Source organism: Schistocerca gregaria, chromosome 10, assembly GCF_023897955.1.
Source record: "Schistocerca gregaria isolate iqSchGreg1 chromosome 10, iqSchGreg1.2, whole genome shotgun sequence".
Taxonomy (NCBI): Eukaryota; Metazoa; Arthropoda; class Insecta; order Orthoptera; family Acrididae; genus Schistocerca; species Schistocerca gregaria.
The window spans coordinates 79,507,680-79,796,037 of record NC_064929.1 but is presented as its reverse complement, the minus strand read 5'-3'; the positions used below and the strand labels follow the sequence as shown (position 1 = coordinate 79,796,037).

General features: G+C 44.2%; 1 protein-coding gene, 1 non-coding gene and 1 pseudogene across 2 annotated transcripts; 2 read left to right on the top strand and 1 right to left on the bottom strand.

Moving 5' to 3' along the window:
• The first annotated feature begins 78,719 nt into the window (after nt 1-78,719).
• On the top strand, nt 78,720-268,026 carry LOC126293543 (transcription factor SPT20 homolog). The gene is made up of 10 exons (XM_049986809.1): nt 78,720-78,821; nt 178,400-178,699; nt 187,524-187,750; nt 213,381-213,518; nt 222,940-223,132; nt 235,218-235,406; nt 243,470-243,813; nt 246,575-246,785; nt 248,990-249,151; nt 264,416-268,026. Exons 1-10 carry the CDS (start codon nt 78,804-78,806, stop codon nt 264,722-264,724), a joined length of 2,091 nt encoding a protein of 696 aa, XP_049842766.1. The 5' UTR covers nt 78,720-78,803; the 3' UTR covers nt 264,725-268,026.
• Nucleotides 91,772-91,846, top strand: Trnat-ugu (transfer RNA threonine (anticodon UGU)). Its single transcript has one exon. It is a non-coding gene; the product is annotated as a tRNA-Thr (tRNA).
• Nucleotides 254,771-254,887, bottom strand: LOC126293871 (5S ribosomal RNA; annotated as a pseudogene).
• Nucleotides 268,027-288,358: the final 20,332 nt, after the last annotated feature.

The following is a 288,358-nucleotide window of genomic DNA, read 5'->3' as shown; positions in this document are numbered from 1 at the left end:
GTAAAACATTTTTGTTACTAACTAGTTTCGTAATGGAAAAAATAAAAGGCATTCACATAATGTAGGCTACAAATTGAAAGTTCTAGCCTATGAATAAGAACTTGGAAACAGAAAAAAAATTCGTGATTGCGGGGCTAGTAAAGATGAACTGAAAAAAATGAGGAAGACTAAATGAGAAAATAGAGAACTGAATGCAAAATGGAGAAACTAGAGAACTGAATGCAAAATGGAGAAACTAGATGACGGAATGAATTCAAGGACATCGTCTACATGGCACTGCAATTTATACAAAAATGATTCAAATATTCGCTCGTACGTTTGCACTTTAATGGTGGACTTGGTGTGTGCTATAGGTTTATGAAGCGTTATGGACTTAAGCATGCGAGGCAAAACTAAAATATCTCAGGAAATAACGACAAGAGTATGAAGGGAAGATATTAGCTTTCCATCGCTTTATTATTCAACATCGAAAGAAAGCCAGTATTGAACTAAGCCAAGTAGCGAATATGGACGGAATTCCTCTGACATTTGATGTGCCGAGTAACAGACTTGTTACTGAAAGGCGCTAAAACAGTAACTACAAAAGCAAATGGATATGAAAAAATGCGCTACACTGTTGTTCTTTCATCTTGAGCTGTGATCATTTTCAAACGCAAAACAATGCCAAGACTTTCTGAAATACAACCAGGTGTTGTTGTTTACGTACATAACAAGGACTGGATAGAAGAGGCCGGTAGAGAATTATGGATTAAGAGAGATTGCGAGAGAAGGAAAGCTGCTGTATTGGAGAAGAGTTCTCTTCTTGTGATCGATCAGTTTAGTACTCATTTGAAAAATTATGTGAAAGAGAAACTGAGACAAGGAAATATAGTGTTTGGGATATTCCCGGAGGACTTACATTACAACTGCAACCTCTTGAGGTCCCGATAAATAAACCATTTAAAGTGTATATGAGAGAGGAATGGAACAAATGGATGATGGATGAAACCGAACATGAATTCACGCCGAAGGGAGCTTTAAAACGACCTACAGCGAAAGACGTGTGTCAGTGGATAAAACAGTTGTGGTCTGGACTGAGAGAAAACGTTATAGTTAAATCTTTCAAGAAGAGGAGCATAAGCAACGCTCTTGGTAGTAGTGAAGATCATTTTGTATATGGAGAGGAGAACGACGACGACGACGAGAAAGGGTTAGAAGAAAAAGTAGAAAGTTCAGATGACGGTTTCCAGGGATTTTAAAGATCAGTTCGGTTTTATAAAATAAGAATTTTTTTAGTCTGGTTTCGCAGTGTAACAACAAAAATAGTAAAAATTCTGTGTTTTTAAATTGTTTAAAATTATGTTTTATAGTCCGTCACATACGGTACGTCTCCTCCTTAATTCTCTATATTGTTCCATTTTACTTCTGCTTTTTCTTTGTAACAGCCTCCATCATCGGGGACGCTGTCTTAACGTGTTCGTATACTCAATAGTAATACGTCGTGCTGTGGAAAACACAGTTTTACACAGGTATGTTTTTTAATTACAGGTTTTTGCTTGTTTGATTGTTCTGTGCTCTCCTCATTCGACTGCACCTTCTAACAATACCACCACTTGCAAAGTAGATCAGAACTCAGATTGTTAAAATACTGTTGCTCACGCAACATACGTTCGCTTTATCTGGCAACAACAAAGTTATTGACTGTGGATGGTATCGTCAGAATGGAAATATCGAGGTCACTGTAAAAAAGTCATTAATGTGGCACTTATCTTGAATGGATTCCCACGTAAATTTTGTCGAAGTTGTTATGGCTCATCTGGTTGATTCTAGGGTGATTCCACTTGGACTGCTAGAAGGTCCAGATCTGTATTTTAGCAATATTTCAAGACCTAAAAAATGTGTTTTTCAGGAAACAATCCCAGATCAGAACAATGTCATGGTAGAAATAATTTTGACCATGTGTTCACGATCCACATTTTAATAAATTTCTTGTAAATTCACATATACTTCTTCTTAATTGTCACATCATCAAGAAAACAGTTGTTTTATGAATCTTCATATACTTAATTTCCACTTTAACCAACTTCTTGTAAATTCACATATACTTCTTCTTAATTGTCACGTCATCAAGAAAACAGTTTTTTTATCAGTCTTCATATACTTAATTTCCACTTTAACCAACTTCTTGTAAATACATATATACTTCTTCTTAATTGTCACATCATCAAGAAAACAGTTTTTTTATCAGTCTTCATATGCTTAATTTCCACTTTAACCAAACAAAAGACTTGAAGGTTCTTTTACAAAGCGAAATAACAACTTAACTTCTGCCAAAGTGAAACAAAAAACTGCTCTGTGCGCATTCCCGCCAAAACGGTTACATGTAAGTCAAAGATTGTGACAGTCTCATAGAAAAGAATACACGCAAGAACCAAATCACTGTAATATATCGATACATCGGAGTACCTATACATTAATAAAACCAAATGTGAATGTTGTCACAAAAATATGTCTGTTACTTCGCAGAAAAGTAGTTACGATATTTATGGTATCGAGAACTGGGGTTGGAATGCCGTAATGGTCACGTAAATAAAGAACCATTACAACCTACAATGGTGAAACGCGGTGTATACGTGTGAACACAGAGAATGTGACGTACAGCGGCGGTCTCCGCTACACGCCATTAACGATGCTCTTTACGTCTGTTAGCCGTGTAAGCACCGCGTTCATGTAGGAGTGCCGTGGAGCGAAGTACGCTAGAAACTGCAAGTCACTTTCGCGCGGCCGACATCCAGAGAAACTTGAGTGTACGCACATTTTCAACAGTTCGTTGCATTCTCCTTCAGGCAAGAGCCACCTTGCGTCCTATGAATAAAACGGAGAATGTACTTTATTCTCGTTCTCAGATTGGCGTGAATAAAGCGAATGTTAGAATACAAGTTACACGTTAGTAAAACCGATAAAGATCAGGGACGGATTTCTAACTGAAAATTGAGAATAAATTGTCTGATGAACATGAACTTGGAAGAGCAGTTGAACGGAATGGACAGTGTCTTGAAAGGAGGGTAAAAGATGAACATCAACAAAAGCAAAACGAGGATAATGGAATGTAGTTGAATTAAGTCGGGTGATGCTGAGAGAATTAGATTAGGAAATGAGACACTTAAAGTAGTAAAGGAGTTTTGCTATTTGGGGAGTAAAATAAGTGATGATGGTTGAAGCAGAGAGGATATAAAATGTAGACTGACAATGGCAAGGAAAGCGTTTCTGAAGAAGGGAAATTTGTTAACATCGAGTATAGATTTAAGTGCCAGGAAGTCATTTCTGAAAGTATTTGTATGGAGTGTAGCCATGCATGGAAGTGAAACATGGACGATAAATAGTTTTGACAAGAAGTGAAAAGAAGATTTCGAAAGTGGTGCTACAGAAGAATGCTGAAGATTAGATGGGTAGATCACATAACTACTGAGGAGGTATTGAATAAAATTGGAGAGAAGAGAAATTTGTGGCACAACTTGACTAGAAGAAGGGATCGGTTGGTATGACATGTTTTGAGGCATCAAGGGATCATCAATTAAGTACTGGAGTGCAGCGTGGGGGGGACGGGGGGGGGGGGGGTAAAATCGTAGAGGGAGACCACGATATGAACACACCAAGCAGATTCAGAAGGATGTGCGCTGCAGTGGGTACTGGGAGATGACGAAGCTTGCACAGGATAGAGCAGCATGGAGAGCTGCATCAAACCAGTCTCAGGACTGAAGACCACAACAACAACAACAATAACAACAACATGTGTCCGGTAACGGCCGTGCCGCAGTGGCTACACCGATTCCCGTGAGATCACCGAAGTTAAGTGCTGTCGGGCGTGGTCGGCACTTGAATGGGTGACCATCCAGGCCGCCATGCCCTGTTGCCATTTTTCGGGGTGAACTCAGCCTCGTGATGCCAATTGAGAAGCTACTCGACAGATTAGTAACGGCTTCGGTCAAGAATACCATCATAACGACCGGGAGAGCGGTGTGCTGACCCCACGCCCCTCCTATCCGCATCCTCAGCTGAGGATGACACGGCGGTCGGATGGTACCGGTAGGCCACTCGTGGCCTGAAGACAGAGTGCTTTTTTTCTTGGGCATGGGCATGACGTTGACAAATGACAGTTCCTCAGACGACGTGATGTGTGTTCTTTGAGTGTTCCGCCTGTGTGATTGACGTAGAGTACTGTAAGCAGCAGAATAGTCCGGTATTCATGTCGGGACGGTGTTTGTGTACGGCGAAGCAGATGGTCTAGAGGCAGCACGGCTGTACCAAGACACGTACCTTCACAGACACCAACCACACCACACAGCATTGCAAGCCGTTTTTGGGCGCTTATCTGATTGTGGCCCCTTTCAGACAGACGAACGCGCAGGGAAGCGGCGGAGTACAGAAGGTTTGGAGTACCGGATTCTACACGATACTGAGACGAGATCAGATTACATTAGATTCAGTTTTCGTTCCGTAGACCCAAAAAATGAGGCGATTCTCGTGGGTGTGGAACATGTCAGAAAGTATAACATAAAAACATAAAACTGTTTCGAATCAGAAACAGCCCACAGTTGCACTAATTATGTTTATACTAAATTTTGCCCATGGTTTCAACTACACTACTGGCCATTAAAATAGCTACACCACGAAGATGACGTGCTACAGACGCGAAATTTAACCGACAGGAAGAAGATGCTGAAATTTGGTAGAAAATCCGAAGAAATTCTGGTCGTGTGTAAAGTATACAAGCGGCAAGACGCAGTCAATACCTTCGCCGCGCAGTGCCGATGGTACTGTTATCGACGACTGTGCCGCTAAAGCGGAGTTATTGAACGCAGTTTTCCGAAATTCCTTCACCGGGGAAGACGAATGGAATATTCCAGAATTTGAAACACGAACATCTGCTAGCATGAGTTTCTTAGAAGTAGATACCTTAGGGGTTGCGAAGCAACTCAAATCGCTTGATACGGGCAAGTCTTCAGGTCCAGATTGTATACCGATTAGGTTCCTTTCAGATTACGCTGATACTATAGCTCCCTACTTAGCACTCATATACAACCGCTCGCTCACCGATAGATCTGTACATACAGATTGGAAAATTGCGCAGGTCGCACCAGTGTTCAAGAAGGGTAGTAGGAGTAATCCATTTATCTACAGATCTATATCATTGACGTCGGTTTGCAGTAGGGTTTTGGAGCATATACTGTATTCAAACATTATGAATCACCTCGAAGGGAACGATCTATTGACACGTAATCAGCATGGCTTCAGAAAACATCGCTCTTGTGCAACGCAGCTAGCTCTTTATTCGCACGAAGTAATGGCCGCTATCGACAGGGGATCTCAAGTTGATTCCGTATTTCTAGATTTCCGGAAAGCTTTTGACACCGTTCCTCACAAGCGACTTCTAATCAAGCTGCGGAGCTATGGGGTATCGTCTCAGTTGTGCGACTGGATTCCTGATTTCCTGTCAGGAAGGTCGCAGTTCGTAGTAATAGATGGCAAATCATCGAGTAAAACTGAAGTGATATCAGGTGTTCCCCAGGGAAGCGTCCTGGGACCTCTACTGTTCCTGATCTATATAAATTACCTGGGTGACAATCTGAGCAGTTCTCTTAGACTGTTCGCAGATGATGCTGTAATTTACCGTTTAGTAAGGTCATCCGAAGACCAGTATCAGTTGCAAAGCGATTTAGAAAAGATTGCTGTATGGTGTGTCAGGTGGCAGTTGACGCTAAATAACGAAAAGTGTGAGATGATCCACATGAGTTCCAAAAGAAATCCGTTGGAATTCGATTACTCGATAAATAGTACAATTCTCAAGGCTGTCAATTCAACTAAGTACCTGGGTGTTAAAATTACGAATAACTTCAGTTGGACTGACCACATAGATAATATTGTCGGGAAGGCGAGCCAAAGGTTGCGTTTCATTGGCAGGACACTTAGAAGATGCAACAAGTCCACTAAAGAGACAGCTTACACTACACTCGTTCGTCCTCTGTTAGAATATTGCTGCGCGGTGTGGGATCCTTACCAGGTGGGATTGACGGAGGACATCGAAAGGGTGCAAAAAAGGGCAGCTCGTTTTGTATTATCGCGTTATAGGGGAGAGAGTGTGGCAGATATGATACACGAGTTGGGATGGATTACAGCATAGACGTTTTTCGTCGCGGCGAGACCTTTTTACGAAATTTCAGTCACCAACTTTCTCTTCCGAAGGCGAACATATTTTGTTGAGCCCAACCTACATAGGTAGGAATGATCATCAAAATAAAATAAGAGAAATCAGAGCTCGAACAGAAAGGTTTAGGTGTTCGTTTTTCCCGCTCACTGTTCGGGAGTGGAATAGTAGAGAGATAGTATGATTGTGGTTCGATGAACCCTCTGCCAAGCACTTAAATGTGAATTGCAGAGTAGTCATGTAGATGTAGATGTAGATATGCAAATGATTAGCTTTTGAGAGCATTCACACAAGGTTGGCGCCAGCGGCGACACCTACAACGTGCTGACACTGTAAGTGATACGAGGCCGTTGGGATCCAGCACGGCGTTCCGTATTACCCTCCTGAACCCACCGATTCCATATTTTGCTGACAGTCTTTGGATCTCGACCAACGCGAGGAGCAATGTAACGATACTATAAACCGCAATCGCGATAGGCTACAATCCGACCTTTACCAAAGTCGGAAACGTGAGGTTAAGCATTTCTCCTCCTTACGAAAATGAGTGCAGCCCTGTACTGTGTTCCACGATGATTGATTGTCGTTGCATCCACACCGTCCATTACCGAAAACAAGTTCATAGGACATCTTTTCTTTCATCTCCAGTCAGGGATCCGTCCCTGCAGTTTGTCCGTTTAGTTAATCTCCCCCTCAGTCTGAGTGAAAGGGTCGGGAAAGCTGACCAACGCAAAGAACGTTTTCCGATTTTGAATGAATAACGCCAGAGAAGTTTCTCACAAGCAGAGAACATTCTTAGTTGTTTGAAGAGAGCTCTGAGTTCGCTTGAGATTAAGTTTTACCGTGCGTTTTTAGTAAAAACGGCAGAATTTATGTTGCTCGGAAGATAAAAAAAAGATGTGCGTAACCCGAATAAACTCTGAAGACAGCAACTGCAGAAGTATTCACGGGTTTAATAATGAAAATATTATTTAACTGACCCATTTCATTCCGGAAAATCATGAAACAAGAGAGAGCAACATTTCGAACGAAGCGGAAATGAAAACATTTTCGTGTTATTTAGCAGACCCAGGTTTTGAGACTGGAGTAGGAGAAGAATTACCAGTTACAGTGTAGATCATGTGTCACTGACATTTTGAGGTGCTCTTCATCATGCTTTCTCACAGTACAAGTTTTATATTTTATTTGTTAGAAATAAATATGCGGATCAGAAAAATTAGCCGGCCGCGGTGGTCTCGCGGTTCTAGGCGCGCAGTCCGGAACCGTGCGACTGCTACGGTCGCAGGTTCGAATCCTGCCTCGGGCATGGATGTGTGTGATGCCCTTAGGTTAGTTAGGTTTAAGTAGTTCTAAGTTCTAGGGGACTAATGACCACAACAGTTGAGTCCCATAGTGCTCAGAGCCATTTGAACCAGAAAAATTAATAACGGATTTATTGCAAACCTATCGATCGGAATAGTTGACACATTACGTATTTGACGCGCGAATATACCATATGTGGCACACTTAACTAAAATATTTCGTGCGAGAACATTCTGACAGAGTTCCGGTTTGGAGTAAACGAAAATGTGATGTATTCTGAAGTTTTAGTTCCCGTAATATGGCATGGCTGTAACGGATCGTGCAGCCACGTCTCGATCCCTGAGTCAACAGTTGGGTCTGCAAGACAACAACCATCTGCACGAACAGTTCGACGACGTTCGTAGCAGCGTGCCAGCGGTTATCCTTGACGCTGCATCACAGATAGGAGCGCCTGCTATGGTGTACCCGACGACAAACCTGGGTGTACGAATGGCAAAACGTCATTTTTTCGGATGAATCCAGGTTCTGTTTACAGCGTCATGATGATCGCATCCGTGTTTGGCGACATCGCGGTGAACGCACATTGGAAGCGTGTATTCGTCATCGCTATACTGGCGTATCACCCGGCGTGATGAAAGTAATAATATTAACGGAAACCGAATGAAAGCGTTAGATAATCAGCTCTTATTAATAGCACAGCACACGTGAATTCATGTTAAACCGGAAACTACAACAGTTACTATGTGGTTTCTCTTAAATACACTGTTATTATTATGTTCTTTCACTAAATAATACAGAAAACTAACTCGTTTCAAAGTTAGGAAACGACTGAAACAACTCACCAACGTTTGCCAAGGATTTATGGACAGCCCTGTAGGATTCATGGTATCAATTCCAGACATTAGTCGTGTCCATGCCACATCGTGTTGCGTCTTCGCGGGGCCCCTACACGATATTAGACAGGTGTAATAGCTTTTTGGCTCTTCAGTGCAAGTACAACGCTTATATTCGTTCAGCACGAGCACCTAAAACAAAAAGGTGATGGCACAAGTAGAAGATAAAAGAACAGCGCCCTTCTCCTTTTTCACAGTAGCCTTGCGTTGTCCACTTCTACAACTTCTAGAAATTCCGAATGTTAAATGCAATCTTTAAACATACGTCAAAATCATACCTCCTTTCATAACTACAGTATAGTATTCCATTTTCACACATCATTACATTATGAATTAATAGAATAAATATTACGGCAGAGAATAATGTCATGTTGTGTCGTTTCTTAACGAAAATAGTTACCTCTATTTATTATAACAGAAAAATGGTTCAAATGGCTCTGAGTACTATGAGACTTGGAACACCTGAGATCATCAGTCCCCTAGAACTTAGAACTACTTAAATCTAACTAACCTAAGGACATCACACACATCCATGCCCGAGGCAGGATTCGAACCTGCGACCGTAGCGGTCTCGCGGTTCCAGCCTGTAGCGCCTAGAACCGCTCGGCCACTCCTGCCGGCTATATTATAACAGGACATTGTATCAATGTCACGCAGGTAACATGGAATTTCTACCTGTCAATCTAAATAATCAGATAATTTCTACGGCTGGCTAATGTGCTATGTTTTTAATTTTCCTTCGACTTCTTAGGCATTCGCAGTTTCTCACTTAACGTTATATGGTAGAATGTTGCATACGTTCGCATCAAGTTTCGTAACTCATTTTTGAAACCCAGATAACGAGGCAAAGCTCACATGAAAATTAGTCTTACGTTTGTACTATAACTGTCCACATTACACTTTAGCTGAAACTCATTTTTATGAGACGCATTAGAAAATTCAGTGGAGTAGTTTACCGTGAGGTGAACGTAAGAACAGCAAGATAGCTGTAGATATCATTCCAAGCTGTTTGGATTATTTCTTTTAGTTGTTGCTCGTCTGTGAGTAAGTACCATTACGGTGTATTGCTAATTTTTACTTTTTGAACCGTCTGACTACAACTGAATGATCCACAACTTTCGTGCCATACGCGTTTCGACTTTATTCTCTGCAAGGCATCTTCAGTGGCCTGGAATATGTACATATTTTTACTATGTAATTTACATTTGGGGCAATGTAACTATAGTTTATAAACAGTTCTTGTTTTTGCTATGATGTAGTAATATTTTAAATCTATGTACAGGTTGCGTGGACGATTTACCACATATAATGTTTCTGTTCCATTTGTTGCGCCATTCCGTCATAGGGGCCAAAAAAGAAAAATTATTAATATACCATGATATTACAAGCAAGGAAGACAGGACTACAAAAGATGAAGATGTTGAATAAATACTTTTTTCACCTGATGTACACTCTCTCTGAAAACTGGAAGTGAAAACACACTAAATACCACAAAGTTGCTGTCTTTCGGTTAACAGCCATTAAAGGAACCTCAAGAGTAAAAACACTGAACGCAGCAAGTACTGCGCTTTCGGAGGCAATTCTGAACGGCATAAATTTTCTTTCAAAATCTCTCTCGTAAGTTAACAGACTTCGAAAGTTCGTGACACGTTGGAAATGAGATACAACGAAGCTCTTTGTAGGTAGTCGGCATTCTGCTTAAGTCCACACACACACACACACACACACACACACACACATACACACACACATGTATCCGTCATTCTTTTTCACGGACGATCTGTCTCGCGCTTTCTATTCCACGGACTCGTCTTTCATGAAGCGAAGAGGAAACCTACGCGCACGCAACTTTCACTAGGGGACGCACAGCTACGCATAATACACCCTGGGAAATAAATCGAGACTCGAACCGTTGCGCTTTGAACATCACCGCCTGTTTGTGACCCCGTAGCGCAACTAACGACCGAATCATATTTAGTACTCGTGACACTGTCCCGAGCTGCCGAGTGTCATCCACAGTTGACCTCTGCCTTCCTATACACCTCCTGCAACTGAACCGATATGGTCGGTGGCGGAGGGTACTTATGTGCACTCTACCACTGTTACTGCCCCTCACCCATATTTCTTTACCATCCGTCTTCTGAGTGACATCTGCGCTGGTGTCCAAAATTAAAGCAACACAAGGAAATGTTGCAAGGTAGTGCCAATTTTGCCACGAAACAGTACAAACAGGTCATAGTGAAGTAGAAACAACGTAAAGAATATAGAACTTAAACAACTGCAACATGCATAACGTTAGACAAAAATGTTCTTCGTTTTTTCAATTTGATGGATTTGCACACACATTCTGACAACAACTTAATGTGCTCAGTATGGCGTCTGGGGCAACGGCCTTGCCGCAGTGGATACACCGGTTCCCGTGAGATCTCCGAAGTTAAGCGCTGTCGGGCTTGGTCGGCACTCAGATAGGTGACCATCCAGGCTGCCGTGCACTGTTGCCATTTTTCGGGGTGCACTCAGCCTTGTGATGCCAATTGAGGAGCTACTCGACCGAATAGTAGCGGCTTCGGTCAAGAATACCATCATAACGACCGGGAGAGCGGTGTGCTGTCCCCATGACCCTCCTACCCGCATCCTCCACTGAGGATGACATGGCGGTCGGATGGTCCCTGTAAGCCACTCGTGGCCTGAAGACGCAGTGCCTTTTCAGTATGGCGCCCGACCACCTGTGACAGAAATGCATGCCTTGCAAAGACGGAGCGTGCCCCGAATGATGCCATCAATCTCATGTTGATGCAGTACTTTACTTTACTTTTCCGTGTCAAGTTTAAATTTTATTTTTCCAATAGTTAGCCACCGCTACGGCTTTGTCGTTGGCTTGTAGCAGGTCACTAAAACTGCAGGGCTCCGGAAGTAGTCGGCACATGAGCAGATGTGCCTCGTCTTGTACCTCTCCGCATCCGCAAAGGACGTCGTCATCGTTAGTCAGCAGTCCCCACTTGCACAGATTAGTTTTGCATCTGGGTACACCAGCCCTCAGCCTATTTAGTGTCCTCCACACTGTATAAGGACGTTTGTTTCCAGGTGCCATTTGCTCTTTCGATATTATCTGCAGTGCGGTTTGTTCAGTCTCCCGTTTACGGACTCTATTATCTTCCTGTGAACCGTCAAGGATCTTGGTTCTTGCAATAAAGCTATTTCTAGACTTAAGCGTCCGAGCCTGAGTGACGTGCCCATTCAGTGGGTGTCGAGAATCTGTTTCTTTCTTTGTTCTCTCAGCGTCTGCTGCCACCTGCCTTCTGATCTTGGATGGGGCAATTCCAGCAAGTAGGTACAAATTACCCGTTGGTGTGGGTCTGAGACAGCCTGTAACAATTCGCATTGTCTCATTTACACTCACATAAACCCGTTTACCATGTGCAGGTGCTGCCCATACTGGCGTTGCATAGTCTGCCGCAGAAACACACAGAGCAAGTGCTGATGTTCTCAGTGCTGATGGTTGAGCTCCCCATTCATAGTTTGTCAGCCTGTGGATGATGTTATTCCTGGAGCAGACTTTAGCCTTGGTGTTTGTTTTGGCAATGCTGCTTGAAGGAAAGCTTTCTGTCAAGTACAACCCCAAGGTATTTAGGTGTTGGACAGTGCTTTAGCTTCTTACCTTGCCATATAACGCCGAGCTCAGCTCCAGCATCTCTATTGCGCAGATAGAAAGCACATACTTGGGTTTTGTCAGGATTTGGCTTGAGGTGATTGCCGTCGTAGTATTGAGTCAGTTCTTCAAGCGCTCTAGAGAGATTTCCAGATGTTGCATCAAAATTGGACCCCTGCACAGCCACAGCTGTGTCATCAGCATATAAGAACAGTCTTGCATCTTGAGGTATAGGTTGGTCATTAGTGTACACATTATAAAGGCTGGGAGAAAGTACACTTCCTGGTGGTAAGCCATTCCTCTGCAGTCGCCATCTACTGCTCTTACCATTTAGGGAGACATTAAGTCTTCGATTCTGCAGAAGACTACCAATAACCATTGTCAACCTACAGTCCCCTGTGAGGTGATATAATTTGCGCAACAGCTTTCTGTGGTTTACCGTGTCGTATGCAGCAGTAAGATCTATGAAAGCTGCTCCAGATATTAATTTTTTTTTTCAAACCCATCTTCTATATATTGTGTCAGATTAAGTATTTGCCCACAACAAGATCTTCCTCGTCTGAAACAGGGTCTTTCCTTTATGAGCTTTCCTGAGAATCATCCGCTCCAGTATCTTGTATAGATCGCATAGAAGTGACACTGGTCTATAACTTTTGGGGTCCTTTATATCCTTGCCACAACTCTCGCCTGCCGCCATAGTTTTGGAATATTCAGCTCTTTAATACAGGTGTTCACCATTTGCAGTAACCAGTTTCGAGCTTTGGGCCCAAACTGTTTTTTCTGCTCCGTTCTAAGGTCATCAGTTCCAGCGGCCTTATTCAGTTTCATACTCTGAATGGCGTCTTCCAGTTCGGTTACTATGAATGAAGCATTGAGGAGTCCGTAATCTTTTTGTTCTTGGGGTATAACTCTTTCCCTTTCTCTTGATGCAGTAACGCCCATTGTTCATGCAGAACTGCACTCAAGTTTTCGAGAGTGGCTGGTGTATGCTGACGCGAAGCATCCCGTCTCCCTACTGCGTCCTGGGCATGCTCTCTACTGTATGATTCAAATGAGGAGAGCGAGCAGGCAATGCCATGCGTGCATTTTCTTCCGTTTCCAAGAAAACATCGACCAACCGTGCACTGTGTGGTTGGGCATTAATGAGAAGTCTGGGCCCCACAGCACCTCGCAACAACCGCACATGGTGTCCCAAGATCTCGTCATTATACCACCCGAACAATTTCATGAAGAGGTATTCTAGTGGTCAACATAATCCCTGCCCACGCCATCAGGAATCCTCCTCGATATCGGTCTCATTCCGCAATGTTTGGGTCCCGAAATCGTGTTGTACATTCTTTCAAGATGCAAATCTGTGCAGAATCACTCTCCAGACCAAATCGAGACTCATCTATCAAAATACCTTTGGCCCATCGTTCGATCGTCCTGGTGGCACTTTGATGACTCCACTCTAGACAGTCTGGACATTTGTGGTAATGTCTAATGGGGCCAAACTCCTGGGGTCATCGGTCCTTGAGCCTACACACTATTTATCTAACTTACGATCAGGACAATACACACACACACGTGCCCGAGGGAGGACTCGAATCTCCGTCGGGGCGAGCCGCACGGACCGTGACAAGACCTTCTAGACCGCACGGCTATCCCGCGCGGCTCCACCTAGACTTTCGCTTCTGTGAAGACACGTCAGAGGTACATATACAGCAAGTTTCGGGCAGTATAAGACACTCTGCCGAAGCCTTCTGTGCACCGTTTGCCTCGATACAACACGTCCAGTGGATGCTGCGAGATCAGATGCTAGTTGCTGTGCAGTACTAAGGCGGTACCGCCGTGCCCTTACAGCCAATAACGGTCCCCTCTTTCTGATGTCACACGTGCTCGGTCCTGCCCTGGTTTTCGGGATATACTTTCGGTCTCTATAAACTGGCGCTACATCCGAGAAACAACAGAACCATTCACATTAAGACATTGGGTCACATCAGTTTCCGGTTGTTCTGCTTCCTTTCTGCCTACAACCCTCCAACAGCAGAGAGTCTGGTAGGTGTTTCCTGTGCCAAACTGCACCGTCTGTGGCTGTGTACACAGCGACACTGCATCTGAGACAACCCAGCAAACACTGCCCGGTTTGACAGCTGCCCTGACGTCATCGTTGGAGTTTGTCCGGTGACCGGAATGCCATCTTACGTGCAGAACATCTTCGTACTGACATCTATTGACTGTTCCTGTGATTATATTGTGAATTAGATACAGGACGGGGAAACAGCGATTCGTTGGTTTAATTTTGCACAAGTCTACATGAATACTCTGCAGTTCACAAGTAAGTGCCCAGTGGAGGGTTCATCGAACCACCTTCACACTAAATCTATTCTTTTCCAGCCTCGAACAGTGAGTAGGTAAAATGAGTACTCAAATCTATCTGCACGAGTTGCCATTGCTCTAATTTTATTGTGATGGTCATTCCTCTATGTAATATGTATTCACATTGAGAGATGGAAAGACCTCGCCCTAACGAAAACGCCTCTGCTTTAATGATTGCCGCCCCAACTCGCTTATCATTCGTGACACAGTATCCCCTATTTCGCCATAATGCAAAACGGGCTGCCCTTCTGAGAAATTTTTTGATGTCCTCCGTAGATCCGAATTGGTAAGAATCCCATACTGTGCAGCTGTATTCTAGCAGAGGACGGGCAAGCGTACTGTATGCAGTCTCTTTAGTATTCTAAGTGTTCCGCCAATAAAACGCAGACTTTGATTTGCCTTCGCCACAACGTTGTCTATGAGATCATTCTGCTTAAGTGGTCCATAACTGTTGGTTGGTTGGGATTAAAGGGACCAGACTGCTACAGTCATCGGTCCCTTTTTCCAAATATTATGAACACCCACAGAGAATAAAGACGATCAACAGAATAGACGACAGACGGCAGAGGACAAGAGAAACTTAGACAAAGACCAGACAAAACGAATTAAAATCACACAGATTGTGACGGTGGTTGGCCGACCATAGAAACAAAAAAAAAGGAGAAGCCAACCACTGAGAGACACATTAAAAAATCAGTTTAAAATCGTAGGCCAAAGGCCAGAATCAATACAAAAAAAAACATAACAAAGACTCAAATAAAATGATAAAAACCCCATGCCTGAATAAAACGCAAAACTAATCCGGCCACGGAAGAATCATCAGTTAAATGGGCAGGGAGCGTATCAGGCAGCGCAAACGTCTGCCTGAGGACAGTTAAATGGGGACATTCCAACAGAACGTGGACCACCGTCAAGGCCGCCCCACAACGACAAAGAGGTGGGTCCTACGACACAGTAAATAACTGTGTGTCACCCAGGTGTGGCCAATGCGGAGCCGGCGACAAAGACCAGACAAAACGAATTAAATCACACAGATTGTGACGGTGGTTGGCCGACCTGCGGTTGGCTCGCATGGATGACCGCCACAGAGTCGTCGTCTCCTTTATAACATGGAGTTTATTGCGTATGGTCAGAGCGCACAATTCAGCGTCCCAAAGCGCAAGTACCTTGTGGCGGATGACTGCTCGCAAATCAGGCTCCGGGAGGCCAATCTCCAGAGATGGTTTACTTGTGGCCTCTTTTGCCAGGCGGTCAACATTTTCATTGCCAAGTATCCCAACATGGTCAGGGGTCCACACAAAGACCACAGAGCGGCCGAACGGGCAAGAGTGTGCAGGCACTCCTGGTAGCCATCACCAGACGAGAGCGAGGGAAACACTGGTCGAGAGCTCGTAAACCGCTCAGGGAATCGCTACAGATCACGAAGGACTCACCTGAGCAGGAGCGGATACACTCTAGGGTACAAAAGATGGCGACCAGCTCAGCAGTGAAAACGCTGCAGCAAGCCGGCAATGAATGTTGTTTGGAATGGTCCGCTAGTGCATAACCGAGACGACCAGCAACCATCGAAACGTCAGTGTAAAACACGCCAGAGCACTGGTATGTGGCTAGGATGGAATAAAAGCGGCGCCGGAAGGCCTCCAGAGGGACTGAGTCCTTTGGGCCCTGTGCCAACTCGAGTCGGAGGCAAGGGCGAGGCACACACCACTGGGGAGTGTGCAGAGGGGCCCGGAAAGGAGGTGGGACAGGGATAACCCCAAGCCTGGAGAGAAGCTCTCTGACGCGGACCGCGATCGTACATCCAGCCCTAGGCCGACGTTCTGGAAGATGGACGTGCGACTGTGGGAATATTAGACGATAGGATGCCCGTTGAAAACATGACAGCATAAGAAGCCAGCAAACGTTGGCGCTGTAACCGCAGTGCAGGGACACCCGCCTCCACAAGTGTGCTGTCCATAGGGCTGGTCCGGAAAGCACCAGTGGCAAGGCGTATCCCGCTGTGGAGGACTGGATCCAGTACCCACAACGCAGATGGGGATGCTGAGCCATAAGCCAGGCTCCCATAATCCAGACGGGACGATTAACGCCTGGTAGACCCATAACTGGGTAGATCGGTCGGCGCCCCAGGGGGTGTGGCTCAAGCTTCGCAGAGCATTTAGATGCCGCCAACACATTTGTTTAAGCTGCCGAATATGAGGCAGCCAAGTCAACCAGGCATCAAAAACCACCCCCAAAAACCTATGTGACTCCACCACAGCAAGAAGTTCGCCATCAAGATAAAGCCACGGCTCCGGGTGAACAGTGCGTTGCTGGCAGAATGGCATAACGCAGGTCTTGGCAGCCGAGAACTGAAACCCATGAGCTACAGCCAAAGACTGCACCTTACGGACAACACCCTGTAGCTGACGTTCAGCAGCAGCAGTGCCAGTAGAACTGTAGTAAAGGCAGAAGTCGTCAGCATACAGGGAAGCGGAGACAGAATTTCGCACCGCTGCAGCGAGCCCGTTTATTGCAATTAAAAACAGGCAGACACTGAGGACAGACCCAGTAGGACCCCGTTCTCCTGGACTCGGGAGGAACTATGGGATGCCGCGACTTGTACGCGGAAGGTACGATACGATAGAAAATTTCGGATAGAGATCGGCAGAGGGCTCCGAAGAACCCAACCATGAAGTGTAGAAAGGATGTGATGCCGCCATGTCGTATCGTTCGCCTTCCGCATGTCGAAAAAGACAGCGACCAGGTGCTGACGGCGGGCCGGATGGCCGACTCTAGACTCACCAGACTGTCGGCGGCGGAGCGGCCTTTACGGAACCCACCCTGAGATGGAGCCAGAAGGCCCCAAGACTCCAGTACCCAATTCAAGCGTCGGCTCACCATCCGTTCAGTTCAGTGGATGCGGAGCTTGGTATGTAGGTTAAGTTCCTTACTGCAGAAGAGTGCGTACAAAGCCCTGGTTATCTTTTGCCCCTTGTTGGCGACATACTCTGCATGACAGTGGAAGAGCAACTTGTGGTCCATCTGGACCCCGAGATAGGTGGTTGTCGGGGACAAGGGCACCTGCACGCCTGCAATCGAAATATTGTGGCAGAGGACAGGGCGCCATTTCGTGAAGTAGACTGCCGTAGTTTTGGCGGCATTGAGAGCTATTTTGTTTGCCCGGCAGCAGGTGATGTGGTGTCCAACTGTCGCTGGACGCGGGCGGCGACGGCGTGAGTAAAGCGGTCAGTGGTATATAGTGCTGTGTCATCAGCATGTTGTGCTAGATGCCCCTCGGGGATGACCGGCATATTATTTACATAGATATTAAAAAGGATGGGAGATAACACCTATCGTTGCAGAGTGCCTGCCGACAATTGGCGAATGCCAGAATGCATTCCACGTTGAGCCACTAGGAAAGTCCTACTGCGGAGGAAGTCATCCACGATCTTGACAAAAATATACGGTACAGGGGTCTGTGTCAGCATCTTGTGTACGAGGTTGTCTTGCCAGATCTTGTCACAGGAGTTTTGCAAGTCCAGAAACACGGCAGCTGTCGACTTGGCGATGTTGAAGTCCTTGCTGATGTGTTCAGTGATCCGTAGGACCTGACGTTCGGCATAGAGGTGCGAAGTGAATTCGAGCTGTTTCGGGCGTAACGTCACAGCCACCGCAAGAGGTTGGGAAAGTCGGTGACGGATCATAGATTCAAGCACCTTCGCCATAGTATTAGGGAGGCTGATTGGCAAGTTGTTGGTGGGATCTGTGGTGTTCATGAACCTCTTGGGGATCGCAATCAGCTTGGCTTGTTTCCACTGAGGAGGGAAAAGACGAGACATGAGACAACAGTTTAAAATCTTGGTGAACAGGATGAGTGGTGCTCGGGGAAGGAGGCAAAGAAGTTCATTTAAAATTCCGTCCAATAAAAGGGCCGACTGGCCACGTTTCCGTCGAAGGATGCGCTCAATTTCTGCCGTGGATTGGGGTGGGCGGTTGAGGAGAGCAGCAACAACTGTCAGGACTTCATTTTCTTCTTGTAGTTCGATCAGAGAGAGGTTCTGGACAAGAGGGCAGTTTTGGGCCTCGAACGCATCCACCAGCGTTTCCACAATTTGGAGGGTATCATACGACAAGCCTGCTGCTGTGTAAATAGGATGGGCAGTCGCTGGCATAGAACGCTGCAGAATGCGAATGACAGCTCAGTCAGATTTTTGGTGGGGGAGGAAAGTGGACATCCTGTCCGCCCATTGTTCAGACCTCCATCCGTGAGTCAGTGGCAGGATTCGAACTAGAGTCGTCTCATTTAGCGTTTGTCCTGAGGGCCCACCACCGGCGGTAGAAGTTCTTTTGCACCTTCAGCTCTCATAACAGAGGGGGCAAATCGTCCAGGGGGGTTAAATTCCGAGGTGCAGTGGAGGTGGAGAGTTTCACTGCTTTCCGAATTTTGGCGGTGAGGTAATCCACAGCACGGACTATATTGGCCGGTGTTGTCAAATCGAGGTCGTGTCAAGTGGTGTTATTAAATACCCTGGCAAATTTGTCCCAGTTGGTGAGGGTCACAGTGGAACGAACATCAAATGAAAGGGCAGCATTAGTGAGGTATTGGCTCATGGTCAGAGGCCAGTTCGTGGAGAACTTCCAGTGAAAACCGAGCGGTGATGTTTTTGAAGATTGCCACATCCAGAACGTCTGGCTGGCAGTTAGTACGGACTGGGATATGGGTAGGTTGTGACGGCCATATACCGATAATGCTAAAGTATCCTCCAGGTCAAAGAGGAGCCGGCCTTTGGGGTTAGAGACCCAAGAATGCCAAGCTGGGTGCTTGGCATTGAGATTCGTCCCAATGATTAACCTGTCAAAGGATGCCAATGTGCAGAGATCTGCTTCCAGTAGTATCTTGTTTGGGCTCAATTACGCTGCTGCAAAGGTAATGCCACCAATGCGTGTGGAGATGGTAACCGCTGTGGCCTCTATGTGATTCATTGGCTGGAGAGTCTCTCGGGTATGGACAAGAGCTTTGTTGAGGAACACAGCTGTGCCTCCACCACGGCGGTCAATGCAGTCAGAGCGGTAACACACCATGTTGCGAAGGAGGAAATCGCCTGCCGGTTTGAGGTTTGTTTCTGTGCCCAGTAAAACATCCACATGATGGTCACGGAGGAAGGTGTTCAATTCTGTCTTCATCCGTTTATGCCATTGGCATTATAAATGCAGGTGACAAGATCCCGAGGGGGCTGGTGATGGTGTGGAGGTCGATACGCCAACACAACAATATTTGACTGAGCCCTTCCAGAGCCTGTCCTGCGACTGATGGATCTTCTGTGCATTGTGACGAATAACAGCCCGGATGTGGGGTTTCGTGAAACAGGAGATGACCTGGAGGATTTCACGCACGTCCGCCCGAAAGGACGCATCAGTCTCCACCACTGGGGGAGGGTCCCAGGTGGTCTTCTTGCACCTGCGGCGAGCAGGTGCGGATGTAGTAGTAGGCAGAGTGGGGGTAGGGGCAGAGGATAGAGTCACAGATGGACTGGAGGGAGCTGCAGCTGGCTCCTGTAGTCAGTGAGCAGTGGAAGCCGTCACAGAAGACAGACAGTCAGTGAGGAGGAGACTGAGCTGCAGCAGCAAAGGATGTCGTGGGAATCTGGGCAGGAAGGGGCACAGGAGCCACCGAACCATCTGGTGCCTGAGTGGCTACTGATGGCCGTGCACCAGGCTGACCCCACAAAACAGGATAGTTGGTCATGTCCCGATGCGGTGGGGGAGGTCGATTTGTCCTTGGTTTCTTTTTGGGAGGACATGAAGACTTCAGCACCTTCTGGTAAACAGGGCACCCTCTCCAGGATGCCATGTGGTGAGGATCGTGAGTCGTGCCCAAACACGTGGTGCAGGTAGTGTGCAGTTCTCCACAAAATGTGGGCCAGCACACTTAACACACTGCAAATGGCAGGAAGTAGTAATTCCCAGTATGTTGTCATTTGGGACAGATGGCTGGCCCTTTGTGGCCCTCATATGATTGAATCCAGACTTGTGTACAGAAGGTACCGGGTTTGGTAAATCCTCTCTATGTACTCCCTCCGGGTCTCAGGATCCGTCTTGCTGTACTGGTGGACCAAAGGATCTTCGAAACAGAGCCAAAGCAGTTCCTCCTTGAGCTCTTCTGCCGTAACCTCTGGTGGCAAGTCCTTGATGACGAGTTTGGTTCGGCGTTTACCCAACGTCTGGCGGACAAAGTAAAACATCGCCTTTGATTATACGAAGTCGAGAACGGTAAGATAGTCGTCCCTACTGTCAAGCAGGTATTTCACATAAACAGCTCTCAATAGGCCGAAAATGAGCTGCTGGAGCTCAGTGTTAAAAATAGCACTCTGTCTTCAGGCCACTAGTGGCCTACCGCGACTATCCGACCGCCGTGTCATCCTCAGAGGAGGATGCGGATGGGAGCAGCGTGGGGTCAGCACACTGCTCTCCCAGCCGTGATGATGGTATTCTTGACCGAAGCCGCTACTATTTGGTCGAGTACCTTCTCAATTGGCATCACGAGGCTGAGTGCACCCCGAAAAATGGCAGCAGCGCATGGCGGCTGGATGGTCACCCATCCAAGTCACGTCCAGTAGTTTCATACTTTCTGCGATATGATTAGCGCTCTCGCACCTCATTTGTGTTTATATGGACATACTTATACAGTAGACATTCAAGATGATAAAATGTGTAGGTTTGTTAGATTACAAAACACAAACTGTTTCACTGTTTCGAAACAGCGTATCAAAACATTTCATTGTACTGTTTCATTTGTTTCGAAACAGTTACGTGTTTCAGTTTGCCCATCTCTACTCCATAGTGGACATGGGTCCGCCTCACATAGCCAAGGTCCGGCACGAGACGACTACGCACACCAAAAACTTCCCAGCTATCTTGGGGCAATAACCATTGAGATACCAACGCTAATAAGCGGTGGAAAAACTATAACAATACGACACGGAAACGGGCACGTATTAGAAAATAACTTCAGAGGTCACACCTCAAACGTATTGAAGGATCGAATTTTTTTTCCCTTTATTGTTATTTTAATACCTATACAAACAGGTAGGCTGTCAGCGGCATGCTACGCCGCTCTTCAGCCATAATGTTGACAATGACAGAACACAGGTTGGAGAAACAGAATGAACATAGTGACGGGCTAAAAAATAGTGGTCACAGATACACAAAAAAAACACGGAGCCGTTGACACTCGACGATAACGACACCGAAAACACGTTGACACGGCACACAGAACACTGACGAATCCGATGGCACAAGTGAACGTAGAAGCGTGACGGCGGACACTAAAAACACAAAACGACGTCACACACACATGAGACACAGATGGCGATGATCTCCGGCGCGCGAAAGTCCACGTAGCATGTGCGAGTCCAGGGACCTGCCAAGAGGGGAAGAAAGGTGAGGGGGGGGAGAGGTTGGGGAAGGGAGAACAAAGATGCCAATGGCGTAGGAGATGGGAGGAGGGGGAGAGGGACAGGGGAGGGGAAGCCTGGGGGAAGGGTGGGGAGAAAGGGAGGAGGGAGGGAGGGTGCCCAAAGGAACAGACAGAGGAAGAGGGAGGATCAAAGTAGATAGGAGGGGTAGATGGAGGCGAGGAGGACATCATCAGGGAGGGGGAGTTGCCGGAAGCCACCTTGGGAGAGGGTAAGGAGGGTGGAGAGATGGAGACCGGGTGGAACGTGGGAATACAGGCGCGGCAGCGGGCGGGGTTGGGAGAGGATGGGCGAGACAAGCAGGTGAGGAGGGTCGAGTTTGCGGGAGGTGTACAGGATCCGTATCCTTTCAAGGAAAAGGAGGAGGTGGGGGAAAGGAATGAGATCGTAGAGGATCTGCGTGGGGGAGGGCAGACGGATGCGATAGGTGAGGCGGAGAGCATGGCATTCAAGGATTTTAAGGGATTTATAAAAGGAAGGGGGGGGGGCAGAGATTCAGGCTGGATGGGCGTAGCAGAGGATAGGGCGGATGAGGGATTTATAGGTGTGGAGGAGGGTGGAGGGGTCCAGACCCCACGTACGGCCCGAAAGGAGCTTGAGGAGGTGGAGGCGGGAGTGTGCCTTGGCTTGGATTGTCCGGCGATGGGGGGTCCAGGAGAGGCGACGGTCGAGGGTGACGCCAAGGTACTTGAGGGTGGGAGTGAGGGCGATAGGACGGCCATAGATGGTGAGATAGAAATCAAGGAGGCGGAAGGAAGGGGTGGTTTTGCCTACAATGATCGCCTGGGTTTTGGAGGGATGGACCTTAAGCAACCACTGGTTGCACCAAGCGGTGAACCGGTCAAGATGGGATTGGAGAAGGTGTTGGGAGCGCTGCAGGGTGGGGGCAAGGGCAAGGAAGGCGGTGTCATCGGCAAACTGGAGAAGGTGGACGGGGGGTGACGGCGGCGGCATGTCCGCCGTATACAAAAGGTACAGAAGGGGGGAGAGGACGGAGCCTTGGGGCACTCCGCCGGAGGGAAAGAAGGTGTAGGAATCAGTGTTATGGATGGTGACGTAGGAAGGACGGTGGGAGAGAAAGGAGCCGATCAGACGGACGTAGTTAATGGGAAGGGCGAAGGTTTGTAGCTTGAAGAGGAGACCGGAATGCAATTTTCGGTCATAAGCCCGTTCGAGGTCAAGGGAGAGGAAGATAGTGGAGCGACGGGAATTAAGCTCATCGGAAAGGAGATGAGTGAGGTGAAGGAGAAGGTCGTCGGAAGAGAAAGACGGCGAAAATGGGTAACGGGAAGGCGGTGCTGGCGGAGATGCTGGTGGATGCGGCGGCTGGTGAGGATAGATTCCAGGACCTTGCTGAAGACCGAGGTAAGGCTGATGGGACGGTAGGAGGAGACGGCGGATGGCGGTTTACGAGGTTTAAAAAACAGAAGGATCGAACCTGTGCGTAAAGAAATGGCGTATGTTGTACAAATTGTATTGAGTGTGGAATGTTCTCTTTCGGAAAGGGTTAAAACACACATTCATTTATACCACCTCTTATAGTAAACTAAAAACTGCTTTCTTTTGTAGCATTGACTGTGAATATTTCTTTCATATTTCTCCGGTAAACTACATAACTAGAAACATAATTAACTTTCGTAACGTGGTACTCTCTAGCGCCCAGAAGAACTTAAACAGTGCTTGGCACTAACAACAGATGGCAGGACATGTGATTAGCTTAAAGAGAGCCTATATTCGTATGCGGAGAGAAAGAGCGAGGTTTTTTTATGTTTTTAATTTTTTTTATGCATGTGTCGTGGTGCTACAGAAGTCTGATCAACTTCGCTGATTTTTACTTCTGTAGGGAATGGAAAGGGTAAAAATTTTCGCTTTATTTATTTATTCTTCATTCAGCTTTAGTTTGGGTACACAGAAGGGTCCTTTAATCGCTGCTTTTGGTGTGTGTTTGAAAACATATGTGTAGAAGTGCTGAAGGACTTTATGTCCTTAAATTATGGAGAATTACGTAGGGATAACATTTACGGAGGCTCAGATACTTGAGCCCCCGTAAATGTTATCCGTAAGTAATTATACATAATTTAAGGACATAAAGTCCTTTAGCACTTCTTCACACTGTTTTCAAACACACACCAAAAGCAGCGAGTTACAGGACCCCTCTGTGTGCCCAAACTAGAGCTGAAAAAAATGGTTAAAATGGCTCTGAGTACTATGGGACTTAACTTCTGAGGTCATCAGTCCCCTAGAACTTAGAACTACTTAAACCTAACTAACCTAAGGACCTTACACACATCCATGCCCGAGGCAGGGTTCTAACCTGCGACCGTAGCGGTCGCGCGGTTCCAGACTGCAGCGGCTAGAACCGCTCGGCCACCCTGGCCGGTGTAGTACCATCGATTTACAGTTTGTCCCTGGCACGAATTCACGATGAACTAATCCTTCAAAGTCAAAGAGAACTAACATCATGGCTTTGACATTTGACCTGACCTGGCGAGCTTTCGTTGGAGAACCTTTCCCGATCCGTTGTGAATACTGATATCCCTCTCAACATCATAACCGTAGACACATGTCACATCAGCAGTCATGATTCTCTTAAGAAAGATCTAATTCTCATTAGCTGAATGCAAAAGCTCTTCACCGATTGTGAGGTGAAGGTCTTTCTGTCTTCATTAATGAGCCGTGGGCAGCAACACGATGCACTTCAAGATGCTGTGTCGGGAATTGATGACATGATAAAACCGAAACAATGCAGTCTTCTGCAGTCTTCGATTGACCCGCACAATTGACGGTCGTGGCATGAACGTCGTCGGTAGACGTCGAAGGGGTCATGAATGAGTCTCAACTTTAACTTCTGTCAACCGAATACGACTTAAGGGGGGTAGGACGTCAAACGAGACTTGGAGCAGGAGAGGCACCACAGGACATTTTAATTTCCACTGTCTATACTTTTACAAATGAGTTCATAAAGCTTTGTCAGCATCACCAGGAAGAATTCAGGATTCACACTCATTTCAGTGGAAGTTCGAAAACATTACAAAATAATTTATTTTACATGTGAAATTTCAGTATTTTTTCACTTACTTATGGCTGCCTTTGTTGCTATACGTTCACTTTTCTTCATAGGTAAGAGAGATTCTTCGATGAATTTTGCACAGCATACATACCGTACTTACAGGTGTATGAAACTCTAGAATTAATTTAATATATGAAAAAACGAATGATCTGTTATATTTTAAACTTCATCTTTAGATAAAACACTAATTTTACAGTTAATTACCTCAATTTTTATCACAGTTTTTAATAGATGTGGAAAACTTAAGTATGGTTTGTATGCTCTGCAAAATTCCTTGTAGAATCTCTCTTACTTATGAAGAAAAGCGTACCTAAATCAATAAATGCTGCCATTAGTAAGAGAAAAAAATGATGAAATTTCACGTGTAAAGAAAATTATTTCGTTACGTTTTCGAACTTCCACTGCTATTACTGTAAATTCTGAATCCTTCCTGGCCACGCTGACAAAGTTTTATGTATTTATTTTTAGAAGTATAGACAGTGGAAATTAAAATGTCCTGTGGCGCCTCTCCTGCTCCAAGTCGCCCCGTTTAACTTCCAAACCCCCCCCCCCCCCCCTCTTAAGCACTCGCCGTAGGCTTCCTGCATCATTTCTATATCTACATCCACATCTAAGTGAGTCCTCTGTTCTTCACAATAACGTGCATGGCAGGGGGTTCAATGAACCACCTTCAAGCTGTCTCTATACCGTTCCACTCTCGAACGGCTCTCGGGAAATACGAAAACTTAAATTTTTCTGTGCGAGCCCTGATTTCTCTTATTTTATCGTGATGATCGTTTCTCCCTATGTAGGTTGGTGCCAACACAATGTTTTCGCAATCGGAGGAGAAAACTGGTGTTTGAAATTTCATAAGAAGACCCCATCGCACCGAAAAACGCCTTTGTTTTCATGATTGCCACTCCATTTCACATATCATGTCTGCGGCACTATCTCCCACATTTCGGGATAATACAAAACGAGCTACCCTTCTTTGAACATCCGTCAGTCCCACCTGATGCGGATCCCACACTGCACAGCAATACTCCAGGTTAGGGCGGACAATTGTGGTGTAAGCAGTCTCTTTGGTAGACCTGTTGCACCTTCTAAGTTTTCTGCCACTGAATTACTGTCTTTAGTTTGCTCTACTCACAATATTATCTATGTGATCGTTCCAATTTAGGTTATTTGTAATTGGAATCCCCATGTATTTAGTTGAGTTTACAGCCTTCAGCCTTCAGTTTCGTATCAGCGTACATACCGCTGCAGAGTGAAAATCTCATTCTGGAAACATCCCCCAGGCTGTGGCTAAGCCATGTCTCCGCAATATCCTTTCTTTCAGGAGTGCTAGTTCTGCAAGGTTCGCAGGAGAGCTTCTGTAAAGTTTGGAAGGTAGGAGACGAGGTACTGGCAGAAGTAAAGCTGTGAGGACGGGGCGTGAGTCGTGCTTGGGTAGCTCAGTTGGCAGAGCACTTGCCCGCGAAAGGCAAAGGTCCCGAGTTCAAGTCTCGGTCCGGCACACAGTTTTAATCTGCCAGGAAGTTTCAAAGTTTCATATCAGCACACACTCCGCTGCAGAGTGAAAATCTCGTTCTTACAGCCTTCAGATTTGTGTTACTTATCGTGTAATCGAAATTTAGTACTCATGTGAAAAACTTCACACTTTTCTTTATTCAGGGTCATAAAATGACTCTGAGCACTATGGGACTTTACGCCTGAGGTCATCACTCCCCTAGAACGTATAACTACTTAAACCTAAGGACATCAAAAACATCCATGGCCGAGACAGGATTCGAACCTACGACCGTACGTAGGGGTTCAAGACTGTAGGGCCTAGAATCGCTGGGCCACTCCGTCCGGCTATTCAGGGTCAATTGCCACTTTTCGCACCATTCAGATATCATACCTAAATCATTTTGCTGCTAGTTTTGGTCATCTTATGATTTTCCATGACGGTAAATGACAGCATGATCTGCAATCAGTCCAAGGGGGCTACACAGAGTGTCTCCTATGTCAGTAATATAGATCAGGAACAGCAGAGGGCCTATAACACTTCCTTGGGGAACGCCGGATATTACTTCTGTTTTACTCGATGACTTTCCTATTACTACGAACTGTGACGTTTCTGACGGGAAATCACGATCCAGTCGCACGACTGAGGCGATATTCCATAGGCACGCCATTCAGTTAGAAGAGGCTTGGTGTGTCTCTGTAAAGGTGTTCTTGAGTTTCACGCAAAACTTACTGCAGACTTGCTCGTCTAACTCTGCCGTCTCTAAATTCGCAAAGTGTGTGACACAACGTTCTGCTAAATACAGCACTGAACAATAACCAACAGACGCGCAGCAATGGAACTTCCGGCAGTTACACCTTAGACACAGGCGTGTGCACGGATGCAAACACACCATTAGCGCGAAAGTACGAATGTTCCAGATTTTTTTGAACAGACCTCGTAATCGCCACACAGGATAAGAGCACTACCCTATGTGTGTACGGGTGTACGTAACTCTCTGTATTGCCTCGCTGTAGGCCGTACACACACCCAGACGCCGCTTTCCTTTGCTGAGTCTCAGAGGACTCTGGAATACGATGCTGCGATCGCGAGATAAACAGCCGGCACGCACCGGGACACGAGGGGGGGGGGGGGGCTCGTACACGTGTTGCGCAGTTTCCCACACGTCGCTGGGCAATTCCGACCCGTGAGAAACATAGGAACGCCGTAACAAGCGCTACTTGTAACTTACTGTGCGCCAACGCATCGGGCTGGCAACAGAAAACGTAATTGTGTGCCGGGGAAACGGAAGAGTCGGAAAACGCAGGCATTGCATCCTCGGTACGCAACGATTGTCGTAATCAGTGTAACCACCACAGGTCACGTGTTATGTGATTTACCGTACTGGCCCGAATGTAAACCGTACACTTCCCAAGTCGCCAACGAAAAATTAACAGCTACTGAAGTACACAGTCTGCCAGAAAAATGTATACAGGGTGGTCCATTGATCGTGACCAGGCCAAATATCTCACGAAACAAGCGTCAAACGAGTAGACGATGAACGAAACTGATGTAGCTTGAAGGGGGAAACCAGATGGCGCTATGGTTGGCCCGCTAGATGGCGCTGCCATAGGTCAAACGGATATCAACTGCGTTTTTTAAAATAGGAACCACCCATTTTTTATTACATATTCGTGTATTAGGTAAAGAAATATGAATGTTTTAGTTGGACCACTTTTTCCGCTTTCTTATAGATGGCATTGTACTAGTCACAAACATATGGCTCACAATTTTAGGCGAACACTTGGTGACGGGTAGGTTTCTTAAATTAAAAACAGAACGTAGGTATGGTTGAACATTTTATTTCGTTTGTTCCAATATGACACATGTACCTTTGTGCACTTATCATTTCTGAGAACGCATGCTGTTACAGCGTGATTACCTGTAAATACCACATTAATGCAATAAATACTCAAAATGTTGTCCGTAAACCTCAATGCATGTGGCAATACGTGTAACGACGTTCCTCTCAGCAGCGAGTAGTTCGCCTTCCGTAATGTTCACACATGCATTGACAATGCGCTGACGTATGTTGTCAGGCGTTGACTGTGGATCACGACAGCAAATATCCTTCAACTTTCCCCACAGAAAGAAATCCGGGGAAGTCAGATCCGGTGAACGTGCGGACCACGCTATGGTGCTTCGACGACCAATCCATCTCTCACGAAATATGCTATTTAATACCGCTTCAACCGCACGCTGGAAGTACATCGCCATTCTGTCATGCAGTGAAACATCTTGTAGTAACATCGGTAGGACACTACTTAGGAAATCAGCATATATTGCACCATTTAGATTACTATCAATAAAACGGGGTCCAATTATCCTTCCTCCCATAGTGCCGTACCATACATTAACCCGCCAAGGTCGCTGATGTTCCTCTTGTCGCAGCCATCGTGGATTTTCCGTTGCCCAATAGTGCATATTATGCCGGTTTACGTTACCGCTGTTGGTGAATAGCGCTTTGTCGCTGAATAGAACGCGTGCAAGAAATCTGTCATCGTCCTGTAATTTCTCTTGTGCCCAGTAGCAGAACTGTACACGACGTTCAAAGTCGTCGCCATGCAATTCATGGTGCACAGAAATATGGAATGGGTGCAATCGATGTTGATGTAGCATTCTCAACACCGACTTTTGTGAGCTTCCAGATTCTCGCGCAGTTTGTCTGCTAATGATGTGCGCATTAGCCGCGACAGCAGCTAAAACACCTGCTTGGGCATCATCATTTGTTACAGGTCGGGGTTGACGTTTCACATGTGACTGAACACTTCCTGTTTCCTTAAAATAACGTAACTATCCGGCGAACGTTCCGGACACTCGGATGATGTCGTCCAGGATACCGAGCAGCATACATAGCACACGCCCGTTGGGCATTTTGATCACAATAGCCGTACATCAACACGATATCGACCTTTTCCGCAACTGGTAAACGGTCCATTTTAACGCGGGTAATGTATCACGAAGCAAATATCGACTGCACTGGCGGAATTTTACGTGATACCACGTACTTATACGTTTGTTACTATTACAGCGCCATCTATCAGAAAGCGACAAAAGTGGTCCAACTAAAACATTCATATTTCATTACGTACTACACGAGTATGTAATAAAAAATGAGGGTTCCTATTCAAAAGAAACGCAGTTGATATCCATTTGACCTATGGCAGCGCCATTTAGCGGGCCAACCAAAGCGCCATCTGGTTTCCCCCTTCAAGCTAAACGAGTTTCGTTCTTTGTAGTTTATCGTTTGACGCTTATTTCGTGAGATTTTGGCCCGGTCACTTTCAATGGACTACCCTGTACACACGTTACGAAACGAAAAGTATTACTTATGTGTTTATTTTGCATTTAATAATTCATCAATCATGTTATGTAGCCTTCAGTGTAGCACATGATTCCTTTAAATGCTCAAAATGTTCACCGTAGGCGGCTATACACGTAACAGAACGACGAGCGGTAGCCGTAACTACGTCAGTCAGTGTTACAGTGGAGGTCGCGGCACACGTCGCTGTAATCTCCTGGCGACGTTCCTGAAGCGTGCGCGGCTTACGTCGATAGACGTTACTGTTATGGGCTGCAAATCGGGAAGTCCATTGATATTAGATCTGGCGACCGTGGAGGAAACTCAATGGGCCATCTTTGTCCAATCCAATGCCCTGGAACATTATCCGGGAGAGCTCGTACGGCTAGGTGGTAGTGGAGTGACGCCCCGTCGTGATGGCAGGAGACATTTTCATCAACCCCGTAAAGCACACGTATACCTGGCAAAATTGATGTGCGTAACATTTGCAGGTACATTTCTCCTGCGACAGTAGTATCAAAGAAAAAGGGTCCTACTAAGGTCCTGCATGACAGTGCATGCCACACATGAACGCCTGGTAGATCGGCCGCTTTACCCACATAAACATGGGGATTTTCCGGCACACACTGTTATGCCGGTTCACGGTTCCATTAAGTTCAAATTGTCTCTCGTCAATCTACCCTACCTTCATCACTTACCATATGCTTACACCATTCGCAAAATTGCATTCGGCTATCAGGATCGTCATCTTTACTCGCGTGCAGTAATGGTGGAATGTAAAGTTTCCGCATTGCAGCTTTCAGAATTGTTCGTACACATGTGCTGTTAACAACCACTTCATGTGCACATTGCGTAGAAGACTTGTGTGGAGAATTACACTACTGGCCATTACAATTGCTACACCACGAAGATGACGTGCTACAGACGCGAAATTGAAACGACAGGAAGACGATGCTGTGACGTCCAAATTATTAGCTTTTCAGAGCATTCACACAAGTCTGGCGCCGGTGGCGACACATACAACGTGTTGACGTGAGGAAAGTTTCCAACCTGTTACTCATACACAAACAGCAGTTGACCGGCGTTGCCTGGTGAAACGTTGTTGTGATGCCTCGTGTAAGGAGGAGATATGCGTACCATCACGTGTCCGACTTTGATAAAGGTCGAATTGTAGCCTATCGCGATTGCGGTTTATCGTATCGCGACATTGCTGTTCGCATTCCTCGAGATCCAGTGACTGTTAGCAGAATATGGAATCGGTGGGTTCAGGAGGGTAATATGGAACGCCGTGCTGGATCTCAACTGCCTCGTATCACTAGCAGTTGAGATGACAGGCATCTTATCCGCACGGTTGTAAAGGATCGTGCAGCCACACCTCGATCTCTGAGTCAACAGATGGGGACGTTTGCAAGACAACATCCATCTGCACGAACAGTTCGACGACGTTTGCAGCATCACGGACTATCAGCTGGGAGACTGTGGCTGCGGTTACCCTTGACGCTGCATCACACACAGGAGTGCCTGCGATGGTGTACTCGACGACGAACCTGGGTGCACGAATGGCAAAACGTCATTTTTTCGGATGAATCCAGGTTCTGTTTACAGCATCACGATGGTCGCATCCGTGTTTGGCGACATCGCGGTGAACGCATATTGGAAGCGTGTATTCGTCATCGCCATACTGGCGTATCACCCGGCGTGATGGTATGGCGTACCATTGCTTACACGTCTCGGTCACCTCTTGTTTGCATTGATGGCACTTTGAACAGTGGACGTTACATTTCACATGTGTTACGACTCGTAGCTGTACCCTTCATTCGATCCCTGCGAAAGTCTACATTTCAGCAGAATAATGCACGACCGCATATTGCAGGTCCTGTACGGGCCTTTCTTGACACAGAAAATGTTCGATTGCTGCCCTGGCCGGCACATTCTCCAGATCTCTCACCAAGTGAAAACGTCTGGTCAATGGTGGCCAAGCAACTGGCTCGTCACAATACGCCAGTCACTACTCTTGATGAACTGTGGTATCGCGTTGAAGCTGCATGGGCAGCTGTACCTGTACACGCCATCCAAGCTCTGATTCAATGCCCAGGCTTGTGAAGGCTGTTATTACGGCCAGAGGTGGTTGTTCTGGGTACTGATTTCTCAGTATCTATGCTCCAAAATTGCGTGAAAATGTAATCACATGCCAGTTCTAGTATAATATATTTGTTCAATGAATACCCGTTTATCAGCTGCATTTCTGCTTGGTGTAGCAATTTTAACGGCCAGTAGTGTATTTTACACGTAATGTTAATTGAAAACGTCTTAAATAATGTGTCTTTACTGGAGTTGTTTGTTAAAGTTATTTATTAACTTGCTGATGACTTACGTAATGAATGTCTTAAATAATCTTGCCCGAGGGACGCTTGTCAAATGTTAACTGAAATTGTTTTGGTTGATCAATAAACGCATTGGAAGTGAAGTCTTCAATTTATTGGGTGAGCCTTTCCACCCCCTTTGTATTTAAATGTTAAACAAAACAGATGTTAAGTAAAAACGTACCAACTACAAACTTTTTCGAAACTTTTTTCTCGAACAAGTTAATCTCAAATATTTAACTCATTAACTCATTCGTACAGTAATCAGGAGTGTCTTTATACATGGCAGTTCGATTCTTTAGAGTATCAAGTGTGTCAGATTCTTAGTTTTACAGGGTTAGATAGTAACTGAAAATGTTTGACATGAGGTTTGTCTGGTGGTGTCACAAACCGTCTTTATTTACTGATGTTTCATTTGTGAAGTAACCATTCTCGTGTTCACTTTTTGGCTGGTTTCTGTAAGTAAATAGTTACATTTAGTCTTTACCAATGAGTGTTATCGTCGAAAGTAGATAACGAACGAACTATGACAACTGGGTTAGTTACGTTGCAAATGTCAGAGTCGTATAAGAGTTGAACGAAGAGGATAGTAGAAAGCTAAGGTGTCAAAACTACCTCTTTAATTATTTTTCATCAAACACTGACCAAGAGAATTTGCCCTGACAAAGACGACTCAAGCTTAACCTATTCATTTATTACCCAAAGTATACAAGCCCAACGCAATCTGACTGCTAAACATTGACAACATGACTTCCAATAATTAAAACTAAAGAATGTCCATGAATTGCGAGAAATCCTAACAATAATACAAATCCAAAAAATATTAAATTAAGGAAATATATCTCCAACTCAGTTAATTGCCTAAACTCATTTCAGTCACGACTCTCGATAGTGGAAACTCCATTCTTTTTCATAAGTCACTTACATCACACAAAATCTTCATATCACGAACCATAGCAAGTAGCAGCAACACGCAGCTAAGTAAGAAGATTCCAACTGCCATAGACTCAAACTACTAGGAGGCATATGGTTAGCAAAAGAAAGATATTGTTGAAGAGCAAACAACGTATGTAGAAAATTTTACCTCATTCATGTGACACCCAGATCCAAAAATTATGTAACTTAGTTGTCAATAATTCCTCTACCCAAACGTTATCAACCATACATGCATTATCATACGTTTCCTTGCATCTTTTCTTATAAGAAATTTCATCTCAGTTTACATTGCGTGTCCTGCCAACACAGTCTCCACTAAGAAAATCATGTCCATACACTTCCCTATCCACTCGCTAACTGCTAGTCTGTCCAGCCACAGAATCTCTTGCCTTGGGCACAGAGCGCTGTTCGCGGTATTTACGTAGTCTATAGCACTGCCAACATACAAACAGGTACTTACAATGAGGACGGATCTAATGGACTGAAGAAAAAGTTTTATTTCATCAAAGGAATCCTTCAGGAGCCACAACTAAACCAAAACCAGGCACAGTTCATGTGCTGGCGGAGAAAGACCGTCGACCTTTGCAGAGGGTACTTGTAAATAAAATCGCACTAAATCACACGAAACACTCACTCGTGAGTTCCAAAGTGCTGCCAACAGTCCGACTAGCACAACGTGCGCAGGGAGTGAAAAAGAACAGGGCACGGCGGTCTAGCAGCTGCCCATAAGTCACACATCACTATAGTCGGTGCTAAGCGACTCTTGAGCTGGTGTAAAGAGCTACGCTACTGACCAATGGATGACTTGAAACTAGTCATTTGGAGTCATGAATCACTCTATAACGTGTGGCAGTCCGATGGAAGGCTTTGGGTTTGGCGAATGCCTGGAGAACCTTACCTGCCGTCAAGTATAGCGTCAGCAGTGATGTATATGCTGTGGTGTGCGTACTGCAAGACCTTCGGTACACACACCATCAGATTATTTGACTTGTCGCTCTAACGAAGTAGGCGAGTGTCAGCAATATGTCTCGTGGTCCCATTGTGGCGTGTTTATCTTCTGCCGTTAGGTCCGACGATAGAAATGCCACATGCACGCTTACAGTAGCAGATTGATGGTTACCCAAATTGACAATCTGAAATTCCTTTGGTCTTGGTACGTTAATCTTATTCTCACATATATCTCTGACACTTGACTAAGTGTCTATACATTTCTCTTCATGACTATGTACAGGAATATGGTGATCTTATTAGGCGCAGACTGAAACTTGACTACAGACTAATGCAGACGAATGCAGACTGGTACAGACTGGTGCAGACAAATGCAGACTAACTAATCGGAGGTCTGTCTACGCATTATAATGCCTCGTGCATTCAGGTATCACTACGCGAGTGTGATCCGCGAAGAGAAAAGGTTTTACGTTAGTAGTAATCTCATTGGCTGCGTTACATATTAATACGCGGATCGGCGGAAGCAGAATTTGGTCTGTCTCTAAGGCAGCGCCATCTCGTAGTGCAGAGACGGACGAGCGCTGCGCCTGCGCTGTTGTGCTTAGCGGGGCGCGCTCTAGTGGGAAAGTTGTGTACGCGCTGAGTACGCGGAACTACGTACACAACATATTCAGTTCTGCACCTCTAGGGGGTACTGCACCAGTGATAAGTGTAACACATGGTGGTGAAATACGAGGGTGAGTCAAATGAGAACCTTAAGCATTTTTTTTTAAATATTATTGATTGTGCAGAAGTGGTACAAAGCAGTATCACTTATCAACATAATCTCCCCCAGGCTCAATGAAAGTCCTCCAACGCTTACAAAGTGCATAAATTCCTTTAGAAAAAAATTCTTTTGGTAGTCCGGGTAACCACTCATGCAGCGCGTGGCGTACCTCTTCATCAGAACGGAAGTTCTTTCCTCCCATTGCGTCTTTGAGTGGTCAAAACATACGGAAATCACTCGGGGCAAGTTCTGGTGAGTATGCTGGATGAGGAAGACACTCAAAACGCAGGTCTGCGATTGTTGCAACTGTTGTACGGGCAGCGTGGGGCCTTGCATTGTCATGTTGGAAAAGGACACCTGCTGACAGCAATCCACGTTGCTTTGATTTGATTGCAGGCCGCAGATGATTTTGTAGAAGATCTGTGTATCATGCCCTGGTGACAGTGGTCTCTCTAGGAATGTAATTCCCCAAAACGACGCCTTTTTCGTCCCAAAAGAGAGTCAGCATAACCTTCCCTGCTGATGATTCTGTTCGGAACTTCTTTGTGTTTTGGTTATGAGGAATGGCGCCATTCCTTGCTCGCTCTCTTCGTTTCCGGTTGGTGGAAGTGAACCCAGGTTTCGTCCCCAGTAACGATTCTTGCAAGGAAGCCATCACCTTTTCGTTCAAAGCGCTGAAGAAGTCCTTCACAAGCATCAACAGGTCGTTCTCTCATTTGAGGAGTCAGCTGCCGTGGCACTAATCTTGCAGACACTTTGTGAGACTGGAGCACATCATGCACAATGTGGTGTGCTGACCCATGACTAATCTGTAAACATGCTGCAATGTCATTCAGTGTCATTCGGCGGTTTTCCTTCACTATGGCTTCAACTGTTTGGGTCCCGAAATCGTGTTCCAATTTCTCTAAAGATGCGAATCCATGGTGAGTTGCGCTCCAGATCAAATCGGGACGCATCTGTGTAAAGAACATTTTCCCACCGTTCGATCGTCCAGGTGGTATGTTGACGACTCCACTCTAGACGTTCCCTCTTGTGAAGACACACAGCAAGTCTCCGACAATAAAAGCCACTCTGCCGAAGCCTTCTGTACACTGTTTGCCTCGATGCAACACGTCCAGTGAATGCTGCGAAGTCAAATACCAGGTTTCGTGCAGTATTTAGGGGGTATGGCCGTGCCCTTACAGCCAAATAACGGTCCTCTCCCTCTTATGTCTCACTTGGTCGGCCCCGTTCTGGTATCCGGAATACAATTTCGGTATCTATAAACTGGCGCCACATCCGTGAAACAACAGAATGACTCACGTTAAGCGATCGGGCCAGATGAGTTTGCGACTGTCCTGCTTCCATTCTTCCTGAGGCCTCCCACTGCAGAGACTCTGGTGCCGTACTCCACCGTCTGTGATTGTGTACACAGCGATTGTGGATGTGGGACTACCCAGCAGCCGGCCGCGGTGAGCGAGCGGTTCTAGGCGCGACCGCTACGGTCGCAGGTTCGAATCCTGCCTCGGGCATGGATGTGTGTGATGTCATTAGGTTAGTTAGGTTTAAGTAGTTCCAAGTTCTGAGGGTCTGATGACCTCAGAAGTTAAGGCCCACAGTGCTCAGAGCCATTTGAACCACTTTGAACTGCCTAGCAAACACTACCTCGTTTCGTAGGTGCTCTAACGTCATCGTTGGCGTGGATATCCCTTGACCGGAACGGCATCTTCCGTGCAGAACACGATCGCACTGACATCTGGTTGACAGTTGGTATGCTTATACAGGGTGGTCCATTGATAGTGACCGGGACAAATATCTCACGAAATAAGCGTCAACGAAAAAACTACTAAGAACGAAACTCGTCTAACTTGAAGGGGGAAATCAGATGGCGCTATGTTGGCCCGCTAGATGGCGCTGCCATTGGTCAAACGGATATCAACTAAAATTTTTAAAAATAGGAACCCACATTTTTTATTACATATGCGTGTAATGCGTAAAGAAATATAAATGTTTTAGTTGGACCGCTTTTTTCGCTTTGTGATAGATGGCGCTGTAATAGTCACAAACGTAGAAGTACGTGGTATCACGTAACATTCCACCAGTGCGGACGGTATTTGCTTCGTGATACATTACTCGTGTTAAAATGGACCATTTACCACTCGCGGGAAAGGTCGATATCGTGTTGATGTATGGCTATTGTGATCAAAATGCACAACGGGCGTGTGCTATGTATGCTGCTCGGTATCCTGGACGACGTCATCCAAGTGTCCGGACCGTTCGCCGGATAGTTACGTTATTTAAGGAAACAGGAAGTGTTCAGCCACGTGTGAAACGTCAACCACGACCTGCAACAAATGATGATGCCCAAGCAGGTGTTTTAGCTGCAGTCGCGTGTAATCCGCACACAGTAGCAGAGAAATTGCGCGGGAATCGGGAATCTCAAAAACGTCGGTGTTGAGAATGCTACATCAACATCGATTTCACCCGTTCCATATATCTGTGCACCAGGAATTCCATTGCCGACGACTTTGACCGTCGTGTACAGTTCTGCCACTGGGCCCAAGAGAAATTACGGGACAATGACAGATTCTTTGCACGCGTTCTATTTACCGACGAACCATTATTCCCCTACAGTGGTAACGTAAACCCGGTATAATATGCACTATTGGGCAACGGAAAATTCACGATGGCTGCGACAAGTGGAACATCAGCGACCTTGCCGGGTTAATGTATGGTGCGGCATTACGGGAGGAAGAATAATTGGCCTCCATTTTGTCGAAGGCAATCTAAATGGTGCAATGTACGCTGATTTCCTACGTAATGTTCTACCGATGTTACTACAAGATGTTTCACTGCATGACAGAATGAGGATGTACTTCGAACATGATGGATGTCCGGCACATAGCTCGCGTGCGGTTGAAGCGGTATTGAATAGCATATTTCACGACAGGTGGGTTGGTCGTCGAAGCACCATACCATGGCCCGCACGTTCACCGGATCTGACGTTCCCGGATTTCTTTCTGTGGGAAAAGTTGAAGGATATTTGCTATCGTGATCCACCGACAACGCCTGACGACATGCGTCAGCGCATTGTCAATGCATGTGAGAACATTACGGAAGGCGAACAACTCGCTGTTGAGAGGAATGTCGTTACACGTATTGCCAAATGCGTTGAGGTTGACGGACATCATTTTGAGCATTTATTGCATTAATGTGGTATTTACAGGTAATCACGCTGTAACAGCATGCGTTCTCAGAAATGATAAATTTACAAAGGTACATGTATCATAATGCAACAACCGAAATAAAATGTTCAAACGTACCTACGTTCTGTATTTTAATTTAAAAAACTAACCTGTTACCGACTGTTCGTTAAAATTGTGAACGATATGTTTGTGACTATTACAGTGCCATCTATCGCAAAACGAAAAAAGTGGTCCAACTAAAACATTCATATTTCTTTATGTACTACACGAATATGTAATAAAAAATGGGAGTTCCTATTTAAAGAAACGCAGTTGATATCTGTTTGACCTATGGCAGCACCATCTAGCGGGCCAACCGTAGCGCCATCTGGTCTCTCCCTTCAAGCTAGACGAGTTTCGTTCTTTGCAGTTTCTTCGTTTGATGCTTATTTCGTGATATAGTCGGCCCGGTCACGATCAATGGACCACCATGTATAGCGAATCAGACACACGACGGGGAAATAGAGTACTGCTGTTTCAATTCTGGACTTCAGTGTATTTACAGCATTGTCTACGGCGCACGGCAGAGGAACAGTTCTAAGACGGTGTTTGTATCAACATTACAGTGTACCTTGGCATAAAGCAACATCTATAAGCGACAATTCTGTGGACAATAAAAATCCTGAAATGGACTGGGCTGCTGAAAGTCGCAACCTGAACCCAGAGGAACACCTTTGGGATGAGCTGGAGAGTCGAGTTCGCTGCAGACCGCAGCGTCCAACAACGCAAACTTCTCTCGTACCAGACAGCTCACTGAAAGCGCCCCAGGACAGCTCATAACCGCTCCACTAATACTGTAATTTAGTATGCTCTTACCTAAATAATAGAAGCCGCGTCTCTGTGTTGCCACGTATAACCCTCTTACTAAAATTTAATGGGAGGATAGTCCTGTTTATAGGAAAATCAGAATTACCCTTTTCACAGGATTTGAGAGTGTGTTATGTCTAATGGATAAGTAAATCAGACTATTCACTTCTTTTCCTAAGTTCTTACCCAGCGGTTAGACAGAAACGCAGTATGAATAACATTATATTGAATCTAGGACAACTCAGTTCCAAGTTCATTTAGTGGTTGAAAACATGAGCTCATGGTCGGCAGCCTATCCAAGCAACGAAACAGTGAAGTGTTGGAAAAGTAGAAGCATGAACTTTGCCTACTTCCTTACTACTGTTTAATTTGGTTATTAAAACAAATATTACTCCACTTAAACAATTTTGGAGTACACCCTTATACATTATGTGTTTATAAAGAGAAAAAGCCCAGGAGATAACTTGAAGGAAGGTAAAAAAATTTGGCAAGGGGGGACCTTAAGTAAAGCACTTTCCATAATCAACAAACTTAAATAGTAAAATACTTAGATACTAAAGCAAACACTTTCTATGCTGAACATTTCACTTCGAGAAAACTTGTTTCTTACTGGAATTTACTTTCGAAAACTATTACCCTTGGAACTAACTCTGTGTGTTCATTTAATAGATTTTATTAACTTTGCTTCACTCTGACTGAATTTTACGTAAGCAAACTTTTACCATACCACTTTGCAGTAGTTACGAAAACGTTCTCATTACGTACACAAAAACAATTTAAATTGTGCCTCTTTACATTAACTTAGCACCTCATTAGTCTGCAACATAGGTTACTCGTATTAAACAAGCACCAGGAAGGAACCCTATACGGTTGTAGCCCCCAGGGGCTCAGCACTCATCTGCTGGGTACGGGCTTCGCGACCCCGGGGTTCCTGAGCTGGGGACTGGTAAGCGCCGCCAGCCCCCTGTCACCGTAAGCTCTGGGCATGCTTCAACGACCTCCGTGCGGCGCGGCGGTGGAATGTTGTGTGTCTCAGGGAGTGGGGATCTTGGCTTGGCCGCCCGGGTCGCGAGGATGGAATAAACCTCTATAAACAACCCCTCAATCTCAAGATGTGCTGCGCGCCGATGAGATGCGTGGCTGTTGAGGTGGAACAGTCGTTAGCGGGCAATCTATGGGTAACCTGCCGCACCTCAGTTGTATAAGGCTTACCTAGGCACATGGGGCTCTGTCTAGTTCCCTGGCTGCTCGTGGGACCGAGATGGATCCTTCGAAATCCACTTTTCCTCCTCCCAGCGGAAAGGGTGGCCCGCTGGAGGGTTCTGACACCCAGTCTCTGAAGAGGGCTCGTGCAGTCAGTCTCCCTGACTGCAGCACATCTTTGACAAGTGAAGTCTTTAGTAACAGGATGCATTCTGGTGCTCAGAATGTGTTTCTCATTGTGAAACGGAAGGACGGTAGTTTTGAGAAGGTTTCGCTCTTCTATATACAGAAGGGTCTGGAGGGCATCTGTGGCTCCTTAAAATCGGTGAAGCGCTTACGTAATGGGACCTTGCTAGTGGAAACTTCCACTTCCCAGCAAGCAACTAACCTGGAAGCTGCTAAATGGCTTGGGGAGTATGCCATAGACATGGAACTGCACAGCACCGTGAATTATAGCAAAGGTGTTGTGACATGCCGCGATCTAGTTGACATTCCCAAGGACGAACTGCAACGTGAGTGGGCTCCGGAAGGTATCATGGATGTCCAACACATCATGAAGAGGGTTGATGGCAATCTTGTCAAATCCGACTCCTTTATTCTGACCTTCAGTAGCACAAAACTTCCTGAACATGTTAAAGCTGGCTTCCTTCGCCTTAGTGTGCGCCCTTATTTCCCGTCACCAACGCGCTGTTTTAAATGCCAGCGTTTTGGGCATACCACCTTAGGGTGTAAAGGTGAAGCGACTTGTGGCAACTGTGGTAAGGCTTCTCATGAAGGTTGCTCGTCTCCAGCCAGATGTATTAATTGCTCTGGGAACCACCCTGTTTGGAGTAGGGACTGCCGAATAGTTTTAGAGGAACGCAAAGTCCAAGAAATAAAAACAACCAAGCGTATCCCCTACGGCGAGGCCAAAAAGATCTATAAGTCGATGCAACCTCCCACATTTGCTACATCTTTCGCATCCCTGGTTCAGACGCCTACTCCAAAAGTCGATGCCTCAACGCAGACCGAGGTGTTGAGTGTTGGCACTAACACCTGCAGCTGTAAGTGCAGTTGCAACGCAGCCAGTGTTTCAGAGCCGGTAGCCCCTACTCGAACGGCAGACAAGGGGACAGTGGCGAACTTGGGCCAGCCCCTGTCGCCTCCAACAGCTGAGGCTGTTCCCAAGCCCAGAGCGCCACTTACCACTCCCACATCAGCTCCCCCAGAGCCCACCAAACCACAGAAAGCTCATGTACAGCAGCAACACCGGGTCAAATCCCGTGGTAAACCGTCTGACCATGCGGTTGTTGTTTTACGTGAGGCTTCATCTGACTCTTCTCCTGAGTTGATGGAATTCGATGTATGTGTGGGGCAATCATCTCGTCCCACACCTGCCCCTCCACCTGCTGCGGTCTCCCCGCCCCGTCGGACAGACAGGATGAAGGTGCTACCCCCAACATAGATGGCTCCCATACTTCAGTGGAACTTGCAAGGGTTCAGGACGCATGTGGAGGAACTTCGTCTACTCTCTCAGGGTAGACCACTGTGTCTATGTCTCCAGGAGACTTACTTCCATCCATCATACTCCCCTGAGCTGCGAGGCTATAGACTCCACAAAAAGGACGACCTGCGAGGAGAGTGAGCTAGAGGAGGTGTAGGTATTTTCGTCACGACGGACTACCACTCCTCGCCTCTCTCACTTACGACGACTTTACAGGCCGTCGCTGTGTCCGTGCACGTGCGTCATCCATTGACTGTATGTTCGCTTTACTTGCCCCCACATGATGCACTTGATGAAGCGGCCCTTACCGACCTTCTGACACAGCTCCCCCAGCCATTCATTATTTGTGGTGATTTTAATGCCCACAATGTGCTTTGGGACTGTGCAATTACCTGCCCCAGGGGTAGAGCAATTGAGAGGCTTCTCCTGTCATCCTGTGCCTACTTGCTCAATGGAGGACAGAGTACTCATTTCTGCACAGCGACTGGGTCGTTCTCTGCCATTGATCTCTCGCTTTGCTCTCCAGCTCTTGCCGCCAGTGCTCACTGGGAAGTGGTCGCTGACTTGCACGGCAGTAATCATTTCCCCATCTGGATTCACCGGCCAGATGGCGTGGGCCCCGAAAGGAGACCACCACGATGGGTGCTCAGTGGAGCTGACTGGACACTTTATAGCCAGTTGGCCCAATTCGAACACTGTGCGACTGTTGAGGTGTGGGTGGATCATATTACCAAAACGGTTAACCACGCTGTTGCAGCATCCATTCCACAGTCCACAGGCCACCGGAGGAGGCCACCTGTGCCTTGGTGGAGTGCCGACTGCCGCTCTGCCATCAGGACCAGGCGTGCGGCTCTGCGTCGGTTCAAGTCTCGGCCGACTGCTGAGAATCTTGCAGTATTTCGGGTGGCGAGGGCAAGGTGTCGCCGCATTATTCGTGAGAGCAAGAAGAGGTCATGGCAACGGTTCCTGACCACCATTAATCGTTCCACCAAAAGTTCCATTGTGTGGGAGACCACCAGGAGAATTTCTGGTAGAGGAGGGAGGTGCCCCATAGCTGCTGTAATAAATAACGGCACTCTCCACGCGGATCCGCGAGACATTGTCCAGACTATGGCAGCGTATTTTGCCACAGTTACTGCAACGACCAGTCAGGATATAGGTTTCCAGCGCCATAGGGCCGTTGCTGAGAGATGTAGTCTGGACTTCCAGTCTACCTCTCATGAAGTTTACAACTGCCCATTTTCTATGTGGGAGCTGGATTCTGCATTGTCTGGAGCTCGTGACACATCCCTTGGTCACGACAGGATCAATAACAGTATGCTATGGCACCTCACAATGCGCAACAAAGAAATCCTCCTCACACTTTCTAATGCCATTTGTGTTCGGGTCACTTTCCTGACGCGTGGCGTGAGGCAGTTTTAATCCCTTTTTTAAAACCGCACGAGCCCGAGTAGCTACTGTAGTGTTGCCCTCACTGGTTGCATAGGGAAGACTTTGGAGCGGATGGTCAACCACAGCCTTGTCTGGATGTTAGAATCCCGGCAACTCCTTAGTCGCCTTCAGTGTGGGTTCAGGAGGTTTCGTTCCACCTCCGATAATCTTTCCCTCCTGGAGGCGGCTATACAACAAGCTTTCCTACGCCGTCATCACCTTCTGGGTGTATTTTTCGACATTGAGAAGGCCTACGATACCACTTGGAGGCGTCTCATCCTGGGGCAACTCCACGAATGGGGTTTTCGTGGTTGTCTTCCTCTTTTTATGCAGTCTTTCCTCTCCCCCCGATATTTTAGATACCGAATTGGTGACGTCCTGTCTGATCGCTTTGAGCAGGAGAACGGTGTCCCTCAGGGTAGCGTTTTAAGTGTGACTCTCTTTGCCATCGCTATTAATAGCATTACGTCCATAGTGAAAAGTCTTGTCCAGTGTTCTTTGTTTGTGGATGAATTCTCTTTGTTTTGCTCTTCTTCAAGCCTTGCAACGACAACTCGTCAGTTGCAAGTTACGATTAGACGTTTGGATGACTGGGCGCGGAAGAGTGGTTTTAAGTTTTCCGCCGAGAAGTCTGTATGTGTTCTTTTTAACCGTTCTCGTTCGATTTTAACCTTTCCTGAGTTGCGGATGAGGGACGCTATTCTCACTTTTAAAGACACGGTGAGGTTTCAGGGGATCATTTTTGACTCGAACCTCACGTGGTTACCTCATCTTAAGGACCTGAAACGGCGGTCACTTAAGGCTTTAAGTATTTTAAAATGTCTTAGCCACAGTACACGGGGAGCTGACAGGACTTATCTGCTCCAGTTTTACAGGGCGTTTGTGCGATCTCGGCTCGATTATGGGTGCACGGTGTATGGGTCTGCGAGGCCTTCTTACTTGAAGATGTTGGACGTTGTGCACCATGAAGGGCTTCGGTTGGCCACTGGGGCATTCCGAACTGGCCCCATACCAAGCCTCTTTGTAGAGGCTGGTGAACCGCCACTTCCTATGCGGCGACGGCTACTTACAGTGCGCCAGGCGTATAAAACTTTGTCCACACCATACACCCCTGCATACCATACCGTTGCTCAGCTCCCTCTGGCACAGTTATTTCATAACCGGCAACGTGCGACGCAGCCCTTTGGGATTCGCGCACAGGATTGCCTCACAGCGATGTCAATGGCTGGTCTTCGTGTTTTGCGTCGCGGTTGGAGCAGATCTCCACCTTGGCTCCTCCGGAGACCCAAACTTATTTTAGATTTGACTAATTTTAAGAAACATCGCACACCAGATTTTACATTCCAATCTCTGTTTTTTAACATTTTAGATGTGGTCTAGGGGTAGCGTCTTTGATTCGTAATCAAAAACGTCTTCGGTCCCGGGTTCGATCCCCGCACTGAAGAAATTTTGATAAATAGTCAGCATTGGCGGCCGAAGACTTCCGGCATAAGAAGTCAGCCTCATTGTGCCAACGGCCTTGTCAAAGAGGGCGGAGGAGCGGATAGAGGTTCAGGGCACTCTCTTGTCCTAGGGGTGGGAAATTGCCCCTAAAGGTGGAAGAATCAGCAATGATCAACGACATGAGGATGCAGAAGGCAATGGAAACCACTGCAATAAAGACACGTAACGTGTATCCACAGGACATGTGGCCTGTAATTGAAGAAGCGTCATGATGGTCTCTCCATTGGCAAAAGATTCCGGAATAGTCCCCCATTCGGAACTCCGGGAAGGGACTGCCAAGGGGGAGGTTACCATGAGAAAAAGATTGAATAATCAACGAAAGGATAACGTTCTACGAGTCGGGGCGTGGAATGTCAGAAGCTTGAACGTGGTAGGGAAACTAGAAAATCTGAAAAGGGAAATGCAAAGGCTCAATCTAGGTATAGTAGGGGTCAGTGAAGTGAAGTGGAAGGAAGACAAGGATTTCTGGTCAGATGAGTATCGGGTAATATCAACAGCAGCAGAAAATGGTATAACAGGTGTAGGATTCGTTATGAATAGGAAGGTAGGGCAGAGGGTGTGTTACTGTGAACAGTTCAGTGACCGGGTTGTTCTAATCAGAATCGACAGCAGACCAACACCGACAACGATAGTTCAGGTATACATGCCGACGTCGCATGCTGAAGATGAACAGATATAGAAAGTGTATGAGGATATTGAAAGGATATTGCAGTATGTAATGGGGGACGAAAATCTAATAGTCATCGGCGACTGGAATGCAGTTGTAGGGGAAGGAGTAGAAGAAAAGGTTACAGGAGAATATGGGCTTGGGACAAGGAATAAAAGAGAAGAAAGACTAACTGAGTTCTGTAACAAGTTTCAGCTAGTAATAGCGAATACCCTGTTCAAGAATCACAAGAGAAGGAGGTATGCTTAGATAAGGCCGGGAGATACGGGAAGATTTCAATTAGATTACATCATGGTCAGACATAGATTCCGAAATCAGATACTGCGTTTCAAGGCGTACGCAGGAGCAGATATAGACTCAGATCACAATATAGTAGTGATGAAGAGTAGGTTGAAGTTCAAGACATTAGTCAGGAAGAATCAATACGCTAAGAAGGGGGATAGAGAAGTTCTAAGGAATGACGAGATACGTTTGAATTTCTCTAACGCTACAGATACAGCAATAAGGAATAGCGCAGTAGGCAGTACAGTTGAAGAGGAATGGACGTCTCTAAAAACGGCCATCACAGAAGTTGGGAAGGAAAACATAGGTACAAAGAAGGTAGTTGCGAAGAAACCATGGGTAACAGAAGAAATACTTCAGTTTATTGATGAAAGGAGGAAGTACAAACATGTTCCGGGAAAAGCAGGAATACAGAAATACAAGTCGCTGAGGAATGAAATAAATAGGAAGTGCAGGGAAGCTAAGACGAAATGGCTGCAGGAAAAATGTGAAGACATCGAAAAAGATATGACTGTCGGAAGGACAGACTCAGCATACACGAAAGTCAAAACAAGCTTTGGTGACATTAAAAGCAACGGTGGTAACATTAAGAGTGCAACGGGAATTCCACTGTTAAATGCAGAAGAGAGAGCAGATTTGTGGAGAGAATACATTGAAAGCCTCTATGAGGGTGACGATTTGTCTGATGTGATAGAAGAAGAAACAGAAGTCGATTTAGAAGAGATTGGGGATCCAGTATTAGAATCGGAATTTAAAAGAGCTTTGGAGGACTTAGGTCAAATAAGGCAGAAGGGATAGATAAAATTCCATCAGAATTTCTAAAATCATTAGGGGAAGTGGCAACAAAACCACTATTCACGTTGGTGTATAGAATATATGAGTCTGGCGACATACCATCTGACTTTCGGAAAAGCAATATTCCACACAACATTAATATACAGAAGATTGGAAAAGAAAATTGAGAATGCGCTAGGTGACGAATAGTTTGGCTTTAGGAAAAGTAAAGACACGAGAGAGGCAATTCTGACGTTACGGCTAATAATGGAAGCAAGGCTAAAGAAAAATCAAGACACGTTGATAGGATTTGTCGACCTGGAAAAAGCGTTCCACAATATAAAATGGTGCAAGCTGTTAGAGATTCTGAAAAAAGTTTGGGGAAGCTATAGAGAGAGACGAGTCATATACAATATGTACAACAACCAAGAGGGAATAATAAGAGTGGACGATCAAGAGCGACGTGCTCGTATTAAGAAGGGTGTAAGACAAGGGTGTAGACTTTCGCCCCTACTCTTCAATCTGTACATCGAGGAAGTAATGATGGAAATAAAAGAAAGGTTCAGGAGTGGAATTAAAATACAAGGTGAAAGGATATGAATGATACGATTCGCTGATGACATTGCTATCCTGAGTGAAAGTGAAGAAGAATTAAATGATCTGCTGAACGGAATGAACAGTCTAATGAGTGCACAGTATGGTTTGAGACTAAATCGGAGAAAGACGAAGGTAATGAGTAGTAGAAATGAGAACAGCGAGAAACTTAACATTAGGGTTGATGATCACGAAGTTAATGAAGTTAAGGAATTCTGCTACCTAGAAAGTAAAATAACCAATGACGGACGGACCAAGGACATCAAAAGCAGACTCGCTACGGCAAAAAAGGCATTTCTGGCCAAGAGAAGCCTACTAATATCAAATACCGGCCTTAATTTGAGGAAGAAATTTCTGAGGATGTACGTCTGGAGTACAGCATTGTATGGTAGTGAAACATGGACTGTGGGAAAACCGGAACAGAAGAGAATCGAAGCATTTGAGATGTGGAGCTATAGACGAAAGTTGAGAATTAGGTGGACTGATAAGGTAAGGAATGAGGAGGTTCTACGCAGAATCGGAGAGGAAAGAAATATGTGGAAAACACTGATAAGGAGAAGGGACAGGATGATAGGACATCTGCTAAGACATGAGGGAATGACTTCCATGGAACTAGAGGGAGCTGTAGAGGGCAAAAACTGTAGGGGAAGACAGAGATTGGAATACGTCAAGCAAATAATTGAGGACGTAGGTTGCAGGTGCTACTGTGAGATGAAGAGGTTAGCACAGGAAAGGAATTCGTGGCGGGCCGCATCAAACCAGTCAGTAGACCGATGACCAAAAAAAAATGTGCAGCACGGTTTCACTGTCGTGTACACTGATGGCTCCAAACAGGAGAATTTCCTTGGCTGTCCTGTAGTGTTCCCTGATCAAGTTACCCGGATTCGCCTCCCTGCTGAAATACCGTTTTCGCAGCGGAGCTCCACGCGATCCTGAAGGCACTGGAGCAGATCAATCGTGTTCGCGGCGATCGATTTCTTCTCTGCTCCGATTCTCTTAGTGCCTTACAATCACTGCAGAACCTGTACCCGACTGAGGCGATGGTCCAGCTGATACATGACCAACTGTACTTGCTCCAACGGCGGGGTACAGAAGTATCCTTCTGCTGGGTGCCTCGTCCTGTCGGCATCTGGGGCAATGAACAGGCCGATCGGGCTGCCAAGGAGGCCTGCAGAGAGCAGGATGTGGTCCAGTGTCCCATCCCCTTGCAGTCAGTCACCTCTGCACTCCACAGGGAGTGCATGGAGCTGTGGAAGGACGAATGGCTGGCGGTGACGGCCAATAAACTGCGGTCGATAAAGTCAACCACTCGGCCGTGGCGTTCCTCCTGCCGGTTGCTCAGGCGGGAGGAGGTGGCCCTCACACGTCTTCGGATCGGATCGGGCACTGTCCTCTCACACATAGCTTTTTATTACGGCGGGAGGATCCACCGTTTTGTGATGCTTGTGGTGTGCACATCTCTGTCCGGCACATTTTAACAGACTGCATTCTATACCGTGATGCACGGGCAGAAGAACAAGTTGATGGGGATCTGCCTTCTGTTTTAGCTAATGATGAGACGTGTGTGTCTAGTGTTTTTAAGTTTTGTGATGTGTCTGGACTCTGGCCTAAAATTTTAGGCTGGAGGTTTTAGTGTATTGCCGAGTGGCTGACTCCTCCCCTTTCTTCCTTGCGGTCAGCCAGCCACTTCCATCTGCTACATTGTTTTAGCTCCCTCTTTCATTTTCTTCCTGTGTTGTCCATGTTTTACTGCTGACGCTCTGCTTCATCCCACGCTTTGGTGTGGGTGAGCACATGTTTTTCAACGATTGTTACCCATGTTTTCTGTTCCGTTTTATATTCCTGTTCTGGGATTTTTCTTGACACCCGTCTCACTAAGTTACTGAACGGGCGCTGAAGAACTTGCTGCCGTGCGCCCAGAACCCCTCTACTACCACTACTACTGTATGGTTGTACGATTAGGATGAAATAACAGAGTGAAGCAGTTTCTTTAAAGTTCAAGAATGATTATTAAAACACAGTTTAAATTAATGGCTCGCGCTGTACAAAAGTAAAATACAAATAAAATCTGGTGGCTGTAGCCTTGAATGTAGCGAACAATAATTGTCCCTGATCTACACTCCTGGAAATTGAAATAAGAACACCGTGAATTCATTGTCCCAGGAAGGGGAAACTTTATTGACACATTCCTGGGGTCAGATACATCACATGATCACACTGACAGAACCACAGGCACATAGACACAGGCAACAGAGCATGCACAATGTCGGCATTAGTACAGTGTATATCCACCTTTAGCAGCAATGCAGGCTGCTATTCTCACATGGAGACGATCGTAGAGATGCTGGATGTAGTCCTGTGGAACGGCTTGCCATGCCATTTCCACCTGGCGCCTCAGTTGGACCAGCGTTCGTGCTGGACGTGCAGACCGCGTGAGACGACGCTTCATCCAGTCCCAAACATGCTCAATGGGGGACAGATCCGGAGACCTTGCTGGCCAGGGTAGTTGACTTACACCTTCTAGAGCACGTTGGGTGGCACGGGATACATGCGGATGTGCATTGTCCTGCTGGAACAGCAAGTTCCCTTGCCGGTCTAGGAATGGTAGAACGATGGGTTCGATGACGGTTTGGATGTACCGTGCACTATTCAGTGTCCCCTCGACGATCACCAGAGGTGTACGGCCAGTGTAGGAGATCGCTCCCCACACCATGATGCCGGGTCTTGGCCCTGTGTGCCTCGGTCGTATGCAGTCCTGATTGTGGCGCTCACCTGCACGGCGCCAAACATGCATACGACCATCATTGGCACCAAGGTAGAAGCGACTCTCATCGCTGAAGACGACACGTCTCCATTCGTCCCTCCATTCACGCCTGTCGCGACACCACTGGAGGCGGGCTGCACGATGTTGGGGCGTGAGCGGAAGACGGCCTAACGGTGTGCGGGACCGTAGCCCAGCTTCATGGAGACGGTTGCGAATGGTCCTCGCCGATACCCCAGGAGCAACAGTGTCCCTAATTTGCTGGGAAGTGGCGGTGCGGTCCCCTACGGCACTGCGTAGGATCCTACGGTCTTGGCGTGCATCCGTGCGTCGCTGCGGTCCGGTCCCAGGTCGACGGGCACGTGCACCTTCCGCCGACCACTGGCGACAACATCGATGTACTGTGGAGACCTCACGCCCCACGTGTTGAGCAATTCGGCGGTACGTCCACCCGGCCTCCCGCATGCCCACTATACGCCCTCGCTCAAAGTCCGTCAACTGCACATACGGTTCACGTCCACGCTGTCGCGGCATGCTACCAGTGTTAAAGACTGCGATGGAGCTCCGTATGCCACGGCAAACTGGCTGACACTGACGGCGGCGGTGCACAAATGCTGCGCAGCTAGCGCCATTCGACGGCCAACACCGCGGTTCCTGGTGTGTCCGCTGTGCCGTGCGTGTGATCATTGCTTGTACAGCCCTCTCGCAGTGTCCGGAGCAAGTATGGTGGGTCTGACACACCGGTGTCAATGTGTTCTTTTTTCCATTTCCAGGAGTGTATATAAACGACATAGGTGTAGCCGTCTTAGATTGTTTGCAGATGATACTGTCATTTACCGTCTTGTAAAGTCATCAGATGATCAAAACGATATGCAAAATGATTTAAATAAGATATTTCTATAGTGCGAAAAGTGGCAATTGACCCTAAATAAAGAAAAGTACGAAGTTATTCACATGAGTACTCAAAAGAAAACAGCTAAATTTCGATTACGCGATAAGTCACACAAATCTCAGGGCTGTAAATACTTGAGGATTACCATTACAAACAACCTAAATCGGAACGATCATATAGATAATGATATGGGTAGAGCAAACCAAAGACTACGATTAATCGGCATAACACTTAGAAGGTGCAACAGGTCTACTAAAGAGACTGCTTACACTACGCTTGTCCGCCCTATTCTGGAGTACTGCTGTGGGGTGTGGGATCCGCATCAGGTGGGACTGATGAATGACATCGAAAAAGTACAAAGAAGGGCAGCTCGTTTTGTATTATCGTGAAATAGAGGAGAGAGTGTCACAGACATGATACGTGAACTGGAGCGGCAATCATTAAAACAAAGCCGATTTTAGTTGCGAAGCTTCTCATGAAATTTCAATCACCAGTTTTCTGCTCCGATTGCGAAAACATTGTGTTGGCACCCACCTACATAGGGAGAAATGATCATCACGATAAAATAAGAGAAATCAGGGAACGCACGGAAAAATTTAAGTGCTCGTTTTTCCCGCGTGCCGTTCGAGAGTGGAACGGTAGAGAGACAGCATGAAGGTGGTTCATTGAACCCTCTGCCAGGCACTTTATTGTGAATAGCAGACTAATGACGTAGACGTAAATGTAGATGTGCACCACCCACAGTAAGTCTCTTGCTGTATGGGCTCAGTTCCTCTTCGCCGGCCGGTGTGGCCGTGCGGTTCTAGGCGCTTTAGTCTGGAACCGCGCGGCCGCTACGGTCGCAGGTTCGAATCCTGCCTCGGGCATGAATGTGTGTGATGTCCTTAGGTTGGTTAGGTTTAAGTGGTTCTAAGTTCTATGGGACTGCTGACCTCATAAGTTCAGGCCCATAGCGCTCAGTTCCTCTTCTTGGCGTCGTTCAGTTTCACACACAGTAGCCCAACAACACGCAGCTATGTCGTGAGCCGTTTGCAGTCTTCATTGCAGGAAAAGCTTCACCTGCTCCACAAGGGTGTTGCCTCACACACTGTTGCCTACAGACTGTGTAACTTACTTCCCGAGCTTCCTCTTGGTAGAACGCCAATTCTCCTTTGCCACCTTTTCCAGTCGCCAGAGCCACTTTCGTTTCAAACAAAATCACTCTGGCTTTTACGTAACACCTATTTCTTATACAGTTCCTAAGCCTGACCATTTTTCACAATTATTAAACTTAGATCAACATGAACAGTTTATACATACAAATACAGGGTTTTCAAAAAGAATGTACGTACTACAAAGCATCATTTTTTCCAAACTATCGATCGATACGCCTCGGCTCGGCTATTGGAGAAACCAATACATTGTCTGGTTTATAATAACACCCGCTAGATGTCATTTCTCTTACGTTTTGCTTGGTAACCGTCATATGTTTAAAATGGCTACTCCGCAGCAGAGATCATTTTGTGTCCTCGAATTTGCGAAGTACAATTCCGAAATTACAGTACAAAGACGTTTCAGGTTGAGGTACCAAATCGATCCCCCGAATGGGTGGAACATTCGGGGATGGTATCGACAGTTTCTAGATACTGGATGTGTATGTAAAGGAAGGAGCCCCGGGCCCCCTCGTGTTCCTGAAGAAAATGTTGCATGATTCAAAGTGCTTTCGAACGTGGTACTTCAAAATCAACTCGTCGTGCTACTCGGGCCTTACAACTACCTACAACAACAATCTGGCGTGTTTTCAGACGTCGATTGGCTGTGAAGCCGTACACGTTACAGCTGTTACAAGCTCTGCGTCCTGATGACAAACGCAATCGTGTGGTATTTGGTAACGAGATTCTTGTTGCTATTGACAATGATAACACTTTCGCACAACGTATCGTGTTCAGTGATGAAGCGACTTTCCACGTTACTGGTCAGGTAAGCAAACACAATGTTCGAATATGGGGCCTACAGAACCCACATACAGCCACTGAATAATTTCGAGATTCGCCCAAAGTCTACATCTACATCTACATGATTACTCTGCAATTCACATTTAAGTGCTTGGCAGAGGGTTCATCGAACCACAATCATACTATCTCTCTACCAAAAATGGTTCAAATGGCTCTGAGCACTATGGGACTTAACATCTTAGGTCATCAGTCCCCTAGAACTTAGAACTACTTAAACCTAACCAACCTAAGGACATCACACACATCCATGCCAGAGGCAGGACTCGAACCTGCGACCGCAGCAGTCTCGCGGTTCCGGACTGCAGCGCCTAGAACCGCGGCCGGCTATCTCTCTACTATTCCACTCCCGAACAACGTTCGGGAAAAAACGAACACCTAAACCTTTCTGTTCGAGCTCTCATTTCTCTTATTTTATTTTGATGATCATTCCTACCTATGTAGGTTGGACTCGACAAAATATTTTCGCAGTCGGAAGACAAAGTTGGTGACTGAGATTTCATAAATAGATCTGGCCACGACGAAAAACGTCTTTGCTTTAATGACTTCCATCCCAACTCGCGTATCGTATCTGCCACACTCTCTCCCCTATTACGTGATAATACAAAACGAGCTGCCCTTTTTTTGCACCCTTTCGATGTCCTCCGTCAATCCCACCTGGTAAGGATCCCACAACGCGCAGCAATATTCTAACAGAGCTGTTTCTGTAGTGGACTTGTTGCATCTTCTAAGTGTCCTGCCAATGAAACACAACCTTTGGCTCGCCTTCCCCACAATATTATCTATGTGGTCTTTCCAACTGAACTTGTTCGTAATTTTTACACCCAGGTACTTAGTTGATTTGACAGCCTTGAGAGGATATCACGAATCTAGTCGCACAACTGAGAGGATACCCCATAGTCCCGCAGCTTGATTAGAAGTCGCTTGTGAGGAACGGAAATCTAGAAATACGGAATCAACTTGAGATCCCCTGTCGATAGCTGCCATTAATTCGTGCGAATAAAGAGCTAGCTGCGTTGCACAAGAACGATGTTTTCTTAAACGATGCTGATTACGTATCAATAGATCGTTCCCTTCGAGGTGATTCACAATGTTTGAATATGCTCCAAAACCCTACTGGAAACCGACGTCAATGATATAGGTCTGTAGTTCGATGTATTACTCCTACTACCCTTCTTAAACACTGGTGCGACCTCCGCAATTTTCCAATCTGTAGGTACAGATCTATCGGTGAGCGAGCGGTTGTATATGATTGCTAACTAGGGAGCTATTGTATCAGCGTAATCTGAAAGGAACCTAATCGGTATACAATCTGGACCTGAAGACTTGCCCGTATCAAGCGATTTGAGTTGCTTCGCAACACCTGTGGTATCTACTTCTAAGAAACTCATGCTAGCAGCTGTTCGTGTTTCAATGTCTTTTGTTCGATATCTCGATCATCTGTTTACAGCCCATTCTTCTTTGACGGAAACACAGGTCGGGATCATCAGTATCTCGCTATGTTACAAAACTGGTTGTTTCCGAGGTTGGACGAAGACAACTTCATTCTCCATGACGGGGCACCCCCTCACTGGAGTCGGCAAGTGCATGAATATCTGAACGATACTCTACCGGACTGCTAGATTGGTCGTCAAGGAGCTGGCGACTTAGCATGTCTCAGCTGGGCTCCACGGTCACCGGATTTGACACCCTCTGACTTCCTGTGGCGTTTATGTACCACCACTCCCACAGAACCTGGAAGAGTTGAAGAACCGGATTCGTACTGCCACAACATCAGTGACGAAGGGCGTTCTTGTGCGAGTATGGGAGGAGTTTGAGTATCGGTGTGATATTGTTCGTGTCGCTGATGGAGGACATATTGAACATTTGTGTTCTGAGGTTCTTTAATATAAGTGTGTCGCGTTTCATATTCGTATGTCTTAAAGTGTAATAAATACATGCATTCGACATACGTATATTCTTTTTGAATCACCCTGTATTTCAAATGCAAAATGTCATCAGAAAATTATTTAACGTAATAAACAATTTATATAGTATTTTACTTACATCACTCACATACAACGCAAATGACTGCAAACTCCAGTATAGCACACTTTACATATACAGAAAATATAGTATAGATATGCGCAAATTTTAGGGCAAAATGTTACAAAAATTTAGATGAACCATAAACAAATAGCGCTATAAATTCAACTCGTCATAAAGGCGAAGAGCGACCACAGCTTCTGTTAATGTCCACTAATCAATGTCCGGATACTTCTCATAAAAAGTCAGGTAGACTGAAGACTTCCAAAGTGACAACTGACAGTCCACTACCATGAGGTGGAAAGGAACCAGTTTCTAAAGGAGTGTAAGAATATGCAGCCTACAGTTGCAGGTTACCTTTATCGTTTACCTCGGTTTCAACGTTAGTAAGAACGTCTTCTTCAGAATATAAAATATTATTTAAATGTTTGCCTAAAACAAGCCATGTCCTAAGTCAACTTTATAGAACTTGATGCATAACCATAAGGTTTTGTCAGTTCTATTAAACACGCCTGTAAGCTCGTTGTATGGCCTGAAAGTGAATTCGCTACAGCGTGTTTAATAGAAGTGACAAAACCTTATGGTTATGCATCAAGTTTATTAATGTTGACTTACGACATGGCTTGTTTTAGGCAAACATTTAAATAATATTTTATGTTCTGAAGAAGACGTTATTATTAACGTTGAAACCGAGGTAAACGATAAAGTTAACCTGTAACTGTAGGCTGTATATTCTTACATAAAGAATATCAGTTGCTGTCGCTGCATAAAAATGTTAAAAATTTCTAAAGGAAGTTGAAATACAGCTGCAAGCAGCAACCCTGAGGTTTTGTGCCACAGGAGATGCTGGACTTGTACGGTTTGTTCCCTACGATTGATTCGGCTTCTCCATATGACGTCCGCGATGATGTGTCACTGTTTTTGGCTGTGGTCTCAGTTACGATCCTGGACGTGCTCCACTAGCGACAACCTGGATAGTCAAAGTCTGAGACGTGTCTCTGTTGCAAGGCATCGCCTGCAGCAGATACAGTGGTAGCTGCTCTGCTTCGCTCGACCTGAGGATATAAGCAGGGGTGTCCAACGCGTTGCATCACGGCTGCCAATAAGGAAGACCACTCACCGCTGACCTGCATCGTGCAATGCCCCAGACAGCCCGGCGATTGCGTGCCGTTCTCGCCTTAGGCCGCACACCGGATCACGAACAACGCCCACTGCACGCTGCTCTGCTCCTGTTCAGCTTTCTCCGCCTTTGCGGTCCGCTGAAGATCACGCGAAGGTCGTGCGAGGTTCCTGCAGTCAGATCTACTGAAGCTAGCTCATCGCTAACCGAAACAGATTCGTGCACGCAAGTACAATACTGGCCATTAAAACTGCTACACCAAGAAGAAATGCAGATGATAAACGGGTATTCACTGAACAAATATATTATAATATACATGTGATTACATTTACACGCAATTTGGGTGCATAGATCCTGAGAAATCAGTATCCGGAACAACCACCTCTGGCCGTGATAACGGCCTTGATACCCCTGGGCATCGAGTCAGAGCTTGCATGGCGTGTATAGGTACAGCTGCCCATGCTGCTTCAACAAGATACCACAGTTCATCAAGGGTAGTGACTGGCATACTGTGACGAGCCAGTTGCTCGGCGACCATTGACCACACGTTTTCAATTGGTGAGAGATCTGGAGAATGTCCTGGCCAGGGCAGCAGTCGAACATTTTCTGTATCCAGAAAGGCCCGTACAGGAACAGCAACATGCGGTCGTTCATTATCCTGCTTAAATGTAAGGTTTCGCAGGAATCCAATGAAGGGTAGAGCCGCGGGTCGTAACGCATCTGAAATGTAACGTCCACTGTTCAAAGTGCCGTCAATGCGAACAAGAGGTGACCGAGACGTGTAACCAATGGCACCCCATACCGTCACGCCGGATGATACGCCAGTATGGCGATGACGAATACACGCTTCCAATATGCGTTCACCGCGATGTCGCCAAACACGGATGCGACCATCGTGATGCTGTAAACAGAACCTGGATTCATCCGAAAAAATGACGTTTTGTCATTCGTGCACCCACGTTCCTCGTTGACTACGCCATCGCAGGCGCTCCTGTCTGTTATGCAGCGTCAAGGATAACCGCAGCCACGGTCTCCGAGCTTATAGTCCGTGCTGCTACAAACGTCGTCGAACTGTTCGTGCAGATGGTTGTTGTCTTGCAAACGTCCCCATCTGTTGACTCAGGGATCGAGACGTGGCAGCACGATCCGTTACAGCCGTGCGGGTAAGATGCCTGTCATCTCGACTGCTAGTGATACGAGGCCGTTGGGATCCAGCACGGCGTTCCGTATTACCCTCTTGAACCCACCGATTCCATATTCTGCTAACAGTCATTGGATCTCGACCAACGCGAGCAGCATTGTCGCTATACGATAATTCGTAATCGCGATAGGCTACAATTCGACCTTTATCCAAGTCGGAAACGTGATGGTATGCATTTCTCCTCCTTACACGACGCATCACAACAGCGTTTCAACAGGCAACGCCGGCCAACTGCTGTTTGTGTATGAGAAATCGGTTGGAAGCTTTCCTGATGTCAGCACGTTGTAGGTGTCGCCACCAGCGCCAACCTTGTGTGACTGCTCTGAAAAGCTAATCATTTGCATATCACAGCATCTTCTTCCTGTCGGTTAAATTTCGCTTCTGTAGCACGTCATCTTCGTGGTGTAGCAATTTTAATGGCCAGTAGTGTAACTGAATCACGCTAAGATTACCAATAATTCGAGGGCCATAAAACAAAGCGGTGTACCGTCGTAGTAACTTACATCGTCTGCATCAGAATCTTCTTCTTCATCGGAAGGTACATCTTCGTCGGAATCTTCCTGTATATCATAAGCGTAATCTTCATTAAAATTGATATGCATGCGGCGCAAATGCGCTACCTGATATGTTCCAAAAAGCTACACGTAACAGTGGTAGTTTCCCGGCGCTCATATTTCGCATGTCGTTCGTGACAGATTGGAAGGGTCACGTGTTTTGGTTATCTCTTGAGGTAGGGACCATTTCTGTACCCAACAGAACCTTCATTTATTTATTTATTTCCACGTCAACTTAAGTAGGCTCAAATTGAGGAGCAAATCTTCATGGTCATGGAACGTATCAATACATGAAATTACATCAGAAAAGTGATAACAGATAAAATAAAATGTTTATGAACCCGAAAAAAGTCAATCTATGTTGTTGTTGTGGTCTTCAGTCCTGAAACTGGTTTGATGCAGCTCTCCATGCTACTCTATCCTGTGCAAGCTTCTTCATCTCCCAGTACCTACTGCAATTTATATCCTTCTGAATCTGCTTAGTGTAGTCATCTCTTGGTCTCCCTCTACGATTTTTACCCTCCACGCTGCCCTCCAATACTAAATTGGTGATCCCTTGATGCCTCAGAACATGTCCTACCAACGGATCCATTCTTTTTGTCAAGTTGTGCCACAAACTTCTCTTCTCCCCAATCCGATGCAGTACTTCCTCATTATTTATGTGATCTACCCATCTAATCTTCAGTATTCTTCTGTAGTACCACATTTCGAAAGCTTCTATTCTCTTCTTGTCCAAACTACTGTATTTATCGTCCATGTTTCACTTCCATACATGGCTACACTCCATACAAATACTTTCATAAACGACTTACTGACACTTAAATCTCTACTCGTTGTTAAAAAATTTCTGTTCTTTAGAACCGCTCACACAGTAAAGCTGCATGCCGACGGGAAAAAATTACGGCCGTAGTTTCCCCTTGCTTTCAGCCGTTCGCAGTACCAGCACAGCAAGGCCGTTTTGGTTATTGTTACAAGGCCAAATCAGTCAATCATCCAGACAGTTGCCCCTGCAACTACTGAAAATGCTGCTATCCCTCTTCAGGAACCACAAGTTTGTCTGGCCTCTCAACAGATACCCCTCCGTTGTGGTTGCACCTACGGTACGGCTATCTGTATCGCTGAGGAACGCAAGCCTCCCCACCAACGGCAAGGTCCATCGTTCATGTTTAAGTAAATACAATCAACAATACAACAAGAATCAGCTTAATTTTTCAAGGAATACCTCGAAAGAATAGAAGGAATGTCCCATAAGGAAACTCTTCCGTCTCGGTTTGATAGACCGTGGCTTACTGCTAAGGTTTGTGAATTCTAGTGGTAGCTTATTGAAAATGGAGGCAGCAGTATACTGCACACCTTTCTGCAGAAGAGTTGAGGAAGTCCGATCCAAATGCAGGTTTGATTTCCGCCGAGTATTATCTGAATGAAAGTTGCTTATTCTTGGGAGTAGGGTAATACTGCTAACAAGAAATGACAGTAGGGAATATATATGTTGAGACGCCAGTTTAAAAAATACCCAAACTCGTGAACAGGGGTCGACAAGAGGTTCGTGAACTCACACCAATTACTGCCCGAACCGCCCGTTCTGAGCCAAAAATATCCATTTAGAAACGGAAGAGTTACCCCAAAAATAGTACGATTCGACATAAGTGAATGAAAGTAAGCAAAGTAGACTAATTTTCGTGTCGAACGATCAGTCACTTCAGATACCGTTCGAATAGTAAAAAAGGCAGCATTAAGTCTTTCAAAAAGATCCTTAACGTGAGCTTTCCACGACAGTTACCTATCGATCTGAACACCTAGAAATTTGAACTGTTCAATTTCACTAATATTAGATTAAGGAAGGGCAAATTACGTTTCTAGCATTTTTAGACTTAGAGAAAGTTTTTGACAGTGTTGACTGGAAAACTCTCTTTCAAAATCTGAAGGTGGCAGGGGTAAAATACAGGGAGCGAAAGGCTATCTACAATTTGTACAGAAACCAGATGGCAGTTATAGGAGTCAAGGGGGATGAAAGGGAAGCAGTGGTTGGGAAGGGAGTGAGACAGGGTTGTAGCCTATCACCGATGTTATTCAATCTGTATATTGAGCAAGCAGTAAAGGAAACAAAAGAAAAATTCGGAGTAGGAATTAAAATCCATGGAGAAGAAATACAAACTTAGGTTCGCCGATGACATTGTAATTCTGTCAGAGACAGCAAAGGACCTGGATGAGCAGTTGAACATAATGTGCAGTGTACTGAAAGGAGGATATAAGATGAACATAAATAAAAAAAAACGAGGATAATGGAATGTAGTCGAATTAAGTCGGGTGATGCTGAGGGAATTAGATTAGGAAATGAGACACTTAAAGTAGTAAAGGAGTTTGCTATTTGGGGAGCAAAATAACTGATGATGGTCGAAGTAGGGAAGATATAAAATGTAGACTGGCAATGGCAAGGAAAGCGTTTCTGAAGAAGAGAAATTTGTTAACATCGAGTATAGATTTAAGTGTCAGGAAGTCTTTTCTGAAAGTATTTGTATGGAGTGTAGCCATGTGTATAAGCGAAACGTGGTCGATAAATAGTTTAGACAAGAAGAGAATAGAAGCTTTCGAAATGTGGTGCTACAGAAGAATTCTGAAAATTGGATGGGTAGATCACATAACTAAAGAGGAGGTACCGAATAGAATTGGGGAGAAGAGAAATTTGTGGCACAACTTAACTAGAAGAAGGTATCGGTTGGTAGGACATGTTCTGAGGCATCAAGGGATCACCAATTTAGTATTGGAGGGCAGCGTGGAGGGTAAAAATCGTAGAGGGAGAGCCAGAGATGAATACACTAAGCAGACTTACAGTGTGATTTAGCGTTAATTTATTTTTTACAAGCCATGAACTTAGGTAATGAAATACACTATTTGAAACCGAGCCAACGTTGCACGCAACGTCCTTTACTACCAAGCTAGCGTCATCAGTAAACAGAAATATTTTAGAGTTACCCGTAATACTAGAGGGCATATCATTTATATAAATAAGGAACAGGAGTGGCTCCAACACTGATCCCTGGGGCACCTCTCCCCTCCTCCCCCCCTCCCCCCCCCCCTCCCTTCACTTGACAGTACCCCACTCAGACCCCACATCACAGCCACTCTCAACATTATGAATAATGACCTTTTGTTGTCTAAGGCTAAAGTAAGAGGTTAACAATTGTAAGCTACTCCCCTTATTCGGCAATGGTCCAAGTCCTGGAGCAATGTTTTGTGATCAACACAATTAAACGTCTTAGTTAAATCACAAAATATGCCTAGCGTTCGAAACCTTTTGTTTAACCCATCCAATACCTTACAGAGAAAAGAGAATATAGCATTTTCAGTTATGAACCGACTTGCAAAGCCGAACTGTACATTTGACAGCAAATTATGTGATATAAAATGATGAGTTATCCTTATATACATAGCCTTTCCAATAACATTTGCAAATACTGATGGCATAGAAACAGGTCTAAAATTGTTTACATTATCCCTTTCCCCCTTCTCAAAAAACGGCTTTACTACTGAGTAATCTTTCAGGGAACTGACCATTCCTAAAGGAAAAATTAGAAATATGGCCAAGTACAGGGCTAACGTGTGGAGCGCAGTACTTAAATATTCTGCTAGGCACTCCATCATATCCATGAGAGTTTTTAGTCTTCGGTGATTCAATTATTGACTCAATCTCTCCCTTGTTTGTATCACTGAGAAGTACTGCAGACATCAATCTCGGAAAGGCTTTTCCCAGGAGAGTTATATGGTTTCCTGTAGAAACTAAATTTTGATTTAATTCAGCAGCAATGCTCAGATAATGGTTGTTAAGTACTGTACATACAGGCTGTTACAAAAAGATACAGCCAAACTTTCAGGAAATATTCTTCACACACAAAGAAAGAAAATATGTTATGTGGACATGTGTCCGGAAACGCTTACTTTCCATGTTATAGCTCATTTTATTACTTCAAATCATATTAATCATGGAATGAAAACACACAGCAACAGAACGTACCAGCGTGACTTCAGTTTGTTACAGGAAATGTTCAAAATGTCCTGCGTTAGCGAGGATACGTGCGTCCACCCTCCGTCACATGGAATCCCTGATGCGCTGATGCAGCCCTGGAGAATGGCGTATTGTTATCACAGCCGTCCACAATACGAGCACAAATAGTCTCTACATTTGGTACCGGGGTTGCGTAGACAGGAGCTTTCCAATTCTCCCATAAATGAAAGTCAACAGGGTTGTGGTCAGGAGAGTCTGGAGGCCATGGAATTGTCCCGCCTCTACACCAATCCATTGGTCACCGAATCTGTTGTTGAGAAGCGTACGGACACTTCGACTGAAATGTGCAGGAGCTCCATCGTGCATGAACCACATGTTGTGTCGTACTTGTAAAGGCACATGTTCTAGCAACGCAGGTAGAGTATCCCGTATGAAATCATGATAACGTGCTCCATTGAGCTTAGGTGGAGACATCACCAACAATGACTGCCCAAACGTTCACAGAAAATCTGTGTCGATGACGTGATTGCACAATTGCGTGCGGATTCTCGTCAGCCCACACATGTTGATTGTGAAAATTTACAATTTGATCACGTTGGAGTACATACTGACGAAACTAAAATGAGCTCTAACATGGAAATTAAGCGTTTCCGGACACATGTCCACATAACATCTTTTCTTTATTTGTGTGTGAGGAATGTTTCCTGAAAGTTTGGCCCTACCTTTTTGTAACACCCTGTATATCTGATTTATCAGCAACATGAATATTTTTAGTACTAACTGACTTTATATCGTCGACCATGTTCTGATGACCAGACGCTTCTTTCAGAACTGACCTTATGGTTTTAATTTTATCCTGTGACTACTTGCGTACCACAAACTCTTTTCCTACCTAATAACAATTTTAAGAAACTTCCTGGCAGATTAAATCTGTGTGCCGGACCGAGACTCGAACTCGGGACCTTTCCCTTTCGCGGGCAAGTGCTCTACCATCTGAGCTACCCAAGCATGACTCACGCCCCATCCTCACAGCTTTACTTCTGCCAGTACCTTGTCTCCTACGTTCCAAACTTTACAGAAGGTCTCCTGCAAGCTCTCCGCAATAGCGTTTCTTTAGGGAGTGCTAGTTCTGCAAGGTTTGCAGGAGAGCTTCTGTGAAGTTTGGAAGGTAGTCTCGGTCCGGGACACAGTTTTAATCTGCCACGAAGTTTCATATCAGCGCACACTCCGCTGCAGAGTGAAAATCTCATTCTGGAAACAGTTTTAATCACCTTACGGTACTGGGCTACTGTAGGTTGATTGTGACTATTTCTAACATTTTGTTGTAATACCCACTTTGTTCTACATGATATACTTATCCCAGTTCTCATCCACCCAGGCTGCCTTTTACTTCTTGTGCCCCGTTCTAATGGAAAGCAACTCTCACAGAGAATAATAAATGTATTAAGGAAAGCATTATATTTGTATGTGAAGATGGTATCTGTTATTTCCGACATGTCGAAAAGAACAGATACCATCGGTGACCATGCAGCTCGTTTGATGAAATTACAATGAAATGAACACCCTTAACTGCATACAGGCGTTGACATAACTCAACGGGTACAGATGAAAATGTGTGCCCCGACCGGGACTCGAACCCGGGATCTCCTGCTTGCATGGCAGACGCTGTATCCTTTTATTTTAATTTGATTTTGTTCTATAGTGTTCATTGAATTTATTCAGGTACTAGATTCGACTGCGCTCGAAATTCGAGCAGTTGTTTTTATAATGTATAGAAATTAAATCAAATGGTTCAAATGGCTCTGAGCACTATGGGACTTAACATCTGTGGTCCCTAGAACTTAGAACTACTTAAACCTAACTAACCTAAGGACATCACACACATCCATGTCCGAGGCATGTTTCGAATCTGCGACCGTAGCGTATTGAAATTAAAATTTTGTAATATAATTGATTGGAATTAATTTGTATGCATATTATTTGGTCTTATCTTAACATTACGCACATTTTTAGTTCTTACCTCAACCCTATGAAGAAAAGGGCAAATGACTTGTTCGCTAAATTCAGACATATAAAATTTCACGCCATCGTAAGATCGAATTCTACCAAAGGTTACACCATCGGATCATGTTCTGTCTGACACGGGCTAAAACCCCATGAGTATCGTGAATTGTTCCTGCTGCTGCTACTAACTGGGCAACCATATCCTCTTCTGATGCAGCAGGAGTTACGTAAACAAGGTTGCGCATCTCTCCTCACACAAAAAAAGTCCAGAGGGGACATATCTGGGGATCGAGCAGGCCATGGTACAGGACCACCTCTGCCAATCCACGTTTCTGGGAACCGTCGGTCCAGGAATCGACGCACACGACGACTGACATGTGCCGGCGCCCCGTCATGCTGGAACCACGTGCATTGTCTTGTACGGAGCGGGACGTCTTCCAGCAATTCTGGCAACGCTCTGGAGAGAAAATTGTAATAGCGCCTTCCATTTAATGGTATAGGTAGCAGATACGGCCCAATTAAACAGCCCCCAACAACACCGATCCACACATTAACGAAGAACCGCACTTGATGAGCGCTAGTAACTGTGGCATGTGGGTTATCCTCACTCCAAACTTGCAAACTGTGCATGTTGAAGATTACATCACGCCCGAACGTTGCTTCATCGGCAAACAACACAGAGGATGGAGATGTAGGATGCATTTCACACTGTTCCAGGAACCACTGTGAAAACTGTGCTCTGGGTGGATAATCAACTGGTTCCAGGTCGTCGACACGGTGCAAGTTAAATGCACGTAACAAATTTCTGTCGAAGGACGTGCAATTGCACGAGTGCTGATTGAAGGATCCCGCTCCATACGCTGCAAGACAGCTTCCTCAAATTGCAGCGGTCTTACCGTGCGACGGCGTCCCTGTCCAGGTAATCTGCTAAATGACCCGGTCTCACGCAGACTTTGGCACATAGCAACAAAGGTCGCATGATGCGGGATACGGCGATTAGGACATTATTGTTGATGAACCCGCTGTGCAGCTCGTCCGTTGTGGTGCGCTACGTAGTACACACCAACCATACCAGTGTACTCACTCCAGGCGTATCGCTACATTAGTAAACAGAGACAATGCACTACTACACTGGTGGACAGCAGTTGCCTACAACTGAAGAGCGTAATACGCCCTCTAACAACTGAAGATCGTAATACGGCCTCCAGCAGTTTAAATAATTCTCATAGGAAAAAATGACATTAGGGACAAATATTTGTTTTGGTGTCCCCTACAACCTCCAAGAGTTTGTTGGTTTAAATACTTTTCACCCTTTAGATACAGATCACAATGTAGTAGTGATGAAGAAAAGGCTGAAGTGTAAGACATTAGTCAGGAAGAATCTATAGCAAGGAAGTTGGATATGGAAGTACAATGAATGACGAGGTACGCTCGAAGTTCTCCAAGGCTGTAGATACAGCAATACGGACTAGCTCAGTAGGCAGTACAGTTGAAGAGGAGTGATAATCTCTAAAAGGGGCTATCACAGAAGTCGGAAAGAAAAACGTAGGCACAAAGAAGGTAACGTAACAGCGAAGAAATATTCTTGCTGATAGTTAAAAAATGGAAGTAAAAAATGTACGGGGAAATTCAGGAATACAGAAATACAATAATGAGGAATGAAATAAATGGGAAGTGCAGGAAAAAAAGGCGAAATGGCTGTATGGAAAATGTGAAGAAATCGCAAATGAAATGGTTGTCGGAAGGACTGACTAAGTATATAGGAAAGTCAAAACAACCTCTACATGAAATTAGAGGCAAGATTGCAACGGGACTTCCTCTGTTAAATACAGAGGAGAGAGCGGATACGTGGAAGGAGTATATTGAAGGTCCTTATTGAGGGGGGGGGGGGGGGAGGGGAAGATTTGTCTGATGTGATAGAAGAAGAAACAGAAGTCGATTTAGAACAGATAAGGGATGCAGTATCAGAATTTAAGAGGGGTATACAGGGTGTTACAAAAAGGTACGGCTAAACTTTCAGGAAACATTCCTCATACAAAAAGAAAGAAAATATGTTATGTGGACATGTGTCCGGAAACGCTTACTTTCCATGTTAGAGCTCATTTTATTACTTTTCTTCAAATCACATTGATCATGGAATGGAAACACACAGCAACAGAACGTACCAGGGAGACTTCAAACAAAAAACATGATTCAAATGGCTCTGAGCATTATGGGACTTAACATATGTGGTCATCAGTCCCCCAGAACTTAGAACTACTTAAACCTAACTAACCTAAGGACATCACACACATCCATGCCCGCGGCAGGATTCGAACCTGCGACCGTAGCGGTCGCGCGGTTCCAGACTGTAGCTCCTAGAACCGCACGGCCACACTGGCCGGCTAGACGTCAAACAGTTTGTTACAGGAAATTCAAAATGTCCTCCGTTAGCGAGGATACATGCATCCAACCTCCGTCGCATGGAATCCATGATGCGCTGATGCAGCCCTGGAGAATGGCGTATTGTATCACAGCCGTCCACAATATGAGTACGAAGAGTCTCTGCATTTGGTACCGGGGTTGCGTAGACAAGAGCTTTCAAAAGCCCCCATAAATGAAAGTCAAAGAGGGTTGAGGTCAGGAGAGCGTGGAGGCCACGGAATTGGTCCGCCTCTACCAATCCATCGGTCACCGAGTCTGTTGTTGAGAAGCGTACGAACACTTCGTCTGAAATGTGCAGGATCCCCATCATGCATGAGCCACATGTTGTATTGTACTTGTAAAGGCACATGTTCTAGTAGCACAGGTGGAGTATCTCGTATGAAATCACGTTAACGTGCTCCATTGAGCGTAGGTGGAAGGAACTAAAATGAGCTCTAACATGGAAATTAAGCGTTTCCTGACTCATGTCCACATAACATCTTTTCTTTATTTGTGTGTAAGGAATGTTTCCTGTAAGTTTGGCTGTACCTTTTTGTAACACCCTGTATAACATTCCATCAGAATTTGTTGGGGGATGTGGCAACATCACGTTGATGTGTAGACTGTATGACTCCCACGACATACTCTCTGACTTCCGGAACAATATCATCCACATAATTCCGAAGGTTGCAAGAGCTGATATGTGCGAGAATTATTATACACCATGTGATGAAAAGTATCCGGACACCCACAAAAACGTACGTTTTTCATATTAGGTGCAATGTTCTGCCAAATACTTCCATGTACTCCATATCAGCGACATCAGTAGTCATTAGGCATCGTGAGAGAGCGGAATGGGGCGTTCCACGGAACTCACCAACTTCGAACGTGGTCAGGTGATTGGGTGTCACTTGCGTCATACGTCTGTACCCCGATATTTCCACGTTCCTAAACATCCCTAGCTCCACTGTTTCCATTGTGATAGTGAAGTGCAAACGTGAAGGGACACGTACAGCACAAACGCGTTCAGGCCGGCTTGGTCTGTTGACTGACAGAGACCGCCAACAGTTGAAGTGCTTTGTAATATGTAATAGGCAGACATCTGTCCAGACCGTCACACAGTAATTCCAAACTACATCAGCATCCACTGCAAGTACTATGACAGTTAGGCGGGAGGAGAGAAGGATTTCATAGCCGAACGGCTGCTAATAAGCCACACATTACGCCTGTAAACGCCAAACGACGCCACGATTGAACACACAATGTGGCAATCCGATGGCAGGGTGTGGGTATGGCGAACGCCCGATGAACGTCATCTACCAGCGTGTGTAGTGCCAACAGTAAAATTCGGAGGCGGTATTGTTATGGTGTGGTCGTGTTTTTTATGCGTGGGGCTTGCACCCCTTGTTGTTTTGCGTGGTTCTATTACAATACAGGCCTTCATTGATGTTTTAAGCAACTTCTTGCCTCCCGCTGTTGAAGAGCAATTTGGAGATAGCGATTGCATCTTTCAATATGATCGAGCACCTGTTCATAATGCACGGCCTGTGGCGGAGTGGTTACTCAACAATAACATCACCGTAATTGACTGGCCTGCACAGAGTCCTGACCTGAATCCTACAGAACACGTCTGGGATATTTTGGAACGCCGACTTCGTGCCAGGCCTCACCGACCGACATCGATACCTCTCCTCAGTGCAGAACTCCGTGAAGAATGGGCTGCCATTCCCCAAGAAACCTTCCAGCACCTATTGAACATTATGCCTGCGAGAGTGGAAGCTGTCATCAAAGCTAAGGGTGGGCCAACACCGTACTGAATTCCAGCATTACCGACGGAGGGCGCCACGAACTGGTAAGTCATTTTCAACCAGTGTCCGGATACTTTTGATCAGATAGCTTACAATCAGCGCAACAGCTCATGAAACCAAGTTACTGACAAGAACAATAGATTGACGAATGGAAAAGAAAATTGAGGATGTGTTGGATGACGAGCAGTTTGTCTTTAGAAAAGGTAAAGGCACCAGAGACATTGCAGTTCATAATGGAAGGGAGACTAAAGAAAAATCAATGCCATGTTCGTAGGATTTGTCGACCTGGAATAAGCGCTTGACAATGTAAAATGGTGCATGATGTTCGGAATTCTAAGAAAAATAGGGGCAAGCTACAGGGAGAAATGGGAAATGTACAGTATTTACAAGATTAAAAGTATGTAAGACAGAGATATAGTCTTTCGCCCCGGTTCTTCAATCTGTACATTGAAGAAGCAGTGATGGGAATAAAAAAAAGGTTCAGAAGTGGAATTAAAATTCAAGCTGAAAGGATGTCGATGACACGATTCGCTGAGGACATTGCTATCCTGACTGAAAGTGAAGAATTACATGATCTGCTGAATGGAATGAACAGCCCAATGAGTACAGAACATGTATGGAGAGTAAATCGAAGAAAGACGAAAGTAATAAGTGGTAGTAGAAATGAGAACAGCAAAAAACTTTTCAGGATATATGGTCACGAAGTAGATGAAATTAAGGAATTCTGTTACCTAGGCAGGAAAATAACGGATGATGGACGGAGCAAGTAGGACATCAAAAGCAGACTGGCACTGGCAAAAAGTCGATTCCTGGCCAAGAGAAGTCAACTAGTGTCTAACATAGTCTTCAGTTTGGAGAAGAAGTTTCTGAGAGTGTACGAGGGTTGAATGAGAAGTAATGCCTTCTTCGTTAATTGGGTTTGGATGGGAATATTTTAGTAAAACAAACGCAGAAATAATCCTTAGAATGTGATCTTTAATCACCAATATTAACTTTTTTACATAATCACTAGAAAATTGGATACATTTCTGCCAACGATGAACAAGTTTTCTGAAACCGTCACGGAAGAAGTCGACACTCTGTTTCCGCAACCACAGTCTCACAGATCTCACAACGTCTTCATCAGGAGTATAATGATGTCCCCGCAGATCGTCTTTCATTATCGGGAACAGATGGAAGTCAGACGGTGCTAAATCTGGACTGCATGGAACATGGCGTACAGTGGTGAGATTCAGTCTCTGAAGTTCTGCTGTGGTGGCACGCGAAGTGTGTGGTTTGGCATTGTCATGTTGCAGGAAAACATTTCTCTTTTCCTTTCGGACCCTTGTTAGCCGCAGTTTGAGATTTCACAGCGTTGTGGTGTAACGCTCTGAATTTGTTGTTGTTCCACGACCAAGGAAATCAACATGGCTAACACCATCTGCGTCCCAGAACACTGTGTCCATGATTTTTCCAGCTCAGGGCTGCGTTTGAATTTCGTTTTCTGGGACGAGTCTTTGTGTCGATATTCCATTGACCACTTATTATTTTCGTGTTTCTTCGATTTACTCTCCATCCATATTCTGTACTCGTAATGGTGTACCCACATTTTGTCTCCTATCGTATTTGAATGGAGTAAGGCGTCACCTTCATTGTCGTAACGCGAGAGGAGTTCCTGGCAAATTTCAAGTCTGTGCGCTTTCATTTCAGAGTCAGCATTTGGGGTACCCATCGTGAACAGATCTTCCGATAGCCAAGCAAAGCAATAACGTGACCCACACGTTCTTGTGAAATGCCTGCAGTTTCTCTCTGAGTGATACCACGATAGTACTGAATCAGTCTGTCAACATTTTGCTTGTGAAATTCGGTGGTTGCTGTCGCACTCTTCGTCACACAGGTCAGATGTTCCAGCCTCAACATCTTAAAACTTACTCGCCCAACAACGCACAGTTCTCACGTCAACACAATCACCACAAACTGGTTTCATTCTCTGATGAATCTCCTTTGGGGTGACACCTTCTGCTCACATGAATTCAATGATTGCACGTTGCTTAAATCGCATTCACCGCCCGCTTCCGCAGGGTTCCATACTTTACAATGTAACAACACAACCGTTCAATGCTAAGGCTTCCCGCCAACTGAAGCTGTAGAGAAGAGGCTACAGAACAAGCCAGTACCTGCCGCATCCCAGTGCTGCCAACTGTTGAAGAGATACGAAGGTGGAGACATTAATTTTCAGTCAACCCTCATACGTTTCGAACACAGTAAAACATCGGCCGTGGGGGAACCGGAACAGAAGAGAGTCGAAGCATATGAGATGTGGTGCTATAGACGAATGTTGAAAATTAGGTGGACTGATAAGGTAAGGAATGAGGAGGTTCAACGCAGAATCGGAGAGGAAAGGAATATGTGGAAAACACTGATAAGGAGAAGGGACAGGATGATAGGACATCTGCTAAGACATGAGGGAATGACTTCCATGGTACTAGAGGGAGCTGTAGAGGGCAAAAACTGTAGAGGAGGACAGAGATTGGAATACGTCAAGCAAATAATTGAGGACGTAGGTTGCAAGTGCTACTCTGAGATGAAGAGGTTAGCACAGAAGAGGAATTCGTGACGGGCCAAGAAAAAAACTTTTGTGCAGTCTTTTTGACAATAATCAGATTTCTCAAGAACGATTTTCTTTAGATCAAAATCCACCTCAATGAATCATAGTGAAGTTTTAGATTTTTGTTGTACGTGCATTGCGCCTAACGCCACGCGACTTCGCCTTACGCCACACGAAGTCGCAGATCGTTTCTGACAAGCAAAAAGAAAGAGTGGTGAGTAGACTATTTACCTTTAGCTGATGTATCTGGTGATTTGTATTTCGCCTTCGATAGTGTCAGTACTCCAGACACAAAAGTTGTATCCTGAGCAAGAGTTACGTCACATTTATTCCAGGGCAGATTTCACCCTGCGTTCTTGTGCAACCAGTGTGTAGCCAGGATTGTCAGGTATAGTGATAGCGAGTACGTTAATGTTCAGTGAACAGTGCTGGTAGATTCCAACAGTTATTTTCTTCCGAGCGCAGCAGTAACATATTTTTATGGATATTCTTTGATAAACACAACACGTCCACGAGACTCAAAGGGCCATAGACACGGGTTCCCAGGTAGATGCCGTGTTTCTTGACTTCCGCAAGGCGTTTGATACAGTTCCCCACAGTCGTTTAATGAACAAAGTAAGAGCATATGGACTATCAAACCAATTGTGTGATTGGATTGAAGAGTTCCCTAGATAACAGAACGTAGCATGTCATTCTCAATGGAGAGAAGTCTTCCGAAGTAAGAGTGATTTCAGGTGTGCCCTGGCGGAGTGTCGTAGGACCGTTGCTATTCACCATATACATAAACGACCTTGTGGATAACATCGGAAGTTCACTGAGGCTTTTTGCGGATGATCCTGTAGTATATTGAGAGGTTGTAACAATGGAAAATTGTACCGAAATGTAGAAGGTTGTGCAACGAATTGACGCATGCTGTAGGGAATGGCAATTGAATCTCAATGTAGACAAGTGTAATGTGCTGCGAATACATAGAAAGGAAGGTCCCTTATCATTTAGCTACAATATAGAAGGTCAGCAACTGGAAGCAGTTAATTCCATAAATTATCTGGGAGTACGCATTAAGAGTGATTTAAAATGGAATGACTATATACAACTAATCGTCGGTAAAGTAGATGCCAGACTGAGATTCATTGGAAGAATCCTAAGGAAATGCAATCCGAAAACAAAGGAAGGAGGTCACACTACAATTGTTCGCCCAATGCCTGAATACTGCTCACCAGAGTGTGATCCGTACCAGATAGGGTTGATAGAAGAGATAGAGAAGATCCAACGGAGAGCAGCGCGCTTCGTTACAGGATCATTTAGTAATCGCGAAAGCGTTACGGAGATGATAGATAAACTCCAGTGGAAGACTCTGCAGGAGAGACGCTCAGTAGCTCGGTACGGGCTTTTGTTGAAGTTTAGAGAACATACCTTCACCGAGGAATCAAGCAGTGTATTGCTCCCTCCTACGTATATCTCGCAAAGAGACCATGAGGATAAAATCAGAGACATTAGAGCCCTCACAGAGGCATACCGACAATCTTCCTTTTCCACGAACAATACGAGATTGGAACAGAAGGGAGAACTGATAGAGATACTCAAAGTACCCTCCGCCACACACCGTCAGGTGGCTGGCGGTGTATGGGTGTAGATGTAGATGAACACTGCACTTCATATCAAGCAACGTTCATGATGTGCTTCGGTGGTGAGTTTTAGTTATATGGTTTTCTCTGAGCACACACTTATTTTCCTTTGGCGTTCAATTAGATTCCTTTTTGCTTCAAAAGTTTGCAGTTCAGGAAGTTTCACGATACTGTTGACATGCGCAAAACAGGGCCAATTGCTCAGCAATTGAATACGTTGTCTGAAGTACAAGTCATAGGAGGAGAAAGTTTTCGAAATCATTCTATTCAGATTTCTACATCGACTTCTAGATACATACTTCGCAATCCACCATACGGTGCGTGGCGGAGGGTACCTCGTACCACAACTGCCTACATGCCTCTGTACGAGCCCTACTCTCTCATCTTATCTTTGTGGTCTTTCCGCGAAATGTAAATTGGAGCAGTCAGCCTCAAATGCTGGTTCTCTAAATTTCCTCAGTAGCGATTCACGAAAAGAACGCCTCCTTTCCTCCAGAGCCTCCCACCCGAGTTCCTGAAGCATTTCCGTAACACTCGCGTCATGATCAAACCTACCAGTAACAAATCTAGCAGCCCGTCTCTGAATTGCTTCTGTGTCGTCCCTCAATCCGACCCGATAGGGATCCCAGACGCTCGAGCAGTACTCAAGAATAGGTCGTATTAGTGTTTTGTAAGCGGTCTCCTTTACATATGAGCCACATCTTCCCAAAATTCTACCAATGAACCGGAGACGATCATCCGCCTTCCCCACAGCTGCCATTACATGCTTGTCCCACTTCATATCGCTGTGCAATGTTACGTCCAAATATTTAATCGACGTGACTGTGTCAAGCGCTACACTACTAATGGAGTATTCAGACATTATGGGATTGTGTTTCCTATTCATTTGCATTAATGTAAATTTATCTATATTTAGAATTAGCTGCCATTCTTTACACCAATCACAAGTCCTGTCCATGTCATCTTGTATCCTCCTACAGTCACTCAACGACGACACCTTCCCGAACACCACAGCATCACCAGCAAACATCCGCACATTGCTAGCCATCCTATCCAAAAGATCATTTATGTAGATAGAAAACAACAGCGGACCTACCACACTTCCCTGAGGAACTCCAGACGATACACTCACCATCGAGGACAACGTACTGGGTTCTATTACTTAAGAAGTCTTCGAGCCGCTCACATATTTGGGAATCAATCCCATATGCTCGTACCTTAGCTACGAGTCTGCAGTGGAGCACCGAGTCAAACACTTTCCGGAAGTAAAGGAATATGGCATCCGTCTGATACCCTTCAGCCATGGTTCACAAGATATCATGTGAAAAAAGAGCGAGTTGTGTTTTGCAGGAGCGATGCTTTCTAAAGCCGTGCTGATACATGGACAGCAACTTCTCTGTCTCAAGAAAATTTATTATATTCGAACTGAGAGTATGTTCGAGAATCCTGCAACAAAGCGATGTTAAGGATATTGGTCTGTAATTTTGAAGATCCGTCCTTCTGCCCTTCTTATATACAGGCGTCACCTGCGCTTTTTTCCAGTCATTCGGGACTTTCTCTTAGACACACGACATTTTGTGGACAGCTTACAGAGTGATCTGATAGTGGTTACGTTTTTACAGATTCGGCACGGAACCCTTAAAAAAATGTGAACTGGTTCCTAATAATACCGAAATAAATCGGCAACTTTTCGAACACGTTTACCAGTACGAGAAGGAAGAGATGCCAATAGAACTGCCTAGTACAATGAGAGAAGTTACGAGACTCCCCTTTCTTTTCGAACACACCTCGCACAGCTGGCGATCTTGATTCTCGAGTTTGTTGAGGCATTACCATTGCTGGCACTTCGGTTTATGAACTGTGTTTCTGGCCGCCCACCACCTTTTACATCTACATCTACATGATTACTCTGCAATTGACAATTAAGTGCTTAGCAGAGGGTTCATCGAACTACAATCATACTATCTCTCTACCGTTCCACTCCCGAACAGCGCGCGGGAAAAACGAACACCTTAACATTTCGGTTCGAGCTCTGATTTCTCTTATTTTATTTTGATGATCGTTCCTACCTATGTAGGCTGGGCTCTACAAAATATTTTCGTATTCGGAAGAGAAAGTTGGTGACTAAAATTTCGTAAATAGATCTCGCCGTGACGAAAAAGGACTTTGCTTTAATGATGTCCATCCCAACTCGCGTATCGTATCTGACACACTCTCTCCCCTATTACGTGATAGTACAAAACGAGCTGCCCTTTTTTGCACCCTTTCTATGTTCTCCGTCAATCCCACCTGGTAAGGATCCCACACCGCGCACCAATATTCTAACAGAGGACGAACGAGTGTAGTGTAAGCTGTCTCTTTACTGGACTTGTTGCATCTTCTAAGTGTTCTGCCAATGAAACGTAACCTTTGGCTCGCCTTCCCCACAATATTATCTATGTGGTCTTTCCAACTGAAGTTGTTCGTAATTTTAACACCCAGGTACTTAGTTTAACTGACAGCCTTGAAAAATGGACTATTTATCGAGTAATCGAATTCCAACGGATTTCTTATGGAACTCGTGTGGGTCACCTCACACTTTTCGTTATTTAGCGTCAACTGCCACCTGCCACACCATACAGCAATCTTTTCTAAATCGCTTTGCCACTGATACTGGTCTTAGGATGACCTTACTAGACGGTAAATTACAGCATCATCTGCGAACAACCTAAGAGAACTGCTCAGATTGTCACCCAGGTCATTTATATAGATCAGGAACAGCAGAGGTCCCAAGACGCTTTCCTGGGGAACACCTGATATCACTTCAGTTTTATTCGATGATTTGCCGTCTATTATTACGAACTGCGACCTTCCTGACAGGAAAACAAGGATCCAGTCGCACAACTGAGACGATAAACCATAGGCCCGCAGCTTGATTAGAATTCGATTGTGAGAAACGGTGTCAAAAGCTTTTCGGAAATCTACAAATACTGCATCAACTTGAGATCCCCTGTCGATAGCGGCCATTACTTCGCGCGAATAAAGAGCTAGCTGCGTTGTACAAGAACGATGTTTCCTGAAACCATGCTGATTACGTATCAATACAGTTCCTTCGAGATGATTCATAATGTTTGAATACAGTATATGCTCCAAAACCCTACTGCAAGAGGACGTCAATGATATAGGTCTGTAGTTAAATGGATTACTCCTACTACCCTTCTTGAACACTGGTGCGACCTTCGCAATTTTCCAATCTGTAGGTACAGATCTATCGGTGAGCGAGCGGTTGTATATGAGTGCTAAGTAGGGTGCTACTGTATCAGCGTAATCTGAAAGGAACCTAATCGGTATACAATCTGGACCTAAAGACTTGCGCGTATCAAGCGATTTGAGTTGCTTCGCAACCCCTAAGGTATCTACTTCTAATAAACTCATGCTAGCAGCTGTTCGTGTTTCAAATTTTGAAATATTCCGTTCGTCTTCCCTGGTGAAGGAATTTCGGAAAACTGCGTTCAATAACTCCGCTTTAGCGGCAGAGTCGTCGGTAACAGTACCATCGGCACTGCGCAGCGAAGGCATTGACTTAGACACACGATATTTTGTGGAAAGCTTAGAAACAGAGTGATCTGATAATGGTTCCGTTTTTACAGATTCGACACGCAACATGTAAAAAATATGTGAACTGGTTCCTAATTGTTGTTGTTGTTGTGGTCTTCAGTCCTGAGACTGGTTTGATGCAGCTCTCCATGCTACTCTATCCTGTGCAAGCTTCTTCATCTCCCAGTAGCTACTGCAACCTACATCCTTCTGAATCTGCTTAGTGTATTCACCTCTTGGTCTCCCTCTACGATTTTTACTCTCCACGCTGCCCTCCAGTACTAAATTTGTGATCCCTTGATGCCTCAGAGCATGCCCTACCAACCGATCCCTTCTTCTAGTCAAGTTGTGCCACAAACTCCTCTTCTCCCCAATTCTATTCAATGGTTCAAATGGTTCAAATGGCTCTGAGCACTATGGGACTTAACATCTATGGTCATCAGTCACCTAGAACTTAGAACTACTTAAACCTAACTAACCTAAGGGCAGCACACAACACCCAGTCATCACGCCTATTCGATACCTCCTCATGTGATGTGATCTACCCATCTAATCTTCAGCATTCTTCTGTAGCACCACATTTCGAAAGCTTCTAGTCTGTTCTTGACTAAACTATTTATCGTCCATGTTTGACTTCCATACATGTTTACACCCCATACAAATACTTTCAGAAACAACTTCCTGATACTTAATTCTATACTTGATGTTAACCAATTTTTCTTCTTCAGAAACGCTTTCCTTGTCATTGCCAGTCTACACTTTATATCCTCTCTACTTCGACCATCATCAGTTATTTTTCTCCTCAAATAGCAAATCTCCTTTACTACTTTAAGTGTCTCATTTCCTAATCTAATTCCCTCAGCATCACCCGATTTAATTCGACTACATTCCATTATCCTCGTTTTGCTTTTGTTGATGTTCATCTTATACCTTCCCTTCGAAGACACTGTCCATTCCGTTCAACTGCTCTTCCAGGTCCTTTGCTGTCTCTTACAGAATTACAATGTCATCGGTGAACCTCAAATTTCTTCTCCATGGATATTAATACCTACTCCGGTCTTTTCTTTTGTTTCCTTTACTGCTTGCTCAATATACAGATTGAATAACATCGGGGATAGGCTACAACCCTGTCTCACTCCCTTCCCAACCACTGCTTCCCTTTCATGCCCCTTGATTCCTATAACTGCCATCTGGTTTCTGTACAAATTGTAGATAGCCTTTCGCTCCCTGTATTTTACCCCTGCCACCTTCAGAATTTGAAAGAGAGTATTCTAGTCAACATTGTCAAACGTTTTCTGTATACAAATGCTAGAAACGTAGGTTTGCCTTTCCTTAATCTTTCTTCTAAGATAAATCGTAAGGTCAGTATTGCCTCACGTGTTCCATTATATGTACGGAATCCAAACTGATCTTCCCCGAGGACAGCTTCTACCAGTTTTTCCATTCGTCTGTAAAGAATTCGTGTTAGTATTTTGCAGCTGAGGCTTATTAAACTGATAGTTCGGTTATTTTCGCATCTGTCAACACCTGCTTTCTTTGGGATCGTAATTATTATAATCTTCTTGAAGTCTGAGGGTATTTTGCCTATTTCATACCTCTTGCTCACCAGATGGTACAGTTTTGTCAGGACTGGCTCTCCCAAGGCCGTCTGGATTTCTACTAGCCCTCGTCTTTTTACCTACTTGATTCTCTGCTGCCTTCACTATTTCATTCCTCAAAGCTACACATTCTTCTTGTACTGTATTTCCTTCCCCCATTCTTGTCAATTGTTCCCTTATGCTTTCCTTGAAACTCTGTGAAACATCTGGTTCTTTCAGTTTATCCAGGTCCCATCTCCTTAAATTCGCACCTTTATGCAGTTTCTTCAGTTTTAATCTACAGTTCATAACCAATAGATTGTGGTCGGAGTCCACATCTGCCACTGGAAATGTCTTACAATTTAAAATCTATTTCCTAAATCTCTGTCTTGCCATTTTAGTATCTCCAAGGTTCTTCCATGTATACAACCTTCTTTCATGATTCTTGAACGAAGTGTTAGCTATGATTAAGTTGTGCTCTGTGCAAAATTCTACCAGGCGGCTTCCTCTTTCATTTCTTAGCCCCAATCCATATTCACCTACTACGTTTCCTTCTGTTCCTTTTCCTAGTACCGAATTCCAGTCACCCATGACTATTAAATTTCCGTCTCCCTTCACTATCAGAATAATTTCTTAATTTTATCATACATTTCTTCAATTTCTTCGTCATCTGCAGAGCTAGTTGGCATATAAACTTGTACTACTGTAGTAGGTGTGGGCTTCGTATCTATCTTGGCCACAATAATGCGTTGACTATGCTGTTTGTAGTAGCTTACGCGCACTCCAATTTTTTTTATTTATTATTAAACGTACTCCTGCATTACGCCTATTTGATTTTATATTTATAACCCTGTTTTCGCCTGACCAAAAGTCTTGTTCCTCCTGCCACCGAACTTCACTAATTCCCACTATATCTAACTTTAACCTATCCATTTCCCTTTTTAAATTTTCTAACCTACCCGCCCGATTAAGGGATCTGACATTCCACGCTCCGATCCGTAGAACGCCAGTTTTCTTTCTCCTGATAACGACGTCCTCTTGAGCAGTCCCCGCCCGGAGATCCGAATGGGGGACTATTTTACCTCCGGAATATTTTACCCAAGAGGACGCCATCATCATTTAACCATACAGTAAAGCTGCATGCCCTCGGGAAAAATTACGGCTGTAGTTCCCCTTGCTTTCAGCCGTTCGCAGTACCAGCACAGCAAGGCCGTTTTGGTTAGTGTTACAGGGCCAGATCAGTCAATCATCCAGACTGTTGCCCCTGCAACTACTGAAAAGGCTGCTGCCCCTCTTCAGGAACCACGCGTTTGTCTGGCCTCTCAACAGATACCCTTCCGTTGTGGTTGCACCTACGGTACGACTATTTGTATCGCCGAGGCACGCAAGCCTCCCCACCAACGGCAAGGTCCATGGTTCTTGGGGTTGGAAATCATTGTATTAGGATTTCTCTTAGACAGACAATATTTTACAGGTAGCTTCCAAACAGAGTGATAAACGGTTCTGTTTTTACAGATTGAGGCATGGAACCATCAAAAAAAAAAAAATTGCAAAACTCCCGTTTCTTTTTGAACACACCTCGTAGAAGTGGCGACCTTGATTCTGGAGTTTGTTGGGACATTGCCATTGCGGGCAGTTCGGTTTATGAGGTGTTTTTCCGGCCGCCCACCACCTTCGCGCCGCCACACACACACACACACACACACACACGCATCCGCCGCTAGAGGAATGCAGACGCCACACGCTAAGCCACGCCACGGCGCTGCCGGAGAGTGAAACCCGGCCGCTACCTCTCCATACATGTGACCCCTCCCTCCGTCACTCCCTCCAGGAACGCCGCTGGAGCCTCCGCTCTGGCTCCCAGCCCCCGGCGTGCCCGCGTGCCGCACTCGGTGCTCAGTTGGGCCCCGCAGCCGTTTTCTCCTTCAGTTGCTGCCAGCAGCCGCCAGCGACCACAAGATGCGAGCTCTCCTGCAGGTAGGCGCATCCTGTCTCTCTCTCTCTCTCTGTCTGTCTGTACACAGGCTCGCGTCTGTGCCTCAACGTCTCTGTCACCGTTCCACCCTGATGCTCTAATAACATCCGTGCATACACATTGAATTACTGCGATTCACACCACCTACTATCCAGACTTCTCTTTAATCCCAAACATGTATACAGGGTGGTCCACTGATCGTGACTGGGCTAAATGTCTCACGAAATAAGCATCAAACGAAAAAGCTACAAAGAACGAAACTCGTCTAGCTAGAAGGGGGAAACCAGATGGCGCTTTGGTTGGCCCGCTAGATAGCGCTACCATAGGTCAAACGAATATCAACTGCGCTCTTTTAAATAGGAACACCCATTTTTTATTATTCGTGTAGTACGTAAAGAAATGTCAATGTCTTAGTTGCACCACCTTTTTCGCGTTGTGATATATGATGCTGTAATAGTCACAAACATATGGCTCACAATTTTAGACGAACAGTTGCTAACATGTAGGTTTCTTAAATTAAAAATATACAACGTAGGCACGTTTGAACATTGTATTTCGGTTGTTCCAATGTGATACGTCTACCATTGTGAACTTATCATTTCTGAGAACGCATGCTGTTACAAAATGATTACCTGTAAATACCTGTAAATACCCTTCAATAAATGCTCAAAATAATGTCCGTCAACCTCAATACATTTGGAAATACGTGTGAGGACATTCCTCTCAACAGCGAGTAGTTCGCCTTCCGTAATGTTCGCACATGCATTGACAATGTGCTGACGCATGTTGTCAGATGTTTTCGGTGCATCACGATAGCAAATATCATTCAACTTTCCCCACAGAAAGAAATCCGGAGACGTCATATCCGCTGAACGTGCGGGCCACGGTATGGTGCTTCGACGACCAATCCACCTGTCATGAAATATGCTGTTCAATACCGCTTCAACCGCACGCGAGCTATGTGCCGGACATCCATCTTGTTGGAAACACATCGCCATTCTGTCATGCAGTAAAACATCTTGTAGTAACATCGGTAGAGCATTACGTAGGAAATCAGCATACATTGCACCATTTAGGTAGCCATCGATAAAATGGGGGCCAATTGTCCTTCCTCCCGTAGTGCCGCACCATACATTAACCCGCCAAGATCGCCGATGTTCCACTTGTCGCAGCCATCGTGGATTTTCCGTTGCCCAATAGTGCATATTATGCCCGTTTACGTTACCGCTGCTGGCTAATAGTGCTTCGTCGGTAAATAGAACGCGTGCAAAAAATCTGTCATCGTTCCGTAATTTCTCTTGTGCCCAGTGGCAGAACTGTACACGACGTTCAAAGTCGTCGGCAATGGAATTCATGGTGCACAGAAATATGGAATGGGTGCAATCGATATTGATGTAGTATTCTCAACACCGACGTTTTTGACATTCGCGATTCTCGCGCAATTTGTCTGCTAGTTATGTCCGGATTAGCCACGACAACAGCTAAAAACCTACTTGCGCATCATCATTTGTTGCAGGTCGTGGTTGACGTTTCACATGTGGCTGAACCCTTCCTGTTTCCTTAAATAACGTAACTATCCGGCGAACGGCCCGGACACTTGGATGATGTCGTCCAGGATACCGAGCAGCATACATAGCACACGCCCGTTGGGCATTTTGATCACAACAGCCATACATCAACACGATAACGACCTTTAACACGGGTAATGTATCACGAAGCAAATACCGTCTGCACTGGCGGAATGTTACGTGATACAACGTACTTATACGTTTGTGACTATCCCAGCGCCATCTTTCACAAAGCGAAAAAAGTGCTCCAACTAAAACATTCATATTTGTTTACGTACTACACGAATATGTAATAAAAATGCGGGTTCTTATTCAATAAAACCCAGTTGATATCCGTTTGACCTATGGCAGCGCCATCTAGCGGGCCAACCATAGCGCCATCTGATTTCCCACTTCAAGCTAGACGAGTTTCGTTCTTTGTAGTTTTTTCGTTTAACGCTTATTTCGTGAGATATTTGGCCTGGTCACGATCAATGGACCACCCTATATATTCGAGTGATGTGCGGCGGAACAGATACCACTCAAATATACAGAGCGAACACTAATAAAATCGACAAAGTACTGGGACAGATTCCTGACTGGGACGTGGGGAAAAAAGGTTCCGTAAACGTGTATCCGGAAATGGACGGTATGCGAGGAACGAGAACAAATCGTCCCGGAATACAGTGCATCGCATCCACGTCACAACAGATACTCAAAGTAGCCTCCATGCGATTACAGGTGGTAGCGATTGTAGGGGTTGTCATGCTGGATTCAGAGAATCGTACTTTGGCTTACATCATGCCTGGACGTTGTACTAGGGTTCGTCTCAGTTTACTGTGGAACCCGGCCCTCCAAATCTGCTGTACGCACAGCCCGCCGCCTCACTACACATTCGTCTGTCTGGAAAGACGCACGATCTCACAAACGCCCAAAACTGGCTTGAAATGTTCTGTGACGTTGTTAGTGTCTTTGATGGTGCTCCTTTTGATACAGTCGTGCTCCATCTCGACCGTTTCCATCTGCTTGGCCCTACGCAAACACCATCTCGGCTTGTTCCCGACACACGAGTACCGGAGCATTCGACTGCTTATAGTACACAGTACTCTGCGTCAGTCACACAGCCTGTAACACGCAAGGAACACACGGCACGTGGTCAGAGGAACTGTCGTTAACCTACATGCACATCTACATCGATACTCTGCAAATCACATTTAAATGCCTGGCAGAGGATTCATCGAGTCACCTTCACAATAATTATCTATTACTCCAGTCTCGTACAGCGCGCGGAAAAGGCGAACACCTACATACCAGGTGATCAAAAAGTCAGTATAAATTTGAAAACTAAATAAATCACGGAATAATGTAGATAGAGAGTTACAAATTGACACACATGCTTGGAATGACATGGGGTTTTATTAGAACAAAAGAAAAGTTCAAAAATTTCCCGACAGATGGCGCTTCATCTGATGAGAATAGCAATAATTAGCATAACAAAGTAAGACAAAGCAAAGATGATGATCTTTACAGGGAATGCTCAATGTCCACCATCACTTCTCAAAAATAGCTGTTGTCGAGGAATAATGTTGTGAACAGCCCTGTAAAGCATGTCCGGAGTTATGGTGAGGCATTGGCGTCGGATGTTGTCTTTCAGCATCCCTAGAGATGTCGGTCGATCACGATACACTTTCGACTTCAGGTAATCCCATAGCCAATAATCGCACGGACTGAGGTCTGGGGACCTGGGAGGCCAAGCGTGACGAAAGTGGAGGCTGAGCACACGATCATCACCAAACGACGCGCTAGAGATCTTTCACGCGTCTAGTAATACTTTGTCTTTTTTTTTGGTTCTAATAAAACCCCATGTCATTCCAAGCATGTGTGTCAATTTGTACCTCTCTATCTACATTTTTCCGTGGTTTATTAAGTTCTCAAATTTATACTAACTTTTTGATCAGCCTGTATTTCGGTGCGAGCTGTGATTTCTGTTATTTTATTTGATCGTTTCTCCCTATGTAGGCTATTTTCGCATTTGGAGGAGAAAGTTGGTGATGGAAATTTTGTGAGAAGGTTCCGCCGCAACGAAAACGCCTTTGTTTTAATTATGTACACCCCACAACCTGTATCATTTTAGTGACACTCTCTCCCCCATTTCGCGATAGTATAAAACGCGCTGCCCTTCTTTGAACTTTTTCGATGTACTCCGTCAATCCTACCTGGTAAGGATGCCACAACACGCAGCATTATTCTAAAAGAGGACGGACAAGCATAGTGTAGGCAGTCTCTTTAGTATATGAGCGTCATCCACCGTGCATTTCCGGACACACGTTCATAGAAGATCTTTTTTCTCCATTTCCTGTCACGAATCCGTTCCGGCAGTTTGTCGCTTTTATTAAGGTTCACCCTGTGTACATTTGTGTAGCATTACGACTACTCTGACTTTTGTTTCAGTATGAATGCACCATTATCTTTCGAACTTCTACCGGAATCAATAATTTGCCAAGTTGCGACATAATCGCCAATTAAAACAGTGGTCCACGAAGTGTAGCACGAATTTCTTTTATATCTTCCAAGGATCGCAAAAATTTTGGTCCTTGCACTACAGGTTTAGGTCATCAATGATCACCTTCAGATCTGCAGCAAAATATGGGAAATGAAATGCAACTAGTGAAGAGGTTACGTCTGAGTACAATAAAATGTGCCGTAACGAAAAGTGAATAATTTGATAGATGTGAAAACGTGCGCCTGAAGTATGACGAGCATATCTAACGGTTTCTAATATAAAAACAGGCGTAGTGGCATCGTCACAAAACACACACAACATCAGCTTCGTCGTACATACTTAAAATATGGTGTAAACTAGGCCACAGTTGTGTCAGAGTCACTGTTAATAGTGCTACTGTTCATAACGAACTACAGTGTAGTGGGTACAATATGTGTAGGCTACACATGTTGTGGCTAGTGTAAACTATATTGTAAACATGTGCGACGATGATAAGCTGATTTTGTGATGATGGAATTATGGCTTTATTATATTAAGATATGTTATGAAGCAGGTACCTCTCGTCAAATGTTAAGCGTATGTTTTCTCATCCATGAAAGTAATATTTTATTGTTCCAAGACGTAATCTGTTCACTAGTGACATTCATTTCCAGTGTTTTGTTGCAGATCTGAAGTTGGTCATTGCGTACCGAAACAGGTGGTCTAAGGACCGAAAGTTTTGTGATCATTGACGGAAATAAAATGAAAAATCTGTGAATAGGGCTTAATGGACGAGGAGCTGCGTTGTAGCGTGCAAGAAATAGAAAATTTGAATCGGTCAGCGACTGTGTCCGGATGGCCGAAGCGATTAAGACAATCGCTTATGACAAGCGGCAACTCGGGGTTCGAGTCCCCGCCCGGCACAAATTTTCAGCTTTCGCCATTGCATTATCACAATGCCCTGTGTAGCTGGAAGTAACGAATTTCCACCTATCCCCTCTCCTTCTTTCCTCACTCACTATGTCATATAAATTCGAACCAATGTTTCGCTACATATGTGCCATCAACAGGAAGTAATTTCATTCGAGTTTTCTTCTCTAGAATGTTAGATTCCGTAGGATTTGGTTCTTATTTTGCCAGGCGCTTTGTCCCATCTAGTACGGGATTTCGTCTTTTCTTTCTCCCCAACCTTTGACACCGGGCGAGGAGAACCAGTGTTTTTAGCACACTGGAGCCGTGTTCGGGAGGACAGTGATTCAAATGCCCTTCCGGACAACCACATTTAGGTTTACAGTAATTTCTCTAAATCGCTCCAGGCAAATACAGGGATGGTTCTTTTGGAAAGAGTACAGCCGACATCCTTCGCCATCCTATCGTAATTGCAGCTTGAACTTCCTCTCTAATGATCGTGCTGTAGGTGGCACGTTAAACCGTAATCTTTCTACCTTCATTCAAAATTTTCTAAATTTTACTTTAAATTTTAACTCTCTCACCTGATGCCGTTGCTAACCCTTCGTCCACACATTGCTACCAACGCTGCCGCCAACATTGGTCAATGCACACAAAGCAGCCAACATTCAGTCGAGCTCGTAAACAGTGTTCAGAAATTCTCGTTAACACTTTTAGGACTTGTAGAGAATTTTCTTCCAAAGATTCTCATTTAATTTCCCCCACTGCCTCTTTTACACTTTCATGTAGCCTGCACAGACGTATCAGCTTCTTGTCAGCCACGAAGATCATAGGCAGAAAAAAACCAGTAATGAAAATCTAAAAGGTTTGAAGTCACAGAGTATGTGACGCCAAACGAAAACAGCATCATCCTTTTTCTGTAAGAATGTCCCAATAATAGTTGTACTATCAACAAACTGACTGTTCTTTAATATAAACTACTGGCCATTAAAATTGCTACACCACGAAGATGACGTGCTACAGACGCGAAATTTAACCGACAGCAAAAAGATACTGTGATATGCAAATGATTAGCTTTTCAGAGCATTCACGCAAGGTTGGCGCCGGTGGCGACACCTACAATGTGCTGACATGAGAAAAGTCTCCAACCGATTTCTCATACACAAACAGCAGTTTCCTGGTGAAACGTTGTTGTGATGCCTCGTGTAGGGAGGAGAAATGCGTACCATCACGTTTCCAACTATGATAAAGGTCGGATTGCAGCCTATCGCTATTGTGGTTTATCGTATCGCTACATTGCTGCTCGCGTTGGTCGAGGTCCAAAGACTGTTAGCAGAATATGGAATCGGTTGGTTCAGGAGGGTAATACGGAACACCATTCTGGATCCCAACGGCCTCGTATCACTAGCAGTCGAGATGGCAGGCATCTTACCCGCATGGCTGTAACGGATCGTGCAGCCACGTCTCGATCCCTGAGTCAACAGATGAGGACGTTTACAAGACAGCAACCATTTGCACGAACAGTTCGACTGCGTTTGCAGCGGCACTGACTACCAGCTCGGAGACCGTGGCTGCGGTTACCCTTGACGCTGCATCAGAGACAGGAGCGCCTGCGATGGTGTACTCAACGACGAACCTGGATGCACAAATGGCAAAACGTCATTTTTTCGGATGAATCCAGGTTCTGTTTACAGCATCACGATGGTCGCATCGATGTTTGGCGACATCGCGGTGAACGCACATTGGAAGCGTGTATTCGTCATCGCCATACTGGCGTATCACCCGGCGTGATGGTATGGGGTGCCATTGGTTACACGTCTCGGTCACCTCTTGTTCGCATTGACGGCACTTTGAACAGTGGACGTTACGTTTCAGATGTGTTACGACCCGTAGCTCTACCCTTCATTCGATCCCTGCGATACCATACATTCCAGCAGGATAATGCACGACCGCATGTTGCAAGGGCCTTTCTGGATACAGATAATGTTCGTGTGCCGCCCTGGCCAGCACATTCTCCAGATCTCTCACGAACTGAAAACGTCTGGTCAATGGCGGCCAGTCACTACTCTTGATGAACTGTGGTATCGTGTTGAAGCTGTATGGGCAGTTGTACTTGTACACGCCATCCAAGCTCTGTTTGACTCAATGCCCAGGCATATCGAGGCCGTTATTACGGCCAGAGGTGGTTGTTATGGGTACTGATTTATCAGGAGCTATCCATCCAAATTGCTTGAAAAAGTGATAACATGTCAGTTCTAGTATAATATATTTGTCCAATGAATACCCGTTTATGATCTGCATTTCTTCTTGGTGTAGCATTTTTAATGGCCAGTAGTGTATGGACTCACGCTTCGATGTTATGTGTCACTCTCATAAAGGTGATATTCAGTATTATACGCGACGCAGTTCACTGTCGGTAGCCAACAGAACTGTTTCAAGTGAAGGAAATGTGCCTTAGGGTATTGTACGCAGAGCCAACGTAAAGGTGCCTTATGGCTTCACAGAAAGATGTGTGTCTCGTAACAGATGCTGTCTGAGGTCTACATCTCCTAAACACACACACATATTGATCGCTTGTACGAAGAGCTCGCATTCCTTAAGAGATCGACGACGTGCAGTGGTACAATTGAAAGCTTGGCGAGGATTTGCATACACGGATAATGAAGCATATCTGGAGACAGAAAGTTCATACTGAAATTCCTTGTCACTATGGATAAGTGTTTAAAGTGGAAGAGTAACATTTGCTCACTTGAATGTAAACAAGAAATGTCAGATTCCGACATGTTGCAACTACATCCCCATATTACTATGCAATTCACACTTAAAGTCCTGGTAGAAGGCTCATCGAACAACCTTCAGGCTCGCTTTTCATACTCGTGCACTCTCTCCACGTATCTGCGAGAATACAGAACGAGCTGTGCTTCTTTGAAAATTTATAGTGTCCTTTGTCCATCCTATGTCATGGGTGTCCCACCTCGCACAATAGTACTCCAGAAGAGGGCCGACAAGCGTATTGTAAACAGTCTCTTCAGTAGACCTGTAGCATGTTGTAAGTACGAATATTGTGGCATGGAGATATAATGAGCTACCGCTACAGACTTGAGGTGGACGTTGCTTACAAGGGAACCTCCCCATCGCACCCCCCTCAGATTTAGTTATAAGTTGGCACAGTGGATAGGCCTTGAAAAACTGAACACAGATCAATCGAGAAAACAGGAGGAAGTTGTGTGGAACTACGAAAAAATAAGCAAAATATACAAACTGAGTAGTCCATGTGCAAGATATGCAACATCAAGGCTGATCTGAGCTCAGGAGAGCTGTGGTCCCGTGGTTAGCGTAAGCAGGTGCGGAACGAGAGGTCCTTGGTTCAAGTCTTCCCTTGAGTGAAAAGTTTAATTTATTTTGTTTTCAGTTTATGTGACAAACTTTTATGTTTTCATCACTTTTTTGGAAGTGATTATCACATCCACAAGAAAACCGAAATCGGGTAAGGTAGAAGAATCTTTTTACCCATTCGCCAAGTGTACAAGTTAGGTGGATCGTCAACATATTGCTGTCATGTGACGCACATGCCATCACCCGTGTCGTATAGAATATATCAGACGCGTTTTCCTATGGAGGAATCGGCTGACCTATGACATGCGGTCAAATGTTTTCGGTTCCCATTGGAGAGGCACGTCCTTTCGTCTACTAATCGCATGGTTTTGCGGTGCGGTCGCAAAGCACAGACACTAAACTTATGACAGTGAACAGAGACGTCAATGAACGAACGGACAGATCGTATGTTTTGCGAAAATAAAGAAAGTAAACTTTTCACTCGAGGGAAGACTTGAACCAAGGACCTCTCGTTCAGCAGCTACTAACGCTAACCACGGGACCACGGTGATCCTGAGCTTAATTAACTTTGATGTTGCTAATGTTGGACATGGACTACTCAGTTGTATATTTTGCTCATTTTTTCATAGTTCCACACAACTTCTTCCTGTTTCCTCGACTGATCTGTGGTTTTTCAAGGCCTATCCAGTGTGCCAACTTATATCTAAATCTGAGGGGGGAGCGATGGGGAGCTTCCCGTGTTAGAAGCCTACGCTGTCATACTGAATGCTACAGAAACATTAGCAGATTACTGTTTATGATTGGTTCCTGTTATTAATTTCTGCCGTGTGCTTTAAAAAAATAAATCTTACAGTGCTTCCTTGAATAAAGTATCAGGAGGACATTTTCAGACTTTTCCTGATTTACATACATATTTGATGCAGAATGTCATGCATTTAGCCTCGTTAATGTAACATACATGAACTGCAGCTTACATCATCAGTGTCATTTTTTTGACGCACGAAACGTTCGTCTAAGCTTTTCAGCATCTTTCACCAATCCATTTTGCTCCCGCAAGTGTTTTGACGTCATCTGCGTTCCTTTCATTTGGTCGGCGCCTTAGTATTTTCAGTTATCTTGCATTACAGAAAATAACTCCCTTTATTCACGTACAATCTCTTCGTCTGTTGCATTTTCCGCTCACCTTCATTTAATTCTCACTGCAGTTGTAATTACGTCTTGCAGTCCACTATATTTACCCCACGTACTCGCCTGATTTAATTAGTCTTCTAATAATTTCGTAGATAGATGTACAGGGCGACAATAACTGAGCTATAGGAAATAAAATCCTCATAATTTCTGAAAGGTCCGCGTTAGGACGTTGAAACGGTTGACCGCCGTCATGATGGGAATTAGTATGCCCTTGGTGGTTTGATATAGCGACGATGCTCACTTTCATTTGGATGGGTTCGTCAATAAGCAAAATTGGCGCTTTTGGGGGACTGAGAATCAGCACTTCGCGATCGAGAAGTCTCTTCACCTTCATCTGGTGACCTGTCTGGTGTGCAATGTCCAGTCACGAAATAATTTGTGCGATATTCCTTGATGGCACGGTGACAACCGAACGATACTGAATGTTTTGGAAGACGATTTCATCCCTATTATCCAAAGTGATCCTGATTTGGACAAGACGTGATTCATACAAGACGGAGCTCGACCCCATCGAAGCAGGAGAGCGTTTGATGTCCTGGAGGACAACTTTGGGGGCCGCATTCTGGCTCTGTGGTACCAGAGGCCACGGACATATTCTCCGGCTCTGAGACTCATATATTAAATACATGGTGTACAGCAACAACCCCAAAACCGTTGCAGAGCTGAAAACAGCCATTCAGGAGGTCATCGACCGCATCGATGTTCACTTCAGCGGGTCATGCAGGATTTCACTATTCGTCTTCTAACAACCCTGCCACACAAAGGTCAGAATTTAATAATGATTGCGGTGTTGCTCACGCTGCTAAATACTGCATTTTCGGGCAACACCAGTCATATTATGTGGCAGGTGTCATTAGAGCACAGTTAATAAAGTCATTTCATGTAATAATAAATAAACTAGGCACTCATCTCTTAGTATTTCCCACGCTGGTCTCGTTGTAAAATCGTGGCTCAATCGTCGAATATCTAGGTGGTGATGATTCCAAGCTCGGATGCAAAGAGGCCTAGGTGTTATTCTGCTATATTCAAAAGTTTTGTAGATGCGCTTCACTAACCATTCTTGAAGATTAAACCTTTGAAAGTTAGCACAATGGTGATCTAAAAAATAATCAGCACTCCGAATTCATGTTACCCTTCCTTTTTATTGCTTTTGCTGCACTATCGCGTAACACACAAAACATCACTTCACAATACAAAATATACTTGAAAACATCTACTACATCTACATCTACATTTATACTCCGCAAGCCACCCAACGGTGTGTGGCGGAGGGCACCTTACGTGCCCCTGTCATTACCTCCCTTTCCTGTTCCAGTAGCGTATGGTTCGCGGGAAGAAAGACAGCCGGAAAGCCTCCGTGCGCGCTAGAATCTCTCTAATTTTATATTCGTGATCTCCTCGGGAGGTATAAGTAGGGGGAAGCAATATATTCGATACCTCATCCAGAAACGCACCCTCTCGAAACCTGGCGAGCAAGCTACACCGCGATGCAGAGCGACTCTCTTGCAGAGTCTGCCACTTGAGTTTGCTAAACATCTCCGTAACGCTATCACGGTTACCAAATAACCCTGTGACGAAACGCGGCGCTCTTCTTTGCATCTTCTCTATCTCCTCCGTCAACCCGATCTGGTACGGATCCCACATTGATGAGCAGTACTCAAGTATAGGTCGAACGAGTGTTTTGTAAGCCACCTCCTTTGTTGATGGACTACATTTTCTAAGGACTCTCCCAATGAATCTCAACCTGGTACTCGCCTTACCAACAATTAATTTTATATGATCATTCCACTTCAAATCGTTCCGTAGGCACACTCCCAGATATTTTACAGAAGTAGCTGCTACCAGTGTTTGTTCCGCTATCATATAATCATACAATAAAGGATCCTTCTTTCTATGTATTCGCAATACATTACATTTGTCTATGTTAAGGGTCAGTTGCCACTCCCTGCACCAAGTGCCTATCCGTTGCAGATATTCCTGCATTTCGCTACAATTTTCTAATGCTGCAACTTCTCTGTATACCACAGCATCATCTGCGAAAAGCCGCATGGAACTTCCGACACTATGTACTAGGTCATTTATATATATTGTGAAAAGCAATGGTCCATAACACTCCCCTGTGGCACGCCAGAGGTTACTTTAACGTCTGTAGACGTCTCTCCATTGATAACAACATGCTGTCTTCTGTTTGCTAAAAACTCGTCAATCCAGCCACACAGCTGGTGTGATATTGCGTACGCTGTTACTTTGTTTATCAGGCGACAGTGCGGAACTGTATCGAACGCCTTCCGGAAGTCAAGAAAAATAGCATCTACCTGGGAGCCTGTATCTAATATTTTCTGGGTCTCATGAACAAATAAAGCGAGTTGGGTCTCACACGACCGCTGTTTCCGGAATCCATGTTGATTCCTACAGAGTAGATTCTGGGTTTCCAAAAACGACATGACACGCAAACAAAAAACATGTTCTAAAATTCTACGACAGATCGACGTCAGAGACATGGGTCTATAGTTTTGCGCGTCTGCTCGACGACTCACTGTTAATGTTCACATTTTATAAGCTGACTACGTTATGCGTCTTTCCAACATGACGTCCAAGACTTGACTTTCTCAAGGTCTGACTCTAACTAAGTAATAATCGCTTTCGCGCCCAAAAATCAGAGTTACAAGTACGTCAAAGATCATAGTGACAAAGGAAAGAATACACATAAGAATAATATTATTGCAATATGAACATATCGATGTAGCAATGTACCTCTACATTAATGAAATCAAATCTGGATGTTGTCTCAGAAATATGTTAACTACTTTACAGAAACACGGTAAAATATTGCTGGTATCGAGAGGTTCAGGTGAGCTGCCGTAATGGTTACTTAATTCAAGTACCATTACAGTCTGCATCACATCATCGCCAATGATGGCAGGCGTATCGAATATGTCATAACCTAAATACGAATACCTGTAGTGGCGTTTGCATGTTGAATAAAGTATGTGCACGCCGTAGTTTGTAACTAATTTACATTTTTTTATATGGTTCAGTAATGACCCAGTTACTGAATTGTTTGAATGACTGTCAACTTTCCGTCTGAATTGCGTCATTAGTATTAGCGTCATCAATGCTTGCATTGCCGCTACTTTGAACTGCTGTTCAAAAATGGCTCCCAGCACTGTGGCACTTAACATCTGAGGTCATCAGTCCCCTAAACTTAAAAAACATTCTTTATTACAAAATTATAATAATTATACAACCTTAAACCTCTTCCTTAAATGATCAATGGGTCCCAATTTTATCCAACAGTAATTGCAGCTAGATACAAATTTAGTTAATTAGTGAGCTACAGCTATAACTAGATAACAATGGGCAATTAATTAATTTATTATTATTAATGTTAACTTTATATGACCTACTAACTGTATAAGGAACAGTTACCGTTAATGACCATGCAGCTTCACTTGAATGAAATGATAATTAAATGGACGCCCTATGTGCTCTCCGTGGCTCAGATGGGTAGAGCGTCTGCCATGTAAGCAGGAGGTCCCGGGTTCGAGTCCCGGTCGGGGCACACTTTTTCAACATGTCCCCAATGAAGTATATCAACGCCTCTTTGCAGCTAGTGCGTCCATTTAATTATCATTTCGTTCTACTAACTAGTTTAATCTAAATCAAGTCCGGTGCTTCGTCCTGTGTCTGTGGTGTTGTACCCCACCCCCCCTAGTCCTGTACGCGGCGGCTTCCAGAGTGAGGAAAGTCGGCATGTCCAGGGACAGCCGGTATGGGAATAGGGTGCAGGATTCAGTGTTTGGTGTGTATCAAACTGTTAATTTAATTTATGTTCCTCAGGTGTTCGTTTAACACTTTTCGTGATACCTCATCCGCCAATTGGTTAAGAGTCTGAAAAGTGTCTTCTTGCCTTAGTAAGTGGTATGTGTCATGGTCAGGTAATTTGTCACGTAATGTGGATGCTACATCATTGAAAAGGTGGCACTCGTAGACCACATAATCGGGAGTACCCTCTGATACACCACATTCACACGCGGGTGTGGCCCTTTTCCTAGACTTCTCCCTAGACTTAGAACTACTTAAACCTAACTAACCTAGGGACATCACACACAAACACGCTCGAGGCAGGATTCGAACCTGCGACCGCAGCAGCAGCGCGGTTCCGGACTGAAGAGCCTAGAAGCGCTTGGTCACAGCGGCCGGCTGAACTGCTGTAATACAGTGTATATCTACGTATTTGTTGCTTTTTGGAGAGATATTCTGCGACAGCTAATCTCATGTTAACGCTTCAGAAAATAACTATGGCCAGCACAGGTCGGTGTGGATTACAGTATCCACTGCGACTGATTAAAATCATTTACTGTAGATAGTAATCGTACCCATCAGACAATCTGCCATTCCTTACTTCCTTACTAGGTTCTGTTTTTAAAACGAGCACTATGAGATGTTATGTCAGTACCATTTCGTGGTTTGACAACATGCGTCCACGTACACTTTCTGTGTGAAATCTTATGGGACTTAACTGCTGAGTCCTTAACCTTACACACTACTTAACCTAAATTATCCTCAGGAAAAACACACACAACCATGCCTGAGGGAGGACTCGAAACTCCGCCGGGACCAGCCGCACAGGAACAAAGTATTTTGACTACCTGTTTGATAGCATCATGATCTACACATGTCATTGTAGCCATCACCATTTGTGAAGTGGTGATCCCCTACAAACGGCGGTTCGCCTTTCCTGTCGGAATAGCCTTTCTTTAACCATTTGCTTTGTAATTTACAGTGAGTTCCACAAGGAGGTGTACGCCACGATGTTAAATGTAACGTTCGCAGCAACATCTCTGGTAGTGGTCTCGAATATGTAATCAGTATGCCGGCCGGAGTGGCCGAGCGGTTCTAGGCGCTACAGTCTGGGGCCGCGCGACCGCTGCGGTCGCAGGTTCGAATCCTGCCTCGGGCATGGATGTGTGTGATGTCCTTAGGTTAGTTAGGTTTAAGTAGTTCTAAGTTCTAGGGGACTGATGACCTCAGAAGTTAAGTCCCATAGTGCTCAGAGCCAATTGAACCAATTGAATTGTAATCAGTTCGCTTACTGTATAGATAAACAGTGTGTGGGTTGAATGCTTTGTTTTGTCAGTTGCAGTTTAAAATGAGTGCAAAATATTTGAAGCGTCACGAGGCAGTGTCCCTTTTAAATTATCCAAAGGGACCCAAGCTTTCATATGGAGCTGCTGCTAAAATCTTAGAAAGTCTAAAACGTTCTTTCCGAAGCGGGCCAATCGGTGCTTAGAGGTCGGAAGAGTCGATGGTTTACCGGAGAGTTCAAATGGTTAAAATGGCTCTGAGCACTATGGGACTTAACGTCTGAGGTCATCAGTCCCCTAGAACAGAACTACATAAACCTAAGTAACCTAAGGACGTTAGACACGTCCATGCCCGATGCAGGATTGGAACCTGCGACCGTAGTGGTCGCTCGGTTCCAGACTGTAGCGTCCCGAACCGCTCGGCCACAACTGCCGGCTTACCGGAGAGAGAGCTATTGTACCAAGCTATAATCGATAATGTCGGTGATTGAATCAACTATTACGTAATTGTGCAATTACCAATGACCATAGTAGTCTGGTCCCTTTAGTCCCACAATTGTGCAATTAGTAATAATATGTATTTTCATGTAACCGTCTACACTGGAGTGCCAAAGAAACTGATATAAGCATTCATTTTCAAATGAAGAGATACGTAAACACGCAGAACACGGCGCAGCGGTCGGCAACGCCTATATAAGACAACAACTGTCTGGCGCCATTGTAAGATCGGTTACTGCTGGTACAGTGGCAGGTTATCAAGATTTAAGTGAGTTTGAACTTTGTTTTATGGTAGGTGAACGAACGATGGGACACAGCACCTGCGAGGTAACTATGAAGCAGGAATTTTTGCCGTACGATCATTTCACGAGTGTACCGGGAATATCAGGTATAAGGTAAAACATTAAATCTCCGATATCGCTGCGGCCTGAAAAAGATCCTGTAAGAACGGGACCAACGACGGCTGGAGAGAATCGTTAAGCGTGACGGAAGTGCAATCTTTCCGAAAATTGCTTTAGACTTCTACGCTGCGCCATCAACAAGTGTCAGCGTGCGAACCATTGAAAGAAAGATTTTCAATATGGGCTTTCGGTGCTGAAGCCCACTCGTGTACCATTGATGACTGTACGACACAAAGCTTTACGCCTCGTCTAGGCTCGTCAACACTGATGGTGGACTGTTGATGGGAATATGTTACTTGGTCGGACGAGTCTCGTTTCAAATTGTATCTAGCGGATGGATGTCTACGGCTATGGAGACAAACTCACAAATCCATGGACCCTGCATGTCACCAGGGGACTGTTCAAGCTGGTGGAGGCTCTGTAATGGTGTGGGCCGTGGGCAGTTGGAGTGATATGGGATACCTGATACGTCTAGATACGACTCTGACAGGTGAGACGTCCGTAAGCATTTTGTCTGATCAGCTGCATCCATTCATGTCCATTGTGCATTCCGACGGAATTTAGCAGGACAATGCAACACCCCTCCAGTCAAGAATTGCTCTAGGACCACTCGTCTGAGTTTAAACACTTTTGCTGGCCACCAAACTCCCCAGACATGCACATTATTGAGCATATCTGGAATGCCCTGCAACGTGTTATTCAGAAGAGATATTCATCCCCTTGTACTCTTACGGATTTACGGACAGCCCTGCAGGATTAATGGTGTCGATTGGCTCCAGCACTACCTCAGACATTAGTCGAGTCGATACCACGTCTTTTTGTGACACTTCTGCGTGCTCGCGGGGGCCCTACATAATATTAGGCAGTTTTACCAGTTTCTTTGGACCTTCACTGTATTTATAATACTGTCTTTTATTTCATACAGATAACGTCGTACATTTTCTTGTGGAACTGACTGTATGTTTGCTGCCTGAGTTATGGGCCGTTCTAGCGAACGACGTACGGGCTGTCGACCGCGTTTTACGTTTTGTTCGTCTTTGGAATATGGCGGACATTTAATCTTTAGTTCAGAACCTCAGTTGTCTTTATGGTGTATTTTACAGTCCTTTCTCCAAGAGAAAGTCTCTAGTGTAACTGTCTCCTCTTCCGTTGTGTTGTCACTTTTAACTCCTTTTTCATCTTCGTGTTCCACGGTTCTGACATGGGAGCGTATGGCCTTAGTTGACGACATAGATCCCACAAGCCTTTCGTAGGTTTCCACAGGTGTCTACGCACTGGTGGCGCAATTCTCCGGAAGGACCATCTCACCACTGGGAAGGCCACTATTGGAACCTTTTGAAACTCTCTCAGTTGGCTGTAGTTGGATTGTGGGTCCCACATACGTTCCGTCGGTTTCAGACCAGGTCAAGATGTCAACGTGTGTGCACTTCAATGATCCTCAAACCGATTTACCTAGATTATCTCCTAGTGATATGGAGAGCTATCCTGCTGGAAGATGACGTCTCTGTCAGGGATGACGTCAAGCATGAAGGCATTCAGATCATCGACAGCTGTCATGGTACCTTAGATTACTACCACAGGTCCACATGAAGCGCAAGTCAGTGTGTTCCATAGCATAATACTACTCCACCTGCCTGTGATATGACACAGGGTATGTTGAAATCAGCCATTCACGTGAATCACGGCTTACCTGGGCATGAGCATCCACCTGGTCTTATGATAGATGTGGTTGATCAGGCAAACAAACCCGTTTGCATTGACTCATGGTCAAATCTCGATGATCCGATGCCCGCTGTGATCGTAATTCGGGGGTTTTCTGGGTTAACATGGGATCAGGTTTCGCCTTCTGCGGAGCCCCACGTTGAACAGTGCACTCTGAAACACTTGCCGCTACATCTCGTCAGAATTTCCACATATCGCCACCTATCCTGCTTTACAGACTGGGCAAGCCGCCAACTTGCACCTTCTCTGATGATGCACGGACGTCCGTCACCTTGTCGGCAATTCCTCATTTCACCGTCGTTAAATCAATGTCTACAGGAGCTGAGAACAGCAGCCAACCAGCTTCACTGTTTCAGAGATGCTCCTCCCTGGACTGTCGGTATTCCTCCGTTTGGGCTCTGATCTCTCTGATTTTATCCTCATGGTCTCTTCGCGAGATATACGTAGGAGGGAGCAATATACTGCTTGACTCTTCGGTGAAGGTATGTTCTCGAAACTTCGACAAAAGCCCGTACCGAACTACTGAGCGTCTCTCTTGCAGGGTCTTCCACTGGAGTTTATCTATCAACTCCGTAACGCTTTCACAATTACTAAATGATCCTGTAACGAAGCGCGCTGCACTCCATTGGATCTTCTCTACATCTTCTATCAACCCTATCTGGTACGGATCCCACACTGCTGAGCAGTATTCAAGCAGTGGGCGAACAAGTGTACTGTAACCTACTTCCTTTGTTTTCGGATTGCATTTCCTTAGGATTCTTCCAATGAATCTCAGTCTGGGATCTGCTTTACCGACGATTAATTTTATATAGTCATTCCATTTTAAATCACTCCTAATGCGTACTCCCAGATAATTTATGGAATTAAGTGCATCCAGTTGCTGACCTGCTATTTTGTAGCTAAATGATAAGGGATCATTCTTTCTATGTATTTGCAGTACATTACGCTTGTATACATTGAGATTCAATTGCCATTCCCTGCACTATGCTTCAATTCTCTGCAGATCCTCCTGCATTTCAGTACAATTTTCCATTGTTACAACCTCTCGACATTAGATAGCATTATCCGCAAAAAGTCTCAGTGAACTTCCGATGTCATTCACAAGGTGATTTATGTATATTGTGAATAGCAGCGGTCCTAAAACACTCCCCTGCGGCACACCTGAAATCACTCTTACTTCGGAAGGCTTTATCTCCATTGAGAATGACATGCTGCGTTCTGTAATCTAGGAACGCTTTTCGCGACGACAGTCTTGTTTCACGGAATTCCCGCCGCAATAGGCGTGTAAGTCTCGAACTTTCAATGAGATTTTAGTAGCCCGTCACGTAGCCTAGTTGGCTGAATTATATCGTGTAGATGTCACCGTGTCGTGGGGTTTCCTTTTGCTGCCAGAGGTAATGTTGATCTCTATAGCTGAAAGACATTGGTAGCAATGCTTATTTCGTTGGTTGCTGGATGAGTCAGCTGTTTTCTACGTTGTTTTTACAGCATGAAGCGCCCTTTGCCACGCACCACTAAAGGAGCAGCCACTGTCTCCACAATTCGGCCAACTAAAGTCGTCGGAGGTTCGAAACTGATGAATCTTACGCAGCAAAGACTTCGTGACGCATTTATTCATATAAATCGACTGCAAGAGTTAAAACAGTTCCTCAGTCATTTAGTAACTACATTCTGTTTACATTCACATTACCTCTTTATATTCAAATCGATTAACTAAATGATACATACGCAATTATCGGCAAGTCAAAAATTTCACAACGAAACGGAGTAGAAAATGTTAAAAAAAAAAAAGATTTCGTTTTGATGTTATAGCTTTCTCATGATCATGTAGCACTCTTTATTCACTAAGAATGTGGTCGAATATTTTTGACTTTGTGTGGTAGTCAGCTTAAATATTGGGTACTAGAGATTATTTACAATGCTACCTAAGTTTTCAGTGGTTTTAAAATTCCAAACGGCTATTAAGTGCAAAATTCACAAGGCAGCAGTCTTATTGTGAGGATATTTCTTGTTCATCTAATTTCTTAAGCAGCTGTTTGCACAAAATATGCAGTGTGTAAATTTTACTGCACATTTTTGTATGTGGAATACTTGCTTTAAGAATAAAATTTCGCGTAGAAAACTACACTAGTGGCCATTAAATATGGTACACCAAGAACAAATGCACATGATAAACAGGTATTCATTGGGCAAATATATTATACTAGAACTGACATGTGGTTACATTTTCACGCAATTTACGTGCATAGATCCTGAGAAATCAGTACCCAGAACAACCACCTCTGGCCATAATAACGACCTTTACACGCCACGGCACTGAGTCAAACAGAGCTTGGATGGCGTGTACAGGTACAGCTGCCCATGCAGCTTCAACACGATACCACAGTTCATCAAGAGTAGTGACTCGCGTATTGAGACGAACCAGTTGCTCGGCCACCATTGACCAGACGTTTTCAATTGGTGAGAGATCTGGAGAATGTGATGGCCAGTGCAGTAGTCGAACATTTTCTGTATCCTGCTACATGCGGTCTTGCTTTATCCTGCTGGCGCTCCTGTCTGTGATGCAGCGTTACGGGTAACCGCAGCCACGGTCTCCGAGCTGATAGTCCATGCTGCTGCAAACGTCGTCGAACTGTTAGAACAGATGCTTGTTGTCTTGCAAACATCCCCATCTGTTGACTCAGGGATCGAGACGTGGTTGCACGGTCCGTTACAGCCATGCGGATAAGATGCCTGTCATATCGACTGCTAGTGATACGAGGCCGTTGGGATCCAGCACGGCGTTCCGTATTACCCTCCTGAACCCACTGATTCTATATTCTGCTAACAGTCATTGGATCTCGACCAACGCAAGCATTAATGTCGCGATACGATAAACCGCAATCGCGATAGGCTACAATCCGACGTTTATCAAAGTCGGAAACGTGATGTTACGCATTTCTCCTCCTTACACGAGGTATCACAACAACGTTTCACCAGGCAACGCCGGTCAACTGCTGTTTGTGGATGAGAAATCGGTTGGAAACTTTCCTCCTGTCAGCACGTTGTAGGTGTCGCCACCAGCCTTTCTGGATAGAGAAAATGTATGTCACAGCATCTTCTTCCTGTCGGTTAAATGTCGCAACTGTAGCACGTCATCCATACTCGCTGTTAACACTTTTTTTTCTTTAGAAACTCTTTCCTTGCCATTGCCAGTCTACATTTTATATCCTGTCTGCTTCGACCATCGTCAGTTATTTTGATCCCCAAATAGCAAAACACCTTTACTACTTTAAGTGTTTCATTTGCTAATCTAATTCCCTCAGCATATCCCGATTTAATTCGACTACATTCCAATAAGGAATAGCGCAGTAGGCAACACAGTTGAAGAGGAATGGACGTCTCTAAAAAGTGCCATCACAGAAGTTGGGAAGGAAAACATAGGTACAAAGAAGGTAGCTGTGAAGAAACCATGGGTAACAGAAGAAATACTTCAATTGATTGATGAAAGGAGGAAGTACAAACATGTCCGGGAAAATCAGGAATACAGAAATACAAGTCGCTGAGGAATGAAATAAATAGGAAGTGCAGGGAAGCTAAGACGAAATGGCTGCAGGAAAAACGTGAAGACATCGGAAAAGATATGATTGTCGGAAGGACAGACTCAGCATACAGGAAAGTCAAAACAACCTTTGGTGACATTAAAAGCAACGGTGGTAACATTAAGAGTGCAACGGGAATTCCACTGTCAAACGCAGAGGAGAGAGCAGATAGGTGGAAAGAATACATTGAAAGTCTCTATGAGGGTGAAGATTTGTCTGATGTGATAGAAGAAGAAACAGGAGTCGATTTAGAAGAGATAGGGAATCCAGTATTAGAATCGGAATTTAAAAGAGCTTTGGAGGACTTACTGTCAAATAAGGCAGAAGGGATGGATAACATTCCATCAGAATTTCTAAAATCATTAGGAGAGGTGGCAACAAAACGACTATTCACGTTGGTGTATGGAATATATAAGTCTGGCGACATACCATCTGACTTTCGGAAAAGCATCATCCACACAATTCCGAAGACGGCAAGAGCTGACAAGTGCGAGAATTATCGCAAAATCAGCTTAACAGCTCATGCATCGAAGCTGCTTACAAGAATAATATACAGAAGAATGGAAAAGAAAATTGAGAGTGCGCTAGGTGACGATCAGTTTGGCTTTAGGAAAAGTAAAGGCACAAGAGAGGCAATTCTGACGTTACGGCTAATAATGGAAGCAAGGCTTAAGAAAAATCAAGACACGTTCATGGGATTTGTCGACCTGGAAAAAGCGTTCGACAATATAAAATGGTGCAAGCTGTTCGAGATTCTGCAAAACGTAGGGGTAAGCTATAGGGAGAGACGGATCATATACAATATGTACAACAACCAAGAGGGAATAATAAGAGTGGACGATCAAGAACGAAGTGCTCGTATTATGAAGGGAGTAAGACAAGGCTGTAGCCTTTCGCCCCTACTGTTCAATCTGTACATCGAGGAAGCAATGATGGAAATAAAAGAAAGGTTCAGGAGTGGAATTAAAATACAAGGTGAAAGGATATCATTGATACGATTCGCTGATGACATTGCTATCCTGAGTGAAATTGAAGAAGAATTAAATGATCTGCTGAACGGAATGAACAGTCTAATGAGTACACAGTATGGTTTGAGAGTAAATCGGAGAAAGACGAAGGTAATGAGAAGTAGTAGAAATGAGAACAGCGAGAAACTCAACATCAGGATTGATGGTCACGAAGTCAATGAAGTTAAGGAATTCTGCTACCTAGGCAGTAAAATAACCAATGACGGCCGGAGCAAGGAGGACATCAAAAGCAGACTCGCTATGGCAAAAAAGGCATTTCTGCCCAAGAGAAGTCTACTAATATCAAATACCGGCCTTAATTTGAGGAAGAAATTTCTGAGGATGTACGTCTGGAGTACAGCATTGTATGGTAGTGAAACATGGACTGTGGGAAAACCGGAAAAGAAGAGAATCGAAGCATTTGAGATGTGGTGCTATAGACGAATGTTGAAAATTAGGTGGACTGATAAGGTAAGGAATGAGGAGGTTCTACGCAGAATCGGAGAGGAAAGGAATATGTGGAAAACACTGATAAGGAGAAGGGACAGGATGATAGGACATCTGCTAAGACATGAGGGAATAACTTCCATGGTACTAAAGGGAGCTGTAGAGGGCAAAAACTGTAGAGGAAGACAGAGATTGGAATACGTCAAGCAATTAATTGAGGACGTAGGTTGCAAGTGCTACTCTAAGATGAAGAGGTTATCACAGGAAAGGAATTCGTGGCGGGCCGCATCAAACCTGTCAGTAGACTGATGACCAAAAGAAAACATTCCATTATCGTCGTTTTGCTTTTGCTGATGTTCATCTTATATCCTCCTTTCAAGACACTGTCCATTGCATTCAGCTGCTCTTCCAGGTCCTTTGTTGCCTCTGGTGTTTCAATTTTATCACATTTTATGATCTTGTTATTTGACTTCAAGAATTCCACTCAGGGATAACTCCTACATTATGGTAATGAAGCATAGAGGGCAATCGATGTGCACATGGATAATAAAACTTTATCCATTGTACATACACTATTAGATCATTTTATAGAATTTATTTTTTATATGCTTCCAGCAGAAACGAAAAATTCGAGACATAAACATCAGCTGTTCAGATCGGCATTGAATGGATCCCCCGTGCTGTACAGCTTTTATTATGTGAATAAGATCTTCGAAATTGTATGGTGCCTTGCACTCTAACGTATGATATATTTATAATCGTATAACAAATCTCTTTTGTCTATTTTAATTTTATGAGCTTTTATGGTGTTCTTATTTGACTTCAAGAATTCCTTATCAGATTCCTGTGAATTACTCAGAGACACCTTCTATGAACAAGCAACTCTTACTAGTCTGGTCTCACGGATCCTTATTGTATTGCATTAAACTGAACTGCAATTTAATTTGATGAAGTTAGAGAACTGTCAAGAAAGTGAACACAGAAAAATATCCGAGTCAATACGAATCCAAAGTAGGTCGTTTGAATAATGGTCGTAAATACTTAATACATGACTTTCAGCTAGAAATTTTGAACATTCTGTTTTAAATATTACCTTTACTCCATACCATACAACTATTTAAGAGATGATATCGTGCCTATGGTTCAAATGGCTCTGAGCACTATGGGACTTAACATCTGAGGTCATCAGTGCCCTCTAACTTAGATCTCCTTAAACCTAACTAACCCAAGGACATCATACACATCAATGCCCGAGGCAGGATTCGAACCTGCGACCGTAGCAGTCGCGCGGTTCCGGGCAGAAGCGCCTATAACCGCTCGACCACCCCGGCCGGAAGATCGTGCCTATGCAGAACTATATAAACTTCCTTTGCTTAATTTATTCCATGCTCTAATATGGGGTACACATCAAAATTACTACAATGGTTACATTTATAATTCCTTCTGTTGGCGGACGTCTCGTGGCCTACAGTTGGGCGTGCAACAGAATTCCTTATAGTGCTAGGCGCAGTAGACAATCTGACGCAATAACAAGCCTGAAGACATACGAATAAAAACACCTTACCGGAAAATGCTTTCACCTTGTGTGTGCTTCCTCCAGGTACATGTCGACATAGAGGAACGTATTAAAAACACGACTGTCTTTGGGTCGCAAATTGTCTTCGTCCTGTGCTTTCAAAGGGCTTCATACGTCAGCGGACTGTGGCATGTGTAATTCGCTCCACTTAACTAATGCTGCCTACCGGGATGTTGCGACAAGACGGATACAAAAAAAAAGTAAACTGTTGCTGCATCTGTGACTTTCCTCATCTTTTGCACAGTAATGACCGTAATATAGGCTGATTCTCTTGGTACTCTCATAATGTACGGGAGATCGGAGTTAGACGGTGATTAACTGGAGTGTGTATGCCGTTGAATCGGCGCAGCGTGGTTATTGATGAAGCGCGCTACGTCATTATTACGAGTAGCTGACGTGAAAGCGGCCTGTAGGGACGAAAGTTCAAACATGTCGGAACGGCGTTAAATTACACCTCCTGTGTCAGTGATGGCACGCATCCCAGCCCTGAAGCAAAGGCGTCTCTTCAGCATAACCGGTCCGCTGGTGCCGAAACCACGCGCTTGCTTCCAGTCTAAATTATCTCTCCGTGCCCACCTCTCTGGCACAGGTCTCGATTACGAAGGTATCCGGTTCGAATACCGACAGCTGATGAGCACTCGACCGACCGAATTTTTCCGGCGAGGGGTAATAATGTACATTTAAACGGTGCATCAGTGAACGGGTAAAACAGTGCACGTCGACCTATCTCATTTGTAGGTAGCCTATCTAACGGAGTCCACAGGCAACAAAAATACGATTTCCAGTGTTTCATATAATTACTGACCGAATTTCTTAATTTAAAATGATGCCATAATCTGCTCATTAAGAGGTATACCCTTATATTAAGAGGATAAAACAGAAAAGTTGATGTTATTGTTATTGTGGTCTTAAGTCCTGAGACTGGTTTAATGCAGCTCTCCATGCTACTCTATCCTGTGCAAGCTTCTTCATCTCCCAGTACGTACTGCAACCTACATCCTTATGAATCTGATTAGTGTATTCATCTCTTTGTCTCCCTCTGCTCATTAAGACGTATACTCTTATATTAAGAGGTTAAAAAAGAAAAGTTGATGTTATTGTTATTGTGGTCTTAAGTCCTGAGACTGGTTTAATGCAGCTCTCCATGCTACTCTATCCTGTGCAAGCTTCTTCATCTCCCAGTACCTACTGCAACCTACATCCTTATGAATCTGTTTAGTGTATTCATCTCTTGGTCTCCCTCTACGATTTTTACCCTCCACGCTGCCCTCCAGTACTCAATTGGTGATCCCTCGACGCCTCAGAAAATGTCCTACCAACCGATCCCTTCTTCTAGTCAAGTTGTGCTACAAACTCCTCTTCTCCCCAATTCTATTCAATACCTCCTCATTAGTTATGTGGTCTACCTATCTAATCTTCAGCATTCTTCTGTAGCACCACATTTCGAAAGCTTCTATTCTCTTCTTGTCCAAACTATGTATCGTCCACGTTCACGTCCATACATGGCTACACTCCATACAAATACTTTCAGAGACGGCTTCCTGACACTTAAATCTATACTCAATGTTAACAAATTTCTCTTCTTCAGAAACGGTTTCCTTGCCATTGCCAGTCTACATTGTATATGCTCTCTACCTCGACCATCATCAGTTATTTTGCTCCCATAATCTAATTCCCTCAGCGTCACCCGATTTAATTCGACTAAATTCCATTATCCTCGTTTTGCTTTTGTTGATGTTCATCTTATAGTCTCCTTTCAAGACACTGTCCATTCCATTCAACTGTTGTTCGAGGTCCTTTGGTGTCTCTGACGGAATTACAAAGTCATCGGCGAACCTCAAAGTTTTTATTTCTTCTCCATGGATTTTAATGGCTGGCTCTGAGCACTATGGGACTTAACATCTGAGGTCATCAGTCCCCTAGAACTTAGAACTACTTAAACCTAACTAACCTAAGGACACCGCACACATCCATTCCCGAGGCAGGATTCGAACCTGCGACCGTAGAGGTCGCGCGGTGGATTTTAATACCTACTCCGAATTTTAGTTTGGTTTCCTTTACTGCTTGCTCAATATACAGACTGATTAACATAGGGGATAAGCTACAACCCTGTCTCACTCACTTCCCAACCACTGCTTCCCTTTCATGTCTCTCGACTCTTATAACTGCCATCTGGTTTCTGTACAAATTGTAAATAGCCTTTTACCCCTGCCACCTTCAGAATTTGAAAGTGAGTATTCCAGTCAACATTGTCAAAAGTTTTCTCTAAGTCTACAAATGCTAGAAACGTTGGTTTGCCTTTTCTTAATCTATTTTCTAAGACAAGTTGTAGTGTCAGTACTGCCTCACGTGTTCCAACATTTCTACGGAATCCAAATTGATCTTCCCCGAGGTCGGCTTCTACCAGTTTTTCCATTCGCCTGTAAAGAATTCGAATTAATATTTTGCAGCTGTGATTTATTAAACTGATAATTCGGTTATTTTCGCATCTGTCAACTCCTGCTTTCTTTGGGATTGGAAGTACTATGTTCTTCTTGAAGTCTGAGGGTATTTCGCCTGTCTCATACATCTTGCTCACCAGATGGTAGAATTAAAGTTAAAAACTGTATGCTTGTCCTGACGCACCGTAATTCAAGGTCCTCATGTTACTCAGAATTTACTCATCCAGTGTTTGGGAAAGAGAGCACGTAACAACTTCCAACAATTTTCAAACAGTTACGAAACTTTTTCTCGCTGACGCCCTCCGCAGAATGATCAAATGGAAAACTTTCTTGCTTACAACATGCAGTAAAACTTTAGTGTGAGGCATAATTTTAATTTGCGTCTTTCTTACTAACGACTCTATTTGCAACACATTTGCCAACATATCCGTATATATAACATAGCGTGCGTGGAAATTATATCGATGTATGACGCGTTGTTCAACACATATGACATTACAAACATTTGAGATACGTGAAAAAGTGCCTTTTGGATAAAACGTTGGCAGCCACGGGGAAACTAAACCTCGAATATACACAGTCAGAAAATAAAATTCCCGCACCAAAAGGAGTTGTACAACATAAACGAAAATTGGTAGGCTTGTTTCTGCATCTGAAACACGAAGTCTATTCATAATTCGCGCCAGTCACATATGTCCGTCGCTAGTGGCGCCACTACGAGAATGAAAATCAGGTTTGCTTCAAATGCACAGTGTAACTGTCGTGAGCATTAGTCGGTTACCTTTGAGACTGAACGTGGCGAGTTGTGTGAGTCAGGAACGTCTTTAAGGTCACGAAGAAGCGCCACTGACTTTGAACGAGGTCACGTTGTAGGGCTACGAGAAGACAAAAGTATTCCCGAAATTTCGTTAGTCTAGATTAATTATTTTTTGATGTCGCTGATTTTTTCCTCTTCATTGTATAATTCTGCTTTTTTTCCATTTCATTTTTATTACTAACTATGAAATCAGAGTATGTTAGGTGAAACCGGTACGTTGTCTGACCTGGAATAAAGACAACAAATATTTAATACGGAAGATAGCAGATGGTTATGCAGACAAACATTTGTTGAACAAATTCTGAAAATTCTAAGCGCCAAAGAACCATTGGAAATTAATGCAGAATACTGGAAATCTAAACCTCCTTACTTTCACTGCTGCTACTGTTTACGTATTATTTACATCTTCACAAAAGTTTGCAATTCCTTCTCTTCTGTAATGTTGGTCAACAGTTTGTGACACTTTTCCATCTGCTAGGGCCGGCAGGAGTGGCCGACCGGTTCTAGGCGCTACAGTTTGGAACCGCGCCACCGCTACGGTTGCAGGTTCGAATCCTACCTCGGGAATGGATGTGTGTGATGTCCTTAAGTTAGTTACGTTTAAGTAGTTCTGAGCTGTAGGGGACTGATGACCCCCCAGTTAAGTACCACAGTGCTCAGAGCCATTTGAACCATTTTTTGCTAGGAACATATTATCAAAGATTTTGTTGCCGTCCTCCGGAACAGCGGTAGGAATGGCAGGCGACTGTGCTCATTTCCTCAACAAATTTAGATTTTAGCTATTTAAATGTTCTAGAACGAGAAACCGTCGACGTCAAAGATGTGAGCTGTTATAAGCAACAACTAATTTGCGATCATTTTTCGTGTGTTTACCTCTCAAAGCATTACCGTCAGCTTCCGATAATTTCGACAAACCGATAGCGACGTAAAAGTATTTTACTCTAGCGACCAGGTGCACATCGACTACAAAAGCAGTGGCCCACGCACTTCTTTCGTAACTGCGTCTGAAGGTCCGTCTTGCGTAAAAGCAGACGTCCGGAGTTCCACTCACAGCGCGGTGGGAAAATGAACCGTCCGAAATACTGGTGACGTATGAGGCTTCCTTTCTCTCTTCCAGTTACGAACCACCTCATTTCCCACCGTAGTTACCGGAGCGGAGCTTGGTTCCTCTCTGCGGTAATAAGGAACGAGTTGGCAGCAACAAAGCATATTGTCCCAGGAGAAGTTAATAGGCTGTTACGAAGTCTGTGATGTGGCAATTTTGATCCTATCACGGTCGCCAGTTCTGAAGTCTGAAGATGTAAAAGAGTTGCTTTCATCACAACCGAAGTTGGAGCTAGAGTCTGTGAAATGTGTTCTGCCAAAGAGTGAGTCGTAGTGTTTACGTAATTAATATTTAGAAATCAAGACAGATTTGTGAAAAATTGACAACTGATTGATTTGTAGAACTGAAGTAGTTTTCTCTCGTGTAATGTGTGCAATTGCAAGATATAAAAGTTGTATTTAACGAGCAGTAACTCCGCGTCTTTTCATCCCATTAACCTTTAAAGAAGAGTCTGAAACATTGACAACAGATCCTTTCATACAACGGAAGAAGTTTTCTCTCGTAAAATGTGTGTACTAAAAGCAAGAAATTGCAAGATATAAGAGTTGTATTTAACGAGCAGTAACTACGCGTCTTTTCATTCCAGTAACCTTTATTTTCTTTTATTTTTCTGGAGAGAACGTATATTAACGATTCTCTTCTTAAATGTTGCTTGCATGCAACTGAACGCAAGGAATATTGTCGCATTGAGGGGTGGAAACTGGTATTTACTTTCCACAACAACGGGGGTTTCTCAATCATGGGAATGTACTTACCTTTTCCCGAAACTGAAGTTATCGATAAGATATTCCTTAGTTGTAGGGTTACTGCTATTATCGCCAACATCAAATTTCGTTAAAGTAAAGACATTTTTAAATGTTTAATATAGCTGCTGATTATTTATTAGTTTCCAACAACAAAAGTCATTTCCACAAACCACGTATTTTGTAATTGCGGTAAGTTCAGTTGGGCAGTACCATTTATGTCATCACACTTAATGTAGCTCAGATCCCTGTTTAAAGGACGTCACAGTTGCAGTTACGCTTTACTTTAGTATGTTACCATATGAGCATAATATATACATGGTATTCGAAAACCCCATTACAAAATTCTAGGACTTATACACGGGAGTGGATACATATTTTGAATAGAAACCAAAGTTCTTAAAGGTCATCTAAAGACGCTACAGTGTGTCAAAGATATAGGCGTTGCATGTATATACTGGATGATTCCGTGATAACGTTGCCACCCTTCAAGGACGCGGATCAATACACCAGTTTGAGGTAAGGGCCACCGTTTCGGAAACGAACGAGTCGAAAGTTACAAGCGAAAATCATGCTGACACCACTGACAGAGAAATGTATGTGCCAGTACTGTTGTTGTCAAGACTGAAGGGTAGGCAACTTTCAGAGGTGGTAGTGTGGACCAAAAGGAAAAAATCTCCAGTAAGGATGGGCTCTAAAATCCATACCTGAGGAGCTACACCGAAGCGCCAAAGAAACTGGTAAAGGCATTCGTATTCAAATACAGAGATATGTAAACAGGCAGAATACGGGGCTGCGGTCGGCAACGCCTGTATAAGATACCAAGTGTCTGGCGCAGTTGATAGATCGGTTACTGCTGCTACAATGACAGGTTATCAAGATTTAAGTGAGTTTGAACGTAGTGTTATAGTCGGAGCACGAGCGATGGGACACAGCATCTCCGAGGCAGCGATGAAGTGGGGATTTTCCCGTACGACCATTTCACGAGTGTAACGTGAGTGTCAGGAATCCGGTAAAACATTAAATCTCCAACATCGCTCCGGCCGGAAAGAGATCCTGCAATAACGGGACCATCCGCGAGTGAAGAGAATCGTTCAAAGTGACAGAATTGCAACCCTTCCGAGAAATGTTGCAGATTTCAATACTGGGTCGTGAATAAGTGCGATCCATTCAACGAAACATCATCTATATGGACTTTCGGAGTCGAAAGTCCACTCGTGTACCCTTGATGACTGCACGACACAGAGCTTTACGCCTCGCCTGGTCCTGTCAAATCGACATTGGCTTATTGATGGAAACATGTTGCTTGGTCGGATGAGTCTCGTTTCAAATTATATCGACCGGATGTATATGTACGGGTGTGGGGATAAAAGCTCATGAATCCACGGACCCTGCCTGTCACTAGGGGACTGTTCAAGGTGGTGGAGGCTCTGTAATGGTGTGGGGCGTGTGCAGTTGGAGTGATATGGGACCCCAGTACCTCTATGTATGACACGGACAGGTGACACGTACGTAAGCATCCTGTCTGATCGCCTGCATCCAATCATGTCCATTGTGCATTCCGACGGACTTGAGCAATTCCAGCAGGACAATGCGACACTCCACATTTCCAGAATTGCTACAGAGTTTAAACACTTCCGCTGGCCACTAAACTCCACAGACGTGAACTTTATTGAACATATCTGGGATGCCTTGCAATGTGCTGTTCAGAAGAGATCTCCACCCCCCCCCCCCCCCCCCCTCGTACTGTTACGGATTTGAGGACAGCCCCGCAGGGCTCATGGAGTCAACTCCCTCCAGCACTGCTTCAGACATTAGTCGAGTCCATGCCACGTCGTGTTGCGACACTTCTGCGAGCTCACAGGGGCCCTACACGATATTTGGTAGGTGTATCAGTTTCTTTGACTCTTCAGTGTATGAGCACTTGTTCATCTTCGCTAATGTGAAACACATTTCCCCTGTTGAACACGTGTTCATAGCTTTTAAGGTATGATTTAAGAGCCCATGTTTACTAGACGTTTTGTTTCTTGTTTTGGAAGTTGCCTACCTTACAATCTTGGCTATAACAGTACCGGTACATGGATTCCACTGTCAGGGATACCACAAAGGATTTCGTTTATAACTCTCGACTCGTCCGTTTCCGGTACGTGGATTCTTATTTCAAACTGAACACATTTATCCGTCTCCATCATCTTTTAAAGTTTGTAACATCATCACAGAATCACGCTTTATGTACATACAAGGGATAGGCAAAATAACGTGAACACCTGTGCTTGCTTGGGAATGGTTTACTATTAAGGAGTCGGGCCCCGATTTGCCCGTAATAGAGCTGCGAATCTTATTGTAATACTGGCATATAATGATTGTATTGTCTCCAGTGGAATGTTATGCCACTTTTCGATCAAAATCGAACTCCTGTAGTGACGAAGGCGGGGGAAATGTGATCCGGAGTCTGCACTGCAAGGGGCTGTGTTGGCCAGGGAAGACACTGCAGTTCAGTTGCGCGCTCCCCATACCACGACTGCACTGTCCCGGCTGTGCGAATGGGTGCGTTATCGTCCTGAAATATGGCATCGTTGTTGGGGAGCAACATTTGAATCATGGGATGCACCTGATCACATTAAATGTTCGCATAATCGTTGGCTGTAACACGGCCTTGGTGGCAGAATACCATGATATCGCTGTCCACACCATCCCACTTTATGATTAACCGTTGGAATGAAACAATCAGAACTGTAGGCTTCTGTAGGCGTTATCCAGAAGTAACCACGATCCGATGTTGGAAATAACGAACACGTTGACTCGTCGGACCGTATGATGTGTTTTCACGATCAGCCGTCCGGGATTTATACTCCTGACACCACGTTTTACGCTTTTTTTGCGTTGGTTGTCATTACTAATGGTTTCGGTATAGCAGTTCGTTCACGAATATTCGCTTTATGGAGTTCTCGGTGGACAATGTCGATAGATGCGGGGTCTCGAAGATGCCTATTGATCTCTGCAGTCACTTTAGCTATCGTAGTTTCGTGTTGTTTCGACACAATTCGTGTTAGCGTAAAACGATCTGTCATTTAGATTTGATTTCCGCCCACCATTAACTTTACATGATGACGTCTTTCCACGTTGTGTGTAGGCTGCCATGACCACTAAAAGAGTTGCTCTTGAAGCAATCAGTGAGTTGGCTGTCTTGGTTCCTGATGCTCCAGCTAATCGGGCCCCCACCACTTGCTCTCGTTCTCTGTTAGGTCTTTCATTGCACGTCGACCTCGGCTTCTGAGGTGTGCACTCTTTGTAAACAACCTGCACTGATGTCTAGTCCGTTCTGAACACGCAGAGCCCAGTGCAACACATAAAAACTTTGTCAGCATGACCACGAAGGATTCACGACTCACGCTAATAGCAGTGGTAGTTCAAAAACGTAACAAAATAATTTTTTTACATGTGAAATTTCCTCATATTATCACTAACTATTGCTGCATACACTTTTCTTCATAAGTAAGAGAGGCTCTTCCATGAATTTTGCACAGCATACAAGCCATACTTACAGGTGTATGAAATACTAAAATCTTCCAAATATATTAAAAATTGAGATGAATAACTACAAAATTCGAGGTTTTTTTTGCATAAAGTTTAAAATGTAACGGCTCATTCATTTCTTCATAAATTAAATAAATTCGAGAGTTTCTTGCGGAAAAGCAATATACATAGTGGTTCGGACTGTAGCGCCTAGAACCGCACGGCCACTCCGGTCGGCAGAATAACAACACAAAATGGTTCAAATAGCTCTGAGCACTATGGGACTTAACTTCTAAGGTCATCAGTCACGTAGGAATTAAAACTACTTAAACCTAACTAACCTAAGTACGTAGCGGTCGCGCGGTTCCAGACTGTAGCGCCTAGAACCGCTCGGCTACCCAAGCCGGCCAATGTACTTAGTGTGTCGTTTCCGTTGGTTAGGTCGAAACCGGTTATCATTTATCTGTTCGGTTAGTATCATCAAAATTTGTAATAAGTAATACAGATCAGTTTGTGTCGAACACTTAACCGATGTCACGTCTTAATAACCAGATTTCATTCACATGCGACATGTAACACATACTGATATCTTTCCTTCGTGTTTTTTTTAATGAGTGCAAATTTGTTACTTCAGCCTTATTCGTAATCGTGTCTCCATAATTAGAGAATGTTTTCATTCCTGTCACCTCACTCTGCTTTACTATTTTAATGCAAAGTTTGTTACTCTGTTTACTGGTGTTCTACATTACGTATTGTGCAGCGAAGTTTGCCCATGCGCACCTGAGGTAGTAGTTGCAGACTTGCTGTAGTGGTTGGCTATCTTTACTGAGGAGTGGCTTAGCCACGCACGGCCGGCTCTCATTGTTTGACGGGGGCAGCGACCGCGGCCCACTGGCCTCCAAGGAGAAACCTCTTTGCCGCGGGCCGCACTTTCTCTCGGCCCGAGAGATATGCCGACGGCGGACCCATCCTCCCATGTGTCGGACAGAGAGACCTTGGCTGCCGCTGACCCGGAGAGTAAAAGCTGCCATCGCCGCCACAAGTGTTTAAAGTAGCGGCGGGTGTCCCACAGGGCTCCGTAAGCGGACCATTTTTAGCTGGCCAAAAGTATTGTGCAATATTACTGAGCAGGATATGCTGATGGGGTAAACATCCTCCCAGACAATGGAATGTCCAGATACGATACCTTTCCAGCCACTAATTCACCAAATAAAAGCTGTGATTGCTCTGGAAGCAAGAGCATTTAAAGTAGCAGCAGTACCCCATACATGGACTAGTTTTAGGTGCTTAAAATAACTGTGCAATATTATTGAATAGCATATGCTGATGGGATAAACATGTTCCCATACAGTGGACAGTCCAGATTCAGTACCTTCATCATCACTAATTCAGGAAGTAAACGCTGCCATAGCCATCAGAAGTGTTTTTAGTAGCTGCTAATGTTCCACAGGGCTCCATAATCGGAACTCTTTTAGCAGTGAAAAAGTATTGTGCAATATTATTGAACATTGTATGCTGATGGGATAAACATCCTGACAGACAGTGGAATGTCCACATCCAATACCTTTTCTGCCACTAATTCACCAAATATAAGCTGTGATTACTCTGGAACCACAAGCATTTAAAGTAGCAGCAGGTGTTCCACAGGACCCCATAAGCGCACTACTTTTGGTTGCGTAAAAGAACTGTGCAATATTATTGAATAACATATGCTGATTTGAACGGAATGGACAGTGTCTTGAAAGGAGACTATAAGATGAACATCAACAAAAGCAAAACGAGGATAATGGAATGTAGTCGAGTTAAATCGGGTGATGCTGAGGGAATTAGATTAGGAAATGAGAAACTTAAAGCAGTAAAGGAGCTTTGCTATTTGGGGAGGAAAATAACTGATGATGGTCGAAGTAGAGGGGATTTAAATGTAGACTGGCAATGGCAAGGAAAGCGTTTCTGAAGAAGAGAAATTTGTTAACATCGAGTATTGATTTAAGTGTTAGGAAGTCGTTTCTGAAAGTATGTGTATGGAGTGTAGCCATGTATGGAAGTGAAACATGGATGATAAATAGTTTAGACAAGAAGAGAATAGAAGCTTTCGAAATGTGGTGCTACAGAAGAATGCTACAGTTTAGGTGGGTAGATCACATATCTAATGCGGAGGTATTGAATAGAATTGGGGAGAAGAGGACTTTGTGGCACAACTTGACTAGAAGAAGGGATCGGTTGGTAGGACATGGTCTGAGGCATCAAGGGACCACCAATTTAGTACTGGAGGGCAGCATGCAGGGTAAAAATCGTAGAGGGAGAACAAGAGATGAATACACCAAGCAGATTCAGAAGGATTTAGGCTGCAGTAGGTTCTGGGAGATGAAGAAGCTTGTACAGGATAGAGTAGCATGGAGAGCTGCATCAAACCAGTCTCAGAACTGAAGACCACAACAACAACAACAACAACAATTGCTGATGGGATAAACATTTTGCCATACAGTGGACAGTCCAGATTCAGGACCTTCATCATCACTAATTCAGGAAATAAACGCTGCCATAGCCGTCAGAGGTGTTTAAAGTAGTGGCGGATGTTCCACAGGGCTCCATAAGCGGACCACTTTTAGCAGGGCAAAAGCATTGTGCAATATTATTGAACAGGGTATGCTGATGGGGTAAACATCCTCCCGGACAATGGAATGTCCAGATCGAATACCTTTTCTGCCACTAATTCACCAACTAAAAGCTGTGATTGCTCTGGAACTATGAGCATTTAAAGTAGCAGCAGGTGTTCCACAGGACCCCATAAACGGACTACTTTTGGTTGCGTAAAAGAACTGTGCAATATTACTGAATAGCATATGCTGATAGCTTAAACATTTTCCCATACAGTGCGAAGTCCAGATCCAGGACCTTGGTTATTACTCATTCAGGAAGTAAAAGCTGACATTACAGGTGCTCAAAATGGGCTCTGAAGTAACGGCAGTAAAACTCTCGTCATACATATCTGAACACGTCAGGACCGATGTCAGACAATACTCATAACCCTTCTTTGGAACTGTTGCAAAGCTGAGCGGTCTAAGGCGCTGCAGTCATGGACTGTGCGGCCGGTTCCGGCGGAGGTTCGAGTCCTCCCTCGGGCATGGGTGTGTGTGTTTGTCCTTAGGATAACTTAGGTTAAGTAGTGTGTAAGCTCACGGACTGATGACCTTCGTAGTTAAGTCCCAAAAGATTTCACACACATTTGAACATTTTTTTTAACTCTTCCAAATTAAGTGTCAGTCGAGGGAGGCACACAAGATCTTTGGCGTAAATCCATAAGATGAAATCGAAAGAAGTTAATTCAGGTGACTGTGGATGCCAGTCAGGAAGAGCAGAGTCATGGTGAGACGCCAGTTCAGTGCTGAGGCAGTTCGTCATCGAGGCAATCACGAACGTCTGTAGGGAGTGTGGTGGAGCACCGTCTTGTAGCAAAATGAACTGAACCCTCCACTGTCTTACTGCAGTTGTCGCGTGTGTCATTGCTACTGTACGTCCGGTACAGGAAGCCAGTCACAGTTATGTCTGCTAAGAGAAATGGACCATAAACTTTTGTAGATGAAATGATCCAAAGCTGTTAACTTCAGATGAATCAGGAATGTGTGGACGTTCTGTGTCCCAGACACGCATATTGTGACAGTTTACTTTTCCAGACATGAATACGTGGCTTCGCCACTGAAAACTAACTTCTGTGAAAAACCGTCTTCCTCCAGCAGTTGCTGGGGATAGTTGCAAAAATCTGAAAAAAATCTTCTTGTCTCGAGCAGTCAGCATACGCAATAGCGTGCATCAGAAATTTGACCGCGGTACTGCAGTTCTCTGATCTCATTTACAGCTACACCTAAGTCTACGTGGATACTCCCCAAGTCACATTTAATTTCCTGGCAGAGGGTTCATCGAACCACCTTCACAATAATTCTCCATTATTGCAATCTCGAACAGCGCGCGGAGAAAACGAACACCTATATCTTTCCGTGTGAGCTCTTCAAATGGTTCAAATGGCTCTGAGCACTGTGGGACTTTACATCTGAGGTCATCAGTCCCCTAGACTTAGAACTACTGATACCTAACCTAAGGACATCACACACGTCCGTGCCCGAGGCAGGATTCGAACCTGCGACCGCAGCAGAAGCGCGGTTCCAGACTGAAGCGCCTAGAACCGCTCGGCCACAGCAGCCGGCGTGCGAACTCTGATTTCCCTGATTGTATTATGAGAATCGTATCTCCCTCGCCATCGTAAATAAAATATTTTCGCTTTCAGAGCAGAAAGCTAGTGATTGAAATTTCGTGAGAAGATCCCGCCTCAGGAAGAAACGCATATGCTTTAATGATGTGCAACCCTAATCTTCTGTCATGTCAGTGACGGATTCTCCTCTATTTCTTGATAATACAAAACGTGCTGCTCTTCCTTGGATTTTCTCGATGTGCTTCGTTAACCCTCCCTGATACGAATTCCACACAGCGCAGCAGTACTCCAAAAGAGGACACACAAACGTAGTTCAGACAGTCTCTTTAGTAGATCTGTTGCATCTTCAAAGTGTTCTGCCAGTAAAACACAGTCTTTGGTTTGCCTTCCCCACATGGTGTTCTTTCCTATTTAAATAGCTCGTAATTGTAATTCCTACATATTTAGTTGAATTTACGGCCTTTAGATTTGACTGAGTTATCGTGTAACCGAAGTTTAACGTATTTCTCACACTTTTCATTATTTGAAGTCAATTGCCAATTTTCGCGCCATACAGATGTCTTCCCTAAACCGTTTTGTAAAGTGGCTTTGAGCACTATGGAACTTAACATCTGAGGTCATCCGTCCCCTAGAACTTAGAACTACTTAAACCTAACTAACCTTAGGACATAACACACGTCCAGGATTCGAACCTGCGACCGTGGCGGTCACGCGGTTCCAGACTGAAGCGCCTAGAACCGCTCGGCCACACCGGCCGGCAAATCGTTTTGCAATTTGTTTTGATCTTCTGATGACTTTACTACATGATAATCGACAGCATCATCTGCAAACATCCTGACAGTCTGCTCAGTTTGTCTCGTAAATGTTTTTTATACGTAAGTAACAGCAGTGGACCTGTAACAGTACCTTCGGGAAAACCAGAATTATTCGATGACTTTCCGTCAGTTATTACGAACTCTGACCTCTCTGACAGGAAATCACGCGTAAGTCGCATAATGCGAACGATATTGTGTAAGCATGTGGATGTAGAGCACGCAAGTTCAGTACAAGCCGCTTGTGTGTCACCGTGTAGTCGGCCTTCTAGAAATACGAAATCAGTTTGAAATCCGTTGTCAATAGCACTCAACACTTCGTGTATGTTAAGAGCTACTTATGTTTCACATTTCTGCCGGTTCTGACGAACTACTTCTTACACGCTCCATCTTATCTGTTGACAGTGCCGGCCGATGTGTTTTTCCTCGCACCACATAAACGGATAGCTTGATCCCATCCTCAACGTAGGAACATGCAAGAAGCCGATATGATATGAAATAGAATGAGTCGCTGAAGGCAGCCGAGCTACAGCAGACGACGTCTCCTGACTACTAATACTGCACGATTGTTTCATTTCATTTCAGTAGCCATTGTCACTTAATCTGTTGTACCACACACGGAATGTTTTGTATGTTGGAGCGTCTTTCTGATATCTGGTACGAAATCCGTCACAACTGACTCGCATTTAGTGAATTGAAGGTCGTGAAACACACGCGTCGTTCCACCATGTCTCATGTTCTGTCCGATAGTGACACGTTCTCCGACTGCAAATGGCTCTGAGCACTATGGCGACATAACTTCTTAAACCTAACTAAGGACATCACACACACCGATGGCCGAGGCAGGATTCGAACCTGCGACAGTAGCGGAAGCGCGGCTGCAGACTGCAGCGCCTACAACCTCTCTTTCCAATCCGGCCGGCCTTTCATGAGATATTTGGCCCGGTCACTATCAATGGACCACCCTGTATAATGTTCGATTCGTGATCTTACAAGCCATATTACACGGCAACTTCTCAGTCACTTACCACCACAATGTACAGTCGAAGGGTCAAAATACCCCCGCGCTTTCACCGCCTTTGGCGAGTCTGGTTATAAGGTCTCTGCCCTTGCCCCTCACCCTGGCACAGTGGACTCTACCTGCTGGCCCTCTACCTGTGGGAGTGGCGCAGACTGAGGTTGGCACGTCTGCCCACGGCCGACACACTTGCAAGGGCCGTCCAAGTGGGACGGCGACCCGTAGAGGTCGAGCGGTCGCGACCCCCCATCTCACTTCTGTGCGGTGGTCCCCACCAACATCAAACAGCGACGCCGCGCCGGTTTCATCAGCCGTGTGCCATCTCCTTGTAGTACGATGGAAGCCTAGCCAAGCACGCGTTGTTACGTTCACAAGTGTGATTACCTCTGAGTGCACCCGTTGGGTTGGGTAGTTTTGGCGGAAGAGACCAAACGGCGAACTCGTCGGTCTCACTAGGGAAGGACGCGGAAGGAAGTCGGCCGTGCCCTTTCAAAGGAATCATCCCGGCATTCGGATGGAGCGATTTGGGGAAATCACGGAAAACCTAAATCAGGATGGCCAGACGCGGGCTTGAACCGTCCTCATCTCGAATGCGAGGGGTTTTATCTGCTGTGTGGCATCTCCTTGTAATAAAACGGAAGCGTAGCCAAGCACGCGGTGTTAAATGCATCTGTGCAACAAGTGAATCTCCGAGTGCATCTATTGAATTGGGTTGGGTTGTTTTGGCGGAAGAGACCAAACGGCGAACTCATCGGTCTCACTGGGGGAGGACGCGGAAAGAAGTCAGCCGTGCCCTTTCAAAGGAATCATCCCGGCATTCGCGTGGACCGATTTAGGGAAATCACAGAAAACCTGAATCAGGATGGCCAGACGCGGGCTTGGACCGTCGTCATCTCGAATGCGAGACGAGTGTGCTAACCACCGCCCCACCTCGCTATGTCGGTGAATCCGTGAGTTACATTCTGCTATAGAATAGATACAAGACCACTAACCTCCCCATCCGACTCTCATCTACGAAAGAGGTCCAAACCTCTGCGCAATTTTCACTCACTTTTCAGAAAAGTTACACGGGCGCAACCTCTCCCCTATCTCACTTTTCCATCTATTGTCCACATTAAGCAATGTCCAGTACATGTTATTGATAATAATAATGATGTCGTGTGACTAGGGCCTCCCGTCGGGTAGACCGTTCGCCGGGGGCAAGTCTTTCGAGTTGACGCCACTTCGGCGACTTGCGCGTCGATGGGGATGAAATGATGATGATTAGGACAACACAACACCCAGTCTGTGAGCGGAGAAAATCTCTGACCCAGCCGGGAATCAAACCCGGGCCCTTAGGAATGACAGTCAGTCGCCCTGACCACTCAGCTACCGGGGCCGGACATGTAGTTAATAAGTAATGTCTTTTATGAAGATCTGAGAGGAGCGAAAATCACAATAAACATTCAAGTTTACTTACCTTGTCATGTTGAGATGGCTCCAGTTCTTCTTGCCTATGGATCTGATTCTTGAAGCAGAAAATCTAACATCAGGTCCTCACGGTTGGTTTGAAGTAAATAAATTGGAAGATTTTTGTTGCAGAATTTTTACCCTGACAAAGCCGAAATGACACTGTTCGCACTTATTATACAAAAATACTTAAGATCGCATCAGAGGCACACTTACGACTCCGACACTCTGCGGAAAAAACAGTATTCCAGACAGTTTACAATTATCTTAACAAATAATTTCCAATAGTTTTCATAACATTATTAACATCGATCATTATTTCGTAAATGAATCCAGAAATAAACATTGTAAACAGCACAGGAGTCCTAGTGTGCCAATAGTTAATAATTTCAAATGTTTCTAAAAAAATAACATTAACTGTATAGTCAGAACTACTAAAATGGTTCAAATGGCTCTGAGCACTATGGGACTTAACATCTGAGATCATCAGTCCCCTAGAACTCAGAGCTACTTAAACCTAACTAACCTAAGGACATCTCACACATCCATGCCCGAGGCAGGATTCGAGCCTGCGACCGTAGCGGTCGCGCGGTTCCAGACTGAAGCGCCTAGAACCACTCAGCCACACCGGCTGGCATGAACTAGTACTTACCGATTATAACATCGAAACTAAAAATTTTTATAAAGTATTTCTTTTTCATAAATTTTAGCTTGAAATATAACATACTGCGTACAAAATTATACGAAAGTTTCCAGAAAAACAACTGACATAATACTGACGCGTATTAAACTCGGAAAATAATTCTGTATTGACAACCTGAGGAAAACTAATGCTGCAAGAGGACGTCCTTTACAAGAGGGATCAAAAAATTTCTGTTTTAGCCCATTGTTGCAGTGTGTATACTAAGGCGAGAAAAGTCGCAGGACAGGGATATGAACATAAACAGGTGGTTGTACTGTCGCGTATAGGAGATATAAAAGGGCTGTGAACCGGCGGAACTACCATTTACTCTCGTGAAGAGGTTACCGACGTGACTGTGGTTCAAATGGTTCAAATGGCTCTGAGCACTATGGGACGTAACTGCTGAGGTCATCAGTCCCCTATAACTTAGAACTACTTAAACCTAACTAACCTAAGGGCATCACATACAACCATGCCCGAGGCAGGATTCGAACCTGCGCGTGGTTCTAGACTGTGGCGCCTAGAACTTCTCGGCCAGTACGGCCGGCCCGTGACTGTGGCCGCAGAACGCGAATTAATAGAGTCTGAACGTGGAATAGTATTTGAGCCAGACGCATATTTCGGAAATTCCTAGCCGGCCGGTGTGGCCGAGCGGTTGTAGGTGCTTCAGTCTGGAACCGAGCGACCGCTACGGTCGGAGGTTCGAATCCTGCCTCGGGCATTGATGTGTGTGATATCCTAAGGTTACTTCGGTTTAAGTAGTTCTAAGTTCCAGGGGACGGATGACCTAAGACGTTAAGTCCCATAGTGCTCAGAGCCATTTCGGAAAATCCTAGGAAATTCAATATACCGAAATCCACAAGGTCAAGTGTGTGCCGAGCATACCAGATATCAGACATTACCTCTCAGCACCAAGAACGCAATGGCCGACTGTCGCTAGTTAATTAGGCAGAGCAGACATCTTTCCATAGAATTGTCAGTGCTAAACGCAGAACTCAATGTGGGGCGTAGAACGAAGGTATCATTTAGGAAAGTTCGGCGAAATTTGGTGTTAATGCGCTGTGGCAGCAGACAACCGACGCGGCCTTTGTTAACTGGACGACACCGCCTGCAGCGCCTTTCCTAGGCTCGTGACCATATCGGCTGGACAGTAGACATTTTTCTTAGATGTTTTTTTTAATGTTATATCTGACACACACACACACACACACACACACACACACACACACACGTACACACACACACACACACACTCAAGTATCCTGCACATGACTCCTTGTTACTCCATTTTACTAGTATTGTGTCTAAATACGTTAACTCAGACTCATTAAGATCCTCTTGGGTGCACAGCTGCATCATGTTATAAAATGCTTGAAATACTAAAACCAAGCTTTCAGCCAAGCAGTAGCGGTCTTCCTCAGGAGAAAGAGTAATCAGTATATTGGTACCACTGTTCTAACGGTGTCACTAAGCAACTGAAGCTAAATTTATTAAATTTAATTAATCCTAAAGTAATAATGATGGGTAGAAGGAGTAGGAATGTGGCAAGCTGCACGTATTTGTGATCTGGGCGGTTTGCTAGGAGCTGGTAGTCCGGTAACAAATCAGCGACAGCCTTCTGTGGGTTATGTTTTCCTGCTGTAAGTAGCATAGAAACGACACCAGGTGTACGAAGCTACAGTGGCCATGTCTTCTGAGTCATCTGCTTTCTTTCTTGAGGCAGTATGTTATGAAACCAGAATGGCCCCACACACTTCCTTGTGGTATTCCAGACGTTAATTTTACATACTATGCCTCCTTCAGAAGGACATGTGGCGCTCTACACTGAAGAGCCAAATAAACTGGTAGACCTGCCTAATATCGTGTAGGGCCCCCGTGAGCAAGCAGAAGTGCCGCAACACGACGTGGCATGGACTCGACCAATGTCTGAAGTAGTGCTGGAGGGAATGGACACAGCGAATCTTGCAGGGCTGTAACAGTACGAAGGGGTGTAGTTTGGCGGCCAGTGTAAGTTTTTAAACTCATAAGAATGTTCCTGCTGTCACTCTGTAGCAATTCCGGAAGTGTGGGGTGTCGCATTGTCGTGCTGGAATTGTCCAAGTCCGCCGGAAAGCAAAATGGACATGAACTGATGCAGGTGATCAGAAAGGATGCTTACATACGTATCACCTGTCAGAGTCGTATCAAGATGTATCAGGTTTCCCAAATCACTCGAACTGCACACGCCCCACACCATTGCAGACCAGTTTGAACAGTCCCCTGCTGACATGCGGGGTCCATTGGTTCATGAAATGGTTCAAATGGCTCTGAGCACTATGGGACGCAACTGCTGTAGACATTAGTCCCCTAGAACGTAGAACTACTTAAACCTAACTAACCTAAAGACATCACACACATCCATGCCCGAGGCAGGATTCGAACCTGCGACCGTAGCAGTCGCACGGTTCCGGACTGCGCGCCTAGAACCGCGAGGCCACCGCGGCTGGCTTGATTCATGAAGTTGTCTCCATTTTCGTGCAAGACTATCCGCTGAACACAATTTGAAACGACAATTGTCCCACCAGGCAATATGTTTCCAGTCATCAACAGTCCAATGTCGGTGTTGACGGGCCCAGGCGAGGTGTAAAGCTTTGTGCCGTGAACCGTCAGTGGTACACGAGTGGGCCTTCGGTTTCGAAAGCCCATATCGATGATTTGTCACTGAATGGTTGGTACGCTGACACTTGTTGATATCCCAGCATTGAAATCTCCAACAATTTGCGGAAGGGTTACGTTTCCATGATGCTGAACGATTTATTTCAGTCCTCGTTGGTCCCGTTCCTGCAGGATCTTTTTCCGGCCGCAACGATGACGGACATTTGATGATTTACCGGGTTCCTGGTATTCACGGTACACTCTTGGAATTGTCATACAGGAATTTCCCCACTACATCGCTATCTCGAAGATGCTTTGTCCTATCGCTCGCGCGCCGACTATTACACCAAAGTCACTTAAATCTCGATAACCTGCCGTTGTAGCAGCAGTAATCGATCTAACCATTGCTTCAGATTCTTGTTGTCTTATATAGGCGTTGCGGACCGCAGCGCCGTATTCTGCCTGTTTACATCTCGCACTCCTACAGCAGTTTATTCGGCGCTTGAGTGTACTTAATAGAATTTCTGAAATCAGTCACAGTTTCTGAGGTACCAGTGCTTTAATGATAACAAGGAACACGTGGAGTGTGTGATCAAAGAATTATTCTCGGCATGCGAGGTTTCGAGGTGTTCGTTATTTACACTACTGGCCATTAAAATTGCTACACGACGAAGATGACGTGCTATAGACGCGAAATTTAAGCAATAGGAAGGAGATGCTGTGATATGCAGATGATTAGCTATTCAGAGCATTCACACAAGATTGGCACCGGTGGCGAAGCCTACAACGTGCTGACATGAGGAAAGTTTCCAAACGATTTCTCATACACATAGTGCAGTTGACTGGCGTTGCCTGGTGAAACGCTGTTGTGATGCCTCGTGTAAGGAGGAGAAATGCGTACCATCACGTTTCCGACTTTGATAAAGGTCGAATTGTAGCCTATCGCAATTGCGGTTTATCGTATCGCGACATTGCTGCTCACGTTGGTCGACATCCAATGACTGTTAGCAGAATATGGAATCGGTGGGTTCAGGAGGGAAATTCGGAACGCCGTGCTGGATTCCAACGGCCTCGTATCACTAGCAGTCGAGATGACAGGCATCTTATCCGCACGGCTGTAACGGATCGTGCAGCCACGTCTCGATCCCTGAGTCAACAGATGGGGACGTTTGAAAGACAACAACTATCTGCACGAACAATTCGACGACGTTTGCAGCAGCACGGACTGTAAGCTCGGAGACCGTGACTACGGTTACCCTTGACGCTACATCACAGACAGGAGCGCCTGCAATGGTGTACTCAACGACGAACCTGGGTGCACGAATGGTAAAACGTCATTTTTTCGGATGAATCCAGGTTCTGTTTCCAGCATCATAATGGCCGCATACGTGTCTGACAACATCGCTATGAACGCACATTGGAAGCGTGTATTCGTCATCGCCATACTGGCGTATCACCCGGCGTGACAGTATGGCGTACCATTGGTTACACGTCTCGGTCACCTCTTGTTTGCATTGATGGCACTTTGAACAGTGGACGTTACATTTCACATGTGTTACGACTCGTAGCTGTACCCTTCATTCGATCCCTGCGAAACTCTACACTTCAGCAGGATAATGCACGACCGCATATTGCAGGTCCTGTACGGGCCTTTCTGGATACAGAAAATGTTCGACTGCTCTTCTGGCCAGCACATTCTCCAGATCTCTCACCAATTGAAAACGCCTCGTCAATAGTGGCCAAGCAACTGGCTCGTCGCAGTACGCCAGTCACTACTCTTGATGAACTGTGGTATTGTGTTGAAGCTTCATGGGCAGCTGTACCTGTACATGCCATCCAAGCTCTGTTTGACTCAATGCCCAGGCGTATCAAGGCCGTTATTACGGCCAGAGGTGGTTGTTGTCGGTACTGATTTCTCAAGATCTATGCACCCAAATTGTTTGAAAATGTAATCACATGTCAGTTCTAGTATAATATATTTGTCCAATGAACTCCCGTTTATCATCTGCATTTCTTCTTGGTGTAGCAATTTTAATGGCCATTAGTGTATGATCTTCACGGCAGGTCACTTCCATGCAGTACTAAGAGGCATGTCGGCGAAACGCTGCTGCGTAACGAACAAGTTGCTCGGCTGACTTTCCGAGAAGAGTTAGTACTGTCAGCAGAGGAAATGCGCATCCGCCAAGTTCTACCTCAGTCGCGCGCCACCTGTACAAGAAAGGAAGCGGAACGGATAAGCATCGCAGACTGGAGTGACGTCACCGGGAGTGTTATTAGATCCGTTGTGGGCGTGGCCGTGACGTCACCCACTGTAGTGAGGGCTCTGTCCGCTGTCGCCTCACAGATCCCTCCCCCACGTCCTGCCCAACCGCAGGGCAGCAGCGAGTTACCTCTGACGTCGGCTGAGTCGTACTGTACGTTCTGGTAGGAGACGGGAAAGTGCGAGGCGCGCCCGCAACTCAGCCACAGTGCGGTCAGCGAGAGTATACCTGGCGCGGTGTGAGCTAGCTGATGGCCGCATTCCCAGAGTGCACCGCGGCGCTTCCCACTGCTGGTTCGCCACAGCAGCGGCGGCAGCAGGCGGGGACGTTGACGCTAGGTCGCTCTTGTAAGTTATGTTCTGGAACAGGTTCCTCCTCCAGCCTCCGTCGATACCGCGTGAACCGTGGATTTACTTTATTTACTAGCGATTCATCAAGAACATTAACACATTTAATCACGCCGGCCGTGGTGGCCAAGCGGTTCTAGGCGCTTCAGTCCGGAACCGCGCGACTGCTACGGTCGCAGGTTCGTATCCTGCCTCGGGCATGGATGTGTATGATGTCCTTAGGTTAGTTAGGTATAAGTAGTTCTAACTTCAAGGAACTGATGACCTGCGCTGTTAAGTCCCACAGTGCTCAGAGCCATTTGAACCATTTAATCACACTAAGTGAGCGTGGAAGTAGTTGCCAGTGGATAACTGATGAAAGCAAATTTACTTCAAGAAATGGAAATTTTATTCCTAAAAACCCTTTTCTTTAAAAAAACATTTAGGAATTATAATTAGAAAGCACCCTCTAAATAACAAGTTACAATTTATTCAGGGGCAGAAATCTTCTTTTTTTTTTTTAACTGTATGAGCTTTGGGGTTGAGAAGCTTCCGGCTCCCTTTTAACAGGGCCGTAGTCACGACCGCTCACAACAACCTCTGAAAGACTACACTGGTGCAAATCTGCAACACACCAGATTACTTTAAACTAAGAGTTTCAACAATTTACACAAGCACACAAACTAAGCATCCCCCCCCCCCCCCGTAGGAGAGATGGAAATTATACAAAACACCAACAATTAAAATATTAACCTTGCCACCGACGGTGCAACTTGATTTTAGCTTCTAAGAAAAGTCTTGCGGTGAAAGGGTGACAACTTCATATACTAAAATGATCATTTAAATAAAAGCTCATGAAATGCAGTCTTATATAAAATTCTATAAGGTTGACCAAACAATACTTAAAATGCTCTACAGTGCACAGATACCGCCTCTCAAGGTCGTAGGCAATAATATCAAAGTTTCCAAAGGGCAAAACATATTTCAGGTATTAGGCCGTTACACTCCAAGCATTAAATTCCTTAACACACCAAATCCGAGAAACATGACAGAGGCAGCTAGTTACGTACGGTAGATAGATAAGGAGATTACCGAACAACCCAAACCGCAGGTTGCTCTAACCCACCCCTATTCCACAAGGGAAAAACGGTCCACCCAATTTATAAAGCGTTTGGGATCCCTATCAGATCGGATTGAGGGAGGACATAGAAGCAATTCAGAGGTGGGCTGCTAGATTTGTTACTGGTAGGTTTGATCATCACGCGAGTGTTACGGAAATGCTTCAGGAACTCGGGTGGGTGTCTCTAGAGGAAAGGAGGCGTTCTTTTCGTGAATCGCTACTGAGGAAATTTAGAGAACCAGCATTTGACGCTGACTGCACTACAATTTTACTGCCGCCATCATATGTAGCGGAAAGACCACAAAGATAAGATAAGAGAGATTAGGGCTCGTACAGAGGCATATAGGCAATCATTTTTGCCTTGGTCTGTTTGGGAGTGGAACATGAAGAGAAGATGCTAGTTGTGGTACGAGGTATCCTCCGCCACGCACCGTATGGTGGATTGCGGAGAATGTTTGTAGATGTAGATGTAGATATCTTGTCGTATTACTGTCTTTCCCTGAACTTTTCTGCACTTCCTTCCCGCTGGTGGGGAAACGGAGAAGAATGATGGGACGACCCCAAAACACAGCAGCTGGTGACCTCACCAAGAAAACAAGTAGAATTTAACAATAAATGAAACAACATATCACCAATCATTTAACTTCTAATAAACTGCGATGTCTGACGAGGACCTGGTGCAGCTCCTCCAAAACGCTCTCCCGAACCGTCCGCTGCCAGCCGCTTCAACGGCCGCAGGAAGGCGCGCCGACCTCCCGTCTCTCGGCGTCGCAGCTCGCACCGGCCAGACCGATGTCGTGGGTTGACTCCTGTTGCTCTCGTGTCGTCCGCGAAGCCACTACCCCTCGCTATACGGCGCGGCCCTCTGGACTCACGTGGCGACCTCACACGCGCCGACGCTCCAGGCAGACGTCACCTCGTGTCTCAGCGCGCGACCGACCAACCGATCGATGCGAGCGCCAATGACCATTGCCTGAGCAAACTCGACCAGACTGGCGGCCTAACACATACTGGCACTCCGGACGACAGACAGACTCTGACTGTCTCACACTGACCAACTGACCAGAATCACCCGCTAGCGAGCTCATAGCGCCCCTTAAATGCACGTGAACAGGCAGCCTTTCCGCTTCCCCACCAGAGGGAGACACCAAAGCTGCGATTGCCACAGCAGCGCCACCGCCAGAAACGGAGGGCGACTGCTTCACACTACGCGGTGCGGCGCGCTCTTCAAAACAGCAATTTTTACCACGGCTCACCGCGGTTTTAAAAGGCGGTCGTGACCGCTTAACTGCGTAGCCCACACCTACGTGGGCTGTAATTGCCTGTATATGGGATTTAAAGCTGAAGATGGGCAGAAGAATTCTGCGCTGAATTTTGGAGGAAGGCATCGATATCAGGCATTTCCTTGAAATCCCGAGGAAAATTTATTTGAAACTTTCCTGGCAGATTAAAACTGTGTGTCGGACCTAGACTCGAACTCGGGACCTTTTGCCATTCGCGGGCAAGTGCTCTACCAAGCTACCCAAGCACAACTCACGCCCCGTCCTCACAGCGTATGTCGTGCCTTGAAGGGAGAAAAGGAACCATTAAAATCGAATGAAAATTGTTGCAACAACCATGCTGAAATGAAATGTTTAAGAGAACGACGCGTTTAAGGTTTGACAAGTACTTATAATGTACAAAAGAGGCGACAAGGATTGAAACTTGCGGGATATCTTCGGTGCCTGGTCCATATTAACCGGGCTACTAAATGGCCGCTTTTTCTACTTCCTCGTGATAACTCCTCATTTCCGCCCTAAAAACCCTTTTCGTCGCTGAGCGCATCGCAGTTCATCGCAGATTTTGATCTGAAGGCCGTTTGCCACACCATTAATGTGGAATGATCTACACTGAATAGACATATGGCCAAATGTGACGGAATGTTGATAGTTTGCCGGCCGTTGTGGCCGAGCGGTTCTAGGCGCTTCAGTCCGGAACTGCGCTGGTGCTACGCTTGCAGGGTTGAATCCTGCCTCGGGCATGGATGTGTGTGATGACCTTAGGTTACTTGGGTTTAAGAAGTTCTAAGTTCTAGGTGACTGATGACCTCAGCTGTTAAGTCCCATAGTGGTCAGAGCTATTTTTTGATAACGGCAAATATTACGTTCAAGCATCACAACAGGATGTGTATGAAAGGACAGGAAAGACAAGACGGTTCCAGCTCGCTTACACCACAGTGAGGAAGAGATTCTGAAATTAGATATTGGAATGCATAGTGTACCTGGAAGCAGACAAAAACTCTGATAGTAATTTAGTAATGATGAAGAGAAGGCTGACGGTTATGAGGTTTGTCCAGAAAATCATTGTGGAAGGAAGTGAGATACTGATGAATGAGGAAAGCTGAAGTTTGCTAAAAATGTGAATACTGTGATATGGAATACCAGAGAAGGGAGACAAGTTAAAGAAGAGCGGACATTACCAAAAAGGGCAATCACAGATGTTGGGCAGTGAAACATACGTCCAAGGAAAGTAACTCCTAAGTACTTTTACTGACTGACAATACAAGGAAGGGCAAAAATTGTTCAGGGAAGAACAGTAATACGGCAAGATATCTACATCTACATCTACATACATACTCCGCAATCCATCATACGGTGCGTGGCGGAGGGTACCTCGTACCACAACTAGCATCTTCTCGCCCTGTTCCACTCCCAAACAGAACGAGGGAAAAATGACTCCCTATATGCCTCTGTACGAGCCTTAATCTCTCTTATCTTATCTTTGTGGTCTTTCCGCAAACTATAATTTGCCGCCAGTAAAACAGTACTGCAGTCAGCCTCTCTAAACTTCCTCAGTAGCGATTCACGAAAACAACGCCTTCTTTCCTCCAGATACTCCCACCCGAGTTCCTTAAGCATTTCCGTAACACTCGCGTGATGATCAAACCTACCAATAACAAATCTAGGAGCCCACCTCTGAATTGCTTCTATGTCCTCCCTCAATCAGACCTGATAGGGATACCAAACGCTCAAGCAGTACTCAAGAATAGGTCGTATTAGTGTTTTATAAGCGGTCTCCTTTACAGATGAACCACATCTTCCCAAAATTCTACCAATGAACCGAAGACGACCATCCGCCTTCCCCACAGCTGCCATTACATGCTTGTCCCACTTCATATCGCTCTGCAGTGTTACGCCCAAATATGACTGTGTCAAGCGCTACACTACTAATGGAGAATTCAAACATTACGGGATTCTTTTTCCTATTCATCTGCATTAATTCACATTTGTCTATATTTAGAGTTAGCTGCCATTCTTTACTCCAATCACAAATCCTGTCCAAGTCATCTTGTATCCTCCTACAGTCACTCAACGACGACACCTTCCCGTACACCACAGCATCATCGGCAAACAGACGCACATTCCTATCCACCCTATCCAAAAGACCATTTATGTAGATAGAAAACAGCAGCGGACCTACCACACTTCCCTGGGGCACTCCAGATCATACCCTCACCTCCGATGAACACTCACCATCGAGGACAACGTACTGGGTTCTATTACTTAAGAAGTCTTCGAGCCACAAATAATCACTTAGGACTGAAATAAATATGAAATGCAGGGCCGCTGAAGTGAAATGGCAGCAGTAGGAAGAATGTGAAGAAATCGAGAAAAAAATGAATGCTGGAAGGACAAACTCAGGAAGACGAACGTGCAGGGAGGTGGTGGACTGAGCGTACACCAGTTTTGGAGGTACGGGTTCTGCGGGATAATGAAGCGAGCCCCAGAACCAGCTCCAGGCTAGTGGCCCAGCAACATGGTGTAGTGAAAACTACGACTATGTGTATACCGCATGACTACCGATACTGCTCCTATCTCCTGCGACGACGAGTGGAAGGATTATCAGCAGCGGATTTGGATCTACCGAAAGGATTTTGTCGAGTATTTCTGCACCAGACAATTATAATTATGGGATCAGTTCAAATGGCTCTGAGCACTATGGGACTTAACATCTGAGGTCATCAGTCCCCTAGACTTGGAACTACTTAAACCTAACTAACCTAAGGACATCACACACATCCATGCCCGAGTCAGGATTCGAACCTGCGACCGTAGCTGTTGCGCGGTTACAGACTGTAGCGCCTAGAACTGGTCGGCCATTCCGGCCGGCACGGGATCAGTGGTCTTTACCTGATGATGATGATGATGTGATGATGATAATGATAATGATGAGGTCCCATTACCTGATGATGATGAGGTCCCATACTGCAAGGAGCGTAAGGGACGATGCGGGAGACCCGCACCACGTACTAGGCAAGGTCCTAGCAGAGGTGGTTTGCCGTTGCCTTCCTCCGACCGTAATGGGGATGACTGATGATGATGATGCAGACGACACAACAACACGCAGTCATCACGAGGCAGGAAAAATTCCTGACCCTGCCGGTAATCGAACCCGGGACCCCGTGCGCTGGAAGCGAGAACACTACCGTAAGACCACTAGCTGGAGACTCCTCTTTATCTAAGAAGTAAATTTTACCAGACATGGCATCATTAACCTACCTAAACGTCATCTATGGGCTTCATTCGTCAGTGCCATCATTCGTGGCAACGATGCATTTAAGGCCCTGTTCATATCAAATTTTTCCTTCATATTAGAACAAATAAGCCCTCGGTCACAAATATTAAGTCAAAATTGACCAGGTTTTCGACGCTACTACTAGCGTCGTCTTCAGAATTAAACTAACTGTTCTAAAACATATCAGGTATATAATACATTAATAAAATTAAAGTCTGTACTGACTGGAAAGAGATGCAGTGCTTACAAGTCACTTTAAAAAAAGAAATCTAAGCCGGAAAGGCGACGCCGTGAATAGTTGTAAATAAGATAGCGAGCCGCTAAGGGCTGCTCGTACTTGAGTGAACAAGGGTTGCAACAATGTACCTAACATGCAACAATATACCTAATAAGTTGTAGAACAGTTAATTTAACTCTGAAGACGACGCTCACAGTAGCGTCGAAACCTGGTTAATTTTGTCTTAATATTAGTGATCGAGGGCTTATTTGTTCTAATATAATTCTGACACGGTCACTGAACCTTTGCAGCTATGTTCAAAGTTTTACTTTTTCCTTCATTTCCAATCAGGAATCCATTCCTACAGTTTGTTACTGTTATTAATATTCACTCTTTATAGAGGCTGTAAGTCGCCAACCAGGATCCCTAGAAAATCGACGATTAGCGCATGGAGCTTCCTCCATGAGGGTCAGCTTGCATCGTGGACACTTCCTCAGTCTCGTTTCCAGGGCTCTCGGACGTCCAGCCGGATGCGATCGTTGAATTCCCACGATATTTCGGCGAATAACTTTATGCTATCATCAGGTGCAATGAGCAGACAGTCCATTCGACCTGATGATGGCGGGAAGGTTATTCGCCGAAATATCGTGAGACTTCAACGATCTCATCCGACTGGACACACGAGAGCCCGAGAGCCCGATTACATATTTCGTCAGTCCCCTTCAGAAGGTACTCGTCGCATGCTCCACCATCGCTTTACCACTGCGTAATTCTCCGGAGAAAAACTGCATATTTCCCTTGTTGACAGCTTGGAAGCGCTGTATGACTGCGAGTTGGCTGTCAGAGAAAGCACAATAGCCCGAAGCCACTTCGCTCTGTGTGTAGTCTTCAACGCAACAGACTGAGTTTACCCCCTCTGGAATACCCCTGTATGCATTATGCCGGTTGTTTTGACGGCCTTTAGCGGCCGACTTGCCATTACACTGCTTTACACCGCCTCATCTCACAAGGCGAGCGCTATTAGCTACACAGAGAGAGAGTGGGCCGCTACAGAACCACAGTTACTTTCTCCGGCGTTGTTCGCAAAGTGCCGCCTTGGAGATGCGGTGGCGCGCGTAACGAAAAAGAGACGCGACGTTTTGTGAACGACGTCACTGCTTTCTCAGTATGAAATGTAAGGCCGTGTCCAGGGAGCGCAATTTGTCCTCACCCGTCCCCTATAGAAAAGTGTTCGCTAACCGAACTCGCATCTTACCACCGGAGACATACGGAGGTGTCGATTCGGTAGGAGAAGGCCAGAGCACGTAATGGATATTGATCCGCACGTGTGATACATTATAGCCGGTCAGAGTGGCCCCGCGGTTTGAGGCACCGTGTCACGGATTGCGCGGCCCTCCAGCCGGAGGTTCGAGTCCTCCATCGGGCATGGGTGAGTGTGTCGATCTTAGCATAAGTTAGTTTAAGTAGTGTGCAGGCTTAGGAACCGATGACCTATGTAGTTTGATCCCATCAGACGTTACCTCAAATTTCCAAATTTTTTCTTCCTACATTTTTTTAAGTGCTCATGTAGCATCCTCGTTGCCACTGTAGTGTCCTCGTCGTCATTGTCGAGTCTTGTACCAAAGGGATCAAGGGAGAGGATGTTGCTTGGTGGACAGTGTCCTCTTTTTAAAACACAACTGCAAACAGGGCTATTTACTTACATGAACAGGAAGCTAGGGTCCATGTGTTGTGGTTCAAGCTCTTCTGTAATAGTCTTCCTGCCAACAATATCGGTATCCTAGCTATTACAAACTTTAGTGTCGCTGTGGGTAAAGTACAAGTGCCGCCATGTACACTAATCTTGTTCCACTGTACTGACAGACGCGAACTTGGAGTGAGAGTCAGTGCATCAGTGACTGACCTGGTGACCGAATGACTGAGTTAGTAAGTGAGACACTGCGCTGAAACTGCGGCGGCGGCGGTCCGAATACTTACGGTCGAGAGTGTGTTGGCGGCGTGTTGCCTGCGAGTCTGTCTTTGGCCTCTCTCGTGACAGTCGCACGACATTTTAGCTATCGGGTGTGCTGGCGACAGTTTACACCAGCGCAGCCAACACCGCAAATGCTCTCCGTGGCTGACAGTTCACGATGACGCTGCATTTTGTACTGATGGCAATGGAGGGTACGTCTAAGTGCTATCCCACAGAAGTCGGTGGAATTTCGGAAAACTGTATTTAGTAACTCCGCTTTAGTGGGGCTTTCACCGGTAATATTACCCACGCTGTCGCTCATTGGATGTATTCATTGTGTCTTGCGACTGGTGTACTTAACATACCACCAGAATATCTTTCGATTTACTGCCACATTTTGACAATGACGTTTGTTGTTTTCATTGAACTAAACTACTGGGCTTTAAAATTGTTACACCACGAAGATGACGTGCTACAGACGCTAAATGTAACCCACAGGAAGAAGATGCTGTGATATGCAAATGATTAGCTTCTCAGAGCATTCACACAAGGTTGGCGCCGGTGGCGACACCTACAACGTGCTGACATGAGGAAAGTTTCTAACCGATTTCTCATACACAAACAGCAGTTGACCGGCGTTGCCTGGTGAAACGTTGCTGTGATGCCTCGTGTAAGGAGGAGAAATGAGTACCACCACGTTTCGACTTTGATAACAATCGGATTGTAGCGTATCGTGATTGCGGTTTATCGTATCGCGACATTGCTGCACGCTTTGGTCAAGATCCAACGACTGTTAGCAGAATATGGAATCGGTGGGATCAGGAGGGTAATACGGAACGCCGTGCTGGATCCCAACGGCCTCGTATCACTATCATTCGAGATGACAGGCGTCTTATCCGCGCGGCTGTTACGGATCGTGCAGTCACGTCTCGATCCCTGAGCCAACAGATGGGGACGTTTGTAAGACAACAAATAGTTCAAATGGATCTGAACACTATGGGACTTAACATTTATGGTCGTCAGTCCCCTAGAACTTAGGACTACTTACACCTAACCTAACCTAAGGACACCACACAACGCCCAGTCATCTCGAGGCAGAGAAAATCCCTGACCCCGCCGGGAATCGAACCCTGGCGTGGGAAACGAGAACGCTACCGCACGACCACGAGCTGTGGATCTGCACGAACAGTTCGACGAAGTTTACAGCAGCACGGACTATCATGGCTGCGGTTACTATTGACGCTGCATCACAGACAGGAGTGCCTGCGATGGTGTACTCTTCGACGAACCTCGGTGCACGAATGGCAAAACGTCATTTTTTCGGTCGAATCCAAGTTCTGTTTACAGCATCATGATGGGCACATCCGTGTTTGGCGACATCGCGGTGGACGCACATAGGACGCGTGTATTCGTCATCGCCATACTGGCGTATCACCCGGCGTGATGGTATGCCGTGCTATTGGTTACACGTCTCGGTCACCTCTTGTCCACATTGACGGCACTTTGAACAGTGGACGTTACATCTCACATTTTTTTACGACGCGTGGCTCTACCCTTCGTACGATCCCTGCAAAACACTCCAGTTCAGCAGGATAATGCACGACCGCATGTTGCAGGTCCTGTACGGGCCTTTCTGGATACAGAAAATGTTCTACTGCTGCCCTGGCCAGCACATTCTCCAGATCTCTCACCAATTGAAAACGTATGGTCAATGGTGGCCGAGCAACTGGCTCGTCACAATACGCCAGTCACTACTCTTGCTGCACTGTGGTATCGTGTTGAAGCTGCATGGACACCTGTACCTGTACACGCCATCCAAGCTCTGTTTGACTCAATGCCCAGGCGTATCGAGGCCGTTATTACGGCCAGAGGTGGTTGTTCTTGGTACTGATTTCTCACGATCTATGCACCCAATTTTGGTGAAAATGAAATCACGTCAGTTCTAGTATAACATTTTTGTCCAATGAATACCCGTTTATCATCTGCATTTCTTCTTGGTGTACCAATTTTAATGGCCAGTAGTGTATTTGTGGTGTAATTTTACTTATTCTGCTCTGAAGTAGATAACTGAATCATACTTCAACCGTGTCCACCCACTGACGTACTTAACTCTCGTTTGTCAACATTTGCTTGCACGTTACGTCACCTTCTCTGCCGGTACTATCGCACCTTTCTCCTTCGTATTGCGAGTGAAATTATTGGCGTTAACACCAACCTGTACGAGCTTCCTGTGGACGTAGTTACGATGTCCCACATTTTGCTTTCGACTGTGAGATGATAAATAGCGCTACTTAGAACTGGAACACGTCTGTACCACACCATGTGACTAGCTAATTTGTCCAGTAGGAGCAGGTACTGGGCAACGTGAAGTTGATTCGTGTATCGCCTACGTGGGGCTTGTTTCCACTACACTCCTACTGTCCCTGCAGCAGATCATAAACCAGGCACCGATCGCGTTATTAGGCTCCCTGCATTAAAAAAAATGCATAACACTATGCTGTCTGTAATAATGTTATTTTATTTTGCTACTGGTTTCTGTTCTGAACCACCAGCAAAGGCAGCTGTACAACATACAAATGTGGACAATGTGACAACGCCAAACGAAAATAAGAAAAGTAGGCGAAGTGTAAAATCGAAGACAATACTCACTAAAATTATCATAGACGTATCACATGCTTTAAAAATAAGTTATTACAGGAAACCATAATTGCTGAGACAAAATCGAAAACTATAATAAGATTAAAATCTGATGGCACATTGACACATGGACAGCAAGTGGTGTACAGTAATACAAGCCAAAGAACTTCAAACTCAAAGCTGACAGTCTTGGTCGAATCCAAAGAAGTTGCCATTAAATAATTACGTGACAATCAAATTACAGAATTGAAGTATTAACAGTTCTACACTCCTTAGAGATTCCAGGATACCACAAAAGCAAGATTCATGAATGTAAGAACATAATAAAAAAAACATAAACATGTGAAATATACAAGCTCCGGATCAACCCATGAAAGTAAAACCAGTGAAGCCATATCAGACGAAAATACACATTAAACTAAAATAATATGAAGAAAGCCGGCCATTGGTCGCCGAGCGGTTCTAGGCACTTCAATCTGGAACCGCGCGATCGCTACGGTCGCTGGTTCGAATCTTGCCTCGGGCATGGATGTGTGTGATGTCCTTAGGTTAATTAGGTTTAAGTAGTTCTAAGTTCTAGGGGACTGATCCGACCTGAGATGTTAAGTTCCATAGTGCTCAGAGCCATTTGAACCAATATGAAGAAAATACAATGTTTTGAAGTGAAGGAAAATACTAAATGGTTGTATAATATATAGATGAAAAACATCTAAAATTTTATGCGTACCACAAAAATGTAACCAAAACTTTTTATGAAGAAACATAGTATGCATCTAAACTTTAACACATTGGTCGGAGAAGTATTTCATCCGAATGACTATGCAATCATAAAATCAAATTAATATTGCATTGAACATGCAGATAAAAATTAATAAAAGGTCACGGTATTAACGTACGCTTTAACTCATTGGTTAAAAAATATTTCATCAAACGTACTACCGATTCATAAGAGAAAATCAAAAAAGACCATTTAGTATACAGATTAAGATTAAAGAAAGAAAACAATACAGAGAAATTATAAGATCGTATGCCATTTTTTAATATAGTGATAAAAGGAGGTTAAAATGAGAAAAATACGAGGGAGTTTTTAAGCCTGAACTTAAACATACAATAAAAGTAATATAGCTGTCAAAATAATGAAATGTTGTTGGGGTGGGAGGGTGTTTATAGGAAGTTGGTAAGGGAAAGGAATTAAATATAAGATAAAACTTACGAAGTCATGATTTTAAAAATTACGAGAGTACCGAACTAAGACACATTGCTACAGAACTTAGAAAACAGAGACCGTAATAGTCAGAGCCAGCCTAATATACATGGTATTTCTTATCGAAAATAAATAAAAATGGAACACAGATGCTAATGTATAGAATTTGATCAGGGTTACCGACCAGAAAGCCAAAACCATTGATGTCTGTATTGGCACTCAGCCATGATAATAACTGAGAATGGGGAATATGGTCAAGAAAAGCCAATTATAAAGATGGCAACATTAATATTACGTCTGTCTGGAAAGTGGGTGAAGAAAAATGAGGCGCAAAAAAAGGGGGGACGGGAAAGAAGCGGCGAGGAACGGTTTTACGAATTTTTTAAATATTTTACATGCTGTTGACCATCGCCTAAGTAAGATGCTCCCAGAATTCCCAGGGAAAGGGTCAAACTGTACTATGCGTATACTAAACCTCCGCGCTTATTGTTATCTCATTGGAGTCACCTGCCCACAGAACGCATAGAACGCTGTGTCGATACAGCTGTGTATGTATAATTACTAGGGTTGGTTTTTGATACACTATTGCAGCTCACACATTACCATACCACTATAAATTCAAATTGCGTTCACTACAATTTGCAAGAATAGTGAAATAATGTTTAGTTTCTGGGGCGCTCAACTGCGGGGTTATCAGCATAGTGAAATACCGTACGATAAAATTCGATAATGCGTTTCACAAGGGGTTATAAAAACAATATAGTACGTTTAGAGTGAAAGAATTAATACTACATATTTTCCTCATAGCTGGAATGACGAACATAAACAGTGAGCCCAGAACAACCTACCTACATGATGTAGAACTAGTAAACGCATTGACTGGGCGTCGATTGTATCATGTTTCATCAGGACTGCACTTAGTGTATGGTTGCAGGAGTAGATTACGAAAATATTGTTGGGTAACTCTTGGTCATTTAATATGACACATGGAGATGCACATTAGTGAGAATAAATTTCTATTTCTTCACGTAAGGTCATTCTTTTTCCTCTGCTTTCTAGCTGGAGTATTTGTAACCTCTGACCTATATCTGTCACTTGATGTTCATCGTCATCTAAGTAAGGAAAATATGGATTTGCCTAAGTTTCTTAGACGAAAAGCATTCATGTGTTCCCATGAACGTATATTGCGTCTAAGGACGTTAGAGCGGTAATAAATACAATCCCTAAAGTTACCTCGTGAATCAGTCTGTCTACTAACAAAATGCATACCAAAATCGGTACGTCCATTCCCGGGGTTACACGTCAGGTACCGACAGAAAAACGTTGCGAGGGACTTAAATTATGTGCGTAGACTGACGAAATTATGAGTTTTGGATCGAAGGCAAGAGGATGGCCCTTGCATCATTTTTATTCTACGCTCACATTAAAGTGACTACCTGTGAAAATTCACCTACTGCCAGGTACTCCATATCAGTAGTCATTAGACATCGTGAGAGAGCAGAATGTGGCGCTCCACGGAATTCACGGATTTCGAACGTGGTCAGATGATTGGCTGTCACTTGTGTCATGTCTGTACGCGAGATTTCCACACTCCTAAGCATCCCTAGGTCGACTGTTTCCGATGTGATAGTGAAGTGGCAAAGGGACACGTAAAGCGGAAAAGCGTACAGGCCAACATCGTCTGTTGACTGACAGAGACCGCCGATAGTTGAAGAGGTTCGTAATGTGTAATAGGCAGACATCTATCCAGACTATCACACAGGAATTCCAAACTGCGTCAGGATCCACTGCAAGTACTATGACAGTTACGCTGGAGGTGAGAAACCTTGGATTTCGTGGTCGAGCGGCTGTTCATAAGCCACACGTCACTCCGGTAAGTGCGAAACGACGCCTCGCTTGGTGTGAGGAGCGTAAACATTGGACGATTGAACAGTGGAAGAACGTTGTGTGCAGTGACGAATCACTGTACATAATGTGGCGATCCGATGGCAGGGTGTGGGTATGGCAAATGCCCGGTGAACGTCATCTGCCAGCGTGTGTAGTGCAAGCAGCGAAATTCGGAGGCGGTAGTGTTATGGTGTGGTCGTGTTTTTCATGGAGGGGGCTTGCACCTCTTGTTGTTTTGCGTGGCACTATCACATCACAGGCCTACATTGATGTTTTAAGCACCTTCTTGCTATTCACTGTTGAAGAGCAATTCGAGTATGGCGATTGCGTCTTTCAACACGATCGAGCACCTGTACGGCCTGCAGGGGGGGGGGGGGGGGGGCTACACGACAATAACATCCCTGTAATGGACTGGCCTGCACAGAGTCCTGACCTGAAACCTATAGAACACCTCTGGATCCAGAACGAGATTTTCACTCTGCAGCGGAGTGTGCGCTGATATGAAACTTCCTGGCAGATTAAAACTGTGTGCTGGACCGAGACTCGAACTCGGGACCTTTTCCTTTCGCGAGCAAGTGCTCTACCAACTGAGCTACCAGACTCACTTCTCGTCCTCACAGCTTTACTTCTGCCAGTACCTCGTCTCCTACCTTCAAGACTTTACAGAAGCTCTCCTGCGAACCTTGCAGAACTAGCACTCCCGAAAGAACGGATATTGCGGAGATATGGGTTACCCACAGCCTGGGGTATGTTTCCAGAATGAGATTCTCCGTGGAGAATCAGTTTCCATTCCCCAAGAAACCTTCCAGCACCTGACTGAACGTATGCCTGTGAGAGTGGAAGCTTTCATCAAGGCTAATGGTTTGTCAACACCATATTGAATTCCAGCATTACCGCTGGGGGGCGACGCGAACTCGCAAGTCATTTTCAGCCAGGAGTCCAGATACTTTTGGTCACATAATGTACCGGGTGGTCAAAAAGACAGTATAAATTTGAAAACTGAGTAAATCACGGAATAATGTAGATAGAGAGGTACAAATTGACACACATGCCTGGAATGACATGGGGTTTTATTAGAACAAAAAAAAGTTCAAAAAATGTCCGACAGATGGCGCTTCATCTGATCAGAATAGCAATAGTTAGCATAACAAAGCAAGACAAAGAAAAGATGATGTTCTTTACAGGGAATGCTGAATATGCCCACAACAATAGCTGTAGCCGAGGAGTAATGTTGTGAACAGCACTGTAAAGCATGTACGGAGTTGTGGTGAGGCATTGGCGTCGGATGTTGTCTTTCAGCATCCCTAGAGATGTCGGTGGATCACGATACACTTGCGACTTCAGGTAACCGCAAAGTCAATAATCGCACGGACTGAGGTCTGGGGACCTGGGAGGCCGAGCATGACGAAAGTGGCGGCTGAGCACACGATCATCACAAAACGACGCACGCAAGAGATCTTTCACGCGTCTAGCAATGTGGAGTGGTTCTAATAAAATTCCATGTCATTCCTAGCATGTGTGTCAATTTTTACCTCTGTATATACATTATTCCGTGGTTTATTAAGTTTTCAAATTTATACTGACTTTATGATCACCCAGTATATAGGGATCGTGTAAACCCCTTTCGTATCAACTACAGCCTGAAGTTGGCGCACTGAAGCGCCAAATTGGTTGCAACAAAATAAATAAAATCATAGAGACGTCTGGTGGTGTTTTATTTTGTCACAATAACTCAACGTGGTCGGACGTGGATTTGAACCGCAGTCCTCCCGATTACGAGTCCAGTGTGTAAGTACTGCGCCCACTGCGTCACACTGGACTCGCATTCGGGGGTACTCCTGTTCAGATCCACGTCCGGCCGTCATCATTTACGTTTTCCGTGATTTCCCTAAATCGCTCCAGGGAAATGCCGGGATGGTTCCTTTGATAGGGCACGGCCGACTTCCTTCCCTGTCCTTCTCTAATCCACTGAGACCGATGGCCTCGCTGTTTGGTCTTATTCCCCAAACAACCCAACCCCAAACCACACCCTCGGTATGCCGTCTTACGCCAGGTACTTTGTTTTCACTCAGCTGAGAAGTGATAATGTGGGAGTAAAGCTACGGCTCGTACAGCCAGAAATGTTACACACTTGTTACGCGTTAGGTTCCATCACGAAACGGTTTCATCAGCACGTCCTAACCTTTTCATCCACCATGTGCTGCGAGAGCGCCTAGAAGCGACTGCAGGTCAGTGAAAGGCAAACTGCAACAGGTCTAGCGCTGCGGCTGTTGCAGCTAGGGTAATAAGCCGGCCATCGGTGAGGCAACGCCGACGAGGCAATACGTTCGCCGCATCGCTGTATCGCCTGCACTGGTTTCGCAATGGATGCTCCGGGCGAGGGAGAAAGCTCCGAGGTCGATGCCTCCGTCGGCGACGAAAGGTCGCCTATGGGAGATCAGCGTACACCCTGCCCCACTAGGCAGTTATGTTTCCCAACTTGCAGCTCCAGCACGTCTCAGAGATACTGGCCATTAAAATTGCTATACCAAGAAGAAATGCAGATGATAAGCGGGTATTCGACAAATATACTACAACTGACATGTGATTACGTTTTCACGCAATTTGGGTGCATAGATCCTGAGAAATCAACCACCTCCTGCCGTAATAACTATTTTGATATGTCTGAGCATTGAGTCAAACAGAGCTTGGATGGCGTGTACAGGTGCAGCTGCCCATGCAGCTTCAACACGATACCACAGTTCATCAACAGTAGTGACTGGCGTATTGTGACGAGCCAGTTGCTCGGCCACCATTGACCAGACGTTTTCAGTTGGTGGGAGATCTGGAGAATGTGCTGGCCAGGGCAGCAGTCGAACATTTTCTGTATCCAGAAACGCCCGTACAGGACCTGCAACATGCGGTCGTGCATTATCCTGCTGAAATGTTGGGTTTCGCAGAGTTCGAAAGAAGGGTAGAGCCACGGGTCGTAACGCATGTGAAATGTAACGTCCACGTCAGTGCGAACAAGAAGTGGCTGAGACGTCTAACCGATGGCACCCCATACCATCACGCCGGGTGATACGCCAGTATGGCTGTGACGAATACACGCTTCCAATGTGTGTTCACCGCAATGTCGCCAAACACGGATGCGACCATCGTGACGCTGTAAATAGAACCTGGATTCATCCGAAAAAATGACGTTTTGTCATTTGTGCACCAAGTTGAGTACGCCATCGCAGGCGCTCCTGTCTGTGATGCAGCGTCAACGGTAACCGCAGCCACGGTCTCCGAGCTGATAGTCCCTGCTGCTGCAAACGTCGTCGAACTGTTCGTACAGATGGTTGTTGTCTTGCAAACGTCCCCATCTGTTGATTCAGGGATCGAGACGTGGCTGCACGATCCGTTACAGCCATGCGGATAAGGTGCCTGTCATCTCGGCTGCTAGTGATACGAGGCTGTTGGGATGCAGCACGGCGTTCCGTATTACCCTCCTGAACTCACGGATTACATATTCTGCTAACAGTCATAGGATCTCGACCAACCAGCAATGTCACGATAGAATAAACCGCAATCGCAATAGGCTACAATCCGACCTTTATCAAAGTGGGAAACGTGATGGTTCGCATTTCTCCTCCTTACACGAGACATCGCAACAACGCTTTACCAGGCAACGCCGGTCAGCTGCTGTTTGTGTATGAGAAATCAGTTGGAGACTTTCCTCATGTCAGCACGTTGTAGGTGTCGTCACCGGCGCCAACTTTGTCTGAATGCTCTGAAAAGCTTATCATTTGCATGTCACAGCATCTTTTCCCTGTCAGTTAAATTTCGCGTTTGTAGCACGTCATCTTCGTGGTGTAACAATTTTATTGGCCAGTAGTGTAACTATTAAATTATTTTAAGGCTACAAGGCTAGATGCATTGTGAATATAAAGAAATGTGTGTTATGGGATGAATGTTTCTATGCAAGTATCTCTACAAGAATGCAAGAAATATGATAAAAAAAACTCTGGACTTTTTTAATCAGAAGTAAGGACGTAAAATATTGTGCTTGTTCGGCCTTAATTTGCGTGAAAAGCTTAGGAAGTGTTCGGTTTGCGATCAGGTTAAAGACCCGTTTAAAGAATTACGAGAAAGAAGGAGGTCTGAGCACGCTACACAATCTACGAGAGCGAAGCGGCGGCCTCTAGGGCCGTTACTAACACGCAGGGTAACATGTAGCACCACCAGTTGCGCAGTGCGACCGTAACTTCTACTGGAGTACCGCACAGGCTGTGTGTCCGGCCGACTACTCGCGTCGCTGACACCCTCGGCTCTTCTCTGCTAGGAGACTTTCACCGTTTCGCCGCGCCGGGCAGCCTCTGCCGCTCGCAGCTACTGCGTCCGTAATGCGTCAGCCATTAGCACCGCGCCTTTCGCTTTGCGATAGCGATACCGCCGCAGGCTGACACCGCATCCACACCGCCGGCACTCAGATAAACTGACTGACAGCCTGCCGTACTTCTCCAGCGCATCCAGCCGCTGGAACGGCGGCTACGCCACTTTCATTGCGTTTACTTGCGTTTCACTGGCTCCACTACACACAGTGTGCCATCAAAGTGCCTGAAATCGCTTATGAAATCGATTTAAGACATAATAGGATTTGCGAGATATTTGCAATAAACTTTCACAGCGATCCAGGAAATATTTATCATAAAACCAGTGACTGACCGCAAGACCAGGTAACTGATTTCGGTCAACGGTGACCATCTTCAGACCCAAAAATAACATACAGAGGCAGCTCAGTATGCAACGTTCCCCATTAAATAAAATACAGAATAAGAAATCATTATTCGTATATCCAGTATACTACACGATTCCTGTCAGTGCGTGTATTCAATACGCGTATAGATACTACAGTCGGATTAATCAGCCACATAAGCTACGTCGCAAAATTATACATTCTGAGCACCACCGATTTCATTACGCTCTACGTGAGGCGCCCTGCTAAACCACAGGGCAGGACTGGCAGTTTAAGTTGTCGAAAGAGGCCAAAATAAGCGACTGTCATTTACTCTCGAACATTACAAGAGCCAAGAAAAATATATAAAAAAAACATAGCTTCAGTTCAAATGGTTCAAATGGCTGTTACCACTATGGTAACAGGTTCTAGGGGACTGATGACCTTAGAAGTTAAGTCCCTTAGTGCTCAGAGCCATTTGAACCTTTTTTCGCGCATTTCCAGACTGTAGCGCCTAAAACTGCTCAGGCACTCTGGCCGGCACATCTTTAGTTCCCGAACTTAATTAGCGGCTCAATGCGCCGTAGAATCTCATGTCTTAAGGGCAAGATCACCTTAATTTAAAAACAGCTGAAAGGCAATAACTTATAACACAACCATTATCAGAAATTTAAAAGGCAAAGCCTTATTTTAAAACAGTTCCTTAATTAGGCTGAGGCCCAAAGAATCTGACACTTTAAGAGCAAACAACTTAAATTCAAAATCGACTGAAGGCCCAACACTTGAAGACTCAAAGGCTTTACGTAAAACAGTTCTTAAATTAGGCTGAAGGCCCAAATCATCTGACGGCTTAAGGCCAAAACACCTTTAATCTAAAAATTGGCTAGAAGCAATACAGGTACAAACAACAATAACAAGCAAGAAAAGGCAGTACACCCAAGGGCCTTCAGAACATCCGATGGTCGGCCTGTAATTCAAACACTAACGCTCACTTAGGTGAGACAGGCAGTCGTCCCAACAATTATCGATCCAACAACAACCCAACCGACAGACAGTCAACGGACCCACCGGCAAGATAACCTCTGCTTCACCCAACCAGCACATCCAACGACAACCCAACCGACAGACAGTCAACGGACCCACCGGCAAGATAACCTCTGCTTCACCCAACCAGCACATCCAACGACAACCCAACCGACAGACAGTCAACGCACCCACCGGCAAGATAACCTCTGCTTCACCCAACCAGCACATCCAACGACAACCCAACCGACAGACAGTCAACGGACCCACCGGCAAGATAACCTCTGCTTCACCCAACCAGCACATCCAACGACAACCCAACCGACAGACAGTCAACGGATCCACCGGCAAGATAACCTCTGCTTCACCCAACCAGCACATCCAACGACAACCCAACCGACAGACAGTCAACGGACCCACCGGCAAGATAACCTCTGCTTCACCCAACCAGCACATCCAACGACAACCCAACCGACAGACAGTCAACGGACCCACCGGCAAGATAACCTCTGCTTCACCCAACCAGCACATCCAACGACAACCCAACCGACAGACAGTCAACGGACCCACCGGCAAGATAACCTCTGCTTCACCCAACCAGCACATCCAACGACAACCCAACCGACAGACAGTCAACGGACCCACCGGCAAGATAACCTCTGCTTCACCCAACCAGCACATCCAACGACAACCCAACCGACAGACAGTCAACGCACCCACCGGCAAGATAACCTCTGCTTCACCCAACCAGCACATCCAACGACAACCCAACCGACAGACAGTCAACGGACCCACCGGCAAGATAACCTCTGCTTCACCCAACCAGCACATCCAACGACAACCCAACCGACAGACAGTCAACGGATCCACCGGCAAGATAACCTCTGCTTCACCCAACCAGCACATCCAACGACAACCCAACCGACAGACAGTCAACGGACCCACCGGCAAGATAACCTCTGCTTCACCCAACCAGCACATCCAACGACAACCCAACCGACAGACAGTCAACGGACCCACCGGCAAGATAACCTCTGCTTCACCCAACCAGCACATCCAACGACAACCCAACCGACAGACAGTCAACGGACCCACCGGCAAGATAACCTCTGCTTCACCCAACCAGCACATCCAACGACAACCCAACCGACAGACAGTCAACGGACCCACCGGCAAGATAACCTCTGCTTCACCCAACCAGCACATCCAACGACAACCCAACCGACAGACAGTCAACGGACCCACCGGCAAGATAACCTCTGCTTCACCCAACCAGCACATCCAACGACAACCCAACCGACAGACAGTCAACGCACCCACCGGCAAGATAACCTCTGCTTCACCCAACCAGCACATCCAACGACAACCCAACCGACAGACAGTCAACGGACCCACCGGCAAGATAACCTCTGCTTCACCCAACCAGCACATCCAACGACAACCCAACCGACAGACAGTCAACGGACCCACCGGCAAGATAACCTCTGCTTCACCCAACCAGCACATCCAACGACAACCCAACCGACAGACAGTCAACGGACCCACCGGCAAGATAACCTCTGCTTCACCCAACCAGCACATCCAACGACAACCCAACCGACAGACAGTCAACGGACCCACCGGCAAGATAACCTCTGCTTCACCCAACCAGCACATCCAACGACAACCCAACCGACAGACAGTCAACGGACCCACCGGCAAGATAACCTCTCCTTCACCTAACCAGCACATCCAACGACAACCCAACCGACAGACAGTCAACGGACCCACAGGCAAGATAACCTCTGCTTCACCCAACCAGCACATCCAACGACAACCCAACCGACAGACAGTCAACGGACCCACCGGCAAGATAACCTCTGCTTCACCCAACCAGCACATCCAACGACAACCCAACCGACAGACAGTCAACGGACCCACCGGCAAGATAACCTCTGCTTCACCCAACCAGCACATCCAACGACAACCCAACCGACAGACAGTCAACGGACCCACCGGCAAGATAACCTCTGCTTCACCCAACCAGCACATCCAACGACAACCCAACCGACAGACAGTCAACGGACCCACCGGCAAGATAACCTCTGCTTCACCCAACCAGCACACAACAGGGAGTTCAGTGGAACAACGTAGAAGGTATTGCCGCCCACAACCAATCATACACGGAGCTGTCAAACTACACACTGTGCTGGACAGCCACAACACAATGAGCAAAATTCACTGGCTGAATTTACGTCAACGGCCAGGGCAGGTAACCGGAACGTTAACGGCCACAAGGCAGAATATTCCGCTGGCGCACTTCAATTCAAATAACCAAATACAGTTAAACTCCAGCGGAAGGTGGCTAAAATTTGCCAACTTGAAAACAAAAGTTGTTGCTTGCGGGAATATCCCAACAGTCGACAACGATCTCCAAAGGACACAAAGTGAACAGTCGTTATTCGCTGGCAGATCAAGTCAAAACTCAACTTTCATGTCCAGGATCGGTGAGCCACGAACCTCGTAGCAATGGGAACAGCACTCGATACTCCGACACCGCATAGAGGGCGCCAGCGGGCCCGGCCAAATTATACGCCGCAGAGATTTCCTCGCTGCTCCACGCCATCCGACCAACAGCCCGCACACAGCCCAGCCAGAAACGATAAGCGCCAGGCCAAAGATAGTTCAAGGTGCGAATACCGATACACACCGCTGCTGCCACCCAAGGAAAGAGAAGATAACAGCATGATCGCGATAACCGCGGGAGACCAAGGTTTAATCCAAAGCGTAGTATGATCCAGCCATGGCTCGCTACATATTGACAAACACTACTGTCCAAAATTAAAGCAACACACGGAAATTTCGCAATGTTGCGTTTATTTTTCCACAAAACAATATAAATGGATGACAGTACACTAGAAACAATGTAGAGAGAACAGAACGTAAGCAAATACAACATGCATAACGGTAGACAAAAATGTTACTCGTTTTTTCCAACTTAACTGATTTGCATACACTTTCTGACAACTGGTTAATGGGCTCAGTATGGGGTGTGACCATCTCTAGAAGCAGTAGAGGCCTGGCAAAAGACGGAGCATGCACTGAATGATGTCATCAATCTCATGTTGACTCTGCGGCCCCCATTCTTCCTGCAGAGCTGCTCGCAAGTGTTGGAGAACGCCTGGTGAATGCTGACGTGATGCAATCCGTCTCCCTAGTGTATCGCAGACCTGCTCTGTGGACTTCAAATCGGGAGAGCGAGCAGTCCACGCAATGCGTGCAGTACTTCTGTTTCCAAGAAAACGTCAACCACCCGTGCTCTGCGAGATCCAGCATTACCGTCCATCGGTATGACGCCTTGGCCCACAGCACTCCGTGACCACCGCACGTGAGGTCCGAACATCTCGTCACGATACTTGACAGCAGCCAAACTTTACCGACTCACCCGTACAATTTCATGAAAGGGTGTTCGAATGGTCAACATAATCCATACCCACACCATTACGAATCCTCCTCGACATCGGTCTCTTTCCACAATGTTTGGGTTCCGAAATCGTGTTCTGCATTCCATCCAGATGCGAATCCGTCGAGAATCAGTGTCCACACAGAGTGAAAGGAACATTGGCCCACCGTTCGATCATCCAGGTGGAATGTTGATGGCTCTATAGTAGACGTTCCCTTCTGTCAAGACGCGCCAGAGGTGAACAGACAGCAGGTCTCCAACGATGAAGCCTTCTGTATACGGTTTGCCTCCATACAACACGTCCAGTGGATACTGCGAAGTCGGATGCCAGTTTCAGTGCAACACTAAGGCGTCACCGCCATGCCCTTACAGCCAAATAACGCTCCACTCTTGATCGGCCTTATCCCAGTCTATGAGATACAGTTTCGGACTGTCGCCACATCGGAGGAACAACAGAACGATTCACATCAAGCCATCAGGCAACTCTCCTGCTTCCATTTTTCCCATGGTCCTCTACCGCAGAGATACTGTGGCGTACTGCACCGTCTATGATTGTCTACACAGAGATCGAGGATGTGGGGCTCCCGGCAAACTCTACCCCGTTTGAGCCGGCTGGAGTGGCAGAGCGGTTCTAGGCGCTTCAGTCTGGAACCACGCAACCGCTACGGTCGTAGGTTCGAATACTGCCTCGGGCATGGATGCGTGTGATGTCCTTAGGTTAGTTACGTTTAAGTAGTTCTAAGTTCTAGGGGACTGATGACCTCAGCAGTTAAGCCCCATATTGCCATTTGAATCTACCCCGTTTGATAGGTGCCCTGACGTCACCGTTCGCAAGGTTGTCTGTAGACCAGAATGCCATCTTCCTTGCAAAACACGATCATACGGGCATCCGATAACAGTTTGCGGTATTACGAGGGTAATAGCAAAATTAAGGTCTCCTTTATTTTTATTTTTTAAATTTTTGTTTTGTTTTGTAAGTACAGAACTCTGTTTGTGTGGCAGTTGGTCACACTGTTATGAAGAGTGCTACACGCTCTGTGTGTAAACATGCGCACGCAGCGCTGAGGCGCTCAGTCTTGGCTTGGCAGCCGTTGAGAATGGAGCTCCCGTTGGATGTTACCGCCAAGTGCGAATTGCGCGCAGTTATTCGGTTTTCGAACGCAAAGGGCACTGCGCCGGTTGAAAACCATCGCCAATTGACGGAAGTGTATGGTGAGTCGTGCATGGATGTCGGAAATGTTCGTAAATGGTGTAGAGAGTTTGCAGCTGGTCGGACCGAAATTCATGACGAACAAAGGAGCGGGAGACCGGCAGTTTCTGAGCAGACAGTGTTGAAGGTTGAGCAAAGCATGCGTGAAGACCGGCGGATGAGCCTGGATGATCTCTGCACCTTGGTTCCTGGAGGTTTCCCGAAGCACCGCTCACAGAATTTTAACGGAAACATTGAACTACCCGAAGGGGTGCGCAAGTTGAGTGCCACACATGCTGACGGAGGACCACATGCGGCAACGAGTTGGTGCTTCCCGCGAATTTCCTCACCGCCTTGCAGGACAACTTTCTGGACTCAGTTGTCACGGGTAACGAAATCTGAACATAACCACTTTACACCTGAGACAAAGCAACAATCACGCCAGTGGCGGCATCCTTCTTCGCCAAAGCCGCGGAAATTTCAAACAAACACAGTCTGCCGGTAAAGTCATGACAACCGTTTTTTGGGGTCGGAAAGGGGTAGTGTTGGTCGACTTTATGCCCACTGGGACCACAATTAACGCTGACAGGTACTGTGAGACACTGAAAAAACTCAAACGGCCAATTTAGAACCGGAAAAGAGGAATGTTGAGCAAGGGTGTACACATTCTCCATGACAACGCTCGCCCACACATCGCTCGGCAAACCATTTCTCTCCTGCAACACAGTGGAACATAATCACCGACCCACCCTATAGTCCTGGCTTGGCGCCCAGTGACTATCACTAAGTTAAAAGAACATTTGGCAGGGAAGCAATTTATCTACGAGAACGAGGTGAAAGGAGAGGTTAATAACTTTCTGAACAGCATGGCGGCGAGCTGGTATGACATGGTCAAGCAAGAACTGCCTGAGTGTCTACAAAAATTCATGGACAGAAATGGTGATTATGTCAAAAAATAGCTAAATGTTCAAGCTGTCAACTGATGTAAACCATTGTAGAAATAAACAGGTCTATTTACTTATAAAAAAATAGGAGACCTTACTTTTGCTATTACCATCGTATTGTGAATTAGACACAGGACGGGGAAATAGCAGTCTGTTACTTTAATTTTGGACAACAGTGCACGTCAGATGTACTGCCGCGCCAGATGTCACTCTTGCACGTCAGTTCACGTAAGTTCAAGCAAATATTGCAATTTTCTTTTCCCCACCTGTTGACGTTGAGCCTTGTTTATTGTTGTAGCCAATGAAACCCTGATTGCGAACTCAAGACGCTTAAAAAAGTGGCTCTCAGCACTATGGGACTTAACCTCGGAGGACAGCAGTCCCCTAGAACTAAGAACTACTTACAGCTGACTAGCCGAAGGACACACTTGGTCGACCTTATCCCAGTCCATTAGATACAGTTTCGGTCAGTGTAAACTGTCGCCACATTGGAGAAACAACGATGTGTGTTGTTCTTAGCATAAGTTTTATTTTGAGTAGTGTGTAAGTCTAGGGACCGATGACCTCAGTATTTCGGCCCCTTAGGAATTTTCACAAACACAATTAATTAGGATTAAATTTTTCAGTTTTTTCAGAACTCGTCGATTCCAGTAAAGTAGTGATTTCAGACCATGTGTTCTGAGATATATCTCTGTTACTATGTTTTCGTCCTTCAGATGGTAGAAACTCCATCTTTCTTGTACTATACTTATACACTACTGGCCACTAAATTTGCTACACCAGGATGACGTGCTACAGATGTGAAATCTAACCGACAGGAAGAAGATGCTGTGATATGATATGTAAATTATTAGTTTTTCAGAGCATTCACACAAAGTTGGCGCCTGTGGCGACATCTGCAACGTGCTGACATGAGGAAAGTTTCCAACCGATTTCTCATACACAAGCAGCAGTTGACCGGCGTTGCCTAGTGAAAAGTTGTTGTGATGCCTCGTGTAACGAGGAGAAATGCGTATCATCAGGTTTCCGACTTTGATGAAGGTCGGATTGTAGCCTATCGCGCTTGTGGTTTACCGTATCGCGACATTGCTGCTCGCGTTAGCACAATGTGGAATCGGTGGGTTCAGGAGGATAATACGGAACGCCGTGCCGGATCCGAACGGCCTCGTATCACTAGCAGTCGAGAGGACAGACGTCTTATCCGCATGGCTGTAACGGATCGTGCAGCCACGTCTCGATCCCTGAGTCAACAGATGGGGACGTTTACAAGACAACAACCATCTGCACAAACAGTTCGACAACGTTTGCAGCAGCATGGACTATCAGCTCGGAGACCAAGGCTGCGATTACCCTTGACGCTCCGTCACAGACGGGAGCGCCTGCGATGGTGTACTCAACGACGAACCTGGGTGCACGAATGGCAAAACGTCATTTTTTCGGTCAACTCCAGGTTCTGTTTATAGCATAGTTATGATCCCATCCGTGTTTAGCGACATGACGGTGAACGCACATTGGAAGCGTATGTTCGTCTTTGCCATACGGGCGTATCACCCGGCGTGACGGTATGGGGTGCCATTGGTTACACGTCTCGGTCACCTCTTGCTCGCATTGACGGCACTTTGAACAGTGGACGTTACATTTCAGGCGTGTTACGACCCATGTCTCTACCCTTCATTCGATCCCTGCGAAATCCGACATTTCAGCAGGATAATACACGACCGCATGTTGCAGGTCCTGTACGGGCTTTTCTGGATACAGAAAGTGTTCGACTGCTGTCCTGGCCAGCACATTCTCCAGATCTCTCACCAATTGAAAATGTCTGGTCAATGGTGGCCGAGCAACTGGCTCGTCACAATACGCCACTCACTACTCTTGATGAACTGCGGTATCGTGTTGAAGCTGCATGCGCTGCTGTACCTGTACACGCCATCGAAACTGTGACTCAATGCCCAGGCGTATCAAGGCCGTTATTACGGCGAGAGGTGATTGTTCTGGGTACTGATTTCTCAGGATCTGTGCACCCAAATTGCGTGAAAATGTAATCTCATGTCTGTTCTAGTATATTTGTCTTATGAGTTCCCGTTTATCATCTGCATTTCTTCTTGGTGTAGGAAAAATTAATGGCCAGTAGTGTAAGTTTTGGAAAAGTCACCCGATTCGTCCGAAGGAAACAAACCGATTTGAGTCCTGCGTGCTGTATTCCGAAGGCTGTGTGTTCGGGCGTTTGATCGATTGCACTGAGACCGTGCTGGGGTACTCCTTAGGAAAAACCGGTCGTCTTCGGCCGATGTCGGCTGTCGGCGGAATCCCCCGAAGTCGGTGGGACTGTGACCGCAACGTAACGAGCAGAATTACAAGAGCGGTTAATATAAACGCTCCACGCTATTGCGGGTAATGACGTGGTGAAGATGTAATTTGCGGCTGTTTACGGTTGCGTTCCACATTTTTAGATTTACCCGAGGCGTTCAGTAAATCACACCTTTCACCTCGCCGGCGTAGAATTCAGTAATCCCTAGATAGTTTGACGTAACCGCGCTGCACGCCGTACAATCGGCGAGACGCGGTTAGAAGAAGGCCACGCGATGCAGCCGCTACTTTCACGCAAATCCCAAGATCAGATGCTATCGACTGCAGCTTGTTTCTGCAACTCTTTCCTCTTGTCAGGACACAAAATCGCCCTTTACTTCTTAGCAGTAGGGGCTAAGTTGTGCCCATGTTAGCTCCCGCCTCCCGTCTCCCAAATTACATTGAGAATAATGAAGACAGAGAATGAAGCAGTAGCCCGAGAGTCACCTTACACTAAAACTAAAAAAAACTTAAGTTCGTCCGAATAGGCCATGGGGGTCCAATGGTACCGACCGGCCGCCGTGTAATCCTCAGCCCACAGGCGTCACTGGATGCGGATGTGGCGGGCCATGTGATCAGCACATGGCTCTCCCGGCCGTATGTCAGTTTCCGAGACCGGAGCCGCTACTTCTCACTAGAAAAGTACTTGGGGTCGAACAAACACAAATACACCAAAATCGTGTGAGAAATAATGTAGAGGTCTCTTATTGCACTAGTGATACTCCCTCATCTGAGAAACTGTACAGTCGTCCGTTAGAGGCCTCTGCGTAAGCCATGCCGCATTGCACACTGACCTGCCGGTACGCCACCAGTAGGGACGGTGCAGTGTGCCTCTGAAGTTGCGTTTTGTGACATTATTTGTATATTGAAGCGTCAGATGGCTCGGCGATTGGTAATCAATCCTGCTAATGTATTGCGATTGAAGTTACGAAGAACCCTTCATCGTGAAGATGGTACTGGTGTAGAAGACGAACCATTCGCATGTTTTCTGGTATCTATTATAGTGCAGAAATGTAATCATAAGTTAGAAACAGATACTGTTGTAACACTAACACATAATGATGATTATAGGGACGATAATGACGAACAACTCATTGCAAACGATAGTGCTACGGCAAGTGCGGGAAGAGGCGATGGAAGCAGTGACATTGAATACCAAGCGTCTTCCAAGAAGAAGGTTAAAGTTGCAAGTATCATCACGGCGTTTGGTGACAACACACTGGAGAACATTTACGATGATTATTACGTGAGAGGTTTTGACGCATACGACACGCTTCTGAAAATATACCCTAAACTGAAGTCTAAAAGCAATATTAAAAACATACTGGATTACGTGGCAAAGAAAAGAGAATGAAATACAATTTTCAAAGGAAATCGTACACTGCTGTTCAAGACCATCAAGGAGCGTATAATGGCGAAATTCGATGAAACGCGAGAATGCGGTTCCGCCGTTCATTATTGGCATTTACAACATTGGGCATTGGACGTAGCCAGAAATCTCGGGTGTACAAACTTTACAGCTCCACTAGGATTTATTACTAATTTGAAAAACGAGATTAGGAAAACATCACGCCGTATCACTATGCTCCAAGCACGAAAAGATAAGGATGGCGAAGAAGAGCTGATTGAAAGAGCTCAAACGTTTGTTGCTGACGTCAATGAGCGTATCACGAGAGAAAACATCGGTATTAGTTGTGTATGGAACTATGATCAGAGTCAGCTCAACTATGAACTTTCTTGTGACAGAACACTATCCATGAAAGGGGAGAGAAACACAGTCGCGATGTTGCAATCAGTCAACTGTGCAACACATAGTTACACGATCGATGCTGCTATATCAATGGACGGGCGATTGGCAGACCAACTCTACATTTGCTGCCAAGAATCCAGTGGAAAGTTTGGACCCCGCGTGTCAAGGGAAACAGAAACGCGGTGCCCTCCAAATGTCGTCGTCGATGCAAGTGTGAGTGGGAAGATGACTAAACAACATCTGAAGACATTTTTTCTGTCAGTTTTGAATCCGCATTTGTCGAGAAAGTCGTTAGTACTCTGTGACTCCTGGTCTGGACATAAGGTTGAACAAGTACTGCTGGAAGCATCTGGCGGAAGACATGTAGATTTAAAAATCATTCCGCCTAAAACTACAAATATGCACAACCTCTGGATGTGTATTTCCTCTGGCAGTACAAAATATATGCCAAGAGAATAAGAGACTTCATTAAACTACGTTCCAGTAATATGCAGCCGTAATTTCACGACATATTCTTTATCGTGAATATGCATTCTATTTACAATGTGTTATCTGCGGGGGTATACAGACCAATGCTTCGTTACGCGTTGCAGAACGCTGGCTACGATATTGGTGAAACAGTGAACACCTTCAAAAGTCTCATTGACGTGACGTTCAGCACTGATATTACAGGATGTGCAAATACGCCATGCGATCAACTTGCATTTCTTCACTGTGCGTTTTGCAGTCATTCGTATTGCTCGGAGCATTTTATTGACATTCCGCATTTAAATTTATAGATTGCAGCATTGCGTATAGCGTCTACAATTGCATCTACAGTGCTGGCTACAGCATGACTGCAGAGTTTTGCAGAAAAACGACACCCACCAGCACATTCAGAGGTACATAATGGTCCAATAGCCAAATGTTCATACAGATCTGTTTGTTCGAGCCCAAGTACTTTCCTGGTCAGTCACGTAACTCCTCAGTTTGCCTCACAGGGGCTGAGTGCACCCCGCTTGCAACAGCGCTCGGCAGACCGGATGGTCACCCATCCAAGTGCTAGCCCAGTCCGACAGCGCTTAACTTCGATGGTCTGACGGGAATAGGTGTTACAACTGCAGCACAGCTGTTGGCAGTTATCTTACACTACCTGCTGAAAATAGACTGACGAGCAGAAAATGTTACGATCACCGCCCACCGTGACCTTGGAACGGCACGTGACGTGGTAACAGAATTATGTAAACGGTTCACACAAGGACGGGGGATCACCCTAGCGAAGATCTGGAAATGGGAAAATCCACTGATATGACTCTGACAGGCAGATTATTATTTTGCACAGCCTGTGAACGAGTATCTCGAAAACAGCGAAGCTGGTCGAATGTTCCACGTGCTACTGTCGTGAGCACCAACAAAAAGAGGTAGAAGGACAGTGAAACTAAAGCGGTTTCACGTCCACGAGTCTTCACAGATCGTCGGTTTCGGATGCTCGTCTGTAAAGTGAGATAGATACTCATCTGTGGAAAAAAATGGCACTATGTGACTTAACATCTGAGGTTATCAGTCCCCTAGACATGGTTTTGTGGTCTTCAGTCCTGAGACTGGTTTGATGCAGCTCTCCATGCTACCCTATCCTGTGCAAGCTTCCTCATCTCCCAGTACCTACTGCAACGTGCATCTGCTTAGAGTATTCATCTCTTGGTCTCCCTCTACGATTTTTACCCTCCACGCTGCCCTCCAATGCTAAATTGGTGATCCCTTGATGCCTCAGAACATGTCCTACCAACCGATCCCTTCTCCTAGTCAAGTTGTGCCACAAACTCCTCTTCTCCCCAATTCTATTCAATACTTCCTGATTTTGTATGTGATCTAACCATCCAATCTTCAGCATTCTTCTGTAGCACCACATTTCGAAAGCTTCTATTCCCTTCTTGTCCAAACGATTTATCGTCCATGTTTCACTCCCATACATGGCTACACTCCATACAAATACTTTCAGAATCGACTTCCTGACACTTAAATCTATACTCGATGTTAACAAATTTCTCTTCTTCAGAAACGCTTTCCTTGCCATTGCCAGTCTACATTTTATGTCCTCTCTACTTCGACCATCATCAGTTATTTTGCTTCCCAAATAGCAAAACTCCTTTACTACTTTGTCTCATTTCCTAATCTAATTCCCTCAACATCACCCGACTTAATTCGACTACATTCCATGATCCTCGCTTTGCTTTTGTTAATGTTCATGTTATATCCTCCTTTCAAAACCATGTCCATTTTGTTCAGCTGCTCTTCCAAGTCCTTTGCTGTCTCTGACAGAATTACAATGTTATCGGCGAACCTCAACGTTTTTATTTCTTCTCCATGGCCTTTAATACCTACACCAAATTTTTCTTTTGTTTCCTTTACTGCCTGCTGAATATACAGATTAAATAACATTGGGGACAGGCTACAACCCTGTCTCACTCCCTTCCCACCGCTGCTTCCCTTTCGTGTCCCTCGACTCTTATAACTGCCATCTGGTTTCTGTACAAATTGTAAATAGCCTTTCGCTCCGTGTATTTTACCCCTGCCACCTTTAGAATTTGAAAGAGAGTATTCCAGTCAACATTGTCAAAAGCTTTCCCTAAGTCTACAAATGCTAGAAACGTAGGTTTGCCTTTCCTTAATCTTTCTTCTAAGATAAGTCGTAGGGTCCACGTGTTCCAACATTTCTGCGGAATCCAAACTGATCTTCGCCGAGGTCGGCTTCCACCAGTTTTTCGATTCGTCTGTAAAGAATTCGGGTCAGTATTTTGCAGCTGTGACTTATTTAACTGATAGTTCGGTAATTTTCACATCTGAGAACAGCTGCTTTCTTTGGGATTGGAATTATTATATTCTTCCTGAAGTCTGAAGGTATTTCTGATGTCTCATACATCTTGCCCCCTAGACTGAGAACCACTTAAACCTAACTAACGTAAGGATATCACACACACCTAACTAACGTAAGGATATCACACACATCCATGCCCGAGGCAGGATTCGCGCGGTTCCAGACTGTAGCGCCTAGAACCACTCGGCCACTCCCGCTGGCCCTTAGGTATGTGTTAGCTACCTATGTGCCAGACAGAAAGGTGTAAAATACGATGACACGGACGTGTGCGCTACGTATCAAAGTACAACCACTCGAACCACTCGATAATTCGATTGAGTGGAGTCGACTGACGAAAGAAACGAACGAATAGCGTGCGGGATGACTGGCGGGGGCGCTGCAACGAGCTTGTGACGTCATACTAATCGCCTTGTCCGCCACACTTCGCGAACTCTCGGCTCCGTGCAAGAGGGCGATAGGTACTTGAAGAGGTACCCACTGAAGCTCTCAATTTCGTCGTGTGCTGTTCAGAACTTACAGGCATTTAAATTACTAACCTCGTCTGAAATAGTTAAAGTGCGGGTCATTTACGACGGCGGTCGAATTTAGGTTCGTTCTGCGCATCTGACGTCACAAAACACAGTCAGCCAATGAACAGAGAGCGACGTTGCCAGATCTCGACTGCAGTGCAGAGCACGGACGAGTGTCTCCAGTTTTAGAAACGTCCAGTCATAAATAAAGTAATTGAACAAAAGCAGTGTCTTGATAGCAGACTTTCTTTTATAGAAAGTTTGGAAAAAACATTCTTTATACCAATTGATTCATAGTCTATTAATTAATTAAACGAAACAAGCAATAAGCCTCCTAATTCAGGCGATAGCAAGGAAAGGTGTTTGTATCATTCTCACTAGCCGCTTTTTCGCAATAAAGAACAGCGGTAGTTGTTTACTCCCTGTTGTACTTCGACGAAACCTTGAGTAATTCATAGTCTTACCAACAGTGTTTGTCGGTATTTTGCGTAATGGTTAAAGTGTAGCCGGTACGGTAGCTCAGCGTGTTCGGTCGGAGGGTTAGCAACTCTCTGTAATAGAAAAAAAAAACGCAACTAACATTAACGAGCGCAAAATAAGAATAAAAAAAAAAGTGTATGTCTGCTAAGCGAAAGTTCCTGAGGTCAATCCTTGATCGATGCTTAATATTTTCTTTATTTAAAAGCAATATCGAAGTGTCTTACTTCATGAATGTTATTCGTTTGAAAGTAATTTTTTGAAATTTCTAGTCGCAACTAAAATCCACCATACGGAAAGTATACGCTATGGAATTATACTTCTGCAAACTCTTCAAAATTTTGTGCAATGGTTTACTACATCTGACGCTGCACAAGAACTGCGTTGAACATCGAAACAAAGTTAAGTCATTTATGGAGGGCAGGTATCAGTCAAGCAGATGCGTAAAAATCAAATTTTTGGGCCGAATAGTTTTTGTGAAATCGAATGATAAAGTCTGCCGAAGCAGTGGGAACACCGTGTGTCTGCACAGGCGAGCAGTGCAGTGATGACAAAATCGCGCACATCTCGGAATGCAGGGAGCACGTCTCTGTAGCAGCGTTAAGGGTTAATGCGGCCGTGGTGGCTTTACTTCATAAACTGCGCGCTCCCCCCTAAACGTAAGTTTGCCAACTATACTGTGGCGCAGCTTCTCTTGGTGCGCGCGTCGTTTGCAACTGGCAACGCAGCAATCTCCCGGGCGGGCATGCGTGAACCGCCAAGATAAAAGAATTGAACTGTAGTCACTCCCTGCTAGAGACGGCTGCAGGCACTCTAAGCCTAGGCGCAAATTGAGACGCGTACACCGTACTTCGCACGCGCCGTCTGGCGACGCTCTGCGCTGACAGAACCGAAGCGCGCGCACACTGTAATGTTTCTCAAACGATTTTACAGACACTATTCTCTGAAAATATATGATTTTTGCCTTACTTGTAGCATTATATGTCAGCTTCGTGACAAAGTGCCCATCACCTCGCTAATGACCATTCTTATTGTGATGTACACATTTTAGTAAGACACTACGCAAAACTCAAAAAGTTTGCAACGTAAATTAGGGGTCGCTATGATTTTGCGTTTGGTGCGTATTACACCTTATGTTGCTGCGTATGAAATTTAGCTAATATGCTGAATTTTTGTTTAGACTTGAGAGGAAGTCTCTATCTGCCTCCGATCTCGAGAAAATGGATCCCCTGTAGCGCTCTCACTTCCGATCTCACGCCCGCGAGAATGAAATACTCGCAACATCTCTCGTATCTCCTAAACCGCTCGTGACATCGAAACGAGAAGTTTGGCGAATGATTGCACACAAGGAGGAGAGTGTTTTGCCAATTATTATACACACGGAACTTTCTTATCTATGGCGATATATCACTACTTACACTTCCCTTTTTATTTATTTCACTCCAATGACTGCAATTTTTTAAGAGTTATCGACAGCCAGCGAAACAAGAGCTTCCTAGTATGAAAATAAACATGAAATTTCTTCTTTTATGTTTCTGCAAACCGACACTATGACGTTTTTCGTAAGCTATTGAGCTCTGTGATTGGCAATTACTTGTTCAATGTGGCCGTCCGTTTCGGAATTCTGTCTCAATAGCTGCTGTGAGATGAGTTTGGCAAATTACACTGTGACAAAGGAAGTACAATTAAACCAGTCACCAGGATAAATGTGACCGGTACTCAAAAACGGTGATGTTTCTTCGGTTGACAAAAGGTTAACAACTCATACAAAAATAGATTGACAAATCTGTTGGAATTTTGGTGGAATCGCCGTAACCCATCGTATTTTTAACACTGAGCGACTGGAATGGAAGCTTACCAAAGGATTTGATCTGAGCAGTATTAAAATAATGACGAGCGTTCCTTAAGGCGGAATGATAGGCACATGCCAGATACTGTTCACTCACCTACGGCTTGCCAAACTGACAATGCGTGATCGCGGATACAATAGTTGTTATTGAGAAAAATAAACAATTGATCTCTCCCACAACACAATGGTCAGTGTATTGTCAGCAGTGAAGGATAATGCACGCGACAGGGATGCACAAGCTGGCCATGTGTGCCTTGTGAGATGGTGTTCGAAAAACATTGTCATGAAAGTAGATCTGCCTTTGTGAGCAGTACATTTCAACAAATTAAATATATCTAACCATAACACTCTTTTACGATATTCCTACTTTCGTAATAATACCGATCATTTTCTTCATTAGGGGAAGCGTGTTGTATAATTAGTTTATTAATGCTGATAATGTGCTTGCAACAATTGAAATGCTTTCTCTCATCATAGTGAACCAATTAAAACATTGTTATTTGTGACTGCTTTTCGACTGTTTCGTAGCTTGCAGTGGAAATGTGATGTTCACATGCATGTTGTACAGTGTGTCGTATTATATTATTACGTCCATATCAGAGTAATCACAGTGAGACTTCTATACTTCAGATCTTGGACTCTTTTTACCAGGAGCACAAAGAGATCACATCTGTGATTATCCCTTTCTAAATATTTGTAACAGATCGTACAGATACGCAAGCGTAGTAGGCAGCGAGAAGATAACCTTGTTTTACTTTCCTGCCTTGATTCTTAATCACATGATGTTATAATATTCCTTGCTTCCTCATTCACTATCCTCTGTCACTTCTTGCGATCTGAAAACATCGCGGAGGCATATGATACAATTCCAGCGGCCAATGGATCATCAGTTACTGAAGTATGCATTTTTCTTGACTGAAGAAAAACAAAACGGAACTATACAGATATAAATAACAGAGAAGTATAACTTGTTAACGAAGAATGCTGGAGCTTTTAAATGACGAAAAACGAAACACTACCCAGGGCAATAAAATTCAGTAGACAGTAAGGCAAAATTTATCGTATTGGTAATACTACCACTGCTGATATGTGACGTTCCGATGTGAGTATATGGCCGGGACACTTTTCCGCTCCCCTCCTCAAATTTCCCACGGTGCTAGCGAGGCAAGCGCGACGCGCGGTGCGAGAAACTGCGCCTCAACCTCAACGGCGCGCGACCTGGCGCAGGCGCGTGTCGCGTCCCAGTCGCGTTTGTTTGCGCTGTGGCCCCATTTGAACCTGCGATGTCACAAAAAGGCGCGCTGCGTCGCGCTGCACGCGCTATACGCGTCCCAATTTGCGCCTAGCCTTAAAACCTGCAAGGTCACGTGCTGTGACGTACCCACCGAGGCCTTTCTTCCTCGTGAGCCTCGGCATGGGGCAATGCACAAATTTGAATAGCACCAATTTTCTGACACGACACACCAACAAACAACATATGCATCAAAACATACAGTACATTTATTGTATGTTCACCTCATACTCAGATGTTTACATTCCTTTATGTGTCGTGAACACTGTTCGTTTCCTTACGACGATTTACAGTCTTAAAACCTTGTGTTGCAATATTCTGCAACGCCGATAACTAACGATACAATTTCATAACACGTGGCCGGCCAGAGTCGCCGAGCGGTTCTAGGCGCTACAGTCTGGAACCGAGCGACCGCTACGGTGGCAGGTTCGAATCCTGCCTCGGGCATGGATGTGTGTGATGTCGTTAGGTAGTTAGCTCTAAGTAGTTCTAAGTTCTAGGGGACTGATAACCTCAGAAGTTAAGTCCCATACTGCTGAGAGCCATTTGAACCACCATAACAAACAAAAAACGTAAACATCTTGTAATCTCACCGCATAAAAATAAATACTTGTGAAAACAACTGGTTCCCGCTATTTCATTAAAAATTAACTTCAATTTCAACAGCTGCAGTATTCTAAGCTGAAGTGCCAAAGAAACTGGTATAGGCATGCAGAGATTTGTAAACAGGCAGAATATGGTGCTCCGGTCGGCGACGCCTGTATAAGAGAAAAAAATCTCTGGCAAAGTTATTACAACAGTTACTGCTGCTACAATGGAAGGTTATCAAGATATAACTGACTTTGAACGTGGGTGTTGCAGTTGGCGCACGAGCGATGGGATACAGGATCTCCGAGGTAGCAATGAAATCGGGATTTTCCCTTCCCACCATTTCACCAGTGTACTGTGAATATCAGGAATCTGGTAAAACATCAAATTTCCAACATCACTGCGGCCGGCAAAAAATCCTCGTCTCAGTTGTGCGACTGCATTCGTGATTTCCTATCAGGAAGGTCGCAGTTCGTAGTAATAGACGGCAAATCATCGAGTAAAACTGAAGTGATATCAGGTGTTCCCCAGGGTAGCGTCCTGGGACCTCTGCTGTTCCTGATCTATATAAATGACCTGAGTGACAATCTGAGCAGTTCTCTTAGGTTGTTCGCAGGCGATGCTGTAATTTACCTTCTAGTAAGGTCATCCGAAGACCAGTATCAGGTGCAAAGCGATTTAGAAAAGATTGCTGTATGATGTGGCAGGTGGCTGTTGACGCTAAATAACGAAAAGCGTGAGGTGATCCACACGGATTCCAAAAGAAATCCGTTGGAATTCGATTACTCGATAAATAGTACAATTCTCGAGGCTGTCAATTCAACTAAGTACCTGGGTGTTAAAATTACGAACATCTTCAGTTGGAAAGACCACATGGATAATATTGTGGGGAAGGCGAGGCAAAGGTTGCGTTTCATTGGCAGGACATTTAGAAGATGCAACAAGTCCACTAAAGAGACAGCTTACACTACACTCGTTCGTCCGCTGTTTGAATATTGCTACGCGGTGTGGGGTCCTTACCAGATGGGATTGAAGGAGAACATCGAAAGTGCGCAAAAAGGGGCAGAGAGTGTGGCAGATATGATACGCGAGACGTTTTTCGTCGCGGCGACATCTATTTACGAAATTTCAGTCACCAACTTTCTCTTGCGAATGCGAAAATGTTTTGTTGAGCACACCCTACATAGGTAGGAATGATCATCAAAATAAAATAAGAGAAATCAGAGCTCGAAGAGAAAGGTTTAGGTGTTCGTTTTACCCGCACGCTGTTCGGGAGTGGAATGATAGAGAGATAGTATGACTGTGGTTCGATGAACCCTCTGCCAAACACTAAAATGTGAATTGCAGAGTAATCATGTAGATGTAGATGTAGATGAACGGGACCAGCGGTGACGGTAGAGGATCGTTCAACGATGGAGAAGTGAACCCTTCTGCAAATTGCTGCAGATGTCAGCGTGCCAACTATTCAACGAAACATCATATGTAGGTTTTAGGAGCCGAAGGCTCACTCGTGTACCTTTGATGACTGTTCGACACAAGGCTTTACTACATCTCGCCTTGGTTCGTCAACGCCAACACTGGACTGTTGATGATTGTAAACATGTTGGCTGGTCGGACGAGTCTCTTTTCAGATTGTATCGAGAGGGTGGGCGTGCGCAAGTATGGAGACAACCTCACGAATCCGTGGACCCTGCATGTCAACGGGGCACTGTTCAAGCTGGTGTAGGCTCTGAAATGGTGTGGGGAGTGTGCAGTTGTAGTGATAGGGACCCCTGATACTTCTAGATATGACTCTGACAGGTGACACGTACGTAAGCATCCTGTCTGCTCACCTGCATCCATTCATATCCATTGTGCGTTCCTACGCTCCGGTAATTCCACCAGGACAATGCGACACGCTACACACCCAGAAATGCTACAGCGTGGCTCCAGCAGCACTCTTCTGAGTTAAAACAGTTCCGCTTGCCACCATACTTCCCAGACATAAACATTATTGAGGATATCTGGGATGGCTTGCAACGTGCTATTGAGATCTCACTCCATGGTACTCTTACCGATTTATGCATAGCGCTGCAGGATTCACGGTGTCAGTTTCCTCCAGCACTACTCCAAACATTAGTGGAGTCCTTGCAACGTCGTGTTGTGGCACTTCTGTGTGCTCGTGGGGGCCCCAAACGATATTAGGCAGTTTCTTTGGCTCTTCAGTGTAATACACCCACACCGGACAATAATTATTTACTTACTTTAATGCGAGAAAAAATAGAAAAACAGCGTACGGCATTGAGATAGGCAGTCCCAGTCGATAAGCACTTAGGAGTCACTACGATTTTTGGCCACAACTCGGTAATTCGAGCGTTTGCAATGTAGAGTGTTAATATCTACATATACATCTACATCCATATTCCGCAAGCCACCTGACGGTGGGTGGCGGATGGTACCTTGAGTACCTCTATCGGTTCTCCCTTCTATTCCAGTCTCGTATTGTTCGTCTACAGAAGGATTGTCGGCATGCCTCTGTGTGGGCTCTAATCCCTCTGATTTTATCCTCATGGTCTCTTGGCAAAATATACGTAGGACCGAGCAATATAATGCTTGACCCTTCGGTGTAGATATGTTCTCCAAACTTCGACAAACGCCCGTACAGAGCTACTGAGCGTCTCTCTTGCAGAGTCTTCCACTGGAGTTTATCTATCATCTCCGTTACACTTTCGCGATTACTAAATGATCCTGTAACGAAGCGCGCTGCTCGCCGTTGGATCTTCTCTAACTCTTCTATCAACCCTATCTGGTACGGATCCCACACTGGTGAGCAGTATTCGAGTAGTGGGCGTACAAGCGTACTGTAACCTACTTCCTTTGTTTTCGGATTGCATTTCGTTAGGATTCTTCCAATGAATCTCAGTCTGGCATCTGCTTTACCGACGATCAACTTTATATGATCATTCCATTTTAAATCACTCCTAATGCGTACTCCCAGATAATTTATGGAATTAACTGTTTCCAGTTGCTGACCTGCTATATTGTAGCTAAATGATAAGGGATCTCTCTTTCTACGTATTCGCAACACAGTACACTTGTCTACATTGCGATTCAATTGCCATTCCCTGCACCGTGCGTCAATTCGCTGCAGATCCTCCTGCATTTCAGTACAATTTTCCATTGTTACAACCTCTCGATATACCACAGCATCATCTGCAAAAAGCCTCAGTGAACTTCCGATGTCATCCATAACGTCATTTATGTGTATTGTCAATAGCAACGGTCCTACGACACTCCCCTGCGGCACACCTGATATCACTCTTACTTCGGAAGACTTCTCTCCATTGAGAACGACATGCTGCGTTCTGTTATCTAGGAACTCTTCAATCCAATCACGCAATTGGTCTGATAGTCCATATGCTCTTACTTTGTTCATTAAACGACTGTGGGGAACTGTATCGAACGCCATTGCGGAAGTCAAGAAACACGGCATCTACCTGTGAACCCGTGTCTATGGCCATCTGAGTCTCGTGGACGAAAAGCGCGAGCTGGGTTTCACACTATCGTATTTTTCGAAACCCATGCTGATTCCTACAGAGTAGACTTCTAGGCTCCAGAAAAGTTGTTATACTCGAACGTAATACGTGTTCCAAAATGCTGCAACTGATCGACGTTAGAGATATAGATCTATAGTTCTGCACATCTGTTCGACGTCCTTTCTTGAAAGCGGGGATGACCTGTGCCGTTTTCCAATCTTTTGGAACGTTACGCTCTTCTAGATACCTACGGTACACCGCTGCAAGAAGGGGGGCAAGTTCCTTCGCATACTCTGTGTAAAATCGAACTGGTAACCCATCAGGTCCAGCTGCCTTTCCTCTTTTGAGCGATTTTAATTGTTTCTCTATCCCTCTGTTGTCTATTTCAATATCTAGCATTTTGTCATCTGTGCGACAATCTAGAGAACGAACTACAGTGTAGTCTTCCTCTGTGAAACAGCTTTGGAAAAAGACATTTAGTATTTCGGCGTTTAGTCTGTCATTCTCTGTTTCAGTACCATTTTGGTCTCAGAGTGTCTCGACATTTTGTTTTGATCCACCTACCGCTCTTTCCCATCTCTAATATCTACGAACACTATCAGCAAACTTTTTTTAAATATTGGTGCTAAAAAAGCAAATCCAAGGCGAACTGAATGTCGGCGGAAGTATTCGAAAATGCATCGCGGGCGGACTACAATGCGAGCCACTTTCCTCCCTCCCTTCCACCTCCCCCCCCCCCCCCCCTCCCGTCTTTCTCTATGTCTCTGTCACCCATGAATTTCTCCGCGGGCTGAGCTGAATCCATTGGCGGGCCGCCGGTTGCACACCTGTGCCGTAAAATGCGGCATTCACTTGCTGTGACGTCACAACCGCTGCCTCTGGAAACCCGGGCTATTGGTTGTCGCTGTCAAGCCGCTACCACGCCGTAGCGGAGAAGCGAGGCAACTGTCTCCCAATTGAAGCAGCTGATCGCCGCCATTTGCAGGGATGAATCCTGGTACTGGGGTTGTGATTTGACGTATATGAGACGCACCAAGAGCAAATTGAAGCACAAATTAAACACATGTTCGTTTATAGAAATACTGAGTATTCGAGCCTATTTTAAAAGTATACTTAAATGACTGAAGTTTCCTAATTTCCGAAATGCGTCTGCATAGAGACGCGAAATTTAAGTATGTAAGGCTCTTTTCTGACAAGGTGGAGCCAGTTTACATCAGCTATTTGCGTTAGATAATTACATGAAACTTTTAAAGTAGCAGACAGTACGATTATTATTTACTTCACATAATTCTCCTGTCAGGTCCTGTTTGCTTTTTTCTGACTACTGTCTACGTTTTGCACGCATACTTTTGTTTAGCACAGTATTCTCTACACTCGAATTTTCGTATGAGTAATTGTAATAACCCGTATCACTTTAAATACCGTAGAAATTTCATTCGCACATTAGTTTTTAACACTGATAGCACCTCTGAAAGTGGTTGCGTTTGCAACATTTGGTCACGTATTTGACCATTTACGAAGTATAAACACCACCTGACAACAGATGTTAAGTATATAAACGCATTTATTCGACCTACCTCTGATTCATACTTAATATATATTTGATTAAAAATCTAAATACCTATCATGCGCCTAGTTCTTCATTCAGTTCAACGTAGTACATTAACCCTGTTAGTATTTTTAGTCATTTATATGCAAATACAATATAAGCACTTGACATGCAACAAAGTACCTTTGTCTGTAATCTAACACTGCAACTTTTTCCCTATGTAGCTTGCAATTTTTTTAGCAGAAAGTTTATTAGATACAGTATGAGGTATAAATCTAGACATCAGGTTAGGCTATAGAACAATCTGCTGTCACCTACATTTAGCATTTGCATTAATTGTCTTTGCAAACACTATACCTTTTTCAAATGAGTTGGAAATCCAAATACTGTCGGTATAGCAGCGCCCTTCAGTTGAAATGATTTGCTGTCGGTTGGAAGTTCTCTCTCCGAGTAGCATCAATACATTTCCGATTTAGAAAATCGTTTGTAAGGGGAAACCTAAACAAAAACAAACGCTCAGGATGTATTATTTGTTCATGAAAATACTATATACAAGTAATAGAAAGTAACAAACAACCAGAAATGACTGACCTGTATAATGTAACACTGTTTCCGTCTTCGTCTTTGCTTCCATTCTTACTATTACAATTAAAAGCAACACACGAACGAACCATGTTTACGTCAGGCCCCCACAACCACACGAGTGGTCGGCTGTAAAGAGCGGACAAATTGAATATCTGGGCGGCCATTAGAGTGGTAAACTGACGCGCGGAGTTAGAAAGTTTATACATCGCTTTTGGTTATAAAATGCCTTCCCTTGAGTTAGGTCACAAACATAATGCCTCATTTAAAAACGTTACTACAATATACTTTTTAATTTATGAACAAACAGAAACCAGTCTCTGTTTATGAATTTATCTTACGTACTACATGGAATCTGCCGTAGTTAAAAGTTATGTACGGGACCCCTAGCATTTTCCGTAGTTCATTTACGATAGATGCACGCAAAATGCATCAAAATACTCGAAGATTTGCCCACTATATTAATAGATATTTTCTGACTCTGCCTTGCTTTAGATTTTATGACGAGAAGTGCGTTATATATGGCATAGTGCTTTGGCAACTCACGACCAAATTATCAAGTTTCAACCTGATCTAGACCATGAAAACCCTACCGATCAGCCAATTTTCTTCAAAATGATCAGAACATATAAAATGGTATTCTGGCGGTCGGAAATCTTGCCTCCTGACAGCGTGTAACCATTTTTGTAACAGCTGTGGTTTTGAGAAAGGAAACCTGCAAATAGGTGCACAGACATGATGCTAATACCGTGTTCCAAAAACATTTATTAAGCAAGTGCACTGACATACAAAACAACTTAAAAGCCGACTTCGGTGGTCTCGCGGTTCTAGGCGCGCAGTCCGGAACCGTGCGACTGCTACGGTCGCAGGTTCGAATCCTGCCTCGGGCATGGATGTGTGTGATGTCCTTAGGTTAGTTAGGTTTAAGTAGTTCTAAGTTCTAGGGGACTAATGACCACATCAGTTGAGTCCTATAGTGGTCAGAGCCAACTTAAAATATTCACGTATCTGTGAAATGTAATATTCGTTTCTTTCTCGAATTTATTTGTACAACTAATCGCTGCACAACTCTTCACCATTGTACTTCTTTTAATTGGAACGTACAGACAGTAGTAATACGAGTAACAAATACTGTATGTACGCCCCAACAAATATACAACGTTGAATCAGGGTCTTCATAAATAACAATACTACACAACACATCAGACTACAACCACTATAATGGCGTCCAGCCGATGTTGTTGTTGTTGTTTTCAGTCCTGAGACTGGTTTGATGCAGCTCTCCATGCTACTCTATCTTGTGCAAGCTCCTTCATCTCCCAGTACCTGCTGCAACCTACATCCTTCTGAATGTGCTTACAAGGGGAGGCCGCCAATTGTGAAATTCAGATTCGATTCATACTGCGCATAATAAAAGCTCATGGCCAGAGGTGTAATGTGGCAAAGCACCAAATTGCACTTCTCAGCCGTTGTCGAGAAATTCGACAGTTAAAATTAACCGTTGCGGTGAAATACTCTCTACGATAAATATTTTTCTACAGCGCAGCGGTAAGCGCTCGGGATCGTAATCCGAAGGTCGCAGGATCGAATCTCGCGCCATGCAATTTTTTTATTATTAGTTTTTTGTAATATATAAACTGTTAGTGAATTGCTTATGCATCTTGATGAAGGCGGATCGCTCTCCAACTGTACCGCTTCCATTCTTCCGTTTGTTTAACAGGGTGTACCAAAGCTCTCACGTCCGCACTATATATATAATTCCTGATAATCAGTTGCAACAATTATGCAATTAATAAGTTGTTGAAAGTCGTTTGTCGTGCAAAAACTGGCGACTTCGAACATCATTAAGTTTTCCGCAAACAAAGTTGTATTTCACAAATGTTATTTATTGTCTTCATAATGTTAACCACGTATAGTTCACGGAAGACGTAGAGGGCAGATAATTTCTCTCAGATTCACGAGTATCAAATCTCCTTCTCTAAAATCTCGACAGCTCGCCACTACGCTTCAAATAAGAAAGGCCCAGAAGAGCAACTGATAGGGCCCCCAAGCGCATCATGGATCACATTAAACACAGCGTCAACGACCTTATCCACTATCGATACAGTGCGCTCATTCATCTTTGTCCTAGTAGAGTAAATGTGATTTATTTAGAATGGCAGAAAACATATGGAAACCTTGCAAAACCATTTAACATGGAGCACAAGAGCGGATTATTTCAACGATGTGGAACGAAATCGGCTGTGCCTTTCAAAGGAACCATCCCGGCATTTGCGTGGAGCGATTTGGGAAAAGCGCAGAAACACCAAATCTCGGTGACGGAACGCATATTTGAAAACGGCAGAGACACATCGAGGTGTCGACGCTGCAAAGTGACTGTTTCATACACCTTACAATGGTACCAACAACGGATTTTGTGTACGAACGTTGGTTATAATGTTTTACCTGTCCTTACTGTTCTTGTTGTGGTATTCAGTCCGAAGCTTTTCTTTGATGCAGTTCACTATGTCGAACTCTCTTCATCTCTGCGTAACCACCACATACTACATCACACTGAACATACCCATGCAAACAACTCTTGGTCTCCCCCCACAATTTTTAACTCGCCTCCTCGTAGGAGGGCAGGGGTTCGATTATGGGCCGAAGCATATTTCTTTTTATTTGCCGATTTCTTTCTGCAATACAATACTGTAGTGTACACTGTTTGTTAAGCCACATGTATTCGACATTTACATAGTAAATGGTTCCAAATTTGTCCTGTAAATTTCTTTCTTCCCCATTTAAGTTCAATAAATCCTCATTTTACATCCGCACTCCACATTTAATCGTCAGCATTTTTCTCCAGTGGCACATCTGAAAAAGTTTCTACTGCATTATTATCCGAACTGATTACCGTCCACGTTTTACTTCTGCACAAGGCTACACTGCTTCAGGAAAGATTTTCTGATTCTTACATAAGATGTTAATAAAGTTTTCCTTTTTACAAATTGTGTCCTTGCTATTACCAGTCTGCATCTTATAGTCCCTCTACTTCTGATATCATTAGATATTTTGCTGACCAGATAGGAAAACTCATCTACTATTCTTGACATCTTATTTCCTAATCTCATTCCCGCAGCATCGCCTAATTTAATTGTGTTTTATTTCATTAGAATTGTTTTAGATTTGCTTATGTTTGACACGTTCCACATCATTACGAAGTGTCGTATTCATGATCTATGGAACAAGTATTAATCTAATCTTATCTAATCTAATCTTACAGTTCCTTTCCAAGACACTTGTAATGGTACTTGAATTACATCACCATTGCGGCACCTCATCTGAACCTCTCGATACTAGTAATACTCTACTGTGTTTCTGTTAACTACTTAACATATTTCTGAGACAACATTCAGATTTGATTTCATTTGTGATACATCGAAATGTTTATATTGCACTGACATTATTCTTATGTGTATTCTTTCTTTTGTCACTATGGTCTTTGACGTACTTGTAACTCTGATTTTTGGGAGCGTAAGCGGTTGTTAGTTAGTTGTTGTCTTGTTAGAGAGTCGGACCTTGAAAAGGTCAAGTCTTGGACGTCATGTTGGAAAGACGCATATTATAGTTGGCTTATAAAATGTGAGGAAGATGTTTTCAAGTATGTTTTGTATTGTGAAGTGATCTTTTGTGTGTTTACGTGATATTGCAATTAAAAGGAAGTGTAATTTAAATTCGGAGTGCTGATTATTTTTTTTACGTCACTATTGTGCTAACTGTGAAAGGTTTAATCTCCAAAAATGGTTTGTGAAGCGCATCTACATAACTTTTGAATATAGCAGGATAAAACCTAGGCCTCTCTGCATCCGAGCTTGGAACCATAACCACCTAGATTTTCAACGATTGAGCCATGATTTTACCACGAGACCAGCGTGGGAAACACAAAACGATGAGTGGCTAGTTTTTTGATTATTACAAATGCTTCAAATGGCTCTGAGCACTATAGGACTTAACATCTGAGGTCATCAGTCCCCTAGAACTTAGAACTACTTAAACCTAACTAACCTAAGGACATCACACACATCCATGCCCGAGGCAGGATTCGAACCTGCGACCGTAGCAGTCGCGCGGTTCCGGACTGAGCGCGAGACCACCGCGGCCGGCTTTGATTATTACATGAAATGACTTTATTAACTGCGCTCTAATGACACCCGCCGCATAATATGACTGTTGTTGCCCGATAATGCAGTATTTAGCAGCGTGAGCAACACCACAATCGTTATTAAAATTTTGACCTTTATTGTGGTAGGGTTGTTAGACACTGTAGGTATTAAGTTCTTCACTGTCTCTGATAAAATCACTATGTCATCGGCAAGCCTAAACGTCCCAATTTTCCTCTGCCTCAACATTAACTCCGTTTCTCAATTTCTTATTGATTTCCCCACTGCTTGCAAAATGTACGGACTGAATAACATCGGGGGTAGGCTACACTCGCTCGCTTCCCAACCTCAAAGTTTTAATTTCTTCTCCATGGATTTAAATTACTACTCCAAATTTTTCTTTTGTTCCCTTTACTGTTTGCTCAATATACAGATTGAATAATAACAGGCTACAACCCTGTGTCACTCCCTTCTCAACCACTGCTTCCCTTTCATGCCCCTCGACTCTTATAACTTTCGTCTGGTTTCTGTGCAAGTTGTAAATAGCCTTTCGCTCCCTGTATTTTATCCCTGCTATCTCCTGAATTTTAAAGAGTATTCCAGTCAACATTGTTAAAAGCTAGAAACCTAGAGACCTAGAAACAACGGAGAGGCTTCCTCCCCGCCGTAGCCCTCAGTGGTTCACAACCCCACAACAAGTCACAGCAGTCCACTCACCCCACCGCCGCCCCACACCGAACCCAGGGTCACTGTGCGGTTCGGAACCCCCCCCCACTCTCCCCTTCCAGGCGAGTGTAACCTCCATTTTTGCGTGGTAGAGTAATTATGGTGTACGCCTACGTGGAGACAGTGTTTCCGCAGTAATCACTGTCATAGTCTGAGGTGGAATAAGGGGAAACCACCTAAAACCATGTAAAAACCATCATAAGGCTGACAGGCACACCGGACCTCGACACTAATCCGCCGGGCGAATTCATACCGGGGACCGACACGCTTTGCCGCTAGGGAAGCAGTGCGTGAGACAAGCACGGCTAGCCGGGCAGGATAAGCTTTCTCTATGTCCACAAATGCTATAAACTAAGCTTTATTTCCGTCAAACTATTTTCTAAGAGAAATCATAGGCTAAGCAATGCCTTATGTGTTCCCATACTTCTCTGGAGTGAAAAGCACTTCTGTAAAGAGGAAAATTATTGTTAAAGAAAATTATCATTTTGTTGAAAATTGTTCGTGTTCGGAAAAGATAACGTTCCGCTCCCTGCAATTTACCATTGCTGCCTTCAGCGTTTCACGCGGAATTACGTAAAAGTAAGAAGACGATATAAATACACTACTGGCCACTAAAATTGCTACACCATGTAGATGACATGCTACAGAAGCGAAATTTAACCGACAGGAAGAAGCTGCTGTGATATGCAAATGATTAGCTTTTCAGAACATTCACACAAGGTTGGCGCTTGTGGCGACACCTACAACGTGCTGACATGAGGAAAGTTGACAACTGATTTCTCATACACAAACAGCAGTTGACCGGCGTTGCCTGGTGAAACGTTCTTGTAATGCCTCGTGTAAGGAGGAGAAATTCGTACCATCACGTTTCCGACTTTGATAAACGTCGGATTGTAGGCTATCGCGATTGCGGATTATCGTATCGCGACATTGCTGCTCGAATTGGTCGGGATGCAATGACCGTTAGCAGAATATGGAATTGGCGGGTTCAGGAGGGTAATACGGAACACCCTCATGGATCCCAATAGTCTCATATCACTAGCAGTCGAGATGACAGGCATCTTATACGCATGGCTGTAAAGGATCGTGCAGCCACGTCTCGATCCCTGAGTCAAGAGATGGGGACGTTTGCAAGGCAACAACCATCGTACGAACAGTTTGACGACGTTTGCAGCAGCATGGACTATCAGCTCGGAGACCGTGGCTGCGGTTACCCTTGACACTGCATTACAGACAGGAGCGCCTGCGATGGTGTACTCAACAACGAGCCTGGGTGCACGAATGGCAAGTCATTTTTTCGGATCAATGCAGGTTCAGTTTACAGCGTCACGATGGTGGCATCCGTGTTTTGCGATTTGCAGTGAACGCACATTGGAAGCATGTATTCGTCATCGCCATACTAGCGTATCACCCGGCTTAAGTGTATGGGGTGCCATTGGCTACACGTCTCGGTCACCTCTTGTTCCCATTGACGGCGGTTTGAACAGCGGAAGTTACATTTCAGATGTGTTACGACCGGTGGCTCTACCCTTCATTCGATGCCTGCGAAACCCTACATTTCAGCAGGATAACGCAGGACCGCATGTTGCAGGTCCTGTACGGGCCTTTCTGGATACAGAAAATGTTCGACTGCTCTCCTGGCCAGCACATTCTCCAGATCTCTCACCAATTGAAAACGCCTGGTCAATGGTGACCGAGCAATTGGCTCGTTACAATACGCCAGTCACTACTCTTGATGAACTGTGGTATCGTGTTGAAGCTGCATGGGCAGCTGTACTTGTACACGCCATCCAAGCTTTGTCTGACTCTATGCCCAGGGATATCAAAGCCGTTATTCCGGCCAGAGGTGGTTGTTCTGGGTACTGATTTCTCAGGATCTATGCACCCAAATTGCGTGAAAATGTAATCACAGATCAGTTCCAGTATAATATATTTGTCCAATGAACACCCGTTTATCATCTGCATTTCTTCTTGGTATACCAGTTTTAATGGCCAGTTGTGTAATAATAAGCAATGGTTCACTCTAAAGATGCGTCAGGTTTTGTTACGTGTTTTTGAGGAAAAGACAAATCTAGGTTTTACGAAATATAATAAAACACGCGATACGAGACACTGTAACACAGGCTTTAGATACCCAGCTACACACTGGGCAGGTTGGTACATCTGAAACGGTAGAAAGTGATAGAAAGTTACGACGCACAAAGTGAAACGCATCTGTTCCTTACGAGCTGGTGCAGGGGTGTAAGGAGATGCGTGTGGCATCCGCCAGTGAGTCCAGCGGCTAATCACTCCACTTTCTATGCGGGCTGATGTTACCGCCCGATGTGGGGGCTACCTGTTTGTGGGGAGAAACTATCCGGATCAGATGTAAGAGATATATACGAATGTTTAACGATGTTGCTCTGCCTCGCTAACGCTACAAACAGAAACTCAGAATATGGGCGACAGTCTATAAGCGACCCAGTCAGCGACGTACGTGTGACGTCATGGTATACGTTCGGGGTTGGAAACTTGCATGCGTAACTATACATTGATGAACTAAAACACTCAGATGCTGCCCACAGTGAGTTGGAATCCCTCTTGGTGACGTTGTAGCTACGTCACGCTGTAAGGAGGGTATTCGAGGTGACGAAACTAAGTCGAGAATGAATAAATATACTATGTGATCAAAAGTATCCGGACAGCTGGCTGAAAATGACTTACAACTTCGTGGCGCCCTCCATCGGTAATGCTGGAATTCAGTATGGTGTTGGCCCACCCTTAGCCTTGATGACAGCTTCCACGCTCGCAGGCATACGTTCAATCAAACGCTTGAAGGTTTCTTGGGGAATGGCAGCCCATTCCTCACGGAGTGCTGAACTAAGGAGAGGTATCGATGTCGGTCGGTGACGCCTGGCACGAAGTCTGCGTTTCGAAACATCCCAAAGGTGGATTCAGGTCAGGACTATGTGCAGGCCAGTCCGTTACAGGGACGTTACTGTCGTGTATCCAATCCACCACAGGCCGTGCATTATGAACAGGTCCTCGATCGTGTTCAAAGATGCAGTAGCCATTCTCGAATTGCTCTTCAACAGTCGGAAGCAAGCCGGTGCTTAAAACATCAATGTAGGCCTGTGCTGTGATAGTGCCATGCAAGACAACGAGGGGTGCAAGCCCCCTCCACGAAAAACGTGACCACACCAATCACCACTGCCTCCAAATTTTACTGTTGGCACTACACACGCTGGCAGATAACGTTCACCGGGTATTCGCCATACCCATACCCTGCCATCGGATCGGCACATTGTGTGCCGTGATTCGTCACTCCACAGAACGCTTTTCCACTGTTCAATTGTCCAAAGCTTACGCTCCTTACACCAAGCGAGGCGTCGTTTGGCATTTTCCGGCGTTGTGTGTGGCTTACGAGCAGCCGCTCGATCATGAAATCCAAGTTTTCTCACCTCCCGCCGATCTCTCATAGTACTTGCAGTGGATCCTGGTGCAGTTTTTAATTCCTGTGTGATGGTCTGGATAGATGTCTGCCTATTACGCATTACGAACCTCTTCAACAGTCGGTGGTCTCTGTCAGTCAACAGGCGAGGTCGACCTGTACACTTTCTTGCTGTACGTGTCCCTTCACTTTAGTATCACTTGGGAAACAGTGGACCTAGGGATGTTTAGGAGCGAAGAAATCTCGCGTACATACGTAAGACTCAAGCGACAGCCAATCACCTGACCACGTTCGAAATCCGTGAGTTCCGTGGAGTACCCCATTCTGTTCTCTCACGATGTCTAATGACTACTGAGTTTGATGATACGGAGTACCTGGAAGTAGTTGGCAGCACATTACACCTACTATGGAAAACGTATGTTTTTGTGAGTGTCCGGGTACTTTTGATCACTTAGTGCATATCGAGGAGCGGTTTTGTGCAAAGTTGTAGCGGATTATGTTGCTAATTTCCTGTTGTTCGCAAATGATTTTTATCATTTATAGCCGCCAAATTTCCTTCTTTTTCTATTGGAACTGTTTCTTTTTTCAGCGTCACTTGAAAGAAACCTCTAAGGGAACTTCAGCGACATAACATGTATGAGAGTTGATCAAATAGTATCAAGATTACAGCGTAGCAAACTACTGTTCCGCTGACAGGAGAGGAGGTTGCGCAGAAGTCTGTCCTATTACACCAAAAGCGAGCAAACGGGTCAGTTAGTTAACGTTTCCTGTGATTATTATCACGGCTATCATACCTACTGCAACGTCCCCTTAGAAAAATTAATGAATGACTGCGCTGATAAACCTCTTACATTATTTTCTTTTCAAACAGCTGAGCAGAACTGAACGTACTCAGACATTTCTTACTTATTCTGATCATCACTAAACTGACACACAATTATTTTAGCACAACACAATCTGACTTTCAATAATCCCTACAAAAGAATGGTCCTGACTAACGATAACCTGTACCTTTCATGAATCACTTACCTCACAAAAATCTTCGTTACTCCAACTACTGCAATACAGCGAGCGCCACTAATGCCGGCTAAGTAAAAGATTCAGCCTACTGAAGGCACTAACTACTGATAGGCATAGTTAGCAAATGAAAGATTTTGATAGAGAACAAACAATGTATTTACCTTAATAATGTTCAAAAGTCATATTATATATACCAGTTCATGGCATCCAGCTTACAAATGTACTGTCTCTGATGGACACACGTCCACATCGTCCGCTCTCGAAACTCCGCCATCTCTCTCCCCACATACACCACGGCTGGCGGCTCACCTCCAAGTGCGCAACGCTACGCGCTGTTCACATCCAGCTGCCCAACGCTACAATGGCGAGTATTACAACAATGCCAACCAGCCACAGACTGCACACAGCACAGCCAGTGATTTTCATACAGAGCGCTACGTGGCGTTACCAATATAAGAACCTAAACAGCCTACTTACACTGTGTGTTACTGTTACTAAAATGGTAGTCTCACTTCTTTCTCGAGTTGCTCTTCATTTTCCTTGGCATACTTCATTCTCCACACTTGCAACTTCTACAACGCTTTTCATAATGTTCGGAAGACAGACCGCGGGTGTATGACACTGACTGGATACTCTTCAGCGTACAACTGCACTGCTGTTCTAGTAGTTTGGCGGCGTTCTCCATAAACGACATTCACTTTTTCGACTGGCGTATACATTGTGAGTGTCTCAATAGCTTTACGAGCTATAACAGCAGAAGACAGGCTGAAAGACGTCAAGCGTACAAGTAAAGACAAGAACCACACGTGAGTCACATGTTTGCTTACATTTGGTATAACTGAGCAGATGTTTGTGGAAACCTCTTCTCCTGACGGCAGGACATCGGTTTGCGGCGCTCTTATCTTCATACTATTTGATCAAGTGCCATATGTGTTAAGTCACTGAAGTTCTCTCGAAAGCATCTTTCAAATGCGGCATGTTGTCTGTTAGCCGATGAGGTAATATCGAATAGTGGAAGCAAAAGCAGGAGGAGTGGTACACAACAAAATTCAGAATTTCATTAAACTCAGACTCCTGCAAATTATCAAGGTAGCTTGTACCTGTTACCGTTTGCTCTGCAAAAAAAGGATGACGCATAAATCTTAGTCTTGCTAATTCATACTCGTACACTCAGTTTTGGGATGTTTCCCTCCCATTTTTGTTTCATCATGACCACTGTTGGCGCCCAATTTCCGGCAGTTTTTACGGCTCTGAAAACCACAAATGTGAAATGTGGCCTCGTCTGTGCACATATATTTACCTAATACGTTTTTAATTTCCACAGCCTCCAAAATATTAGGACACATTTCCACAAGAGCGGAATTATCTTCTTCCTCCAGGTGACGCATCACATGAATGCGATGCCCAGTATTTTTCAGCGCCCACACAGTGCATCGTGGAATGTTCAACGGCTCAGCTGACAGGCAGAAGTTCTTGGGCTCCTTTCAGTTGCCTCTTCAATGCTCCAGACTCCGTCGTACCATGTTGATGGTCCTCTGGGACGTTCCTCATTGACCTCAGTTGCTCTTCATCTGAAGTTGTTCACATCAAGGATGATACGTGTCCTTGTTGGTAAGTATGTTCCATATTGTTGATAGTACAGCTCATGCATTTCCAGTAATCGGGAACCAACGGCCGTTGTTTCATCTGTATAGAGCAACTCAGAGACCTGTAAAACAAGAATTTACATTAATGTTTTGTGAAAATAAGTCGTTATGAAACTTCCTGGCAGATTACAACTGTGTGCCGGACTGAGACTCGAACTCGGGACCTTTGCCTTTCGCAGCCAGGTGCTCTACCATGTGAGCTACACAGTCTTAATCTACCAGTAAGTTTCATATCAGTGCACACTCCGCTGCAGAGTGAAAGTCTCATTCTGGAATGAGTCGTTACTTTTGGGAGACCCTGTTTTGGATTTCGATATGTGCTTTACGTCCACTGTCAAAGCAGATGGCTGTTATCCACAGGTTCGATATTTCTATTCCACAGAAACAGCTGTGCCCACATCCCCGTTCACCACGGTGCTGACTTGGTCACTTTGCTTTGTGTTGTATGCCTTCAAGGAGATGAAGACAAGATGGTTTTGTTTGCAGTGTGTTAAAGTGCTGGCTCTGGAAGTGATGGGCGCCTGCCTCACAGCTGACTAGCTACCTTCCTCCTGCTCTATCCTCCTCGTCGGTTTCCGACGAGCCGACGACGGCTGATGAGGGCGTTGAGGTCGACGTAGAGGCTGATGAGACGATTTTGTCCACAGTGTATAAGCCTGCTGGCTGTGGCAGCGCTGAGCGCCTGCCTCACAGCTGATGCACCGCCACCTGGCCTACCCTCCTCGTCGGGTCCCGACGAGCCGACGACCGCCGACGGGGCAGGCGAGGTCGACGAGAAGGCGGCGGCAGCAGTGGCGACCGCGCCAGGATCTCCGACGGCAGGGGCAGACCTGGGCCCTCTGCCACCCCTGAACATAGACCCGGGGCTGCGCAAGGCGCTGCTGCAGGCGCTCACCAAGTTGGAAGAAGAGGCGCAGGAGCAGCTCGCTGAGGAGGAGCGACAGCAGGTAGGCTGAAACGTCGGCGCGCTCTAATGGGCCACTCGCTCCTCACATATGTTTCTAACACATCTACTTCATTATTATCTACTCGTCAGTAAGGTAATCCTGAAAACTTAGGAGAAAGATGAACTGACTTATCAAAAGTACATGTCGTCTGATGTTATCTAGAATCATAAGTAGAAGGTTAAGACGAAATTTTTCTCCACATAACTGAAATATTCGTAAATTACCTGGATCTTCATGAAGTGTGTGGTTTACAGTGAAAGTGATCGGTTCCAGTTTTTAAACATTTATTCTTCCGTTCGTAACAGCTGACCAAATCCATCATGACACATTGTGAAGAGGCCGAGTTGTTCAGTATGTCTTCGTAAAACAACTGACTGGTTTACAAATCAAGAAACATACTGCTTTGCAACTTTAAATCTTAGTGAAATAATATTCAAGTAACTGACACAGGTTACACATCGAGACATCACCTCAAACTGCCCGTCCCAGCAGCTTTGCTGCTTCCATATTTATATATTCCAAATAATGGATGGTCCCTTGGACCGTTATTACTTAATAATGACAACATATTTTTAATCATATTTACAATTAAAAGTTCCAAAACTAAGATGTTCTGATTACAAATAATAATACGTCTAAAATTACAGAATTGAATAATATGTGAAATTTATAATGTAAAAAATGTTTTTAAATGTGAAAATTCCATCTAAATATGAGTACAATTATGTACTGCACAAAATTAATTAAAACACGCTACCTACACAACGACTCACATTCCGAACAATAATTGAAGCTAAGAGGGTAAAACGAAATAGGTTTAGATTGACAGGATTTGTAACAGATGCCTAGAATTTTATAATTAGGCGTACATCTGGTTACAACAATACAGGTTTAATTAGTAAAGTTATTAAGACGGAATATTCTTTACAGCTTTCATCCTAAATTTACGTTGTAAAATATGTGCCTTCATTCGCAAGCGACAGAATAACTTCTTGAATGAGTAAACTACATTCATAAAAGTCCTATTATTTGAATAATTACAGTTGGTGCTTAATACCACTTATTTTATTCCTACCATTTTGACTAATTCAAGTCTTTCCCATTACTACAATGAATGCCACAGTTTGTTAAAATACGTTGTTGTTTGTTTTATTTTGTAATAGTGTCTGCTAATTGGTCTCCAATTTAGTATTATTTTTATGAAATTCACGAATCATCACGATACCAATCATTTTAAAGTGAGGTATTGTACTACACGTGAAGCGTCCTCTTTGAACAATTTATACATGACTGTGCTTAAACTGACACACAATATTTTTTTAGCGCAACGCAATCTGACTTTCAGTAATCCCTAGAAAAGAACGACCCTGACTAACATTAACCTATACGTTTCACAAATCACTTACCTCACAAAAATCTTCGTCACCCAAGCTACTGCAATACAGCGAGCGCCACTACTGCCAGCTAAATAAAAGATTCAAACTACTGAAGGCACTAACTACTGATAGGCATAATTAGCGAATGAAAGATTTTAATACAGAACAAACAATGTATTTACCTTAATAGTCATAATATATATAGCAGTTCATGACATCCAGTATTACAAATTTCAAAACTCCGCCATCTCTCTCCCCACGTCCATCACTGCTGGGGGCTCACCTCCAACTGCGCAACGCTACGCGCTGTTAACATCCAGCTGCCCAACACTGCAATGGCAGACGACAATGCAAACCAGCCACAGACTGCGCTCAGGACAGCCAGTGATTTTTCATACAGAGCGCTACGTGGCGTTACCAATAAAAAAACCTAAACAGCCTGCTTACACACGATACCAGGAATCGAAGTTTTCATTAAGTCTTTGTACATTAGGTATATGACAAGTTACACTATTAAACAGCCTAGTTAGGAACACCTACCGAACTAACAGTGAAGAATGGGTAAGAACTGTGAGGACAGTAATAAGTCTGGATATGCAAAAAGTGATAGAGGAGAGACCTGGGTAAATTGAAAAAACCAGATATCACTGAAAGTTAGAAATGAGCCATTAGGGAACGATTCGTTGAAACAGGAGAAAGGAATACATCAGATAAATGGGTAGATTTGAGAGATGAAAGAATGAACGCAGCATGAAAGACCAAAACGACAGGGCTCAGCTGAAATACTCAGATAAGAAGTGAGATATTGAATTTAACTGATGAAAGATAAAATATAAAAGTTGAACAAATGAACCAGGCAAAAGCGAGTATAAAAGTTTATAAATGAAATTGAGTGCTACTGAAAAACAGCCAAGCTGCAATGGTTGCAGGACAAACACAAGGTTGCAAAAGCATTCGTGGACCCAGGTTCGTCGTCGCGTACACCATCGCAGGCGCTCCTGTCTGTGTTGCAGCGTCAAGGGTAGCCGCAGACATGGTGTCCGAGCTGATAGTTCATGCTGCTGCATACGTCACTAATGATCGTGCAGATGGTTGTTTTTTTGCAAACGTCCCCACCTGTTCACTCAGGGATCGAGACGTGGCTGCACGATCCGTTACAGCCATGCGGATAAGATGCTTGTCATCTCGACTGCTAGTGATATGAGGCCGTTGGGATCCAGCACGGCGTTCCGTATTACCCTCCTGTACCCACCGATTCCATATTCTGCTAACAGTCATTGGATCTCGACCAATGCGAGCACCAGTGTCGCGATACGATAAACCACAATCGCGATAGGCTACAATCCGACCTTTATCAAAGTCGGAAACGTGATGGTACGCATTTCTCCTCCTTACACGAGGCATCACAACAACGTTTCACCAGGCAACGCCCGTCAACTGCTGTTTCTGTATGTGAAATCGATTGGAAACTTTCCTCATGTCAGCACGTTTTAGGTGTCACCACCGGCGCCACCCTTGTGTGAATGCTCTGAAAAGCTAATCATTTGCATATCACAGCATCTTCTTCCTGTCGGTTACATTTTGCGTCTGTAGCACGTCACCTTCGTGGTGCAGCAATTTTAATGGCCAGTAGTGTATTAGCTAATTTCTCGGATTTCCTCGTCGTGATAAATTGAAGAGATGTATATGGGGGAAGGGGAACGAGTGGAAATTATTTTGTTTTCCGACTCTTCTCGGAAACTACTCTCGAAATTTCGTAGCTCCTGCCACTGGAATTCTTTGATCATCTCTGTAACGCTCTCGCTCCGACTGAACAATCCCGTGGCGAAATGCGCCGCTATTCGTTGCATGTTCTCTACCTCTTATATCAGCCCTATCTGCTTTGGCCCCATGTCTTGTTATTGTTGTGGTCTTCAGTCGAGAGGCTGGTTTGATGCAGCTCTCCATGCTGCTCAATTGTGTGGAAGCTTCTTCATCTCCCAGTACCTACTGCAGCCTACATCCTTCTGAATCTGCTTAGTGTTTTCATGTCTTGGTCTCCCTCTACGATTTTTACCCTCCACGCTGCCCTCCAATACTAAATTGGTGATCCCTTGATGCCTCAGAACATGTCCTACCAACCGATCCCTTCTTGTAGTCAAGTTGTGCCCAAGCTCCTCTTCTCCCCAATTCTCTTCAATACCTCCTCATTAGTTATGTGATCTACCCATCTAATCTTCACCATAGGCCCCATATAATACTCAATAATCGACCGAACAAAGTCTTTCTAAGTCACATTTTCCGTCGATGAGCCAAATTTCATTAAGATTCTTCCTATACCCTTTCAGTCTGGCATCTGCTTTTCCTACGATTTGTTTTACGAGGTCATTTCACTTGAAGTCGGTGTGGATAGTTACCCCTAGATATTTTACGATATACAGTGTTTCCAGCTATTTGTCATCAGTGTCAGCAACTTGTGATTCAACCGGACAAGCGTTCAGACATGAAATTGTTGTATCAGTGGTCACATACACCTTCAAAAAACCTTATGTCTTCATGCCACCACTCTTTTCATCTATCTTACTGTATCCAATCATCATTAAAAAGATATCCGCACACTGAGGAAAAGCGACTGTTTTATTTTTATTTATTTATATATGTAATTTTCGAAGGATCAGTTTCCTGAGGAGCTATGAACAGTTTCCTTTTTGCAGAACGCGACTTTTCCTTTCTAAGAGACACTGTTTTCTCTTTATGTACTGCTTCCGGTTTTTACTTGTCCTCTTCGGCCTTCTATTACATGAGCATTCTCTGCCGGCAACGTGGGGAGGAAATGTGACTCATCCACGGAGGAAGGGGGGTACAAGGAGCTTGTTCGACCATTTCTTGGGTGCTGTTCATCAGTATGGCAGGATTGATGGAGAAGATCCAACGAAGAGCGGCGCGTTTCGTCACGGAAGCGTTTAGTCGATGCGAGAGCTCTGCAGAGACGCTCAAAGAAGTCCAACGGCAGACGCTAGAGGAGCGGCGTTGTGCATCACGGAGAGGTTTACTAGTGCAATTTCGAGAGCATACCTCGCAGGGTTAGTCGGACAACATATTACATATTACTTCCTCCCAAATACGCTTTCGAAATGACAAGTTCGAGAAATTATAACCGACATAGTGGCTTACCGACAATCATTCTTCCCACGCGTCATTCGCGCGTGGAACAGGGAAGAGGGGATAAGTTAGTGGAACCAGAACGAGTAGGAGGTTACCGTAATTACGGCTTCTCAGTATACACCGTGATTCATCTGCCCCTAGCGATGTCGCATTATCTACCCCCCAATCTTATATGTGGTCTTCAAAAACCACGTGTGAGAACATCATATTTTCACATTCGCTACACACAAACTGTTAGTCCTACAGGAAAGGAGCAGGACGTTTTTATAGAAAATTTAATGTAGATAAACTTTGTACTGCCGTAGTTTTCGAGTTATTCGAGAAACCCGAACGAAAGTTACCTTCAAAATGCACCCTCACTCCCAAACACAGTCCCCACCGGTAAGGATTTCTTGTATAGTGTGTTGTTCATGTCACTCCCTCCAACCACTGCATTTGCGACTGCACAAATTATTTCAAACATTAGAGCTATTTTGGTCTTCATTGACTGCCCTTATTCCGCCACCTGCTTCATCGAGCACGTACAGATTCTGCAGTTGATATGTATGTCTGCAGGCTTTCGTGGCCGCTGTCACTGAAGTTAAAATCTTCAGGTTTATTAGGCCACGTTGTAATTCCTCTAAAATGATCTACGTTTCGACCCTTCTCCTGGGATCATCCTCAGGTTCGTCCGGTGTCCAGTACTGCTAGAAATAACACTATCAAAAACGAGTGTCGCGTCGATCATTTTAAAGGGAATACGACGCGGCCTAATAACCCAGAAGATTTTAACTTCAGTGTAAAACTGATGTTTGTGTAAATTTTACATAACAATTTTGTAAATTTTAGCTGCAGAAAATGAACAGTTACGTCGTTGCATTCGTCAGGCCTTCCGCCTACGAAACTACTCCCTCAGAGAGGGTTAATTTGGATCCTATTGTCAAAGCAGTTAGTTTTAGCGTAACGTTTACAAAAGTAGTATTTTTTTCATTACCCTCACGGTCAAGTTCAAATTAATAATGTTGAGAAAATAACAGACTACGTTGCTGGTGTAATAACGCCAATCGAGAGAGACCAAAAAAAGCCGAATATCGGGAATAGCTCGGGCAGTAGCAAGTTTTTTGTACTGTGGTAGGAAGGAGTGCCACGAACAGCGTACTAGAAATCCTGACTGCCGTGGGGCGAGTGAGGGGTTCGAGGTGCGTTTGAAGGTCAATTTCGTATGTTCTTCTTGAATATCTAGTAAACTGCGGCCTCCAGTATAAACGTATACCAAAACAAAATTTAACTACATTAAATTTTCTACAAAGAGGTGCGGTTCATTTTTTCTGTAGGACTTCCAGTCTGCACTTAGCGAGAGACATTGTGAAAATTCGCGCGTGGTTTTCGAACGCCGTATGTTGCGTGTTGCATAAAACGACAGCGGTAGGGGTAGCTGACTCACCCCGTATACAAAACGATTAGGTAAACCTCGCTTAGGACAAAGGAATGCTAATGACTGAAAATTATGTTATTACATCGAGCTCCACACCAATAAACAAGATACGCGGTACCAGAAGTTTCAGCTGAGAAAGAGAGTTCAGTTGGTTCAAATGGCTCTGAGCACTATGGGACTTAAGTTCTGAGATCACCAGTCCCATAGAATTTAGAACTACTTAAACCTAACTAACCTAAGGACATCACACACATGCATGCAGGCAGGATTCGAACCTGTGACCGTAGCGGTCTCGCGGTTCCAGACTGAAGGGCCTAGAACCGCTCGGCCACACCGGCCGGCAGAAAACGAGTATCGATGGATTCATTAAATGCTAAAGGACATCAACCAACTATTTTTACATATTTCAGATTACTGTGTTTACAGTAGTACATACATAACATTCCCATTTGTCAGCTGCGTCCTCATATGTTCTTTCACACGTCGACACGTGCAGTGTCTAAGATCATTTGCCTCCCTCATTTCTGGCAATGTGTCCGTAGGAGCTTTGTTTGCTCCTTATCCTCTTAGGCATCATTTCCTATACTTCGTCTCCTTTTAGCAAAATCATCCTGTATTTGAATTACGGACGTATATTGCATGCACTCACATAGGATGGCTTGTAAGATGGGTACCAAATTTGATATGACAACGCAACTATCCGGCTAATCACGATATGGACTACATAGCTTTTATTGGGCACTTGTATTAACCTTTACTGAGATCAGATGGTGGTAACTCTGTTTTACCGAAACCGGTTATCGTAAGTAAAGGTTTTACAAATGCAATCTTCGCTGACAGTTTGTCTTCCCTCAAGCTGAATATTTACAGATCGCCCACATAACTCAGCATGAGGAAGCTAATTCATCTACATACATACTCCGCAATCCACCGTACGGTGCGTGGCGGAGGGTACCTCGTACCACAACTGGCATCTTCTCTCCCTGTTCCACTCCCAAACAGAACGAGGGAAAAATGAATGCCTGTATGCCTCTGTACGAGCCATGGTTCACATAGGATGATTTTGTTAACTACGAAGATATGAATATGTTAATTACTTTTGAATACATTATGGGATTGGCAGTGATCAATATGTTATGAATATTTACTATTAAAAACAGTCTTGATCACGGTTTATTTATTAAGGTGACCGGTTTCGACCACAGATGTGGTCGTCTTCAAACCATTGAGTAGTGATTCTCCAGTTGAAAGAGGTTCCTCTTAATGGTCTGAAGATGACCACAGCAGTGGTTAAAACCGGTCACCTTAATAAATAAATCGTGATCAAGATTGTTTTTAATAGTAAATATATGCATATGTGTTTAAAAATGACACATCGCCGAAATCAGCTGACTGTGTGAAATATGCGACTGCAGCCAAGGTGTGAAATGCGACTATCTAAACTGCACAGGTAGCACCAGTGTTTAAGAAGGGTAGTAGGAGTAATCCATCGAACTACAGACCTATATCATTGACGTCGGTTTGCATTTGTGTTTTTTTTTTTTAGCATATACTGTATTCAAACATTAAGAATCACCTCGAAGGGAACGATCTATTGATACGCAATCAGCATGGTTTCAGAAAACATCGTTCTTGTGCAACGCAGCTAGCTGTTTATTCGCACTAAATAACGGCTGCTATCGACAGGGGATCTTAAGTTCATTCCGTATTTCTAAATTTCCGGATAGCTCTTGGCACCGTTCTTCACAAGCGACTTCTAATCAAGCTGCGGGTCTATGGGGTATCGTCGCAGTTGTGCGACTGGATTCGTGATTTCCTGTCAGGAAGGTCGCAGTTCGTAGTAATAGACGGCAAACTGAAGTGATATCAGGTCTTCCCCAGGCAAGCGTCCTGGGACCTCTGCTGTTCCTGATCTACATAAATGACCTGGGTGACAATCTGAGCAGTTCTCTTAGGTTGTTCGCAGATGATGCTGTAATTTACCGTCTAGTAAGGTCATCCAGAGACCAGTATCAGTTGCAAAGCGATTTAGAAAAGATTGCTGTATGGTGTGGCAGGTGGCAGTTGACGCTAAATATCGAAAAGTGTGTTGTGATCCACACGAGTTCCAAAAGAAATCCGTTGGAATTCGATTACTCGATAAATAGTATAATTCTCGAGGCTGTCAATTCAACTAACTACCTGGGTGTTAAAATTACGAACAACTTCAGTTGGAAAGACCACATAGATAATATTGTGGGGAAGGCGAGCCAAAGGTTGAGTTTCATTGGCAGGACACTTAGAGGATGCAACAAGTCCCCTAAAGAGACAGCTTACACTACACTCGTTTGTCCTCTGTTAGAATATTGCTGCGCGGTGTGGGATCCTTACCAGGTGGGAGTGACTGAGGACAGCGAAAGGGTGCGAAAAAGGGCAGCTGGCTTTGTATTATCACGTAATAGGGGAGAGAATGTGGCAGATATGATACGCGAGGAGGGATGGAAGTCATTAAAGCATAGACGTTTTTGTCGCGCCAAGATCTATTTACGAAATTTCAGTCACCAACTTTCACTTCCGAATGCGAAAATATTTTGTCGGGCCCAACCTACATAGGTAGGAATGATCATCAAAATAAAATAAGAGAAATCATCGCTCGAACAGAAAGGTTTAGGTGTTCGTTTTTCCCGCGCGCTGTTCGGGAGTGGAATGGTAGAGAGATAGTATGATTGTGGTTCGATGAACCCTCTGCCAAGCACTTAAATGTGAATTGCAGAGTGATCATGCAAATGTTGATCTATTAATTAATGTACGACTGAGGCAGCTGATATCAAGAGAAGACCTAATTCTCATACGTTATTGTCTTAAGTTAGATACCTATAACGAGGCGAACAAAGTGTTGTGGTGTGTGCAGGGCTCAGCAGAGCTGGTGCGACCTTCGGCCAGCGGTGTGCCCGGTTCGGCTCCAGCGTCCGGACCGGACACTGGAGTCCAGGTGACGTCACGCGGCACTTCCGGTGCCGGCGGCGACTTCAACTACTTCACCAGCCCGGGGGGCCGCCCCACGGCGGAGGCCAGCAGGGACCCAGAGCCTGCCTCCACCACCACGACATCCACAACCACCACCACCACCACCACAAGGTACTCTGGGCGAGAGACCAGCATTTATTTACAAAACCTGATCAGATTAGCGCCATGAAGCCTTCTATTACATGGGACCAGGCTTACACATATACAGTAATCCCTTTACATTGAACAGTAATCTCCTAAGATTTTTTTATTATTATTTTGAGCCTTTCCTTACAGAGGCTTATCTCCAACATAATAATTTATTCGGAAATAACAATACAAACAATAAACGGTCTTAAACTATATTCTCAAAATATTCCTCCAGGTGTTTCGATCTTGTGTGTCTTCTTCCTCTGCGCCCATTCTCCTCAATGTGTGCTGTACATTTTGGAACCAGGTGGTCATAGGTCGTCCTCTTCTTCTTCCCCCCTCCGGTTCCCACTCCAGTATCAATTTTGGTATTCTCGTTTTCTCCATTCGTCGTACCTGCCCGTACCACTGTAATTTCTTCCTATCCATTACGTCATATATTCTTTCTTTTATTTCCATTCTCCTTATTCCTTCGGTGTTCCTTATCTTTTCTTTCCTGGAGATTCTTGCCGATATTCTCCAAAAGTCCATCTCTAGAGCTTGTAATTTCTTAATGTGCTTAATGTTAATTGTCCAGTTCTCCGTTCCATACAGAACCACACTCTCTAATATGGATTTGTATATTAATTTTTTAGTTCTGCTCATTACATTCCTGCTCCATATGTGAGTTAAGCATTCCAATGACCCTCCGTCCGCTACTAATTCTTTTATTAATTTCTGACTCTGATTTTCCCTCGATTTCTAAAATGGATCCCAAATATCAGAAAGTGTTTATTTTTTTGATTTTCTTTCCTTCAATGTATAGCTCATTTGAATCATTAGTCAAGTAAAGTATTCTGTTTTTTGGTAATTAATCTTCAAACCCCAAGTTTTGTATGCTACTGCTAGTTGATCCTCTCCATCTTGTGCTACGACTACTTGATCATCATCAAACAATAAATGGTGTAGGTGAACTCCATCTCTTATTTCTAATCCCATACCATTACATTTACGAGATCATGTTCTAAGGCTAATATCTATATAGATTTTAAATAATGATGGTGATATGAGACAGCCCTGTAAAAGGCCTTTGCTTGTTCTAAATTTCTGCGAAAGTTTATTACCAACTTTCACTTGGCATATGTTATCTTTATACATCTGTTGTATTATTTTAATCAAGGAAGGGTTTAAGTTGCCATATGTAGTGCTCTCCAAAGTAATTTTCTTGGCGCAGTATCATACGCTTTTTCTAGATCTATGAAATTAATCCTATATTTTCTGATTTTTCCCTATGTTTCTCCAAAATCTGTCGTAATGTGAAAATATGGTCTACACATGATCTCCCAGCCGTGAATCCACATTGTTGTTCTTGGGTACTAAAATTTTTTTCAGTTTGTTTTTAATTACTTTCGCAAAAATTCCATTAATGTGTTTATAACACATATTGCCTAAAAAACAACAATTAGAAAATGACAATCAGTATTAAAATGATTTGAGTGTCTATAGACATAATGTGAGTAACTAATAGTGGCTAATATTTAATAATGGTAGCAGTTGAAACTTCCTGGCAGATTAAAACTGTGTGCCGGACCGAGACTCGAAATCGGGGCGTGAGTCGTGCTTGGGTAGCTCAGTCGGTAGAGCACTTGCGCGCGAGAGGCAAAGGTCCCCAGTTCGAGTCTCGGTCCGGCACACAGTTTTATTCTGCCAGGAAATTTCATATCAGCGCACACTCCGCTGCAGAGTGAAAATCTCATTCTGGAATGGTAGCAAGTGTACTACAGCCGCTGCTGTCCCAAATAGTGATAATAGTATTAACAAGAATAACATTAAAAATGACAATAGTAACAATAATAGTAATGCAAGATATAAAGAGAAATTATAGTTGTACCAAATAGATATTTTCCTTTCCAGCGAGTTCTGGGGAAAGGAAATTTTACGCTTTCACGCCATCTGGCTACATTTGTGTACATTACTTTTTCTCTGTCTTAGTTACAACAGAAGCATTTTTCCCACGGAAACCTGAAGTTCACATCTATAATGTTCAAGCATTTCACATGCGCAAGTGCTCCTAAATCCTGGCCATCACCATGAAAATATGAGCAAGTCAATGGAGCAATGAGCAGCAGCACGTAACCACCAGAAAAGACGTGTACGCTTGGTTCGCTATATTCCGCTGTATAATTGAATACTGTTATTGTTATTTTGCATGGTAATTATTGAACGATCATTTTGCTACTTGTTACAATATAGAATACTTCGTAATTAGCTATTTTAGCCATAAAATGAAGTCAAATGTACGAAGCATAATTTTAAAACATACGTCGTACACTTGGCTTCATTTTATGAACTAAAATAAAAGGGGTATATAGGTTTTACAAACCTTACATCTAAAATCACTAAAAAGTCATGTGAGAACATCAAGAAACATTTTCCGTCTTCCAGAAAAAAATTCAGGTCTGAAAGACTTACGGAGGCTGCACTAATGAAGAACGCGGCAAATCGGGAAAACGATCTTACACTGTGGTACTGAAATACGCTCGCAAAATTCAAAGTCTATTTAATAGCGAATTTTTGAGATTTTCATCGAATATTTTCCTTGAGTGGTATTTGAGTTCCGAAGTTCACGTTTCACACATATAAAAAAATACAAAAACCTGATTGCGACGTGATTTTGTTGTGGATGTGTTAAGTAGTGTTCCCTGTACACTTATTCTTTAATGAAAAAAATCGTATTGCATAACTCTTTCACAATAACAGTTCAGTTCACATAATAAATGGCAGGAGTAATTACAAACTTCACTTTGATCCAGAAAGGTGTCTATTACTCAGACCACACCTCTTCAATATCTTACCCGAAAACGTGAAAGGGTTAGTTACTAACGAACTATAGTTCGAGAGGAACCTAAAAGGTGTTCCACTTACCTGACAATCCCATCTCTATGCCATAAACTAACTTGTATAGTGACAATAACAACCATAAGTAGACATCTAATAATTAATTTATTAAACGATCGGTTTCGTAGCCTAGAAGCTATATCATCAGGCTAAATATGGTGAATCATGACATTAAAACTGAAACATGGACGGGGTCGAACATTCCTTGTCTATGGATAAATGACGCAATTAGCGGATCGTCGGATAAACTCGCCAATTGTGTCATTTATTCATAGACAAGGAATGTTCGGTCCCGCCCATGTTTCAGTTTTAATGTCATGTTTCACCGTACTTAACCTGATAATGTGGCTCCTAGGCTGTGAAACAGATCGTTAAATAAATTATTTACAAGACCAGCCAGTTGTTTATTATTCAAGACACCTATGTGTGTCTGTGGAACGAACAGGGCATGTAATGATTAACTTTCAATGGCTCTGAGCACTATGGGACTTGACATATGAGGTTATGAGTGTCCTAGAACTACTTAAACCTAACTAACCTAAGGACATGGCATACATCCATGCCCAAGGCAGGATTCGAACCTGCGACCGTAGTGGTAGCGCGGTTGCAGACTGAAGCGCCTAGAACCGCTCGTCCACATGGGCCGGCTAACCTCCCGTGGTCGGGGTTCACAGTCATGTAGAATTTTTTGACGGGCATCGTATTCGCCGTTGACTGTAGAAATTATTTATTTCGCTAATGCAGTTTCGACCTTTGGGCCATTCTCAAACGCTACTGACAAATATTTTGCTTCAGCACATGTCAGACTTCATAATCACCCGACACGTATCATGTCACACTCGGCTGATGTTACCGTATTTCTACAGTGAAAAGGCATATTTTTAAAGAAGACATGTGTCCATGTCGGAGGATTTTGAAGTCTGATATCTACTGAAGCAAAATATTTTGCAGTGCCACATGGAAATGGTCCAAACACCAAAATTGCAATACAGAAGTACATAGTTTCTACAGTCAACGTCGAATATGATGCCCATTAAAAAAGCGCATGTAATGTTATGTCGTTACATAAATGCTGTTCTCATTGCGTCCTATCTGTGCATGCTCAATTTCGTTCGTCGGATCCGTTTCTCTATGTAGAGTAGAGGTTGATTGTAGAAAGCGCCTAGCGCCTCGTGACCGCACAACTGTGTCGTGAGGTGGGTTGCCGATGCTGTTGACTGCAGGCGCACACCGAGCTGCTATCTGAGACTAAATCACGTTGACAACCAACACTAACAATGTTTCCAACTAATGCACTTCTCAAAACGTATACGAAGAATCGAGATACCTTTACAGAATTTGCGAAACCAGAGAAAGACTGTAAGGAGGCATGAGACATTTAAAGTCCGTAAATCATTGTCACAGGATATTACAACTTACGTGTGATTTAAAGTGTCAGTAAATGAGTAGTGGGAAAGTCTACGATGTTTTAGAAAGATGTATTTGCTTTTGAGCCTGCAGCCTATCGAAGAAATCGCATGTCTTCGCCTAAATAAGAAAATGAAATGAAATGTCTAATTTGGATGAAACTGCAGGGGCTGAGAGGTAACTTGTAGCTATGCTTAGGACGTTGCGTAAAAAAATCCTCCGAAGGAAAGAAAGAAAAACACGAAGAAGACAAGACTTTGAATTGTGAAGCTGATGTTGAATAAATGTGTTATTTCTTTTCGTACCGTATCCTACCGCACTGAGGTAACAAAAGTCCTAATATCGCGTAGGACCTCCTTTCTCCCAGTGTCGTTCAGCAACTCTACGTGGCATGGACCCACGGCAGAAATACTGCGCTGTGGTGCCTCTATACCCGTCCATATTTACAAAAGTGTTGTCCACGCAGGATTTTGTGGACGAACTGACTGAAATCTGGTAGTCAAGGGAAGGAAGGATTCGGTTATGATTGTGGACGGGGCCGTAATCAGTCACTATTGGTTGCCTTTTACAGTTACAGACGGTTTATTTTAAACCAGTAAATCCAGACTCAACAATAAATAAAAATACCACACGTTGTCAATGAAGGGATAAACAACTGCGTAAATAATAGTGTTTTCACTTAGTTACAATCACCATTAAATACAGATACAGCAGATAATGTTTTAAAAGCAAGCCACTGTGATCTGGGCAAAACGCCTTACCCGCCAGGAATGGCAATAAATTAAAGAGTTTCCAGAATGAGATTTTCACTCTTCAGCGGAGTGTGCGTTGATATGAAACTTCCTGGCAGATTAAAACTGTGTTCCCGACCGAGACTCGAACTCGGGACCTTTGCCTTTCGCGGGCAAGTGCTCTACCATCTGAGCTACCGAAGCACGACTCACGCCCGGTACTCACAGCTTTACTTCTGCCAGCACCTCGTCTCCTACCTTCCAAACTTTACAGAAGCTCTCCTGCGAACCATGCAGAACTAGCACTCCTGAAAGAAAGGATATTGCGGAGACATGGCTTTGCCACAGCCTGGGGGATGTTTCCAGAATGAGATTTTCACTCTGCAGCGGAGTGTGCGCTGATATGAAACTCCCTGGCAGATTAAAACTGTGTGCCCGCCCGAGACTCGAACTCGGGAATGCTAGTTCTGCATGGTTGTCAGGAGAGCTTCCGTAAAGTTTGGAAGGTAGGAGACGAGGTACTGGCAGAAGTAAAGCTGTGAGTACAGGGCGTGAGTCGTGCTTCGGTAGCTCAGATGGTAGAGCACTTGCCCGCAAAAGGCAAAGGTCCCGAGTTCGAGTTTCGGTGGGGCACACAGTTTTAATCTGCCAGGAAGTTTCAATTAAAGAGCTGTTTAAAACTCGGCGCAACTTACAAATTACAGGTATTGAAATATTAAAGGCGAGTCGCCACAAACACAGTAGAAGGCATCAGACGCCAGGAATGGCAGTAAATAAGGTTTTAAAGACTTACTGCGTAAATATAAATACCAAATTAGAATTTTAAGGCAAATTACCTCAATCAAGGCTGAAGGTCTTACACCCCAGGAACGGCAATAGTGTAAAAAATTTAGAAACCTGCTGTAAAACAGCGAATACAACAGCAAAGGTTAATTAAAAAACCAAGCAACTGATCACCAAGCGAGTGAAATAAGATTATGCTTAACTTCCTAACACAACCCTTAACATCCACTGAACACTAGACTGCTAGGTTTATTCCAGAAGGCAACCAGAACTATTAACTAGACATGTCTAACGTTTAATGTAGACATTACAAGGTACTGTAATAAATAATACAATAATAAAACACAAGGACCAGTACATAAATCCCTTAGAGGGTACTGAGGCAGATTATACCCGTGGAAGGCGTGGACTAAAGGAGGTTTACGCTTAACTACTGGCCATCAGACCTCCTTCTAGAACACACATATCTTACAAGAACCAAAGGGCCACACACGGAGTTCCAGGAATCGACCTCTGAGAAGGTCCATCAACGAACACGTTCGCGAGCGATGAGATAGGTAGCCAAGAGTTGCATTCACTTCACAAGATGGTAACCTAACACTAGTGGCAGTCTAACGAATGACTAATGACAATCTTGCTGCAGCTACGTGACGACCGATAAACTAAATGCAACAATGGAACAATACGCCAAAGCCGGAACCGGCGATCTGCACTATGTCCCTAAAATACTGTGCTTAGAGCGCCCGGAACGAGCAAGAAATCACTACCACCAGAGCAGAAGAATCACCAACCGGCCTACAATCAAGAAAACTGTCAAAACTACACGCCTTATCGGACAGCAACGGCAAGGCGAGGAAACGTACACTGTCGTTAAGTACACCAACCCCCAGGGCAGGTAACTGGGGCGTTAGCGGCCACCAGGTAAGAAAAATACCGCTGGTCGAACAAATTGTAACAAGCTGAACGCAGTAAACAGTAATAAGAAGTCGAGGAAAGCTAATCAGATCCGCCTTCCCCAAGCACTCAGCTCGCTGCTCTTCGCTTCGGCGACACTACGAGCAGCAAGACGAACCCAAGTCACTGCGGAATCGCGAGGTATCACAATGGTGGAAATCCACTTACCTTAAAGCTTGCCGCATCCGGTTTGCGACGAGGTCGTGCGCCCACGTGACCACAGCCCTTCCATCTGGCAGTCCATGCGTGCCGCCAGCGGTACCGGCGTGTTCTCACTCTGCACGGACCTGGCTCCACCTGAGTCCCCAATCGAACTGGCCCATTCACACGACCCAGAAAAACAACACCGTCGCCACAAAGATATGGAAAAAAGAACACATTGACACCGGTGTGTCAGACCCACCATACTTGCTCCGGACACTGCGAGAGGGCTGTACAAGCAATGATCACACGCACGGCACAGCGGACACACCAGGAACCGCGGTGTTGGCCGTCGAATGGCACTAGCTGCGCAGCATTTGTGCACCGCCGCCGTCAGTGTCAGCCAGTTTGCCGTGGCATACGGAGCTCCATCGCAGTCTTTAACACTGGCAGCATCCCGCGACAGCGTGGACGTGAACCGTACGTGCAGTTAACGGACTTTGAGCGAGGGCGTATAGTGGGCATGCGGGAGGCCGGGTGGACGTACCGCCGAATTGCTCAACACGTCGGGCGTGAGGTCTCCACAGTACATCGATGTTGTCGCCAGTGGTCGGCGGAAGGTGCACGTGCCCGTCGACCTGGTACCGGACCGCAGCGACGCACGGATGCACGCCAAGACCGTGGGATCCTAAGCAGTGCCGTAGGGGACCGCACCGCCACTTCCCAGCAAATTAGGGACACTGTTGCTCCTGGGGTATCGGCGAGGACCATTCGCAACCCTCTCCATGAAGCTGGGCTACGGTCCCGCACACCGTTAGGCCGTCTTCCGCTCACGCCCCAACATCGTGCAGCCCGCCTCCAGTGGTGTCGCGACAGGCGTGAATGGAGGGACGAATGGAGACGTGTCGTCTTCAGCGATGAGAGTCGCTTCTGCCTTGGTGCCAATGATGGTCGTATGCGTGTTTGGCGCCGTGCAGGTGAGCGCCACAATCAGGACTGCATACGACCGAGGCACACAGCGCCAACACCCGGCATCATGGTGTGGGGAGCGATCTCCTACACTGGCCGTACACCTCTGGTGATCGTCGAGGGGACACTGAATAGTGCACGGTACATCCAAACCGTCATCGAACCCATCGTTCTACCATTCCTAGACCGGCAAGGGAACTTGCTGTTCCAACAGGACAATGCACGTCCGCATGTATCCCGTGCCACCCAACGTGCTCTAGAAGGTGTAAGTCAACTACCGTGGCCAGCAAGATCTCCGGATCTGTCCCCCATTGAGCATGTTTGGGACTGGATGAAGCGTCGTCTCACGCGGTCTGCACGTCCAGCACGAACGCTGGTCCAACTGAGGCGCCAGCCGTTCCACAGGACTACATCCAGCATCTCTACGATCGTCTCCATGGGAGAATAGCAGGCCGGCCGCGGTGGTCTCGCGGTTCTAGGCGCGCAGTCCGGAACCGTGGGACTGCTACGGTCGCAGGTTCGAATCCTGCCTTGGGCATGGATGTGTGTGATGTCCTTAGGTTAGTTAGGTTTAAGTAGTTCTAAGTTCTAGGGGACTAATGACCACAGCAGTTGAGTCCCATAGTGCTCAGAGCCATTTGAACCATTTTTTGGAGAATAGCAGCCTGCATTGCTGCGAAAGGTGGATATACACTGTACTAGTGCCGACATTGTGCATGCTTTGTTGCCTGTGTGTATGTGCCTGTGGTTCTGTCAGTGTGATCATGTGATGTATCTGACCCCAGGAATGTGTCAATAAAGTTTCCCCTTCCTGGGACAATGAATTCACGGTGTTCTTATTTCAATTTCCAGGAATATATATATATATATATATATATATATATATATATATATATGCCACGACATCTTGGTAGATGATTGTTTCAGTGTGTGTGTGTGTGGGGGGGGGGGGGGGTTGCATGTTGCATTTTTTCACATGACTTGTCAAGCCAATGGCAGAACCTCAGTACAGGACGTCTTAAAGGTCTTTTGTCTATATAGATCTCTCCAAGCATCACCTCACGTGGTAATCCGTCAGGATCCATACGGTGGACGTGTCCCAGCCAGCGGAGTCGTCTCTGTCTCAAGAGAGCTGAAATACCGTTGCCGTTAAATAGGGCAACAGTTACTACATATCGGTAACCCTCGCTGCTACCACTAGCAGACAGGCAATGCTTCCGAAACTGAGTGGCGCCAGTCAAGACGAGAAGAAGACAAACAATGGCAACCATGCCAAATACGATCTGGCCTCCAACAGAGGGCGGAAACCTACAAGCAGCACCAAAGCAAGCCGCAGCACGGCTCACTGACCTCTTTATTCTGTCCCACAAATGTTCGTTGGAAATTGTGTCGGGGAAACCAGGTGGCCAAATCATTCGCCCTAACTGTCCAGAATGTCCTTCATACCAGTAGCGAACAATTGTGGGTCAGTGACATGCCACATTGTCATCCGTAAAAATTGCATCGCTGTTTGCGATCATGAAATTCACAAATGGGTGGAAATGGTTTACAAGTAACGGGACATCCATAGGACCCGGTCCATTCCATGTAAATACAGCCCACTCCATTACGTAGCCACCATCAGCTTGCACAGTGTCTTTTTGACAACTTGTGTCATTTGTTCCACAGTCGAACCGTACATCAGCTCTTACCAACTGCAAGACTGACTTGGCCAGGGCACGTTTCTCCAGGATCCAACTGATATAGTCTTGAGCTCAGGACAGGCACTAAGGCGGTCGTCTACTGCCATAGTCCACTAACACCCAATTTCGTCGTACAGCCCTAATGGATACGTTGATTTCTGAGGTTATTTCACGCAATGTTGCTTGTCTGCTAGCACTGACAACTCTACGCAAACGCCGCTGCTCTCGGTCGTTAAGTAAAAGCCGTCGGCCACTAAAATAACCATGGTAAGAAGTAATGCCTGAAATATGGCTTTCTCGGCACGCTCTTGACACTGTAGATATTGGAATATTAAAATTGCTAACGGTGAAAGGAGTATATAGAGGGTCTATACAAGGGCTATGTTCTTGAGGACAATATTATAGAAATGGAAGAGAATGTAGATGAAGATGACATAGGAGATATGATACTGCGTGAAGAGATTGACAGAGCACTGAAAGACCTAAGTAGAAACAACGCTATGAGAGTAGACAACATTCCATTAGAACTACTGATGCCGTTGGGAGACACAGACCTGAAAAATACCATCTGGTGAGCAAGATGTATGAGACAGGCGAAATACCTTCAGACTTCAAGAAGAACACAATAATTCCAATCCCAAAGAAAGCAGATGTTGACAGACCTGAAAATTACCGAACTATCAGTTTAACAAGCCACAGCTGCAAAATACTAACACGAATTCTTTACAGACGAATGGAAAAACTGATAAAAACCGACCTCGGGGAAGATCAGTTTAGATTTCGTAGAAATAATGGAACACGTGAGGCAATACTGACCTTACGACTTAGATTAAGGAAAGGCAAACCTACGTTTCTAGCACTTGTAGTCTTAGAGAAAGCTTTTGACAATGTTGACTGGAATACTCTCTTTCAAATTCTGAAGGCGTAAGGGGTAAAATACAGGAAGCGAAAGTCTATTTACGATTTGTACAGAAAGCAGATGGCAGTTATAACAGTCCAGGGGCATGAAAAGGAAGCAGTGGTTGGGAAGCGAGTGACACAGGTTTGTAGCCTATCCCCGATGTTATTCTAATCTGTATATTGAGCAAGCAGTAAAGGAAACAAAAGGAAAAATCGGAGTAGGAATTTGCAATTCATGGAGAAGAAATAAAAAGTTTGAGGTTTGCCGACGACACTGTAATTCTGTCAGTGACAGCAAAGGACCTGGAAGTGCAGCTGAACGGAATCGACAGTGTCTTGAAAGTAGAATATAAGATGAAGATCAACAAAAGCAAAACGAGGATAATGGAATGTAGTCGAATTAAATCAGGCGATGCTGCGGAATTATATTACGAAATGAGACGCTTAAAATAGTAAATGCGTTTTGCTGTTATGGGAGAAAAGTAACTAATGATGGTCGAAGTAGAGAGGATATAAAATTGGAAATGGCAAGGAAAGCGTTTCTGAAGAAGTATTTGACTGTAGCCATGTATGGAAGTGAAACGTGGACGATAAATAGTTTAGACAAGAAAATAGAAGCTTTCGAAATGTGGTGCTACAGAAGAATGCTAGAGATTAGATGGGTAGATCACATAACTAATGAGGAGGTATTGAATAAATTTGGAGAGAAGAGAAATTTGTGGCACAACTTGACTAGAAGAAGGGATCGGTTGGTAGGGCATGTTCTGAGGCATCAAGGGATCACCAATTTAGTACTGGAGGGCAGCGTGGAGGGTAAAAATCGTAGAGGGAGACCAAGAGATGAATGCACTAAACAGATTCAGAAGGATGTACGCTGGAGTAGGTACTGGGAGATGAAGAAGCTTGCTAGGATAGGGTAGCATGGAGAGCTGCATCAAACCTGTCTCTGGACTGAAGACCACAACGACAACAACGGTTTCCGAAATGGAATGGCCCGTTCGTCTAGTTCCAACAACCACTCCGCGCTCAAAGTCTGTTAATTGCCAACGTGTGGGCGTGGTCATGTCGAAAGCCTTTCCGCGTGAATCACTTGAATACAAATGATAGCTCCGACAATGCACTGCCGTTTTGTACCTTGTGTACGCCATACTACCGCCATCTGTATATGTGTGCACGTAGCTGTCCCAGGAGTTCTCACCTCAGCCTATGTTATGTTACATGGCTATATAAATACTGTTCTCATTGTATTCTAGCAGTGTATGCTCAGTTTCGTTTGTACGTACGTTTCCCATGTATTGAAGAGGATCGCAGTCAGCGCCTAGCGCTTCGTCACCGCAGAACTCTAGCGTAAGGTGGGTTGCCGGCGTTCGTGGCTGCAGGGGCACGTCCAACTGCTAGCTAAAATGTAAATGTTGTGTGACTAGGGCCTCCCGTCGGGAAGACCGTTCGCCGGCTGCAGGTCTTTCGATTTGGCGGCATTTCGGCGACTTGCGCGTCCATGGGGATGAAATGATGATAGGACACACACCACACAGTCCCTGAGCGGAGAAAACCTTCGACCCAGCCGGGAGTCGGACCCGGGCCCTTCGGATTGACATCTTGTCCCGATGACTGCTCAGCTACTGGGGGCGGACAACTGCCAGCTGTAAGGACATCACAGCCCTTGTAGAAAACCAGGTCTAAGAATGTTTCCAGTTTATGCGCCTCTCAAAATGTGTCGCAGCAATTTAGGTACCTGGGCAGAATTTGTCAACCCAGAGAAAGAGTTGTAGACTGTAAGGAGGTATAAGACGTTTAACGTCGTATATTCATCATTTGGATTTGCAGCTCCTTGTTTTTACCGTGTTTGCGCCAGCCGTTGTGGCCGAGCGGTTCTAGGCGCTTAAGTTTAGAACCGCACGACAGCTACAGACGCAGGTTCGAATCCTGCCTCGGGCATGGATGTGTGTGATGCCCTTAGGTTAGTTAGGTTTAAGTAGTTCTAAGTTCTAGGGGACGGATGACCAAAGCAGTTAAGTCCCATAGTGCACAGAGCCATACGAACTTTCTTTTTTTTTCAGTGAAAATTGTTGGATGTAAGGTCCGCCAGCTATAAAAAACACCGTTTTTTCACATTTCGAAACATGTTTCAGCACCTCTGTGCCATTATCAGTGGCTTGCGGTTTATTTAATGTGTAATATGAATATTATTACTAAATGATTACACAGTTGTGGGAATATTTAGTTCAAACAATAATTCCTTTCTTTTTGTTAATACCATTGGCTATCCGTGCACGAATCACGGCCACACGCAAACTTTCGTATGTCATCAACCATGCGTCTGTAGCCTGTACTCGAACATCCATTGTGAACATATTTGATGACATGCCGATGTTTGGGTGTGGCTGTGAATCGTGCACAGGTAGTCAAAGAGTAAGGTGACCGATCACGGGAAATCTGGGTTCGAGTCCCGCCGGTCCGGCACAAATTATCATTGTCGTCATTCCATTCTACAGCTGATAGTCGTCTATACTCGCAATTTTTTATTTTATTATATTTATTTATTTATTGTTCCATGGGACTAAATTATGGAGAAGTCTCCTTGGTCATGGAACGAGTCAATGCATGAAATTATAACACGATAGTAGAAACAGTTAAAATTAAATATAAGTAACATATTCAGGCGACAATTCGTAGTTTAAATAAAGAAAAGCAACAATGTAAGACTGGAATTTGCTAAATTTTTCAGCTCTTCCAGGAGCTCTTCGACAGAATAGAAGGAGTGAGCCATGAGGAAACTCTTCAGTTTAGACTTAAAAGTGTTTGGGCTACTGCTAAGATTTTTGAGTTCTTGTGGCAGCTTATTGAAAATGGGTGCAGCAGAATAATGCACTCCTTTCTGCACAAGAGTCAAGGAAGTGCATTCCACACGCAGATTAGATTTCTGCCTAGTATTAACTGAGTGAAAGCTGCTAACTCTTGAGAATAGGCTAATATTGCTAATACCAAACGAGATTAAAGAAAATATATACTGTGAGGGCAATGTCAAAATTCCCAGACTATTGAATAGTGGTCGACAAGAGGTTTTTGAACTTACACCACATCTAGCTCGAACAGCCCGTTTTTGAGCCAAAAATAGCCTTTTTGAATCAGAAGAATTATCTAAAAAATAATATCATATGACATAAGCGTATGAAAATATGTGAAGTAGACTCCTTTTTGTGTTGAACTGTCACTTATTTCAGATACTGTTCTAATGGTAAATAAAGCAGCACTTAGTTTCTCAACAAGATCCTGAACATGGGCTTTCCACAACAGCTTACTATCTATCCGAACGCCTAGGAACTTGAACTGTTCCGTCTCGCTTATAATATGCCCATTCAGTCTGATTAAAATATCAGTTCTTGTTGAATTTGAGTTAGAAACTGTAAACGCTGAGTCTTACTGTGATTTAGCATCAAATTATTTTCCACAAGCTACGAATTTATTTCATGAACTACATTATTTGATAATGTTTCAATATTACACACAAGATCCTTCACTACCAAGCTGGTGTCATCAGCAAACATAAATATTTTTGAGTCACCTGTAATACTAGAAGGCATAACATTTACATAAATAAGAAACAGCAGTAGCCCCAGCACCAACCCTTGGGGAACGCTCCACCGAACAGTGCCTCATTGGGACTGGATATCACTACCACTCTCAATATTGGGAAGAAGTACCTTCTTCTTTCTGTTCTTAAAGTAAGAGGCGAACCAATTGTAAGCTACTCCCCATACTCCATAATGGTCCAACTTCTGCAGTAATATTTTGTGGTCAACACAGTCAAAAGCCTTCGTTAAATCAAAGAAAACGCCTAGCGTTCGCAACCTTTTTTTAATCCGTCCAAAACCTCACAGAGAAAAGAGAATATAGCATTTTCAGTTGTTAAACCATTTCTAAAACGAAAATACATTTGACAGCAAATTATGTGAATTTAAATGCTCCAGTAACCTTGTATATACAACCTTCTCGATAACTTTAGCAAACACCGGTGGCATAGAAATAGGTCGATAATCGTCAACATTATCCGTGTCTCCATTTTTATAAAGTGGCTTCACCACAGAGTACTTTAATCGGTCAGGAAACTGACCACTCCTAAAGGAAAAGTTACAAATGTGGCTAAGTACTGGGCTAGCATACGAATAGGAATACGTTTAATGTACAGGGTGATTCTAAAGTCAATATACTTTTTGTGCTTAAACAAATTTTATTAACCAATATGTAATGGCACTGCAACTCATGTTACAATAGGACATAATTTCAGTACATATTAATGTGACCAACGTGCATGTCTAGGCACCCCTCCCCCCCCCCCCCCCCCCCCAGCGCTCCACTGCAGACCGAAAATCCTGCCCAAGTATATCTGGTGTAGTCTCAGCAGCTGCGGCTCGAATCCGCTGTGTTAAGTGTTCAGTGTCGCGGACCTTCACCTGGTATACCTTAGACTTGACAAACACCCATGTAAAAAATTCTAAGGATGTGAAGTGAGGAGAGCAGGGTTTCCCACATCCGTGGACAGGCACCACCAATCCATCTGCCGGGAAATCCTTGATCCAGATAATCCCGAACAACGAGGGGAAAATGAGGTGGTGCACCATCCTGTTGAAAAACAGCAGTATCGGTAATCCCATTAGGTATCAACTGGGGCTCCAAAAACTTTTCCAACATATCTAGTTCTGTGGTTCCAGTAACGGTTTGTTCTGCGAAGAATGAGGGCCCATACAGTGTTGACCTCGTTATCCCTAACCACACGTTCACTTTTGCCGTGTTCCGTTGCCACTCCTGCAACACACTTGGTTGTTCGTCTGCCCAGATCCTGCAGTTGTGTCTGTTCACAGGTATGAACAACACATTTTGCATCAAATTACCATTTTCGACATCTTGTAACTGGTCATGACACGTAGCTTGTCTGGCTACGTAGTCCCCCACTTCAAGCTTATATACGACCTGGATATGGTACGCACGTTTGTGCAGCTTGTAACGAAGAACTCTTAATACAGTGGTTTGAGGAATACCAAGCTCCCTACTAAGTCTCCTGGTAGATCCGGAAGGGCTACGTGTGATCGCATTCATCACACTTTGCACGATGTCTGGCGTTATGGCCGGCCTCCCTGGACGTTCTTCATCTGCAACACTACCAGTACGCTGGAATTTATTGACTAGGATCTTGATAGCAAGTCTAGTGGGGCCTGTTTTGCGGAATCGACGGGCAAAGTACCTGTCCGCAACTCTTCATACGTCATTCAGCAAACGTCGAGAAGAAACAACAGCGATTCGTTCTTCTTCGGTTAGCATTCTGTCGAAGTACCTGCAATAAACAAATATTCCGTTACTATATCACTGAAATGTACAGTGACTTACTACACTACTGGCCATTAAAATTGCTGCACCAAGAAGAAATGCAGATGATAAACGGGTATTCATTGGATAAATATATTAACTAAAACTGACATGTGATTACGTTCTCATGCAATCTGGATGCATAGATCCTGAGAAATCAGTACCGAGAACAACCACCTCTTCCCGTAATAACGGCCTTCATACGCCTGGGCATTGAGTCGAACAGAGATTGGATGCCGTGTAGAGGTACAGCTGTCCATGCAGCTTCAACACGATACCACAATTCACCAAGAGTAGTGACTGGCATATTGTGACGAGCCCGTTGCTCGGCCACCATTGACCAGACATTTTCAGTTGGTGAGAGTTCTGGACAATGTGCTGTCCAGGGCAGCAATCGAACATTTTCTGTATCTAGAAAGGCCCGTACAGGACCTGCAACATGCAGTCATGCATTATCCTGCTGAAATGTAGGGTTTCACGGGGATAGAATGAAGGGTAGAGTCACGGGTCGTAACACATCTGAAATGTAACGTCCACTGTTCAATGTGCCGTCAGTGCGAACAAGAGGTGACCGAAACGAGTAACCAATGGCACCCCATACCATCACACCGGGTGATATACTAGTATGGCGATGACGAATACACGCTTCCAATGTGCGTTCACCACGATGTCGCCAAACACCGATGCGACCATCGTGATGGTGTAAAGGGAACCTGGATTCATCCAAAAAAATGACTTTTGCCATTCGTGCACCCAGGTTCGTCGTTGAGTACACCATCGTAGGCGCTCCCGTCTGTGATGCAGCGTCAAGGGTAACCCTAGCCGTGGTCTACGAGCTGATAGTCCATGCTGCTGCAAAAGTCGTCGAACTGTTCGTGCAGAAGGTTGTTGTCTTGCAAACGTCCCCATCTGTTGACTCAGGGATCAAGACGTGGCTGCACGATCCGTTACAGCCGTGCGGATTAGATGCCTGTCATCTCGACTGCTAGTGATACGAGGCCGTTGGGATCCAGCACGGCGTTCCGTATTACCCTCCTGAACCCACCGATTCCATATTCTGCTAACAGCCACCGGCGCCAACCTTGTGTGAATACTCTGAATAGCTAATCATTTGCATAACGCATCATCTTCTTCGTGTCGGTTAAATTTCGCGCCTGTAGCATGTCATCTTCGTGGTGTAGCAATGGCCAGTGCATATCACTGAAACGTATAGTGACTTTAGAATCACCCTGTACTTCATAAAAGATTTAGCGCTGCAGTGCTTATTCCTTTGGACATGCGTGAATGACGATGTTTGGTTTATGAGTCGCTCAACTGCACGGTCATCTGCGCCCGTACGAAGTCCCAATCTTTACAGAGTTCAGTTCAGTCTGGCCCCAACCGGGCCGGGAATCGAACCCGCGACCCCATGATCCAGAGGCAGGAAGACTAGCCACTTGACCGTGAGCTGAGCGCCACATGCACGAATGTTCAAACGAAGCTTCCGTCGCAATACAGAATAACACAGACACTGCAATATCGTACTTTGATTGTAAATTCTATTCGTGTATGCTTCATACATTGTATATTAGTATCGCAAGAATCCCGCCTTTATACTGGTTTCTACTAGTGTATACAAGTCACGTGTCTTACCATTGCGCCATTCGCTTTTCAGTGTGCTGACACTGACGAGTTTGTCTGGTACAACGTAACAAGGTCAAAAATGAAACGGCACACTTGGAGATAGAGACTGGGGGGGGGGGGGGGGCTGTAATGAGGGAGAGAGCAAACACTTGTGGTGACCGCTTTTTGCTGAAAAGCTTTTCTCGTCCCACTTGTAACCCTGGTTAAGCGTGCCGCTTCGTCGCCTGCTCGGAGGGCCCTGCCTGTTAAGGAGAGGCTTTTAGCCGAGTCGGGCCAGGAATGAAAAACGCGAGGGGTCACGTGAACGGTCACGTACACTCTGGAGGCCAGGAGTTAGGCTCGTAGCTGCGGTAATGTGGCCGCCGATGGATGTTCGCGAAACGTGCCGTGTCATAGGTGGGACTTTCTCGCCCCGCGTATCGGCTTCCAAAAGGGGTGGGGGGGGGGGGGGGGGCAGAAACCGAAGACCACAACGGTGCGTTATTTGTCCCTGAAATATAACGACGAATGTGTGGTGATGCTTTGGGCAAAGTAGGCAGGAAATACTGATGAAATTAAAAGAGGATGAATTAAAAAAAAAGTGAGAGGATGAGACAGAATAGTGAAAACGTTGAGCCATATGAGGGTTACTAGGGGACCGCACCTAACTGTCATTACTTTTTTCGTTCAAATTTGTAGTACACGCATGGCTTGGCCAGCAACGAAAATAACAGGTGCGGGAGATCTAGAAGGCCTAGCGTTTAGAAATAAGAGCATTTTTGGTGCGTGTCGGACAAGGCATGAGCCAAATTACTTGACGGTGGTTTACAGATAGCAGTTGGAGAACGGTAATGCGAGAGTCATGAGGTCGAATCTCTGATCAGAAACTTCATTTTTTTTTTTCATTTTCGATTCTTAGGATGTTGTTCAACGATGCTGTGAGGGTGTTTCTCTTAACATGGCTCGGGCTCACTCTACATCTCCATCTACGTCCATACTCCGCAAGTGGCGGAGGGTACCTTGAATACTTCTATCGGTTCTCCATCGTATTCCAGTTTCGTATTGTTCGTGGAAAGAAGGATTGTCGGTATGCCTCTGTGTGGGCTCTAATCTCCCTGATTTTATCCTCATGGACTCTTCGCGTGATATACGTAGGGGGGAGCAATATACTGCTTGACTCCTCGGTGAAGGTATGTTCTCGAAACTTTAACAAAAGCCCGTACCGAGCTACTGAGCGTGTCTCTTGCAGAGTCTTCCACTGGAGTTTATCTATCATCTCCGTAACACTTTCGCGATTACTAAATGATCCTGTAACGAAGCGCGCTGCTCTCCGTTGGATCTTCTCTATCTCTTCTATCAACCATATCTGGTACGGATCCCACACTGCTGAGCAGTATTCGAGCAGTGGGCGAACAAGCGTACTGTAACCTTTGTTTTCGGATTGCATTTCCTTAGGATTCTTCCAATTAATCGCAGTCTGGCATCTGCTTTACCAACGATCAACCTTATATGATCATTCCATTTTAAATCACTCCTATTGCCTACTACCACATAATTTATGGAATTAACTGCTTCCAGTTGCTGACTTGCTATATTGTAGCTAAATGATAAGCCTCAGTGAACTTCCGATGTTATCCAGAAAGTCATTTATATATATTATGAATCGCATCGGTCCTAAACACTCCCCTGCGGCACACCTGAAATCACTCTTACTTCGGAAGACTTCTCTCCATTGAGAATGACATGCTGCGTTCTGTAATCTAGGAACTCTTCAATCCAATCACACAATTGGTCTGATAGTCCATATGCTCTTACTTTCTTCATTTAAACGACTGTGGGGAACTGTATCGAACGCCTTGCGGAAGTCAAGAAACACGGCATCTACCTGTGAACCCGTGTCTATGGCCCTCTGAGTCTCGCGAACGAATAGCGCGAGCTGGGTTTCACACGATCGTCTTTTTCGAAACCCATGCTGATTCCTACAGAGTAGATTTCTAGTCCCCAGAAAAGTCATTATACTCGAACATAGTACGTGTTCCAAAATTCTACACCTGATCAACGTTAGAGATATAGGTCTATAGTTCTGCACAACTGTCCGACATCCATTCTTGAAAACGGCGATGACCTGTGCCCTTTTCCAATCCTTTGGAACGTTACGCTCTTCTAGAGACCTACGGTACACCGCTGCAAGAAGGGGGGTAAGTTCCTTCGCGTAATCTGTGTAAAATCGAACTCATTCAGGTTACCGTAAACATGAATCGTAATTATTTGTACATTCTCTGATATGAAGATCTAGCTTAGCGCCAGCTCACGTATACTGCATGGCATGCAGATTTTTTTTAAAAAAATTGAGTTCATCGAATTTTTATGTTGTTCAAAAATTGTAACACTTTCTAAGTTTTTCACGCTAATTAAGACCATATTAGCATGATCTTTTAAAGTATATTCCTGCCCATAAAGGGATTCTGGTAGCTGTAGTTCAAAGTTTTTGTTAATCATGCCTGTTGCGTTCTTGTGGAGACAGTTCCGTAGCAACTTTCATCTCGTAACAAATATTTCTTTAGATCTAACCGACAACTGAAACACCAATTTTCATAAATTAGGCTTCAAAATTTTTTTATCTAACGAAACATTTTCTTTAAAATTTACATATCCTACTGCACTCCATTGGGAGTTGAATTTCCAGAAACACTGAAACACGTATGTTTTTTATTTTTAACCGAGAAGTCAAATACGAAGTGTCACAGATGTAACCATAAAAGTCTCTTCCTAGTTCTTTAGCAATTATTTGTTTTCAAAAAAATCTTTCAACTACTTATTTACCCCTTGGTGGTTGAATTTCCAAAACTGTTGAAACACATTTTTTTTGTATTTTGACTGTGAAACCAAATACCAGTTTTCGTAGTTCCAGCTTCCATTTTCCCTGAATACCGACATGCTTTCAAAAAGCCTTTCATCCCCTATTTCACCCCCTTAGGAGTGAAATTTCGTGCAATTCGTGCTTAAACGGTGCCTACCGTATAAGATCCACACCCTCTCCAGTCTACAAGTTTTTATCCTTCGCGGTTTTGCCTGATCGATGATGGGTCATGGATAAGTCTGACCTTATTTTCAAAAACAGTTATACATACTTTTTTATTTGTAACTCAGAAGCCAAATTTAAATTTTCATGGAGTTTGCTTTTAAAATGCATACATAATAAAATATTTTCACGAAAAAGCTCATCTCCTATTGCACTCCCTTAGAGGTCAGATCTCCAGAAACACTGAAACATCTAACTGTTGTTTTATTTCTAACCAAGGAATCAAATATCAATGTTCATAGATATACCTTTAAAAATAGTTCTTTTAATAGTGATATGTTTCAAATAAAGCCTTTCATCCACCATTTTACCCCATCAGGTTAAATTTCCAGAAATAATGAAACACATATTTCCTTAGCTCTGACTGAGAATCCAAATACCAATTTTTGTAAGTCTAATTTTAAAATTGCCTTCATTTTTCAATAAAACCCTTCATACCCTATTGCACCCCCTTACGATGCAAACTTCGAAAAATCCTTTCTTAAACAACGCCTACAGTGTAAAATTTGCACCTTCTGCAAATTTCAAGTTTCTGTGCTTAGCGGTTTGGCTCTGCGATGAGTCAGTCAGTCAATCAGGACATTGGCTGTTGTACACAGAGACGTGTCTATTTGTCTACACGTTTACTACAGCAATGTGTAAAAATTTAAAGTAAATCTGAAAGGAAAATTTTGAGATTTTTCGTAACAATGTTTTCCAGTTACGACTGACTGACTCTTTGCCCAGTAAAACTGCTAAGTACAGAAATTTGAAATTTGCAGAAGGTGTGTATCTTATACTGTAGACGTTTTTAAGAAAGAATATATACATATATATTAAAAAATTTAAAATATACATATATTAAAGAACTATGTATCTCAAAACACGCCCGTATTAGAATTGGATGATTTGTCTAAATTTCAAAGCAATCGGTGAATAACTGCCAGCCTCCAACATTTACCTTTTTATAATGTTACCTCTTTTATTATATGTACATTACATGTATACCAGATGGCGTTCTAGTGAGTGTGTAAAAACACGGGAGTATACCAATACAATGTTGTGTCAGGAAATCCGTGAAGTACTTTCGAAGATTTGAGATTATGAAGAAATGAACATCTACGTTTGTTCTTATATTGAAACTACAAATGCTCCTATTAGCAAATCTCTGAAAGGTTTTGATCGAATGCTTTGAAATTATCATGCACTGTTGCATTGGAATACATGTGTGTTTTTATTTTAATATGTTTATTATATATTTTTTATAAATTTAAAAACAGAGAAACATTGCAACAAACACAGCTTATATATATATATATATATATATATATATATATATATTTGAGCTGCGTTTGTAGCAATGTTTCTCTGTTTTTAAATTTATAAAAAATATATAATAAACAAATTAAAATAAAAACACACACACACATATATATATATATATATATATATATATATATATATATATATATATATATATATTCGAATAGAATGTTGTGTCAAGAAATCCATACACATCTTATATATACTTACCGACATATATTTATAAATTTGTCGTTAAGTATCTGCTATTTTCTTTCCATAGATGAAAGCTCGGGCCAGTTTGCTACACAATTCAGTGTTTTGTAGTATAAAGGACAGGTACATCTACTCATGCAGAACCATTTTCATCCATGCAGCCGATGTTTATAAGATGACAATTTCACAGGGGTGAATAGCGATTATAGAGTAATTTAAGAAAGCAAGTTTTTCCAAAGCATTGCCAACATTAAATCTGAACTGAATGTTACAGTCGAGCATATGAAACAACTGCATTAGATTATGGGAATATGAGTCTGAAATTATATTTTTCCAGCTACTGTGTGTGAAACGTATTCTTTGTCCTCATATTGGTTCTGAATTTTTAATATTAATTAAAATATTGTTTTCTGTTCGGAGTAAAGCGTGTGAATGGAGGTATTGGCCGCCTGTTACTGCTGCACCTGTTTGATAAAGCTGTTTCTGCACAGGGCCTCAAACCAAGCAGGGCACCGTCTTAAGGGATTAGTTCGTGGAAGTATTATATCGCTGCAAATAAAATTTAGTTCTGACTGCCAATAATTGTTAGTAGTGTTATGCATAATTATTTATACAAAACTGAAATTAGAATCATTGTAGACAACTGAGTGAGTGACTTTACGAAAGGTGATGGTTACGAAATGGGACAGGAAATTTTAAGGAATCTTGTTTTAGTCGAGAGTGAGTGTTGTATTACATGAATACACGAAGATGTAGGTTAGAAACCCAAAGAACTTGTAGTCACAAGCAATCGACATGCTACTGATGTTTGACTGTTGTGAACTGTGAATAATGAGAAGTACGCCGCGCGGGATTAGCCGATCGGTCAGGGGCGCTTCAGTCATGGACTGTGTGGCTGATCCCGGCGGAGGTTCGAGTCCTCCCTCGGGCATGAGTGTGTGTGTTTGTCCTTAGGATAATTTAGGTTAAGTAGTGTGTAAGCTTAGGGACTGGTGACCTTAGGAGCTAAGTCCCATAAGATTTCACACACTTGTGAACAATGAGAAGTACGTCACACTCAATGTGTTGCCCCAACATGACTACAGCGCCGCCAACGGCTCTGCCGCGCAATTAAATGTGGAGTGTCCCCTAAGGTTCAGTACTAGATCCATTTCCACTGTTCATATGCGAATGTGTAAATGAAGCTCCAGTGACCTACGAGTAAAACGACACTGCTCTTTTGGGTTGAAACCTGATAATGTGTTGTATGCTGGTCGTGAGCTCCACCAATGTCCTTCGTGCACAGTACAATGTGTGATTTCCCCCCCCCCCCTCCCCCCACCACCACCACCAATATTTCAGTACCAGGTTCACTCCAGTTTTCATGTATCGTTACGTATGCGACAACGTGCGCTACGTAATATGTTCCAAAACAATTTGCATAATAATCGGATCATTCTGGGGCTTATAACTTGGTTGCTATTGTTGATAAAAAGGTCAAATGTTTCACGCAGCCCTTGGGCTAAGGACCATTTGCATACCCAACAGAAGGATCATCTTATTGTCACTAACCTACAGTACAAGGTGAAAGTATAACTATTACACACTTGTTCCTGTTTAGACAAATGAGCAAATACGTTGGTTCTTTTGCACTTGATGTGGTCTACAGTGGGCCTTAATGGGCTTATACAGGTACAATTAGCTCATGAGCGATTCCTTAGAAAACCACTAAAAACTTTTTATCATTTTTTCGTACCATAGCAGAGCTGCGGATACAAAGACGCCTTGCGCAACAAATGGCTGAAATGTTTACGATGTATTTCTAAAATTCCGACTTTAAAAAACCTGGAAATTTTATTTACATTGTTATATTTCCGGGATACAGGGGTTCAAAATTATCTTACTTGTACTAAAACGGACACATAAACTCTAGTGTGAGGAGACGTATCATGGACAAATATGCTATAAACTGTCTCCATTCTCACACAAGGATGCCAGAAACCCTATGTCGTAGTACTGAAGCACATGCTGAATTTCTGTGCTTGTAAAATCCGGACTGAGGTGCAAAATTAATTTTGTGTTACTTCAGTGTCCCATAAGCACACCATCGGCCATTAAAATTGCAAGATCACGAAGATGACATGCTACAGACGCGAAATTTAACCGACAGGAAGAAGATGCTGTGATATGCAAATGATTAGCTTTTCAGAAAATTCACACAAGGTTGGTGCCGGTGGCGAAAACTACAACGTGCTGACATGAGGAAAGTTTCCAACCGATTTCTCATACACAAACAGCAGTTGACCGGCGTTGCCTGGTGAAACGTTGTTGTGATGCCTCGTGTAAGGAGGAGAAATGCGTACCATTACGTTTCCGACTTTGATAAAGGTCGGATTGTAGACTGTAGCGATTGCGGTTTATCGTATTGCGACATTACTGCTCGCGTTGGTCGAGATCCAATGTCTGTTAGCAGAATATGGAATCGGTGGGTTCAGGAGGGTAATACGGAACGCCGTGCTGGACCTCAACGGCCTCGTATCACTAGCAGTCGAGATGACAGGCATCTTATCCCCATCGCTGAAACGGATTGTGCAGCCACATCTCGATCCCTGAGTCAACAGATGGGGACGTTTGCAAGACAACAAACATCTGGACGAACAGTTCGACGACGTTTGCAGCAGCACGGACTATCAGCTCGGAGACCGTGGCTGCGGTTACCCTTGACGCTGCATCACAGACAGAATCGCCTGCGATGGTGTACTCAACGACGAACCTGTGTGCACGAATGGCAAAACTTCATTTTTTCGGATGAATCCAGGTTCTGTTTACAGTATCATGATGGTCGCATCCGTGTTTGGCGACATCGTGATGAATGCATATTGGAAGTGTGTACTGGTCATCGCCATACTGCCGTATCACCCGGCCTGATGGTATGGGTGCCATTGGTTACACGTCGCGGTCACCTCTTGTTCGCATTGACAGCGCTTTGAACAGTGGACGTTACATTTCAGATGTGTTACGATCCGTGGCTCTACCCTTCATTCGATCCCTTTGAAACCATACATTTCAGCAGGATAATGCACGACCACATGTCATGTGTGGGCCTTTGTGGATACAGAAAATGTTCGACTGCTGCCCTGACCAGCACATTCTCCAGATCTCTCACCAACTGAAAACGTCTGGGCGAGCAACTGGCTCGTCACAATACGCCAGTCACTACTCTTGATCTCTTGATGAACTGTGGTATCATGTTGAAGCTGCATGGGCAGCTGTACCTGTACACGCCATCCAAACTCTGTTTGACTGCATGCCCAGGCGTATCAAGTCCGTTATTACGGCTAGAGGTGGTTGTTCTGGGTACTGATTTCTCAGGATGTATGCACCCAAATTGCGTTAGACTGTAATCACATAGTATAATATATTTGTCCAATGAATACCCGTTTATCATCTGCGTATCTTCTTGGTGTAGCAGTTTTAATGGCCAGCAGTGTAACTTATCAAAATTGTAAGGATCCATAAGGTTCTTTTCATGTGAGTGACATGAGGATGAAGAAGGGGATAAGGTTACGTAAATGCATAATAAAGACGCTCATCCAGGGGTTTCGTACTCTGCTAATTGGTTCGTTGGTGTTGCTGTGTCGCAGCACGACGGCAGCGCCGCCAACGGCCATCCCACGCAACCACCGCCCAGAGAGCGAACCGGCGCGCCCTTTGCCCTTCAACCTGCCAGCCAGCCCTCTGCCTACGGCGGCGACCCTGCTGTCGCAGCCACCGTCTGCGAGGTAAGTCACCAACACTACATGTTTTATTAAATATTGCCACAACCGTCAGCTGAAGAATGGAATCACGACAACCAAAATTTGTGCCGGGTCGGGACTCCAACCTGGGATCCCCGTTTATCGTGAGCGGTCGCCGTTTGCCGATAGGTTGCGGCAATGGTAAGTAGCGGTAGAAAGAAACAGATCGCAGACATCAGGCAGTTAGCTTAGACCTCGGTCAACATAACCTCATTCAAACGTTAGTCAATTCCCTCGAGGGGAACGATCTATTGATACGTAATCAGTGTGGTTTCAGAGAACATCGTTTTTGTGCAACGCAGCTAGCCCTTTATTCGCACAAAGTAATAGCCGCTATCGACAGGGGATCTCAAGTTGCTTCCTTATTTCTAGATTTTCGGAAAGCTTTTGACACCGTTCCTCCCAAGCGACTTCTCATCGAGCTGCGGGCCTATGGGGTATCGTCGCAGCTGTGCGACTGGATTCGTGATTTCCTGTCAGGAAGGTCGCAGTTCGTAGTAATAGACGGCAAATCATCGAGTAAAACTGAAGTGATATCAGGTGTTCCCCAGGGAAGCGTCCTGGGACCTCTACTGTTCCTGATCTATATAAATGACCTGGGTGACAATCTGAGCAGTTCTCTTAGACTGTTCGCAGATGCTGCTGTAATTTACCGTCTAGTAAGGTCATCCGAAGACCAGTATCAGCTGCAAAGCGATTTAGAAAAGATTGCTGTATGGTGTGTCAGGTGGCAGTTGACACTAAATAACGAAAAGTGTGAGATGATTCACATGAGTTCCAAAAGAAATCCGTTGGAATTCGATTACTCGATAAATAGTACAATTCTCAAGTCTGTCAATTCGACTAAGTACCTGGGTGTAAAAATTACAAGACCACATAGATAATATTGTGGGGAAGGCGACCCAAAGGTTGCGTTTCATTGGCAGGACACTTAGAAGATGCAACAAGTCCACTAAAGAGACAGCTTACTCTACACTCGTTCGTCCTCTGTTAGAATATTGCTGCGTGGTGTGGGATTCTTACCGGGTGGTATTGACGGAGGACATCGAAAGGGTGCAAAAAAGGGCAGCTCGTTTTGTATTGTCACGTTATAGGGGAGAGAGTGTGTCAGATTCAGTACGCGAGTTGGGATGGAAGTCATTAAAGCAAAGACGTTTTTCGTCGCGGCGAGATCTATTTACGAAATTTCAGTCACCAACTCTCTCTGCCGAATGCGAAAATATTTTGTTGAGCCCAACCTACATAGGTAGGAATGATCATCAAAACAAAATAAGAGAAATCAGAGCTCGAACAGAAAGGTTTAGGTGTTCGTGTTTCCCGCGCGCTGTTCGGGAGTGGAATGATAGAGAGATAGTATGACTGTGGTTCGATGAACCCTCTGCCAAGCACTAAAATGTGAATTGGAGAGTAGTCATGTAGATGTAGATATGTTTGCATCATTAAATTGTTCTGACTGCAAATGTCAGTTTACAAGCGTAATTCTCGTCATTTGCGGAAGGTGTTACTGTTTTGTTTCAATGTGCAGAAAATAGCGGCCGAGTCTCATAGTATGCTCTCAAGTACGTATCGTACGGACGCTATTTGTGAAAGAACGTGTCGTGAGTGGTTTCAACGTGTAATGGTACTTGGATTACGTAACCATTACGGCACCTCACCTCAACCTCTCGATACCAGAAATATTCTGCTGTGTTTCTGTAAAATAGTTAACATTTTGTCCTATTTCTTCATTTTTTTACATATATTAGTAAAAGGTGAACAACTTTTTGCCGATAGGTGGCGACAACAATAAGTAGCGGTCGAAAGAAGCAAATCGCAGATGTCAGACACTTAGCTTGGACCTCGGTCAACATAACATCATTCAAACGTTAGTCGATTTGTGTCTGCATCATAAAGTTCTTCTTGATTGAAAATGTCAGTTTACGAGCCTAATTATCGTCATTGGTTACTGTTTTGTTTCAACATGAAGAAAACAGCGGTCCGCAGCTCATGGCCGTGCGGTAGCGTTCTCGCTTCCCGCGCCCGGGTTCGACTCCCGGCGGGGTCAGGGATTTTCTCTGCCTCGTGATGACTGGATGTTGTGTGATGTCCTTAGATTAGTTAGGTTTAAGTAGATCTAAGTTCTAGGGGACTGATGACCATGGATAAGTCCCATAGTGCTCAGAGCCATTTTTGACGAAAACAGCGGCTCAATCTCATGGAATGCTCTCAAGTACGTGTGGTAAGGACGCTATCAGTGAAAGAACGGCGAAACGACTCTGTGAAGTCGTTTCATAAGACGCGTGTCGTTTTCGGTACAACCTATTCATCTTGTCGAATTCGGTACAACCTATTCATTTCACAAATTTTGCAAAAACAGACATAATGTCTTATGGTATAACAGCAATCAGTGATTTTATAATGTTAGTTAAAATCAGTCTGGACTGCAAATTTCTTTTTATGGGACGTAGCATGTGAAAATTGCTAGATTTGGACGGGTTACTCCTGTAACTCAAATATCAGGTCTGAAGATGGTTCTTAGTGAACGGAAACCGGTCATATGAATAAAAAAATGTGCAATCAAGACGGATTTTAAGTAACACTATTCATTTTACTACCTGGTTTTAGCTCAATTCATGAACTCTTCCAGAAAGATTGGGCACTCAAATAAGGCCTATTGATTATTATACAGGGTGTTATAAAAAGGTACGGCCAAACTTTCAGGAAAAATTCCTCACACACAAATAAAGAAAAGATGTTAAGTGGACATGTCTCCGGAAACGCTTGATTTCCACTTTAGAGCTCATTTTAGTTTCGTCAGTACGTACTGTACTTCCTCGATTCACCGGCAGTTGGCCCAATTGAAGGAAGGTAATGTTGACTTCGGTGCTTGTGTTGACATGCGACTCATTGCGCTACAGTACTAGCATCAAGCACGTCAGTACGTAGCAACAACAGGTTAATGTTCATCACGAACATGGTTTTGCAGTCAGTGCAATGCTTACAAATGTGGAGTTGGCAGATGCCCATTTGATGTACGGTTTAGCACGGGGCAATAGCCGTGGCGCGGTACGTTTGTATCGAGACAGATTTCCAGAACGAAGGTGTCCCGACAGGAAGACGTTCGAAGCAACTGATCGGCGTCTTAGGGAGTACGGAACATTCCAGCCTATGACTCGCGAGTAGAACGACGAGGACACCTGCAATGGACGAGGCAATTCTTCGTGCAGTTGACGATGACCCTAATGTCAGCGTCAGAGAAGTTGCTGCTGTACAAGGTAACGTTGACCACGTCACTGTATGGAGAGTGCTACGGGAGAACCAGTTGTTTCCGTACCGTGTACAGTGTGTGCAGGCACTATCAGCAGCTGATTGGCCTCCACGGGTACACTTCTGCGAATGGTTCATCCGACAATGTGTCAATCCTCATTTCACTGCATATGTTCTCTTTAGGGATGAGGCTTCATTCCAACGTGATGAAATTGTAAATTTTCACAATCATCATGTGTGGGTTCAAAATGGCTCTGAGTACTATGGGACTTAACATCTTAGGTCATCAGTCCCCTAGATCTACTACTACTACTTAAACCTAACTAACCTAAGGACATCACACACATCCATGCCCAAGGCAGGATTCAAACATGCGACCGTAGCAGTCCCGCTGTTCCGGACTGCAGCGCCTACAACCCCACGGCCACCGCGGCCGGCTAACGTGTGTGGGCTGACGAGAATCCGCACGCAATTGTGCAATCACGTCATCGACACAGATTTTCTGAGAACGTTTGGGCAGGCATTATTGGTGATGTATTGATTGGGTGCCATGTTTTTCCACCTACGCTAAGTGGAGCACGTTATCATGTGCCTTTACAAGTACGACAGAACATGTGGTTCATGCACACTAGAGCTCCTGCACATTTCAGTCGAAGTGTTCGACGGCTTCTGAACAACAGATTCGGTGACCGATGGATTGGTAGAGGCGGACCAATTGCGTGCCCTCCACGCTCTCCTGACCTCAACCCTCTTGACTTTTATTTGTGGGGGCATTTGAAAGCTCTTGTCTACGCAACCCCGGAACCAAATGTAGAGACTCTTCGTGCTCGTATTGTGGACGGCTGTGATACAATACGCCATTCTCCATGGCTGCATCAGCGCATCAGGGATTCCATGCGACGGAGGGTGGATGCATGTATCCTCGCTAACGGAGGAAGTCACGCTGGTACGTTGTGTTGCTGTGTGTTTCCATTCCATGATTTATGTGATTTGAAGAGAAGTAATAAAATGAGCTCTAACATGGAAAATAAGCGTTTCCGGTCACATGTCCACATAACATATTTTCTTTCTTTGTGTGTGAGGAATGTTTCCTGAAAGTTTGGCCGTACCTTTTTGTAACACCCTGTATGTGTGTTTTAAAGTGGGTTTCGGTTATGTTTTGTGGGAAACGCTGAGTTGGTCATCGTCTTTTGGGAGCTGACGATGTTGCTTCTCGTTCTAAGGAGAGCACAGGATGATCAACTCAGGTTTACAATACCTGAACAGAAAGGTTTACCCATCTTAGTCGATGGCTGTGTCGAAGTCTGTTTTTGTGAGCGAGGTTGGTGACGGAGGGCTACCCCTCTGGTAGCTTCCTCTGCACGGGGAGCTAGGTAACCTGGAGAGAGAAAGGGGCACTCTTGGTGAACGCTTGGTGAGTACGGATCGTAGCTCTTAAGGGGGGTTTCAGGTGATAGGAATCAGGTTGAGTTAGGACTTCGTTGTGTTTAACTGGTGAAATACTTAAGAACTTCAGCTTAACTGAAGCGTGTGTAGCGAGTTATTTTTTTAATGAGGTTTAATCTTATATTTTGTGGAAATTTCTTTTGTCTTTGCGTGTCGATTTTGTGCCACGTGTTTGGTAATCAATGACCCTTCTGGTTCACCACGGCACCGCAATAGGCTTTATTTTAACAGTTTGCTTGTTTAATGAGCTACAATTTCTGCAAGAATATCTGTTCTTTCTTGCGTTTACTACAAAGCAGCACAACAGTTTAAGTCAGAATGCACCACGTGCCCTAGTTCGGCCGTTTGCAGGCAGCAGACGCAGTTAGTGTGTTGAATAATTACCGCACAGCCTTGTGTTTTGGTTAAACCTCTGTCCAGAATAGTGCATGTGTAGAATCGTAATGCAAATACCACTAAGATATTTTTATGGTATTAGTGCAAAGGAGATGATAGTATAACTGTCTCCCAACCCCGTGTTCTGTGTTTCTTCTTGGTGTAGTTAAATTGTGCTCCGTTTCATTCTCACGTAGTTCTTACTTAAATATTTCTAGTCAGTCACCAGTTATGTGTAGTTAGATGTGCAACCAAATATTTAGTTACAATAAATCCTTTGATGTCGATATTACCCCCTTACTCTGATTTCCATTCCTGAATTAATCAAGTTGCTTCATGCACGACATGGCGTGCTATTTATCTGGCTGCTTACAGAAATTTGCCTACTTGTAATTAAATTATTATAGTAATTGAACATAATTTTCCAGCTCCGTTTTTTCGAAATGGTTACGAAGGGCTTGGGTAGGGGCGACCCTGAATTTCTGAATTTTTATCATTATTTCTGTGAGAGAAACAGCTACAAATGCGAGATAACGTAAATGGCTCGATAAGAAACGTCGTAAATATAGTAATACGTTACAACGGGTTGTGAGTGATTTCAACGCTTCAAGAACGGTGATTTTAACGTCGTAGACCGGCATAGTGGTGGAAGAGAGAATGTTTTCGAAGATGCAGAATTGGAGACATTGCTGAGTGAAGACTTGCATCAAACTCAAGAAGGATTGGCACATTTAGTAGGAGTGACACGGCAAGCCATTTCAAAATGTCTCGAGGCTATGGGCATGATTCAGAAAGAAGGAACGTAGGTCCCGTGTGAGCTGAAGCCAAGAGGCGTTGAATGGCGTTTGTGTGTTTGTGAAAAGTTGCTTCAGAGGCAAAAACGGATGGGATGTATGCATCGCATTGTGACTGGGGACGAAAATGGGTTCATTACGATAACCCTAAACGAAAAAAATCATTGAGATATCCCGGGCATGCTTGCACGTCGACGGCCAAACCGTTTGTTTGAATACTCAATTAGTAGTGTAGCGCTTGACACAGTCACGTCGATTAAATATTTGGGCGTAACATTGCAGAGCGATATAAAGTGGGACAAGCATGTAATGGCAGTTGTGGGGAAGGCGGATAGTCGTCTTCGGTTCATTGCTAGAATTTTGGGAAGATGTGGTTCATCTGTAAAGGAGACCGCTTATAAAACACTAATACGACCTATTCTTGAGTACTGCTCGAGCGTTTGGGATCCCTGTCAGGTCGGATTGAGGGAGGACATAGAAGCAATTCAGAGTCGGGCTGCCAGATTTGTTACTGGCAGGTTTGATCATGACGTGAGTGTTACGGAAATGCTTCAGGAACTCGGGTGGGAGTCTCTGGAGAAAAGGAGGCGTTCTTTTCGTGAATCGCTACTGAGGAAATTTAGAGAACCAGCATTTGAGGCTGACTGCAGTACAATTTTCCTGCCGGGAACTTACATTTCGCGGAAATACCACAAAGATAAGATAAGAGAGATTAGGGCTCGTACAGAGGCATACAGGCAGTCATTTTTGCCTCGTTCTCTTTGGGAGTGGAACAGGGAGAGAAGATGCTAGTTGTGGTACGAGGTACCCTCCGCCACGCACCGTATGGTGAATTGCAGAGTGTGTATCTAGATGTAGATGTAGAATCTTCACGGCTCCAAGATCATGCTCTGCATTTGGTGGGACCAGCTCGGCGTCGTGTGCTATGAGGTGTTAAAAAACCAAGTGCTACAATCACGAACGCAATTAATGCGTTTGAGCAGAACATTAAAAGACAAACGACCGCAATACAGCGAGGTGCGCGATAAAGTGATTTTGCTGCACGACAACGCTCGATCCGTCGTTGCAAAGGAGGTCAAAACGTACTTGGAAACGTTAAAATGGGAAGTCCTACCCCACCGGCCGTATTCTCCAGACGCTACTCCCTCTGACTATCACCTGTTTAGATCAATGGTCTGGCTGAGCAACACTTCCGATCTCATGAAGAAGTCACAAAAAGATGAACAACGCGGGATTCGTGAACTGCCAGAAAGATGGCAGAAAGTAGTGGTCAGCGATGGGAAATACTTTGAATGATACATATGTAACCAATTTGTTCATTAAAGCCTCAAATGTTGGGGAAGAAAGGGCAGAAGCAAAGTAGTACACCCTGTGTTTTGTATTTACCTTATACCACACCAAAACCAAATGTAGCTACTACTGCATCGTGCACTGAGTAAGCAAAACAAATGTCTCTGCACTTTCCTATAGCGAGGTAATATATATAGAGAAACGAAAAATATTCTTCGTACACCATGCAGAAGGATTGGCGCTACTCACGCTGCATCATCCAGGTACGTCTTAATGAATGCCGTATGTTATTCCACCGAGAATCGGACATGTTCTAGTCAGCTCAATCAATGGGTATCATCTTCTACCTGTTGAGGATGCAGCTGCCAGGAAGGTCGCGTAGGGCTCTTCCTAAGTAATTGGAAAAGTATTGTCCATATTTTGGGTTCCGTACAATCTTGCAATGATACCGACTACCAATTTTTATATTTTGAAGACTACGTGGAGATGCACCATGGAAGATACGGCTGCAACAAAGGAAGTAGCCAAGATGTTTTAATTTTATTATCCATTTTATTGTGCCCGGTGCATGTTCCATTTTAGCGAGGGTTAACAGGTTCTTTTACTATTTATTATTCTGATGATGGAAGTTTGACCTCGGAAGCGCGACAACCTTAGTGTTTTACACTATAAACAAGTGGTTCAATACTTGAATGTTGCTCGTTTGTCTGGGATCCGAACCGGACAGGACTGAAAGACGACACAGGGAGGATCCAAAGAAGAGCAGCGCGTTTGTAACAGGTTCATTTAGCAAACGCGAAAGCGTCACAAGTGTGATGAGGCGACTGCAGCGGCAGACACTGCAACAGAGGCAGTCTGCTAACAAGGCATCGTAAGCTGTCTAAGCTGAATATATTGCTTCCCGCCACGTACGTATATCTCGAGAAAAGACCATGAACGTAAAGTTAGAGCGAGTCGCGTCCACGCGGAGGTTTACCAGCAATCGTTCTTCCCGTGACCCATTCGGCACTGGAAGAGGAAAGGGGACACAAAGTGTTTAGTTTTCTGACTACAAAAGTGTGTAATACGTATTATTTGTGGAGTAAATCGACGGACGTCTGTAGAAAGCTCTTGAAAGAACTGAGTATACCAACTACTTCCTCTCAGTATATTTACTCCTACATGAAATTTGTCCTAAATAATATATCTCTTTTTCCAACAAACAGCTCAGTTCATACATACAATACTAGCGGCCCACTACTCAGGAACTGTTCAATTATTTTCCAGCAAACATAAAAAATTTAGTTACAAATAAAGATCAGTTTAAAAGGAGACTGAAAGACTTACTAGTGGCCAACTCCTTCTACTCCAGTGACGAATTTTTTAATAGAAACAAATGATGTATTGTATATATTCATGCTATTAGTATTGTTATTTGAGATTTAAAAAAAAGACTTGTTCCACATCCACGAGGATCTCCTTAGCAGGGATCTATGGATCGAAAAACTAATCTAATCTACACAAAGTACCCTCCGCCACATAACATAACTTTGCTTGCAGCTTATAGATGCAGACGAAGGCAATGAAGTAAACGGAGTGGAGAGACTGTCTCACTGCCTACCCTGTCGCATCCAACCTGTGTGCAGGAAGAACTGACATCATCAAACAACCGAATGTTGCACCTACGTCTTAAGCACACGTTCGAGTCTTCTGCAGTTTTCATTATTTGTGTCGTGCTGAGCTACATCGCACTAGCACAGACAGAATTGATGGATACCAACGGGCATTCTAAAATTCCTTATACCGTTGTTAATTTTTGGTTCATCCTACATCTTCGTTTCTGGGTCATGACCTCGAGATTTTTGTACAGTGATAATGTATTGAAAGTGGCCTAGCAATTCGTGTAAAGAATGCTTTTTCCAAACTTTCTATAAAAGAAATTCTGCTATCAAGACATTGCTTTCGTTCAATTACTTTATTTATGACTGAACGTTTCTAAAACTGAAGACACTCCTCCGTGCTCTGCACTGCAGTCGATCTCTGGCAACGTCGTTCTCTGTTCGTTGGCTCACTGTGTTCTGTGATGTCAGACGCGCAGATCGAACCTAAACTCGGCCGCCGTCGTAAATGATGCGCACTTTAGTTCAGGAAATAAACAGCGAAATATGTAGGTCGCCGAAGCGGCTTCAGATCGAAAATTTTTAGCAGATAGTGAACTGTTCCGAAGCGGATATTTGAGACTTCATGCTACATCTGTACGTGTATTCTGTTCACAGAGCTAACACAGGCATCGCCGGGGAAGACATCCGCTCCAATGTCATCCCCTCCTCGTCGTCGCTGGTCCAGCAGAAGCCCGTCGTGACGTCAGAGCTGGTGAAGAGCATCTCCACCAACCTCCCCAGCGCACCAGCGGCCAACAACATCACCAACGGCACCTCCGGCGGAAAGCCAGAGGTCGCCATATTCCAGGTACGTGAAACGCACTCAGCGTTCTGAGCTGTTCTAAGTGTTTGAATACGTCACCTTTCAAAATCTTAACAATGTCAGTCACGTTTTTAGACACATGATAAAATATGCATCGCACTAACCACAACTACACTACTGGCCATTAAAATTGATACACCACGAAGATGACGTGCTGCAGACGAGAAATTTAACCGACAGGAAGAAGATGCTGTGATGTGCAAATGAGTAGCTTTCCAGAGCATTCTCACAAGGTTGGCGCCGGTGGAGGCACCTACAACGTACAGAGATGAAGAATGTTTCCAACTGATTTCTCATACAGAAACAGCAGTTGACCGGCGTTGCCTGTTGAAACGTTGTTGTGATGCCTCGTGTAAGGAGTAGAAATGCGTACCATCACGTTTCCGACTTTGATAAAAGCCGGATTGTAGCCTAACGCGATTGCGGTTTATCATATGGCGACATTGCTGCTCGCGTTGGTCGAGATCCAATGACTGTTAGCAGAATGGAGTTGGTGGGTTCAGGACGGTAATACGGTAAGCCGTGCTGGATACCAACGGCCTCGTATCACAGAAAATATTCGACTGCTGCCCTGGCCAGCACATTCTCCAGATCTCTCACCAATTGAAAACCTCTGGTCAATGGTGGTCGAGCAACTGGTTCGTCACAATACGTCAGTCACTACTCTCGATGAACTGTGGCATCGTGTTGAAGCTGCATGGGCAGCTGTACCTGTACACGCCATCCAAACTTTGTTTGACTCAATTTCCAGGCGTATCAAGGCCGTTGTTACGGCTAGAGGTGGTTGTTCTGGGTACTGATTTCTCAGGACGTATGCACCCAAATTGCGTGAAAATGTAATCACATGTCAGTTCTAGTACAATATATTTGTCCAGTGAATACCCATTTATCATCTGCATTTCTTCTTGGTGTAGCAGTTTCAATGGCCAATAGTCTACATTTGCAATGTGGCTGAAATTATTTGACTTTTGTCTACTGCATAATCTAGGGGTCTATGTTCCCACATTCACTGTTCGAAAATTACTATGCTTATTAATTATCAGTTGGTTAATTTGAAGAAACACGCTCAACATTATCTGAATATTTTCTACAGAAAAACTAACAACATTAATACATGTTTACATGCGAGTACCGCTAACATATTGACAACCAAATATTTATAAGCAAAGTTTTCTACATGGCGGCGACAGCTGACACATATCCAGTTCGTCAGAGAGCTCACAGTCACTTATCGTCGAAAGAGTTCTACTATATATATAAACGTAATGAGGTCATCATTTCGAAACACCTCTGTTAAGTCTACAGAAAGGATAATTTAAATTTAAGAATAGAATTTTTAGAGGGGAACATAGTGTAGAATCAGAGTTCGGTAGTTGCAGATCAAAATTATAGTATATCAGCAAATAATTTAACGTCTAAGTACAGCAAAGCCACGGAAGCTCCGTCATGGAGAAGGCAGTCAAGTTAAACTCTTGTGATGAAAAACGTATAAAAAGGCCTGATCGTCATTATTGCCGCTTTCTTTCCTTGATTGTTTCGTTAAAGGGAAGGGAACCCGTGTCAGTCAGCGAGGCAATAATTAGATTAGACTTTATCGTGTTAAGATTCACGATTAACTGTTAGATTATTACGGAGATTAAAAGTGATGTAGTGTACGATCTCTGGCTGTTTGTAGCAATGGAGTATTAAGGGGATTTTAGGACTTTACTGCTACATTGGAACTTTACGGACATATAGTCGACAGAAACTCAAAGTATCTGCTGATACGAGGGAATTCAGAGGTAGCGGTATTCAGTTATTAACGTGTGGACTTCTCAAAGTGTGGTGTGCCATTAGTTGCGAATCTGGACGTAGAGCGCGTGCATATCGGCATTTGCGGACTATTTAGATTTCTCCAGGCTAGGAACGTTTTAAATAGACCATCATCCATCACCATCTTAATCCTTGAATATAGAGTGAAAGTGAAATTCACGAGTGTTTACTTATTTCATTTACCTAGTACTAATCAGTGAAGGTTTTACGGAACCAAAGCTATTCAGCAGTAAGTCAGCACCATCTAGCAGAAAGCGTAGGCCTTAACTAACACGCTAACTGAAGTAAACGTTTACATGTTTTACGGACTGCTTAATATGAACTTTTGTGACTCTTTCACGTCGCCACTGCCTCCGAAAGGTGGCGCAGGCTGTCTTCATCATAAATGGGGAGAGTTTTAGCCGGGCAAATTACTAAATAAAAGCGATATTTACAAGACTCGCAGTAATAGCGAAACACAAGGACCGCACCTTATCGGACAGTCGTCAAAAGCAAAGCCGTAAAACCTACCGACGATACGCATCTACGAGCAGACGTCGACGTGGAGTACCTAAAAAGGAAACCACGAGAGAGTTGGGAATGCTTCAATTTGTAAGGCAAATGCCTTTTTAATAACATCATTCTTAGTCAATGACAAATGCAAATGAACGGACGGGAAAATTTAAATGGTGTCCCTCACAAAATACCAGTTATTTTCATATCGATTCTGTTATAAGTATTTGATTGACCTTAGCTTGCAAGAACAAGGCAATAAGTCTGACGAGTAAGAATGAAAGTAACTACTCTTTCCGCAAATATTAAGACTGTACAGCACTCGTGGCTGCCGCATCGCGGTCGTGAAGTGGGGCCGAGGCAGTTCCAGATAAGTTTTATAGTCTGACGACAATTTATGGATTTATAGTTATAGCTTGATGATGTCCACTATGGAAAGGCGGTAGTTACTGTTATTCGGAAGAAGGTTGGGTTATCCCGACTGAAACCTAGGTAAATTCTAGGCAAACAGCGCAACTGAGGCTGTTAAGTATTAAAATTAATATTTACACAGTTGCTGACAGGGCCGCGAAATGTTGAAGATATTTAAAAATGTACTGTCCATGTTTCACATCCATACATGGCTACACTCCATACAAATACTTTTAGAAAAGGCTTCCTCACACTTGACTGTATACTCGATGTTAACAAATTTCTCTTCTTCAGAAACGCTTTCCTTGCCATTGCCAGACTACATTTTACATCCTCTCCACTTCGACTATCATCAGTTATTTTGCTCCCCAAATATTGAAACTGACTTACTAGTTAAAGAGTTCCATTTCCTAATCTAATTCCCTCAGCATCACCTCATTTAATCACATTGCATTATCCTCGTTTTGATTTTTATGCACCTCAGGATAGGCAATACAACTTGCTTCATTTGTTCCCAGGGCAGATGACTTACACTGGTGAGCCAAAACATTGCGACCACCTTCTTAATAGGTTGTTTGTCCGTCCTTGGACCGAAATACATCACTATTTCTGCCTATCAGGTATCCATCAATTTGTTGGTAGGTTTGTGGTGGTATGCGGCGTTAGATGTCGGTGCACAGATCAGGTAACTGACGTAAATAACGCGCCGCTGACTCGAGGATGCGGCGATGGCGCCCGACAGCGATCTTGATGGGTTCCAGAGGATTCACGTCAGGCGCATTTGGTCCCCGAGACATCAACGTCACTTCGCTATAATGTTTCTCAAGCCACCGTAGCACGGTTCTGGCTCCGAGGCACGGACAATTAAACTGCTGAAAGATGACATCGCTGTCAGCAAAGACATCAAAAATAAAAGGATACAAATGGTTCGTAGCTGTCAGCGTCTCTTCGATTACTACCATAGCTCCCATGAAAGCACAGGAGAATGTCTCCCGTAGCACAATACTGCTCCCACCAACCTGCGTCCGTGGGGCGCTGCACGTTTCGAGCCGCCGTTCACCCAGATGACGGCGTTTGTGGAGGCGACCGTCGATCTAGTGTAGCAAAAAATTGGATTCACTCGGAGAGCCGACACGTTTCCATTGATCGGCGGTCGAATCCCGATGGTCCCCTGCCCACTGCAGACGTAATTGACAATGTCATTGGGTCAACATGTGAACACGTAAGGATGGTCTACTGCAGAGTTGCATGTTGAACAGTGTACGATGAACAGTGTGCTCCGAAACACCAGCATTGTGCTCTTTCGACAGATATGCCGCAGATCACCATCTATGCCACTTTACAGAGCAGACAAACCTCCGAACAGCATATTGTGTGAAGAGCAATGGACGTACAACAATTTAGTGCCTAAAGGTAGTTTCACTGTCCTCATATCTCTTCGTAGATGAACACGACAGTAGCACGTGAACATTCGACCAGCTTCGCCGTTTCAGACATAATCGTTCACAGGCTCTGCGTAATAATAATTACGTCGTGTTCAGAAACTCTCTCCGCAGTGCCGTATGATTGTTCGCCTGGCTGGGTTACTTCCCTTCAAGTGGACTCTCCCAACATTCCACTGTTTCGTTTACCTCAGCCAGCGTCAGTAGCATCGTTGGTGTGTGTCGTTACGTGTTGACGTGAACGTCTCAGTTCCTTTGTTTCGTTTTTGTCACTGTTAAAATGCTAACCACTCAAGAACGTGTGTGTTTAGTCGAACAAGTGTTCAAAGCTGGCGGCAAATACACAGTTTCAGTTCGTCAAACATTTAATTCAGTTTTCCCGGAGACAACACTCCCACATCGCGATACTGTGCGAGATTTTATTAACAAATTTCGAAGTACGGGTTCAGTGACAGATGTAGTCGTCCTAGCGTTTTGTCTGAGGATAAACTACTCGATATTGACGATAAAATGTCCATCAGTCCGAACAAGTCAGTAAGAAAACACGCCCAGGTTCAAATGGCTCTGAGCACTATGGGACGTAACTGCTGAGGTCATCAGTCCCATAGAACTTAGAACTACTCAAAACCTAACTAACTTTTCCCATACAAAGTGACATCCATGCCCGAGGCAGGATTCGAAGCTGCGACCGTAACGGTCGCGTGGTTCCAGACTGTAGCGCGTAGAACGGCTCGGCCACCCTGGCCGGCTATTCACCCAGGAAGTCGATGTTAGTGACGTAACGGTGCACACAACTGTAAGGAAAAAATTAGAACTTTTCCCATACAAAGTGACAGTCGTGCAAGAACTGAAAAATACTAGTCATGGCAAGCGACTGCATTATTGTCAATGGTTCAAAAATTTCGTTCAACAAAATGGAAGGGATATTCTTAATGAAACGATTTTCACTGATGAGACGTGGTTCCATTTATCCGGGTGCATGAACTCACAAAATTCTCGTATGTGCAGTACTGCAAATCCATTGTGTATTAATGAGGAACCACTTCATTCTGTGAAAATAGGAGTTTGGATTGCCATTTTAGACGTCAGATTGTGGGTTCTATATTTTTCAACGAAACAACAAACGCACAACGATACTGCAGTGATATTCTGTACCAACTCATAGGATAACTTGTGCTAAGTGAAATACTGAACGGTTATTTTTAACAAGATGGTGCAACCGCGCATACAGCTCGCGTTTCAATGTCACAGCTTGCTGGTGTTTTTGGTGACCGCATAATTTCACAGGGACTTTGGCCTCCACGAACGTCTGACCTAGCACCAACTGAAGTTTTATTCTGGCGTGTAGCGAAAGCACCTGTCTATAAAAACCGTCCAAAATCCATCGATGAACTGAAAACTGCAATATCCACTTTCACTGCTTCTGCTTGTGTTTGCAAACAATAGGGGGACACTTTCAACATTTCATGTGAAAATTTGTTAGTAAAAATGAATATTCAGTAAGTTAATAACTTGTATCTCACTGAGTATCATTTCGGTACATTCACAGCGGCATACGGCACGCGCGGTTAACAATCATACGGCACAGCTGAGAGACTTTTTGAACACCCCGTCTAATAATTTGGCCTTTGTCAAACTCTCTTATTTCAATGGATTTCCCCATTTGGATCCCTATATTTTCTAGGTTAATACCCCTTTCATGTCTGCTCCGCTTAAATTCTTTTGTTTCCGCGTCATGTGCACGCAATGCATAAAAGATCGCGGTCTTAATGGTTTGGCTTATAAGTGTAAGTTGGGTTGCCTATCTTCAGGTGTATGAAACATTTTTACATTTTTCGGACCAACTTTTTTTTTTTCTCGAACTTATCTCTTCTAGCGCAGAAAAGATCGATCGGTTACTTCCAGCGCTGCGCTTTAACAACATTTTTCAGCAGATGACATTCTGACAACTGTTCACAATCAAAGCTGTTGTAAAGGTGGCCAGGACATTGGCAGTCTGTTCTCGTCTCCATAAAGCAGTTGCGATGGACAGGTGTCGAAGTTGAAATATCGTTGGCTGACTTTTTATGGTTACCCTGTCGAAGAATTTAGAAGAATTTATGGAGAGGAATTTACGGCTGTCTTGCTTAACGCGGAGTTTCCATATCAAGACTCAGTGTTGCTACGAAGTTCATTCGAGTCGTAAGGTCCCCAATTTTTCTTTTCCACAAAATATTAACTCAGACAATCTGAATGCTCTGTCATCTGCCATAGTTTCCTCCCTGCAGCTTTACACTCTTTTCACAACGTCGACCCCATGGCTGTTGTGAATGTTTCTTGAGGAATTTGCTTTGTTTACTGGAAGATCGCTGATGCAATAGTGGCAAGACTGGAGAATATGGGAAAGCAGATCACGTGTTATTGCTGGGAAAAGCCAGTCGTCTCTAGAAGCCGGACTTGGTGAATAAAGATCATGAGAAGCATTTAAAAGTTTTTTTTTCATGAAGAAACTTCCGCACCGCATTCGGCCAAGGTGCTGGTTCATCGTCTTGCTGGAATAGCATGTGTGTAGCGTTTTACAGCCTCTGTGCTGGAATGATCTTTCTTTATACCGCGCTTTGCTAGCTTGCATCAGTTACACAAAATGGCTCAAATGGCTCTGAGCACTATGGGACTAAACATCTGAGGTCATGAGTCCCCTAGAACTTAGCACTACATAAACCTAACTAACCTAAGGACCTCACACACATCCATGCTCGAGGCAGGATTCGAACCTGCGACCGTAGCGGTCGCGTAGTTCCAGACTGAAGCGCATAGAACCGCTCGGCCACCACGGCCAGCTGCATCAGTTACTATTGGGCCCTTTGAGACATACTGATGCCATAACGCTGTCACATCGTCAACATCATTTTTTCAACACTGGTCCATTGCCGAAAATTATTTTCTGTCCTGGTGAGTCTGTGTAGTTCGCTGGACCAAAAGATTGGTTCCATGTCTTATCTAGTCTCAAAACTGGCGAAAGAAAAGTTGCATTCATGCTGTGATCACGTTTCAATACTACCAAGTGTGCAGTCTTGCAGTCGCCTATCACCATTCACGGATCCTATGTCAGGGACGCACCATACATCACCATAGAGGATTGCGTGAAAAGTTCCCAAGTATGGAGCTGATACCTTTCACGCTCAAACCTAGATCCCTGAGACCAACTCCTCACACTTTCTTGGCCTTGTCATACCATCTGGTGACGGAGCACGTGTGCTTTCGGGAAATATTTCCTGGATTTTCCAGCTGCATCAAGTGATTAAAATCACACGAGTTTTCGGCCGAACATTGGCCATCTTCAGGTGCTCAGTCATAGTGCTTTACAAGGACTGAGGAGTGCTTGGCCGAAGACTCGTATCATTTCGTCACTTGACGTGACTGTAAACTCTGCTGCATTCTTACAAGTTTGATTTTTGTTACCACAAAACGTTTGGCTTTGTTGGAACTGTGGCACCAACATTTATGATGCCGTCACTACACCTCTAACACTATTGTCGATCAAGTTTGCCACACAAGCGAAAAAACCGGATGATTACTAGTTGTTATAGTAATGGCACCCTCGCCATTTCTAGAACAAAATCGCTGATCACTCCGACTGCACCCTCTGTGGTTTTGTGTGCCGTACCGTGCTGCATACATAAAGGGGTCCCCCACATTTTGAGGTGAAATGCACGCTTCTCTGTACTCCCTGCCCCGATAAGGCAAAGTGGGAGACCTTTGAACTTGAATACCCTCGTAAAGGTAAACAGTTGTCTTGAAAACAAAACGACGTATCCTAAGCTTGTGATACCTATGTCTTTTTGTAGCTCGGTGCAATATTGGGCTATATATTTATTGCATACTTCTCTGTTGTAAATTAAACACTGATAGGTCTACGTAACTGCAGTATCTGTAATGTTAATTTAGGAGTTTATTCGAGTTGTCGGAGGGTGGGAACCCCATACGCAGTTCCTCTATGAAAAAGGGTTCCCTGCGAGAACAAGATTTTCCACGACCCCGGCAATAGCTGTGTGTGTGCATTGTGCTACCAACCCTGTCACCAGGTGTAAAAAACGAGTAAATTCACTGTCAGAACTCTGTAAAAAGCAAACAATGTGACCACTGAAATGTGACGAACAAAGTGTGATATCACAAAGCTATGTAATTTGTGTAACTTATGCATAACCTGTGCGCATTTATTCTAATACTATTCTAATAACGTAATCTAAATGGATGACAGGGACTTCACTGTAGAGTGATTCCAATGCAGAAAACAGCACCAAAAACTACATAAATAATAAACTCTGTGCAAGCTCCAAATATGAAACTATGTTACAATGAGATTTATACATTCATAATTTTATTTTTGTACGCTCACCAATCTACTTTGGTGATTCACCATGAACGATGAAGTTCGCTGAGGTGGATTGGTTTACTTGGCTCCACAGAACACATGGCATGGATATCTGTGGACACAGCCAGTAGCTGCAGTGGCAACCATCTGGATGGCTGACGGATATCGAATTGTGACATTAGCCAATGTGGCCATAATGTGGTGGTAATGCGAAAGGCTGAAAGTGAGGGCAGCACCTTTTCGGACCATGTATTCTGGAGGGCAGATAGTACCTCACGTGATCTTACCTCATATACAGAGTGATCAAAACGTCAGTATATATTTGAAAACTTAATAAACCACGGAATAATGTAGACAGAGAGGTAAAAATTGACACACATGCTTGGAATGACTATTAGAACAAAAAAAGTAGGCAAAATGTCCGACAGATAGCGCTGGACAGCAAAACTGCTACCGTGACGGGTGAGAGGTACGCCGATATGTTACAGAATCGCATCATCCCCAGCCTGGCTGATAAACACCCGCTGGAACGTACGATGATTAGTAGAAGCGTCATTTGGTGATGATCGTGTGCTCAGCCGCCACTTTCGTCACGCTTGGCCTCCCAGGTCCCCAGACATCAGTCCGTGCGATTACTGGCTTTGCGGTTACCTGAAGTCGCAAGTGTATCGTGATCGACCGACACCTCTAGGGATGCTGAAAGGCAACATCCGACGCCAATGCCTCACCATAACTCCGAACATGCTTTACAGTGCTGTTCACAGCATTATTCCTGAGGAATGATGGTGGACATCTTGAGTATTTCCTGTAAAGAACATCAGTTTTGCTGTGTCTTACTTTGTTATGCTAATTATTGCTATTCTGATCAGATGAAGCGCCATCTGTCGGACAATTTTTGAACGTTTGTATTTTTTTGGTTCTAATAAAACCTCAAACCCCATGTCATTCCAAGCATGTGTGTCAATTTGTACTTCTATCTACATTATTCCGTGATTTATTCAGTTTTCTAATTTATACTGACTTTTTGTGCTGATCTTACCTCATATGAGGCAATATCAAGTTGATGTTACCTCATATATACACTCCTGGAAATTGAAATAAGAACACCGTGAATTCATTGTCCCAGGAAGGGGAAACTTTATTGACACATTCCTGGGGTCAGATACATCACATGATCACACTGACAGAACCACAGGCACATAGACACAGGCAACAGAGCATGCACAATGTCGACACTATTACAGTGTATATCCACCTTTCGCAGCAATGCAGGCTGCTATTCTCCCATGGAGACGATCGTAGAGATGCTGGATGTAGTCCTGTGGAACGGCTTGCCATGCCATTTCCACCTGGCGCCTCAGTTGGACCAGCGTTCGTGCTGGACGTGCAGACCGCGTGAGACGACGCTTCATCCAGTCCCAAACAGGCTCAATGGGGGACAGATCCGGAGATCTTGCTGGCCAGGGTAGTTGACTTACACCTTCTAGAGTACGTTGGGTGACACGGGATACATGCGGACGTGCATTGTCCTGTTGGAACAGCAAGTTCCCTTGTCGGTCTAGGAATGGTAGAACGATGGGTTCGATGACGGTTTGGATGTACCGTGCACTATTCAGTGTCCCCTCGACGATCACCAGAGGTGTACGGCCAGTGTAGGAGATCGCTCCCCACACCATGATGCCGGGTGTTGGCCCTGTGTGCCTCGGTCGTATGCAGTCCTGATTGTGGCGCTCACCTGCACGGCGCCAAACACGCATACGACCATCATTGGCACCAAGGCATTCGTCCCTCCATTCACGCCTGTCGCGACACCACTGGAGGCGGGCTGCACGATGTTGGGGCGTGAGCGGAAGACGGCCTAACGGTGTGCGGGACCGTAGCCCAGCTTCATGGAGACGGTTGCGAATGGTCATCGCCGATACCCCAGGAGCAACAGTGTCCCTAATTTGCTGGGAAGTGGCGGTGCGGTCCCCTACGGCACTGCGTAGGATCCTACGGTCTTGGCGTGCATCCGTGCGTCGCTGCGATCCGGTCCCAGGTCGACGGGCACGTGCACCTTCCACCGACCACTGGCGACAACATCGATGTACTGTGGAGACCTCACGCCCCACGTGTTGAGCAATTCGGCGGTACGTCCACCCGGCCTCCCGCATGCCCACTATACGCCCTCGCTCAAAGTCCGTCAACTGCACATACGGTTCACGTCCACGCTGTCGCGGCATGCCACCAGTGTTAAAGACTGCGATGGAGCTCCGTATGCCACGGCAAACTGGCTGACACTGACAGCGGCGGTGCACAAATGCTGCGCAGCTAGCGCCATTCGACGGCCAACACCGTGGTTCCTGTTGTGACCGCTGTGCCGTGCGTGTGATCATTGCTTGTACAGCCCTCTCGCAGTGTCCGGAGCAAGTATGGTGGGTCTGACACACCGGTGTCAATGTGATCTTTTTTCCATTTCCAGGAGTGTATATAAATATATATATATATATGTGTGTGTGTGTAACTTGAGCTTGTAAGCTGCTACTGATCGCTTGCGCACGTGAATAACTCATGTAAGAAAGTTTCCTCCCCCTCCCAAATTATGCCCTCTCTCAGTCCATTTCTCCCTCCTATCAACTATGATCCTCACCTCCCCCTTTCTCCCTCTGCTCCCTCTGTCCTTTCCCCAGGCTTCCTCTCCCCTCCCCCCCCCCTACCATCCTGATTTTTCTCCGCATACCCACTCCTTCACTCCATTCTCTCCCCCTGAGTCATTTTTCGCTCCCATCCACTGTCTTACTCTCCTTTCTCGTGTCGATACTACTGTCCCCATTTTTCTGTGCCCTCTCCCTCCATCGGCTCCTCCCATTTTTTTTTTGTTTTTCCTGTCCTCCCTCCTTCCCCTCCATCTGTCCAGGTACACCTTTCCCCCGCCCCCCCTCCCATACTCATATCCTTTCGTACTCTATCGTGTAGTTTTCCGTAAGTGTTCAGTGTCCTGCTACCCCTTTTTAAAGTATTGCGAACAGAAACCAGACCTGTCGCTGTGTTTTTTTTTTTTAATTCTGCCTGTCTAACTCCCAAGTGTTTTTTATCAGCATCACTGACCCCTCTGTTTTTTTGCGTTTTCTTCACAATTTTAGCGCCATGTACAAGTTTTAAACAGTCACCGTTTTTATTGTTATAGCTCCTCATTATGTTTTTTAATTTTATCTGCAGAGCGGCGTATTACGTTGCTGCCCTCTCTGGGAGGGGGGGGGGGGGGGGGGAGGAATTGATATACCAAAAAGAAAAAAAAATTGGGTTAGATAGAGCAGGAATCAGTCGTAGAATGAAGTTGCTTTAATATGACATTTATAGTCACAACGCAGATCAGATTTCGACCTGTGTCATATTAAAGCAACTTAATTCTACGTCTGATTGCTGCTCTATCTAAACCAAATAACCACGGTCGTTGAGTGCACCCACCCTATGGAGGACAACCTGAAGAAAAAAAATGTCGCACTTAATGCGACACTGGGAAATATAGACTGAGGCGATTAGCGTGACGTGACGTGTGTGTGTGTGACGTGTTCTCCAGGCGCCGCTGGTGGCGGCGTTCACGCTGCACCACGACCTGACCGGCCTGCCGCAGAGCGTGGAGCCGCTGGTGGAGGCTCCAGTGGCGTCTCCAGTCGCCTTCCAGCAGCAGCTGCTCGCCGTGCACCAGCGACACGTCTTCCTCAAGCAGCAGCGCCAGAAGATAGAGGAGCTGGAGAGGCAGCGGCAGGTGCGTTAACATCAACTGTCCGTTACTGTATACAGCTGGAGGAGGTTTTGCAACAGCTAACGTTAGCGTGCAAGTTGAATTACAGGCCGCATATTCCAAGCCATTTCAAGAGGTGATGAATTTGTTATCAGTCTTCAGAAATTACACTACTGGCCATTAAAATTGCTACACCAAGATGATGACGTGCTACAGACACGAAATTTAGCCGTCAGGAAGAAGATGTTCTGATATGCAAATGATTAGCTTTTCAGAGCATTCACACAAGGGTGGCGCCGGTGGCGACACGTACAACCTGCTGACATGAGGAAAGTTTCCAACCGATTTCTCATACACAAACAGCAGTAGACCGGCGTCGCCTGGTGAAACGTTGTTGTGATGCCTTCGTGTAACGAGGAGAAATGCGTACCATCACATGTCCGACTTTGATAAAGGTTGTATTGTAGCCTATCGCGATTGCGGTTTACCGAATCGCGACATTGCTGCTCGCGTTGGTTGAGAATGGAATCGGTGGCTTCAAACGCCGTGCTGGATCCCAACGGCCTCGTATCACTAACAGTCGAGATGACAGGCATCATATCCGCATGGCTGTAACGGATCGTGCAGCCACGTCTCGATCCCTGAGTCAACAGATGGGGACGTTTGCAAGACAACAACCATCTGCACCAACAGTTCGACGACGTTTGCAGCAGCACGGACTATCAGCTCTGAGACCATGGCTGCAGTTACCCTTGACGCTGCATCACAGACCGGAGCGCCTGCGATGGTGTACTCGACGACGAACCTGGGTGCACGAATGGCAAAACGTCATATTTTCGGTCGAATCCAGGTTCTGTTTACACCATCTTGATGGTCGCATCCGTGTTTGGCGACATCGCGGTGAATGCACATTGGAAGCGTGTATTCGTCATCACCATACTGGCGTATCACCCGGCGTGATGGTATGGGGTGCCATTGGTTACACGTTTCGGTCACCTCTTGTTCGCATTGACGGCACTTTGAACAGTGAACGTTATACTTCAGATGTGTTACGACCAGTGGCTGTCCCCTTCCTTCGATCCCTGCGAAACCCTACTTTTCAGCACATTCTCCACATCTCTCACCAATTGGAAACGTCTGGTCAATGGTGGCCGAGCAACTGGCTCGTCACAATACGCCAGTCACTACTCTCGATGAACTGTGGTATCGTGTTAAAGCTGCATGGGCAGCTGTACCTGTACACACCATCCAAGCTCTGTTTGACTCAATGCCCAGGCGTATCAAGGCCATTATTACGGCCAGAGGGGGTTGTTCTCGGTACTGATTTCTCAGGATATATGCACCCAAATTGCGTGAAAATGTAATGACATGTCAGTTCTAGTATAATATATTTGTCCAATGAATACCCGTTTATCATCTGCATTTCTTCTTGGTGTAGCAATTGTAATGGCCAGTAGTCTACTTTACACTGTCAAGTATAAAATTAGCGCCTGACAACAACATTGGCAGTCAAATAGCGATATGTGGATTACATAAAAAATATTTCCAGTAAGCTGCTGAGCAATTTGTTGATTCTGTACTGTAGCCCTATTTTGATGTAAGTGCTATTTTTATCAAATCCTTGAATTAATACGAACAGTATAGATATCATCGATGTGGAGGTAGTTCGAGTAAAAAATGTTCGGCAGTTTTAATTCTGTTTAGTTCTTCTTTACGTACGTACATTTTCATCTTTGTGTTGTCGTTGTTTTCTGTCTTTATATGTTATATATTCAAGTAATTTTGACAGTTGGTTTGAAGTTTAACAGCTATTTAACGTACTCCAAAGATGCTGTATGTTTACATTTATTTATATTTATCATAGATAATATTCAGGCTGTCGTCTATAATTGTTAGACTGTGTGTGCAGTCTTTAAGTTTCATTCTTTAAGGCTTATAGTTTTAAAAGGTTAATAAAATGTTCAACTTAGTGTTTGCGTTTTAGTTTTTGTTTTCGTCTAAAATATTTTGCAGTTGATGTTGCATGTATACATAAATTCGAGTTTGTTCTAAAGCATTTATGATTATACTTTTCGGAATTTTGTGTATTATTTGGAGCTCATCATTTATGTTTTCTGATTTGTGATACAATGGATAAAATTTAGCACGATATCTTTTAGAAGGTTATCCAACAATTGTATCAATCAATGCCAAGCCGAATAACTATTTCCACAAGGTACAGGGGTGAACCAATGCGTAACTGACTTGATGAATTTGTGAAGTTGTTTGTCTTGAACAGATCATTCAAATTTATGAAATTGTAATCAGTTTCGTCACATATACCGATTTCCCTCGTGTTTCGATATTTCCTTCATTGTACGTCGTCTTTCTTTTTCTTTATTGTCTCTGAGTGTATTATAAGTGGTTCAAAATGGCTCTGAGCACTATCGGACGTAACTTCTGAGGTCATCAGTCCCCTAGAACTACTTAAACCTAACTACCCTAAGGACATCACACACATCCAAGGCCGAGGCAGGATTCAAACCTACGACAGTAGCGCGTAGAACCGCATTATAAGTGGCAACTGACCCTTAACATAGAGAAATGTAATGTATTGCGAATACATAGAAAGAAGGATCCTTTATTGTATGATGATATGATAGCAGAACAAACACTGGTAGCAGTTACTTCTGTAAAATATCTCGGAGTATGCGTACGAAACGATTTCAAGTGGAATGGTCATATAAAATTAACTGTTGGTAAGTCGGGTGCCAGGTTGAGTTTCATTGGGAGAAAATGTAGTCCATCAGCAAAGGAGGTGGCTTACAAAACACTCGTTCGACCTATACTTGAGTACTGCTCATGAGCGTGGGATCCGTACCAGGTCGGGTTGACAGAAGAGATAGAGAAGATCCAAAGGAGAGCGACGCGTTTCGTCACAGGGTTATTTGGTAAGCGTGACAGCGTTACGGAGAAGTTTAGCAAACTCAAGTGGCAGACTCTGCAAGAGAGGCGCTCTGCATCGCGGTGTAGCTTGCTGTGCAGGTTTCGAGAGGGTGCGTTTCTGGATGAGGTATCGAATATATTGCTTCCCCCTACTTATACCTCCCGAGGACATCACGAATGTAAAATTATATTCGAGCGCGTACGGTGGCATTTCGGCTGTCGTTCTTCCCGCGAACCGTACGCTACTGGAACAGGAAAGGGAGGTAATGACAGTGGCGCGTAAATTGCCCTCCGCCACACACCGTTGGGTGGCTTGCGGAGTATAAATGTAGATGTTGGTGTAGATAAGGGCTGATCAAAAAGTTTCCGTTTGAGGGTGTTGCTGCAGCATATATACAATGTAGCGGGACTCCGTTGCTAGTGTATAATCACCGACATGTAGGCAAAGGATTAATTTAGCATTCGCGTCTTTCCAATGTTCATGTGGTATATGCAGTACGGCAACTTTATTAGCAAATGTGTCCAGAGAGGTCCGACATCGTATTAGTCTTTTCTTGGCTGCTGAAAGATAAACATAGGCAGACGTCCTCTGGAGAACTAAGAATGCGTTTGGGGGAGCATGTCTGTCGAAAACCATTGTTGTGGGACGGTGCAAAAAGTTCCGTGTTGGTCCGCTTCGACACAAGACTTTGGTCGATCTGGGAGTCCAACCTCATCCACTGCAAACAACAAGACAACAAGCTGATGATGCGATTCGGGTGGGTCGGCTCAAAACCATCCACCCAGCAGCATCCACAATTAAGGCGGAACATCCGGGAAAACTACGTTAAGGGGTGCTCCTGCTTCATGGTAACACACATGCCCATATCGCAAATGTCGTAACGTCGAAGTTACACCATCTCAATTGGGAGACACTCGAACACCCACCTAACAGTCCTGATCTATCCAAACGTTATTATCACGCCTTCGGTCCTTCAAAAAAAGTGTAACGTATTACTATGTTTACGACGTTATCTCGCATTTCTCGCTGCTTCTCTCACACAAATAATGACAAAAATTCCTAAACACTTGGAAAAAAACGGAGCTGGAAAATTATTAGTTTAATTACTTTAATAATTAAATTACAAGTACGCAAATTTCTTTAAGCAACCAGATAAATAGCACTCCATGTCGTGCATGAAGCAACTTGATTAATTCAGGATTGGAATTCTGAGTAAGGGGGTAATACTGACAGCAAACAATTAACTTTCACGTCAATTATTTATTGTAACTAAATATTTGGTTGCACATCCTAACTACACATAACTGGTGCCTGACTCGAAATATTTAAGTAAGAACTACGTGAGAATGAAACACAGCACAATTTAACTACAGCAAGAAGAAACACAGAACACGGGGGTGGGAGACAGTTATACTATCATCTCCTTTGCATTAATACCATAAAAATATCTCAGTGAGATTTGCATTACAATTCTACGCATGCTCTATTTTGGACAGAGGTTTAACCAATACACGAGGTTGTGCGATAATTATTCAACATACTAACTGCGTCTGCTGCCTGCAAACGGCCGAACTAGAGCACGTGGAGCATTCTGACTCAAACAGTTGTGCTGCTTTGTAGAAAGCGCACGAAAGAACAGATATTCTTGCAGAAATTGTAGCTCATTAAACAAGCAAACTGTTAAAATGAAGCCTATTGCGGTGCCGTGGTGAACCAGAAGGGTCATTGATTACCAAACACGTGGCACAAAATCGACACGCAAAGACAAAAGCAATTTTCACAAAATATGAGATTAAAGTTTATTAAAAAATAACTCGCTACACACGCTTCAGTTAAGCTGAAGTTCTTAAGTATTTAACCAGTTAAACACAACGAAGTCCTAACTCAACCTGCTTCCTATCAAATGAAACCCCCCCTAAAGAGCTATGATCCGTACTCACCAAGCGTTCAAGAAGAGCGCCGCTTTCTCTTTCGAGATTACCTAGCTCTCCGTGCAGCGGAAGCTACCAGAGGGGTAGCCCTCCGTCTTCAACCCCACACACAAACAGCCTTCTACACAGCCCTCGAATAAGATGGGTAAACCTCTATGTTCAGGTATTGTAAACCTAAGTTGGTCATCCTGTGCTCTCCTCTAAACGAGAAGCAACATCGTCTGCTCCCAGCAGACGATGACCAACTCAACGATTCCCAGAAAACAAAACCGAAACCCACATTAAAACACACATATAATAATCAATAGGCCTTATTTGGGTGCTCAGTCTTTCTGATAGGGTTCATGCGTTGAGCTAAAATCAGGTTGTTGTTGTTGTGGTCTTCAGTCCTGAGACTGGTTTGATGCAGCTCTCCATGCTACTCTATCCTATGCAAGCTTCTTCATCTCCCAGTACCTACTGCAGCCTACATCCTTCTGAATCTGCTTAGTGTATTCATCTCTTGGTCTCCCTCTACGACTTTTACCCTCCATTCTGCCCTCCAATACTAAATTGGTGATCCCTTGATGCCTCAAAACATTTCCTACCAACCGATCCCTTCTCCTAGTCAAGTTGTGCCACAAGCTCCTCTTCTCCCCAATTCTATTCAATACCTCCTCATTAGTTATGTAACCTACCCATCTAACCTTCAACATTCTTCTGTAGCACCACATTTCGAAAGCATCTATTCTCTTCTTGTCTAAACTATTTATCGTCCACGTTTCACTTCCATACATGGCTACACCCCATAAAAATACTTCCAGAAACGACTTCCCGACATTTAAATCTATACTCGATGTTTCTTCTTCAGAAACGCTTTCCTTGCCATTGCCAGTGTACACTTTACATCGTCTCTATGTTGTACCGAATTCGACAAGTGTCTTATAAAACGACTTCACAGAGACATTGCAAAGGCCTTGAAGGATCGATGGTACCTGTTGGTGAAGGAAGTGCAGCAAAAAGTTAAGGACTTCTTCACTCACCAGGCCATGGTGTTATACTAAACAGGTATATTCTAACTACTGTCTATGTGGTATCATTGCCTCAATGTCCATTGTGATTTTGCCTCATTGGTATACCATTTCTGAACTGTATGACCTTCGGATGGGACGGTGCGAGTGAGCGTGAAAATTATTATTGAAATATTCCATATACTATACAAGAAAATAATTTGCAGCTGAAGTGGAGATTATGCTGCACCATGGAATCACGGACAAATACTTACTGGCATAAAGTAACAATTATGTCCGCCTTTCTTCCTGTACGCACTCATGCAGCGGTATAAAACAATATCTTTCATTCCAACCAAACGTTCCTCATTTCCCAAAACAGATATTTAGCGTAGTTCACCTGAAACTGCTCTGCATCAGTGCCTGCTGTCTCAGAAAATACCACTTACACGAAGAAATACATTTTTCATCTCCTAACGTCACTATTTCTTTCTTGGTTTGGCTCACTGAGAACCACGTGAAGTAACCTAGGTCTTCTTTGCTTCCTTAATCCTTTCTTTCCCGTAATTTTCCATTTTTTTGTCTACTGTTTTTTCGTCTTTTTTCTGTCAACATTGGACCAGTCTTTTTCTGTGCTTTTTTCCTGGAAAACTCTGAAACTTTTTACTTTTTCTCTGAACGTTTCCTCCTGCATTTCCTTTCCCTCATGTCTACTTTAACTCTTTTGATCCACATCTCTGATTTTTTTGTGCTCCAGTAAAGAAAAACTAAAAATTTATTTTTCATTCTGTGCTCATGTAGCCTGTTTAGTTATCCATATAATTATACTTCAGCTTATCGTATTAAAATTCTGGACTCGCGTTTGTGATTTAGGTTTCCAATGATTTCCTTAAATCATTGCAGAGAAATGCCGGGATGGTTCCTTTGAAAGGGCACGCCCGGCTTATGAAACCTCCCCTTAAAAAAATTTATGAATCATGGTGTTGGTAAACCTCTTACGTTATTTGATTTTTCAAACAGCTGAGCAAAACTGAACGTACTCAGACATTACTCTCTTTACCTATTCTGATCAACACTAAACTAGCACACAATATTTTTAGCGCAACGCATCTGACTTTCAATAATCCCTACAAAAGAATGGCCCTGACTAACAATAACCTATACCTTTCATGAATCACTTACCTAACAAAAGTCTTCGTTACTCGAACTACTGCAATACAGTGAGCGCCAATACTGACAGTTAAATAAAAGGTTCAAACTACAGAATGCACTAACTACTGATAGGCATAGTTAGCAAATGAAAGATTTTGATAAAGAACAAACAATGAATTTACCTTAATAGTGTTCAAAAGTCATTATATATATATATATATATATATATATATATATATATATATATATATATATATAGCAGTTCATGAAATCCAGTCTTAAAAATTTCGTCTTTCTGGCGGACACACGTCCAGATCATCCGCTCTCAAAACTCCGCCATCTCTCTCCCCACATCCACCACTGCTGGCGGCTCACCTCCAACTGCGCAACGCTACGCGCTGTTCACATCCAACTGCCGAACTCTACAATAGCGAATATTCCAACAATGCCAACCAGGAACAGACTGCACACAGCACAGCCGGTGATTTTCATACAGAGCGCTACGTGGCGTTACCAACATAAAAACCTAAACAGCCTACTTACAGGCTTTCTTCCCCATCCTTGACACAATCCGAGCTTGCGCTCCATCTCACCTCGATGTAGACCAGACGTTAAATCCGATGTACCTTCCTTCCTTCGAATGGCAATTTTTTGATCGACTCTTCTATTAAATAGGCAATGGCCTTGCCGCAGTGCATACATCGGTTCCCATCAGATCACTGATGTTAAGCGCTGTCGGGCGTGACCGGCACTTGGATGCGTGACCATCCGGGCCTCCATGTGCTGTTACCATTTTTAGGGGTGCACTCAGCCTGAGGATGCCAATCGACGAGGTACTCGACCGAATATTAGCGGCTCCGGTCAAAGAAAACCATCACACGCCCTTCCTATCCGCATCCTCAGCTGAGGATGACACGGCGGTCGGATGGTCCCGATGGGCCCCTTGTGGCCTGATGATAGAGTGCTGAGTGCTTCTATTAAATACCAGCAAAATTTGTGTCTATAGTTACTTTATTAAAAAATATTGTATTATAACTTGTGTCGTTTCGTTCTGCTGGAATGTTCCTTCTATGCCTGATCGTGTTGCAGCTGCTGGCCCAGCAACGTGCAGAGCAGGAGCGCCAGAGACAGGTGGAGGAACAGCAGCTGCGCTTGCAGCTGGAGCTACAGAGACAAAGGCAGCTGCAGCAGCAGCAGCTGCTGGAACTGCACCGACAAAGGCAGCTGCTGGAGGCGCAGCGGCTGCGGCAGCAGCAGCAGCTGGAACTCCAGGCGCAAAGGCAGCAGCAGCTGCAGCTGCAAAGGCAGCAGCAGCTGGAGTCTCAGAGGCAGCAGCAGCAGCAGCTGTTCCTGGGACAGCAGCAGCCGGCGCCATCTGTGATACAGCAGCAGCAGGCCTTCTTCTCTGGCAGGCCGACACTGCAGGGATTCAGGTGAGGTCACGCCACACAGTTTGCAGTGATCTACAGGGTGATCAAACAGTTAGTATAAATTTGAAAACTGAATAAGTCACGGAATAATGTAGATAGAGAGGTACAAATTGACACACATGCTTGGAATGACATGGGGTTTTATTAGAACCAAAAAATACAAAAGTTCAAAAAATGTCCGACAGATGGCGCTTCATCTGATCAGAATAGCAATAATTAGCATAACAAAGTAAGACACAGCAAAAATGATGTTCTTCACAGGAAATACTCAAGATGTCCACCATAATTCCTCAGGAATATTGCTGTGAACAGCACTGTAAAGCATGTCCGGAGTTATCGTGAGGCATTGGCGTCGGATGTTGTCTTTCAGCATCCCTAGAGATGTCGGTCGATCACGATACACTTGCGACTTCAGGTAACTCCAAAGCGAATAATCGCACGGACTGAGGTCTGGGGACCTGGGAGGCCAAGCATGACGAAAGTGGCGGCTGAGCACACGATCATCACCAAATGACGCTTCTAGGAATACGGATGGGGTGGAGCGCCATCCTGCATAAACATTGTACGCTCCAGCAGGTGTTTATCAGCCAGGTTGGGGATCATGCGACTGTAACATATCGGCGTACCTCTCACCCGTCACGGTAGCAGTTACACAACCAGAATCATGCATTTCCTCGAAGAAAAAAAGGCCCGATAACGGTAGATGTGGTCGTGCAATGGAGTTCCCAAAATCTGCAGTTGTGGGCGTTGATAGACCCTCGGAGCGCGAAAGTAGCTTCGTCGGTTCACAACACGTTACTCAACCAATTGTCATCTTCCGCCATCTTTTGAAACGCCCACACCGCAAATGCCCTCCTCTTCATTACATCGCCAGGTAACAGTTCATGATCCCGATGAATTTTGTACGGATAGCATCGGAGGGTACGCCTCAGTGCCAACCAAACAGTAGTGTACGGAATGCCGGTGCGACGTGCGACTGCACGAGCGCTGACTTCCCCGCGCGTAGACGAACCCGCTACAGTCTCCATTTCTTCCTGAGCTGTCTCAGCAGCATTACGCCTTGTGATCGGTCGGCCACTACGGGGTCTATCGTCTAAACAACCCGTGGCTTAGAACTTCGAAATCATTCTCGCCACAGCTGCATTTGTCTACGGACCTTTACCCGTTCGAATCCCCTTCCTATAGGTTCGTAACGCTGAACCAGCACATTCCCCATTCCCATTCTCATACTCCACTAAAAGCGCCTTTTCAGGTAACGTCAACATGCTGCGACTCCTGGTGCATCTGATTCTCTCTCTCATTACAGCTCCTTTTATACACGATTGTCATGCGCAGTCACTGACGTTTTGCTTTCCAGCGCCATCTGTCGGACATTTTGTAAACTTTTTTTTATGTAGTAAAAACCCATGTCATTGTAAGCATGTGTGTCAATTTTTACCTATCTACGTTATTCCGTGGTTTCTTAAGTTTTCAAACTTATACAAACTTTTTGATCGCCCGTTATATCTACATCTACATATATACTCCTGTTCTTCTCACAAATGAAGTGATGGGAAAATTTCTGTCTGTATGCCTACGTATGAGTCCCAATTTTTCTTATCTTGCCTTTGTGGTTCTTTCACGAAAAGTGTCTAGGCAGCAGTACAATCATTCTGCAATCAGCTTCAACTGCCAGTTCTCTAAATTTTCTCAATAGTGCTCCCCAAAAAGAACGTTGCCTTCCTTCCAGGGACTCCACAATACATGCATGTTGTTCACACCTACTGGTAAAAAAATCCAGCACCCCACACCTAAATTGCTTCAAATCATTTCTTTAATCTGCAGATGCCTTATATTTGACATCGATCTAAAGTGTTTATGTTCAATGAAAATTATTAAAAAATTGAAATTATTTCCAAAGGGTTTAAATATTAATTTTTCTAGCCTTCAGAAAGTATTCTGAAGCAGGTGAGTAATACAAGTTACGCCAATAGAAATACTTGTTGCATCATACTCAATATGTGTTACACTCTACCCCACACTGGGCACACTGAAACAGTTTATATTTTTACTTAATCTTCTCAGTAACTCCACCAATTTTAGACCGTTACTGAGTCTGTGAGATGATTGTTAAGGCACAAAAATGTGTGAGAAGAACAATGTCTCCACAAACAAATTTTTCAAAATTAAAGAAAAAAAACCGTTTTGTTACATTGTGCCCCATATTTACCTCATATTTGACGTCGATCTAAAGTGTTTATGTTCAATGAAAATTATAAAAAAATTGAAATTATTTCCAAAGGGTTTAAATATTAATGTTGCCTAGCCTTTAACTGTAGGTTGTGTTCTGAAGCAGTTGAATAATACAAGTTATAACAATGGAAACACTCGTTACACTGCAGTCAATATGTGTTACACTCTACCCCACACTGGGCACACCGTAACAGTTTACATTTTCACTTAACCTTCTCAGTAAGTACACCAATTTCAAACCCTTACGCAGTCTGTGAGACGGTTGTTAAGGGAGAAAAATGCATGAGAAGGCAATGTCTTCACAAACAGATTTTTCAAAACCCTAAAAAAAACTGCTTTGTTACAGTGTGCCCCACCTTCCCCTACTGTAGTTCTTTCCTTTTTTTTTTGGGTTCTTCACTGACAAGATACTAACCGATCAAAACCTTAGCGACAGGGGATCGCTGAAGGCTAAGTAGTAGAGTGAAGTTCGGAGGGAGGTTGGCTGTCCTGACGACTCACTGGTTGGCTACCCTGCGTGTGTGTGTGGCAGGTCCCAGAGGCAGGAGCAGCAGTCGGCCACGGCCAACCCCGGCGTCGTGGACGTGCTGCCCAGCGTGGGCGCCGAGCTGAAGCCGCCGCCCCCGCCCCTGCCACGCAACAACGTCAACAACAACAACGCAGCGCAGTTTCGCGGGTTTTCCCCAGCGCTGAGTCAGCGCCTGCCGGCTTTCCTGCCGACGCCCGCATCGCCTCAGCAGCAGGTAGCTCACCCGCAAAGGTCGACAAACAACTTAAAACTAACTCATCATGGGTTTCTGACTACCCAATAATCAACACAGTAGGCAAACATAAAGGAAACCAAGGAGATATGTGGAAAGAAAATTAAACTCTGTTTGCACCACTTCTCGAAGCAACTCGAAACTCCGCTCAAACATGCCATGAAGGCCCAAAGGTACCGACCGGTCGCCGTGTCATTCTGAACCCACATCGTCACTCGATCTACATCTACACCTACGCAAGCCACCCAATGGTGTGTGGCGAAGGGCACTTTATGTGCCACTGTCATTACCTCCCTTTCTTGTTCCAGTCGCGTGTGGTTCACAGGAAGAACAACTTCCGGAAAGCCTCCGTGCGCACTCAAATCTCTCTAATTTTACATTCGTGATCTCCTCGGGAGGTATAAGTAGGGGGAAGCAAGCAAGCTATGCCGCAATGCAGAGCGCCTCTCTTGCAGAGTCTGCCTCTTGAGTTTGCTAAACATCTCTGTAACGCTGTCACACTTACTAAATAACCCCGTGACGAAACGCGCCGCTCTTCTTTGGATCCTCTCTATCAATCTGACCTGATGAGCAGTATTCAAGTATAGGTCGAACGAGTGTTTTGTAAGCCACCTCCTTTGTTGGTGGACTACAGTTTCTAAGGACTCTCCCAATGAATCTCAACCTGGCACCCGCCTTACCAACGATTAATTTTATATGATCATTCCACTTCAAATCGCTCCACACGCATACTCCCCGATATTTTATAGAGGCAACTGCTACCAGTGTTTCTTCCACTGTCATATAATCATGCAATAAAGGATCCTTCTTTCTATGTTTTCGCAATACATGACATTTGTCTATGTTAAGGGTCAGTTTCAACTCTCTGCACCAAGTGCCGCTCCGCTGCAGATCTTCCTGAATTTCGCTGCAATTTTCCAATGCTGCAAGTTCTCTGTGTACTACAGCATCATCCGCAAAAAGCCGCATAGAACTTCCGACACTATCTACTAGGATGCGGATATGGAGGGCCATGTGGTCAGCACACCGCTCTCCCGGCCATTTTGTCAGTTTATGTCGAACCTTGTATGAAGGAAGAAGAAATTTCCTAGTTTCATGTCCTCCCTCACTTGATTGTCTGTCAATCTGTTAAAACAGAACCCTTATGGAGTCGCATTGTCATTCTTCTGTCTACCTGTCTTTCTGTCTCTCTCCAACTTTTACGAATCACCTTTCTCACGAACAGGTGGACACATCAAGTTAAAATTTATGTCACATCCTTGGGTCTATGGCCCCCTGGTGGTGTAAGAATTTTAAGCTTCTAAGACAACTCACTCAAAAGATATGGCCACGTACATCACATGTTTTGACACTCGAAAAGGCACTCATCAAAACCTACTGGGTACTTCTTGTTCACATTGAATCATTAAATTTGGCACGAAGCTACATTTCACAGTAGAGATAAAAGAAAAATCAGAAAGTCGTTAATTTTTTTTGTTATTTCTTTATCGGTCTGTCTGTCTCCCAGTCTTTTATCTTCCCTTTTACTTTTGAACAGATTGGCATATCAAGTTCACATTCCTGTCACGAACTAAATTCTATGCTCCCTGAGCGATGTAAAAAATTTCAGGCTCTCAAAAGATTTGGCCACTTATATCATATGTTTTGATAGTCAAAAACTCACTCATAAATGTTATAGGGTGCTTTCCGTTAACTTAGAATCATAAAACATGGCAAGAAGCAAGGTTTTACAAAACAATTACAGGAAAAAATAAAAAATAGATAGTTTGTAACAATATCGCAGGGAAATTTTTTTTCTTATTTTCTATCCGTTTGTCTGTCTCTCAGTTTGTCAAGACCTATTTTGCTGTGGAACAGTTTGACGAATTTTCAGATTTATGTCACAATTTTAATTCTACGTTCTCCTGTCGGTGTAAAAAATTTACACTTTCTAAGTCAATGCAATCACAAAAGATTCGACCATTTACGTAAAGTAAAATAAACTAGAAATTGTTACATTGTAGTTATATCACGCAAAAAATATCTTTTTATATTTGGCACATACATTGCATTCATCATCCATCACGAACGTTTCTGCATTCAAACATGAAATGCTAGTTGTGGTCATGTTCTAGTAAGTAAATAAAAGAAATATTTGATTAGATCTTCTGCTCCTACATATATAAAGTGAAGTGCCTGCTTCACAGGTGCGGGCACAGCAGCAGCAGCAGCAGCAGCTGCTGCAGTCAGGCACGAGCCCCGTGCTGAGTAGGCAGGTCCCAGACGGCAGGGGACAGCAGGTGCTGATTCAGCAGTCGGTGCCCTTCTCGCTGCCCGTACAGCCGCCGCCGCAGCCACAGGACGTTTCGGTAGGTTCACTCTCATCGTCAGTAGTATGCTCCATCAGAAGCCAGCCTTTAACGGTGTGCAATTTGCAGGGATTCGCACAAAATAATGTGCATAGTCCCCCGATGGGACCGTACCATGTAATGGGAGTAATCAAGACTTTACTTTCATAACAGTATTATAACACAACGTTGCAGACTGAAACAATGGCCGGCTGGGGTGGCCAAGCGGTTCTAGGCGCTACAGTCTGGAACCGCGGGACCGCTAAGGTTGCAGGTTCGAATCCTGCCTCAGGCATGGATGTGTGTGATGTCCTTAAGTTAGTTAGGTTTAAGTAGTTCTAAGTTCTAGGGAACTGATGACCACAGCAGTTAAGTCCCATAGTGCTCAGAGTCATTTGAACCGTTTGAAACAATGAATTAATTTTTTTTTTTACCAGCACTGGGATTCCATCCTGTGTCCCCTTCTTACTCTGCATGCACCATACTGGCACTGCAGTTACCACAGTTGCATCCTCACCATAGATAAGGTGAGGCTCATTATATCTTAGGAACATCAACAGTGTATAATTATTATATCATTTATGCCTGAAGTATAGTCAGGATTAACCCTAGTTTGCACATTTCTAAGGTGGAATGCCTTGGCAATACTGACGTGAGTCAGGTTAGATGGAGAGTAGCAATGGGTGATGGATGAATTGGAGTTTGTATCAGGGAGGGAGACATAATCTGTGCAGGTGTGATAGATGTAGTGCAGAGGAGGCGTGGTGAATAGCACATGTGTCTAGTAAGTAGGAAAACAAGGTTCGAATCCTGGTGCTGGTATAAATTTTAATTTATTCCTTCAGCCTAGATCACTATCATACTTAAATGTGTGACTCATTGGGTCTCAGTTTTCAGCTATGAATGATTAGTATCGCATACAGGGTATACAAAATTACTTATACAGATATGTAGAATTATTGAGGGAGATAAAAAGAAACATCTTTATACATGACACAAATGCGAGAAGTGCGCCGGTTTCTTGCTTGGGGCTCTTGAGTGGTTTGTCGACCTTTCCTTAGCGTAAGGCACACAGTTCTCTGACTGCTTCGTATGCAAAGTGTTGACCCTGGAATCTGATTTGTAAGGCATTTACATGTTACTGCTACGAAGGGTAAGTTTTAATCCTTGATAACAGTGTCCGCATTCCTGTGAAAAAAATTACGTCCTTCTTCTTCTCCAGCGTATGAGCCATTATGTACTATGTTTATTTCTACTGTTTCTTCCATATTTCTGTCATCGTTTCTTTGTGTTTCTCTATTCTTTCTTCAGTTCCTGTGGCTCCAGTCTTCTTCTCGGGTTTTCCACGGACACCTAGAAAATTGTACAATTTCATTACGAGCAGCAGTCATCCACCAATATTTTGTGGTGTTATTCAGAGTTTGTCATGTCCCCTCCAATTTCTTTGCACCATGTGTTACCCATTTTTGACAAAATGAGTGGTCTTATTGATAATCTATTGGGATTCATCCCTTGGATGAGGCTGCAGAATGCCATTGTTCTTTCCCTTATTATATGTGTTATTTTTTCAATATGTCTTTTGAATTGATTATGCCCCAAGTGCTCGCAACATTTTCCTTAGCATTTTTCTTTCAGCCATTTCAAATGCTTCTATCATCACCGTTTTGTTTAGTATGCTGCATAAAGTGCTTCTTGTCGTATTACCGTATGGTAGTGTCTAATTTAAGCACCTATGGATAACGATTTCTTATTATACACATCCTTAGTGAGTCTGTATGTTATTATTCATCTTACTAGCTTTTGATTTTCTGGTTTCTCTTTCTAAAACCTCGTTTCCAGTTACTTCTCCCAGATACTCCTCACAGTTTTCTACTTCTAACAATTTTCTATATTTAGTTTCAATTGTGTTCGCGACTGCCGTAATGTGCTTCTTAAATTTGTTCTTTTTTTTTTTTTTTTTTTTTTTTTTCAAAGGAGATTTGTAAGGCTGCATTTTCAAGTTGTTCCTTCACCAAAATTATCTGTTCACTGGCTCTTTCAATTGAGTATAAAAATAGATAGGTCATCTACAAATGCTAGAAAGGCTGTTTGTATGTTGTTCCTTTTATAATCTAATGTAACTCCCTCAGTGATTTGGCTTTCTGCTAATGACGTTCGCCATTCATTTATCACGTTTTGCAGAACGCATTATAGAGAAGTGTTAAGAGACACCAACTTCCTGTCTGACTCCAGTGTGTGCTGAATTAGAGCAATAATTTTACCACCTAACTTCAGTTCGTTGAGAATCTTAAACAAGGACATAGGCCTTTCTGAGGCCAACAAAAGTGGTTAAGGATTTTTAGATCTCCTTCCAGACATATTATTTTTTGTTAATGATGTGTTTAGCTGAAATTTTCTACTGTTTCTTATGGGTCCTTTATGACTGATTCCTCTCTAACCTAGTTGTTGATTCAACAATCGAGCAGTAAGGTGCGTATATGCAGAAAGATTTACAAGCAGGAAGTTAGGGACTCATTTCACATTCAAAGATTTAATGGCCATTGTCTTACACCAGACCGATGGGAGCCTGACAGCCCTTGCAGTCTGTGAACTCAGTTTGAAGAAGCTGTGTCACAGCGATTTCAGGACAATCACAACGCCAGCACACGATCCGTGGCCTAGAAAATAAGTACCTTCATCGCCAATGCGTTAAACCACGCGTACGAGACTGGCATGCATCCATCCAAGTATCAGAAGCTGCTAGACCTATCAGCTAATGAATTTCCTCAGCGCGTGGAATTCTGCCAGATATAACTGTAAACATCCATGATTTCCGAACGTACGTTTGGTTTGCTGAAAAGGGAGGTAATATTCAGGGGCCACAACAACCATGGCTGGAAGTTTGAAAATCTTAAGGCAACTCATGTGTTCCACTATCAACAGATATTTATGAAGGAAGGTATTGTTCACTATGATGTGATTGGGCCATATTTTCTACCCAATACGCACAGTAGAAGTTACTGCATCTTTGTCCTTACCCCCCCCCCCCCCCCCCTTCGTAGCATTAAGATGTAACTGTCTCACAGATCGCATCCTAGGGTCAAAGTTTTGGGTAAAAGTGTGGACATTAGCCTTCAAGCCTTGGAGTACTAACATAAATGTTGAAGAATGTCCCACTACCAGAAAGACAACGATTAGAGTTCCACCACGACCGGATCTCACCACAGTTTCCCACAACTGTCAGAAAACGACAATCTTTTACTCAGTCATGATTTAAATAATGAAAGGTGCAGCAATTACTTGTATTTTGATGCTTAGCACGACATCTTCCGAGAATTTATCCTCATTTTCAAGTGCATTTGTGCGTTAGTTTACATGAATATATTTGGCGATGTTTGCATGTGTGATTTTCTCCCTCTCTCGCATTTGTGATCAGACTGCAATCAGAAATTCTAACAAAATTAATCAGTCTAATGCACTTGAAAATGAGAAAAAAATTGTCGAAACGTGTTTTGCTAAGCATCAAAACGTAAGTAACTGGTGCAGTTTCATTATTTAAATCATGAATGACACAATTGCAGGATTCCCAGAAACATCTAATATGATAAAAGAAGTTAAATTTTCCTCAGTTGTTGGACTGGGAGAAGTGTGTCAAGGAGATTAACACGCTTAACCGTGACTCCCGTGTATCCATACAGTAACTCTCTTATTAAAGTCGCCGGCCAGGGTGGCCGAGCGGTTCTAGGCGCTACAGTGTGGAACCGCGCGACTGCTGTGGTCGTAGGTTCGAATTTTGCCTCGGGCATGGATGTGTGTGATAGGTTAGTTAGGTTTAAGTAGTTCTAAGTTCTAGCGGACTGATGACCTCAGAAGTTGTCCCATAGTGCTCAGAGCCATTTGAACCATTTTGTTATTAAAGTCAGTCACTGTATACAGTTTTAAACATATTACATCAGTAGTGTGGAAGGAAATGCTCAGTGGTACAAGGTGGCCAGAATAAAAGAGACTCCTTTCACATAGACTTCTAGGCGCGCAGTCCGGAACCGCGCGACTGCTACGGTCGCAGGTTCGAATCCTGCCTCGGGCATGGATGTGTGTGATGTCCTTAGGTTAGTTAGGTTTAAGTAGTTCTAGGGGACTAATGACCACAGCAGTTGAGTCCCATAGTGCTCAGAGCCATTTTTTTCACATAGATAGTTCACTCGTCTGTTGTAAATACAGAATACTAGTAAATTATTGTTATGAAAAACAGCGTACTGAACATTCAGTAGGTAAGCAGCTCACAGGGGTTACTGAAAATGTTCATCATGAACTTTGGCACACAACTCAGCACGTCTCAACATGTTTCTGGAAGCTCTTGCCATTTCATTTGGTGTGATTTTCGCAATCGCAATCTGAATGTTTGTTTTGAACTCTTGAATTGTATGCGGGTTGTTACTGTAGACTTTGCCTTTAAAGTGCCCCACAAATGAAAAATCACAGGTAGACAGATCGGGTGATCTGGGACACCGTAAACCTGCGGAAACTGAACGTTCTTCTCTGAAAGTTTGATGGAGGTATTACACCGAAAACCATATCGTATGCGTCGTAGCACCGTGTTGATCCAAAAACGCATACTCTCGTTCTTCCTCCGTTAACTGCGCTACGAATGATTCCGTTACATACAGTTCTCAGTTGACGATGTTATTAAAGAAAATGGCGTGTTTAATCCGTTGATCTAAAGCTGCCCACCGAAGGCCTACTTTCCAATCACGCAGATGCACCTCAAAGCGTTCCCTGGGATTATCTGTTGAGTAATAGTGTTTTGAGAGGCCACGAATCCGCTAAGGTGAAGCCATGCCGCGACTGAGGTAATGTAACGATTTTCATCCAGATAACCACCAGTGACATGCATGAGTCGTAGCGCTGTCGTTATGCGTAATTCTTAATGATTGCACCACTCTTACTTACTTGCGTATGTAACATTTTCAGCATGTCCTGGCATGACGTTCGTTAGATATTTAGCTGTGGGGATAGACGTCTGGTCGATTACCGTAGACTGTTTACCGTATTCTCCTGAACACGTTCAATGTTACCCAGCGAACAAACTTTCTTTACACGGTCACGTTTGAAACTAGTGACTGAATCTGTTGCCCTAAATGCAGTGATCAACATCAGGACAACACTTTTTGTACAGGCAGCTGTTTCTGCTTATTTTATCGTGAATCTTCCATTTAACATTTTAAACGATTGACCTCCAAAAAGAGTTTCAACAATCAACAGTTCTATCTTTGTTTCATTGCAAAAGGCATCCTGCAGAATTATATTCACAACAAGTTTCAAACTGACTGCTGACATCGCCCCGCTGATCAGTAAATCACCGCTCAACGTGACGTGACCCCTGGACGAACAACGGTCCTAGCGTTAAGGAATAAGAGTAGTCAGATAGCTTCAAATATCACGCTCGGTATGACACAGCACTCACTCCGTCTTCAGGCCACGACAGGTCTACCGGGACCATCCGACCGCCGTATCATCCTTCGAGGACGATGCTGATAGGAGGGGCGTAGGGTCAGCACACCGCTCTCCCGGTCGTTACGGTGCTATTCTTGACCGAAGCCGCTACTATTCGGTCGAGGAGCTCCTCAGTTGGCATCACGTGGCTGAGTGTACCCCGAAAAATGGCAACAGCGCATGGCGGCTGGATGGTCACCCATCCAACTGCTGGCCACGCCCAACAGCGCTTAACTTCGGTGATCTCACGGGAACCTGTGTATACACTGCGGCAAGGCCGTTGCCCGGTATAACACAGGGCCTCTTTTATCTTGGCCACCGAGTATAACAGAGTTCACTTGTTTTGTCTAGTGCTAACAGAATAGTTAAGCAGCTGTGCAGTAGCGACGGACGAAGTCTTTAGGCAGTTAAGGACGGAATCTAAATCGTCGGAGTTTTCCCACCAAGTTGATGTCCCACTAGGAACACAATGTTCCTAAAGACTGGAAAGTAGCACAGGTCACATCAATATTCATGAAAGGAAATAGGAGTAACCCACTGAATTACAGACGCATATCACTGCCCTCAATTTTGGAGCACGTACTGTACTCGAACATTGTGAATCACCTTGAAGAAAATGACTTATTGATACATAACCAACACGGATTCAGAAAATTCGTTCTTGTGCGACGCAGCTAGCTCTTTATTCCCATGAAGTAGTGAGTGCTGTCGGCAAGGAATCTCAGATCGATTCCATATTCCTACATTTCCAGAACGTTTTTGATACCGTTCCTCACAAGTGCCTATTGATCAAATTGCATGCATATGGAGTATCGTCTCAGTTGTGTGTCTGTATTCGTTATTTCCTCTCAGAGTGGTAATAGATCGTAGTGATAGATGGTAAATCATCGAGTAGAACAGAAGTGGTATCTGGCGTTCCGCAAGGTAGTGTCACAGGCCCTCTATTGTTCTTGGTTTTCATAAATGATCTAGGTGATAATCTGAGCAGCCCTCTTAGATTGTTTTCAGATGACGCTGTAATTTACCGTCTAGTAAAATCATCAGACGATCAATTCGAATTAGAAAATGATTTAGAGGGAATTTCTGTTTGGTGCGAAAAGTGACAATTGGCACTAAACAAAGAAAAGTGCGAGGTCATCCACATGGGTGTACGATAAATCGCAAAAATCTAACGGCTCTCAATTCGACTAAATACCTAGAAGTTACAATTACGAGCAACTTATATTGGAAAGACCACATAGATAATATTATAGGGAAGGCAAACAAAGACTGCGCTTTGTTGACAGAACACTTAGAAGATGCGACAAACCCACTAAAGAGAGAGCGTACATTATACTTGTCTGTCCTCTGCTGGAATATTGCTCCGCGGTGCTGGGTCCTTACCAGGTAGGATTGTCGGAGGACATCGAAAAAGTTCAAAGAATGGCAGCTGGTTTCGTGTTATCGCGCAATATGCGTGTAAGAGTCACTGATATGATACGCAAGTTGAGATGGCAGTCACTGAAACAAATGCGGTTTTCTTTGCGGGAGAGATCTGGTTACGACTTTTCAATCACCAACTTCCTCTTTGGATGGGAAAATATTTTGTTGACACCCACCTACGTAGGGAGAAATGATCATCATAATAAAATAAGAGAAATCAGAACTCGAACGGAATGATCTGTGTGTTCACTTTTCCCACGCGCCATTCGAGAGTGGAATGGTAGAGAAGTAGTACTAAAATGACGCGATGAACCCTCTGCCAGGCACTTAAGTGTGAATTGCAGAGTAACCATGTAGATGTAGATGTAGATGTCATGCATACCCATTTCAGCACTTTGAAAATGCCGTACCCACCACCTCACACTGCTCACGTTTATTGTATCGTTTCCATACCCTTTAGCAAGCGTCGATGGATTCCAATCAGCGCTGTTCTTCAGCAATAAGGAACTCAATCATTCATCGCTGTCCATGTGACACTCCACTTTGCAAGGAGGCATTTCTTTTGGAACGACCCACGTAGCGCATATGCTACACAGGAACAGACGAGGATACGCCGAGTAGTGTATTGATGACGGTGGCTAACGCCTGCCAGTCCGGCAGTCAGCGCACATTAGCTGCATTGCTGTGAAGCTGCCATCCTTGCATAAACACTGAGATAATGCAGCTATTACGTTCTCCTGACCTAAATACTACGATTTTCTTTTTGTGGTTCAAATGGCTCTATGGGACCTAACATCTGAGGTTATCAGTCCCCTAGACCTAACTAACCTAAAGACATCATCCACATCCATGTCCGAGGCAGGATTCGAACCTGCGACTGTAGCAGCCGCATGGTTCCGGCTGAAGCGCCTAGAACGCTCGGTCACAGCGGCCGGCTTCGTTTTGTGGAGCAACATGAAGTGTACGAGATACTGATATACCCTTTTAAGACTTGCTTGTTGTTCCCATTAAGGCTACAACCACCATGCGTGAAACGCTTAGTTGTTTTGGCACGTTAGACAATCATTAGCGCTCAGATGCAGTAGTGGACCACAGTAATGGACGACACTCTAATCAACGTCTCTAAAGCATCATTCGCTGCAAAGCAGTTTGGACACTGTCTTGAGTTTCACTATCATCGAAATCTTATTGACCCTTAGCGGAGAAACGATGCAGCTGTGACAATTTTGCCACATAAAAACGTAATATTTTTGCATCCTGTATGAGCAGTAAAGGTTGAAAATTATTTGTGGTGAAGTTTCTTTTCAATATGGGTTCGGTTTACTCACCATGTGTGGTAGCGGGGTGATTCTATGGATGTTGTTGTTGTGGTCTTCAGTCCTGAGACTGGTTTGATGCAGCTCTCCATGCTACTCTATCCTGTGCAAGCTTCTTCATCTCCCAGTACGTACTGCAGCCTACATCCTTCTGAATCTGCTTAGTGTATTCATCTCTTGGTCTCCCTCTATGATTTTTACCCTCCACACTGCCCTCCAGTACTAAATTGGTGATCCCTTGATGCCTCAGAACATGTCCTACCAACCGGTCCCTTCTTCTAGCCAAGTTGTGCCACAAACTTCTCTTCCCCGCAATTCAGAATTCTTCTGTAGCACCACATTTCGAAACCATCTATTCTATTCATGTTCAAACTATTTATCATCCATGTTTCACTTCCATACATGGCTACCCTCCATACAAATACTTTCAGAAACGACTTCCTGACACTTAAATCTATACTCGATGTCAACAAATTCCTCTACTTCAGAAACGCTTTCCTTGCCATTGCCAGTCTACATTTTATATCCTCTCTACTTCGACCATCATCACTTATTTCGCTCCCCAAATAGCAAAACTCTTTTGCTACTTTAAGCGTCTCATTTCCTAATCTAACTCCCTCAGCATCACCTGCCTTAATTCGACTACATTCCATTATCCTCGTTTTGCTATTGTTGATGTTTATCTTATATCCTCCTTTCAAGACACTGGACACTAAGGATTTACAGAATTTTTCAGACAACATTTCAACTTTACATAATGCACAGTAGATTTCCTAAAAAAAATGTAGATACATGCAAGAGAACGTCCTCAACAAATATTCTGATACTAATGTCATCCAGTTATTACAACAGTGGTAATCAGTTAGGGCCCATTACTTCAGTAATATCGTCATTGTACTCATCAGTCATCTTCCAACTACTGCTGAACAAAAGTCACATTCCGATGTTCTCGAGGGATCAGTATTGCTCCCCAATATGGTTTGCACTCCTTCCCATAAGTCGTCACCTTGGTTCATCCCCATCAGTAGTGTTCATTTTCAAGGATGTTTGTAACTGTTGATTTAGGGTAGAAGATTGGTACGCTAGACATCTTCTACAGCACGGTGGACTGATAGTTATAGCTGACAGAAGAAACTGACAAGGTCAACTTTCACTCGTATACTGAGGTGGCAAAAGCCATGGGCTACCTCCTAATACCGTGTCGGACTTCCTATTGGCCGTAATTCTGCAGTAACTCGAAGCCGCAGGGACTCAAACAGTCGTTGCAAGTCTCCTGCAGAAATATTGAGCCCTGCTCCCCATTTAGCCGTCCACAATTGCGAATGTGTTGTTGGTGCAGATTTTTTGCGCGAACTGACCTCTCCATTGCATCTCATAAATGTTCGATGGTATTCATGTTGGGCGATTTGGTTGGCCAAATCATTCGCTCGAATTGCCCAGACTGTTCTGGAAACCTATCGTGAACAGTTTAGGCCCGGTGATATGGCGCATGCTCATCCACAAAAGTTCCATCGTTGTTTGGGAACATGAAGTCCATTAAAGGCTGCACATGTTCTCCATGTGGGCGAGCACAAGCATTTCCAGTTAACGATATGCTTAGTTGGACCGGAGGACCCAGTCCGTTCCCTGAAAACACATCCCACAGCACTATGGAGACACGAACAGCTTGCACAATGCCTTATTGACAACGTGGGTACATGGTTTCATGAGGTCTGCGCCAGACTTGAACCCTACCATCACCTTCTGCCAATGCCACTGCTTTCGGTCGTTAAGTGAAGGCTATCGGTCACTGCATTGTTCGTGATGTGAGGTAATACCTGTGGTTTGGTATTCTCGGAAAACTTTTGACACTGTAGATCTCTGTGTACGAAGGCTGTTTATTTCTGTCGTTGGACGCCTTTTCACGTGTATCATCTTAGTACAAATAGCTCCGACGATGGACAGCCCTTTTATATCCTTTTAACGTACACAGGATATAAGTAATACAGGGTGCCCCAAAAAGAACGACGCGATTTTATCTTGTAATAATATTGAGACAAATGTCACTAGGTACGTGAAACAGCGCTAGATATAATCGGCATGGTGTAGAGTTTCAGAAAAAATCCTCTATATGTAGCTACGAGCATAGTTTCCTCAGTGCCAACGTGCCTCAACGTTGGATAGAGCATACAGGCCCACGAGACCAGGCTTTACAGCCTTGGCCTCCTAGGTCCCCTGACTTAACACAATGTGATTTCTTCCTGTCGGGATATGTTAAGGGAACGTGCTTACGCTCCTCCTTCACCTCGTGACAATGATGAACTAATAACCGGAATATCAGCTGCTGTAGCTTCAGTGACAAGAGAAAACCCTACGCTCAGTTTTTGATGAATTCGGCTATCGGCTAGATGTCGCCTGTGCAGCCAGTGGAGGACAAATTGAACATTTCTGATGGATTTTTATAAACTTTTGTCTTTTCTGTGTGATCTAGTATGCAATTTGTTGCTGTTAAGCCCTTCTCCCTAATAAACAATTTAAAATCGGGTAATTCTTTTTGGAACGCCCTGTACTACCGCCATCTGTATACGTGGATATTGCTATCTCACACGTTTTGCCACCTCAGTGAATTTTTGAATATAGACTACTGGCCATTAAAATTGCTACACCACGAAGATGCCGTACTAGAGACGCGAAATTTAACCGACAGTAAGAAGATGCTGTGATATGCAAATGATTAGCTTTTCAGAGCATTCACACAAGGTTGGCGCCGGTGGCGACACCTACAACGTGCTGACATGAGGAATGTTTCCAACCGATTTCGCATACACAAACAGCAGTTGACCGGCGTTGCCTGGTGAAACGTTGTTGTGATGCCTCGTGTAAGGAGTAGAAATGCGTACCATCACGTTTCCGACTTTGATAAAGGTCGGATTGTAGCCTATGGCGATTGCGGTTTAACGTATAGCGACATTGCTGCTCGCGTTGGTCGAAATCTAATGACTGTTAGCAGAATATGGAATCGGTGGGTTCAGGAGGGTAATACGGAACGCCGTGCTGGATCCCAACGGCCTCGTGTCACTAGCAGTCGAGATGACAGGCATCTTATCCGCACGGCTGTAACGGATCGTGCAGCCACGTCTCGACCCCTGAGTCAACAGATGGGGACGTTTGCAAGACAACAACCATCTGCACGAACAGTTAGACGACATTTCCAGCAGCATGGATTATGAGCTTAGAGACCGTGGCTGCGGTTACCCTTGACGCTGCATCACAGACAGGAGCGCCTGGGATGGTGTACTCGACGACCAACCTCGGTTCACGAATGGCAAAACGTCATTTGTTCGGATGAATCGAGGTTCTGTTTACAGCATCATGATTGTAGCATCCGTGTTTGGCGACAACCCCGGTGAACGTACATTAGAAGCTGTGATGACCTCAACCCACAGGAAAAATAATTATCAAATTCTGAACTGTGACGTCATCCAAAATTCTAGTTGGAAAACCACACTCTTTGTTATACTTCTCAGTTGGTCACGATCCCACTTTGTTTATGAACTGAAAACTCCAATATTCACGAGAAACTACACTGAAATTAACCTGAACCGACAAAATTGTGTATATATTCTCTGAAACTTCAAAGACATCTAAGACAATATATGAAAAGAATTAGGAAAATTGACAATATTTCGTGAATCACACACAATACTGTTAATAATCGCGTGAACATTGGGGGGTTTCACCATACATCTACCCACTTTTGAGTATAAACAGTGTCTCTTAATACTACGATTCGTAGCAATACAATATCAAAAACTTTTATTACTGGGTAAACAGTCGCTTTGTGATTTGACAGCTGACACTTATATTTCCCGCTCACATCAGGATATGCACCAATACGGGAATAGCATCTTTTACAGTATTGTTCAGAACGAAAGCAATTATGGCGGTCGCTGTAATTTTCGCGCGAAGCCATATTTCGCGACAAAATACTCTTATTAGTCACTGCCGTATATCTAGTCTCATAACAATACATAAAACTACATAAAATAACTACAATAATTTTGACATGCAAGGAGAATTAGTTCTAATGAGAGGAAGAAGTTTATATTTACTGGTGTTTCAACAATGACTACCAGGCATCTTTTAATTCACTGATTGTAAATTTATTTTGGTTAGCAGAAAGCAAACATAAACTAAACAAAGAATTTATTTGAATAGAGTCTGTAATTCTTATACTTTTAATAGAGTAATAGAGAAGTAAAGTTTGTAGGTCAGGGGATAGCGTTCGGCGAAATCCCTTAACTTTTTGTTGCATACGAAGCGTTGCGTTGAGCAGCACGATGTCGGCGGTTTACGATGACGAGAGCAGGATTCAGACAGTTCTCCAGCGAAACGCAAATAAAGTTCCGGCACAGCCGTATCATTAACCCCGTGCTGATTAGCAAACCACAAGACGCCAGTATACGAACGTTGTTTACATGTCCTCTCTTTCAAAGTACATGACGTAGACATCGCTCGTTTTTACACTTCATGCACTGTCCGTGACGCTATCGTCCATTATCACACAGTTCGTCACATTCATATAGCCTTCATAGAATTGTTCTTGTGTATGAAGCAAACTGTAAACAATGTCCACTCTGTTCTCGCATTTCAAACTTTGACAATGTCACTGAAAGTCATTTATATTGCACAGTTAATTAAGGTCTTCACTTTCACGGCTGGATACAATGTGATAGACAACATTTCCACCACTCAAAACCAATACCAGCAAAGTTCATTCGTATAAAAGCACTGTTCGTGTCGGCCACCACAAAGTATTGTTAGAGGCACTTTCACAGTCCGGTTTATTTGCTCTTAAAGTTCGCTGGCGATGGCATTACATACCGCAGTGGTAAAGAGAATTAACACTCTGATAGTTGGGTATCACTGTCCATACAATTACGTATGCTTTTCATAAAACCAGTACTATTTTCCCGCGCATGCTTCACAGACACACCATCCACCATCCCCTCTACTACACAACAACCTTTCGACTATCGATATAACTATCGCTGTCCCCTGTCTATAGATTTTATATTGTTATCGTAAATTACATAAATCTTTATAAATGTTATTGACTGCAATTTTCACAATTAATAATATTCCAAAAGAGAACTTTACAAACTTTACCACAGGTACAAAGAAAGAAACATACTTATCCATTGCCAAACGAAATAATCACAATTACATCTTTACATTTAAAAACCACAGTAGAGTGTTACATAATCACAATTAGAAATGCCCATATCAATAAAAGAAAAAGAATATAAATCTAAAGAAAATCACTAAAAAAATTTTATATGCGTAATTAGCAATGCCTTCAGAAAGCGTGTATTCGTCATCGCCATACTGGTGTATCACCCGGCGTAATGGTATGCGGTGCCATTGGTTATACGTCTTCTACATCTACATCTACATGACTACTCTGCAATTCACATTTAAGTGCTTGGCAGAGGGTTCATCGAACCACAATCATACTATCTCTCTACTATTCCACTCCCGAACAGCGAGCGGGAAAAACGAACACCTAAATCTTTCTGTTCGAGCTCTGATTTCTCTTATTTTATTTTGATGATCATTCCTACCTATGTAGGTTGGGCTCAACAAAATATTTTCGCATTCGGAAGAGAAAGATGGTGACTGAAATTTCGTAAAAAGGTCTCGCCGCGACGAAAAACGTCGATGCTGTAATGACTTCCATCCCAACTCGTGTATCATATCTGCCACACACTCTCCCCTATAACGTGATAATACAAAACGAGCTGCCCTTTTTTGCACCCTTTCTATGTTCTCCGTCAATCCCACCTGGTAAGGATCCCACACCGCGCAGCAATATTCTAACAAAGGACGAACGAGTGTAGTGTAAGCTGTCTCTTTAGCAGACTTGTTGTATCTTCTAAGTGTCCTGCCAATGAAACGCAACCTTTGGCTCGCCTTCCCGACAATATTATCTATGTGGTCCTTCCAACTGAAGTTGTTCGTAATTTTAACACCTAGGTACTTAGTTGAATTGACAGCCTTGAGAATTGTACTATTTATCGAGTAATCGATTCGCATTGACGGCACTTTGAACAGTGGGCGCTACATTTCAGATGTGTTACGACCCGTGGCTCTACCCTCCATTCGATCCCTGCGAAACCCTACATCTCAGCAGGGATAATGCACGACCGCATGTTGCATGTCCTGTACGGGCCTTTCTGGATACAGAAAATGTTCGACTGCTGCTCTGGCCAGCACAATCTCCAGATTTCTCACCAATTGAAAACGTCTGGTCAATGGAGGCCGAGCATCTGGCTCGTCACAACACGCCAGTCACTACTCTTGATGAACTGTGGTATCGTGTTGAAGCTGCGTGGGCAGCTGTACCTGTACACGACATCCAAGCTCTGTTTGACTCAATGCACAGGCGTATGAAGGCCGTTATTTCGGCCAGAGGTTCTTCTGGGTACTGATTTCTCAGGATCTATGCTGCCAAATTACATGAAAATGTAATCACATGTCAGTTCTAGTATAATATATTTGTCCAATGAATACCCGTTTATCATCAGCATTTCTTCTTGGTTTCGCAATTTCAGTGGCCAGTAGTGTATATAATGGCACACCTTTACACGTGTGATGGAATGAATATACTCTAATCTTGTCATTCATAGTGTGAATGTAATTCTTCATGGAAGCTACAAACGCTCTTGAAGAGCCGGCCGCTGTGGAAGAGAGGTTCTAGGCGCTTCAGTCGGGAACCGCACAGCTGCTACGGTCGCAGTTTCGAATCTTGCCTTTGGCATGGATATGTGTGATGTCCTTAGGTTAGTTAGGTTTAAGTAGTTGTAAGTGTACAGGAGTGACGACCTCAGATATTAAGTCCAATAGTGCTCAGAGCCATTTGAACCATTTGATCTCAGTGTTAAGTCCAATAATGCTTAGAGCCATTTTGACCAATATTGAGCTCTTGATGATATCCTCATTGGGTTTCTCCAAGAAAACCGCAGAAGGGAATGTTTTAAGATGTACGTGTGGGGTCTGCCAGTGGGACGTGAGGCGTAACGAGGTGGTGCGTCAGTTCCAGCAGTTCCCGCAGCTGGGCAGCTTCCAGCCGGGCCCGCAGGCCTTCCGCCCTCAGCGCCAGCAGCCGCCCCCGCCGCCATTCGGCTTCCGGCCGCTGTCCCCCCAGCAGTACGACACCATCACGCCGGCCCTTCAGTCCCTGCAGAGGCAGCAGCAGCTCCGGCAGCGGCCCAGCCTCCTGCAGAACAACCTTCTGGGCGGGGCCCTCCGGGAAGACATCGACATCGTGTCCAAGGTGCTCAGCCTCAACCACCAGCGCCGCAACGACACGGCTCACGAGGAGGAGCCCTCACTCAGCCCTTGATGTCAAGTGTCGGTGACATCGTGCGGCCTTCAGGCCGAGAACTTACTCAGCACCACTGCCTTTCATCCCACATACATTCCAACCACCTCTCTCAACTCTCTATTCACCTAACTCCACTTACTCCTCTCAACACTCAAACATTTGCACTTGTAAGCTGTTACATCTAACTATTACCACTGCAGTCACTTGGCAATCATTCTAACCAGTACCTACAGCTGTATACACCAATCTTTCTTGAATAATCCTCCTGCTGGGAAACATCTCTCAAATCTGTCGTACTGAGCCCATACACTCTTGAGTCACAAAATAAATTTGGCAGGCTCCCTACAGTTATGGAAATCGGAAACAGCTCCAGTCCCACGGAATGAGATGTTTATCACTCATTACTGGCGTCTGTTATAACTATAATCATCTTCAGATTGTGTTACTTCATATTTAATCATGTCCTTGCTATATCTGTCTTGGAGCCTGCTGGAAAAAATTGAAGAAAGAACTGTAACCCATAGACGCCAGAAAACTCTCAGAGAACCTTAGATATTAGCTCCTCCAATGCTAAGTAACACATAGCCTACAATTATGGAACTAGGAAACAGCTCCAGTTCCATGAAATGAGATGTTTATCACTCATTACTGGCATCTATTAAAACTTTAAACATATGAAAATTATGTTACTTCATATTTAATAAGAAAGAACTGTACCCTGTAGAAGCCAAAATACTCTTAAAGAACCTTAGATCTTAGCTCCTTCAGCGCTAAGTAATACATGCCTACAATTATGGAACTAGGAATCAGCTCCAGGTCATTGAAATGAGATGTTTATTACTCATTACGGGCATCTATTATAACTTTAATCGTCTTCAGATTAAATATCTTCAGCATTGCGCTGCCCTGTCAGCAACTGTATAAATACTGGAATAACACTTACTACCGTTTGTCCATAGTGGGTATCGTCAAGCTAAAACTACAAATCCATAAATTATCGTCAGACTGTGAAAAATTCATTATATCCTCTCCAGACCATCAGAACAATAACTTAGGCTATCGCAATATTGAGTTCCTAAACATGATAATGTTCACGAAATCACACCAAGGCATAAACAAATGATGGGACATGTAATACCACAGCGTTGCACATCTATATGTCAAGCCATCAAACAGTAACCATTATGACCAATTCTGTTTGGTTTATTCCAGTAGCTGCGACTTGCGACAATAGCCTCCAGCCGCGTCTCAGCTACCAGAAATCAGAATAGAAAATGCCCCTTTGCAATTGCAGTGCGATGTATGAAGCCACGTTTCTACACAAAACTTCGCCTTGATGAGGTAATGCGATCTGTGATTTCAGACGCCTTTACATACCACTGCATGGCTCGCTGATTGACACATGGCAATAGTTGAATAATGCTTACATCCACCTTCTGGTCTGGCTGTCAACTCCCCACAGCATTTGATGTAACTGTTTCCCAGAATGTTAGCCTGCGTTTTTACTCGGAAATGAAAACGTTCTGGCTTAACGATATAATCTGTATCGAGTGTAAATTTCAGATTTTTAATAGAAATATTAAGATAATTCCTCGATGAATGTCGTCTAGAAACTTGATATCATCAATACCCGGAAATATTTCTTTCCTTAGAGCATAAAAATCATTGCATACAGGCATAGTACCAATTAAATTTACTCCTGGAGAAGTAAAGACAAAATGTCATCAGAAATATTTATTGCATAGAGCATAAAAATCATTACATACAGGTATAGTACCAATTAAATTTCCTCCCAGAGAAGTAAAGACAAAATGTCATCAGAAATATTTATTGCATCATTATTGAAAAAATTCGTTTTATATCTTTCTCAGCTCAAGAATGTGATTTGTGTGTTTAATTGAATATAAAGGCAGTAACAGTTAGCATTTAGTTTCACACAGTTCTGTATAATTTCACACTGGTACCTTCTAACATTTTTCCATATTTACCGTGTAATAAAATTTTGCTATTCTTGTAATAATTCGCCTTACACGTGGAAAACTATATTGTCTAATAGATTTCCTGATGTCAAACTTACTTGCTCTCCTGCCACTACTAAACAATATCTGTATCAGTTTCTGTTCAGCGAGTGTTTCCTTTCATGTCCTTCACTGGCTGACACTTGCCTATCATCATTCACATCATTTTTATATGAATACATTATCACATTCACAATCATTTCATTAATATTTATATTCATCGAGTAACACAAAAATATATTAATTTTAATTTAGACGTTAGTGTGAATGCTCAGTTTGAACAATGATGATCAAAATAACAATAAAATAATTGTTTTCCGATGTGAGATTTTAATTTTTACTGATTACATCTGAAATCGTTAATTATGCAACAGACACGTGCTTCTCATCATTGAGCGATGTGATGAAAGCAATTTTTTACTTTCTATTCTGTTTTACTTATATACAATATCTTCAGTAATAATTAAAATTTAAGAGTGCAACATGTAACTGGTTTAAGATATAACTTGATATAGCTTTGTTCAGTGTAAGACTGCATATGCCAATTGCGAACTGGTACAACTTTATCTCTGAACCGTGTGCTGTAGAATCGATAAAATATTTTGTACAATTACAGTATTTAATATGATATTATACTGTTTTTACACTGCTAGAATTCTTCGAGAAAGTTAAATTTTGTTTGATGTAACATGTTGCATTTTCTTTGACTTCTGTTTTGCAAAAGTTTGCAGACTATTTATGATAAATTATGCTCCAGCTATATTTAGTGTTTAATTTCAGCTCAAAGATAGTGATTCCCTTTAATTTAGATGTGCAATGTAAAGATATACGTTTTCTTTGACAAAGAAGATATCAAGAATTTCTAAAGTGCTTTTATGTTAAAAATATAGAGATTTCGTTGCTAAAATTTCAATAGTTAGAGAACATTTTCTTCTGTAAAACAGCTCAGAGCTAAAAAGGTTCGTTAATTTTGCTTTGCTTACAGTTAAAATATCTCATTTGAGATAGTTACGTAGCCTTTGCTGGATATCTTAATATTATCCAAAACATTGCTATTCAGTGTAATTTATTTATGTCTGCTTCTCACCATTCCTCAAACTTGTAAAAGAATTAGTTACATACAACAATATATTTTCTTAAGTCCAGTTACATACAACATATTTTCCGAAAGTCTTTTACAATTACACTAAATTTAACAAAAGCGTTTGCAAGTTTATTTTTGTATGATGTAAAATATATATAAATGTTACACATTCCAATCAGATGTATTTCAATACTGTATTAAATTGTTTTTACTTTATATTTTTAGATGTCTCTATATTGTTTTTATGTTCCTGATCGGGCAGTAACTATGGGGTACAGTCTAATGCTGTGCACATACAACGAGGACGCTGTATTGTATGAGATATGGCTGAAACAAATGCATAGGAAAGGCTACGGATGTTAAGTGCCTCATGATACGTTTCTAATCTTAAAAAGAAAGCCTTTTGGCATCTTTTCTGCTTTTTCATAATTGGCTAAACATGATACTTTGAAATGTGTACACACGACAACTCCCCATGTTTTTATAACTACCGATTGCATCTCGTCCTGGTGTTTCACAGTTTATAACCTTTTTTTTATAATTACATCCAGTCGTAGAACATTCATGTTATTGAAACATGTAGTGACAGCTATGGATGTCTGTTCCCCTATTGACTGGTATCTGTGCACAGGCAAGCCTCTGTAATAAAGGAACCATCTTCAAAAAAAATCAGGTGTATGGTAAATGGAGCAAGTTGCATATTTCACCAACATATGAGGAGTATTAGAGATAAAGTTAGTGCTGTGTGTATATATATTGGCTCTGACGTTACTGATATATGAGAACACCAGGTAAACCAAGTGACAATTCAAAGGTTCGTGTACAAAGATGCAGATTATCTGGATGCAGATTATCTGGTTATTTCTCAAGAAGCTCTTTGCGGAGTGGGGAAGTGGAGTGGTCACATATGTGCAAAACGGCATACAAGTTTAACCTACTGATGTCTCAGAGCACTGCACTAAACTTTTCATTGAATTTTGTAGACCTGATTTAAGTGAAATTGATCATTTGGTTATAGTTATCTACAGGTTCCCTGGCTGTGGTTTCAGGACATTTCTGTACAGGCTAGAGAGATTTCTTAGTCCGCTTAACAGAAAGTACCAAAAATTTATTGTATGTTGTGACTTTAATATTAATTTAATAGGTGATCTTACAACGAAAAGAATGTTATAAGCTCTACTAAATTCATTTCATCTGACGCAGTCTGTATTTTTTTGTAAACGGAATGCAGGGAACAATAGCACAGCCATACCCAACATTTTTGTTAATTCATCACTATAGGGGCATTCTGTTAGTAAATGAGCTTTAAAACTATGATTTACAAATTTTAACACTAAAAGTAAATTGCACACACACACACACACACACACACACACACACACACACACGCACACACACACACACACACACACAAACATCTTAAATATAACTGCAAACCGTTTAGAAATTCTAACCTGTTGGTAACAGAGATTCCTTTAAACCTCATTGAAGAACAAGATTGGCAGATGTTTTTAGTGCTGATGACATAGACTATGAATGTAATGTTATGATCTTCTCATTTCTCCGCTCTTTGAAAAATACTTTTCTTTAGAAAGCTTAAACGAGGGTGCTAACACTCTAACAGGCAAATTAGTTTTCTGACTAATGCGATAAGGATATCATGTTACACAAAGTGACAATTATATCAAAACTTTGGAAACAGTCAGAATAGAGCTACAGTAGCCAAAAACAGACAGTACTGCAAGGCCCTTAAAAATGCCATTACTAAGGCAAAAAGCATGTGGTGTGGAAACAAAACAGATAATTCGCAGTATACAGCTTAAAAAATATTGTATGTCATGAAAGTAGTGTGTGGTCAGCAAATAAGGTCAAGGATATATAGCCAACATGAAGTAAAAATATTTTTGTTACTAAGAAATCAGACATATTGTCACTCGATTAATGAATGTCCATCTTATTGCATGGACGAGGGACTTCAGCTGATGACGTAAAGGGTGTAAATTTTAAGGTGACAAACCAGTGTAACTCGAAGAAAAGCTTCACTCGAAAAAATGTGTAGAATAAAAAGTTGATTATTTTCAAGGGGGACATCTGCTTGTGCTAAAATTACCCCACCACCCCAGCCCCCTGGAGTGGGGTGGAAGGCAACATTAAAGTTTCATATGGGAACCTGCATTTTTTATTGCAGAATCAGATTCTTCATAATAAAAACCACGTACATTTTGTCTTAAACGTTTGTTTTGATTCTTGGTAAACGGTGCTGTAATTAAAGAAAATCCATGTTCTCATTTTTGCATGGAAAATGGTTAAGGATAAATAAAAAATACTTATTTAACTTGTAAATTTTTATCCGCTAATACTAAAACTCTCCCTCTCTCCCCATAGGGTAGGGTTTGAGAGAGAGGAATTAAAGTTTTACAGATATTGACCCAAATATTAATTTTTTCTGCAGATTTAGAAATATTTGGGTCAGCATTTGTAAAATTCTAATTCCTCTCACTCCAACTGCATCATACGGGGAGAGATGGGAGAGTTTTAGTTTTGTTGTTGTTGTTGTGGTCTTGAGTCCTGAGACTGGTTTGATGCAGCTCTCCATGCTACTCTGTCCTGTGAAAGGTTCTTCGTCTCCCAGTACTTACTGCAACCTACATCCTTCTGAATTTGTATAGTGTATTCATCTCTGGGTCTTCCTCTGCGATTTTTATCCTCCCAATGTCCTCCAATACTAAATTGGCGATCCCTTGATGCCTCAAAACATGTCCTACCAACTAATCCCTTCTTCTAGTCAAGTTGTGCCACAAATTTCTTTTCTCTCCCATTTTGTTCAATACCTCCTCATTAGTTATGTGATCTACCGATCTAATATTCATCATTCGTCTGTAGCACCACATTTCGAAAGCTTCTATTCCTTTCTTGTCTATACTACTTATCGACCACGTTTCACTTCCATACATGGCTACACTCCATACAAATACTTTTAGAAACGGCTTCCTGGCACTTAAATCTATACTCGATGTTAATAAATTTCTCTTCTTCAGAAACGCTTTCCTTGCCATCGACAGTCTACATTTTATATCCTCTCTACTTCGACCATCAGTTATTTTGCTCCCCAAATAGAAAAACTCATTTACTACTTTAAGTGTCTCATTTCCTAATCTAATTCCCTCAGCATCACCCGACTTAATTCCACTACATTCCATTATCCACGTTTTGCTTTAGTTGATGTTCATCTTTTTAGTTTTAGCGCATCAAAATTTACAAAGTAAATAAGTATTTTTTATTTGCCCGTAGTCATTTTCCACGAAAAAATGAGAACATGAATTTTCTTGAATTAGAGCGCCAACTACCAAGAATTAAAACAATTGTTTAAGACAAAATGTACGTAGTTTTCGTATGTAGAATCTGATTCTGCAATTAAAAATAGGGGTTCCTATTTGAAATTTATAACGTTGCTGGGCTGGCGGGCAAATTTTAGCACAAGCAAATGTCTCCCTGAAAGTAATCAACTTTGGATTCTACACATTTTTTCGTGTGAAGCTTATTTTTGGAGTTATTCTCGTTTGTCAACTTAAAATTTACACCCTGTACATGAGAAAAAGTACCACTACCGCTGTATGTGAAGAGTATCTGTATTCTATCACACAAGTTTCGGCCGCACATTACCACCATCCTCAGGCCCCACCGCTGGCATTCGATTTCCTTGACGCACTTGCTGTGGGATCCTTGTTAATAGCAGACGTGGGAAAGCTGTCATCAGCAGTCCATACCCGAAGCTGCGTTGTCTCCAACACATTCGAGACAACACGGCGTCAACTCCTGAGGACAGAGGTAATGTTCCGCCGAAACTAGTCGTGTTATAGAATAAAGACGTTCTCAAGATACATCTGTGATGGCGCTTTTTCTCGTGTATATTATCATCATTTTACAGTCGCTTTCTCAGTATAGGGGGTGAATTAAATAAAACATTTGCTGCTGCAGGGAATCATTTAAGTGTGTTGGACAACGGCTATCCGAAATACACACCTGTGATAGCGACAAAGGGGAGTCTGGGCTACTATTTAAATCGTTGAAGACTAAGGACGCTCATGGATACAATGCAGTATCTACCAGGATTCTAAAGCACTATGCTGAATATGTTGGCCCTGTACATAGGCACATGTGTACTGTTTCCTGTGGGAATGATCAGTGTTCTTAACGATTAACGTAGTCAAGAGTAAAACAGCTATATACACTCCTGGAAATGGAAAAAAGAACACATTGACACCGGTGTGTCAGACCCACCATACTTGCTCCGGACACTGCGAGAGGGCTGTACAAGCAATGATCACACGCACGGCACAGCGGACACACCAGGAACCGCGGTGTTGGCCGTCGAATGGAGCTAGCTGCGCAGCATTTATGCACCGCCGCCGTCAGTGTCAGCCAGTTTGCCGTGGCATACGGAGCTCCATCGCAGTCTTTAACACTGGTAGCATGCCGCGACAGCGTGGACGTGAACCGTATGTGCAGTTGACGGACTTTGAGCGAGGGCGTATAGTGGGCATGCGGGAGGCCGGGTGGACGTACCGCCGAATTGCTCAACACGTGGGGCGTGAGGTCTCCACAGTACATCGATGTTGTCGCCAGTGGTCGGCGGAAGGTGCACGTGCCCGTCGACCTGGAACCGGACCGCAGCGACGCACGGATGCACGCCAAGACCGTAGGATCCTACGCAGTGCCGTAGGGGACCGCACCGCCACTTCGAGGCAAATTAGGGACACTGTTGCTCCTGGGGTATCGGCGAGGACCATTCGCAACCGTCTCCATGAAGCTGGGCTACGGTCCCGCACACCGTTAGGCCGTCTTCCGCTCACGCCCCAACATCGTGCAGCCCGCCTCCAGTGGTGTCGCGACAGGCGTGAATGGAGGGACGAATGGAGACGTGTCGTCTTCAGCGATGAGAGTCACTTCTGCCTTGGTGCCAATGATGGTCGTATGCGTGTTTGGCGCCGTGCAGGTGAGCGCCACAATCAGGACTGCATACGACCGAGGCACACAGGGCCAACACCCGGCATCATGGTGTGGGGAGCGATCTCCTACACTGGCCGTACACCTCTGGTGATCGTCGAGGGGACACTGAATAGTGCACGGTACATCCAAACCGTCATCGAACCCATCGTTCTACCATTCCTAGACCGGCAAGGGAACTTGCTGTTCCAACAGGACAATGCACGTCCGCATGTATCCCGTGCCACCCAACGTGCTCTAGAAGGTGTAAGTCAACTACCCTGGCCAGCAAGATCTCCGGATCTGTCCCCCATTGAGCATGTTTGGGACTGGATGAAGCGTCGTCTCACGCGGTCTGCACGTCCAGCACGAACGCTGGTCCAACTGAGGCGCCAGGTGGAAATGGCATGGCAAGCCGTTCCACAGGACTACATCCAGCATCTCTACGATCGTCTCCATGAGAGAATAGCAGCCTGCATTTCTGCGAAAGGGATATACACTGTACTAGTGCCGACATTGTGCATGCTCTGTTGCCTGTGTCTATGTGCCTGTGTTTCTGTCAGTGTGATCATGTGATGTATCTGACCCCAGGAATGTGTCAACAAAGTTTCCCCTTCCTAGGACAATGAATTCACGGTGTTCTTATTTCAATTTCCAGGAGTGTAGAAAAGAATAAAGGGGTCATATACTCAAATTTAGACCTGTTTATTTGGCACTGCAAAAGTTATTGAATCGGCTGTATATATAAAGGTATCCATTTCAGTTCACATAATTTGTTATCAAACTGTTTGTTTATAACTGGTTAACAACTGAAAATGTTATATTCTCCTATCCCTGTGAGGCACTCGAGAGATTAAACAAAAAGTTGCTAACATTGGTCGTCTTGTTTGGTTAGAAAAAGACCTTTGGTTGTATTAAACATAAAATATTATTGCAGATGTTGGAACATTGTGGAATGAGAGGAATCGCTCACAGCTGGTTTCTCTCATAATTTTAGACCCGACAGCAAAAGGTCAGTGTCGACAGTAATGAAAACGAGAGTGCAGCGACATCTCTTTGGGGCACAAAAAGTGCCAGGAGTCAGTTCTGTAACGACAGCTGTCTCTCCATGTAATCTCACAGACGATTCTAAAATATTTCTTTTTGCTGATGGCACTATCTTGGTAGTGAAAAACGTTGAGAGCAACATAGGTCATGTATGAAATAATGCAGCTCAAGACTTACCTGTAAGTTGACGGTCTGTAGAAAATAAACTGAAGCTAAAACATAGCAAGACTTAGCTTTTATAGTTTCTAACACACAGTTCAATTCTAGCTTATGGCATGAACCATAGCCCACACCGCCACACCAAAGTTGGCAACGCGAATCAATACGCAGATCCAACATCAGTCCAGGACACCGAAGAGGATGCACTTTAGACAACAATGTCTCAGCATAGCAGCGCTCTCACACTGAGGTCAATATAGTGCTGAGTATGCAAGAGTTCAGCCCCAGTTCGTGATCACATCCGAAGGAGTCAACATTACAGTGTAGGATCAACGAGTTGTTCACGTTTCTGATCAAGTGTACTTTTGTGCATGTCGCATTTTGTACAGCAAAAGAACTGTTTGATGATCTGTGCACCAAGTGAGGCTTTGGTAATGAATGACTGCTGTAAGGTATCCAGTACTCCTGTGGCAAAGAAGTGTATCGAAGTTCATTAATGTAATAAAGTGAACTACGATTTCATAAGTTATAGTTCCTACGTGCCACCTAAGCTAGCGATCAAAGAACCCACACTTATGGCCAGACGAAAGTAGTTTTGTGTGATGAGAGCAAAACTGACATTTTTATTGCACAGAATAGGCTTATGATCAGTGATATTCAAAATTCCTAGATGGTAAGATGCCATGGATAGTTCATGTTCACGATGTTGTTCAGGAACTGAATGCTGTTTGAGAAACCCATCATTACCTGGGTATTTGTTTATACCTGTGCCGGGTACTTCATACGTGTGGAATTAATTCTTTACTTCTAAAACTTCTTTGTATGATTTCACGCGCTCGCGCGGGCGGTGGTGACCGCCTTTCTGCAATTTCGCGCCTACTTACTCCACAAAGGTGACGAGGCGGCGGGAGGGACATTTATTCTCTAGTTGCACCTTTTTCCGACAGATGCTGCTCAAAGTTCGTCCAAGTCGCACCTCTGTGCCTCTCAGGACAAGTTCAAATAGGTCCGAATACGTTCGGCGGTCAGTTTACCGCCTTGCGACCGCTTACGATACTTTATTCTACTCGTCTCCTTCGGAATGTAAGTATTTATTTTTGTAATTCCCTCAATTTTATAGACCCTTCCAATTCTCTAATGAATGTGCACTTCTTTCTATAAATTTTGCCATTCACAAATTCTATTTTTCTTTCTACTTTAGCACTTCGTCATTCTAAGAAATTTCTGTTGGCAAAAGTAACAATTATTTTAATTTTTTAAAGGGAGGGGTACATGTTGAGAGGCCAGACAAACGTGTGGTTCCTGAAGAGGGACAGCAGCCTTTTCAGTAGTTACAGGGGCAACAGTCTGCATGATTGACTGATCTGACCTTGTAATATCAATCAAAACGGCCTTGCTGTGCTGGTACTGCGAACGGCTGAAAGCAAGGCGAAACTACGGCCGAGGGCATGCAGCTTTACTGTATGAGTAGCATGGAGAGCTGCATCAAAGTCTCAAGACTGAAGACCACAACAATAACAAAGGGAACGACGAAACCTTGCGTCTGATGACATACATAGAATCTTGGCTGAATTGGAGAGAGAGGAAGCAAAGGGAAAAGGCGATGAGGAATCTCTAGAAGATGACGTTTCCGATGACCCATATTATGAACAATAAGGGACTGAAGATGATGTACATCAAAGTGAGTCGGAAATTGATTTGGAAAACGGGGGGAGAAAGTGGCACAGATCAACAGGAGCTACCAACAAATGACATCAGATTTTATATAGGTAAGGACATGGAAACTATTTGGGCTGGTAGTGGCAATATTACCAGCACAAAATGAAAGTCAAAAAATATAATCAAAACTCTACCAGGTCCTAGATGACGAGCCAGACACTGTGAAACTCGGCTGGAAAGTTTTCAGTTTATAATAACTCCCGAAATGATTGAAGGGATCGTAAGGTACACGAATATTTATATTGGAAGGAAAAAATTGGCACGTCAAGCACTGGCAGAAGGAAGCAGTAACTCTGAAGTACGTGAAAGGGATTAGAAGCCGACAACAGCGGCTGGAATGCTAGCATTGTTTGGTGCTCTGTTTTTGATCGCGGTTAAAAGAGGAAACCGTGCAAATTTCTCTGAATATTTCAATAGCAATGGAACAGGTCCGACAGTTTTGCGAGCCGATTGCAGCCTAAATAGATTTAGAGTTTTGCTACGAGCTGTAAGATTTGATGACCTAAACACGAGATTGGAAAGTCAAGCAACGGAAAAACATGCTCCTAAGCGAGAAATTGTCTTCTTTCATTGCTAACAGCCAGCAATCATTCAGTTTAGGGGAATTTGTCAGTGCTGATGAGATGTTGGTTGCGTTTAGAGGACGATGTTCATTCATCCACTACATGTCGCAAAAACCAGCCAAAAACGGGTTAAAAACGTATGGATTGTGTGATGCACGCACTTCTTATACATACAATGTAGAAGTGTACTGCGGAAAACAAGTACCAGGCCCTAACGTACTCTCCAACAAACCTTACGACTTGGTCGCTAGATTGGTTGAATGCATACAAGGAACAAATGAAACAACTGATAATTATTTTTCAAGTTACCCGTTGGCTGAATCCCTCCTTCGCAAAGGCCTCACTTTTTGGGCACAATGAGAAAAAATAAAAAAGAAGTTCCCCCCTAATTTGTGAAAGTAAATGGAAATGCAGTGGCAGGAGACTACATGTTTGGTTGTCAAGATGACAAAACTTTGACTTCGATGATTACAAAAAAAGGAAAGCTGTAGTAGTGCTCTCCACAATGCATGATACCGACATCATTGATGAAGATACCAAAAAAACCTGTACAAATCACAGACTATAATTCAACCAAAGGTGGAGCTGATACTGTAGACCTCACGTGCTCCAGAATTTTAACATCGAGAAGAACAGAAAGGTGGCCTGCATGTATATTTTTCTGCTTACTTGACTTGGCAGGAATAAATTCGTTACGCATTTTGCAATTCAACACAGGTAATATGAAAGAAAAAACGAGAAGACAATTGTTACATGCGTTATCTTTGGAACTGAAGAGCAAAAACCTGAAAGAAAGAGCTAAATTGAAATATTTACCAAAAGATTTGTTGGTATTTTTGGAAAATTACAGAGAGAGTGACGTAGTTTATCCAGCTGTATCAACCCCTACAATGAGAGGAATATGTTATTTGTGTGGCTCAAAATGCGGTGAATGTGGAAGAAAGATCTGTCTACGATATTCAACCACGCCAGTTACGTGCAATAATTGTTGCCAGCCTCAAAACGGAAATGAAATGGATACATACTGATCAGCATTTTTCATCTGACAGAAATGTTTGTGACGTTTTCAATCAAAAATTCTTTTTTCAAAGCAAAATTAGCTTTTCTTGTGACGAGGTAAGACAGTTAATAATTTTAGTCTGTAGTATTACATTATAAAGTCCCAAAACATTACAATTAAAAAAAAGTTCTTATATTTCATTTGGGTATTGGACTTCCTTTTTGTATTCCATTGAATATTTTATTGTTAAATCAACAATTTTGATTACAAATGTGTTTGAAATATTGTGTGAGATATCCTATGTCGATATTTTATGAAAATATGACCTGTAAAATCGGAAAATCTCAAGAGATTGATGGTAACTCTCGGGCTGTCGGCCGACCGATAGCGCGAGCGCTCGCATGACAATTTCTAGCGCGAGCACATGAAGGTTAAACCGTCTGAAGGAGTATGGTTGGTGACATCACCGAATAGTTTCTGTGTTTCGTGACATGAGAGAGCTCATGTAGCGGAGGGAGTATGAGAAGCAACAGACACTGAGGTAGACGCCTGCGACGCTCAGCCTCTGCCCTTGTGCTTTGTTTATATGATCATGGCATATCATACGCTCACTGGCAACGGTACATGTTTGAGAAATCGCTAACTGCATCGTCCATCAAAATTTCCTCCTTCAAGATGCTATGCTGGAGAGGAAACTTTAAGCCATTGTGAATGAACAGTTCTGAGGAGCCAGATTATGAAGGACGATTCGAGCTACAACGTGACTAGCTTTTAGAAGGGGCTTCCAAAGAACAAGTTAAAGCCTGATGTTGTTGAGCAGCAACTTGCGCCCCATGGTCTACACTGGACTGGTGAGACCACACAGTTCTCAGTCTTTTAGTCATTCTGGTGTGTTCAGATATACTCCACCATTTTATTGACATGTTTATTGCTAAACAAAATGAAATGAAAATGTGACGAGAAGATACTCAAATCACAAAGCGACTGCTATTGACAAGGGATTTCAGATAGGTTCCTTATTTCTAAGGCTTTTGACACTGTACCACACAAGCGGCTTGTAGTCAAATTCTGTGCTTATGGAATATCGTCTCAGTTTTGTGTCTGGGCTTGTGATTTCCTGTGAGAGAGGTCACAGTTCGTACTAACTGACGGAAAGTCATCGAGTAACACAGAAGTTATTTCTGGCGATCCCCAAGGTAGTGTTATAGGCCCTTTGCTGTTCCTTAGCTATATAAAGTAAGACAATCTGAGCAGCCGCCTTAGCTTGTTTGCAGATGATGCTGTCGTTTATCGACTAATAAAATCATTAGAAGATGAAAACAAACTCCAAAACGATTTAGAAAAGATATCTGAATGGTGCGAAAATTGCAACCCTAAATAACGAAAAGTGTGAGGTCATCCACAGAATGCTAAAAGGAATTCGTTAAACTTCGGTTGCACAATAAATCAGTCTAATCTAAAAACCGTAAATTCAGCTAAATACCTTGGTATTAAAACTTAATTTAGAAGGAACACACAAAATATGTTGTGGGTATGGCTAACCAAAGACTGCGTTTTATTGTCAGGGCCTAAATTGTAAGAGATCTACTAAGGAGACTTACACAACACTTGTCTGTCTTCATTTAGAACACTGCTGCGCGGTGTGGAATCCTTACAAGATAGGACTGACGGAGTACGTCGTAAAGGTTCAAAGAAGGGCAGCACGTTTTGTATTAGTGCGAAATATGGAAGAGAGTATCACAGAAATGATACAGGATTTGGCCTGGACATCATTAAAAGAAAGGCGTTTTTCGTTGCTACGGAATCTTCTCAAGAAATTCCAGTCACCAACTTTCTCCTCCGAATGCGAAAATATTTTGTTGACACCGACCTATATAGGCAGAAACGATCACCACGATAAAATAAGGGAAATCAGAGCTCCTACGGAAAGATGTGGGTGTTCGTTCTTTCCGCACGCTATGAGACGTTGAAATAATAGAGAATTGTGAAGGTGGTTCGATGAAACCTCTGCCAGGCACTTCAGTGTGATTTGCAGAGTATGCATGTAGATGTAGAACATTATAAATTCGTTTTCCGCAGGAAATAATATAAATAAATACTATACTAGCCAAGTAAATTCGCTGTTAGTTTGTATTACTAAAGATACGATGGCGCCGCATAATTCTGTCACTGACATAAACTTTGAAAAATGTATCTGTCGCTGTGTTAAAAAAAGGAATAAGGCCATCTATTAGTCCTTTGGTGTACTACGGCGTTAAGGTTAAACATTTGAGCTACTAACCTGAGCAGACAGCTTTAGATAAAACTTTAAATTACGATATATTTTTTATCAATGTATCGATTCTGATGAAATAAAGCCTGTACGTTGCCCCAAGGTGTCCTCGTGGAACCTGTGAGACGTGGATTATGGCATACTGCATTATAATTTTGGGCAACTCTCCCCATTCAGAAAAGGGTGTTCTTGGTTCAGATATAGGCTGTTCGAACAAAATGTGGTGTCACTTTGCGAACCCCATGTCCATCGCAATTCAAGAGTCTGGGTATTCTGGCATTCGTTCCTCAATACACATTTGTCTTGGATGCCATTTGTTGTTAACTGTATGAGCTTTATCCTGAAAATTTGGAGTTTTCACTCAGTTAGTACCATGCGAAAGTCCAATGTGCATTTGAATCGCAGCTCTCTGCCTCTTGTACAGACAGGTGCGCAATATTTTGCTGGATTAACTTTCAGTAAGGTACCACAAGAATTAATAAATCTTAGCACTTTTAAGTCTAAACTAAAGAACTTCCTCAGAGCTCGCTTCTATTCTGTCGGGGAGTTCCTGGAAAAATGTATGCACGTTCGTACGCTATACACTACTGTTGATTGTGGTGACATATGTCAGCATCTCATCGTCTCCGTCATGTAATGCTTATTGTCTCTTCAGCGTCATCTTAGGGAACTAGAAGTGTAAAACAAAAAAATAAAACGAATGCTATTTCGTCGGAAATGGACATGGTGAAATTCCACTGTGTAAAAATATGTACAAAAAAGTGGAAACAGAAACGAGGCACTTGCAAAACTTCTGCTGTAACATTTAGGCACGTATTGTAACTTTTGTGACACACACATTCTCTGGCACTGTTTTATCTTTTCAAATCGCCATCTTTCTACACGGAGTTCCTACTGGACAGAAAAGTTTGTGTCTGTAGTTATAAACTCTGTCAGTATCTTGAATGTTCATAGAAGTACTAAATCTCGTATATTAATTTGCCAAAGGTAACCATTTCTAAAGTAGTCAAAATGCCGCAAAATGACATAACAGAGTACATGTGGGTAACACAAGATTATCTTCTTAAGTTTTTCACATTATTTTAGACCTCTCTCAGGTCCATTTGCAGTAAAGTAGTCCTTTTTTGTATAATTTTGCTATCAAACACCATTACAGGAAGGGTATATCGGTACAACAGAAACAGCCAACATGACACGTACAGTGTAAGCTAAATATATGGCTTCGTTCTCAAAAGTAACACTTCCGAATAATTTACGTGAAAACTCGTAAAGTTTTTAAATAAACCAAACTTAATTAACACTTTACATCTTTATTCTTCATGGCTAAATATTTATTTCTCAATCTGGTCACCCTCGCGACGAATACATTTCTCCCAGCTACGGACCAGTTTGTTGATACAGTCACTGTGGAAGGTTTGACTTTGTTGACGGAAGCACAGCCTCACTTCTGCATGCACTGCTTCATCAGTGTCAAAGTGAAGACCTCGAAAATGTTGGTCAAGTTTCGGGAACAGATGAAAATCGGATGGAGCGAAGTCGGCGTCTGATCGGCTTCAGTGACACGAGGGGGCAGCGCGCGTGTAGAGACCGCGCTTTCGATTACGGCGTGCCGTCTCTCACACACTGACATGCTTACCTCACAGACTGCCTTGTCACGCAATACGAGTCGGAGCCGTGAAGGGAGAAATGGTTGCAACTTGCGAGAGAGAGGCGCCCGAGGAATATGCGTGACGAGCAATACGTCAACGGATATTTAGAAAAGAACAAAAAAACTGGGAGCTTTGCTTCTCCGCGCGCCCTCGTAATTTTGAAACGTGAACAGTAGTCAGAGAGCGGCGAGGCAAGCGAGGCTTTCTGCCGTCACCTACACCTCACAGCCAGGTGTCTAGTCGCCTTAGAGCCGCTGTAGATAGCTTCTGCAGTAAACACAATGTTGTCAGCACAGAGGACCTTTCAAAAAAGTATGTTTTGCAGCGTTTCTTCAAAATTAAACATATACTTTTGCAGTTGTTGTTGTTCTTGTTGTGGTATTCAGTCCAGAGACTGGTTTGATGCAGCTATCCATGCTACTCTATACTGTGCAAGCTTCTTCATGTCCCAGTACCTACTCCAACCTACATCCTTACATCTGCATAGTGTATTCATCTCTTTACGATTTTTATCCTCCACGCTGCCCTCCAATACTAAATTGGTGATCCCTTGATGCCTCAAAACGTGTCCTACCAACCGACCGCTTCTTCTAGTCAAGTTGTGCCAGAAACTCCTCTTCTCTCCAATTCTATTCAATACCTCCTCATTAGTTATGTGATCTACCCATCTAATCTTCAGCATTCTTCTGTAGCACCACATTTCGAAAGCTTCTATTCTCTTCTTGTCCAAACTATTTATTGTCCATGTTTCACTTCCATACACGGCTACACTCCATACTTTCAGAAACGACTTGCTGGCACTTCAATCTATACTCGACGCTAACAAATTTCTCTTCAAGAGAAACGCTTTCCTTGCCATTGACGGTCAATATTTCATATCCTCTACTTCGACCATCATCACTTATTTTGCTCCCCAAATAGCAAAACTCCTTTACTATTTAAGTGTCTCATTTCCTAATCTAATTCCCTCAGCATCTCATTTCCTAATCTAATTCCCTCACCATCAGCCGACTTAATTCGACTGCATTCCGTTATCCTCGTTTTGCTTTTCTTGTTGTTCATCTTATATTCTCCTTTCAAGACACTGTCCATTCCGTTCAACTGCTATTCCAAGTCCTTTGCTGTCTCTGACAGAATTACAATGTCATCGGCGAACCTCAAAGTTTTTATTTCTTCTCCATGGATTTTAATTCCTACTTCGAATTTTTCTTTCCTTTACTGATTGCTCATTATAAAGACTGAATAACATCGGGGAGAGCCTACAACCCTATCTCACTCCTTTTCCAGCCATTGCTTCCCTTTCACGCCACTCGATTCTTATAACTGTCATCTGGTTTCTGTATAAATTGTAAATACCCTTTCACTCCCTGTATTTTACCCCTGCCACCTTCAGAATCTGAAAGAGATTATTCCAGTCAACATTGTGAAAAGCTTCCTCTAAGTCTACAATTGCTAGAAACGTAGGTTTTCCTTTCCTTAATCTATTTTCTAAGATAAGTCGTAGGGTCAGTATTGCCTCACGTGTAGTTCTAAGTTCTAGGGGACCGATGACCTGAGAAGTTAAGTCCCATAGTGCTCAGGGCCACATTTTTAAAAAAAAACAGACGGAAATTGGCCATTCGTGTCTGCCGTGCTGACGTCCTTTGCATGTACGATAAGAAAAAATGTTGCCTTATCACAAGTTTTTCTTTTGCGGTTTATCGAAATAGTGAAGTAAGCTGATACGCCGTTTTGTTACCTCAAAAGATGTATGCATTACATACCACGTAATTTGTCTGTAATTTACGTAATTACAGAATACATTTTAATTACCGGTCGTGGACGCAGAATAGAGTACGAAAGGAACCAGAAGTTCAGAGTTCAAAAAAGGTTTGAAACAGAGATGGGAGCTCGAAGCGAACGAAACGAACAACTCGATACTGAACTATCTATGAGAAGTCGGCAGTGGAACTGCGGCGAGTGGCCGAGCGATACCGAGGCAGCCGGGAACGGGACCGAGGCTGGAACGAGACCGACAGACGTGACGTTGCGGGAACGAGACCGACCGTTTCCCGGTCCGGTGAACTGTAAGTAGAAAGCCGCGATCGATGTGAGCTATTTAAGATCGTTCCTTACAATTCATTCCTCGCTCGTTCCCTTCATCTTGGTGAACCGTTCCTTTGGACCCGTTATTTCGCGAACGACCCATTTCTGGTCACTGCTATGCCACGGGCGTAGCAGTGACCTCACAGCCAGGTGTCTACTCGTTTTGAAGCCGCTGTAGATAGCTTGTGCAGTAAATACAATGTTGTCAGTAGGGAGGACGTTCCAAGAAAGTATGTTTTGCAGCGTTTCTTTAAAATTAAACGTTTACTTTTGCAGATACCCGTCTCTTTTCGGTGTGTATATGGTCGCTAGGGAACGGCGTTACAGAGCTGGAATTCAACAGTAATGTGTACGTCATACACAGCTAGCATTCAAACTATTCTGAAATTAATGATTTTACTAAGTGTGGAAAAACCTATTCAGATTAACTACCCTTCTAGCCCCTCATAATGATATTGATCTATGGTACGATGGAGAAATTTTCAGCTATGTATGTTTGTGAAGCACCTTCCGCCGAAAAGACGTCTTTATGAGTTCTTTCCGGATCCACAGCTGACCATGCCGCGTCTTTATTGAATTCTTGTGCCTTTGTTTGGCAGACCTAGGGGGTAATTTAAAATGTAAACTTGATAGGATTGCAAAATAACAACCAACCAGTTGCAGAATTAAAAGTTTTTTAACCATTGCAATGGTTTCCATAAATGTACGAGGTGTGCTTTTTAAGTAAGTCCCGTTTTGAAATTAAAAAAAAAGACGTGCTAAGATATCTCAATAATTTTATTTTTTCATGAAAGCCTGTACCTTAATCTACGCACTTACGCCATTACAGTCTGATTCTTCCTCGTTTACGTTGTGTACTGAGTGTTTAAGATGACTCCGATAATCGTGAGTCCCGGTCTTTTTTTAATTTCAAAACGGTACTTACTTAAAAATGTAATAAAAAAGAAGTGTAACTTAAATTCGTAGTGCTCATTACTTTTTTACATACCATTGTGCTAAGCTGCAAAAGTTTAATCTTCAAGAATGGTTTATGAAATACATTTATAAAACTTCTGAATTTATCAGAATAACGTCTAGGCCTCTTTGCATCCGAGCTTGTAATCACCACAACCTAGATTTTCTACGATTGAGCCATGATTCACAACGAAACCAGCGTGGGAAACACGAAAAGATGGGTGTCTAGTTGATCCAATATTTCATGAAATGACTTTATTAACTGTGCTCTAATGACACCTGCCACATAATATAACTTTGTTGTTCCCCGAAAATGCAATATTTAGCAGCGTGAGAAACACCACAATCATTATTAAATTTTCACCTTTGTCGTGGTAGGGTTGTTAGAGGCGGAAGGGGCGGAATGAGGGAGGGAGACGTTAAAGGCATACAGCGTGTAAAGAGAAAGCAGGCTCACGCAACCAGTGATAATTAATTGCATGTTGTTGTTGTTGTGGTCTTCAGTCCTGAGACTGGTTTGATGCTGCTCTCCATGCTACTCTATTCTGTGCAAGCTTCTTCATCTCCCAGTACCTACTGCGGACTACATCCTTCTGAATCTACTTAGTCTACTCATCTCTTAGTCTCCTTCTACGGTTTATACCCTCCACGCTGCCCTCCAATACTAAATTGGTGAGCCCTCGATGTCTCAGAACATGTCCTACCAACCGATCCCTTCTTCTAGTCAAGTTGTGCCACAAACTTCTCTTCTCCCCAATCCTAATCAACACCTCCTCATTAGTTATGTGATCTACCCATCTAATCTTCAGCACCACATTTCGAAAGCTTCTATTCTCTTCTTGTCCAAACTATATATCTTCCACGTTTCACTTCCATCACCCGACTTAATTCGACTATATTCCATTATCCTCGTTTTGCTTTTGCTGATGTTCATCTCATATCCTCCTTTCAAGACACTGTCCATTCCGTTCAACTGCTCTTCCAAGTCCTTTGCTGTTTCTGACAGAATTACAATGTCATCGGCGAACCTCAAAGTTTTCATTTCTTCTCCATGGATTTTAATACCTACTCCGAACTTTTCTTTTGTTTCCTTTACTGCTTGCTCAATATACAGATTGAATAACATCGCGGATAGGCTACAGCCCTGTCTCACTCCCTTCCCGACCACTGCTTCCCTTTCATGCTCCTCGACTCTTATAACTGCCATCTGTTTTCTGTATAAATTGTAAATACCCTTTCGCTCCCTGTATTTTACCCCTGCCACCTTCAGAAATTGAAAGAGAGTATTCCAGTCAACATTGTGAAAAGCTTCCTCTAAGTCTACAATTGCTAGAAATGTAGGTTTTCCTTTCCTTAATCTATTTCCTAAGATAAGTCGTAGGGTCAGTATTGCCTCACGTGTTCCAACATTTCTACAGAATCCAAACTGATCTTCCCCGAGGTAGGCTTCTATCAGTTTTTTTATTCGTCTGTAAAGAATTCGCGTTAGTATTTTGCAGCTGTGACTTATTAAACTGATAGTTCGGTAATTTTCACATCTGTCAACACCTCATACACCTTGCTCACCAGATGGTAGAGTTTTGTCAGGACTGGCTCTCCCAAGGCTGTCAGTAGTTCTAATGGAATTCTGTCTACTCCGGGGGCTTGTTTCGACTCAGGTCTTTCAGTGCTCTGTCAAACTCTTCACGCAGTATCGTATCTCCCGTTTCATCTTCATCTACATCCTCTTCCATTTCCATAAAATTGTCCTCAAGCACATCGCCCTTGTATAGGCCCTCTATATACTCCTTCCACCTTTATGCTTTCCCTTCTTTGCTTAGAACTGGGTTTCCATCAAAGCTCTTAATATTCATGCAAGTGGTTCTCCTTTCTCCAAAGGTCTCTTTAATTTTCCCATAGGCAGTATCTATCTTACCCCTAGTGAGATAAGCCTCTACATCCTTACATTTGTCCTCTAGCCATCCCTGCTTAGCCATTTTGCACTTCCTGTCTATATCATTTTTGAGATGTTTGTATTCCTTTTTGCCTGCTTCATTTACTGCATTTTATATTTTCTCCTTTCATCAATTAAATTCAATATCTCTTCTGTTACCCAAGGGTTTCTATTAGCCCTCGACTTTTTACCTATTTGATTGCTGCCTTCACTACTTCATCCCTCAGAGCTACCCATTCGTCTTCTACTGTATTTCGTTCCCCCATTCCTGTCAATTGTTCGCTTATGGTCTCCCTGAAACTCTGTACAATCCCTGGCTATTTCAGTTTATCCAGGTCCCATCTTCTTAAATTCCCACCTTTTTGAAGTTTCTTCAGTTTTAATCTACAGTTCATAACAAATAGATTGTGGTCAGAGTCCACATCTGCCCCTGGAAATGTCTTACATTTTAAAACCTGATTCCTAAATCTCTGTCTAACCATTATATAATCTATCTGATACCTTTTAGTATCTCCAGGGTTCCTCCATGTATACAACCTGCTTTCATGATTCTTAAACCAAGTGTTAACTATGATTAAGTTGTGCTCTGTGTAAAATTCTACCAGACGGCTTCCTCTTTCATTTGTTACCGCAATCCATAGTCATCTACTATGTTTCCTTCTCTCCCTTTTCCTACTGACTAATTCCAGTCACCCATGACTATTAAATTTTTGTCTCCCTTCACTACCTGAATAATTTCTTTTATCTTATCATACATTTCTTCAATTTCTTCATCATCTGCAGAGCTAGTTGGCATATAAACTTGTACTACTGTAGTAGGTGTGGGCTTCGTATCTATCTTTGCCACAATAATACGTTCACTATGCTGTTTGTAGTAACTTACACGCACTCCTATTTTTTTATTCATTGTTAAACCTACTCCTGCATTACCCCTATTTGATTTTGTATTTATGACCCTGTATTCAGCTGACCAGAAGTCTTGTTCCTCCTGCCACCGAACTTCACTAATTCCCACTATATCTAACTGTAACCTATCCATTTCCCTTTTTAAATTATCTAACCTACCTGCCCGATTAAGGGATCTGACATTCCACGCTCTGATTCGTAGAACGCCAGTTTTCTTTCTCCTGATAACAACGTCCTCTTGAGTAGTCCCCGCCCGGCGATCCGAATGGGGGACTATTTTACCTCCGGAATATTTTATCCAAGAGGATGCCATCATCATTTAATCATACAGTAAAGCTGCATGCCCTCGGGAAAAATTACGGCCGTAGTTTCCCCATGCTTTCAGCCGTTCGCAGTACCAGCACAGCAAGGCCGTTTTGGTTATTGTTACAAGGCCAGATCATTGAATCATCCAGACTGTTGCCCCTGCAACTACTGAAAAGGCTGCTGCCCCTCTTCAGGAACCACACGTTTGTCTGGCCTCTCAACAGAAACCCCTCCGTTGTGGTTGCACCTACGGTACGGCTATCTGTATCGCTGAGGCACGCAAGCCTCGCTACCAACAACAAGGGCCATCGTTCATGGGGGGAAGATTATTTGAGTACGAGTGCAAAAAGTAGCTCGAGAAGAGCTAGTTAATAAATACGGGTGTGTGTCATCTAACAGTAAATGATGCCAATACATTTCGTGATAGGTAATGTAAAAAAAAATCATTAGTACGTAACTGGCATGAGGGGAAAGATGTTTATAAGAAAGAATGTAACAGATTAAAATAAAAGTAAACATTCGTGGGTGGGGGGGGGGGGGGGTAGAATTATAACCTATGGCGTAATGGCTGGATCAGCAAGCCACATACACAGTGAAGTGTTAGAACAGTGAATACAAAGAAAAACGCCTAAAGCTGCACTGAGCAGTACGTACGTAATTTGCATGAAAAACGTACTTAAAAAAGATATAAGCACATTAAAATACAATGAAAATAGTGGGGGTGGGGGAAAGGGGAGAACGGAAAGGAAACGAAGAAGTACATTAAATACGAATGGGCTTTATGAAATTATAAAATTGAAAGCATGCTTCATAAATGGAAACAGAATTCTGAGGAAAAGAAACACACAGCGAGCGGTAAACTTGGCTACGTAGCCAGACGTAGCGGCTTTTAGCCTTTGAAGGACACGTCTACTTGCAAGCCTACTTTTAGTTTTGTAGTTTCATACATTACACTTCGTCATCCATAGTCA

Coding starts and splice junctions, on each gene's coding strand:
- LOC126293543 (XM_049986809.1), top strand. Junction 235,407..243,469: donor AGCTGGAGAGGCAGCGGCAG/GTGCGTTAACAT, acceptor ATCGTGTTGCAG/CTGCTGGCCCAGCAACGTGC. Junction 243,814..246,574: donor CCGACACTGCAGGGATTCAG/GTGAGGTCACGC, acceptor TGTGTGTGGCAG/GTCCCAGAGGCAGGAGCAGC.